The 287,599-nt window shown below is 45.1% G+C and overlaps 7 protein-coding genes across 13 annotated transcripts in view; 3 read left to right on the top strand and 4 right to left on the bottom strand.

The window, feature by feature from the left end:
- The first annotated feature begins 3,756 nt into the window (after nt 1-3,756).
- Bace2 (beta-secretase 2) lies at nt 3,757-84,296 on the top strand. The gene is made up of 9 exons (XM_021184823.3): nt 3,757-4,265; nt 47,983-48,071; nt 56,648-56,864; nt 59,937-60,065; nt 61,215-61,349; nt 62,611-62,712; nt 69,326-69,475; nt 71,907-72,075; nt 83,831-84,296. The coding sequence occupies exons 1-9, from the start codon at nt 3,966-3,968 to the stop codon at nt 84,082-84,084; spliced, it is 1,545 nt and encodes a 514-aa protein (XP_021040482.1). The 5' UTR covers nt 3,757-3,965; the 3' UTR covers nt 84,085-84,296.
- Nucleotides 84,297-94,278: 9,982 nt separating this feature from the next.
- On the bottom strand, nt 94,279-113,378 carry LOC110311566 (interferon-induced GTP-binding protein Mx1). Of its 4 annotated transcripts, none has more exons than XM_029470728.2 (15): nt 113,362-113,378; nt 113,180-113,251; nt 111,223-111,413; nt 108,204-108,396; nt 106,630-106,767; nt 106,186-106,340; nt 105,809-105,947; nt 104,754-104,952; nt 103,352-103,430; nt 102,225-102,347; nt 101,747-101,888; nt 100,281-100,439; nt 98,716-98,792; nt 97,589-97,846; nt 94,279-95,608 (listed from the first exon to the last, which is right to left on the bottom strand). In XM_029470728.2, exons 3-15 carry the CDS (start codon nt 111,223-111,225, stop codon nt 95,378-95,380), a joined length of 1,896 nt encoding a protein of 631 aa, XP_029326588.1. In that variant the 5' UTR covers nt 111,226-111,413; nt 113,180-113,251; nt 113,362-113,378; the 3' UTR covers nt 94,279-95,377. The 4 variants fall into 4 exon arrangements, with proteins under 4 accessions (XP_029326588.1, XP_085688200.1, XP_021040612.1 ...); XM_085832074.1 differs by having other exon boundaries at nt 113,180-113,271; nt 113,362-113,377; XM_021184953.3 differs by having other exon boundaries at nt 113,180-113,371.
- An 8,584-nt stretch (nt 113,379-121,962) lies between these two features.
- On the bottom strand, nt 121,963-153,603 carry Fam3b (FAM3 metabolism regulating signaling molecule B). Its single transcript, XM_021185462.2, has 8 exons — nt 153,418-153,603; nt 149,899-150,042; nt 133,534-133,657; nt 130,066-130,124; nt 127,456-127,506; nt 126,627-126,714; nt 126,144-126,276; nt 121,963-122,152 (listed from the first exon to the last, which is right to left on the bottom strand). Exons 1-8 carry the CDS (start codon nt 153,434-153,436, stop codon nt 122,063-122,065), a joined length of 708 nt encoding a protein of 235 aa, XP_021041121.1. The 5' UTR covers nt 153,437-153,603; the 3' UTR covers nt 121,963-122,062.
- Nucleotides 153,604-186,062: 32,459 nt separating this feature from the next.
- LOC110288594 (interferon-induced GTP-binding protein Mx2-like) lies at nt 186,063-218,850 on the top strand. Of its 2 annotated transcripts, none has more exons than XM_085832223.1 (14): nt 186,063-186,177; nt 189,006-189,117; nt 194,833-195,025; nt 195,976-196,113; nt 196,692-196,846; nt 203,438-203,576; nt 204,029-204,227; nt 208,943-209,021; nt 209,440-209,562; nt 209,971-210,112; nt 213,952-214,110; nt 214,591-214,667; nt 216,457-216,708; nt 218,276-218,850. In XM_085832223.1, the coding sequence occupies exons 2-14, from the start codon at nt 189,034-189,036 to the stop codon at nt 218,504-218,506; spliced, it is 1,971 nt and encodes a 656-aa protein (XP_085688349.1). In that variant the 5' UTR covers nt 186,063-186,177; nt 189,006-189,033; the 3' UTR covers nt 218,507-218,850. The 2 variants fall into 2 exon arrangements, with proteins under 2 accessions (XP_085688349.1, XP_085688350.1); XM_085832224.1 differs by lacking the exon at nt 186,063-186,177 and adding an exon at nt 186,262-186,375.
- A 3,444-nt stretch (nt 218,851-222,294) lies between these two features.
- LOC147000690 (transmembrane protease serine 2-like) lies at nt 222,295-239,684 on the bottom strand. Its single transcript, XM_085832123.1, has 10 exons — nt 239,475-239,684; nt 235,964-236,090; nt 233,829-233,939; nt 229,680-229,723; nt 227,991-228,159; nt 226,540-226,715; nt 226,054-226,149; nt 225,243-225,385; nt 224,663-224,815; nt 222,295-223,789 (listed from the first exon to the last, which is right to left on the bottom strand). The coding sequence occupies exons 1-10, from the start codon at nt 239,491-239,493 to the stop codon at nt 223,778-223,780; spliced, it is 1,050 nt and encodes a 349-aa protein (XP_085688249.1). The 5' UTR covers nt 239,494-239,684; the 3' UTR covers nt 222,295-223,777.
- An 11,472-nt stretch (nt 239,685-251,156) lies between these two features.
- On the top strand, nt 251,157-275,799 carry LOC110311359 (interferon-induced GTP-binding protein Mx2). 3 transcript variants are annotated; one of them, XM_085832041.1, is made up of 14 exons: nt 251,157-251,222; nt 253,759-253,870; nt 259,499-259,691; nt 260,638-260,775; nt 261,354-261,508; nt 261,776-261,914; nt 262,364-262,562; nt 265,928-266,006; nt 266,428-266,550; nt 266,960-267,101; nt 270,942-271,100; nt 271,581-271,657; nt 273,418-273,669; nt 275,225-275,799. In XM_085832041.1, exons 2-14 carry the CDS (start codon nt 253,787-253,789, stop codon nt 275,453-275,455), a joined length of 1,971 nt encoding a protein of 656 aa, XP_085688167.1. In that variant the 5' UTR covers nt 251,157-251,222; nt 253,759-253,786; the 3' UTR covers nt 275,456-275,799. The 3 variants fall into 3 exon arrangements, with proteins under 3 accessions (XP_085688167.1, XP_085688165.1, XP_085688166.1); XM_085832039.1 differs by having other exon boundaries at nt 251,159-251,288; XM_085832040.1 differs by lacking the exon at nt 251,157-251,222 and adding an exon at nt 251,369-251,486.
- Nucleotides 275,800-279,224: 3,425 nt separating this feature from the next.
- The window catches only part of LOC110311360 (transmembrane serine protease 2), a 39,655-nt gene continuing 31,280 nt past the window's right edge, over nt 279,225-287,599 (bottom strand). Inside the window, exons 8-14 of the mRNA XM_085832501.1 lie at nt 286,626-286,669; nt 284,923-285,091; nt 283,471-283,646; nt 282,985-283,080; nt 282,173-282,315; nt 281,593-281,745; nt 279,225-280,719 (exon numbers count right to left, since the gene is read on the bottom strand). Coding sequence (XP_085688627.1) covers nt 280,708-280,719; nt 281,593-281,745; nt 282,173-282,315; nt 282,985-283,080; nt 283,471-283,646; nt 284,923-285,091; nt 286,626-286,669 — 793 coding nt within the window. The 3' untranslated portion in view covers nt 279,225-280,707. The remainder of the gene's footprint in view (nt 280,720-281,592; nt 281,746-282,172; nt 282,316-282,984; nt 283,081-283,470; nt 283,647-284,922; nt 285,092-286,625; nt 286,670-287,599) is intronic.

The following is a 287,599-nucleotide window of genomic DNA, read 5'->3' on the forward strand; positions in this document are numbered from 1 at the left end:
ATCCTCAGGTCTTACTGACCTGCCCAACTAGCCTGATCAACAAGTTCTAAGTTCATTGAGAAAACTTGTTCTCAAAAAAATAGAAGGTGGAGAGAAATTGAAGAAGATGCCTGGCATTGACCTTTTTTGGTCTTCTCACACACAAACATGTCCACACACATTCACAAACACACACAAAGAACTGTGGCTGAAAAATTAGAAGACAGGGTAAGAGCAAGAATGTTCTAAGTGGGTGGAGGATTTAGCTTATGTATACATGGTGGGAAGAAGTCAGGTGGCAGGCACATACGACTCCGGAAGAAAGCAGAGATGCAAGTTTGCACTGGGCTGCAGCTACCTGGGCCCTTTGCATCCTTCTGGAGGCCCAGTGATAGAAAAGAATGGTTCCTCTTGGTCCAGGTAGCAGATTCAAAATGTCCAAGTCCTGTTTAGCCGTTTCCTCCAGCTGTGGGTGGAGTGTTTGATATACAGGGTTGGTTCGGCTTGGTTGTGTTGACAGTGACACGAGACCCAGTAGAGGATGATTGGTCTCAAAAGCTGCAGGCCCTTTAGTCAAAGCTGTTTCATACAAACACTAAAGTAAACTTTGCCCTTTTACAACTCCAGACTTGCAGGAACTTTGGGACATGTAAGAGGCAGACAGACTGAATGCAGACATAGTTGGGAGGATCTGGCTGGCTGTTATTAATCCTGATATTAAAAGAAAATTTACATGTGTCATGTCACTCATTGCAGTAACCTCCACCCCACCCCAATGATATAATCTTCATTAAAATGTTGAGTTGGGACCAGGGAGACAGTGCAGTGGTTAAAGTGCTTGCCATGCAAGGGTAAAAGAGTGGGTAAGCATGGCACCCCCCCCCCCAATTCTAAACTCAAGGTAGAGACAGGGCATTCCCAGGGCATGCTGACTAGCTAGAGTAATCATAGAGTTGAACTCTGAATTTGATTGAGAGAGCCTATGTCAATGAATAAGGCATAGTAATCAATAGAGGATAGTTTCCAACATCAACCTGGGACCTGCACATGAATGAGCACAGGGCCCATACATAGAAACACGCATACACAATACACACACACACACACACACACACACACACACACACACACGGGGGAGGAAGTTGGTCACCATGATATATTTGCTATTTTATTTATTTATTTTGTGTGTGAGCAAGTAAATTCATTGGGTATGTGTATGTACTTGTGGAGGCCAGAGGTTGAACTTGGGTAATGGTCTCCAGGAGTTATTTTAGATACTGTTTTATTGCTATAAAAGGACACTATGACCAAGGGAACTTGTAAGATAAAGCAATTAATTAGGGGCTTGCCTACAGTTTCAGAGGGTTAGCCCATGATTATCATCATACGTGTGGCAGCAAGCACTATATGTATGGCTTGAAATCCACAGCTTTAAATCCCAAGATTAGATGTAAAGGGGATTGGGCTAGAGTGAGCTTTCGAAACCTCAAAGCCATCGACAAACCTCATCCAACAAGACCACACCTCCCAATCCTACCCAACAATTTGGAAACAAGTATTCAAACATATGAGCCTATGGGGTCCAGACTCATTCAAACCACCAGAGGAGCTGTCCACCTTTCTTTTTATTATTTGAGATAGATCTCTCACTGGAACCTGGAACTTGCCAATTAGATGAGAATAGCTGGCTAGTGAGCCCCAGGGATTGCCTCTCTCTGCCTTCCCGGTTGCTGGGATTACAGGGAAGTGTTGTCATGCCTGGGTTTATAAATGGGTGCTTGGGATTAAACTCAGGTTTTCATGTTTGCACAGTCAACACTTCACTAATTGGGCCCACGTATGTTTTTATTTTAATTGTTAATGTTTCTCATTTTGGAGTCATAGTTTGTTAAATACAGATCAACATACTGAGGCCCTCAGTCACTTGTAAGAGTGTAGCTGGATCCTGGAATCAGAAGTTGGAGAAGTTGTGGTGTGAGAAGAGCTCTAGTGAGCAGAACCAGCTATCTCCAGGGGGTGCCAGAGAGGCAGCCCATGTCAGGAAGTGTTGTGAATGCAATGAGGCTGGAGAATGCTATGGCCACACAGAGTGAAGACAAGGTATCTGGTGCTACCACTTCAGGGCCTGACCAAGGCCTTGACAAGATGGCCCTACCACTCATTAAAACGACATGTGCTCTTGATCCTGTCTCTATGCAGTTGTTTATACACCCCCCCCCCCTTTTGCCAGGAAAAGCTTGGAATATTCATGCTACATGAAATAGAGATTTTCAAATAAAAACATTAACTAGATCCGAGTTTTACAGATTTCCCCTGTGTTTGTTTTTTAACCTTAGAGAGATCAAATGTCTTTAATATTGATCTTATACCTTATACATCCTGTAGCACCTGAGTTGATGTCCTCGATAAATTCCATGTGCTCCCAAAAGTATGCTGTCATTCTGAGAGCTGTCTGGGTGGTCCCCAACCCCTCAAGACTGAACACCAGGGTTTGTAAATAACCACCTCTTTTAAATTGCCCTTTCCTTACAATCTTGAATTTAAATGTGAATATATGAATGTAAGAGTTCGTGATAACTATGCAGATTTATGGGGAATAACAATTTAGGTTCTATCCTGGAATTCAATCGGGCCTGCCTTCATGTGGCTGGGGATTCCTTGAAGCTTGGATAGAGTTAAGAGGGGGGAAAAGTGCAACCTGTAACCAAAACCATTTAGAAAGTAGAACAGCTGAAGATCTGGGGCAGAAAGATCCCTAGTAGAGCAAGACAGGATTCTGACATTGGAAAGGAAGGAACAAGCACGGACACTTGTATCTGGAAGTTCCGGTCAAGGATTAGGGATGCTTGATTTCTACTTCCCATTGTTTGAAGATGGTCTTGTTTGTTTTTTAAAAAAAAAAGCCAACATAATTCAGCTGGAGGAGACACAAAGATTTCTCCTATTCCTTGATTCAGCAAAAATCGATGAGTTTAGCTGGTGTAATTGTCCCCCCCCCCCCCCCCCTGCGTTCAGTACCTGAAATAAAATAGCCCTCTGAATGCATTTCTGCGGCTTCGGTGTCTGGCTAAACAAATATTAATTAGATAATCTGCGGAGAGCTGGCGGGCGGATGAAAGAGGGGGCAGGCTGGATGGCAGCCTCATTTGGGACCCTGATAGTAATTCACTATCTTGGTGGACTGACTGAATCCCTGGGAGACTGAGCTCAGCTCCTAGTGGAATTGAATCTGCATTAAGGACATGAGGAGGCCAGGAAGACCAGGCCCAAAGCTACCTCCTCAAGCTGTGGTTTTGGGTTCAGGGGAGGGTAAGCAGGAAGGAGCAATAACCCAGATCCCTTCTCAGAAATTCAAAATCCGCTCACCTGCCTCCCCTAGCCCTGGGGCTCTCAGCGTCCCCAGCCTCCATTCATACTTAAATCCTTTCTCAGAGAACCAGCTAACTCCTAAGGAGCTGGAAGGGGAGAGCCACGCGTGGGAGAAGCCCGGAGAGGCAGCCAGACCCCGTTGGAGTGCGCTTGGCAAGCAGAGAGGCGCACTCTTTCACAGTTGCCTGCCCTGCGCTCTGAGCCTTAAGTCCTAAGGGCACTTCTGCCTCTGCAGGGACAGTGGAACCCCGCGGGTTCCTTGAGCGCAGGACCAGAAAGCCAGTTTGCGCTTTAGCTGCCCCTTTAAGGGTTCCTGAAACTTTCCAGCAGCTCTAAGCTGAGCCTCGTCATATCCGTTAGCCGTGGCCTCCCGGGCACGTTCCGGGGAAATTTTGCACTCCAGTTTCCCGGGGAAGAGGCGCGACCCGCGCCCATCCTTGACCTTGGCCACGGAGGAGGGACAGGGCCTGCGGGGAGGCGGCCACCAGAGGGGGCAGCGACTAAGAACTTGTTCAACTCTGCACCGCCTTCTCTAGCCTCCTCCCTGTCCGCCCCGCCCCGGCCGGCTAAGGACCGCAGAACCGCGCTCGCAGACTCGCCGAGCCCCCGCTGCGGGGATGGGCGCGCTGCTTCGAGCACTCTTGCTCCCGCTGCTGGCGCAGTGGCTCTTGAGTGCGGTCCCCGCGCTGGCCCCCGCGCCCTTCACGCTGCCCCTCCAAGTGGCCGGGGCCATGAACCACAGAGCCTCGGCTGGTCCCGGACTCGGGACCCCCGAGTTGCCCCGGGCCGATGGTCTGGCCCTCGCACTGGAGCCTGTCAGGGCTACTGCCAACTTCTTGGCTATGGTGGACAACCTTCAGGGGGACTCTGGCCGCGGCTACTACCTAGAGATGCTGATCGGGACCCCTCCGCAGAAGGTAGGGTTGGGGGCGGTGGTTTCTGGGAATTGACTCCACGCGATTTAATGTTGTCTCTAAGGCAGTAGCTTTCCCTGGGAAGAAGGAGGGTCAGGGAGATGCATGGGTTGGGTGAGGAGTGGAGGCGCGCGCTAGGGACGCACCAGGGAGCGCAGCCTCTGCCCCAGCACAGCTCAGGGGGTGTGAGCAAATGTTTCAGAACTTGGTGGCCCTCCCCCACTCCGTGGAGCTTGACAGCTGAAGGAACCTGTAACATGCTTCAGCCCCAGGAGCGACGCCTCCTTCCAGCAAGAGCGGTACCTGCTGAGTGGGTGGTGGGTGGGGTCTTGGAAAAAGGTGCTGTTAGGTGCAGGGAAATCACAGGAGTTGATACCATCTCTATGCTGTCTCATTGCTAAAAAGACTCTTGGACAGCATCCAAGGCGCAGTACCCTTTAAAAGAGATTTCTCCATGAGCTCAGCTAAAAGACACCCGGTTCCAAAGTGTCTCTGCAGGGTAGAGCCAGCCGCCTTCCTTCCTCGGAGTTTGTTTGCTGGCTTCCTCATAGCTGTCCGGCTGCCCAGCCTCTGGTAGCCGTGCACCCGCCAAGGCATGCATCCTGCGGGGGTTGGAGAATGTGAATGCCATTAGCTGCTGGGAAACACCGAGAGCGTAGCGAGTCGAAGATAAAACAAACGCAGTCCAAACAGCTTTCTTCTCCGCCTTGCGCCGATGTTCACTTAACACTTCGTGTGTCGAGGGAACACGGCCTCCCAAGCACGGAATCTGGCAAGGGAAACAAAAGCCTCCCAGAAGTGATCCGACCCTCTCCAATTCGAATTCAAGTTGTCTCATGAGTTGAACGCACCGTATGAAGACACTTTATTTTTAACATCGTCGTTGGGGGTTGTCATGCTGATGTGATTACCCATAAATAGAACATGCTCATGACTTTTGTATAATTCTAATTAAATTATTCAAGACTTTAAGAGGATGCGCCATGCTAATTTTTAAAAAGAGAAACTGCAGAGTAACTTCTGTAGTTGTTTAGACCTTCAAGAGCGTTTTACCCAAAACGTTAGTTGTGGTTGCTGTACAGGGTCCTTGTGTGCGCAGTCCAGAAGTGGCTGCAGGGCAGACTGAAGGGAGGTGGGTGGGCTGTGTCAGCTGAGGAGGCTTAGGGTCCCCTGAGCAGTCTGACCACCACGTGAGCATGATCTCAGGGCAGAGGGAATCCTGTGAACTGCCTTTGGCAGGACTGCACAGAACAGGAGGGACCTGCCTCTTTCTTTTATACACAGGCCTCAACTGAATCCTCATGTGTTAAGGAAAAGGGAACCAGGAAAAAAAAAAAAAACAAACAAACTTTAGAGGAGAAGACTTCTCTCACAAAGCTCTCCCTTGCTTTGCCTTTGTTGGTAATTCAATGACCTTTACTTTAAACTCAGTGATGAAGTTTAATTAATTTAATTACCCAGGATGTAACGAGCACCCAGGTTTGTATCCTTAGCACAGCCAAGGAAGTAATTCCTCTGAGGTTATTTCTCAGCTAGAATATAGCATGCTTCTAAGCAAGGCTGGTTTGTGACAGACAAGTATCATTTTTGCTTATCATTCCACAGGAGTGAACTATTCTGTATTGTTGCCCTGGTATGATGAAGGGACAAATTGCTTCATGGCAAAATCTGTGCCTCAGGTGCTTCCATTGTAAAAGCTGGGTGTTGGCAACCTGGTTTGGCTCTGTAGTGTCTCTGATGCCAGCAGGGGTTTGCAGATGCCTAGGGAGAGCAGTAGGGAGGTGACCTCTGAACCCCAAAGACAGTATCTGCTGTAGTAGTGGGCACAGGGTCATTCATGGAATTGAATTTTTGCTCTCTGAAACCCCAGGTAAACTTGCAGAAAGAGAGGGAAGCAATAAATTAACATGACTTCTTCAGATGTTAATAACCATAATGTCTTCAGCCTCCATGTGTGATGAACACCTTGGAAGTTGTGGTCTCTCTTACAACCACCCTCTCATATCATAACCAATGTGTGTGTGTGTTTCTGTAGAAGTATGTATGCATGTTTGTGTATGTACAGGTATGTGCATATGTGTGTACCTGCCTGTGGAAGTCACAAGCTTGGGCATTATTCCTCAGGAGGCTATTCACCTTGATTTTTAGATGGGTTCTTGGTGGGACTGTCCTCTTTCTGACTGGTGTTTGGTGCAAATATTCACCACAAGCCCAGCTTTTGTGCTAGCATTGCTATGTGCCTCGAGAGTGTCAGGGGTGAAGTTTGGAAACATTGAGTGACTTGCTAGTGCATGGGGTAATAAAGAGGGAGGGTGGGAAATGGAGCCCAGGTCAATAGGCTGAAGAAGCTAGGCTTTGAGCCACGGGCAGATGATGCTCATTCCTGCATGTTTCTGGTCTGCTTTTCCTTGGTTTGTGCTACACTGTACCCTTACTAGGCAGTGGCCCCTGACCAGTGCTGGGATGTTAGGGACTGCATGTCTGACAGTACCAAGAGTCTCTCCCATACCCCATCACCCTTTCTCCTCCTCCTTAAGGCCATGCTTCAGGGCTATCTTAAGGAGTAATTGGATGCAGGAAAGTCCTTGAGTGGAAGGATGCTAGACGGGAGTCTGGGTGTAAACCAAAGCTCACCAGAGTCCTGCTATCCTATGGGAAAGCCAGCCTTTGGAAGTATGCTTACCCCTGTGTGATTTCATTAAGAACTGGGATCCATTGTCCTGCCTATGGACTCTGTGAGGAGTCACAGGCTACCCAGCAGCCTGACAGAGCCTCAGAGCCCCGTACTGGCAGGCAGGCCCACGTTGGCATGGAGATGAGAGTCAGGGTTACACACTGATACCATTATGTGACTCCTATCTAACAGGAGACCGGCATGCCCTGGAACCATGCAATTTGCTCTTATTAATAATAATACGAGTGTTCAAAAGTGATTATAATTATAGCAATCTACATTATTAAAATATACTTTCATACTCACACCATAAACCCAACTGAAGATAGCAAAGGTCCACAGCTATATGCTTTATGGTGCCTCAGAAAAGGCTTTGGAGGCTTTCTGTTGGAAGATTTCTGTTGTCTGCACTGATATGGGTGAAACAACTGGCAAACTGTCTTCACATTTAAGCCTTCCAACATAAACATTTAACAGAGTACTTTGGCACATGTGCTGGGTTAGTGAGCAACCTCTTAGCACAGCAATTGAGAGTACAGAATAAGACTCCGTATAATTTAAGAGCTTTTTTTAAAAGAGTAAATCACTAGGGTCCCCCAAACACATTAAGCTCACATTAAGTAAGTGAGGTTGGAAAAAAGAAGGTATCCAGGCAAGGGGAAACCAGGAGGGGGGGCTCTGATAGGCTCACTGTTAAGGATGATAAAGCATGAGAACACCAGACTAGTTGTAGCCTAATTATTTGGTTCTGCCAGCTGCCCTCATTCCTTCAACTGAGATGTGGAGCCCCCTGGACCTTAGAAAAAGGATTCATCAAAGGATGTGAAAGGCTGATAGACAGAGCTCAAGGAAACAACATCAGTACCTACCGTGATGTCTTGTGTATCCAATGTAGAATGTCATACTAAACATTTTTGTTGTGGGATGTTGGATCAAACCCACACCAGAAAAGTATTTCATCATCAAGCTTTGTATCCTATTCCTCAGCCTCAGCAGTTTGCCAAGTTTGCCTCATTGGATTTTCATGCCTTCCTGTGGAGACTGTACAGTCATTTGATTTAATTTTAAGATGGAAACAGACTTGTCCTGAGTCATGTCTCCACAGCCATGCCATGAAGAGGCGGGTCCATCCGTCCTATCAGATCCATCGATACTTGGACCCCTGTCATATAAGTCCCGTCTCAGTAGAGTGACTTTAGAAAAGAGCCACCTTCCCTTTTCTGAGTATTTGGTGCTGCTGAGGACAGTGAGGGACACTTGTGTCTCAGATGACCAGAAGTAAGTGCTACCCTTCTGAGACCTCAGTCCCCCATGGTTGATGTTCTCAGCATTAGTGTCTTCAGATTCCCTACCAAACTCCACAGACCAGAGGCTTAAAGCAATGAAATCTATTCCCTTATGGCTCTGGAGGCTGGAAGCCCCAAATCTAGGGTGTCAGTGATGAAACCATGTTTCCTCTGGAGGTTCCAAAGGAGTATACTTCATTTCCTAGTCTTAGCATCTGATGGTCTCTAGTGTTCCTCTCTTGTAGGTGTATTGCTCCAGCCTCTGCCTCCATCTCAGCTAATTCTCCTCCCTCTGTGTCCATCATATGCCTACTGTCATTATAAAGACACCAGTCATTGGAGTGCCTTACTTCACTTATTTATATCTGCAAAGACTCATGTTGCAGACAAGGTTATGGGGCTTGGATTTCCCACTCTGGGCTGCACAGAAAATGGTGGTCCCATAAAACTGCATGATCTATGATGCTACAGCTGTCTGTCTTAGACACTTTTCCTATTGCTGTGATAGAAGACTGATAGAAGCAAATTAAGGGAGAAAAGTGTGATTCTGGCTCACAGTTCAAGGACAGTCCACTGTGCAGGTAGGTGGCAGTACTTAGAGCATTTTATTCCTTGGTTCCCATCCAGGGAATAGTGTCAGCCACAGAAGGCAGGTCTTTCCACCTCAGTTAATATAATGAAGGCAGTCCCCACAGGCATGCTTGGAGGCTCATCTCCCAGGTGAGTCTAGATCCTGTCACGATGACAGTTAACACTAATAAACACGCCATCTAAGTGTGTCTGATTATAACTCTGTGATGTTTGCACAATGACAAAATTGTCTAATGCTGCATCTCAGAACATGTCCCCATCCATAAATAGTGCCGTGTCTGCTTGGGGGAATACACTTTTATCCTCACATCCTTTCTAAACTTATAATTTTTAGATCCCACTTGTTATTTGTCAATAATTTCAGGTTGGAACTCAAGTGCAACATTCATTAAGATTGAAGAGCAGACAGAGGTTTGGTTGAACTCATCGGGGGCCTATGGTAAGGCAGTGAACTGGAGGAGGCTCAGAGGGAGGGAGTTCTGATGCTTTCTGCATTCTTATGTTGGTTTCCCCACTAGAGAATAGTTGTATACATGATTAGCATGTCTCTTGTCTTTGTTCTAGAGTAGCTGGAATTTGTGTTTTGGTTGAAGCTACCCAACTTCTGCAAGGTCAAATCATCAGGATTTGAATTGTGGTTAAGAAAAACTCTGGTTGAAATTTGTGCTCTAAAACCTTATCAAGCACCAGCCACCCCTCAAGAATCAGGATGTGTTTAATAAGGAAGCCTGTCAGGACTCTTTCCTGACACACCCCGAGTATCTGCTTTCCTGAGTCAGAGGTGGGTCAGCCTAACCTGATTTTCGAGGTTAGCTGCCCAGTCTTCCTGTTTCCTTCAGCATGCTTGCAGTCCGCACTACTAACTAAACACCGGAAGAGAAAGAGTAAGATTAGCTGTTGATATCTTTGTTTGCTTTCTGTTGCTAATAACAAGATGCCACAGACTGAACAGGTTATGGAGAAGTTTGTTTTGGCTGCTTCTGGTCCAAAGTTGAAGGCCTGTATCTGGGGCTGTCTCCTTGTTGGCCGAGTCCCAAGGAGACATCGCATGGAGAGGTCTAACCCGACAGGCATTTGGAGCTGATCCACCCCCATGGTACTTTTCACCTGTCATTCTTATCACCTGAATGCATTCACAAGCTCACAACAACAGAGCCCAAACCAACCCCTAAAGGGCCTACCTCTTCCTGCATTGTAATACAAAATTAATGTGAGAGTTGAGGTGAATCTACACGTTAAACCATAATCATTATTTTACATACTGGCTTAGCCCTGGGTGCTCTCTGTAGGGTCTGGTCACATGCTATGGGACTTATTTTCTATCTTAGCTTTTGGCTTCTGGGGTCAAGCCTTTGGCTTTGCGTGCAGGGTTCACCCAAGCTTGGAACTGCTAATACCTGTCTTCCCCCATGCAGAAGACAGCAGGAACAGGGTGGCCCTGTATATGTTTCTCCATCCCACCTATGCCTTGCTTTTACAACTTATCATTGCATTTATGTATCTATTGTTGGAGGAACGTGCACATGCCACAGGGCATTGCAGAGGACAGAGGACCATTGTCAGAGACAAGTCTCTCGTTCTATAGTGTAGGTCCCAGGGATCAAACTCACATCATCAGGCTTGAGGACAATCCTGTTAGTCCCCACTGAGCTATCTCTCCAGCCCATGTCTCCTTCATGACTAACAGTGGGCCTTCTGTTCCTTTGGAGGTCTTTCTGTCTTCCTGGTTCCCTTCTGGTCATCCTGCTCTGCTGCCCAGCCCTGGCCAGTCATTGGTTAAGTTGTGGAAACAGGCAGAGCAGAATGTTTCTATGAGGAAATGGCCTTTCTGGCCTTCTCTTAACTCCTCGCTGTGAAGATACAAGGTTGTAGGTAGAGTGTGGGGAAAGGGTGAATGTCACATAGTTTGGGTCACTTTCCTGCCCCTGTATGTCTGTGTGAGACGCAGGTGAACTAGACATCACTCAGCTCCTCTTCGTCTGTACTTGACACTATTGCTACCCAATAAAAATGGTCATATTTTAGAATTCCCAGAAGAAGTGGCGCCTTGTCATGCTGACATGCCAGACTGGGAATAAAAGCAGTGCTCTTGAGTTAAAGATTGGCCATCCAATGCAGGTCTCTGGGTGGATGTTGGGGTTTTATTACTCAGTACATTGTATACCAGTGCTGGGAAACATACAATGTCAGAACTGCCTGAGTTAGGATGATGAAGAGGATTGGGGGTGGGGAAGCAGGTGATGCCCTGGATTAGGTCCATCATTCCAGCTAGCCATGATTGCAGTGGGGGAAAGCATCTCTTTCTATCTCACACTAGCTTGAAAGAGTCAAGGAGCTAAGCACAGTCTCCTGGTCTCGCTGCAAATCACCACTGGCTCCACTTTAGCAATGGTTTTGGCAATGGGAAAGAAACAGGTTCTGGGTGTCAGTAATGCCTACCCCTGCCAGAAGCCAAGATCTTGCATGTGCATATGCTGGGGTATTTCTGTGACAACACTGAGGGGCCACTGGGGGATGATCCTGTTGACAGAGACTTGTTGCTAGATATGAAGCCACATCTTGCTGAAGGTGAAGGTAGATTCCAGAGGTCCTGAAGGACCAAACGAACTCTTTGTTGGTGCCAAAGAGTTTTTACCATTGGAAGTCCCTCTGGGGTAAGTACGTCTGTGTGGTATGGCATGCTCGACACCTAGTGCTTAGCCCACATCTGTTATTTCTGGATTTTAGGTGCTGAGAGGAAGTTAACTCACTTGGCTGAGCCTCTGTCTCCCAATCTGTAAACTGGGGAATTTCACCTAGTGATTTGAGGTTTCATGGAAGCCTGGATCCTTCTCAATTATGATCTGTTCTATTGGCCAGAATCTTTGATGAGTCATTCAGGGAGCTTCGGGAAGGAAAGATCTAGTGTGCCCGTCAGCAGGGACAAGAGCTTCTGGCTCACAGGTCACAGTGGGAATCACTGATGCTAGGAATCCACTGGCTCACAAGAGCTCGCTGCAGTGGTTCTGGAACAGGGTCCATGCTTCCTACCTGGCCTGAGATTCTGCCATGTCTCATGTCCACCAGCCATGCTGGATTCTATCCTTGGACTCTATATGAAGACCATTGCAGAGGCCAGCACCTCCTCTGACTTGTGCAGAGTGGTCATTTCTCGTCTTCCTAGACGACTATCTCTTGAGTATTTCCCTTTTTGTCTACTTTAGAAATTTCTCTGACTTAGGCAGATTGTATTCCAGAAAAGTCCTTAGATTGGGCAATTGGGAAGCCTGAAATGCAAGTCCTTTCGATGCACTGCTCAGAGTCGCTGTCCTGAAGGCAGCCTTTTAGAAATGCCCTGTCTGCCATGGAGCCTTTACTGTGGATTCAGAAAGACTGAAACTTCCAATATGCCACTAATAAAGCCAAATGAAAAAGAAAAAGCTAACCAGAACCTAGCAGATGCCCCGTGTCTCTCCATTGACCTAAAAGGGGTTCTGTTACCCTGGTCACCACCCTGCTGCTCTCATGTGATTGTGACTTACAGTTGTAGGAGCTCAAGGATCTGCACAGAGGCAATGCAGATGGAGTTGCTACCCGATGTGGGTTAACTGGGCTCCCCATTTTCTCAGTTAGACTGCTCATCATACTAAAGCAGAGAGGTGGCTGTGCTAACTGTTGGGCTCTGTTGTACTCTCCAAAGCTGTCCTGGCTGGGAAAATTGACACTCCCTCCAACCCTGTCACATATGCAAATCCCTTTATTTTTATTTTTCTTAAGAATCACTTTTAATTTTTCATATGTATGTATGTATGTATCTACATATATATATATATATATATATATATATATATATATATATATGATCATGGGAGAACTGGTAAGAGTCCAGAAGAAGACATCAGGTATCTTGGAGCCAGAGTTATAAGTATTAGGAGTCTCCTGATGTAAGTTCTGAGAAACTAGCTCTGGTCCCTGCAAGAGCAATATTGGATCTTAACCCCTGAGCCATCTCTTCAGACTTGCAGCTCCCTCTAAATAAGCTGGAGATATCTAGATGGATCACTGCCACCCTGTACTCTCAGTTCTGGTATCCACTTGTGTCAGACATTATGGAGAAGTGCAGAAATCTAGCCTGAAGAAGCAGCTGTCCCAAACATCTGTGTTCTAGACTATAGCGAGCCTTAACTGGAAATGGTTTGTTCTTAATTTTTACAAGTTTATTTCCCAGGGCTATGACCTATAGCAGATTAGAAAGAAACAGAATTAGGAAGTGGGCTCGGGCCTAGGGAGATAGACTAGCCAGTAATTTACTTGCCTACAAGAATGAGGGCAAGGGTTCAGTCTCCAGAACCCATGTGAAAAGACCCAGCACGGTGAAACATGGTTATAATTCCAGAGTTAGAGAGGCAGAGACAGGCAGATACCTAGGGCTCGCTGACAGGCCAGCCTAGTCAACCAACAAGCTTCAGTCCAGTGAGAGGTTTTGCTGGTTAGTTTTTGTCAAGCTGACACAAGTTATAGTCATTTGGAAATAGGGATCCTCAACTGAGAAAATGCCTCTAAAAGACTGGTCTATGCTCAAGTCTGTGAGGAATGTTCTTGATTAATGATTGATGTGGGAGGTGCCACCCTTGGACAGGTGGTCTGGGTGCTGTAAGAAAGCACAATGAGGAATCCACGAGGAGCAAACCAATGAGTAGCCTCCCTCTGTGATCTCTGCTTCAGCTCCTGCTTCCAGGTACCTGCCTTGCTCAAATTTCTATCCCAGCTTTCCTCAATGATGGACTGTGATGGGGCATGGAAGTCAAATAAACCCCTTCCTCTCCAGATTGCTTTTGGTCTTGGTACTTACCACAGCAATAGAAAGCAAACTAATGCAGAGATTATCTTTTTAAAAAAGTGACAACAACTAAGGACTAACAGCCAGGGTTTTATTCTTGCTTCCAGATGCATGTGAATACATGTGTACACATGCAAACATGTGTGAACACATGTATGCACACACACTCAAGGGAGCTAATACACTATTAATACATGTCAAGGAAGACAAGGACAGTTCGGATAAAGTATGTTTCATGTTTATTTGGAGAATCAGCTGTGGTCAGATGTGTTAAGATCTCAGTGCAGCATCAGTCATGGAGTAAGAGTTCCAGAAATCCGAGTCCCAATAAGCATAGGGAATACCAAGCCAAACGCTGTTCTAAGCCCTTGGATTGACAGTTAACTACACAGAGAAGGTCCTTGTTTTTACACACTCAGTGTTCATATGAGGAAGACAGATTGTAAAGAAAGCAAACAGTATTTTTGAGAATGCTGTGCCAAGGTGCAGCCTGGGAACGCATGTCCTGGAAAGAAGACTGCCAACCAGGCTTTGGGAAAGACACTGCTGAGCAGGTGCAGATGGAGCTGGTCTGACAAGATGAGAGGGACTAGCCTAGAGAAGATGAGTCAAGGGTGAGCCAGGAGGTGCAGGTGGCCTCCTCATGCTGTGTTTGTGTGGGGTGGGGGGCGGGCACGCATGTACACTGTGCTTGTGTATGTATATGCATGCATATGTGCATATACATGTGTATGTGTGTGTGCACACTCACACAGATGTGTGCATGTGTGTATGTGTGTGCATTGTACTTGTGCATGTGTACATGCATGTGCATGTATGTGTGCATATACACTTGTGCATGCATATGTGTGTGTGTGTGTGTGTGTGTGTGTACACATGCACATATGCAACATGCATATGATTTCCTAGACCCTACTTCAGCAGGAGAGCCTCTCTCATCTACTTTATAAACACCCTGTAGAGTTGGGTTTATGAGAAAAAAAAAATGCCTTACAGGGCATGCATACATTATACCATACTACTTATGTGCATGTGTAGGAGTGAGTTGTGAAGAGTATTATTAAATATGGATGGCTTGGAAATATCTGAATTTTAAAGGAAACTGAAACCCTGAGTGCCAGGGGAGGCAGCATGGTAGAGACCATTTATCACATTGTGTGTTGTTTGGTGGTCTCTTCATTTGGGGCCCTCAGAACAGGCGTGCAATCAGGAAATGGATGTGCCTGGTTTACTGAGGATATCCCAGGATATTCCAGGAAAGCTATGGGTACAGGACATGGTACCAAGAGTGGATAGCTGCAGCCTATCCCCTGATGAGGCCTATATTAGTTACTTTATGTTGCTGTGATAGAACACCATGACCAAGGCCACTTATAGGAGGAACGGTTTATTTGGGCTTATGATTTTATAGAAATACAAGTCTATCACCATCACTGTAGGGAGGCATGGTAGCAATCAGGAAATCAGGAGCAGCAGAAAGAGCAAACCGAGTGGTGAGAATCTTTACACTCTCAAAGCCCCACTCCTGTGACACACTTCCTCTAACAAGGCTGCATCTCCTAAAGCTCCTCTCCCACCCCAGAAATAAAAACAGCGCCACTGGCTGGGAATGGACTGTCCAGTTACATGAATGAATGGGAATATTCTCATTTAAACCACCACTGGGAGCCTTTGAGGGATAAGGACAAGCAAGTACAGCAGGATGGGCTGAGGACAAGGGTGCCAATGAGCGCCATCACCCACTCCTGCCTCTTCTGGGCTGCAATTGATAGTGTCCACCACCAAATGCACAAAGTATAATTCAGCCCACTTGTCCTATATTATCCAGAATCTAGTTCTGCGTGCCTCTATGAGCCAGTCTGGAGTAGACTCTAGGTTGAGTTTTGCTTTGAACTTTTTCTAAAAGATGACAGTCTGATGTTGGAGGTACAGAACAAGAAAGGTTGGCTGGGGGTGAAGGGAGATTATGTTTGAGGCTAAAAACAACCATAAACCTGCCTTTGAAAGACAAGCATCCTGCACATAAAGACATTCAAAGGCTCTTGAATATCAGGTGCCTCACACTGCTGAATAGTGGTACAGGAAAGTCTTAGGATGCTAAAGGTGCCAGATCTACTGACTTCCTGTGACCCATGGGCACATTTAGCAAAAGATATGAGTTTTTGCATCCAGAAAAATCCAGCATGTCATAGTTTTATTGTACTCTTATCAACACAAATTCTTAAGTATAGTCATGCCATATAGGACATTCTGCTCAAAAGACAGAGCACATATACAGAGGTGACAGCCTAGAGCATGACCCGGTGGAGCAACTCTAATTGCCTTCGCACTATAGGCATCGTGGGGTCCCTCCACAAGGCACTGCTCTCATATTGATGGTTAAGCTGGTGTAAACAAGCATGTGTGCCAGCCATTGTAAGTGCAGTTAGGAACAGCAATCATACTTTAGAAGTGTAATGAGAAACACTAATACTCGTTTATCGATGTACTATGTTCTTATGTTATTTTGGAGGTGTTTATTCTACATATAATAAAAAGGTAATAGTACCCAGCCTCAGACTGGCTCTTCAGTGGAAATTCTAGAAGACAGTATGCCATTTTGATGTGGTGACTCTGGGCAGGCTCTTCTAGAGGAGCTAATTTCTAAGAGGATCCAGATTGTGATATTATTGAACTTGACCCTATATGAACCTAGCCTAGTCTGTCTATTTATGTCTTAGTTTTTAACAGAAAGGCTTACCAAGGTTTTTATATTTCAGTCTAAAGCTAGAATGGGGGTATGGCTCAGTGGTTAAAGTGCTTGTTGTGCAAAATTCACATAAATTCTGGGTGTGCATGGCCTCCTGTCTGTAATTCCAGCCTTGAAAGGTGAGGCAGAGGATCCTTAGAACATGCTGTCTAGTGGACTATATGGATTGATGAGCTCTGGGTTTGACTGAGAGACCCTGCCTCAGTGCATACAGTGGAGGAGCAATTAACGGATGATATTCTACATTAACCTTGGGCCTCCATATGCACATGTACACACAAATACAAACAACACACACACACACTTCATACACGTACAAACATGATGTCACATGCACATAAAAATCTTAAAAGTGAAAACCATGTAAACTAAGGATTCGATGAAGGAAAAACGTTTTGGGTAGTAGCACACTGTTTTACTAGAAATAGGTAAAGACAAATAAATGTTTATTAAGTATAAGAGATAGACATTCTAGCAAGATAATTTGTAATTGAAGAAAGAAAAATGTGGCCTACAAATTCAGTGTAGATTATGTGTGTGGGGCATGAAAACAGTTAACCAAAGCAATACTCCAGCAGCGATTTACTGAAAATGTTCCCTGAAGTAGTCCACCAAGGTAGTTTCTCAAAGCAGTTCACTGAAGTTCACTGAGGTGGTTCACCAAGGTGTTTCTCTGAGTGACTCATTCAACTGTTACACTGAAGCAGTTCTCTGAGGTGGTGACTCTATACTGAAGAAGTACATAGTAGGCCTCATGCCTGCTTGCTTCTCACTCACTGGCTCATCCACACACACTTTGTTCCTCCAAACCCACTTCATGGAAAGGACCTTTGTTTATCTATAATGCTGTATTTTGGCACTGTTTTCCTTGAATTTAGATATGGGTAGATTTAGAAATCTCAGCACGGTGCTCATTACAGTGATAGGCTCATATAGATGTGTACCCTGAACCAATGGCTATACCTACGTATATAGTAAGTTGCGTTGTGTAGGTTTGTGTAGATACATATTGTGGTGTTGCCACAACATAGAACCACCTAACGCTCTTCATTGCTAGGTTGCAAGACTTTTTGCAAATGTCAAGCTGCCAGGAGCCTGCCCGGTGCACTGGGGGTTCTCTTTGGAAGGTAGCCAATTGGCCAGGGTGTTGGCAGGGTGTGCGTGTGTGCAAAACTTGGTTATGTGCGTGTAAAGGTTGCTTAGTACTAATAATATTTACTTTCTTTGATTCTTAGTTATACTGGGGCCAGAAGCAGATGGCTTCAGAGGAATTACCACCTTTTGCTTAACAGTGGGAGGACTAGGTAAATGATTTATTGCTAGTGCTCCCTTCTCCAGCCCAGCATCCAAAAGCCTCTCTCTGGCTGGGATGGCTGACTCTGGGAAACTGAGAGGAAGGAAGGAAAAAATAATTAAGATCCTTTATACAGGCAAATATGGACAGACACATATACATTCATATACCCACACTCTGGCTGGGCTCAACCATCTGTCTCAATCAACTCCATAAGTATTCATGCATGCTTACATACACACATATATACCTACATATGTACATATGAACAAATAGACATATACATTTGGATGGATAGATGGATGGATGGATGGATGGATGGATGGATGGATGGATGGGTAGATGGATAGATGGATGGATGGGGCAGAGCTCCCCAAACTACCACACCACCTTTATTTCTTTTCTCTGGCCTTTTTATAGACAAAGTTTCTTAGAAAATTACCTCACAGATAAAATCTTACACAAAATGGGTGTTACAAAATGATGTTGATATTAAGTTCAAAGCAGTGTTTCATTCTATAAGCTCATTCATTATAAGTTCAAAGCAACAGTTTCAAATGGCCTTGTCTTATCATAGTGCACACCTGTGGCTTTATCATTATACCCGAATGCATTGCCTTGAACACAAATTTTTCCCAAGCCTATTTCTCTTTTTAGTATGATTATTAAAATTCATTGTATTCCCTATTATGCAGACTTAACTTACTACAATGAGGAGTGGACACATTCTATTCTTGATTTTTTTATTACATCTTTCTAGCAAAATAGCTAAAACTATCTCTTAAAACTGTCTTCCTAAAATTATTTGAATCAAAACAGGAGTTCTATAGAATCATTAATCCATCTAAACAGCATTAATTTATGAAAGTTCATCTTTATGTTGATCTTCAGGAAATATCCTCAATGGGATGAGCTAATGCCCAAGTATTATTATATTAATTTAATAATGACAGGAAAAGCATATCAGCTACAAGAAGCAATCTGGAGATGAAGTCTCTTTGGGACCTTGCCTCATAGAGATCACCCATCTCAGACCATGCATAAAATGGTGGGCCACCCCCAGTAAGGCCACCTGCTAGCCTTAGCCTATCCTGGATGTCTCCTGACATCAAGCTATGCAGTATTTTAAAATCATTTTCTATTAATAAATATATATATATATATTCATTTTGGCTGAAGAGAGAATTTCTCCTGCCCTTCCTTTTGATTTCTCTAAATCCCAGTAGTAGAGCCCAAAATACTGCTTGTAGTAGTCAGGTTGTAGGCAATACTCTGGGCTATACTTATAGAGGGCAGCCTTAACTTGCACCCAGGAAATGAACTTCCTCCTTCTCTCCATGTCTGAGCTGATGCATCACTGGGGGCCTTCTTGTGTCTGTACAGACACATTCCTCACTGTCCTGAGCTTATGAATCATGAAGCTGGCTACCTGAACTGAAAGATCCCAATCTTTACATCAAATGTAGACAGTCAGGCCTGCAGACCCTTGACTTTAAGCCTACTTGTTTACCACCCCAGTCCACTGGGTCTCTTGGTGAGGTGGAGCTACTGGTCCTCTGCACATCCAGGGATCCAGGAGTTTGCTCTTTCCCAAGTCTCCTTGGTTCTGTAAGCACCCCAACTCTCCGCTCTGTATTGTGGGACAACAGGATTGTGGGGTCCCAGAATCTGCAACTTCTCTAGCTAAATAAATGGCATCTGGATCATGAAGCTCTTCTTCATGGTCTACACTGATAGTGTGGACAGCAAGCACAATGCACTCATGATTCCTGGGTCTTTGTACATGTACTGCCTCTTTCTTTACCTCTGGAAACTTCTGGGACAATCTCGGACCTAGTGTTCATGATGTTATGAGTGATGGTTAGTATCTTAACGTTGAAAGGATCCTGAATCACCTAGGAAACAGCCTCTGGGCCTGCTGTGAGGGAGTATGTAGGTTAGGTTAATTGAGATGTGACAATTCTATTAAAGTGTGAGCACCTTGATTCCATGAGCTGGGGTCCCAGGCTGAATAAAAAGAAGAAAGTGAGCTGGCTGAGAGAGTCTACATGTGGTAAATTGATGTGGAAAAACAACCTTACCTGTGAGTGGCACCATCTTATGGGCTGAGGTCATGGGCTGACTAAAAAGGAAAGCAAGCTGAGTGCAGGCATCTCCGTTTCTGCCTCCTGACTGGATGTGACCAAGCCTCTTGTGATCCAGGCACCATGGACTGTGACCAAAGACTGTGAGCCCAAGTCAATCCTTCCTCCCTTACATTGCTTCTTGTCTTTCCAGTGTAAAAACTCGCCAGAGGCAACAGGTCAGCTGCTCTTGACCCACCCCTGTTGTCTAGATATTGAACTCTAGATCGGTGACCGTGATTCCCCATCATTTCTATGGAGTCTGCGGAGTCTGCTTCAGCTTTCACTTGACACCGTGGTTTTCACTCCCAGCAGCACTCTCTGTTTCCTTGAATGCTTTCTGTGGGACCTTATTTGTGTTTCCTCAGGGGAAATTAATTACGATTTTGTTTGGCATGTTCTCCCTGCCTTTCATGTTTCTCCTCTGAGAGCTTTTTCTCAGTTGAGGGACTCTCTTAACCATCTTCCCATCATTTGCTTTCTGTTTCCATCTAAAGAAATGTGTGTGTGTGGGGGGGGCTAGGGGGTTGTTGGAACACAGCACTGTGCACACAGAGTCTAGAACACATATCTACTATTGACCCCCATGTATAATGTTAGAGACATGCAGTGACAGGGTCTCTGTGTGATGTGACTGTGTACATTATGAATAGACCAAACTCAAATTTCTTCCCATCTCTTCTTCAGACCCAAAGCATTTCATCATTGTTTCCTTCATGATGTAGGTCAGAGGTACAAACAATGACACAAATAGACCTCTCTTGAAGGATTTAGAGAAATCAAAGGTTGTTTTCTTGGTCAAAGTACAGGTGTGACTCCTTTATATAATTTTTTAATATTTTTATACTTTTTAATTAATTAATTTATTGTGTGTGTATGTGGGGGGTGTATGCCATAGTGAGTGAGTATAGGTCTGAGGACAAATTGTAGAAGTCAGTTTTCTCCTTCTCTCATGTGAGTCTTGGGGATTGAATTCAGGTCTTTAGACTTGGTGGCCAGTACCTTTCCCTGCTGAGCCATCTGGCCAGCTTACCCTCTCAACCCTCCCATCTTTAATGAAAGCACAAGAACTTTATTATAGACAGTCAAGGTCTAAGCAATAGACAGAGATCAGGAGACACCAAGAATGCTGAGGTAGACTTAAATCTGAGATAGTGATCAGATTCTAGCTGTCTCTGGAAGCTTTCCCATGTGAAGAAAAGTTAATCTCCACTTGCTAAAGTCACTCCAAATCTAGTTTTCTATTTACTCTCAACCAAAAATATTCCAAATGGTTCACCCTTATCTCTTTTTGGAAAAGAAGGATAATCCCCAATTTTTTTTATCTACTTCCTCCAAATGGCCAGTGTGTGTGTGTGTGTGTGTGTGTGTGTGTGTGTGAGTGTGTGTGTGTAGAAAGAGTCTCACTCTGTAGCTCAGGCTATCCTATAACATACTATGTAGCCATGGCTGGGTTCAGGCTAATGGTGATCTCCCTGCATTAGCCTCCTGAATTCTGAAATTATAGCCTATATATGGCTACCAAAGCCATTTTAGTATTGTCTTGGCAACATTAGTAGCAAGATACTTATTTCTGGTAACAATGATGTAGACCCTGTTGAGAATCTAGACTATGGATTCCATGAGAATATGTATACCTAAAGTACAGAATCATATCCATAGGCAAATCTGGCCCATGGCCTGATTTTATTAATAAAGGCTTATTAGAATACAGACATGTTCGTTTGCTTACACATTGTCTGAGGCAGCATCTTAGTTCATGAGCTATAACTGATTTCTAGAGGTTGGGTAATTTGTGAAGGATGAGGTGTTATGTAGTTCATGGTTCTGGAATCTGAGAAGTACCAAGGTCAAGTGAAGACCTCAATCTGTGTTATAACATGGCAGAGGGTATCGCATGCCATTACAAGTCAAGTATGCCAGTCAAAATCTCTTATTATGATAGAACCACACTGAGGCCTGATAACCTCACTTTATTCTAATTGATTCCCAACTCCAAACAACATTGATGTAGAAAAGTTTGAGATTAAGTTTTTTTACATCTGAATTTCCAGGGTCACATCCAACTCCAGCAGGCTACAGAGTGGAGAGGTTGCAGGAGGTATCCTATTACCAAGTCTAAAATGTTTTTGATCTGACATGATACAGGAAGCATTTGTAGTTTACACTCAGTTGCTGCTGATCAAGGGGAGAGTATTAAGGAGATACCTGTCCAAGAAAGCTTTGTCCCCAAAAGGAAGTTTCAGGTGGGAGGCAGCCAGCAGTGAGTGTTGGATAGGAGAAAACAGTAGCTCTGAAGAACCCAGAGTGCCTCACAGGAAGTAGGCCACACCCAGGATATGATCCTTGCAGATCATTGTCCTTACCCTATACCTCCATCCTTCCTGTTTCAGGGCTGGAGACATCAATGCAGAGTCCTAAGCAAAGTAGGGAAATATTACCATACCTAGCCATACCACCTCCCTGCTATAGGATGCAGGATGCAAAACAGGCGAAGCTGGTCCCTCTTTGACTTGCCCCCAGTGACTTCAAAGGTAAGTCTTGTTAGGAAGTGACTGGATTGGGACTGGCTTTATGAAGGAACTGATGCGTGTCCTACTAGGTAAGGTGGATCTCTCAGCAGTGGCTTAATTCTTGAGAGGGTGAGCAGGTCCCTTGGAAAGAACATCCCTATGGTAGAAGAGAAAGTTGGCTACACAGCTGGTTCCCTTTCTACCATGTTGTGAGAAAGCCAGATGTTGACATGTGTCTAGGATTTCCAGCCTCCACAACCACAACCATAATGAACTTCTTTTCTTTCCACAGTGTTCAGCCTTAGGGATTCTAGTATAGGAACATAAAATGGCTGAAGCAACACTAAGTGGAAGCTTTAGCTGTTGATAGGGCTGGACTCTTAATGCCTAAACTCAGTATATTTCTACAAAGCTGAGCCCCATGAAAGATTTTATAGCACATGTTTGAAGACAGATGCATGGTAAGAGAAGCTTCTGTTGTAGTGTCCCATAATGCAAACTCCGTGGAAAGTAGCTCTGAAGTGTCTAGAAAACTTGCATATGCATTTATCTTTGAATAGATTCTCAGACATCTATTTCTGGGGGTTTTATGCTAAGGTTATGCCAGGGGAAAACACAAAAAGCAATTCACAAGGCTCCACCATTGCACCAATGGCGATGACAAGTGGTAAGAGTCTCATGTTCATTGTGTGGGGACCCATTTATCAATCTGTGCATCACTGACACAGAACCCCATAGAGCTGAGCAGGAATGTATGTGGTTGCTGAGAGAAAAAAAAAAGGCAGGAAGCATCCCACTGCTCATCTGAGAGCAGCATCTAGCATGTTACAGGAACTTTGTTCAAGAAATGGCCCAGCATAGAGGTCTCAAAAGTTGAGCTGGACATAGTTCCAGGGAGCCTGTGATGACCCTGTTGCAGGCAGGAAGTAAATGAGAGGAGGTTTGCCTTGGTTTTTACTCAGGAGAATAAGGAATGCGGCTTTGCCAAGTTGTGATGAACTAAGTCTTGTTGGGTCACCTGCCAGTTGTGTATGTAGATCACTAGTGACTGTGGTTCACCACAGTCTGAAGCTCATGGCTGGCCTCAGTGTGCAGCCCTCCTTATGTAACTGACCTCTTTTTTTGTTTTTTGGGTTTTTTTTGGTTGGCTGGTTCTTTGCTTGTTTGTTTTTGTTTTTTTTTTTTGTCTTGTTTTGCATTTTCAAAAATAAGATCTCTGAAGAAGTATGAGTTCTGTGGTTTCCCTTTCAGAAAGTCAGGTTTGCGGATTTGTTGCCTGATCTTGTCAAAACTACTATTCTGTTTAGAAGATGCTCAAAGGAATTATAAACACAATTCAATCATGTCCCTTTAAGCTGATATTTTTACACCTCTAGAAACTACTTTTATAAGAACTTGGTGCTGTGGGCAGCCTTGAGCCATTATCTGTAAATGTTTCCATTATTACGAAATGATGTCAGTTTACTGCCTATCAAAATACTTTTAAAACCTGAACTGGAAACAGAATTTTCTACATACATAAAACTCTTCCAAGGATTTTGGTTGTTTTAAACAAAGAAGACACTAGAAGGCCAGTGAGATAGTTTAGTGGGCAAAGGCACTTGATATGAAACTGATGGTCTGAGTTTGATCCCTGGGACCCACGAGGTAGAACGAGAAACCAACTTCTGCAAGTTGTTCTCTGACCTTCACACATGCATTGTGGCACACACACACACACACACACACACACACACCACAAAGTAAAAGCAATGAAAAAAATAAATACTACTAGAAGAAAACATTACCTTCTGCTGTGTGTGCTAGAATGACAGATTGGCCTGAGGGAAGTGACAACTTCCTTGTCTCCATCTCCACTGTGCAGATAAGGAAGCTGAGGTGCCAACCAGCTGCCTTGCTGAGGTCCCAGAGTGTATGCTCTGGCTAATGTGCTGTTACATATTTGATAAATTTCACACCTGGGCCAGCATAATTCAGAGGAAGGACATACATGGGTCACAGGTGCACACAGAAGCATTGAATGTGCAAACTTGTTTTCATTGGGGTGCATTTCCAAAGTTACTCATCTGTGAAGGTTAGAGAGTATTAGTCGCCCACTGGAGTCAGAGTATCTTGGTTCACTTAGCTCATGGTGCTGAACTGTTGTGGATATTCAGTACATATCAATTCATGAGCTCTTTGACTGATGAGGTCCTCAAGCATGGCCCTTGAAGGACACACCTGCCCCTTCGAGAGCGACATCCTCTACCAATCAATCCCAGAGCAAACCAAGGATTCTTTGAAAGCCTTCCTCCACAGAAATACTGGCTTCCAGCAGTGATCCCCCTGAGGAGCACTGAAGCTGTATATTTCACGCCTTTCCAATTAGATGGGATGATCACACACCCTTGACTTTGAGCAGTGCCTACTGCCTCAGGAAGTCTCCAGGAAGGCAAAGTATTGCTGGTACTGTTTAGCTATTCCTACTAATGGGAGAGGCAGGCTTACTTCCCACACCACTAACTTATCTCCTTCCCAAGACAGATCTTCCTGCCTCCCTTAATCTCAGTCTAGAGGAAGCCAGGTGAGGGCGTGGCTAAAAGGAGCTAGGAATGCTTCCACTAGCCATCAGCAAGTCTAGCAAGCGCAGTGCAGGTTCCCACCCAACACCTGCACCAAGGCATCTTATTTTGATACCTGGATGGAAATAACACCTCCACTGGCCTCCACCTGTGTCTGTACGAGGAGTAATGATTCTCTTGGAACAGTTTCCTTCCTATCTGGACCAAGGAAGCCAAATCCTAGGAACTTCCTCCAGGTCTTGGGTACCACCAAGGTCCAGCCTCAGTGTGAGGAGGGTCCTGAGAAAGGCAGGAATGGGAGTGGAGCTGATTCAAGGATGAGTCAGAGTCAGCAGAGGTTGCAAGCTGTCAGGTCAGGAGCTCTCTCTCTTCCCCAAGGATCCTCATCATTCTCCCGTCTTCTCCTTTCTCCCTTCTCATTCTTTTACCTTCTCCCTTTCTGTTCTTTTTCCTTCTCCCAACCAGAGAGCCTGAACCCAGTCTCTTATTTTTACTAAAGCTACATCATCAAGGATTTGACTATTGTTAATAATTATTTTTTTAGAAATCCTTAAATTTACATAACATTTCTACAAATCCCAGGTCATTAGTTCTAATCCCTGCTTCCTCAAAACAGAAACTAAACACAGCAAAAGCATGTTTCCTTATGGTTTTTACACAGCCTGTTCTTCACAGGTAACTGGGCACAGCTCTTGTGGTTTCCTGGTACAGCAAGCAGCAGTCTTTAGTAACTGTTTTCATGTAAGAACAGAAAGGTGACAGACTACTAGGGTTTAAATAAGTTCTTACAAAGTTTTAAATTTTATGTAAAAAGCAGCTAGCTTTCTCTAATATCTCTCCAGGCACTGTCGTCTTCAATCCTTCAAGTAGCTAGGAGAACAAAATACTAATGTTTTATATGCTTGTACATAATTTTTTGATTCTCTAATCTTTGTTTCCTCATCCTAGCAATTCCATGCCCTCATACACTCTTCTTCTAATACTATTTATTTCTAAATTGTATACAAGCCTTTCTCCTATAAAATAAACCCATCTATCATTTGCTTGTTTTCTATATTCCTTCTTTTCTTACCTATACCTTTTCTTCTTGAGCAAACTTTAACTATCTTTAATGTCCCCAAGTTCACCCTGGCTAATTAATGCAGCAGTCATTGAACTGGAAGGTTACATGTATCTCCTCATGATTCCAAATTCGAGACCAAGTCTGGCAATGAACTATTTCTACAAAGGACCATGTAGTTTTGTATGACCTCTGCGGTTATGTTATCTAGATCCTTTCCCATAGCCTTAAAGGCCAAGCAGAAGACTTGTTCCTTGTCCTCCACAGCTTCATAACCACCTCTATTCTTCATTCCTGAGAACCATATCTGATTCATTTATTATGGAATGATTAGCTCTGAGTAGTAGGAGAAGTGTATTCCCCAAAAAGAGAGATTAAAAGTAAAATAGAAAAGACAACAGATCAGTTCCAGGACAAGAGCACTCATCAGCACACATGGGGGATCATGGGGATCAATGGCCTAGCAATACTCCAGGGGCAGGAACTGTGTCACACCTACCCTTATGCAGCCATGCTAGACCCAGTAGGATATCCTTTCTTTATGGCCTCTGATTGGGCTCAGCAGAGAGAGAAGCTGGTGTGTGATAGATTCCAATTGTCTTCTTTCCTGGCTTCATAGCCTACACTTCACTCCACGAGGACAGGTTTGCTCCACACTCTAGCTCTGAATTCTCAATTTGCTCAGCAAAGCTGTGTACACTCTACTTCTTGAGACTGGGACAGGATAGTCCCAATAGCAGCAGGTCCCTTGTGTTGTCTGTCACCCTACCTCATGCATACTTCCATATGCTACTACACTCCTTCTCTTAAGGTGACTTCTCAGGGAGTCTCCAGTGGAATGCTCTCTGTCCTGATAACTGAGAATAAGCTTGATTCAGCTTCTAAGTTTATCTAAGACTTTGGGCCACATAAATTCAAACCCCACTTGCTTCAGAGATTCAGGGAAGTAAAGAACTCAAGGATATCGTTGTATCCACTCTCCTCCTAGCTGCCCTCTCTTAGGACTGCCTGTGTACATGTATGTGAGAGGTCTTGGATTGATTGAAACCAAGCTGTTGACCAGATCTCAGGGCTATATTCTTGTACTACTGTATCATCCACACACACACACACCCAACCTGTGGGTGATTTGTGGCCCCTAAACTCAGAAGTCCTTAGAGTATCATTGTTGAGAGACAATCTTTAGAGAGGTGATTAAGTAAAAAGAAGGCAGTGGGATGGCCCTGGTTCTGTCTGCTTGATGTCTTTATAAGAAGAAGAAATCAGGACACCGCAGTGGGACATATAAACAGAAGATAGCCATGTACCAGCCAGGGGGAGCCACCTGCCCTTCCTCAACCTTAGACTTCAGCTCCCAGTGAACTTAGCACTGTTGTGGTATAAGCCTGAGGTCTGTGGCATCTCATTACAGCAACACCAGCAGACTCACACTCACTTCTGTCCCAGCTCTTGGTTCCATGGTTACCTTCCTTGAACCCTCAAACCCTCCATAGCAGGAGCCACCCAGTTCCCAGTGTTACCTACCACACCATCTCACCTTGACAGGAGTGAGGAGAGAGTGTTCTCTGCTACAGCCTCCCATTTAGCCTCTCTGTGCTACAAGGAAATCTTTGTTCTGCATGTTAAACAGCACAAAAACTTACCCATCATCCACTAGACACCATAAGCCATTTAGCTCCCATTACACCAGGCAAAGTTTTAAGAGAAGCTTAATAGAGTTAAAGTTATTTGGTGGGTTTTTTTTTTCTTCCTCAAATCAAGATACATCCACTTGGGGCAAAATTGTGACATTCTGGTGAATCTGAAATTTATGGCTTCTTTTATAGCCAATCATCCAGGAGTCATGGCTGTCTGGCTGCCTGAGCTCTGAGCACTTGAAACAAAAAGGATTGGAGTGTTTGGTACAAAACCTGACACTTAAAAGCATCAGGCTTTCAGATGTGATGCTCTGAATGTCGCCTGCATCTTAGCAACTCATTGATCTCCTAGCCCAGAAGCCTCCTCCAGGAAGAGGAGATTTACAAGGACAGAGCAGCTGGCTCAGATCTTCACTTTATCCAGGAGCTGAAAGGCATAAGGGGTGGGCTGGCTCGGAGCACTCTCATGCTCTCTTCACCTGCTGCCTGCAGTTCTTCTGTGTATAAATCAGAGTGCAGGAGATTGGGTGGCTAAATCTTATTCTCCAAGTCTGCACTTGAGGCCTTTTCTAAAAGAAATCTGTTTGGGGGCAGACGAGATAAAGTTTGAGTCAATTTTGACCACGTCAAACAGTAACAAATATTTTTCAAACTGGCAGTCACAGAGATTTTAGGGTAATCATCAATGCTTACAACTTGTTTTTAAGTCTCTGGGTGAATGCTGACTGCATCCCTGGATGGAATAGGGTAGGGGGTTGGAGTGCTAAGTAATTACTTTGTGTGTGGGTTGGGTGTGTTTGTATACAGGTGCACATGCACATGTGTATACACACATGTAGAGGCCAGAGGACAACCTTGGGTGCCACCATCCACCTTTTTGTTTCATTGTTGATATGGGGGTCTCCAAATGACCTGGAAGTCACCAAATAAGCCAAGCTAGCTGGCCAGCAAGCCCCAGGGGCCCACCTGTCTCTGCCTCTCCAGTGCTGGGACAATAATCTCAGAGCACTAACCCTAGCTGTTTTAAAATGAAGATTGTCTTTGTGATGATCAGCCATGACTTTGATGGATATATGTCATGATATGGACATGCTTATCTATCAGGTACAGAAATCATGTGTCATTTCATAACTGTTTTGAGAAACTTATTCCTTACTCCTTCGTGAATATACTCTTACTGGGGATGTCAGCCGAGGCACAGTGGGACCACAGATGCTAACAGTTGCTAGGCAATATCATCTTTGTAAGAACATGCAGGAGTGTACTCAAGCCTGCATGGTGTAGGTCAGTTCCCTGCAGTGAGCATTAGATGCATGGGACTGCTGTTGGCATGACGCAGCATGCATCTACAGTACTCTTGCTGTAAAGGAGTACCCTCTGAAATGAGGATTTTAAAATGGTGTGTGTAGAGCTAGAGAAATGGCTCAATAGTTGAGAGTCTTTGCTGCTCTTGCAAAGAACCCAAGTTCAGCACCTACATCACATGGCTCACCATCACCTGAAACTCCAGTTCCACAGGTTCCAACACATCCTGGCTTTCTTGAGCACCTGCACTCATTTGAGCATAACCATACAGAAACACACATATATACCTCATTCAAATAATTAAGTAGGGACTAAAGAAATGGCTCAGCAGTTAGAAAACTGGGTTCTTCCAGAGGATCTAGGTTCAATTGCCAGTACTCTAGTGGTGGCTTACAACCTCCTGTAACTCCAGTTCCATGGGAACCTGAAGGCTACAAGGGCACCAGGCATGACAAAACACCCATACAACTAAAATAAAAGTAAATCTTTACAAAATAAAAATAAATCCTTTTTTAAAAGTAGTGTATGTAACTGTATAAACCAGTAACATAATTGCTTATTAGCACAACCAATAATCAACTGTACATAATTGCATGAGTGCAGTAGATCTGAGTATACCAGCACTGCCACAGATACAGGAGGAATGGATTGCATATGGATTGTGAGAACAGCCATGTTAACAGGCAATAGGAATTTCCCAGCTCATATACCTCATTAAAATAATTATGTAGGGGATGAAGAAATGGTTCAGCAGATAAGAACGCTGACTGTTCTTCCAGATAATCTGGGTTCAATTCACAGTACTCTTAGGGACCCATTGTGCTATACATTACATGCTGCTGACTGAAACAAACTTGCACAACATGTGGCTATAGTTATATTGTTTGATTAGTGGGTGTAGAGGTAGTTGGAGGCTGGGAGCTTCAAGGTCCCAAAAGGGACCTTGAATTAATTACTTTTTTCTATTGTTGTGATAAAATGTCCTGACAAAGACAACCTAAAAAAGAAAGGATTTGTTTTGGCCTCAGTTCAATGGTATAGTCCAGGGTCAGGAATGTTGTAGCAATAGGAATGTGAAGCAGCAGGTAACATTGAATTTGTACTCAGAAAACAAGGAGAAATAAGTGCTTGTATTCAACTCAGGTTATTGTTTCTATACAACCCAGAATTCTAACCTAGGGAATGGTACCACCAACTATGGATGAAGTCCACTTCAACTCACCTAATCAAGATAATCCTCCATAGGTATTCCCAGAGGCCACCTACCAGATGGTTCTAGACCTTGTCAAGTTGACAGTTGAGATTAACCATCTCAAACTAAGCCTGAACCAAGGTGGTAAAAGGGCAAGAAACATTGTCACAGGTCCAATACCTGGTACATTCAAAGGGGTATGCAATTTGCCTCCCTCAACCCCAGATATAGAGGCCCTGGTTCTACAAGCTGCCAAGCAAAAGTGAATCACTGTGGGTCATGTGGTCATCAGGGCTATGAAATAGTTAACTAGATGTATCCTAGGGACAGACTCTAAGTCCTTCCATTTGTCCCAAGGAATTTAAGGCTCCTGGCATAGAGTGGGCTTGGTAAATATTTGCTGAGTTAAACTGATAAAGAGTAAATATTGTGAGACTGGTGTGAACATACACTGAGGCTGATGATGTCAAGAGAAGCATGGTTAGACCATCAGTGGTAACTGGCAGCAGTTCTACATTGGGAGAGTTGGTCCCATCAGGGTTATCCACTCCTGGCTGCCACACTACTCATCTGGGAGCCCATTAACAGCCCAGATACCACCTGTATTCTCTGTGTTAGATTCCATATGTCTTGTAAATTTCTGGGGCTATGATTGTGATCAGCCAGGACAAAATGATGACTTCTAAGATTCCTCTCAATTCTTTGACTTTTATACTTAATAAACTAATTAAATTGGGTCGAGTAATAACTGTGTTTCCCCATGTGAACAAATACATTCAACAAATATCCAGTATTTAGTGACTTTGGCCTGGCCTGTGCAGGGAGCATACAAAAGTGAGCAGATAGGCAGAAGTCATACCTTCCTGAAGCCCCATCAGTGAAGAGAAACAGACAAAACAGCCTGTTCTAGACCTACTGTGTGAATGTTATGGCAAGAGATAAACAAGATTGTCACAGTATCCTGGAAGCCAAGGGAAGAAAGGAGCCCTGGGATCCACCAATCCCATGATGAGCAGAGACAGAGAGAGTCCTGCAGCTAGTGTAAGACTCTGAGGGTCATTGTTGGTGGAAAAAGCTATTTTCATGGGGTTTTGGGCTCAAGTGAAGAAAAGACAGGGAGAAGATAAAGAACATAAGAGCCTAGTCAGCTCTCTTCAGAGAGTTGCTGTCACAGAGAACAAAGAAATGAGGCCAGAACTGGAGATCAGTGTCATGGGAGAAAACATGATAAGATAGGAAATATTTCACCCTGCTTGTAAACAGGTTTGTCCTAGCTGGGCAGGGGGCAGGGAGGGATCAGGGATGGGAATTGAAGATGAAGAAAAGGATAGAAGGTAGAAAGAGAGCGACAGCTTCCCAGAAGAGGCCTGGAACTGGGATGCAGCTTGGAGCTCCCAATAGATGGAGCTCAGACGTGTGTACCAATGCTGTAGAAGTTCTCTAGGGTGTGTGGTTGAGAGGCTGCCAATGTCTATATGTTGTAATGTTTCCCCCAAATTGTTTTTTTTCCTCCCACTTCTAGAATGTTCTAGAATATCCCCTGTCTAAGTTTTCTGTACCGTAATTAGGAAGACATCTGTATTTCACCTGCATGGATGCAAAAGAGAGGCACACCTGCCATTTCTCCTCTGGGGTTGTGTTCTTTCAAAGTAGCTATATGTCTTAAAGATAGGTAGATGTCTATGGGGCCCTCATGTCTATCCTGAAAAGAAATTACTTGGAAATTTTACTTTACAAACAAGCAAACAACAAAACAGCTCTTTGAGCAGAAAATGGCATCTTTGATCACCATATGCCCATTAAAATCGGTTTTCTTTTTCCTTTTCTTGTGAGCTTACCAAAAAAAGAAAAAAAGAAAAGAAAAGAAGGGAAGGAGGGAGGGAGAGAGACAGACAGAGAGAGAGAGAGAGAGAGAGAGAGAGAGAGAGAGAGAGAGAGAGAGAGAGAGAGAGAGAGAGAGAGAATAGTCCTTTCTGAACCACATAGAAATAGCCCATTTCTTAAGTGGCTGACTTGGAATTGGCAAAGGGAGGCAACTACAAAGAGCAAAGAGCAGTCTTTCTGGGTTACTTATTCCAAGTTTGGCTGAGCAAAGAGACATTAGGGAAGATGGATGTGAGAGGGGCACATACATTTTAAAGATTCCACTGCTTACTGGCTGGTTTTGTGTGTCAACCTCGCACAGGCTGGAGTTATCACAGAGAAAGGAGTTTCAGTTGGGGGAGTACCTCCATGAGATCCAGCTGTGGGGCATTTTCTCAATTAGTGATCAAGGGAAGAGGGCCCATTTTGGGTGGTGCCATCCCTGGGCTGGTAGTATTGGGTTCTATAAGAAAGCAAGCTGAGCAAGTCAGAGGAAGCAAGCCAGTAAGTAGCATCCCTCTATGGCCTCTGCTTTAGTTCCAGTCCTGATTTCCTTTGGTGATGAACAGCAGAGTGGAAGTGTAAGCTGAATAAACCCTTTCCTCCCCAACTTGCTTCTTGGTCATGATGTTTGTGTAGGAATAGAAATCCTGACTAAGACACGCTGCAAGCAAGGTCCCCAGTCCCCATGCAGAGGAGCCTGGGCTTTGGATTAGCAGCTGCCACTAGCATTCTGAAATAAATCAGCAGTGCCTATTCATTTGTGACACTTAGAACCTATAGCCATTCTGTGATACGATAGTACAAAGTTTGGGATGTATTTATATATATATAATCAACTTTTGAAAGGCTGTCCCTCCAGGCCAATCAGCAAGTTGATCTTAAATACAATAGGAAATAATGGAAGAAGCTGGCCGTGGTATATACCTCTAATCCTAGCTCTGGGAAACACACAGGAGGAACCTTAGGATTCACTGGCCAGTCAGTCTAGCCAACTTGGCAAAATCCAGGCCTATGAGAGAACTTGTTTTAAACAAACAAAAACACCAACGTGAACACTATCTAAGGAATGATAGCCAAGGTTGTCCTCTGGTTTACATACCACACAAAGAAGGAAGGAGGGAGGAAGGAGGAAGGGAGGAAGAGAGAGGGAAGGAGGGAGGGATGAAAGGAGGGAGAGAGGGAAGAGGGAGACCAGAGAGTCAACTGGCAGAGGAAAGGGATTGGAAATTGTACTTGGGGGTTAGCAGATAATATGTAGTAAAGTATATTTGAATTCTTCCCCTTCCTGTAGATAATTCTAAATGGATTGAAGAGAAGATTGGCACCTCTCCCTTTATCTTCACCTAAGGTCACAGCTCCTAGGAAGAGAGTTCCAGGTCCCCTTCAGTCATTATTATGGCTGAGGACCTGGTAGCTAGCTCATTCTGTATTGATACAATTAAGTCTCTACCAGAGTTGAAAGTAGAGTCTCTAAAAATTACTTACATATTAATGTCCACTACAGTGTCTTTCATGGTGGCAAAAGGGTGGAAGCCACTCAATTGACCTCTAACAGACAGATGAATGGATTGAAAAATGTCAGTAATGCCTTGGATCAGGTTGCTTTAACAAAATGCTATAGACTGGGTTTCTCATAACCAGTAAATTTAGGTCTCTCTGTTCTGGAGGCTCATATTTAAGACCAAGGTGCCAGTGTGGTCAGTTTCTGATGAGAGCTTTCTTTCAGGTTATTGTCTGCTGATTTCTCAAACCCTTGAGTGGGCAGGAAAAAGGCAAGCTAGCTCCCTTTGGGGTTCTTATAAGGATGATGATCCTATCACTGGTTATTACTGACCACAGGTGCCCCTTCTCACCCATTTATTGCGAGATTAACATTTTAACACAGCAACACAGGCATTCAGCCACAACTACATGTGAAGATCACCAGACTGAACAGAAAGAATTCTAGTACATGCTAGCTACATTGTGGGTGAATGCTAGCCCTGAGCCTCAAAAATATTGTCTTAGTGAAGTCAGCAAGTCTCCTCGTGTGATCCCTAGAACAGTCAGACTCATACAGATAAAATATAAAGGTGGCTGTTGGCACGATGGTTGTGGGTGGGGGCCAGAGCTTCAGTTTTAACAGAATTAAGGCTCCTGTTCTGAAGAGAGTTGGAAGTGATGCTCATACAGACCACAGTGTGGAAAGGTTCCACGGCACTAGGCTGTACACTTAAAAGTGGTGAAGATGACTAAAGAGAGAACTTCTTGAACAATGGAAACATCACCTACCAATAAAATGCTGATGGCCTACTATCTTAGGCTGGAAATAGGGAGGTGGAAGTTCTGGTACAGAAACAGGAGTTCTGGGACAGGGTCAGGCAGGGGTTGGGTAGGGTTGGGGGATTCATCCCAAACTGTGAAGAAGATGGTTGCATGGACCTGAGGAGGGGTAACTAACCATATGACATGACTTAAATGAAATGATTGAGTTATGAACTAGCAGAAGTGAGCCAAAGCTATTGGCCTAGGCACTCATTCATGTATAAGATTACAAGCTTGTACAACCACTCTGGAAATCAGTCTGGCGGTTCCTCAGAAAATTGGACATAGTACTACCAGAGGATCCTGCAACACCTCTCCTGGGCATATATCCAGAAGATATTCCAACCGGTAAGAAGGACACATGCTCCACTATGTTCATAGCAGCCTTATTTATAATGGCCAAAAGCTGGAAAGAACCCAGATGGCCCTCAACAGAGGAATGGATACAGAAAATGTGGTACATTTACACAATGGAGTACTACTCAGCTATTAAAAAGAATGAATTTATGAAATTCCCAGGCAAATGGATGGACCTGGAGGGCATCATCCTGAGTGAGGTAACCCAATCACAAAAGAACTCACACAATATGTACTCACTGATAAGTGGATATTAGCCCAGAAACTTAGGATACCCAAGATATAAGATACAATTTGCTAAATGCATGAAACTCAAGAACAACGAAGACCAAAGTGTGGACACTTTGCCCCTTCTTAGAATTGGGAACAAAACACCCATGGAAGGAGTTACAGAGACAAAATTTGGAGCTGTGACGAAAGGATGGACCATCTAGAGACTGCCATATCTGGGGATCCATCCCATAATCAGCTTCCAAACGCTGACACCATTGCATACACTAGCAAGATTTTTCTGAAAGGACCCAGATATAGCTGTCTCTTGTGAGACTATGCCGGGGCCTAGCAAACACAGAAGTGGATGCTCACAGTCAGCTATTGGATGGATCACAGGGCTCCCAATGGAGGAGCTAGAGAAAGTACCCAAGGAGCTAAAGGGATCTGCAACCCTATAGGTGGAACAACATTATGAACTAACCAGTACACCCCCCCCCCCGGAGCTCATGTCTCTAGCTGCATATGAATCAGAAGATGGCCTAGTCAGCCATCAGTGAAAAGAGAGTCCCATTGGTCGTGCAAACTTTATATGCCTCAGTACAGGGGAACTCCAGGGCCAAGAAGTGGGAGTAGGTGGGTGGGAGAGTAGGTGGGGGAGCGTGTGGGGGACTTTTGGGATAGCATTGGAAATCTAAATGAAATAAATACCCAATTAAAATAGAACATTAAAAAAAAACAAAAACAAAAATTAGAAAAAAGAAAAAAGAAGTCTCAGAGTCATTATTTCAGGGAACTTGGTTGTGGATGGGAAAGCCAGAGGTTACAGATGACAGATTTTATGTTCTGTATACTTTACTGCAATAAAAATGAATTCCTAAAATAATTTCAAGGGGTAATTTTTTAAAGGAGTAATATTTTTAAAGGAACTTGAAATTTTCAGCTGCAAAGGCTGGCATGTGTACTCTGTCTCCTTTTTGTGACATTTACTGAAAACTGACAATATTTGAATGCTGGAGCAAAGTTAACCATAGCCTTCTAGTGAAGGTTTGTCTCCCAACTGACTCTCTAATCTTACTCACCAGCTCCAAAGTGACGGAAACCTGAAAAACAAAACCTCAATAGTGTGAAGGGAGCTTAAGCCCTTAAAAAGTAGACAGTGGAGATGCTTTCTAGATGTAAATATCTCCGGAAACCCCTAAAATATCGAACAGGCTCTTGGAGATTGGGAAGTGCTGGCTTGTCATCTTGGAAAGAAGAGGCTCAAGAAGCCACCATGTCTGTTCCCAGTGCCACCAAACTGAGGACAGGGTGTCTTTTGTCTTCTTAATATGAAAGTAGCTTAGTGAGGACTTTCTTTTCTGTGGGAAATAGATCCTTGTTTTTGTTGGCAGAGGTGAACAGAGTCTAGCCTTGTGACAGACACATGACCGTCAATGTCTGTCTATCTGCCTTTTATCTGTAGGCTCAGACCCTGCAAAGGAGTGTAACCTCATAGGCTCAGAGATGTTTTGCAGCCCCAGGGGTCCTCTGGAGAGAGGGCTCTTTGTTGTCTTCTGCAGAGCCTCCTGGTCTCATGTCCTCCCTCCCTAGAGAAAGTTGTGCAGTAGCTTAAGGAATAGACCAATCAGAGGGCCACATTCAGCCCCATTCACCTCCTCATACAAGGGGTTACCTGGGAAGCTGGGTGGATATGAGGCTGCTCATAGCATCTCTCCTTCTAGTCTAGGCTTCCTTTCTCTGTCCATGAGGCAGAATGACATTGAATCCATTAATGAAAGGGGCTTTGGACCTAGCCTAGCTGGCATTTCCTGTCCCTGGTCAGGCAGCATGAACTGCTATGTCATGTTCCTGGGACTTCAGAGGCTTGTCTATTGCAAATGGAGCCTGTGTTCTGTGTCTCTGTTCTCAGCATCCTCGGTGTCTGAGGGGAACTTTGGGGCACATTTAAGGACAGTAGGCTCAGAGGACTATTATCTATCTCTTTGCATAGTGAAAGCTGTCACGGTCTCCACTAGGTGTTTTAGATAGCTCACACAGGAACCATCTTAGCGAATGAAAAGTATGGAAAGTTGAATTCTTTTCTAGTTTGCTCCTCTGGTGCTATGATAAAAGCCCCTTGTGAAGGAAAGGTTTTATTTAATCTTATAGGTCACAATCAATTAGAACAGAGGTTCTCAGCCTGTGGGTCACAACCCCCACAGGGGTACCATAAAGGATATCCTGCATTTCAGATATGTATATTACAGTTCATAACAATAGCAAAATTGCAGCTATGAAGCATCAACGAAATAATTTTATGGCTGAGGGTTAGCCACAATACAAAGAACTATATTAAACAGTTGCAGTGTTAGGAAGTTTAAGAACCATTGCAATGTAGAGAAGTCAGGGCAGGGCCTCAAGAAGAGCAGATGTAGGAACAGTAGAGGGAGGTGCTTATTGGTTTATTCCCTGGCTTGCTCAGCTTTCCTTAACAACTCAGGCATACCTGCCTGGAGATGGTACTACTCACAGTGACTGGGCTTGCCTACATCAATTATAAAATGCCCCATAGGTATCTACAGGTCATTACAACAGAAGCAGTTCTCCAGCTGAGGTTCCCTCTTCCTAGAGGTGTCAAGTTGACAGCCCAGATTAGTCATCATGGGCTCTCTAGAGCAGGGATGGAACTTATGCAATTCCCCACAAATGGGAAATTACTCCCTCTCATGGGAGAGGGGTTACATAGGTATCCAGTTACCCATGGGTCCTGAATGTCCATCAGTAAAGATGAGTGTAGAAATAATTATTAATAAATTCTGGTAACGGGTTCACTACCCATTCCAATGGTTTATGTTCCTGAATGAAACACACACACACACACACACACACACAGAGAGAGAGAGAGAGAGAGAGAGAGAGAGAGAGAGACAGAGACAGAGACAGAGACAGAGAGAGAGAGAGAGAGAGAGAGAGAGAGAGAGAGAGAGAGACTTTATATTTTAATATGCCTTCAACAGCACAATAGCTGGGCCACTGCCTAAACTGCATGCAGTTAATCCCAGGTCATTACTTACTAATTCTAACTACTCTGGACCCAGTTGGGCAGCCCTCTGGGCCGCACTCTCCCAGCTCCTTCACATATCAGCCATGTCTCTCCGTCCTGCACTCTCCTCAGACATAGCATGTCTCCTCTCCTCCTCTGCTCCTGGTCCCAAGACTGGGAAATCCTAAAATCCTGCCTCTGTCTGTCCTCCCTAGCTATTGGTTGCTGGCATCTTGTTTACCAATCAGAACCAAGTGAGGGCAGGTTCCCAGAAGCTATGGGCAGACACTTGTAAGCAGTTTTGGAGGGAATGTAATTAGCATTCATATACAAGCTGTTACAGATGAGTATTTATAATTTTGTGTTTTTAATTTGTTTTTATATTTTTAAAACCAATTTGAGATGAAATTTACATATTATCTAACGTATCCATTTAGATGTATGCTCCAGGGTGTTTAGTGTGTACACACAACTGTATGGCCACCAAGTCAGCTTTAGAACAGTTTATCACTCAGAAGAAATGCCACAGCCATTCATGATTCCTCATTTTTCCAAGAAGAATCAACCTGGTGTGTATGCTGAAGGCTGGGACCCGTAAGGAATATAGTGGTAGGTTGGGAAGGAGTCATGGCCATACCACCCTACCATACATAAGCCCTAGCCATCTACCATTAAAGCAGAAGGTTCCACCCCCATTCACTCATCCATCCATCCTCTCTTCCATTCATCTATCCTCTGATTTTTTTAATAAGTACTATGGAATACTTGCTATGTCCAGGGCTCAGGATAGTAAGATGCCACTTGATATTGGGTGGGGAGAAGGAAGGAGACAAGAGATACTCTCACAGAAATGCTGGAATTACAATAGAGGAGACACATGGGCTCAATAGAGGTGTTGGCTAAGAGAGAGAAGAGCTAGATTCGCAGGAAATTTGGGTGATGGGAGCTTTGGCCAGCGTGGAGAAGGAAGAGCAGGCATTGTGACCACAGTACTCCTAGTGGTTGGATGATGTTCTAGAAGGAACTCAGTTGTCGTCCAGCTATGGACAAATGCTCCCCCCAACACAGGTCACTCCTGGAGGTTCTAAGGCACCCATCCCACTACTGCTTGCCACAGGACCAGACTGAGTCTCATGGGGAAATGGCTGAGTCCACCAGTCACAGCCAGCTGAGGACTTCTTGCCTGCCTCAGCCTCACAGCAGGGAGGAGGAGGTGTGGTAGATACCCTGATACAGTCATTTTTGGTAGTGAGGTCAGTTCTGTAAGAATTCCTCACACAATCATTTAGTGTCTTCAAGATGTGAAAGTTCAGCAAGGCACTTCTGTAGACACTCACGTGATTCTTAAGGACCACGGCTTAGAGAGTGTGTGTAGACCATAAAGATTATACAGCTAGTATCAGGCTAAGATAGGATTCAAATCCAGGCCTAATAGCCCCCAAATGATTTCTTTTAGAGTACACTTGCAGGATACATTGTGAGTCCAGAGCTGGAAAATGAATGTGAGTCTGTTAGTCAGTGGATTCTGTAAAGCAGACTCATTCCTGGGCATCGACTATAGGGTTGGTGTAGACTCTCTCCTAGAAATCCATCTTTTGTACTCCACATAACCAGAATGAATTATTCCTAAAGTTTCCCCAATCTCATAGTTTCCTGACCAGTAGCAAGAGGATGTGTGGATTTCCTCACCTCTTTAAGGCAAGCAGTGGCTCCATGTCCAGGACTGGGGTTTGGAACTCAAGATTTGAGTGACTTCTTAGGTCCTGAGAGCAAATTCCTTCTGCATCCTGAGTGTTGTTCTCTGCTCCAGAGTTTTTAGCCAGCCATCACGTGCTGATGCCAGACATTCCTCAGGAAAGCAGGACCCAGATAAAAATGCTGCAGCTGAGCCCCAACTTACATCACAGTTAGTAGCAGCTGGGGACCTGCGTTTCCTTCAGCATGAGTCTTCCTAGTAGGGACCCGGTGCCCCAAGAAGGAATCACTTGCACACCCAATCATGTGTGACATAGCCAGAATAAATTGTGTAACCAACCTGCCTCAGCAGAGTTCAGCAACATCTGGTTTATGTTAGGTGACACTCTTAGAAAATTATCTTTTATCCCTTCTTGGTTAAAAATAATAATACTTTGGGGTTGTAGAAAAATGGCATTTGGCAGTTGATTTTTTTTAATTTATTAATATGTGTTTAAGTCTAGGAGATTCATTGCTAGAATGGGCGCCTTGGAAGAACCTGACTAAGGAAATCAGTTCCTGCAACCCCCCTGATAAATGAGTGTAGGCAAACAGCCCTGCAGTGGGGCAGGAAGGTCATGGTGGGTACTGTTGCCTGGGCTGGCTGGCAGACTCCAGCAGATGGGCTAGTAATACAATTAGGAACCGTTGAGTTAAATGAGCCATTATTTAAATTATCTGCTGCTTTTGGTATCTATTAACCTGCTGGGAAAGAGACAGTGGTATCTGAGAAATCTCAGGCTCATCACTAATTGGATGAATCACCCAGTTTTTTCCCTTTACTGCCACATTTTACCTTATTGCAGCAATTAGCAAATGGCTCTCTGCGGGATTATTGCCCAATGCATCACTGAAGATTAGGAGGGGTGCAGGCAGGAAGACACACGCTGGTTTGCAGCAGGAGGCAAGCCTGTGGCTCCTCACATGGTGCTCATAACCATTCTTAATCTTTCCAGTCTGGTCTCCTGATTAAGGGACATTAGTTCTCATCGGAGGCTACAATAACAAACACCCAGGCTGGGTGCTTCTTTGCAGCATACAGCCATTTCTTGGGTGTCTGGTTCCTGGTTGTAGAAGCATCACCTTGAGACAACAGAAGGAGAGATACTCTGAGTGCTTTATAACAACACTAACTCCCATTTGTGAGCTTCCTTCTTAGGAACACCACTCACAAGCCCAGCTACTTATCCACCCAGCTAACCACTCACTCACCTACTGAAGGCCCTGCTCCTAAATGCTAAGACACCAAGGCTAAGTCTCAATACATGAAATGGGGCCAGAGCCCCAAACCTTTATGCCCTAATGGAATGAAAGGTGAAGTTTGAATCAATCTCCTGCTTGCTTCCCTTGTCCCTCATGTGGGCCTGTGTTAGGGAAAGTACCCTATACTGGGGCTGTCACCTGGAAAAATTAGACTTCAGTGTATTAACAATAGGCCAGGCCTTTGGGAATGGAGTCCTTACCGTGAAAGGATAGGAGAAGGGATACCTGTGACAGACAGGCAGGGCTACAGTGGAATGTTTCTTAAGCATCATGGGGATTGGTGCTCTCTGGAGGCCAAATGAGCAGAGGGCTCCAAGTGCACATGAGTTTGGAGCTCTTAGGTATCGAGTTAACTTTTCTGGTGCGTGTGTCTGTCAGAGGCCATATTTGTGCCAGAAGGTCTGGTGCCTGAGGCACCTCGACCCATGATGGTGGGGCCATGTGGCAGCTAGTCACATGAGAGTGAAAAGCAAGAATCTCAGGCCAGAAGCTGGGCTGTGCTATAAACTCTCAAGGCCTCCACTGGCCTGGGTCACCCAGTGAGGGACTTAGCTTCCCAAGATAGTGCCACTAGCTGGGGACCAAATTTTAGACACATGAGCTGGGGCAGGGAGATCCTTTTGTATTCAAAATGTAATACTCCTTTATTCTGAGCAATCTCTCTTCTCCCACAGCATACTCTAGGAATAAGCATCTTAGTGTTTCCTGAGTGGGGAGGTGACTTGTGGGGCCTTTCCTCTGAAATGACTGCACTTGAGCTGAGAAAACATGGCCTCAGTAGGCCTGGGCAGCAGTAAGAAATGGTTGGGATCACACAACAGTTCCTGTTTGGGTTGGTTTCCTCCCTCCTTGTGTTCTCTGCTTCCACTGAGGGAGGAAAGAGAGCAGGAGGGCAGACATAAGGATGTGGGGATGAAAGAGCCGTGTTCATAGGAGCCTGCGGAGGCTAGGAGGAATTCCAGATCCCGGAAAAGGGTGGAATAGCAACTCAGAAAGCTACCATCACTAGGGCCATTGTGCCGAAGACAATAGCCTTGCCTGGGCCTAGACCTGCAGGAGAGGTCAGGATTAATGTGGAATGCCAGGCTTCCTGGCAGCACACAGAAAGAACAGGACTCTGGAGCAGGCTGGCATCTCACATGCTTCCTGACTGCTGTTGGGTCCACGGTTGCCAGTGAAACCCCAAAGACATTCGTGCAGTAGCCTAGCAATGGCCATAGGAGACAACCATTCTTGTTCAGGAATCTGTGGCTTTTATTGTCTATAACTTTTTAATGATCAACAAACAGTATTTCTCACTGCTCTGTCTCCAGTTATTGTTTTTAGGTGACTTGTTTCTTGCATAACAGCCTCTCTTCTTTCAGAGGTCTGACATTCCCTGGCTGCCTCAGTAGACACTCCCAAGGGCCCAGGGCTTTGCTACTTCTTCTCTACCCTTCTACCTAAGCAACTTCAAACATCATTTCACAACCAGAATCCAGGAGCACCCTGGTCTGTTGGTTATACATGTGAGCTGGGGGCAGAACTGATGGGTGTTTCTGCTGGTCAACCAGAGTGAGGGACTTAAGACATGTTCCTGATAGGCAGCCAGAGAGAGGGGGTAGGGAGTGGGAGTTATCTACAAATAGATAACAAAAGATAAAAAAAAGTGGCAAACTTCTGTCTTCTTCCTCATACTTTTGACTGGAAACAAAGGCCTAAATGTCTGGCGGGCTTTTTTTCATACCAGTAGAGCCTCTCAAGGCCAGACAGAGACATGCTTACCTCAAAATTGTGAGCCTATCAGCCTCCCTGTCTTTGTTCAAACTGACAAACTCTAAATAGGGGAGGGGAACCCCTTAAATACCCTTAGCACACACCCCCAACCTTCAAGGAACAAAACAGATTCTGCATTCCCAAGACTCTCTCTGCAGAGAGTCCATCTGTATGCCTGTATATGTGTGTGTGTGTGTGTGTGTGTGTGTGTGTGTGTGTGTGTGAGAGAGAGAGAGAGAGAGAGAGAGAGAGAGAGAGAGAGAGAGAGAGAGAGAGGGAGAGGGAGAGGGAGAGGGAGAGAGAGAGAGAGAGAGAGAGAGAGAGAGAGAGAGAGAGAGAGAGAGATCTCCCCTACTGCTATTTACTGTACTTGATAATTTTCCTGGCTTTAATTTTTTTTTAAAAAAAAATCATTTATTTATTTTATGTATGTGAGTACACTGTATCTCTTCAGAGACACCAGAAGAGGGCATCAGATCCCATTACAGATGGTTGTGAGTCACCATGTGGTTGCTAGGAATTGAACTCAGGACCTCTGGAGAGCAGCCAGTGCTCTTACCCTGAGCCATCTCTCCAGCCCATTTAACTTCTTAACTGATAGAGCAAAACCCAATCAAGATGCCTAGATAGTAACCAGTAGCCTTGGCACTGAACAGGCTGCATTTTAAAGCCACTTCCCAGAATGAGCTTTGCTGCTTCCACATGCTCTCTGTATATGACTTTTGTCCCTGTGTTCCCATTAAGCTAGCAAAGAATGGGTCACAGAAGCCAGTTCTTCAGGCAGTGAGTAGACTCAGAATCAGTCATCTTGAAGAAGAACGTGATGGAGTGACAGATGTCTAGAGCAAATTGTGGCAACTGTCACAGCAGAGCAAATGGGAAAATATCATTCTAACAGTGTGAGGATTAGGGATTAGGGCTATAGAAAAGCAGCCAAAGAGGCAGGAAAGATGCTTCCCACACTGGGAACTTCTTGAGGGGAGCTTTGCCTACATCTCACTTTGGTTGTCCAGCTCCCACTACTATAAGAATGAGCGTGTGCTATTTCATGCCACCCAGTTTCTGGGAATTTGTTATGGCTGCCAGTGGAACAATGAGCCCAATGTCTCAGGAGAGTTGAACCAGGCCTATCTGTATTAAGATGCTCAATAAACATCTGGGGCTTTGTGGCTAAGGAAAGAATTCTTCAGGTATCCAAGTGGAAAAGAAAAGCACTGTATAATGAGGAAAAGTAAGAGAGGCCTTGGATTTTTCATTAGGTGCTGGGTGTTGAAAGACCCTGGAAAATATCCATAATGTGAGGAGTCCACAAATGTCATCCAAGTCTACAAAACCCAAGCAAGACATCACTCCAGTGTGAAGACCTCAGTAGGCATCTAGGAATGTGGACATGCCAGGAGAAGATGGCACCCATCCTGGAGTACAGGCTGAGCTCCCCTGAGAGGACCTCAGGACACAGCACAGAAGTTGGCCATTTGTGGGCTCGGTGAGACAGGAGGTGCTAAACTTACTTCCTTGTAGGATGCCTCAGCTATTGTGGGAAATACAGTTCTCAAGAGCCAACCCCTGAGCCAGTGAGATGGTTCCATAGGGGCCATTGTTCTTGTTGCCAAGCAAATAACCTGAGATTCATCCCTGGTACCCACATGATGGGAGAGGAGAAGCAACATTCACAGAGAAGTGTGTCTTAGTCGGTGTTCTAGTGCTGTGAAGAGACACCATGACCATAGCAGCTCCTAGAAAGGAAAGCATTCAAGTAGGACTTGCTTCCAGTTCAGAGGTTTGGTCCATTGTCATCATGGTGGAAAGCAAGGTGGCATGCAGGCAGACATGGTACTGAAGAGAAGATGAGAATTCTGTGTCATGATTTGCAGAGAGAGAGAGAGAGAGAGAGAGAGAGAGAGAGAGAGAGAGAGAGAGAGAGAGAGACTAGATAGTCCTGGCTTGAGCATTTGAAACCCCAAAGCTTACCCCCAGTGACACATTTTCATCATCAAGGCCACATCTCCTAACCTATATCCAAGTAACACCACTCCCTAATGACTAAGCATTCAAATCTATGAGCCTATGGGGAACATTTCTATTTAATCCACCACACATACACACATATATGTGTATATATATATATATATATATATATATATATATATATATATATATGGCTCAGCAGTTAAGTAAGTGTGCTTGCTGATCATCCAGAGGAGCCAAACACAGCTCCCAGCACCCTTGTCAGTTAGCTTACAACAACCTGTATCTCCAGCTCCAGGAGATCCAATACACTCTCCTGGCTTCTGTGGGTACACCCACACACACACACACACACACACACACACCTATTTTTTTAATGTGGGACTAGGGAGATGGCTAGGTTGGTAAAGTCCTATGTAGGCATGAGGACCTAAGTTTGGATCCCTCACTCCCACATAAAAATCTGGGCACAGTAGTGCACATTTATAACTCCAGCACTTGGAAGGTGGGTAGTGGAGACAGGCAAATCCCTGGAACTGATAACCCAGCCAGCCTAGCTGAGTCAAAGTACCCCCAGTTCAGTGAGAGACCCTGTCTCGAAAACTAATGGAGAAAACAATTGGCAAAGATACCTCTGTTCGTGTGTGTGTGTGTGTGTGTGTGTGTGTGTACACCCATGCACACATGTACACACACAGATTTTGTTTGGGTTGACCACATTCAGACTTCTTGTCCTTAATCCATAAATAATATACCTGTTTTAATAGAATTTACATTGTGCTAGATACTAACTATGAAGAAGCAGTGTCATGTGTCACATAGGGACACAGGGTCCTGGGATCATGGATCAACCTGGTGGTCTATTGCTGTATTGCTATGAAGAAACACCATGACTACAGCAGCTCTTATAAAGGTCAACCTGGTGATCAGCAGAGCTGGTGTGGCATGAGGTGAAGTTTACTGGAGACAAGCTTAGCATTCGCACACACTCTGGCACACTGAAAGAATTGACAGGCTTTGACTTAACAGGACCTAGGTGGTCCCTAGCTGTGAGCAGACTGAGGGAGAAGGTAGAAAGACCACTTAGAAAGAAGTGACAATGACATGGGCCAAGGTGTTTCCCTTGTATCACTCATGTGGCATTGTAGGGAGGGAGAGGAGCTCACTGAAGATTTACCCTGAGCAAATGTTACAGAACTATGTTAACTTAGATGGCAAAATCCTGTGGATCTGGCAGATTCCTTTCTGACTATGTATATTTATTTCCTGGATGCTACCTCTCCTGTCACGTGGCATCCCCTGTCCTCCTGTCTTTATGAGAGTTTTCTCTCAAAGAGAATGCCAGTCAGACTGCATTAGAACCTAATGTCTCCATCTTAACATGATCACCTCTGACTGATTTCTAAACATGGTTCCACTCACAGAGACTGGAGTTAGACCTAATACCTGCAGTGGGGAGAAATACAGGTAGAGATGTTGGATAAGAAAAGCCCAAGCCTAGGGGTAGGTAAATCTGGGATCATTAGCACAGTAAAAGCAAGCAAAAACTCCACAGAGCCCCTGATGGCCTGAGAGAAGGCACAACAGAAACTTCTGCAGACTTGGAAGAACGCCAGACAGAGAGGGAGGTCACCAGAAAAAGGAAAACTGGGCAAGGGTGGTATCCTGGAGTTAGGAGAAGGAAGGGAAACTGAACCAAGTTAGAGATAGAAAGTTATGGGCCTGGCCAAAGCTGAGGGTGCTCTAATTGTTGAATAGAGGTCTTGGGTTAAAAACTTGCCTGCCTAATAGCATTTTCTGTAGCTTGTATAACTGGATGTTCAAACCTTAGAGACTTTAACTGCTTATTCTGTGCTTGATTCTAAAGTCTGTGTTTACTTACTAAACAGTCCATGTTTGGACTGAGGTTGGATGCTAGGCAGATAGCACACTCCACCCCTTGAGGAGCCATTGTTTACTGGAGATATGGGTCAAACAATTAACATACAGGGCAACAGCTTAGTGCCATTAGCCACCAGGAACTGCAAATTAGATAGCATTCTACACCCACTAGAATGGCTGAAAAAGAAAATAGGGCCACTAGCTTTCTGAGAGGGCATGGAGCAAGTGAACTCAGTGGACCATAACACATTGCCACAGGGGTACAACTTGTGCATCTGGGCTTGAGAACTCCATTTCTTTTTATTTAAAGGGCATCTACCCTTTGACCAAGCAGGTTTCATTCCCAAGAGAAATAGAAACACATCCACAAAAAGACAGAAATGTCCAGGCAGCCTTATCTATCATAAGGCACCACCGCTTCCCTCAAGAGAGACAGAGACAAGCAGCCTGGTGGTAGAAAGAAAAGAACAGATACTCCACAGTGTGTAAGAGTCTCAATGCGACTGGGCCAAAATAGAAGAAAACTACATGGTTCCAGAATGTTCAAGAACAGAGGAAATTCACCCCTTCTAATAGAAGACAGAAACTGGTATCTCCCAGGAAAGAGGGGCAAAGAGGACATTTAGGGATAATCAGGGTTTTAGGAATGCCTTGGCAATGGGCACAGAACCTATCCAAACTCATCATCAGACTTCTGGCAATTTGAGCTTTTGTTTATTAGAGATGGGGTCTTACTGTGTAGCCAGACTAGGCTATCCTCCAACTCAACACCCCGCTTTTCTGGTCTCTGTACTGTTGAGACTGCAGACATCTACCATCACCGTCTTTTCATTATACCAAAATTAGACTTTAATAAAGCTAGAAAAGAGGCACCTGTTTGCTGGACTCAAAGCTCAGTGGTTAAGAGCAGTGACTGCTCTTGCAGAGGACTCAGGTTCAGTTCACAGCATTCACATGGCAGCTCACAAACATCTGTAATTCCAGGGATTCTGACACCCTCTTCTGAACTCCACAGGCACCAGCACATATGTGGTGCATTTAAGACATGCAGGCAAAATACACATGAAGTAGAAACACATTCTTTCATAAGGACGTACTTATGATGGGTATCTTCAGAGACTCAGCAGGGAGATGGAGTAAAAACCAGTAACAAGAAGGCTCCTGGGGAAAGGATACCACAGTGGATTTGATACTCCAAGAAATATTTGGAAAAGCAAGGTATTTCTGGCCAGGGATGAACCTGTGCAAAATTCCAGAAGTGACTAAAGAACTGGCCATATTATTGAGTATTAGTGACTCAAAATGTCCCCTGTTTCACAAACCTGTCTGGAAGGCTCCTGAGGTATCTGAGGCAAATCCCACTTGTTTCTTGCAGCAGCATCTTCCAGGGCTGTGGAATGTTTTCCATATGACTTTATACATTTATATTTTCTAACATTTCTCCCTAAATCAGTATGGATATTAGTTTTTACTGATTAATAAGTTGTTGTGCTTCATACTTCTACAAATAATTTGAAGCTTTCCAATTTTTTTTTCTCCTTAAAAAACAAAAGGTACAGATTCTTGTGGACACTGGAAGCAGTAACTTCGCTGTGGCAGGTGCCCCACATTCCTACATAGACACCTACTTTGACTCAGAGAGGTGAGTGGCTTACACACAGCTGCAGGGGCTGGCCTAGTGGAGAGGGCTGGATTGGCATCTTTGAGAATGTACTGGAACAAAACAGCCAGAAGGCCATCTGTCTCATTTCTCAGGAGCTGTATTCATGTGTGCATGTTTGTATATCTGTCTGTGTATGCGTGCATGTGTGTGTGTGTGTGTGTGTACTAATGCACACAACGTATGCACATCTTCTGGAGAATTTGTATCTGGTTATGCTAATAGCCTTGGGGAGATTACCTTATGAAATTTCAAGTGTAACACATTCCTTGTTTACACAGAACCTGCACTTCACAGTGTGGAAAGTTGTTGGAGAGGAAGTCTACCCACATGTGGCCCACCCACGTGTGTCCCACCCTCTACTTATCAGGATCCACCTAGGTGGCAGGAATGACAGGGTCCCTTATTTGTACAGCTGAAGAGAGGACAGGGACTGCCTGTACCAGGTGGCACCTCATAACACCTCTGTGCATTAGTGCTGGCCTCTCCCTCAAGGAACACAGAGCTTCCGTGTGGCATGTGTGTGGGGTGGATGGAGTTGCTTTGTGTGTGCCCATGTGCCAGCAGGTTGGGTTTGGTGCTTTTGCTGTCCCCTCCTGGTCACACTGGTGGTTTACAATGGCCTCTGTATCTGTACATCCACCATGCCCCTCCCATCACCGCCTCTGGACTTCAGCACAGTATTGCTCCAGATCATTCCCGTTTAACACTGTAGCCTGGGAAGAGAAGGAGCAAGGAGTCTTCCTGAAGTCTAGTTTCCAGACTTTAGCATTGTACAAATGCCTTGCAATGAGATCAAAAGGCCATTTAAATACCCCATACATAATTCTTACGAGTTTGAGGTAGTGCAAGTGTTAGTTACACATCCAATCCAAAAAACGTGCAGTGCCCTCAAACCTGAAACACTTTGAGCAACCACATGATTCTGCAAATGTCAAGTTCCACTACAGACCTCAGGTCAGTCACATCACAAATGCACCAAAAATACTGTGTACAGTGACCTTAAGGTCACTTGTGTAAGGTATGCGTGACACAAGTGAGGTTTTCATCTAGGTGTAGGTGCCCTTTCCCAGGTATCTCAGTATGTATGTGCAAACACTCCAGAGAACCTGAATCTGAAGTACTTCTTGTCCCAAGTATTGGGGAAAATCTACACCAGCCTGGATGAGGGTCGGGAATGAGGTGGTATGAGTAAGGTATGAGTATACCAATGAGAGACATGTGGAGGATGCTGGATGCTGCACACCAGTGTGTGAATGTGGGCTCAATGGGACACTGACCCCGAAGAGGCCATTTGGGCAACTGGTTTAGACTGGTTACTGGGTTACTTTGGGTGGTTGATGGGATTTTCCAAAGTGAAGAACAATCCTCATGAGATTAGAAATAAAACATCATGTGCCTTCATTTACATATTAGTTAAGGCTCCAATGTATGCTAACTCTGCCTGGAGGCCCCCAGGCTCAGATAAATAAATAGCTTTCCACCCACACTCATGCCATGGAACTTCAGGAAGCCCTGTGGCAGGCAGATGGTTCTGGGTTTTAAGGGATGCCCTGCCTCTTCTAGGATTGCACCATTTCTGACACTGATCTATCAGTGACCCCAAACAGGGCAGCAGACCAAGAAGTCCCAGCTCATAGATCTGGAGCAGATGCACAGCCCACACCCATCCCTGTAGCAGTGTAGAGTTCCAGTCCTTATCACAGACCTGTTGGCCTAAGATCCAGAAGAAGGGAGCAGTAAAACTGGAACTGGTGTACATTAGGGTGGTGTGGACACAGGTGCTTATGGTACAGTGCAAAGTTAGGGTCCTACCACAAGGCAACCACCTGCAGCCTCTTGGCAGCTTCATTTTCAGCTCCATTGGGGCCAAAGTGCACCCAGGGATCCTTTGACAGGACAAAAGAAACATGCTAGGGTAAATAGAAGTCACCATTGCTGAAGCTGTGTACTCTATCACTGTGTTAGTTGGTCAGCTGTGGACAGCCATGGCAGCTTTCTCACCGACCCCCTGCTGTGTGTGTTGTGCCAATGAGCCTTGGTTCTCATTCAGGCTCCAGCAGGACATGTTGTTTTGCTTTCCTCCTTCAGGGGAACTCTGTGCCTCTAGCCAGGTGTGTGGGAGGTGGGCAGAAATTCCCCCTTTATCCTGTGCAGTAAACAGGGCTTCTCAAACTTGCCTTCATCTGAGTCAATATGAATTCCTGGGCTTTCCACTGCTGCTGTGACCAGTCATCCTTCCTCCCTGTTAAGCCCACAAAAGGGCATAGACACCCCCTCAGCTGTGCCACCTCAGATCTATTTCCCTGGCTTTTAAGTAAATAAAACGAGAAACAGCAGAACACACCCAGGTCTAGAAAAAGCAAGGCTTCCCTCTGTGCTCTGTCTCTGCCATTACTGTCTTCTCCTGGCTGGGCCTGGGAGGACTGGGAGAGGGAATCTGTGCTTAGAGTCAGCAGAGACATAATTATTATAAGGAATATGTGCTCTCCATATAAATTATCATTTGTAGTTTGCTGATGTTGGCCGTTGTGAGGTTTTTTTCAACCTCTGAGTCTGATGGAAGCCAGAGAACAGTGTCTTTCCTTCTGGATCTCTGACAAAGGTGCCTTTGTGGAGATGTTGGGCCCTGCCCTGTGATGTTTGAGTATCGAGTTGGCCCTCAGATTTCTTTGTTATAATAAGGCTCCTGGCTGGGCTTAGCAGCCTCTGATATAAACCCCCAGCCTTCCTATGTTCAGGTTTTATACTTCCTGAAGCATTGTGCAGTAATTGGAGATTGGGCTCAGGGTTCTCTGAAAAGACCTCTTTGATTTATAGAAGACGATGGGCCACTATGAGTCATTTGTGTGGCTTGTCACCGTCATGAGCCCTCTTTGCAGCTGTTGAATGCCACAGTGTATAACTATGCAGCAAAAGGGAAAGGGCTGCATGCTTTTCAAATGCATTTTCTTTTCAGACAATAAAATGGCCTCCAGCCAAATGGACAAGTGAAAGGTCCAATGTATACCTCACGTAATCCTCTGTTGTGTGTGTGTGTGGGGGGGGGGGGAGGTATGCATGCTTGTCTATTAATGTTGTCTTACTTCTGCACTCCATCTGTGTTTAAACCCACAGAGGTGTTGAAGCAATGAACTAATTCATTTTCTGCATGATGACCATGAGATTAGGGAACCCAAAAACCACCTGGTGATGTCTTTAAGGAGGCTAGCAGACACACAGATACCTTTCCATTACAGTAGGAACAGGTCTTTCTCTTGGTTACTCAGGTAACTTTGCAAGACTGTGGTTGACCTGTCCATCAGTGGCTGGCTTCTTTGGAGCCTGAGAGCTTGAACCATCAGGTCATGCCCAAGGCGCCATTCATTCAGCTCTGGTGACTTCTGAAATCATTGACAAGTCACAAGGACCAAATAGCCAAACCCACTGGTAAATGCTAAACGCTGAAATATGCACAGAAATCTTGTGAAGAGGCCTTTGGGGGCCTCAGTATTCCCTGGGCTTGAAAGTGGTTTGGGAGAACCAGAGCTGACCCAAGGACTCACCTTTGAAGTCAGCAACTCCGCCCCTTCCATGTTCTCTGGAAACAATGATAGCTTTCTCTTGAAATAGCATGGCCCCAAAGTTCTTTTCTTGGCTTCAGCTGATCTCTTTTTTTAATTCTACTTTCCCTGAACTCTCTGATCAGAGGCAGAATGTCTTCCAAATCTCGTTCAGAATGTTTTTATTACTGTGAGCAGATTCATTTCTGACCACCCACATCCTTGACTGTTTGCCGCATCTGAGCATCTGGAATGGAGGCCTTGGAAGTGAGAAGCCCATCCAGGGTTTTCTCATGGCAGGATTAATAGGAAAAGCAAGTGAGGGCTGAAACTCAGTGTCAGAAAAGTAAGGTTAGCAAATGAAGATGTGGCAATCACTTTAAAGTGCTAATAACCCGCAGGGCTGCTCATGGTACTGCCCAGGCTCCTCTTCACTGTTTCAGATTCAGTAAAGGAGCCCCAAAGAGGGCGAGCTTACAATTACAATTTTCCCACATTCTCCCAGGAAATGTTTTCTACAGGGGTGGCCACTGATCGTGTGGAGCTGTTGAAGTTAATTAATGCTAAATGACGTGAAATAAAAGTTCTGTCACCATCACATTCCAGTAGACGCATGTGGCTTCCATAATGGATGACATACACATAGATCAGCCTGTCCTCAGAGCAGGTTCTTCTGGACAGCGCTGGTCCAGGGCACAGCATTGGACCATTTAGAAGTCTGTTGCCCAGAGACATTAGACAATACCTTTCCATACCAAGAATGTTTGCTCCCCCTTTTTAGGAGGCAGTCAGATTTTAAGTTTAGGGTACTCAGTGGTATCATCCTGTTTTCTAGAACAAACCTGAGTTTTCTAGTGATAGCTTACAGATTGGAGAAAGCTAGGAAGCCCTTTGATAATTATACTAATTGTAGCTGTTTTGTTGCAAACTGATTGGGAGCCAGGATTTTATTCTAAATCTGTCACATATTAACTTTTCTAGTTTGCATAGGTAGTCTCCAGAGGTACCCGTCCTGGCTTATCCAGGAGTATTGGGCAACTGAAGCACAGAATGTGATAGTTTGGTCCTGAATGGTACAGGTAGTAAGTGAGTGTGTGAACACATATGTGAACCCTGGTACTATAACTCCTACTGCCTTTCTGTTCTCTACAAGTGGCATCAAATTATCCAGGAATATCCCTGTAAGGCAGGTGCAGTATCAGGAAACCAAAAAACATGTTGTGTGGCTATGAGGCCACTCAGGTTCTTATTCTAGGGAACATGCTGAAGCCTAGGTGGGATGAAAATAAAACACCTTTCAAAGTCCAGCTTAAGGAAGCTGATGGGGTGGGGGGAGATAGCTGATCTGCTAGTTAATTTATGGGGTCCACAGATGTTGACAGTGAGCCAATTCTGGCTGCTGGATATATACATACACACACACACATATATGTTTACATATATGTATATATGTATATATATACACATATATATACATATATATATATACATACATACATACATATACATATAGTTTTATGCTTCTATATGGTGTGTGGCTGTTCCCTTGATACAGCACCACAGCTCTATACCTACAACAGAGATTATAAGGTAAGCAAATGCTAGAACATTCCTTCATAGAAAAGGTGTGCTGACTCCCATGCCAAGTCCTTCTGCAAGCATTTCTGAACTTGACCTGTTTATCAAAGGAATCAAGATGTCAGTGTTTGTTTCCCCTTATTGGCTTTCCCCATAGATGTGTTTGTTCCTCCCCACTGGGTGCCTGGAACATCTGAGCTTGCACCAACACTCAACTTGCTCTTTGATCCATCCTCAAAATCTCAAGTCCCAACGGCCTTACAGTGAACACCACATGGACAATTACCAGGGCTTGACCCTGGGGCCCTGCCTGTCCGTCTACTCCCATTTTTCTCTTCCTGTTTGTCCACCCTCAAGAGGTTTCTATGAGTTTTCTCATTGCCATGACAAATGCTTGACAGTAGCAGGTCTGAGAAGTCTTCAAGGGCAGCTGGCTGCACTGGGTACACACGTTCTTGTAAGCTGCAGTTCTCCCCAGCAATGTATCTATTCCTTTGGTCAGTCTGTCATGGTAATGGGACCATGGTGCCATTGATTTACACCAAGCTAGATGGTTTCCTTCAGGCAGGAAGGTCACCAGCAACAGGATCCCAACAATGTTCAAGTTAACAATGGTGAGCAAAATGAAAATAATCTAGAACTTGGAGAGGCAGAGCGCCTTGTGAAGACACGAGAAGAGAAGATATGGGTGAAGATGGCAGTGCAACTCAAAGACCGGGTTAGTGGCTTCAGCTTGGTCTTTTCTCACCACCATTTTTACTTCACTAATACCTAAAGGGGCTTCCCCAGTTGCCAAGTAGACCTGGAAAACGGTGCCAGCTGCAAAGGAGGCTCTGACTTTACAAAAGTATTTTAAGTAGCAGTGCAGTTTCAAAAGAAAAATGGATAGCTTTCTTTTCATGATCATGTACAGATGTCTTTTCTTTATATTTCTCACACATATGAATATTTTAAGACCAAATGGACTACTAAGCCAAGTGTGTGACTTTTTTTTTAAGATCCTAACAGGACATAGAATAGCAACGCTGGTCTTCCAGTTTTAGTCATTTCAGTTATGAGCCAAGCAATACCATTTTGTTTTGTTTTGTTTTTTAAGAGCTACTATACCTTTAAATGTCCATAGCTACATGACCAGCCCTTCAGTCTATACTTGAATAAATATGTCTATTTTCTATGAATTATCTTGACTGTTTTAATAAACAGGGTTTTTAATAAAGTTTATTTACCTGAAATGTACTAATAGCATCCTGCCCACCCATAAAACAATAAACTTATCAAAAATCTTATTTTTGACATTTGACTACATGGTGGAAGCTTTCTATTTTAAGGACACATGCCCCATCCAGTTGGAATTTGTACCTTAAAAGAAAAAAAAGGGGGGTGGGGATAGCTCTTCCCTGGAATTAAATGATCTAAAATGTTTGATGTGGTAGTACTTTTATAAAATGTGCTGGAGATCACTCCTTGTAATTTTTTAAATAAAAAGTCAAATATTATTTTTTTTAAAAAAGGAAGGTTTATTTTGTCTTTCAGTGTGAGGCTACAGTCTGTTTTAGTGTCTTTTCCTTTGCTGTAACAAAATCTGCAGACAAAAGCAACTTAAGGGAGAACAGATTTGCTTTAGCTCATAGTCATTGTGAAGAAGTCTAGAGAGCAGGGGGTTGAGTAACTGATCACATCCTATGCTCAGTCAAGAAGAGAACAAAATATGTTTGCTTCCTGCTGTTCAGTTTACCTTCTTAATTCATGTGATCCAAGATATCCTACTATCACCCTGTTTAAAGAGGAGTTCCACATGCATAGTGTGCAGGTCTTCACACCTCAGTTAACTGAAGCAAGATATTGTACTTCAGGCAAAGTGAGAGGCCCATCTCCCACATGTGACAGCTCACACCATCACACACCAAGGCAGAGAAGCCATGGCACCTGGAACATGGAAATGGTCACACTGCAACTATGGGCAGAAAGCAGAGGGAAATGAATGCTGGTGTTCATGTCTTCTCCCTTACTCCTTTTTGTTCTCTGGGACCCCAGCCCATGTGATGGTGACACCCACATTTGGAATGAGTTTGTCAGCCTCAATTAAACCCCTTTATTAAAACCCTCCCAGATGGAAGTATGTCTCCTAGCTGATTCCAAACCTGGTCTGATCAACAGTGAAGATTTGCTGCCTTACTTATGCACACGGTGTTCATTTCATGTCTCTTTCATTACATTCTTTTCTTGTTTATAAAAGGAATTTTTGCTGAAAGCAGAGACATATTATCTTGAGTTCCTGTTGCAGAATTAATATTAAAACTCAGTGGACTAAGGCAGTGGGCAAACAGAGTCTTGGGAAATACTTGGTGATTTAACACTCCTTTAGGAATAGGGCTATTTTTCTTTAGGGAACCTGCTTTAAATGGTCACTGTCTTCCTTGGGTCGCTTCCCATATTACACAGAAATTTAGATTAGTACAGTGTAAGAATGACCTTGCATGGTTAGAGACTCCAAAGACTGGCACAGGAGGTCCTCTCCCAGACAGCTTTACAGTTATTATATTATATTATTTATTGTTATTATTATTATTATTATTACATTATTCTCTCTACTGAGGTCTCCAACATGTGGCCACCTATCAGAGATCTTCTCCACCATCAAGTTGCTTGTTCACCCTCACTCTGCCTTATTCCCCAGTTGCTCTGATTCATTTATTGTAGCCTGATATTTTATATCCTCACATGCATGCTGTCTCTCCTCCCAGAGTAATCCGGAGAAGGAAGACTCCCATCTACCTCTCCATTGCCTGCTTGTGCTTCTCTGACCCTGTCTCAGTACCTCTTACCCTCAGCACTTACACACGTGCAAGGTTCTAGGTCACACCACAGTACTCTTCCTCATCAGCTTTGTCAACTGTGCTTTGATAGCAAGATCACCTTTGAGATATTGGGGAAGGACTATGAGATTAGGGAATACAATTAGAAAGGCCTGGGCTTGGGCTTTGTTACTTCACTTGGGTTGTATGAATCTCAATCCCACACTGAGACAAGCTCATGGGATTTCCTGCTGTAATTGCACAGTCCCTTTGTGTGAAGAGCTCAAGCCCAGTAACCCTGTGGAGCCAGATGGTCCAGTGTGTGCCCAGATGTAGATGTAGAAAATGATGTAGCTAGGTGAAACACCTGACTCAGGATAACTCCTATGATAGTTTGACTTAAACATGGGGGGAGACTTCAACTACATGCCAACATCATAGCATCCCTTCCATGTGGCATGGCAACAGTTCCCAAATTGCCCATGCTTATGTCTGTGGAGAATGGTGCCTTGGTCAACATGAACCACTTTCTACCGAGTATCACCACCTATAGACTGTATAGGACTATAAACTATGGTGACCATCTGTGTGGTTTAAACAGCATGGACTTGTAGACTGAATATTACTGACTTTTCTTTTGCAGCTCCAGCACATACCACTCCAAGGGCTTTGATGTCACTGTGAAGTACACACAGGGGAGCTGGACTGGCTTTGTTGGTGAGGACCTTGTCACCATCCCAAAAGGCTTCAACAGCTCTTTCTTGGTCAATATTGCCACTATTTTTGAGTCTGAGAATTTCTTTTTGCCTGGGATTAAATGGAATGGAATCCTTGGACTTGCTTATGCTGCTTTGGCCAAGGTAAGGCAGGTCTTTCTATTCAAGTTCATCAGATGAAGTGATGAGGCTGTGAAAACCAGTCATTAAAGGGACCCACACAGGGGTCCTGGGTTGTCCTGTATGGTTACTGCTAAAAATCACATAGCTGATAGATACAAGTGTTCACACAATGACGTTTCCAGGCACATTTGCATTTGCAGCTTAGGGTAATTTCCTTTAAGATAAAATGTTAGCTCTGTGTGTGTGTGTGTGTGTGTGTGTGTGTGTGTGTGTGTGTGTGTGTGTGTGTGTTGGGGGCAGTGATGAGTATCACACCAACCAGAGGTTAGCATCAGGTGATTTCCTTAGTCACTCTTTATCTTATTTTTTGAGACTCTTAGTAAACTAGCAACTTGCCAGATCAGTTATACTGACTAGCCATCAAACCCCAGGGAACCTCCTATCCCCACCTCTCCAGTGCTGGGATTATGCCTATATATTGCTGTGTCTGGATTTTTTACATGAATTCTGGGGAATCAGCCTCAGGTTCTCACATTTATATAACAAGCCCTTTATCAACTGAGCCACAGATCCAGCGCAGTTTTTGGTGTTTTGCCTTTGTCTTTGTTTATTTAAGTTGTTTTTTAATGTTAGCAGAATTATGAGTCCTGTAGATTGTGGGGTTTGCTTACAAGCACTGATGAGGGTGGCATTAAAGTGAAACATACATGTAATCAAGCTCTTAGGATCATATGAGATGATGCCTATGGATGACACTAAGCCACCAACTGAGAGCACTATACTCCTGCCCTGTCACCCCAGGGGACCTCTGGCCAGATACCAGCAACTGGTATATGATCAGATACCTTGAGGATAGCCAGTCCTTGCAGAAATAGCTAGGGAGAAATGTTGGAATGTTGTGCTCACAAAATCAGAGCCTTCCTAAGATGAGGCAAGACAGGATTGAATCATCTCCAGTAATTGTACTTGGGTCAATACAAAGAAATAATGAGGTGCTAAAAGAGAGTGGGCAGGGGCTTTCTATCCAGAGCAGTTGCCAGAGGCAGATGGATCTGCAGAAGCCCAGGCTTTGGGAGGCAGACAGGGATGTGTGCACTTGAGAAAAGAAGAAGGAGTCACCTGCCCTGGCCCTGCCACCAGGCACCACTCCTTGGCTGAGTCCTACACTTTTGAGCTCTAGCTCAGTGAAGGGAAAAATGTAGTCACATGAGCAATGGACTTCTCTGGCCCAGGACCATCAAGAAAAATTGTTCACCCACCCTGTGGAATATGTGTTCAGCTCCAGTCTGTTAACAGTGGGGTGTGTGGACGGACCCTTGGCTTCTACTTGAGAAAGAACAAGGGTAATCAAGTGTCTGTCAGATCTCAGGCAGAGGACATCACAAGATAGCCAATTACTCAGTTCATGTTCATGTGAGGCAGACCCTGTGAGACTCTTGTGTCCAATTTACATATGTGGTTACTTCAATGAGAGGATTAGCAGCAGTTAAAACATGAGCCCCAGGCCACTCTTACCCTACTGCAGAGCCAGGACTTGTTCAAGAGCCCCTTTGTACTTGGCACTGTGGGCAGACTTCATAGATTTAAATAAAGACTGGCATGGATCCTGGGTTCCTAAGTCCCTTCTGCAAACAGTGTGAATTTGGGGAAATCATATCTTGGAGTGGTTGGAAATGAAGGATGAGATGCTTTCAATGCTAATTATTCTGAAGAATAATCCCGAATTAAGTTTACTTAATAATATGTAAAGGCTTCATGAGAATAGAACTTTGGGATTTCTTGGGAGGCATCTAGACTTTTTGATCATTTCATCCATCAAATCCAAACATTACTGACAGCTAGCTTCTGAACTGCATCTGTAAGGACCAGCTGAGTGGCTTAGGTCAGGTGTCTTACCTAAGAAATGGTGTGGGTGGCCAAGGACTGGATAATAGTCCTTTTGTGGGTACTCCTGGTGGGTCCCAGGTAGTTCTCCAAAGCCTATGCATCACAACCACCAGGGGCATCTTAACCTACAGATGCCAGGTCCCTCTGCCTACCTCCTTGGATCTGGGTCCTTTGGGGTTGGTTCTGAGCAACTCTAGATTTTTTAGTCCTTGATTGATTCTAAGGCCCAGGACTAAAGGGAAAACGGCTCATAGATTAACACCATGTCTGAACTATGCATGTGTTAGGCTCTTCAGACAAAAAGACTTTGAGCCCCTTAAGCCCCAGAACTGGCAGGCAACTGTGTTCATATTTGTCAGAGAAGGGAACAAAGAACTAGTTGGGACCAGTTCCAGGGTTGGTCAGATATGAAACAAGCATGCATCTTCTGCTGCCTACAGTAAAGGGACCAAATTGAGTCCCCACCAGACACCACCCACCCAACAGTGAACTTGGTCTTTCAGTCCACCAAGACTCACAGCCTCTCTGCAGAGAGATGGGGAGATGATACTAAATCCATGGTAGTAGCATTATAGGAGGCTGAGATGGAAGGAGCAGGTGGCCATAGAGAAATGGACCGATCAAATTAGGAGGGTCCTTTCTCATTCATAATGTAGCTTCAAAATCTGGTGGCTTGTAAGCAACCATTCCTTCAGAGTGGCCATGGACAAGGTTTCATCCCCCACAACTGAGCATTTCATTTGCCTTAAAAAAAAAACTGACAACCCAAGCAGGACATGGTAGTGCACACCTGTAACCCCAGATATTCTCAAAGTCAAAATAAGAGAATTGCCAGAGCAACTGAGGCAACATAGTGAAACTCTGTCCCAGATGAAAGAAAAATAATCTGACTACTCAGAAAATTAGTTAGCCTTGTGAAAGCCCAAGTATAAACTCAAGTCTGTACTTCATGGCAGCTGGAAGCATCCTAATAGCTCCCAGAGACATCATACTTTTGTGGCAGAACCTCAAATGTCAGACAGGAGGAAGCAAAATGAGAGACACCTGAGTGATCACAGCTGTTTTCAAGCATGTGTGTTGATTAACCATGAAGATTCTTTAAGTAGATAGACCGAGAATCTCAAAGTAGAGGGATACTGACTACACCAGGTCACCCTTGTCTTCACAGTGGTCACAGCAGTAAACCTCTTTCCCACCCTTCTGCAGCCATCAAGCTCTCTGGAAACGTTTTTTGATTCCCTGGTGGCCCAAGCAAAGATTCCGGACATTTTCTCCATGCAGATGTGCGGGGCTGGATTGCCAGTAGCTGGTTCTGGTACCAACGGAGGTAGTCTTGTGGGTATCTTTCAGTCTTCAAGGGATGAACAATCACAAATTGTTGGGGATTTTGTTTTATTAAAAGCAAATCAGAATGGTTAGACACACAATCTAATATAGGTCCTGTTAGATCCCACATAGGAAATGTTTAACTGTTACTAAACATCAGGCACCATAACAGAATTTAAGCATATTTAATGAACTTGTCTTACAACCTTTAAAAGATAGATAATGGTCCTGCCATCTAGAAATATGATTCTCACTGTTTCTCCAAACCTCACCCCAGTTGTCTTATTGCTTTTTGAGAGTATACAGAGAGCTGGCTTTCAATGGGACGCTTTGCCAGCAAGTAATGAACAATGGGTTAAGTACAGCTGTTATCTCTCCTGTAGGCAAGGCATATACATGAACGATTTCATATACTTGATCAGAGACCACTGTGTCTCTCCCTTCTTCCCTCCCCCTTCCCTCCCTTTTCTTTGTTCCACTATACAGGCATATACTATCCAATAAAAATGTTTAGAATGAAATGGAATCGGGACAACCTACCTCACAGGGGTAATGCAGTCCAAGCTTCCCTACAGGGGAAGTCAGGGTACAAAAGACATCTCTTTGAAAGATATGTCTAGTCTCTGTTCTCCCTGCAACAGGATCAGCACTAGTCATTGCCTTTGACTAATAGTCCACCTGGCATAAGCATGTTTATTGTCTTCTGAAGAGGCAGGGTGGCCTAGCATAGTGATGTAACATTATTTTTGCAAAACAATGTCTTGATTAGGGAATCTTGTGGTCTGTTTCCCTCATCTCTGACATTTGAGGCAGTAAATCAGTGCCAGTCAGCATGGGTTACTATTTTACTACATTTGTTTGAGGGAACTTTCAGCATCATAAAGCTGACACTGTATGCTTGGAATACCAGTGGAACATCTTTGTCAGACTATGACAAAGTATTGTGGGAGATGACCACACACACACACACACACACACACACACACCTTCCATAAATGGGGAATTTTAAAGCATCAATATTTGCTGTAGAACATCAGAATAAAGTGAAGGTACTTTTTGGGGGGTGATGTGTTACCCTGAGTAGACGCTTCTCTATGGAAGCTGTTGATGTAGTCACATAGGTTTTACCTCTAACATCTGTAACTGTTTTTCCTCCAGGTCCTGGGTGGGATTGAACCAAGTTTGTATAAAGGAGATATCTGGTATACCCCAATTAAAGAGGAATGGTACTATCAAATAGAAATCCTGAAGTTGGAAATTGGAGGCCAGAACCTCAACCTGGACTGCAGAGAGGTGAGTGTTTTCCATTCCTGTTGGATTCTGCCTGTGGGTGCTGGAGAAGCTTCAGTGTTTAACCAGTACCTGACATGAACTCAAAACGTATGTCACACTACAGGGTAACTTAGAAAATCCTTACAGTAAGGCATAGATTTTTTTTATCTATGATGAGTTCAAATCAGTAAATTACACACATGCACAAGAGCATGCCCCCCCCCACACACACTACAGCCTCTTCTCGACCTCCTGGAAAAATTACTATAAGATGGTAAGTATGGACAACTGTGTCCAACTTCATTTTCATCTTCCCATCATCTTGGCCAGATGGTCCCTCAATTCTAGTTAAAAAAGAACCTTTATCAGGACAGAATGGAAATTAATTATCATTAATTATGATCAGCTTTATCCTCTTTAACTCTAACTCACACACACACACACACACACACACACACACACACACTAGACTAATAAAGATGCATAAACTTGACCATGTCAGTAGGCAGGTCTACACACAGCTGTTACACTGCACATACACAATCTTACACTGTGTTTGACTCCTTTTGTATTCTGGCATTAGGATTATGACAACTTGAGAAAGTTGACCTGTGAGCCAGTTTTAGATGGCTTCTGAAGATCACCAACCTCTCTTGTTGACTCTCACATGTCTCCATGCTGCCCTGAATTCTAATGATCACAAACACCTCTAATCAATGTTGGTCTATGGTAGGTGCTATAGAGACCAAAGTCCACAAATCTACAATGTTATAGACCATTAGCTATCACTGAAGACTCCAGACTTGTATCAAATGAAATGGAGTACATATCGTGTATCATATGTGTGTCGTTATTAAATTTCCCTCCCAAAGGCAAATAGGGGGTGTTGATTAAGCGTTATCCTTCTCTTTCTATTGATAATATAATAGAAAAGTAGATTTTTGAACAGTTTGTTGAAGTTGCTTTTAAAAGGGTCATTTTAATTTCTAAAGTCCAGTGTCCATCCCTCTGCCCAGCATGAGGGGAGAGCAACTTGGGCAACTCCAGGAAGGTAAAAAGCTCTTCTTAGGAGCTAAGGGTTGTGGTCCTGTTTTTTCCTTGTGCCTCAGTTTCCTTATCTATGGAGTGAAACACTTTCATGGAGGCCCCTGATGACTGAGCTCTGGACTATAACAAGACTTAGTCACCACTGAGCTACTGTGGCTGCGTGATAGAAACGGAGTCACGGTATATGGATGGGGAGCCCAGCACTGCTCAGTGTCTTCTCCCTTCCTCGTTTCAGTATAACGCAGACAAGGCCATTGTGGACAGTGGTACCACGCTCCTGCGCCTGCCCCAGAAGGTGTTTGATGCAGTGGTGGAAGCTGTGGCACGCACATCTCTGGTGAGTCCCAAGGTGGGGATTTTCTAAAGCACAGCTGTGTGTTGTAAGTCTCTGAACTATTACTCAGTGTTCTGAAGATTTTTAAAGAGCAGGTTGTTTTTATAAACTGTTGCTTGTGAAGTTCACTTATCAAGTTACATTTTGGTGTGAATCTGTCTGCAATACCCTCATGTCAACTTCAGAGGGTTTGGTTCTGAGTGTGCAATACTCCCAGTGTTTTAACTAATAGTTGAGTTGGCACAAGAATTTTTTTTTTGATCTGAGGTAAAAAAAAAAAAAAGTCTTCAGTATGATTGTATCATATGCTACTTAATGACAGTAATATGGTCTGAGGACAGCATTGCCAAGTGATGCTCTTGTTATTCGGGCATCATGAGATGTACTTACACAAAACTGGGTGGTGTGGGCCAATCATCAGATGGAAAGGTGGACAAGATGGCTCACTGGGTAAAGCTGCTTGCCATTCAAGTCTGACATCCTGAGTTGGATACCCAGAACCCATGTAAAGAAGAAGAGGGAACCAACTCCACAGTTGTCCTCTGTTTGAATAGTATGCCACATGTGTGGTCCCTCTGTATGTGTTTACACATGTGTATTCCACAATAATAATAATTAACAAACTCCTAAAATAGATGAAACACAAAAACATAATATGTGTGCACAACTTATGGCTTTGTAGTAAACTTTATAAGTAGAAGTACATAAAACAGCCATGAAAGTGAGGTACATCAATGCATAAGCCAGTTGCATAGTGTCTGCTATCACTCTGCTTTTATGCAGCTGTCAGCACAGCAGGCATGCTCACACCAGCAGCATGACAGACCTGCAATTAAAGCACTGGGCCATGACGTTTCAAGACAGTAGGAATGACCCCTGCCCCGACACACACACCATTACAATCTTGGAACCCCACTGTTTCCTCCATGCTGTCAATGGTAGAAAAACTTATCTAGCACATAACTGTGTGCTCAAGTAACAGGAAAGCACAATTGCATTTGTATCCTTTAAAGCAGAACAAGCCCTAAATCTGTTTCCTCATTGCTCTTCATTTAACCTGGAATGGCATCTGAACACCTTATAGAAAACAAACCAGTTGGCCAAAGTAACATTAGTTTGCTGGCCGTGTCCTGAACTATAAATATATCTGACTGAAGGTAGTGTGTTAGTCAGGGTTCTCTAAAGAAGCAGAACAGATAGAATGGCTATAGATGATTTATTAGATGGACTCACAATAAACGAACTTTGGCTGACAGCTGACAGCCAAGACTAGTCATCAAAAACAGCATAGCCTTTGAGGCTTGCCTACTGTTTCTCACAGCATCATCCCAACATTCCAGGGAGTGTATACCAGTAGTATAAACCAAAGGCATCTGTCCAGCATGGAGGAGGTGGCTCAGTGGATAAAGCACCTACTATGCAAGCATGAGAACTGGACTTCAGAGCTCTAGGTTCCATGTCAAAGCACACATGAACATGGTGGTTTCCATTTCCAGCAATTCTGCACTGGGGAGGCAGAGACAGGTTCCTCTGAGCAGGTTGGCTAACTCAACAAACTGGAATTGATGTTTCAGGTTCAGCAAAAGGCCTTCCTCAATACACTGAAGAGCTATTGTGGGAATCATTCACATTGACTTCAGGCCTCCACACGTCTTAGGTAGGGTTTCCGTTGCTGTGATAGAACAGCATGGCCAAAAGAAACTTGGAGAAGAACAGGTTTATTTCAGCTTGCAACTTTATAGTCTATCACCAAGGGAAGTCAAGTCAGGAACTCACAGCAGGAACCTGAAGGTAGGAGCTGATGCAGAAGCCATGGAGAAGTGCTGCTTACTGGCTTGCTCCCTATGTCTTACTCAGCCTGCTTATAGTGCCCAGAAACACTTGTCCAGGGGTGGTCCTACCCACAGTGAGCTTGGTTCTCCCATTTTCTCAATTAAGAGTCCTTCTCATATATGTTTATATTTGTATAAAGTTGATGTAAAATGAACCATCACAATATACATATATACATTTGCAACTGTACCTGCACACACGAGCACACACGTGTATGCATATATACTTTCATTCATTCATACCATATACATACATGAAAAAATACCAGTCTGTGCAGCACAGTATGTCAAATGGTGTGTATTTATTAGTTATTTGTTCATGACTGGGGCAGGTACCTCACAGAAGGGTTTGTATTCTTGTTTTCTGTGGTGTCAGCCCTTCATAGTGGGGAAATTGGGGAAGAGCAGAAAAGCTCATGCCAGGCCAGTCAGGACACAGAGAAAGGGAATATAGGAGAGGGCCAGGGCACTATAGAGCTCTAGACTCTCCCTCAGTGCCCTCTCCAAGCTGGGCTGTACCTCCCACTTTAACCAACTTCCCACAGTGCCATGATATTCTAGATTCCTCAAGGAAGTAATGTCATTTAGGTCAGATCCCCAATATTGAATCATTTTCAGAATTCCAACAAACGGGGAATACTCCATGTTCAGTATATACCAAGTAAAATTAAGCCCCATCCAATTTCTTCTGTCTGGTAGCAGGGAACCTTCCAGGGCTGTCGAGACTATATTTCCATCTATCACCTGTAACTGTCACCTCTGCCGTCTATGTCTTCTTCCATTGAGACTTTTATTTCGTAGCTGCTAGGCTGGAAGATTCATGAGAGCTACTTGGAAGCCAGTGTGTAAGCAATCAGATTCTTACACAGCTTGGCCTGCCAACTGTTCAGTCTGTCCTGCTGCCTGCTGCCCTGATACCCGCTGCCCGCTGCACTCTGCTCACTCTGCAAAGCCCCCTGCCTGCCTCTGCTCCTCTTACTCTGCCACGTCACTGGTGCTGCCCTCTTCTGTCAGTTCTCTGAATGAACCTGAGCAGCCTGCTCCCACAGCTCAAAGGGGTGTTTGGACCAATCACAGCATTTGTTTGACCACTAACAGGCATTTGCTCTGAATCAATCGCAGCCATTTGCACCAATCATCTCCTTGCCTTGTAGCACCAGTCCACACAATACCTTTTCTAGACTACCAGGGGAACTGTTTCTTGGGCATGGTTTCAGGATCATCTAGAGTTCACCCAGGCTTATCACAACAAAAAGTCTGCTGGGCAGTCCAGCTGGCTGCTAGGCTGATAATTCTTTTGCTTAAGACAGGCAGAACAGCAAGGAGGAGTCAATCAACTGCTAACTAGGGAGTCAAATTGCTCTGTCCCAACATTTTTGCTTATTTACAGGAAAATGAACATCACAGGTGTACTTAAAATACAAACAACATTGGCAGATTTTGTAACTGATAATTTAACAGTATTAACACCTCCCTAGGCCCAGAGAGAGGTGGGTCCCCCTTGTCTTTCTCATGTCTACTCAAGGTCTTCACTAGATGACCAAACATGATCATTTTGTGCCCAGACCCTGCAGGTGATGCTGTCAAGGGGCAGGCGGGAGACCAAGTTAGCCAAATCCCAGTCACTGACAGAAAAGTGGATAACCATGGCTGTATGTCAGGTACCAGCAAAAATTTAGACCCAAGAGAGACTTCAGTTAGCTAGTCCCCAAATTGCAGAAGCTTAGATCTCTATGGGAAGCGCACCCAGCAAGGGGTTGGTTTCCAATGTCAGGCATTGGTCCAGAGCAGCTATGCTAAAAGCAGAACAAATCCCTATCTTCGCCAACAGCTGCTACACCCCCAAAAAAATGCCAAGTCAGTCTTTCCATGCTGTAAAGTTAGAATGCTTGCTAAAAATCAGACCCTGCTTAGAATAAGGAGCATATGCCCAGTGCTTAAATATAAGTATGTCCTCTGCAGGAGTAGAGTGGGAACCTTCGGGTTTTGCATTCTGAGCTTTAAGGGATTTACAATAATCACAGGAACCAGTGTAGAGTGTCAGGTGTGTAGTAGCCAGCGAGCCTCAGCCAGCCTTTGCATGCAGCTGGGCAGGTGTGTGGAGGGGTGAGGGGTTCATACCCTGAGTTCATCTCAGCATCTCATGACTTAAGCAAACCACGAGACAGAGGCCAGGGGCTTACAACATTTGTTTGCTGTGTCTAAAATTATCTCATGATTTCATTTAGCACCTGCATCAGGGAGGAAAGGCAGGAGATAGTCAGCCTTGGTGAGGTATGTTCCAGTAGTGTACATCCTTCGCCTTACAGAGCAGAGCCTCTGGGCATTGGTCCCCTTTACTACAGGACTCATGGGAAGCCCATTCTCTTGGCCTGGGTTTCTTCCTACTTGAGCTATATCCACACTGGAAGAAACTATAATGTCTTGACATTTGTCCCTCAGTGTATGTCATTCAGGCAGAATATAGAAGGAATAGTTTCTAGATCTGTGTATAAAAGGATTCCCAAGCTCCAGGAAACCTAGCTATGACATCCCAGCTGTGGCTCAACCTGGTGACACCTCCTTGTTCTGTAGAATTCACCATCAAAATGGCACCTACAGAAAGTGTCTTCCAACTCTAAAACTGACCTGAATTTGGAATACAGCAGCCCCTAGGGAGACTCGGCCATATTTTCAGGGACCTCTAGATCTGACCTGTACCATCTAGGCACTTGCCTAGCCTCTCTGGCATTCTCTGGGACTCACTCTTCCTTACACATAGGAACTGGTCATACATTTCACTGGAATACCAAGTGTTCCGTGGAGGCCCCGGCACTCTTATTTCTGTGAAATCCAGCAAGATGATGAATCCTCCATCCTGATTAGCTCATCAGAGAAAGGGTCTTATGGTCCTGTTGGTGATCCATCACTTCTGTAAAAGACAAATGTGCGTTAGCACCAGCAATAGAAACCTGACAAGTCTACTCTGGCTGTGTGGGAGGATTAACAGGTGGCTTTGTGCCTCAGAGGGTAGGTGATGGCACCTAGCGTGTGCCATTGTTACACACAACACCCACCTAGCATTCAGGATGTAGGTGTCACCTGTTTCTTAGGGTTGGCTCCTGGCCCTGGCTTCTCCCAATCTCAGGAATAACCTGTCATCCCCCAACACCATCTGCTCGTGACTCTAGAGTATATATCTATCCCAACCATCCCTAGAGCTCAGAGAACTCAGGACACAGATGAGCTGTCTACATTCCCACTTGATCACATCTGAGGTGCTGTTGAGTACATTCCTGGGAAAGTGGAGTGCATGCAGGCTTTGCTGCTTCCCAACAACCCCCTCTTCCCCCTTAGCTTCCTTCACCTCTCTTTCTGTCCCTGGCACCCAATGGGCAGGTTCCTGTCAACACCTTTGCTGTGGCTCTGTCTCTCTCACTCCCAGCCCTGAGTTCTTGCCAGGGAAATTCCACCAGTGACACTCCAACCCTCTATAGCTCTGTCAGACACATTCCTTCCACCAATATATAGCTCAGGCACAGCCCAGAACCTGAGGCTGAGGTGGCACAAGTCTAAAGAGCCTGTTAATTCCCCTGCAGGTGGAAGTGGGTGAGTGGCACCACCTTTCCAGGTCCTGATGGGTGGCACAGATGACCTCCTTTTGGTCCTAGGTATCACTCACTTTTCCCTCACATGTTCCTCAGTGTTGTGTTTATGTAGATATTGGGCCCACATAGTGAGACCTACACAAGCACAGGTGAGGGACGCTGCCCTGAGAAGTTCTAGGTTCAAAGACAGGGTCATTCATTACCAGGAAGCAAGATTTGTCACCATGAGCTGCCCCAGGGAAAGGCTAAGTGGGAGACAAGTGGAGCAGTGTGCTCTTGTTAAGATAGACATTAAGGAGATTCTGTAGATGAGGTGGGGTCTGGACTGAGGTCTTAAGGAGGAATGTTTAAAAACAGTACACCAGGAAGCAATGTGTAGAAATGAACCCCGGAGTCCACAGGCAGGCAATGTCCCCGAGTCTGTTGAAGGCCACAGTGATGTGTGGTTTTAACTGTCACATTGATATAAACCAGACATGGGAAGAAAATTGCAGTTGAAGAATCATCTAGTTCAGGTTGGCCTGTGGGCATGTCTATGGGGATCGCCTAGATTGTTCATTGAAATAGAATACCCGGCCCACTGTAGGTGGAACCATTCCCTAAAATTGTGTAAGAGATGAGAAAACTGGGTGAAGGCAGCCAGACAGCACAAGTCAGTTTCTCTCTGCTCTCAACTGTGAGTATAACTCTACCAGCTTCGTTGCTTTCTGCCATTGTCACATGTTGACTGTAACGAGCTGTAACCCGAATTGTAAGAGGAATGATCAATTCTCTTTGCCCTGAGTTGCTTTTGATCAGGGTATATTATATCTTTAGAATTTTTTTAAAGGCTTGTTACTCTGTGGCCTGGGGCGAGCTGTCACACCTCTCTATGCTTTGGTTCCCTCCCTGGTAATGTGAGAGGGTAATGTGTGTGGTAACACACACAGGTTGGTGTGTTCAAAGGCTAAAGTAGTCATTTGCAAAGCATTTATCACAGCTACTCCCAGGAAGTGATCCGGGTGTCTTTGCAGTTTTAATAATTATTATTGTGTCATCACCATCTCTCTTCCAAAAGACTGATGTCCCTGTCACTCTGTCCAAATGAGATGTTGTTTATCCCTGTGGGCGTCTAGTGCTGGGACCAGGAAAATGGAGAGCTGTTTCCTGTTATGTGCCAGGCTGGTGCCTGCTTCTCACAGGATCTGTTTTGTCTAGATTCCAGAGTTTTCTGATGGCTTCTGGACAGGGGCCCAGCTGGCATGCTGGACAAATTCTGAAACGCCATGGGCATATTTCCCTAAGATTTCTATCTACCTGAGAGATGAGAATGCCAGTCGCTCCTTCCGGATCACCATTCTCCCACAGGTACAAACCTGGTTTTTGTTCTTCACGTGTAACTCACAAAAATCAAATCTCATGCATGATTAAACACTTATGGCTACCACCTTGTTACTCCTTGATCCGGCATGTCTGCTGTTCTCTGTCAGTCTGCCTTATATAGTAGGGAGGGATTGAGCATGTCTTAACTTAAGCCTGGGATGTTATGGTCTCACTTCATATGTCAGCATAACAATTCCATGTGTCTTTCTATCATCAAATGCCATAGGTGATAGTGGAGTTCTGAGAATGCCGGTGTCTGTGTCCAGTGAGTTCAGTAACCTGGGAGGTGGTGTAGAGTCAGCAGAAAGCAAGATTCTGACCTCCTGTCGAGGTTCAAGCAAGTGGCCTCAAATAACTTGAGCTGTCATTATTTGTATAGAAATTTAGAGTATGCCTTCAAACATATGCAGTTTCATAACTTCCTTTAATTATCCAAGAATCTCAGCAAGTACTTATTAAAATTCATTTTAAGTTCCCTTGTTTCCTTGTGGTCAGTGATTAACCTTCACTCATATCTAAGCAGTATAGTATTACAATCCAAATGATTATGCCATAGCTAAGTAAATCTGAATATTGTGAGCCAAATGATTTAAGTATTGTATTGTAAGCCAAATGATTATATCTAGCCAGACATATTCAGTTTGAATTGTCCACAGACCACCAACAGGCATGAAGTTTAAGGTAAAAAACCATCTGATTCAATAAGCTCACGCTATGTTTTTAAGTTGTCTTCATGCCATTTTCTGTTAGTTTTATAGTTTGGTTCTGCTCTATACATCTTTTCCATAAAGAGCATAAATTAACGATTAATCTTTTTTTTCATCAACCCATACCATTTCTTTCTTTTAGGTAAGCCCTTACCTAAGGCAAAGATGAAGCTATCCAACTTATATTTCTTCTAAGAACATAACAAATTTTACTTACTAGCTTATCGTAAGAATGAGCTAACTTGCCCTGAGAATGAACGCTTTACTATTGACCCTTAGGCCCTATCTCTTTAGGCCCTATCTTCTCTTAGTCGGCTTTGAGGTTTCCCTCACTACAGAGTATAGGCAAGTTTAGGTCCTCAGAAGAAGTAGTTGACATTTCCAAACCTCTTCCTTTTTCCTCATATAGTCCTATCAGTTTTTGAGACCATTCAATAAGTATTCTTTTTAAAGGTCTTGATCAAACATATCTTTACTTAACCTTTTAAGTAAGCAGGAGTCCATCTCCCGAGGACTCACACAGTTGTTCCGGATATCACTCCCATTGGTCCTTGCCAAGTGGAAGAAAAGCTCAAAGGGCCTTGCCTTGAGGAGGTCATCCCCAGAACACACGCATGCATACACACTCACACTATTATTATTATTGTTGTTGTTGATGATGATGATGTTATTATTTAAATCAGCCTCTAGCCAAACAGAAAATTCTGGGCTTCTTCATACACCCCTGAAAATGTGTTTTCTCTCAGTCTAAATACTGCCAGCTGTCTGTTTATGCTACTTTTGTTTAAGGTAGACAAGAGCCTTTTTTATGAGATTTATTAAGATTAAGTGTTCTCATAGATTACAAACTATAAGATCTGGAATGATTTAATTGTTTATTTTAGATGGGGTCTCACCATACAGCTCTGGTTGCCCTGGCCTAGAACTCACTGTGCAGGCCTGACTAGCCTTAAACTGAAGTTTGCCTGCTTTTGTCTCCCAAGTCCATTATCTGGAGTTCTTCCTGGAAAAGGCACACAAAAGGACCAGATAAGAGATGCAAACACACTTCGAGTCACATCCGGCCACTTATTCATGTCTATCATTTACATTATATTTGATACATAATCTTTTGCTTTTGTGTAGTTTGTTCATTCAGAGGTGGTAAGAGGTATATTGTACATGTACTTGGGAAACCTCCAAAACCTCAGATCCTGTCATGGCTGTGGAAACTAACCATATCCTCCACCTTTTCTAATTTAAGTGGATCCTCTCTAGAAGTTGTGTGCCCCATTTAACATCAGCCAAGCTTCACCTCACACATTCATGTAATGCCCATTTGCCAAGCCCCTACTCCAGGCTAAGGTCCCCAGACTGTAGGGAAGAGGTGGGTAACTCCTCACCTTGAAGCAGTGCTTCCTGACTGATAGACTAATAATTACAAAATGGTTAGTGAAGAGTCAATGCCCTGAAATGAAGCACTGTACTTCTGTGCACAAACCCACATTCAGAAACATGCACATATACACTTAATTATAAATTTTAAAATCTTTGAAAAATAAAGTTTATTGAGACAGTTTTAATCTCCTGCCCCAGATACCTTGGATGATGTCATTGTCTCCCTTGATCTTTGCAAGGGGGCCTCTGGGAAGAGTGGGACCTCCAGTTTTATGCTCTTGTGTAATCCATGCTTTGTCCTGTGTCTTTGCCCTTGCATCTTCTACAAACAGCTCTACATTCAGCCCATGATGGGAGCTGGTTTCAATTATGAATGCTACCGTTTTGGTATCTCCTCTTCCACAAATGCGCTGGTGATTGGTGCGACCGTGATGGAAGGCTTCTACGTGGTCTTTGACAGAGCTCAGAGGAGGGTGGGCTTTGCAGTGAGTCCCTGTGCAGGTAAGTGTGGCTTGCATGGCATAGGAACACTCTAAAAAGAGGGCTTTGGTAAATGTGCCCACCTGGAACTAACATAGTGGCTTGCTGGGTACTATTGAACCCTTTGGCATGTGCTTGTTTACAATAACCAGATGAACAATAACTGCTGAAATGGCTCAGAGGGTCATTGAAAGATGAAATAAAGTCGTGTGTGTGTGTGTGTGTGTGTGTGTGTGTGTGTGTGTGTGTGTGTGTGTAAAATACTGGAAGTTGAACCCAGGGGTGTACACATATTAGGGTAGTATCTACCACTAAACTATGCCTTCAGCATTTTACTACTTAACTTTCTTAATTTCAAACCTGCATCATAAGTTGTTCAGACAGGCTTTGAACTTGGGATCCTTCTACCTCAGCTTCCCATTGAGCTGAGACTGCAGACATGTACCAACAGACTCAGTACACATAAAACTTGTCTTCTAGCTCAGGCACACAACAGGTTGTAGAAAAGTGCTAGTTATTATAGTTGCACTGAAAAATCACCTCTTCCCACACAAGAAATAAAAGTGCCCATGAGTCTTGCTGCTGAATTACAGTTTGATTTTATTCTGAAGGTTCTGGGAATGGAACCCAGAGGCTCAAGCAGACTAAGCACATGTCCATCACTAAACTGTGTTCCCAGGTCATGAATTACAATGTTTTGGTAGTTGATGCAAAGTTAATAAAGGGAAGAATCTATGAGAATCTGGGTCCTCATTAGGAAATAAGAAGTAGAGATTTGTGGGTGATGGTTTTAGAGTCCTAAAATAATAAGGCAAAGGAATAATTCTCTTACAGAACATGTTGGGTGGGAGTAGTGTAAGCAGCCACAGCAGAGTCTAGCTGAGGCCTGGGTGGAACTCCACAAGAAAGCCCCTCGCCTGCCAGCATTCTCCAGGTGCCCCAGGTGGGGCTCACATAATACCTGGTGCCACCAAAGACTAGGTACTTGTGAGGAGCAGTCCAAGTTGCCCAGGAGGAGGCAACTGAAGATCTAAGCATGTGATTATGCTGCTAGTCAGAGAGGGAGGAGAGCCTGTATCAGAGAAGGTGGTCAAGATAACTGCAGGGTTTCACAATAGCCTTTCAAGAAACTAAGAAAACTGTCTGGAAACTGAGTGTAGTGGGTCATGCTTATAATCCCAGTACCCAAGAGGCTGAGGCAGAAGTCTTTCCTTGAGTGAAACCTGTCTCAGAAAATCAAAAGTTTAGGGGTTGAATGTGATATGTGGGTAAAGAGCCTTCCTAGGATGCAGGAAGCCCAGGTTCAAGCCCTACCACAATGACGGCATAAAATTGGATGTAATGACATGTGTATAAATCTCAGTTCTCGAGATGAAGGTAGGAGGATCAGAAGGTTAAGATTATCTTAGCTTTCTTTCCTGCTGCTGTAATAAAATAGCCTGACAGAAGCAACTCAAGGAAAAAGGGTTTATTTGGCTCTCTACATCATGGAGGAGGAAATCAGGGCAGCAGGAGCTTGAAGCAGCTAGTCACATCCCATCCACTGTCCTGAGTGGAGAGCAATGAATTAATGCACACATGCTAATGCACAGCACACTTTCTCCACTCTCAAGTTCAGAGTCTCCTTTCTAAGGAATGTTGTAACCTACCATGGGCAGGGTTTCCCATCTCAATTGATGTAATCAAGACAGTCTCCCACAGACATGCCCACAGGCCAGTCTGATCTAGGCAACCCCTCATTGAGAATCTCTTCTGAAGTTGCTCTAGGTTGAGTCAGTTGACAATTAAAACTAACCAGCACAATGCAATCACATCAGAGAACCAGCATCTCTGAAGGTGTGGTAGCCATCTGGAGAATGTAAGGACCATGTTAAGAGGAAAAACTATGTCTAGTCTGTAAAGATAACTTACACAGTCACCCAGCTCAGACATACATGATTGATATGTACCGTGTGTGTGTGTGTGTGTGTGTGTGTGTGTGTGTGTGTGTGTGTGTGTTTGTTATGTGGTGTTCCTGTGTATACAGGTGCATGTGTGGGTGTGACAGTACATGTGTGCATGTGTGAACATGCATGTGGAGGACAGAGAACAACCTAGCTGTCACTCCTCAGGATGCCATCTACCTTGCTTTTTGTAACAGGGCCTCTTGTTGTTGACCAGGCAATCACCACTTTAGCTGGGCTGCCTGACCTGCAAATCCCTGCATCCACCTGTCTCTGCCTCTCAGTGCTAGGATTACAAGTTCTTGTCACCAAGCCCATCGTCTTCACACGGGCTCTGAGAGATCAAACTCAGGTCGCCATGCATGTATGATGTGTACTTTAGTAGCTTGAGCTGCTCCCAACCCCTCGTGTTTTTAATGTGTAATTTATCCTGTTATGTTGCCACTGAGGTCTTTCCCTGTCTCATGTGACAGTGTGGCCTGAGCTGTCACAGTATTCTCAACTCTGAATATTGCACTTCTTTTAAGGGAATCTTAAGAACCAAGCCACTTTCCCCACAACCCCAGTTTCCATCTGAAATGTTATGAAGCCAGGGCTACCTTTGCAGCAGCTGACATTGTATGCACATAAACACCTGCTGGGGTGTGGTAACAGTTTGCTATCTGAATAGCCCACTGCTGGATGTGTCTTGACATTGTTTCACAGAGAGGCAGTGCAGCTCTATTGATTTCATTCTGAATTCTTTGATGTTGTGATACAAGTGTTTTACTTTCTTAAATGGTGTTTAAAAAACATTTTTAAGGCCTTGGCACTTACACACTTGATTTCACAGCTGCGAGAAGATACCTTGGTATATGTCTCTTCTTCAGCACAAATTATTTAGCTTATCAGAGTGATTTCTTCTCTGGGGCTGCAGTTACAGCAGCCAAGCTCCCTAGCCCTGTGAGAAATGGACTAGATACCCTGCCTTTATCATTTTTATTCTTAATTATATGTTGTAAATTCTAGAAAGCTTTCATTCACTTCCCACTACCCTTGGAGGGTGGGTCCTAGGACAGCACTCAAGTATCAGTATCCATGGGTGCTTGATTCCTGTGTGCAAAATGGTGCTGTGTGCACAGGTAACTCAGGCTCACCACACACATACTTTAACCCATTTATATACCTCTGGTAACATGATACAGTCCAAACACAATGTAAATGATTCCTGTTCTGCTTGATCACAGAACAATGAGGACCCCCAACTGCACCCAGAACACCTTTTCAAGTATTTTCCATCTAAGGCTGCTTGAGTTCACAGACTCGTCAACACAGTGGGCTGGCTGGGCATAAGGCTTACAAAAAGTCTGATCTAATAGACTTTTAATCATATTTTCCTCAAAAGCTTGTGGTAGATGTACCTAGTGCCCCTCTTTCAGTTGACATGGATTCTTCTTATGATACTGCACGTGTATTATTTTGTAAGAGAGGTCTAAGTGTTGTATTAGATGTCTGTTGCTGCCTAACAGCTTTCCCCTTAACCTGGCTACTCTTTACTGTGGTTCCTAGTGCAGTTTCTAAGGATCTGGTTGTCACCTGCAGCCATCTGGCATCAGCTGATGCTGCTCCTAAGCTCACTCATGTTGTTGTTGGCAGGAGTCCCTCATTCCTTGCCATGAAGGCATTGCCACAACTTGCCTGAGTATCCCAAAGCAGCACCTATTTCCCTCCCCATCCTGCCCCTCGCTGAATGAGTGATCCAAGAGGGGGTACCATGAGGGGATGACATGAAACCCTTAAGACATAAGCCAATGTCTTTCTTTACGCCAGTGTCAGTGGTAGTGCTATTGTTTATGCCCTGCTCTGTTGGTTCTACGGTGTAAAGGAAGGGATTAAGTGGATTAAATATCAGGAAATGGATCGCAAGTGGAAAGCATCTTGAATTCTGTCTACCATCAAATTGGCGATGATTCACTTTCCTTGTCAGTTTGGTACAGCCTGCAGGCACCAGGCAAGAGAGCATCCACAAGAGAGTCTCTAGGTCAGGTTGTCCTGTGGCATGTCTGTAGGAGATTGTCTTGATGATATTAATTCAGGTGGGAAGGCCAGATCATTGCGGGTGGTATCATTCCCTTGGCTTCTGTCCTGGACTGTGTAAGTATAGAAAAGGGAATTGCAAACAAGTAGATAGAGAGCAGGCGCCCTTCATCAGAATCCCCAAGGCTTCAATAGCTTTTCCAAGACCAAGTTTGTAGACTTCCTGGCTTGTTTTCTGTGGAGTACAACAGTGTGGCCAGGGCTTGGGGTCACTTGGGGCAAAGTGCCTACAGTCTCCTTTTCTTTGTGTGTGTATGTAGACTGTAGGTTGTATGTAAGTGTGTATGTGTGTATACTAGTACATGTACATATGAGTTCTTGTGCTTATGGAGGTCAGAGGTTAACTCCAGGTTTCTTTTTGTCACTCTCCATCTTGTTCTTTGAGACAGCATCTTTCATTGGTCTGGAACTTGCCAAGTAGGCTACACTGGCTGTTGGGCAAGCCCCAGGGATCCACCTATCTCTGTCTCCCTAACACTAGAATTGCAACAACATGCTGCCATACTGGGCTTTTTTTGATTGGTTGGTTGGTTGGTTGGTTGGTTGGTTGGTTGGTTGGTTGGTTGGTTCTAGGAATCTAATCCAGGTCCTCATGCTTGCTTATCCAATACTTCATCATCTGAGCCTTTCCCCAGTCAGCTTTTTTCTGCTTTCCATGTCAATTCAAACCCCCAATCCTGCTGAGAATTCCTAGGTGGATCTGTGCAAAGATGGAACAGTGCCAATTAGTTGGATACTGTGATCAATGTACAACTGACCCTCCCAAGTCTGGCTTACTCCTAAACATTTACAATGGGCACTGGGACCCCTTCAGCTGACTCCATGTTGCCTTGTACAAGTATCTTCAGCTAAGCAGATAATAATGGTAGAGTTAAATTGACAGCTCTGGTATCTTAATGCCTCCAGGGTTTCTGAAATACCATCAGCCTCTTTTTATAGACGGAGACATTTAGCACCCAAGAGCTATATAGATTTCAGCTCATACAACTTGAAACACATTGTGGATTATGGCAGTCATTCCATGGAATTTTTCTTGCTGCAGGTTGAAAGTGGATCATCTGGTACAGCTCATGTTTAAAAATAGGGATGGTGGTGTGAAGATGAGCCTCGGAGATACACCCGTGCTTATCTACTTAGAATATTGTCAAAGACACCAAAGCTGAGAACCTCTGGCTCCTCGTTGTACAAATGAAACTCCTGCCCCCTATGGATAGTGTGTGCCTACTGCAGAGAATACAGGCTCGGGAGAAGACTCATCCAGTAAAGTGCTTGCCATACAAGCACAGGACCTGAGTTCAATCCTTAGCACCCATGTCAAAACCAGATATAGTGGTGTGCACCCATTCTGTGTGTAATGCCAGATTAGGGGTCTAAGGGTTCTATAGGAGGATTCCTGCAAGAGGGATGGAGGAAGGAGTGAGAAGAGAGAAGAGGGAGCTGACCATGTGTCCAGAACCCTTCTAATGCAGAGTAATGTTCCTGAAGCAGGCATTTGCAGGGAAGGTCTTGATCGCAGATCTTCAGTTTGGTTTCATTTTATGTCTCATGCGGGGAGGGGATCTGACAAGCATCTTTAGTAAAATGATAGTATATCTCTCAAGGCATTCATTATCAAGCAGGTCATGGCCTTCTGGAGACAACAGAGAAAATACACAATTTAAATTTTAACCTCAGACATTGATAAAAGAATTAAAGTAACAACATAGTAATAGCTGACCATCACAGAGCACTGACATGTTCCCTAGGGACCATGTACATATTTAACATCTGCTAACTCACATATTCTTCCAACACTGTCATTTATAGGCACAGTTACATCCCCATTTTACAGATAGGAAAGTGAGAGTCAAAGCAGATAGCTGAGAACACAGATCAGACAGGGCAGTTAAGCTCAGTGAGGTAGCCCCTGCCTGACAATGAGCAAGGATCTGAAGCCAGAGTTCACTTCCAGGTTCACTCCCCTCCCCACAGTGAACAATGACCTCTCATATACAAATCCAACATAGCAAGGTTAAGTCAGCTTTATAGCACAGTTAATGTATCTTAACAAACGCACAAATGCCTAGGTGAAGGGCTGTCCCAGAAAATAACATCTACATGTAGCTCTTATTGCTGTTTTTGAGAAGAGTCTCAGGCTAACTTCAACCTCCCCATGTGGTCTAGGTTGACCTACAACTTCTTATCTTCCTGCTTTCCCTAGATCTGGGGTTACCACAGCAGCTTGGGCAGTGCTGGGTGTGGAACCTTGGCTTCCTGCATGCTAGGCAGGCTCAATACCAAATGAGTCACATCCCCAGTTCTCAGCCTCGGTTTGAAATCCACTTTCCTCCAATGCTGCAGAGCACATAGCTGTCATGAGTGTGTGGTTGTTTCTATCTAATGCGTTATGTATGACAACCCGAGGTTGGTGCTTTTCCCGAAAGTCTTAAAGGAGCATGGTGAATGAAAAAGTTAAATGAGAGGAGGAGGACTTGATGAGTCCTAAAGTTGGAGAAGATTTTAGATATAAGGGAGAAAACAGGCAAAGATAAGAATTCAGGCTTAACGTGGCTGGCAGACTAAATGGGGAAGGGAAGCAATAGAGACACCACTGACCAAGAGAGGTGTCCCAGGCAAAGATGACAAGAAAACAGGGTAGCCAAAATGGCTGCATTATATATGGATCAGGCTAGGAGAGGAGAAACCACCAGGAGAGAGAGGTTTGGGATAGGGGTACAGTGAGGAGTGCTGGGAGAGCTGGCCAGCATCTGCTTTAATATGTTAATATTCACCTCAGCCATGTCCCAGGTTTCTGAGACCTAGCACATAAGGTCATCTTCTGACTTCAAAGTAACAGTATGTGCGGTGAAGAAAATTTGATTTTATTGAGTTTGGTTTTTTGGGTTTTGTTGTTGTTATGGGAGTGTTTGGGGCTTTTTTTTTTTTTTTTGACATAACAAATATATGAGAAACAGACAAATGCAGGCATTCAACTGTATGAAGATTTCTGGGGTTGGTTCCCCGACCTGGCATGGCTGATTCTTAAGCACACTGTGTGTAGTCCTTTCTAGAATTTTTATGAGCATGTATTAATGTAATGTTCATATTAGTGAGCCAGTACGATATTCTCACATGCCCATGTGTTATGCATGAGTCAAACCCTACTCTAATTCTCCCACTGTACCTGACCATGCTCTTCTTGGTCCTTCATTAGGGATGGGAGTGTCTATGTGCTTGTGTGTGTGTGTCTCTGTGTGTGTGTCTGTGTGTGTGTGTACATGCACACATCTCTGCAATCTATGAATTTATATATAGTTCACATTAAGTTCTGATAATCTTTAGTTACCGTTTTGTCTTCTTGGTCTCCTGTCCTCCTTCCTTTGGCCCTGTAACATGAAAAAGCAGTGTGAGATAATCCATAGACACTGAGGTTCTCTATTTGGCTCTCAGTGTTCTCTGTGTGTCAGTTCACATAGTTCTATTATGATATCTTTAATTTGATTAGTCTTTTTTAAAGATTTATTTTTATTTTTTATATAGGGGTGTCTTAGCTGTATGTATGTGTGAGCAGAGGTGTGCAAAAAGAGGATGTTGGTTCCCCCAGGAACTAGAGTTACAGATGGTTTTGAGAGGCTTTGTGGACACTGGAAATCGAACCAAGGTTATCTTCAAGAACAGTCAGTGGTCTTAACTGCTGAGTCATCTCTTTGACCCTGATGATGGAAGTCTATAGTGCATGTACCATTATTAACACTGATGTGATGCGTTTTTCATGTTTTCAAACCAGGAAGTTTGGTTTAGATCTTCTAACATCTTCTGTATCTCTATCATGTTAAATATTCCTCTCACTTCCTCATTAGAAAATGGTGATAATCACTGCCATAATATCCTATGTGCAACTGAACTCATCTGTGGCATTTCTGATTAAAATCTTTCCCTGCGCACTACCTTTCCCTTCTTCTCTATGTGAACTGTAAATTGTGTGTTCCATCTCCTTGCTGTACTTTGTCCTATAGACTGAGTGCTCGCCATTCTCTATCTTAGTTAGGGTTTCATTGCTGTGAAGTGACACCATGACCAAGGCAACTCTTTTTTTTATTATTATTTTTTATTTTATGCTTTTTTTTTAATTAGGTATTTTCCTCATTTACATTTCCAATGCTATCCCAAAAGTCCCCCATGCCTTCCCCCCCACTCCCCTACCCACCCACTCCCCCTTTTTGGCCCTGGCATTCCCCTGTACTGGGGCATATAAAGTTTGCAAGTCCAATGGGCCTCTCTTTGCAGTGATGGCCGACTAGGCCATCTTTTGATACATATGCTGCTAGAGTCAAGAGCTCCGGGGTACTGGTTAGTTCATAATGTTGCACCTACAGGGTTGCAGATCTCTTTAGCTCCTTTGATACTTTCTCTAGCTCCTCCATTGGGGGCCCTGTGATCCATCCAATAGCTGACTGTGAGCCTCCACTTATGTGTTTGCTTGGCCCCGGCGCCAAGGCAACTTTTATAAAGACAACATTTAATTGGAGCTGGCTCACAGGTCCAGAGATTTAGTCCATTATCATCAAGGAGGGAGCATGACATAATCCAGACAGGCATGGTACAGGAGGAGCTGAGAGTTCTACATCTCCATCTGAAGGCTGCTAGGAGAAATCTGGTTTCCAGGCAGCTAGGATGAAGGTCTTAAAGCTCACACCCACAGTGACACTCTTCATCCAAAAAGATCATACCTACTCCAACAAGTCCACACCTCCAAATAGTGTCACTCCCTGTGCCAAGCTTATTCAAACCACCACACTTCCAAGATTCCTCTGAGAGTCTAAAATCCAACACAAGACATCTCCCAGCCTCTGGAATAGAGTTTCTCTGTTACAAGCTAGCATCCTTCAAAACCCAAGGAATGAGATCCAGAATCTTGAGACACCAAGATCCAAGGATGCTCGGGGATACACAGGCCTCTTCTATAAGATAGCCCACTGTCTGCACTAACTCCAAGCACTGTCCAATCCTTACACCATCTTGAGGTGATGTCAAGACTAACAGTATCAGGTCCCTCTGTGAGATGGCCCAGGGTCTTCACAGAATCTGAGCATCATCTCTAAATGACATCACACTTTACTCAGTGTCAGGTTCATGTACCACCCGCACTCGATCATCTCTAGATGGCATCATACTTTTCAGTGTCACACTGTGCTGTTCGGGAAATATTGACAAGAGAAAACTCTGCATGTTTTCAGTAGAGACATCATTATTCTTCTGGAATGGTCTGTGGTTGGTTAGACATGGATACAGGACCCCTGGATATGAACAGCTGGCTGAGCTCCCTGCTGAAGGCTCCAGGAGTCCTTGACCCTCTGGTGGAGCTGTCTCCTCAGCATGAGCCTATACTACAAATGCTATAGCCATTCTTCCCCTGGAGTTCTGCCAGGGCTTGTGATGGAAGCAACCTGGTGTATACATCTCTCTCTAGCATATAGCCTAGAGGCAGAGAACTGTGCCAGGACACTCTTCCTTTGTTTTTCCTTTAGCATCATTTCATGCAGTGTTGCATTTGTTTAAAAGTGGGAGGTCAGGCTGGCCCCTGTGACTCCATCTTGGCTGGAACCAAAAGTGGTTTCAAGTGATTTTGGATTGCTTCCTGCCTTCCTGCATTGCCATCTGTGCACTGCGCAGGCTTACTTTCATCCATGTACTGGCTGACACATCTCATTTACAAAGTAAATTCGAAGAAAGACAAAGGACCTGCTCCACAAAGGCATTCACAACGTATGAAAGATTTTACTACCTGGAAGATTTGTTCAAATCCTTTAGAACAGAGAAATGAAAATACAAATAGCCAGTTTTTCCACTCTTTCTCTCTGTAATCCTGAGGGTTGAACTCAGGGCCTCCTGTAATACAGCAAGCATACTACCTGTTATCTCAAGTGCTTGGTAGTTCTCCCACTCAGAAGTAATGTAATTTGATGTGTCCATAATATGACTTTTTGTGTAGTCATCAAAATAGCTGGACTTAAGATTTAATGATAATGATTTTATTATAGAAAAATGTTACATGAAAGAATATTAGTATTGTTCTGACTGCTGTCTCTGTGACCATTCCCTTCCCTCTATTTGCAAGGTTTCTATTGTAAATATGCATTACCTTCTGATTTGGAGTGGAGTCATTTGTCTTTGGAATTTGTGTGGCAGAGCTTGGCACCTTTCCATAAAGTGGCAGACAGGAGATGCTTCAGCTCATGTGTACTAGAGGGGCCAGAGTCATCATTCCAGCACTGTAACCCAACCAAGAGAGCCCAGGATGGATAGTGATGTGGCTGTGTGTCAGGAGACATTGACTTTCACAAGGAAATGGCCGGTTGGCTTTGCCTCCTGGGTGTTGTGTGCTGACATCCCTTTCCTTCCCTTCCACTGGGGGCTTCTAAGGGTGAATCAACTGAGGCTGTGTCTCACCATGCTTGGGTGTTGGCAGGCCATGTTCACTGGCTGGTTTGGTTGGTTGGTTTGGTTTGATTTTTTGTTTTGTTTTGTTTTTTTCATGCTCAGGTGCTTTAAAAAAAAAAGTCGTTATCATAGAATCTACACAGGCCAGAAATGGTATGGCCTTTACAAAGGAAACAAGCCATTTCTTCCTCCTTTAAAGGCATTCTTTAAAGACTATTGTCCTACTGTCATTCTGACTTTGTTTTATTCCCCATGTGAGAAAGATCATATTTGGCAAGATCCTGAGACTTGAATCAAAAAAGGAAAAAAAAAAAAAAACAGGAAATGTTTTGTGGTGTAGTATTCTGGGACTAAGAGAGTGGTCGGGAGACTTTTCTAGTCCACTTTCCTCAGCACCCAAGTAAAGCCTTTGGCTGCTACAGCCCTGGAAGGAGAGGCAAGCCCAGGTGTATATAATCACAAGGGCAAGGTCACATGAGTGTAGGCTGTACACAGTCAGTCATACATCATTCTGAATGATAGTGGGTAAGACGATCTGAAGTAAAACTCACTCTGGTTTACACCTGGGAGGGGCTCAAAGTCTCATTCCAAGGACAACCCATGTTGTGGAGGAACAGAGACTATAAGACTCTTGTTTCCTTGGAGTTTTCTCACAAGCTCTCAGGAATCTCACCCAACTTCATTCACGGACCTTATTCCAACACTGAGGTCTTTAGCAGAGGCCAATACAGTACCCTATGTTTCTGTGTCACCATTTATACCACGAATCATATGTTTGTTAATTTATCACTTTTGCTTCATGGTCTTTAAGATTTGACATAGGACAAGGGAAGTGGACTCTCCCAAGCCAGTGTGGCTAGGATAATCTTGGAACCACTAAGAGTGAGTTGAGCTACATGTGGTAGCTCAAGTGTAATCCCAGCACTCAAGGGGCTGAAGCAGGAGGACTGCCGTAAGTTCAAAGGTAGCCTGGGCTACATAGCAAGTTCCAGGCTAGCCCAAGCTATAGAGTGAGACCCTGCAACCAAACAAAATATTTAAAAGACTAGGTTGGTCTCACTAAGTGTTACATGGAGTCAAATTAGCTTTGCCAAAAGACCCCTTCCTCATCCATCCCAGGGAGCTTCCACTGAGCTTTCTGAATAGCAAATTGCCCCCTCTTTCTATTCCTCCTTCATCTTCGCTCCTGAGAGCATGCTGCTCCTGAGATGTCGCTAAGTGCACACTCAGTATCTGAGCAATTGGGGCCTCAGTGTAACCAGCCATGAGCTCTGTGCCCACTGCCAGTAAGGGCTTCTTGACTCACAGCTGTAACCTTTTCCCTTCTTTTTCCTCAGAGATTGAAGGTACCACAGTGTCTGAAATTTCTGGGCCCTTTTCCACAGAAGACATAGCCAGCAACTGTGTTCCAGCACAGGCTCTGAATGAGCCCATCTTGTGGATTGTGTCCTATGCCCTAATGAGTGTGTGTGGAGCCATTCTCCTGGTTCTGATCCTCCTCCTACTGCTCCCGCTGCACTGCCGTCATGCCCCCCGAGACCCTGAGGTAGTTAACGATGAGTCCTCACTAGTCAGACATCGCTGGAAATGAAGAGCCTCGCCTGAACTCCAGCAGCCTTGAACTCAGCTCTTCCAAGAGGGACACCTCCAGTTGGCTTCTCTGCCCATTAGTCGGGAACCTCGACTGTGCAACTGAATGCCTTCCAGACTCACTGTATCTTGATTACTCTTGATTTCCAAGTTTTCAGATCTTTTCTACTTCAGAGAGAAATGATAATAAAAACACCTCATTGTGAACCAAAACAGTGCATTGGGCTTCAGACTTTATGGGACTGGTTATGCCAAACTGCCCAGTGTACCACCAAAACCAAAAACAACCCAAAGAAAAAAATAGGCAAGCCATGGTTAGTTACTATATTCTCTTCAACCTCAGGAAAAAATTAATGCATTCAGTTGCTTGCTCTCTTGCCTAGAGGAAACTTTTGGTATTGACCATATTAAAGGGTATTTTGTGCTAGACTACTGCCTAGTCTAGAACAAGTGAGAAGGCTTTCAATGTCCTAGAAGGAGAAGTAGACTTGAGCCAGATGAGAGAATCACTCAGCCTTCTTCTGCACCTGACTGTACTGCAGGACCTTGTGTAGGTCTCAGGCTCCCCAGCAATGAGAATTCACACACAGATCACACTAGCCCTTGCCAGGAAGTTCTTTGCCCATCTAGGAAGAGTGAGATGGCATTCTAATGAAGTGTGGTATCTTTGGCATGCAGGTTAAGATGCTACTGTGTGATTTGGCCAGTGTTCTGAGTTAGGGTAGGGTTCAGGCAGCTTGATTCCCACTATTGGCCTGGCCTCTGTGATGAGGCAGAACAGGTGTTGGGCTGCATGCTGCTCTTGACATTCTGTCACCAAGCTGGCCATGGTCACACTCACTTACTCAGATTTCAAGTTAATTAATCATGTTTTAATGAGGAAAACAAACTCTCTCATCTCTGCTGCCATAATTGTTTCTTTTCTCTAAATCTTCTTTGGAACTAAATTGGTAATTACTGATCTGGGAAATGGAGACATGGCCAGATGCCTGTGCTTCTGACCAGCTGTCAGGGAAGGAAAACTCGTGACTTGGAGTCATTTCCACTTTTCTGAGTCCTTTGAAGCTGTGCATTTCCCTTCATAAGATGCCTTGGGCCCAAGTGTACCAATCCAAAGCAACTTGAAGGCACCTGGCTGGCAGATAACCTCTGTGGTTCTTCCCTGGGGGCTGGGGGTGGGGTGGGGTATGATAAAGCCTTGGCAATGGGAGATCAGTAGTACCTTTATTTACTGCCATTTGAGACCTTTGCCAAAGAAAGGTGGAAGCATGTTACTCCATGGGGCCACTTGTTTATGATGGGATGTTAATTGACATTCAAATTCTCCTTGTGGAAACCCCGCCCCACCACTCCTGTGCCAAGTTCTGTGTTCACTTTGTGATGCTACCTGTTTACCAGGATAGGTTGGACAAAGCGCATTCCACCCAGAGTGCTAAGCAGCCCCTCTGACAGGAGGGTCTTTGGTGTTGACAACAGTCTTTGTGCGGATGTCTCAGCCATCTGTTCTGCTCACTCAGTCACCTCCGTATTGAGAAATACATGGCCATGCCAAGGACACTCAAGAGCCATCCAGGAATGTCACAGTGAACTGGAAGACTCCCCAGCAACCAGAGAAACCTTCTGTGAGATTCTCGTGTGAGAGAAGCTGAGCTGTTGAAGAAGATCCAACTGAAGCAGGGATAGCTTTGTGTTCTCAAATGCTCACAGATATGTCCACCATGCTCTGGTTGAGTGTGAATAATTTCAAAATTCACTACAGAGTTATAATCTCTGGAAGTGGGACCTGTGCACCTGTTGATTTTTCCATTGATTACTGTCTTCTGGGCAGGTTTGCATTGAAAAGAACCAAGTTCTCCCAGACTCTGCCTCCCTTCCCTGTTCTGTGAGGACTCTGAGTCCCTGAAATAGGAGGATTGCTCAATAGTCACACTCATCTGAGTCTTTGTATTGGGTCGGGCTTCTGAAGTGCAGGATGTCAAGGCAGGTGGAAGATAACCAGCACTTTCTGTATTTCATATCAAATGTGTCTACCTTTGTATCTCAGATGCCACTTGATGTGACATTTTGGTGGGAATACTTAAATTACAAAAGCATAGCTTAGCAACCAGAATGAAATTGGCGGTTGAATTTGGGACATTTTCTTGGCATATACTTAGTCAAAACTGTGGTGATGCCCACCTTCTCAAGTTCTGCAAATTGAGACTTCACTTGGCAGACTTTCAGGAGTGTTTGCCTTGAACAGGAATCAAAATAGCAGCCTTTTGAGGGCCTCAGTTATACCTTGAATAGAATGAGGAACAGACTGGAAAATCTTTCTTTCCACATTGAGAGTCATAGGTGATCTGTGTCCAGTCTCCTGCTATGGCCTATGGAATTTCTTCCTTTGTTTTCTGTTTGTTTGTTTGTTTGTCTTTTGGTGTTTTTGGGTTTTTTTTTTCTTGCCAGAAACAAGTGCCTGGAGTTAAAGAGGTAGGTGTGCTACACAAGACCATGGGATATACTTCTCCCAGCACATATCACTCCTGAGCATTTTGGAAAGAATTTATCTGACTGGTCCTGAAACCCAGAGGTTTGGGTTGGAGACACATTTGGGGAGAAAACTATGACCAGAAAGCAGCAATAAGGACTCCAAGAAGCTTTGAGGAAGAGATGTCTCCAAACCATATTCCATCCTCTTTTTTAAGAAGTGGGGAGGGACTACTTGGTGATTTAATTAAGAAGGGGAATTTGCTAAATTGGCCTTAACACTTTCTCACCTGATGGAGCAGCTACACCTGGCTGGGATTTGAGTTCTAGCTTCCTCCCTGGGAGTAGAATGCTGCTCAGAAGTCTGTCCCACAGACAAGGATAATTGAGTTTCACAGCATTTATCTTTATTAGTGGAAACCAAATAGCTGGACAGCATCCCAGTGTGTTTTCTTTTGCATGGACTTACTAGAATTGATTATTGGCACAGTCACAGGAGAAAATAACCTCCACTATCTTCTGAGGAAAAGCAATACAAAACAGGAAACACACACATATAAGATTATGTATATCTCCAGTATGCTTTAAGAATTACAGGGTGTGTAGCCATTTACCCATTAGACAGTAAAGCAGTTTTGCGGGGCGTGGGGTGGGGGTAAGAGACTCATATGGGGGGGGGTAAAGCAAGGCCCCAGAATAAGCAGAGTTAGCGATTTGAAAAATGCTTCTTCCATCTGGGCATTAGCTTTCTTTCATCCTCCAGTTAGCCTACTGTGTTGGAGGTGTCATTTTTATTTTACAGAGCTATAACTCCCCTCCACCCAATTTCAAGAATGTTGGGCATTGAAGTCAATGTTGGCAATAGAGGACATGTGGGAGACAGGTAGCTTGCATGTTGTCTGAACCAAACAGAGATTGGGCAATTCCATCAGCAAAGAGTTGAGGATCCCTGGGAGTTAATAAATGCTAAACTCTTCCAGGGGGACAAGGCCTGAAGGAGTCAGGAGAGAGGTATGTCCCCCACCTCAGCCTGTAGTTTCAGTGTTCTGGAGAGTCAAGATATCCCTGAACAGTGTAGGCAACCCAATTTACTCCAGTGGTTTTAGCATGGCCTACATTTTTGGAACTCCAAAGAGAATCCCTCACGTTGGTCACTGGCCACTGAGCAGACATTCAGCAGAAGACGATTTGTTTTGTTTAGAAGATGCATATTCCAGTAAGACCAGAATTCCTTGAGTTCAGGAGCAGGACCCGGGTCTGAGACTGCTGGTTCAAGGCTATGTGCTGGGGAGTTCACTGGGCAAGGGAAAGTTACTTGGGCCACACTGAGTTGGCCAAGTTTCTTTTGGGGACTGTGTACCCAGGAAGGACTATTGACAGCCAGAGCTGGACAGTCCCATAATAACCAGCCTTGTTGGACCACTTACCCACCCTGAAAGCTGTTGTCAGCCTCAAATCTCTGCCCTGTCTTCAGTGGCTCTGGTCTTCCTGTAGAAGTGGGTCTCATGGGTCTTAGGGTGCATAAGTACCCAGTCTCATTCAGAATCAGGCATCTGAATTATAGACTGGTTGACTGCACTGGGTCAGAGAGTAAACTGAAGCAATTGTCATGTTGCTAAAGAATTTGAAAACCAAACTGAGCCTCCTGGTGGCACCCATGTATCTACAAAGCCCACGAATGAGGAGTTCATTAGAAGTGGGCAAGTGAGTACTCATAATATCAAATTCAAAGGACAGTGATTTTTCCTCCCTCCCACCACACAAGCTTCCTATGGATTTAGTATCAGATGTCACACCCAGATGCCCTATGTTTCTAAATTTAACTGTGCCCTATTATTTTTACTCTTAAGGAGAAGATAGTAGATGAAGGCTAGACTATAAGTTCAAATCCCTATTAGGACTTGTGGTGTTTTGTTTGCTTGTTTGTTTTGTTTTGTTTTGTTTTTTGATCAAACCTTGGGTAACATTTGCATCCCGGTGACAACCAGAAGTGTATGATGTTAAATCATTTATTAAGGAATAGTCAGTGTCAGGAAAGTGCCAGACGCACACACCCCCATTTACAACTGGAGAAATGTTTGTGTGAGATAAGCTGTAGCACATGGCATGTCCCTCACTCATCAGAGTAGAGCACACAGCCAATATGAATTTTTACCCATATGCTTCATAATTACAGCTGATAGAGGCACAATCAGCCCTCTCTTAAGCTAAGCACAGCTGTGATCACATTGGTGTCTGTAAAAAGAGACCATTGACACCTGAGCTTTCTGTGCAGCCCTACCTGATTTAACACTGCTGTGTCTTCTCTGGTGGGGTAGAAATTAGATAGTTTGTATTTGTAACAGATGCACAGATCTGAGTGGGACCTGGCTTGCTGATTTCTGCTGCTCCTTGTTCTGTGTGGACACTACTAGAACCTTCTGAGATAAGTAAAGCTGTGGCATCCTACCAGGGGAAGAAAACTCTCACAGGGGCTCCACGTTGTCAGGATGGGTTCTGCTGAATGAAGAAAGAAGTGTTAAGAGAGCATTGGGTAATCTCCTTCTGAGATAAAAAAAAAAAAAAAAAAAAACAAAAAAAAAACGACATAGCTAGTTAAGGCTTTATTAATCAGTAGTAAAAATCACAAGAAGTACAATTTCTTGGGGTTAGCAGTGAAGTTCACTAGTATAGTTCTTGCCTAGCAGCATTCACAAAGCCCTAATACTGAAAAGGAAGGTGGGAGGACGTGAGGAAGGGAAATGTCTTCGTAGCTTTGCGAACTCTTGTCCTTTGGCCCCGGAGTATAAAATGATGCCTCATCAATTCCTCCTTTGCTGTAGGATCATACATTCTTACCAGTGAGGAGCTGAAGGCTGGTCTCTTTAGCAATGACTCAGTCCAAACCCACAGCGTAGGTGGGGTTCTCACGTGCAAGTAAAAGCTGAAGTTTGGAGTGTAAAACAGCTTGTTTCCTACTGCCTCTGTTCATCTGCACACTTGAGTACCCTTAAGGTTTAAGATGCTCTCCTCTAGGCACTGAAAGGGCTACTCATGTCTCCTGCTTCTCAGGCATGTAAGGTTTGGGTTCTGCTGGGAGAGCTCTAAGCCATGCACCAGGCATAGTGGTACATGCCTTTAATCCCAGCACTTGGAAGGCAGATGTAGATCTCTACAATGCCTTCTGTACACAGTTCCATACCACCCAGAATTACATGATAAGACCTTGAGGGTGAGTAAGTAAATACACAAATAAATAAATGATCCAAGCCATCTACTGAATTCTAAAAGAGGCAGAAAGTAGTGTTTTATACAGTGTATTTTGTATTTTTTTTTCATATTTTCCTACAGGGTTCTTGAGTGGCAATTGTATTTCTGAAGATGCTTCTAACTGGTTAATGTTTTCTTGGGGAATCTCCCTCCATTTCCAGGGCACTGAACTGATTTCAAATCAAATTGTGATTAGAATACTGTGCAGAACAGAGAGGCATTCGTGCCACAGAGTAGCGCCTCACAAATGGCCACATGGTTGCTAGGCCCTCCAACCTGGAGTTTTCTAGAATAATCTTTTTTTGTACTTGTCCACCCTGCTAAGATGTATACCACTGAAAAGAAGTGAGATGTCTGACTCAGTATGAATAAATAACACTTCCTACTTGGGTTCAGAACTGTTTCTTTAACTTCATGCCTCATGGGTCTCAACTCTGGAATTCCTGCAGGTCACCGAACATACAGGTTTCTAGAAAATATCAAAGCTAAGTGAGTGGATGGAGGGCCCATATTCAATGAAGGTCTAGAACCTGAGAACCAGCTACCAGGCACTACTCAATGATGCACAGCCCCAGTGTTTGCCCTGGTGTGGCACTTAGCTCAGCTCAGTTATCTCAGAAGCAATCCTGCAGTTACACCTCAGAACCTGATGCATTACCATGTGTGTGGTAAGGATGTGGCTTAGTGGTCCAGCTGAAATACTCAGTAAACCAAACAACACCCGTCTGAGAACTGTAATTTCATTTTTAAAAATGGGTTCTTCAGTGACAAGGGAGATGGCCCAGTGGACGAAGTACTCACTATGAAAACATGAGGACTGAGTTCAGATCTCTAGGGCCCATGTAAAACCAAACCACACCAGGGCTGGGGGAAGGTGGGAATACAGATAAGTGGATTCCCTGGGCTCCCTGATCGGCCTGTTTAGCTTGGAAAAGAGAACTCCAAGTTTGGTAAGAGACTCTGTCTCAAAAAGTAAGGTGGAGAGCAACAGAGAAAGATACCTAAAATTGAACTGTGGCCACAGAGAGACAGAAAGCACAGCTGCCCCCACACAGAGACATCAATACCTTATATGTGACAAGGAGACATGCAATGTAGGCTCTTCCATGACTGTACACCCCTATTAACAGCCCTGACGGGAGGAAATGAAAAAATTCTCAAAACATTCAGACACCATTTGAGCTGGTACAGTGGTATGTTCCCATACTCAGACCGGGGATGGTGAGAGTTGTGAGTGGGGGCAGTGACTGGGACAGGAGGAGTTGTGAGTTCCTGGCCGACTAGGCTACTCATGTGGCCCTGTCTCAAAATACTAGCAAGACCTTCATTAGGAGGAGGCAGCAGTGAGTGGGTAAACACCCAGGTTGCCACTCTCTGATCACCAGGGAGACACTTCCCATTGGTTTTGTTTTGGAAACCACAGTCCCAAGTGAATTGCATTTTGCCATCCCTATTTGTGGGTGTCTTTGCAGATGTGATTTCACATATCTGTCACTAGGCAGAGCTGTTGAGAAGCTTTGTGGACAGGCCTGAACTTGGAGACTGTAAATGTGGGTCACTTTCTCAGGCCCGTTTATCAAAGGCCTATCCTTCCACTCCACTGCTTACAGGTCTCGCCCAGACTGTTTCAGGTTTCCAGATTACGTTTTATCTTCAAATTCTCTATGTGCGTGTGTGCTTGACTGTCAGGCTGGAAAGAAAACTGAGGGCACCGCAGAAGGATGCCTTAATGTGTCTAGGTTCTCGCTCTCAGAAATATGGTCCATATTAAAAGCAAAATAAAACAGACAGACAAACAAAACCACCATTTTGTAGGACTGGAAAGATGGATCTATGATGCAAGCTCGGGGACCTGAGTTCAAATACACAGAACCCACACACAAAGCCAGGATCGTCAGCTTTCCCGAGACTGAGACAGAGGCGGAGACAAGACTGCTCCTGGCGCCTAAGGATTAGGTGGCAGGGCTACGTAGAAAAGTTTCAGGCCAGTGAGAGATCCTACTCAAAAGGTAGAAGGCACCTAAGGATTGACACCCTAGGTTGTTCTTCAACCTATACAACACAGACCTAAACAGACATACACAGAAACACACACACACACACACACACACATTTATTTTAAAGTTCGTCTCATTACTAGATCTATCATCCTAACCCCATGCAGTTGCTCTTATGTGACTGAAATGGAAAGTCAAAGAGGTTTTGGGGGCTGGGGGGGTGTTGTTTTGTTTTGTTTTTAATTTAATAACGCCAAACCACAACAAGTAAAATGTTCAGAATGTTCAACATTAAAGGAAAAGGACTGACAGACTGTGGGCTGAGATATTTCTCCTTCAAAGCAACTCTAAATTCACACCGTGAAAATACTTCTAATCCCTGAGGTGGGGGGTAGGAGCACAAAGAAGATGGACTCCTTCAGGAAAGGATGTGGGCAGAGTCATGAAGCTTGGTTTTGTGGGACGGATCACGCAGGCCAAGACCCCAGCATGTGACTGTGACATAGAACACAAAGATGAAAATTTCAAGTCTAACATATACAAACTGTATGTCAATGAACAAAATGTAGTCAGCCCATCTGAGTTTCAAACTAGGAGTCCTACTGATCTCAGAGAATCGCTGGAGACAAAAGTACAATTACATCGGTGCCCAGCTTGTAAAGCCAGTGAGTCCATCGGGCTTGCTTACAGAACACAAGTGAGTGAGTCCCAGGAATGTGGGTGACCCCCAGACAGCAGCAGCACCTCAAAATCCAACCACATCATGAATTGCAGTCTCAGAGAAGCTACATCGTGAAGACCCTTCCACTAAGTAGTGACTCTTCCAAGGCCACAAGGCTGGGGAAGGGAGACATAGTTAGAGTCCCCGGTGAGGGTCTCCTGATCCTCTCTGTGGAGTGTCAATACTTGCATTACATTGCTATCACTTGGCTACTGCCATGGTGTGCTGCTTTAGTGACCATGGCTATAGGGAAGAGGCCAACATGGAGTCTTGCTATAAGAGGTTACAAGAGCTATAAGCTGCCATACAACAAAGGTCTGGCTAATTCCATCTTCTTCAGACAAGTGTAACCTCAGACAGCCTGCCAACCTGATGAGGAGCAGAGAAACTAGGTGGGACTTCCAGGAGAACCACACATAGACTGTGCCCTGCCTTGACACACAGTTTGATCTGGTTGTGTTTTAGGGTTTTTCTTTGCAGCTCAGGTGCACACTGGCTAGGGGAAAAAAAGTCTGACCCTTCAGACTAGTGACAGCACAGCTACATAATCTTAAGTTGTGTCCTTTTCAATGGCCCTGACCCGGAACTAGATATGTGTCATTTGCTGAAAACAGAAAATACAGAGGCCTTCTAAAATGAATAAGCATTTATGGGTATTGGTTGATAAACAATGATGTTGTAGTACTATTTGTTGTCTGGGTCAGTTGGGATTGTTTGGAGCAGATTCGAGCCTGTAACTTGGTCCCTTGTAAAACTCTGTTAAAGATTTCTGTAAACCAGCATCTTATTCCTTCAACATATGATGTTTTTTGTGCTGTTCGATAAATACAAAGCCAAGTCCTTTATCAGTGGCAGATACACAGACATAAAGACAGAGTCACAAGGCAGCCTAAAGGCAGGACAGAATCAGACTCCCAAAACGGACAGACAGAAGACAGAAGACATGGGAATCATGAAGTGAAGAATTTCAATCAGGACTTGCTCTCTGTTAAATGACTCTAGGGGGAAGGACTTTTCTTTCCTTAATGTGACACAAATGCATTATGGGTGATTCTTAGTTAATCACTAATGTGTTTAATCCTAGCACAGGGCCACATTGGAGCTCCCTGTTAATTTGAGAATGTCAGGGTTGCTTACCAGGTTGGGCTGGTGTGAGGTGCTATAGAAGCTAAGAGTGACATGTCCCTGTCTTAACTGCTCCTCTGGGGACCCAACTTTCACATGACTCCTAGAAGGGCCTCACCTGGCCTTCCCCTCCCACAGAGTCCTTGAGGCCCACCACGTTGACCTCTCTATTGGGTTCTACATCTTTAGGCAGCCCAAGACTGAGCCCAGCATCTATGCTCATAAGCTTCTTCCCAAAGTTCATACTACTTCATGATGTCAGAGATGCTACCTTAAAAGTGGTACCCTGTTGTCCTGGGAACTTGGACAGGAAAGATGGACCTGGTTTTTCACATAGGAGAACCCAAAGTGGCTGTTCTTGGCTTCTGTCAGCATGTGTTTTCTGCTTAAATGGGACATTTAACATTTCTTTATGGTTTCTCAGCCTACACTGGTAGCTAAGAACAGATGATTATCACCACTATTTTGTCTGTTCACACTGACCACCCTGTGGTCCCTTGGAAACACTTGATCTATCTCCTTGTTCTATCTCCCCTATCAGGAAGGGTGGACTCAGTGCACCTTCCTCTGCCCCTACCTGCTCCCCTTCTTGTGGGGTTCAGCCCCTCCCCCAAATAAAAGACAAATCATGCAAGTGCCACTTAGCAAGAATTTTATTGGAAGCGCTAAAGTGGAAATTTCTAGTTTCCTTGGAAAGTTAGTTATATCAAATGATGTTTTGCTGGGGTACACAGGTGAAAGGATGTCTTGCTGAAGCAAACACATGAAAGAATGTTTCCCTGAAGCAGACACAGCTGAAAGGATGATTTCATATGATATTGCAAATACATGAAAGGACCCATGATGAAGGAGTATAAATATGACCTCACAAACAGTCTGAGATGAGCAACTGAGCCTTGGCTTGATTTGCTCTGCCTAGCTATTCTTCACTATCAACATGCATGGAATGGTTTGCCTTACATAGTTGAGCTCCACTTGTGGTAACACTGCCATTGAGAGAAACTCACCTAAGAACTACTTGTGAGGTTCCTGCAGCAGTTTGTTGCTTCTGCAGCCTCACCTCAGGCTAGATGGCAAGCTTTCATCAAGATCAGTTGCTGATTCATGCTTCGTTTCTGCCTGTGGAAAGGACTGGACTATAGCCGCTGGTTGTATGTGGTATCTGCCTGCCTAGAGGACTGGTCTGCAGCTGCTGAGTCATATTTGATGTTTGCTATGGATCTGAACTGCTGCCAAGGAAGACTGAGCTCGCCCCCAAAGAACTATTGCTGAACAGGTCCACTTCCTCCATAGCCTAATAACTTACTTTTCTCTTCCACTACCTCTGATGGGTGGTGGGCTAAAAGAGAGGTGGAATCCTTGTTAAAATTTTTGCAAAAAATATATGCCTACAAAGAGCTGTCCTACCAGGACCCTGTGGCACCTCTCACACTGCTTCCAGACAGGACAGTACAAAACCAGAAGCCGACCCTTCTGAGGTGCTCAGCCAGTACATCCTCCTGACAAAGAAAAGACAGTTAGGAGCAGGATCTTGAGAGGTGCCATCCTCCTAGGCTTTGATAGGGTCATGTCTTCCTGCTGAAGTAGAATGACTCTCCATAGCTCCTCTCTCCTCATCTCCTCAGAGTTTGCAAAGGGCTTGCTTGCTTCCACAGCCTAAAGGCAACATTCTGACATAAGGTAAGCAGCTAAAGGATCATTGCGCAGCGACCAAGAAAGCCATGTAGCTAGCCTGGTTAATCGGAGAATTTGGCAAGCTTCTGCCGAGCCTCATGCAGCCTTAAAAGCCGCCTCTTCAGGAACTTCTTCTTCTCTCTGGTGTCACTCTGCTCCTCCAGGAACCAGCTGCACTTACTGGTGTCCTGTAAAAGCTGAAGCATCGTTTTCTCTACTTCCTCCCCAAATGTTTTCAGGATGAAGTACTGGATAATCAGAGGGATCTGTCTCCCAATATTCCTTCTGCACTCCTGGAAGTAAGAGACAGGTCTCAAGGGGTTGAAAGTGGAAAGAAAGATCTCCTATGAGTCCCAGAAGGGTCCAGATTTCCAAGAATGGATATCCTAACAGATGCATGATTCTAGCCCAGGCTCAGCTCCATGAGCATACAGACAGAGCATGACCTGGACAGGTATCACATTGTTGGAATCTGCCTACTAGCTTCCCTGAACATCAAGTAGATGGGCCTTCAATAGAAAAGGCTAAAATGAGCTGGAAGGTAGTCTACAGATAGCCCAACTCTATTTGCAAATGGCAGGTCTCTCTGCTGACTGCATTGCATCTGTCTTCATAAAGCCTCAGACTTCTCAGCAGCAGGAAGCAGGGTTATACAAAGCCCCAGGCAGAGCCCTTAATTAGCTACCTGAAGGAAGTCAGTCTCCAACTGGGGGGTTGGGGGGGAGGGGAAGGATTCTCTCCCAGCCCCACAGTATACCCAACTCTCCCTGTTCTGCGACAGGGTAGTGTCTTAAATACTCAGTACTCATATGATGGTTCTGCAAGGAAGGTAATTCTCTGAGACTCAGTTTCTTCCCTGGGATGCAGATACCATAACCTCTGGAGATGGTTAAGTCAACTCACCTTATCAAAAGATGGAGTAAAAGGAAGTTAGGCAGATTATAAGTGCCTAGTTGACAGTTTAAGGACACATTGCAAGATTACGTGCAGCATAAGTATATTTTAGGACCAAAGACCGCAGGAATGTGGCTCATCTCCATATGAAAGTGGGAAAGAGAGATTAGTGATGCAAGGAATGAGCATCTCAGACACCCAGATATGGACACCTCTAGGGGAGGCAGGGCCACAGCTGGGAAAAAGGGCTGATACCTGCAGACACAAGCCCCTGACTTCTGCTACAACGTGCAGAGACCTTTTCATTATGTTTGAAGAAATGAGCCAGTCAGGAAGGACAGGTGCTCTGTGATGTGATTATACTGGTAAGAGATTCCTGGAGTGGTCAGACTCCCAGATACTAAAAAAGTGGCAGCTGGGGGTGGAGAAAACTGGAGTCAATATTTAATGCATTCAATGTTGTTTATGGCAAATGAAGTGTTCTGGAAGGCCATAGTGCTAATGTAAAGGTTCTTACTGTCTCTAAGTTGTGACGCCAAACAGTGGTTGAGTTGGAAAGGCTTCTGTTGTACATGCTTTACCAGAATTAAAGCAAAGAAGGTAAGAAAGCTATAGGGTCCTAGAAAGCCAACCTGCGTGGCACACTAGACACACAAAAGCTACCCTGAGAGGACCACACTGGCCCTGAAATACTGAAAAGCTACCAACCAAGCAACACAGCACCTAGTGTACAGGGCAGAGGTACACATAGCCACAGAGCCTTTCACAGTGTGCAACAGAATACCCTCCAAGGACACATGCCAATACCTGAGCCTGCTTGATGCTGAAAACTAAGACATCCAGGTAGGTTAGAGGTGTAGTGAAATTCTGGGAGTCTGAAGCAGGAGGACCCCCCAGGAATCTGGGGCCACCCTAAACTATGCAAGTGAGTCCCAAGCCTGCCTGAGCCATAGAAAGAGACCTTGCCTTAAAAAAAATAAATTAATTTTTAAATTACCACTCTGAAGCAGCTTAAGAGGGACAAGAAGACCCTAGGCACTATGCTAAAAAATCCCAGAAAGGCAAAGTCTGCTTAAAATAAAACAAACACAGTTTGGGGAAATAGCCCTCCCACTACTGAGCTAGGTCTCTCTGGGGCTCATACTGTAGAAGTGAGCTATGGAGACTGCCAGCTGGCCCTGGGAGATAACACCCCTCACCCGTTTGTGGCCAAGGCCTCTGATAGTCAGTTGTGAAGCTTGACGTTCCCAGTGAGGAAGGAATCCCCCTGGCCTCAGGAATCTGCTGTGACTAACTTACACACACACCCCTATATGGAAAGGCACCCCGAAGGAAAGGGAATGGGCTGGGAGCCCAGCTGGGAGCATTCCTGCATTTACCTGGTAGTAGGCTTTCAGGTGCTGGGTCATCTCCTTGGTAGTGAACTCCTTTTGAGGAAACTGAGAGTTATTTTGAGAGGTATCCAAGTTTATAACTATCACCCCAGTCTTCTCTTCCTCAGCTTCCTTCTCGATCGTCTTCAAGGTTTCCTTGTAAACCTGGTCCTGGCAGTAGACAATCTGTTCCATCTGGAAGTGAATTCGGATCAGTTTTTCAGCTTCTTTTTCTTGGTTTAATCTTATGTCTTCAATTTTGGACTGCAGGGAGAGAAATACAGTCAACAACCTTCAAGAAAGGCATAACAGAGAGTAAGAACACAGGCTGCTTGATGCATCCATGAGAATCAGACCGCCCAGCAAGACCAAACACAGGTATCACCTGGGAACAGCCCCAGGACCCCCTTGATCAGCTTCTCTATACTATTCTACTGGCTAAGGGTAGGAACCAGGGGAAGCCCGAGCCAGAAGTGAGTCTCCCCTCAGCTGTGAGACTCAGTCTCTAATGTCAACCTGATTGAATTTAGAATCACTCAGGAAACTAGTCTCTTAGTATGACAATGTTTCCAGGGAGGTTTAAATGAGCTGGGAAGACCCGCCCTATTGGGGCAACATTATCCCATGGATTGGAGTTCTAGAGTAAGTAAAAAGGACAAAGAGCTGAGTGTAGGCATCACAGCCTTCTCTGGCATCACAGACTGTGTCTCTTCAAACTGTAAGCCAGAGCAAACCCTCTGTCAGGCTCTTCTTGCTATGCACTCGGCCATAAGTAAACATTTCTCAAGGAACGTCAAGAACGGCAAACAGGTTCCTCCCACTTTTATTATATTTCATGTTCCTGTGGAGTGTTCAGAGTTAGGGCCACTTTCTCTGCATGGAAATATGCTTCTGCCTGACAAGGCTTTCTGGACCTGCGGTCTCTGAATTCATCCCCCTCCCCTCTTTCTGTTCTCAAACCCGTTTTAACCAGAAGGCCTGTTGTTACATTGTCTTGAAGACACGAACACATATTTGAGTCTTCACTTCTCTTAACAGACACAAGAAAGTTGGAAAGGTCTCAAACCAAGAAATCTGGTTCCATGTCATGCTTATTTATTATTCTCTTAAAAATAAAATGTATTTGGATTTACCTTAGCAGTACGGTAGAGGTTTAAAAAATCACCAAAATCATTTGATAAAACCTTTACGAAGGCAGTTTGGACCATCTCTGATGAAAGAGAAAAAAAAGTTCAATATTGACAAGACCATCTATACTCTGTATAGACTGGGAAGGAAAGTAATGTTAATGTGGCTAAAAAACAGCTTTCTTCTTATTCTCTCTCTGTCTTTTCCTTTTCCCCCTGTGAAGACAGGGGAGGGTATGCTCTGTGGCTCAGCAGCTACACAAGTATCTGAAATCTCTCTACCTCTTGTCATGGCTTATGCCCTGTATCCTAACCAGCTTCCAAGGATATTTCTAGCAAATTAAAAATACAGCACTTCCTGGTAAAAACCTGCTGCCTCCATCTCATTCCTGCCTGTGAGCCCTAAGTGCCTGGTCATCTGCATGAAATGAACCCAAGAGTTACTAACAGAAATTAGAAAATGAACTTTAGTTCCTTTCCTCCGGATAATTTACTTCTGTCTGTGAAAGTTGTCACAGAAGTGACTAAAGCCTCTATGTCATGCAGGATAGTTGTAGACACAGTCACCTGGCAGAACCACAGGATGCTCTGGGAGAACCACAATCTAACACAGATACCTCAGCCACAGTACACAGAGCACACCCTGCAACACCTGCTAAGGGCTGCCAGCTGACCTACTCTGAGGGTCACCACTCTTTGTTATCCATGGGAGGGTCCTTTGTAATTTCCTCCTGATATACAGCGTCAGTGAAGCTTGCTCCCAAGTTCTTTGATCACCAACTCTACGAAGAGGGTTGCAAGAATTCAGAGGGCCAGCCAAGAGAACTGTTGGCTTTGATGGTGCTGCTGTAATGAGGGACACTCTCTTGGGACTTAAGTGCTCTGCATCAACTCCAGTAGTCAGTAGTGCAGGAAGTAGGTGAAGTTCAAGGAGGCTTCGGCTGGACAGTCAAGTGAACTGGCGCTGAGCCCAAGAGATAGGGCTACTGCTTACACAGGGAGAGGGAGGCTGAGGCAGAAGCCCTGCAATGGGTAAGGACCAGCTTCACCTCCTATGAAAAACTCTGGCTGTGCTTTTTCCAGGATCAAAGTAAGGATCTAGGAAGTTAGGTGACTCTGTCTTCTGACAGCAAATCCCTGTGTCCATAAGATCAGAACATACTGAATTCCTGAACACCACAGTGGCATCTGGAGCACAGAAAACCTGCCACCTACCTAGAACCAGCCCAAGAGGGCCACTCTGAGGTGTAGCACTGTCCTGAGGTGCTAATGTCTCCTACCCCAGAAATAAAATGATAAGTATGGTAGCAGTGTATCTCAGTGACCCTGTGCAATGTTCACCAGCAACCTTGTACAGTACTGCCTAATGACCCTGTCCACCACTCACCAACAACCCTGTGCAGTACTGCCTAGTGACCCTGTGCAACACTCAGAAGCAACCCTACACATTACTGCCTAGTGACCCTGTGTAACACTCAGAAGCAACCCTACACACTACTGCCTAGTGACCCTGTGCAGGGTTCCTCAGTAACCTTGTGTAGGATTCCCCAGTGACTCAGAACACTACTCACTAGTGACCCTGCGCAGCATGTTCACAGCAGACTCTTCCAGGGCTTTGACTTGCTTTTTGATGATGCTCTCAAATGCCTTGTAGTCCACAAACCCTGGCAGCTCCCGGCCACGATACTGATTTTCAAATTCTTTCATCTTGCTTTGTACCTCAGGAGAATCTAGGGTTGGAAAAATTGTTTTTGCAAAAACCATAAAAATAAAAACCCTCCACTCTAGTCTTTCTGAAAAGATGAATACCAGTGAAAAAAATTAAATGAAATAAATGTTGACCTGTTCCTCTGAAACTATAATAAGGAAACAGGGTCAAAGGTCACTTCCCTCAGTTGAAGCAAAGGTGAAAGCAGGATCCAGCAAGAGGAAACCAGAGGAAGACATGACCACAAAACAACCTTGTGTGTGAGGGTTTATGAGCCCATCTGGATTTGACCAGAGAGGGGTCAAAGCACATGGTGGGAATAGGCAGTGCTCTGAATAAGGGTCTACAGGGTGGGCAGGCAAGCACCTGGATGGCCCAAGTATACATAAAATGAAATGCTTAGCTCCTCTTCCTATTTCCATAACAATATTTGTGAGAGACAGCCCATCGGGCACAGACCTTCCCAAGGCTTCCTTTGTGAAGACCTGGCTGTGTTCTATCCCTCTCAGATGGGAAGGCAGTCCCATAGGAAATGTTGGCATTTCACAGGCAATAGGACTCATTTACAATGGACATGCCAGTGACTTCTAGCATATCAGAGGTCTATGCTACGACCCAAACTGAAGGTTTCTGACACCTTTCTGTTACCTTATGGAACTGCCAACCTCATCATTAATCAATTCTTCCCTCTCTTCCCTCTCTTCCCTCTCTCCAGCCCTGTGGTCATGGCTGTGCTTTCCGTATACCTATATACACACCATGTACATCTGCTCTGTACTCAAGGAGCATAGATCCTTCTAGAAGCCATGGTTAACTATAATGATTAACCTGCATTTTTCACTAGAACTTCTTAAGAATCAAGGAAAGTTAGCCTGGAGCCTGGGACTCAAAGCAGAGCAAATATGGCTCCTATGCCCACACTCCAGCCCTTCTCGTTCTCAGCATAACACTCCCAAATGTCCTCCAAACCCCAGGTCTGTGGTGTTTCCTGGAGTCACTGCTGTGGGAGTAACATGACTTCCAGTTCATAACTTCATCCTTATTGTGCTGGCATTAAAGATGGGCCTTTAAGACATGATCAGGACATCCTGGCCTCACCCTCACGGAAATGTGTGTCCTCCGAACAAAGGCCAAAGGAAGCTAGTTCCCATCTTCCTCACACAAGGACCAGGCTAGATGGTACAGACTTGAGAGCAGAGATGGCGCCCTTACCTGACACCTCACCTTCTGGTGCCTTGACCTTGAACTGTAGACAAGACCTTCTTTACCTTTAGCAATCGAATTCAAGTTACTGAAGTATGAAGCATACCTACCCAAATAGACACTCACCTTTTTTAAAATGTTCCTCAATATGATCATCCCAAGCAAGAAACTCATTTCGCAATTTGGTAAACAACCGGCTGTCTCCCTTTGATACGGGTTCCTGTGCTTGTATCAAATTCATGATATTCCTATTGAAGGCACTGATTTTCTGTGTAGGAGGTAATTCATATATAAGGCCAGTTGGATAAAGAACATGCATACCTTGAGGGTTGCATCATGGGAAGAAAAGTTTTTGGGTGTTGGGAAATCCCAGCCTCTCCATCCCCACCCCCACCCCCCGTTTTGTATCCTGAAAGAGGACTCTTCTGCACATTGCACAGTCCCTGAAAGCTTCACCCTGGTTCCACCCATCAGTGCTTGTCCTCTTGTGGTAATACTGCTGGACAGAATATGTTTCTGTTAGTCTTAGTAGGGGGAGGACCCAAGAGATCCCTGTGAGATAGTGATGCAGGAGTCCTCCATGGAAGTCACAACTGATGCTCACATTCACCAGAAAGGACATCCTCATACTGTCATCTTCTGGTATGTCTGCACCGTACTTCTGCAGCTCCTTGATTGTACTCTGAAAACTGCTCTTTATTTGACCTTCCAATAGTGGCAGTGATTTCTGAAATGGAAAGAGATGAGTGAGACATGCAAATACAGAGTGGGAATGTGAAGGAGGCCCCAAGGCTACTCAGAAGCATGGCTGTGACACAAGCAGCTCATCCCCTCATTCTGTGTCTCCTCAGCTATGAGCCTCGGCAGATATGATTTCATGCCACCACAGAGAATGTGCATAATATTCTGACAGCCTCTGAAGATTTCTCTGTTGCACACCAGTGTTTTAGACACACCATTTCCACCCAGGTCCACCCACACACCAGTTCTGGAAATACAACTCCATAACATTGCTTACTATACATGGATTTTACTTAAAAGAATCAGCCCGGGGCAGTTCTTTACATGTCAAACATGAACTCTCTGCAGAGAGACCCCTCACAAGCACTTTCTAGTAGCTTCTCAAACAAGAACAACTGGACTACCATAAGTTCCCTCAACTCTTGGGTTTTCTTCCATGATCTCTACAGCTCTGCTGTCCCCAGGCAGCTTGAGGCATAAAGCTCAATGAGAATCCATCTCTGTCTACATCAAAGAGGCCCAGAGAAGGTCACTAAAGATCATGGTCCTGAGGTGGGGGGGGATGCAGATCTCCACCTGCATCCTGGGGGCTATAGGAAGACTTTGAACACAGGAAGAGTCCAGGGGAAGAAGAGCAATGCTGAGTATCTGCCCACTGCCAGTCCTCAAGCAGGTTTGACAACTCAATCACTCCCCAGGTGGAGAACTAAGGCATTTTGAGATGCAAATTCCACCAAACCAGAGAAGAATGAACATGGCTTCTATCTGAAGAACCCATCTTGAACTCAAGCTCCCATGATCAACCCCAGAGTGAAGTGATCACAGTCATGCCACCAAGAACTCAGAGTGACAGCAGTAGGAACCATGCTGGAGTCACCAATTCCCAACACAACATGTCTACAAAAGGAATATCTACTAGCTTGTGTGCCCAGGACTGTCCCTGTCCCAGTCCCAGTTTAGCCTGAGGAACACACAGCCACCCCTGCTTACACAGATGTGGGAGGTGAGCTCCTCGGTCAGTCTCTTTGCCAGGCAGGGCACTGTGGCCTTCCCATCTTTCAGAAGAATTCTAAGGGAACAGAAGAGAGGGTTCTATCAAACCTGGCCAGAAAACAAGTCTGCAACCTGCTGCGGGGAAGATCAGGACAGTTTGGGTACTATCAGTGAATGGGATACCTTAAGATTGGTGCTCATGGAGTACTTAGAAGTGGATTTGTGCTGGACAGTGGTGGCACATACCTTTAATCCCAGCACATGGGAGGCAGAGGCAGGCAGATTTCTGAGTTCGAGGCTAGCCTGGTCTACAGAGTTAGTTCCAGGATAGCCAGAGCTATACAGAGAAATCCTGTCTCACAAAACAAAACAAAATAAAATAAAACAAAACAAAACAAAACAAAACAAAACAAAACAAAACAAAACAAAACAAAACAAAAAGTGGTTTGCAGGATGATGCAGGGGAATCAGTTTGGATAGTTCCACAATGGGCTACAATGATCCCCCTCAGCTCATGTAATAATCAGAGTAAAATCTGTTCTCCACAAAACACATGTACACTACAGTTATGTTATAGCACACACATCCCCATCCATGTGTGATACACATAAACACACACACACACAAGTATACAACACATCCTTCCATGTGTTATATGTGAGTAAACATAGTATACATTAACACATGTATACCTTTTCATATAGGCTACACATAGGTACATACACACATGTAATACACAGTATACAAAATATACATAATGCATATAGATCCTAGTCTTCACACACTGACATACATGCCTGCAAATGCATGTGATAGGAAATGATAGGGAAATGGACGGAGACACAACCTAGCCAAGAAAGGGCATAAGTCATCAGCTACAGATGGAAGGAAGCCACACTGTTTCCATGGATCCAAAATCTGTGTTCATGAGGAGTGTTACCACTCCTAAACTTATAAGGTGCAGGGAGAGGGTGCTCCTCCATGAGTAACAGCACATTCCTACTGGATTGAATTAATGTGCTGGTCAATTGGTAAGGGATGGCAAGATGGCTCACTAGGTAGAGGTGCCTCCCTCCAACCCTTACTGTCTGAGTTCAATCCTGGCTCCACCTTAGTTCACCAAGAAAACCAATTCCACTAGTTGTCCTTTGATTTCCACATGTTTTCCTTGGCATTCAATTTCTTCCCCCCCCCCCCTCCGCACCTTCTCCTCATACTGACTGCAGAGATTGTTCACAGACTTCTAGATGAGGAGAAAGCAAGAGTGAGGTCATGCTCCTCTCCCTACACACACACACACACACACACACACACACACACACACACACACAATGTCAGGTCTGTTCTTGACCAGCAATTCCAGTAATTTTAACTGCATGGGACAGCATAACAGAGTCACCTGAAGTATGGATGCTCCTGGAAGAAGACTTGCTCATTCTGAAGAGCCTCAGTCAGGCTCAGCTGCTCCTGGATGTCCTGCTGACCCCTGCACTTGACTATCATGTAGCCCTTCTTCAGATGGTATACCAGGTTCCGCACCACATCAACAACCTTGCCTTCAGCACCTCTGTCCACCAGATCGGGCTTGGTCAATATCCCTATAGATCAGCCATTGATAGATCAGAGGACACACACAGTCCTAGGGCAGTGAGAAACATCACTCTCACTGGCCACCAGCAGCCCAAGGCTTCTTCCCATCTGTGCTAGGTAGTTTTATACCAACTTGACAAAGGCTACTGTCATCTGAGAGGAGAGAAGCTCAATTAAGAAAATGTTTCCATAAGTCTGTAGGGCATTTTTCTTAACTAGTGATTAATGGAAATGAGCCCAGCTCACTGTGGGTAGTGCCATCCCTGAACTGATGGTCCTGGATTCTACAAGAAAGCAGAAAGCCAGAAGGCAGCACCCTTCCATGGCCTCTGCATCAGCTCAGCTCGAGGTTCCTGCCCTATTTGAGTTCCTGCCCTGACTTCCCTCTGATGGACTGTTACCTGGAAGTGTAAGCTGAAATAAATCCTTTCCTCCCCAACTTGCTTTTGGTCATGATATTTCATCACAGCAATAGCAATCCTAACTAAGACATCATCTTTGGCTGAGGCAGACAGTGTCGCTAGAGATCCCATGCAAGGTGGAAACCCACCCACAGAGACTTGTGTATGTTGCTTTGTGAAGACAGTGATGCCCCCTCTATCAGCTGCAGACTCCTGAGCACCTCTCCATGGCCACCACCCAGACAACAGTTGTTCATTCTTCACTCTGCCATGGACTTTACCATGGCTCCTGGCCCAATGAGTCTCAGCAGATATGATTTCCTCCAGGCCTCTTCTACCAGGGAGATGAGATGAGGGGACTCCCCGTCTCTGGCCTCATGTAGATCCTGAGCTTGGTCTATCTGGATCCAGGAGATGTATCTCACTTGCATCACACACCATTGTCATCTCCCACTTTCCTTACCTATGGTCCTATCCCCATCAGGGTCAACCTCCCGAGCCATGCTCAGAGCCTCTGTGGTGGCAATGTCCACATTGCTGGGGACCACCACCAGGTTGATGGTCTCCTGTTTTTGGATGTATGTCCTGATGAGTTTCTTGATCTGTAAGAAATGAGATGGTGACTCTTAATTATGGTGACAGGATCCAGAGTGAGATGGTCCTGACTATCCACTTCCTTCAAGGCCTGAAGGAAGTGTCTGTCTCCCTGTCTCCATCAAACCTGGAGGTCACGGTTAATCCTGGTCATCCATTCTTACTTCCACTTCCACAATGTCTCTCTTAGACATAGCCCTGGACATACCCCAGGACCCCTGCAGCCTAGTGTGTCTAGAGTCTCACCTTGTGTTTGATGTCTTTAGGCTGGTCACCTACAGCCAGCCTTGTGATACCAGGCAGGTCAATCAGGGTCAAGTCTGGGACATGTGGAGAGCTGATCTCCAAGCTAATGAGCTCAGAGCTAATCTGGAACCTTTCCCCAGCAATCAAATTCTGAGCTGGTGATGAAAAAGAAATCCCATGGCAGTTTACGAGTCATTCCAGAGACTTTGGGGGGGGGGGAAGAATGTATGCTGGAAATACACGTGGTCATGTGTAACAGGGTTTAGTCATTCCAATGGCCATGTGCCCTAAATGAGGTCATGAAGTTAAATGATGATGTTCAAGAGCACATGGGCCCAAGTGTGGGAAGGCTCCCAATGTAGAAAGGCCCACTAAGTAGAGTGTGAACATCATGAGAACACCCACCCTGTCCAGAATAAGGAGCAAATGTGTGCATGTACATACCTTTATTAATTTCCCTTTCTACCTTTGAGGGGCTTGATATATTAATCTCGGTGTCCTTATAGATGATCTTGCCTCTCCATTTTTCTCCCTGCTTGAGTTGTTTCAGTTTCAGCACCAGAGGGCACCTGGTAACTATACCTAAGAGGTGACAGCCAAGTCAGTCTTGGGCTCTGCCATAAAAGGCCTTAAATAGATGGCCCTCAACATCTCACACATTCATCTGAAAACACTGAAACCTTAACCCTCTCAGGCCTTACCCTAACCCTAACCCTAACCCTAACCCTAACCCTAACCCTAACCCTAACCCTAACCCTAACCCTAACCCTAACCCTAACCCATGATGCCTTAAGTTCAGCTTAACCCTAAGCCTACTGGGAACTGGATAATGTTTGTGTATTTGGGTTTGAAAGCTGCCAATGGCTGGAGACTCGTTGCTTCATCATGATGTGCTGCTCCACGTGTTTATTAGGGTTGTTTGACGCTAGAGTCATCTGGGAAGAGGAAACTTCAATTGATAAATACCTCCATCAACCTGGGCAATTGGCAAGCCTATGAGACCTATTATTGACTAATGATTGATGTGGGAGGGGTGGGCAGCTTGCTGTCAGTGGTGCCATCCCTGGGCAGGTGATCCTGGGTGCTATAAGAAAGCAAGCTGAGCAAACCATGAGGAGCAAGCCAGTCAGCAGCATCCCTCCATGACTTCTACTTTAGTTCCTGCTTCCTGGTTCCTGCCTTGCTTGAGTTCTTCTCCTCTTGGCTTCCCTCAATGATAGACTGGGATCAGGACAAGTAAGACAAATGAACCCTTTTCTTCCCAAGTTGCTTTTGGTCATGATCTTTGTCACAGCAACAGAAAGCAAACTAGGACACACCAGACTTTATTCATATGCAAGCAGTTTCCACTAACCCCTTACAAATGCACTCACTGTGTCTTTCAGGCTGCTTTACAGTCCCCTATTACAAACTTCAGCCAATTCTTACCTGCCTGGCACATCTTACCTGCATTGTTAGAGCAGCTCAGCTCTGGCCTCACTGAGGGGTCACTGACCTCCTGGGACTTGCAGCTCAAACAACAGCATCCCTAACTTGAACACCAACATTTATGTGTCTTAGGGATGGATGGGTCATCATGCATGGAGGGGCTCAGAAAAGAAATCATAACACACATGGTTCCAGACACTTAGTCACATCGACACACTGAAATTCCACACAATCCACAAATGTGCAATGAATTGGTGTGAGGGACTGAAAGCTGTTCCCACTCCTAGCCCACATGTTCCGCCACAACATCAATAGTGACTCTGTTGGATGCAGAGCCTGAAAGGAGGTAACTTAGGCTGATGACCGGCTCAAGACGCTGCATGGGTGGAGCCCTAGCAACTGAGACTGGCCCTCTTGTAAAAATAGGAAGACACTATAAGACTGCACAGAGGAAAGTCTGTCCACAAGCCAAAGAGGAAGACTCCATGAGAAGCTACACCTTGATCTTCATCTTACTGTGTACCCAGAAGTGGGAGGGAACCTGTTTCTATCCTTGAAGTCCCAGGGCCTACAGTACACTGAGCTCTCACCACTGCCTCTGGGGAGGGCCACTCCAGACAGTGCTTCCAGCACAGAGCTCTTCCCTGAACTCTGGTCCCCAATGACAGCGATGGCAGGCAGGGCCAGGTCCTGCTCCACACCCAGAGCCCGCAGGGAGTTGATGAGGTCAATGCAGGGCTGAACCTTCTCCTCATACTGACTGCAGAGATTGTTCACAGACTCCTAGATGAGGAGAAAGCAAGAGTGAGGTTATGCTCCACTGGAAGTGCTCCAGCAATAACCGCTGAGTTCATTCCCCTGATAGGGCACTTAAAGAGAGGCCACTATCCCTACAAAACACAACACAGATGAGAGAACAGAGAGTTGGTGTACTGGCTGGTTTTGTGTGTCAACTTCCCACAGTCTGGAGTTATCACAGAGAAAGGAGCTTCAGTTGAGGAGGTGCCTCCATGAGATCCAGTTGTAAGACATTTTTTTAATTATTGATCTTGGAGGGGGGGAGGGCATTGTGGGTGGTGCCATCCCTGGGCTGGTAGTCCTGAGTTCTATAAGAAAGCAAGCTCAGCAAGCCAGGGGAAGCAAGCCAGTAAGTAGCATCCCTCCATGGCCTCTGCATCAGCTCCTGCTTCCTGGCCTGCTTCAGTTCCAGTCCTGACTTCCTTTGGTGATGAACAGCAATGTGGAAGTGTAAGCTGAATAAACCCTTTCCTCCCCAACTTGTTTCTTGGTCATGATGTTTGTGCAGGAATAGAAACCCTAAGACAGTTGGAGAGTTGAGTAACAAAACCAAAATGTGACAGCCAGTTTGGGATCCAAACAAGACAAACTATTGCCTACTCTTAATTTTTCCTCTCCTGTGCTGCTTTCATGAAATCATACATATAATGACTAAATATACACAGGTTTTTTTTTTTCAGATATCCAAACCCAAACAAATTCAGCCCCAGCACACCAGCACTGCAGGAACTGTGAAAGGCATTCTGTGTGCAAAGGGAAAATGACAGGAGAAAAATCCTGAATCCATACAGTGCACCAAATACCACACATGGTGACTGCTTTAGATTTTTTATTTTTATTTTTATTTTTTTATGAATTCACCATCCTTAAGTGATACCTAAACACAAACCACAGCAATGCATTTTTGGGTGTTGACCATGACAGAAGCTGACAACACATGGAATCATATTGCTATTAATTATACCTCCTACACATTAAGTGGTATTGTGTCATTCAGAGGTGCTATAGCCCTATCAAGTTAAAAATGTATAGTACAAACACTAAAAAAGCAAACAGTCAACAGAGAGCATGAACTGCATTCACAAAATATAGTGTTTAAGCTGGGTGGTGGTGTCAGAGGTGGCACATCCCTTTAATCCCAGCCACAGCACTCGAGAGGCAGAGCAGGTAGATCTCTCTGGGTTTAAAGCCACCCTGGTCTACAGAGCAAATTTCAGGACAGCCAGGGCTACACAGTATCAAAAACAAGCAAGCAAACAAACAAACAAACAAGCAAACAAACTAACAATAGATAGATAGATAGATACATAGATACATACATACATACATAGATACATAGATAGATATAGATAGATATAGATACATACATAGATACATACATACATACATACATACATCTTGTTTAATCAAAAAGGTAAAGAGTATCAGGAAAGGGGGAAATAGAAACTTAACACAGAAAGCAGGCAGCACTGTGTTCTCAACCAACAACAGCACATCATATTAAATATAAATGGCTTAAATTCTGCTCCAACAGGTAAAATGTTTCTGAAAGAACCACAAAGAGGGAGGATGGCAGCCTCTAGTTCTAAGATGTTGAAAAACTGCAGCAAGAGAGTATGGTATTTCACAAAAAAGAACAGGCCATTAATGGAGCAGACTACACCATCCTAAAAGCCCCTACATGAAACGGGTGTAGACAAGGTGCAAAGGCAATATGAAGGAAGTAAAGACTTTCTGTTGGGCAAAACTGTTGTATACTTAAGAGAAAAAGAATCACACCTCTAAGTCATAAAAATGAATTCATGACCAATCACAGACTTTAGTGGAAAAGTCATAAAACTGTCTTATTTATTACTGCAATGACAAAACACCAACCAAAAGCAACTTGGAGATGAAGGGGGTTACTGAAGCTTACAACTCTCAGATCACATTTCATCACTAAGTCAGGGCGGGAACTCAGGGCAGGAACCTTGAGGTAGAAACTGAAACAGAGGCCGTGTTGAAGTTCGGCTTACTTGTTCACCTGCTTTCTTACAGAACCCTAGACCACTAGCCCAAAGGGTTGCACTGCCCACAGAGAGCTGGGCTCTCCCACATCAGTCATCAGTCAAAAAAGTTCACCACAAGCTTGCCACAGGCCTCTGATGGGGTATTTTCTCAATTGAATTCAGTCTTCTCAGATGATTCTAGTTTGTGTCAAGTTGACTTCAAATTAGCTAGCACAGCCCTGCTTTCATAGATTCAAGGAAAATTAATAAAAGAACTTATCAATAAATACAACTTCATGATAATTAAACACTTGCTGGAAAAAATTCAAAGACAAGCCACAGTCAAAGAGTAAATATTTATAAAGCATCTATCTGAGCAAAGATTTGTACCTGAATATATAAAAAGCGTTCAACATTCAACAATAAAGAAAATTTATCACATGGCTTCTCCAGGGAGGGGATATCACAATAAGAACTCACAGGGAAGGCTGGAGAGTGAACCATGCAAGGAAGGAACAATATATCACACCCAGGACTCTGCCAGTCCCTAATAACCCCCTAGTTTCCAAGACCATGATAGCAACTAACAACATTCAGTGAAGAAGAAAGATGGGTTGTTGTTCTCACCTCGGCCCAAGCAAAGTAAGCAGCTGACCAAGATCTCCATCTTGCCTCAGAAACTCAAGAAAGCCACTCCATCAGAGAAGGAACAGTCTTTATTCCTCTCTATCATTCCACATGCACACATAACTGTAGGCCCCACCCTCTTCTCAGGCAGACACAGCTCATATCCTGTAGAGAGTGACTTTCAATAGCAGCTCACCATCGTCTGGCTCTCCTCAGAGGTATCAGGATGTTTACTTGGTATCCAGTGACTGGATGAAGAAATCAGCTCTTTCCTTCTGACGTTCTTAAGAACTCATCTTTGTATGTTTTCCAGGAGGATTCCAGTTGGATATAACAGGTTTGATTCAGAAGAATCTGGAAGCCTTGCCACTGGGGTCAGGCACTTGACTAAGAAACATATGGGAGACACCAATATCTAAAACTGCCTCACCTTCTCTGTCCATCCCAGGGATCTGTGCTTCCTGCAGTACCCATCATTCTCTCTTCTAGAAGAGGAGGATGCATTCTGTGTATGCATTGGGAGGGTGATCACAAAAGAGGAGTGATTCTAAAGCCACTCACAGAGTCTGTCACTCTAGAAATTTCCTTCAGACACAACTCTTACCTCCCCTGCCTTTGAAATGCCTCCTATTTCCAGAAGATCTCAGGCTCTAGAATGAAGACTCCCTTGACCCTCATCTGTTGTCCCATGGCTGCTTTAGTTGGTCTTATGACACCATTAGGTCCCCAGGGCTTGTGACCCATGACAAAGGGTTACATGTGGCCAGTCTACAACATGATTTGGGGGCATCTTGTTTGTTTTTGATTCTCTGCTGGGTTCTGTCTGCAAACTACAAGTGTGTGCAACTCTGATGAGTCACCTCTGAGACATGATGGATCCCATAGGCAAAGCAACCTCAAGGGTCATACCTACTTCTGCCTACTCAGTGCCCAGGAAGCCAGCTACACTTTCAGTCTAAAGTGAGCTTCTCTAGCCATCTAGATCTTGTTCCAATCAAGGGGAAGAAACCCTGGCTTCAGCACGACACCATTTGTGGTGAACACACAGGGCCTGCATTTCTGCAGCTTCTCCTAATTCTTTCCCTCTGCAGATCTCATTGCACAGAGACCATCAGGGCACCCCACAGCATTTCATGCAGGTCTCTGCCTCATTTAAAGGTCAGGGTCAAGCACATCACAAGCATGCTGGGTTCTAGACATCCTGCTCAGGCAGGCTTGTGCCAATTCCTGCTGTACTTGGAGGTGGTTTGCTATGCTTCCACTCTACAGTAGAGAGTGGGCATTTGGCAATGGTACTCTTGTGCCATATACCATCTATTCTGGACAAAGCTCCCCCTGGCAGGACTCCTCTGTTGGGAATATATCCTTAGCACAGTGAGAAACAGAAACAGCATGAGAGTAGAATCCAGTTCCTTTCACTGTCAGGACCCCTAAACACCCACTACAATGCCTGTCCAGAATCTGAGATGCTAAGAGTAAGAGCCTTCCCAGGTCCATCAGGGTGTTAAAGTGGCCACAGAGAGGCTCAAAAGCCACTTTCCTCTCCAGGGTTCCTGCCCTCCATGGCCCCTGCAGTTGAGCCTTTGAGAATGGAAGGTCTGAGGGACACCTGCACTCTGAGCAGAGGTAGGTCTTCAGACAACCCAGAGCATGTCCTGTCTAGGGACCAGGAAGTCCCTGGACAGATGCATTTCTCTACACAGATCCTCTGCCAGCCTTTCCAGCAGGGTCCCCAAAGCAGGCTCCTGTCTGCACTTCAAAGCCTGACCCTGGGTCACCTGGCTTCCCCTTAACAAGAGACCTCCATCTGATTTCTCATGGACTCCTGGACCAGGTAGCAGGGAATCTGGAACTTCTTATCTACTAGGCCTTAGCCCCAGATCCAAGAGGCCCTGGAACCCCATCCTCTCCTGCTGCCTCCTAGCAGAGATCATTGCAGTTTGGGGAGCAATTTCAGACTGCCCCCACAATCAGCAGCTGGGTGGAGCACTGTGTCTAGCCTAGAAGCTCCACCTGTGCTGACACTGACCCCTTTATTTTAATAGCACTGAGAAATGTTCCACAGTGCCCCCCCCCTTCCAGGATCCACAAGGAATCCAGAGGCATCCTTGTCCTGAGCTATAGGGTGTCCTCTAGGCCTGGGTGATACTCACCAGTCTCCTGCTTAGTGACAGAGTGCTTGGCTTTCTGGGCTCCAGTGTCTTTAAACAGTGCTGGCTTCACTCCTTCCCAGGGAGAATCAAAGCTTAAAGAGATTGCCTGAGTTCATCCATGTCTACAAAGAACCCTTAGAAGGTATCCTCTATCCCTGCACAGAATCCTGTGCAATACTCACCACTCCAGGCTTGAAGAGAGAGTGCGCAGCTGCCAGGGCTCAGACCTCTTTAAATAGTGCTGGCTCCGCCCCTTCCAGAGGAGAATTGAAACTTAGTGAAAAGGCCTGAACTTGCTGTGCCCACACCCCCACCACATATGAAAGGAGCTCAGAAATGAAACTGACCCTGAGGGGCCTTGGCTTGGTCCTGAGGTTGGGAAATTGATATTGAAGGCTCAGCCCACCAAGACACATGCAGTATGGACACCAGTTCAGATGGCTGCCTGCTTTCCCAGGACCCTTCCAGCTCTGTGCTGAGCCTTCAGCCTGACCTCCTCTCAGTTGAACACAACCTAGACTAACTTCCTCTTTTCACTGGATTGTTCCAGCTGCACTAGGAATGGTCAGAGACAAATCATACCAGGAATCACTGAGGAGCCCTGCCAGCCCTTCTGGGTCCCTTGTGACAACAGGTTTAGAGGTCTGAGCACACTGCTGCTTCAGGGTTGGTGAGGGTGACAGTTGCTGGCCTTCTGGGGCCTGCTGCACCTTGCCCTTCTCTCCAGAGGAGAGCCCTGCTCGGCAGAGAACATCCCCCAGCTCAGGGAAGTCAGTGTCTGTCCTCCTCAGAGCCCTTAGACTTGCTTTCTGCAGCCCTGTCCCTGGGCTGCCTGCCCTGGGAACTGGCGGGACAGACACCAGGCTGCTCTTGTGACCCTGTCATGGGGTCTTGACCTCTGCCCTAAGGTTGTCTGTGCCCAGCGCTGTTGTGCCTAGGCTGCTGGTTCTGGTGTAGAACCAAGCATGGTTTCTGTGGCTCCAGAAGGCTTGGAGAATGGGGACAGCAGACTCAGTGACCTCCACATCTCCAAGTACTGAGCTAAGACCTCTCTTCTCCTCCATCTTCTTCTTCCACTTCCTTTTGCATTTCCCAGTCACCTCAGACTCTGGTTTCAGTTTCATTTCTCTTTGGCTCTTAGAAATTCAATTCAGTGTTATGCTGAGAAATAGAATATCATGCAGGACTCAGGCCAAAAAAGAGTCAAGGAAATAGATCTAGGATCAGAGGGTAGTAGTTTAGAAAGGTAATAGTAATACCTGGAGTAAGGGGCAAATGAGTGACCAGAGAGCAGTGCTGTGAGGAGACTCTGGAAGGGATGCGTCGAGGAAAAGGAACCCTGGATATAGGGGAAAGAACTGGGCTGGACTGGGATCAGTGGGTGATAGATAGCCTTGGGGTTGACAGAGTGAGGACCTTACATGCTCACTGACATCCTAGAGAAGCCTGCAAGCTGTTTTACTGAAACCTAGCTTGAAAGAACTGCAGAGCAGCCCCAGCCTCCACCTCGGAAGCTCAGTCTTAGTCTGTGCTGAGGTGACATGCTGCAAGGAGATCTGACTTAAACCCCAGGGTAAGAGACCAGGATACACAGGCCACAGAGAAAAGATGGGGCCCAAGCCCTGGCTACTGGTATCAACAGGAGGTAGGCTGGGGTTTTGGTTCTGAGAGCCAGTAGAAATGGGTCTTACATATGGTGCCCACTCTGGCCAGTCTGCTGGCTCTTCAGAGCTCCTAACCTGTTTTTCCTTCCTTTCTTTCTGCTTCTCCTATGTGGACCATTCTGTTGTCCATGTCTTGGATGCTGCATCTGAAAACAGGTGCCACTTCAGTCCCCGGCATAGCCAGCACCACCACCTGTCCTGCCTTCCTTCCAATGTGAGGCCTCAGGTGCTTAAAAGGGATTCTGGGCGTCAGTGATATGACTCAGCAAGTAAAGACACTTGCTACACCAGCCCTGCCAACCTAAGTATGGCCCCCGAGACCACATGGTGGAAGGACAAAGCAGTATCCCAAAGTCTTCTCTCACACATGCCTCTTGTCTATCTCTAGACAGACACAGGACAAAAAGGGTCCTTTAGCTAGTGACTGCCAAGCACAAGAGACTGGAAAACAGCACCAGGTAGGAGCAGTGAGGGTGAACTAAGATGCCTATCCCTCAATTCCTCCTCCTCCTCCTTGGGTCAGGGTCTCACAGTATAGCTCAGGCTGTCCTGAAATTCCCATTGTAGAACAGGCCAGCCTTAAACTCACTGCAATCTTCCTGTCTCAGCTTCCTAGTTAGCTCACTCTCTGCCTCATGATCATAGATGAAGGCATGAGCTTTCAACTGTTCTTTTACTCTACCATCATGGCCTGAAACTATTAAGTGTCAAGTTAAACACTTTCTTTTATACATTGCCTTGGTCAAGGTGTGTTGTCACAGCAATAAAAAAGAAGCCAAGATACAAGCTAAGACTATGTCCCAGACTGGGAACTGAATCTCCAGCTCTCTCTGTGTGCACTGGGCCATGCTGACTACAAAGGTACATGGTTCCCTGCAACCAGGAACTGCCAAGATGAAGATAACCCAAACCTTCAGAAAGGGGAATGGATGTGATTGTCTCCATGGCAGCAGCCACCTTTAAGGCCACCTGTCCTTGGGCAGATCTACAACTGGCTGGCAAACAATCCCAGCAATATACATCTATGGGGTCTTGGACACATCTCACCTCTACGTCATCTTCATTTGCTTGAATTCCAGTGTCATATGCACAGTGCCTCTTGACATCTGCACAACAGCAGATGGTAAACACTGAAGTGGAAACTTAAGGGTTCTTTGGAAAGTCAATTGTGTTTGGATGGTGTTTTGCTGGGGCAAACACATGAAGGAGTGTTTTCCTGAAGGAGTCATAAGTGAAAGACTGAGGCAGACTCATGAAGAAATGTTTCGCTGAAGCAGACACAGGAAAGAGGATGTTCTGCTAAAGCAAGCACTCGAAAGGACACATGATGAAGGATTCTTTGCTAACAACATGCAAGTATTGGTCCACCTTACATTACATAGTTGAGCTCCATTTGGCGGGACTCTGTGGATTTGGGCTGATTAGATGCATAAGACGTGTGCTGAAGCAAGGACATGTGATGTTTGGAGGATATAAATAGGACCTGGTGACATGATTGGAAACAGAGCTAGGCTTGCTTATAGAGCTAGCTGTGCAACGCTTGTGGGTCTTGCTTCTTCACCGATATTTGCTTCCCTGAGAGGGGCACAGTGAAGAACTTCTCCTGGAGTCCATTCCTGGTCCCTCCTGCTGACTCAAGTCAAGGCTGAGGCCTGGCTATCTCTGCTAGGTCGTGCCACCACTGCTGATTCATGTTTGCTATCCTGACTCTATCAAACTGGACAGCTGATATACCCATGAACTGTTTTTGGGTGGATGGAGCTGCCACTGCTTGCTAACCTGTGAACTGAACTGCTGATTTTCAGACAACACAGATGGGAATTGCTCCAGGGAACCTTTCTAGGTCAACTTCCCAGTATCCTTTTTTGTTTTTAAAACAAAGTTTTATTAGATATTTTCTTCATTTACATTTCAAACCAGTATCCTTTCTTTCTCATTACCTCTAGTGGGTGGTGGGCTAAAAGGGCTGACAGCAACAAAGCTGTCATGAATCAGCCTGTCCTGGGTTGACTCCCATAGAGAGCTCAGCAGCCTCTGGGGCTCTGTCCCAATGTGCTGAGTGACCAGAGGTGCAGGGCTGCTGCCCAGCTGCCTGACTCTTCCCAGCTCTAGTTGTTTATCATTTATTATCCATAGCAGCATTTTGTATTTGTGTAAACACTTTATTTTGAGACAGTCTTCTTGTGTACCTTGAACTCACAGCAATCCTCCTGCCTCTATTTCCCAAGTACTGGAATTACAGGTGTGCATTTCAGTGCACAGCTATGAACACTATTTTAAAGCAATTTCACACAGAGATAAAATGTAGCAGAAAGTACAGAACTGTATATGCCATTTCTTCATCCAAGTGCCCACTCCTGTCCTCAGCAGAGAACCTTTAGCTCAGTGGTAAACCTATAACAGCACACTGTCACCTAGTGGTCACAATTGACGTTTCTACATCACAGTCTGCTCTCAGCTTTGAACAAATACATGGTGACAAGGACCATCATTATAGTGGACACCATCACTGCCCTAAGCTCCAGGACAAGATCCACCATGATAGTATTACTCAGAGCGCCATCACATACCCAAACCCCAGGGTTCTGGCACTGTCTCCCTTCTCCCACCCTTGGTGATCCCCAATAGCTCTTCTGTTCCCCAAACTGTGCCTTTTTTTTTCAGAAATGTTACATAATTCACTCAGCAACTTTGTGATAACCATACCAGTATGAGCTTTCTAGTAGTTTCTGCCTGACCTTGCTTCCTAGAGTTGATTCAGAGCTCAGGACAATCAGAGGCTAATGGCTGGGGTCCACAGCTGAGAATAGCCCTTTGATTAGAATTCTCTAGGTAAGGCAAATTTTGCCTTTGAGGAAAGATATATTACATAAGAAGTTGCTTTTAAAGCAAAAACCATTAGCCAATCAGCTTATAGAACAAAGGTTCCTGCTGGCTCCTTGAGATGCTGGCCCATCACTGTTGAGGTTCTGTCTTTTGTAATGCTAAGGGAAGCCTGGGTTGAGGTTTTCCAGGGCTTGGAAAGAGAGGACCTCAAGGCCAAGGAGTGACTGGGCTGGAGTCCTACAGTCCTCTTCAAGACCACACTCCCAATATCCTAACTACCTCTTGCTAGGCCCACCTCTTAGGAGTTCTATAAGCTCCCATTACTGTCACTCTGGGAACAAGTATCCACTACATGAGCCTTAAGGGAATGATTAATAAGCAAACCATAGAAGCTGCTAAAATATGCTGCAGACAGACACAAGTCATGGCCAGTGAGTCCAGGCCTGAAATGGAAAGTCAGGAATAAGCACAGTAGGTGTGAGCACAGTAGGTGTGCCATCTTTAGCTCACAATTTTAGTCAGTAGAATAAAAGTAAACACAAGTACCAGGTATAAACGTAAAGAAAGGAATCTAGCCAAGGTTACACTCAAAGGTGTGGCCCAGTTCTTTATCCTCTGGAGGGGTTCCAAGCACAGCAGAGACAGTGTTGTAAGAGCAGGTGCCCCCAGAGGCACAACCCCCCCCCCCCCCGTTCAGTGCTGGGGCTGGACACTAGTGACATTCATCACAACACAAATGCAGCTGAGAGCCGGGTACCAGCTTATGCAACACAAGTGAATCTGCAGTCAATGCTTCAGAGTCTCCTTCCTGACAGCGTGGTCTGTGGGGGTTGACAAAGGGTCAGGTAGAAAGAGTTGCCATGGGAATAGGATAAAAGGCTGGGCATCTTTAAGCCAAAGACCTGAACCCTGCCTGGCTAAGAATGCCCTGAGCCTGTCACCTGACAATAGGAGAGGTCAGCATGCCTTAACAGGAGATACGATAGAAATGCATTTCCTCCTTTCTTACCCGGAAGGTCTGTGGGTACTTAGTGGTTAACAATGCCTACCAACTTGGTTAGTCCTGCAATCAGCTAAGAGACAAGCCTCTGGGCATGTCTATGAGGAAGTGTTTAGGTTAAGTAAATTGAAGAAGACAGGCACACCCTGAATAAGAGCAATACCTTTCCCTGGGCCAATATTCCAGACTGAGTTAAAAAAAAAAGAAAAGAAAAGAAAGAAGAGAAGAGAAGAGAAGAGAAGAGAAGAGAAGAGAAGAGAAAAGAAAAGAAAAGAAAAGAAAAGAAAAGAAAAGAAAAGAAAAGAAAAGAAAAGAAAAGAAAAGAAAAGAAAAGAAAGTGAGCACTAGTGGCCATCCCTCTGCTTCCTGACTTTGGATGTAACATGGCCAGCTGCAACCTCCCACTGCCTTGACTTCCTTGTCATGATGGACTGTATTCCTAAAACTGAAAGCCAAACTCTTATGTTGCTTGAGTTAGTTCTTTAGTCACAATGAGACAAGTCACTAATATAAGTACCAAAGCCCAAAGGAGTCTGTACAATTGTGCTTCGGGCTTATTTGCACCCAACAGATTTGGGGTCCACAGTAAGATGTACCCAAGACTGAGCACAGCTGAGCTGGGCTTTCACTGACATCCTGAGGCTAGAACCAGGTCCAGGGCTCCCACAGTGGCTCCCATAGGTATCCCCTTGTACTGGCTGGCTTTGTGTCAACTTGACACAAGCTGGAGTTATCACAGAGAAAGGAGCTTCAGTTGAGGAAATGCCTCCATGAGATCCAGCTGTAAGGCATTTTCTCAATTAGTGATGGGGTGGGGGTGGTGAGATCCCCTTGTGGATGGTACCATATCTGGGCTCGTAGTCTTGGGTTCTATAAAAAAGCAAGCTGAGCAAGCCAGTGGAAGCAAGCCAGTAAGCAGTACCCCAACATGGCCTCTGCATCAGCTCCTGCTTCCTGACCTGCTTGAGTTCCTGTCCTGACTTCCTGTGGTGATGAACAGCAATGTGGAAGTGTAAGCTGAATCAACCCTTTCCTTCCCAATTTGCTTCTTGGTCATGATGTTTGTGCAGGAATAGAAACCCTGACTAAGACACCCCTGCTTACAGAAGTATTAGTAGTTCTCTGCCTGTCTTCATGTGGTACTAACATGCAGGTCTGTGCCCAAACTGTCCCCTGCTTATGTGGTCAGTAGCCATGCAGGAAGGACTGGCCCTACTGCAGCAGAGTCACGTACTAACTAAGTCTACTGTAGTACCACATTCTGAGGCACTGAGCATCAGGACTTCAGCATAGGAATTTGGGGGAAAGCAGTGGAGCCTATAGTCAAGCCTGGGTCAGGATCCTACCTGTGATCTGCAAGAAACAAGGTAGAGACTAAGGAGCCTGTGCTCTGAAACTCCTGTGTTTTCCTGGGCCAGAGGACTGCTTGATGTACAGTGGTCACTGGGTCGTTGTAGTTCCTAAATACTCATTAGCCACTGTGCTAACAGACTCTCATCTCCCTGCCATGACCATGCATCTTACTGTGCCCTTGCAGAAAGCTGGTGTATCCTATGTGGAACTCTCCAAGTAAGTCTTGGGGGGGAGGGGAGGATAGGGAGTGAGTACGGTGGGTGGCAACACATGTCCAGGCAGGAGCAGGGCAGAAAACTTCTGAATTTCTGCTCTCTCCAATGTCTTCATTGGATAGGAAGGGTCCAGGCAGCTGGATACTGGTATCCCATGCATCACAGGGAGTAATCAATGCACCTGTTTGCCAAGAGCTTGGAATAGATTGATGTATCAAGTATGCAGGGGTTCAGTGCACCAGATATTCTCAATTCTATGTATTGCCTCTCATTTTCTCTCTCTCTCTCTCTCTCTCTCTCTCTCTCTCTCTCTCTCTCTCTCTCTGCGTGTGTGTGTGTGTGTGTGTGTGTGCATGTGTGTGTACACATGTGTGTGCCTGTGCATGGTGAGTGTGCGTGTATACATGTATATACTGTAGCATGGCCAAGGTTGAAGTCAGATATCTTTCCAACACTCTTGGCCCAATTTACTCATTTGAGTATGTGGTTATGCTTGTGTATAGATATGTGTATATAGGTATATGCATCTATATGTGCATGTGTGGAGGTCAGAAGTTAGTGCCTTCCTCTATAACTCTCCATTTTAATTTTTGAGAAAGGATCTCACACTGGCCCAAAGCTCCCTGTTTCAGTTAGACCGGCTGGCCATCATGCCTTTGGTCTCTGCCTGCTCACCAGCACTGGGATTACATGTGCCACCATAACTGGCTTGTACATGGCCCTGGGAATCTGAACTTGTGCTTATACAGAAAGCAATTTTCTGACTCAGCCATCTGCCCAGCCCTATATACTTCATTTTTTGAGATAGGGTTTCTTAGACTAAAGCTTGTTTCTAGAACTCACTGGCCTGTGATCTCCTAGGATACTCCTGCCCCTCCCTCCTGTGTGGGGTTTGCAGGTGTGTGTCACCAGGCCCAGGTTTTTACATGACTGTTTAGGACCCAACTCAGGTTCTCATGTTTGTGCAGCAAGCATTGTATCCACTAGACCATTTCCTGGCTCAGGCTGCCCTGGCTTTGAAGTCATTCTTCTGGCATTTGAAACCACTCCCTTACTTGGGGCTGAGATCCCATGAGCCAGAGAAGCAATCACACTAACATAGGCTAGTGGCTCCTCTGGTGGCACAAGAAGGAGCTCTGAGCCAATTCTAGTTGACATCTGGCCTAGTGATTTCATCCCTAACCTGGCCACATGTGCCATCTGACTGGCTATATCCTTGGAAAGGAGTCTCTCAGAGTATGAGCTATAGGGCTGCCTTCCTGGGAGCAGATCATGGCTAAGCCACAGTGCCAGCCTCCCTCCTTCCGAACCAGGGCCTTGCACAGAGCTGATAGCAAATAAACCTACACCCTACAGGGAAGTTTAAGAGCCAAACGTGAGGTGACCAAGGATGATGGCTAAGGCCTCATTCATTCCCCAGAAGATAAATGGCAGGAACAAGTGTATTCCAAGTGACAGTGGGATAAGAGCACACTCTGAAGAGCTGTAGGGACCACACTGTGGCCTGACATAGACATGGGACTTGTCATTCTCAGCAGCCAGCAAGCGGTTTTGCTCCTTTCCAGCCTCCATCCATCCCCACCCCTTTAAAATGTCTCCCTTCTGTGAGTTGTCCTGACTTGAAAATTCCTTCACCGTATAGCTGGCAGTGCGATACCATCAGCTGCTTAGGATCAGTGTGATTAACAGTGTCTTAGTGATTTACAACAAACTGCCAAATCCCTGTCAACACTTTCCTTCACAGCTGGACTTCAAAGGATCAGACTCCTGGGACATTCAGCTGAGTATATCTGTACAAAACGTGTTTATTGAGGTCCAAGCATCGTTATCTCAGCTCTTTGGGTATGCATCCTTCAATCTGGATCTCTGCTGGCCAGCCTGCGTATCTGTTCTTGGATTGATCTGAGTGGTTGATCTAGGTGAGGGAGAGAAAAGCGTGTCATTTATTCACTAAGCTCATCGCTGGATCTGTGTCTGCTGTGAGCAAAGTCATATGAACAGAAGTCTCAGAGTGGCAGTTTCTCCAGCCCAGGTTAAAATTCTTCTCAAAAAAAAAAAAAAAAAAAAATTCTTCTCAACACTTCTCTTCCTTCTTCTACATGTTCTTTCTGTCATCCCTTATTTCTGCTTCCTTCCTCTCATCCCTTTCCTTTCCTTTCCCCTTCCCTTCCCCTTCTCCTCCCTTCCCTTCTCCCTCCTTCTCCCTTCTCCTTTCTCCCTTTTCTCCCTTCTCTCCCTTTTCCCTTTTTCCCCTTATTTTCCCCCTTTCCCCCTTTTCTCCCCTTTTTCCCCCTTTCCCCCCTTTCCCCCTTTTCCCCTTCCTCCCCTTTCCCCCTTTTCCCCTTTCCTTTCCTTTCCTTTCCTTTCCTTTCCTTTCCTTTCCTTTCCTTTCCTTTCCTTTCCTTTCCTTTCCTTTCCTTCCTATCTCTTCTTCAGCTTCTTTGGTTGAAGATGGCCCTATTTTGTAGTCTAGGCTACCCTGGGACTCACAGTGAGTCCTCCGGTATCAGCCTTACAAGTACTGAGATTATAGACCTGAACTACTATACCCAGCCTCAATGTATCTCTCAGTAGTATTTATTTTAATTTTTTTGGAAGATTTATTTTTTAATGTATATAAGTACACTATAGCAGTCTTCAGACACACCAGATCCCATTACAGATGGTTGTGGGCCACCATGTGGTTGCTGGGAATTGAACTCAGGACCTTTGGGAGAGCAATCTGTGCTCTTAACTGCTGGGCCATCTCTCCAGCCCTCAATAGAATTTAATAGCAGCTCTGGAACTTCCCCAAAGGATTGGGGCTCTTCTGCAGTCCACAGTGTGGCTTAGTAGAGAAGCAAAGAACCTTTGAGAAGCAGTTAATGTGATATGCGCTCACCTACAAAGTCTATTTAATTTGACCCACTCGAATATGCATACGGAGAGCACTGCCGTGGGAACGGCATATGATCTAGCTCTTGCCTGTGGGAACTGCACTCCACACATGGGAGTTTTCAGAGCATCTTCAAATTAGTACTTGACACTCATCAAACATGTCTGCACTGGAGTGGGCATCACTTCTATCTAATTTCAATTCTTTCACAGGCAATGGAGCATCCCAACATAGTGCCTTTTCTGACACTACAGCTTCACTGAGAGGTAATTCACACACCATGAAACTCTACAGACAACCCATTTTTAGCACATTCCCCAGTACATAAATAAGACGTTGTCCTCACTGAATGAGGAGTCACACACTCTACAGCAGTCTTTCCCCACCCCAAGCGGCCACTAACCTACTTCCCAACCCTTTGGATTTGTTCCTTCTAGAAAATTTGAATAACAATGGAATCAACCTTATGTAACTTCTGCTTTTGCTTTTTATCATTCTGCAATACATTTTCCATAATTTCCCTATGCAATCACTAATGTCATGGTTTCATTTCTGTACATGGCTGAAGAGTTCCCTTCCACAGTTACCCTATGTTAACAATTGCCCTCTTGCTGGAAGAGTGCTGCTGTGTAAATCTGTGCCCCAGTTCTTGAGTGAAGGCTTGCCTACAAGGAAGTTTGCTGGGCTAAGAGTAACTGTCTCCTTCATTTTGAAGAAACTGCCAGAATGTTCCTCAAGGAATCTACCTCATTCTACACTTCTCTCAGCCATGTGAGAATTCTACTTTTTCTAGACCTGTTACAAGTTATGATTACAACAACCACAGTGAAGCTCCATCTCACTGTGATCTGAGCTGGTTCTGTTCTGATGACTCAGGCTACTAAGTTTATTATAATAGTAAGCCACAAGTTTATCAGTTAATATACACATCTTCTTTGAAGAAGTATCTGTTCAGAGGTTTTTTGCCATTTTTCAACTGGATTATCTTTTTATCGAGTTGTAAGAGTTATTTATATATTTTGGACATGAGTCTGATATTTGCAAATATTTTCTCCTACAGTTACTCCGTGGTTTTCTTCTCACTTTGTTGTTGTTGTTTGAGGATCTCAAGTAGCCCAAACTGGCCTTGAACTCAAAGGTAGCCAAGGATGGTCTTGAATTCCTGATTGTCCTACCTCCACATCCTGAGCACTGAAATGGCAGGTATGTGCCACCATGCTTGGCTTCTTTCTTTGTTCCTGTGTCCTTGGGAACAGAATACTGTGGGATTTTGAAGCTGAACATTTTATTTTTCTTTTGCTATTACTCTGCACACTTCCAGGAGCTCCTGCCTAGCCCAGGATGGCAGAGATTTCTGCCTGTTTTGCCATCCTGTGGAGAGAGCTTGACAGTTTATCTCTGCCACATTTAGGTGTTTGGTCCATGCTGCACTGTTGTATATGGTGTGTGGCAGGGATCAAAATCCATTTTTTCCCTATGTGCTATGTGGTTTTCCCTGTACACTTTATTAAAGAAACTACTCACCCCTGAAGAGATGTCTTCGTTCATTCAATCAGGGAAAGAATCTCGTCAGGTATGAGGTATGAGACCCTCAAAGTCTCTGGAACCCTAGCTCCACTCACCCATCTATGCCTATTCTCACAGAGTGCTGTGCTGTGCTGATGACCGAATCTTTGGAGTAGGCTTTGAAATTAGGAGGCTTAAGGCTTCTCCCTTAAACCTGCTTTGTTGTGATTTTATCACTTTCCCACTGAAAGGTGAAATAGCTTGCCTAAGGCCACACAGCCTAAGGAGATGTCTATCTGTGGTATGGATCATTTAGGGTGAAGGGAACCCTGAGTTCACCTCCAGAGTGTGCCCCAGAAACCAAAGTGGGGTGCCTCCCCACTACACAGCTGCTAGAACCAAAGGACAGACTAACAAGAAAGCTGAAGCTTGTTCAAAACTACATGTGTCCCCACCAAGTAAGCCCTGAGGCCCTGTCCCCTTGACTCATGCCTATCTCCCCTCAACACCCATGGGTCAAGGGCACCAACAAGCACAGCCTCCTTCCTTTGAAGGTGACCATGTGGCCTCCACTGCCCACAGCACACAGCAGGATGAGAAGTGCCTTCTCTGCAGGGCTGGCTTCCTATGTGCAAGCTAAGTGGACACCGTGGTGATAACATGTTTTGACTGGAGCATGCCAACATGACCATAACCTCCAGATTCCTCCGTTTCAGATCTGAGGGTATCCCAAAAGATCCAGAACCTCTGGATCTAGTAACAGTGACCTGGGTGTTGTGCCTCCTCCCATACCAATAAGAGGAGGGCCGGTTGCTCCTGGTTGCCACTGTCTTCTTTAAACTATGGTTCTAGACAGTGGGAGCAGAGTCTCAAGTGGAATCATATGTGACTTGGTGTAACCCTGGACAAAGGTCAAGCTCTGCCCTCTTGGAATTCTAGCTAAGTAGAAAGATGGCCTCATCAGAATTATGGCCTTGGCTTTGCAGCCAATCTCCTTCTTTTTAGACCTTTGTATGTTGGTCAAAAGGGTTGGGTAATAGTCTCCAAAGGCATGGACCTCACATAGTCATGTAACACCACCCATCAGCTGGGATGCTCACAGGAGACATGGTGATAAGTCAAACTTCACTCACTTCCCTTTGATCTTTGATAAGCGGAGGCATCAAGTCACTGGTGACTCCTCCAAGAATGGCAATTAGTCAAAGCAGCTCTGTCCAGTTCATATTTGGTACTTACCATATTGGAAGTGGTTCATATAGAACCACTTCAGGCAGTCTCCTCTCTGTGTGATTGCTACCCCCAGACGAGGAACTAAAGAAGGCTAGCCTCCTGCCCAAACAGAATAGTCACCACCAGTGACTGGAACCACTCCGAGGATCCCATTTGCAGTCTGTAGTGAGACTAAAGAAGTCTGGGATGGAACATGGACCTAATGGAAGAAGCTGACCAGTGCTCTGTGTGGGTGACTACCGACAGAACATTTACACACCATGGCCCCATCTGAGGACTAAGAAAAGTCACTCACTTTTTCTCTCTCGATTTCTGAAGGGAGCTCAAAGCCCTTTGCTGCAACAAACACCCAGCTTGATCTGAACTTCATGTTCTTGATTTCTTTGCTTCCAAGGGCTTCTATGGCATCCTTTGCTTGAGCCTTCAGTCTGGGCAAAGGAGAAAGCATGAGAAGGCCTCCTGTGGAAATGTGGGGTGTGTGCGTGAGTGTGTGCATGAATGTGTGTGTGTGTGTGTGCATGTGCGCACGGTCACTTTGTGTATAAGCACATAAATGTGTGTGTATAGCATGTGTATGCATGTGTGTGTGCATGAATAAAAATATACCCTGGTGCAGAGATGGGAGTGATTCCTGGCATTTGCCATCACCATTTTTCCCTTCCCTTGTAGAAGCATCACACTCCCTGGACTCTCTAGGAGTTGCTAAATCCAGGGGTCTTTGTCATCTCCCTGGCTGCCTGCACTTGTCACATGGGGAAAACTACACACACACACTTACTTGGAGCTTCCATCATCATGAGTCACCATGAACATCAGGGATTTTGAAGGAGTGCTCTGAATGAACTTGGCCATTGGCCCGGAGTTATCTGTAGGGTCAAGGCCAGACAGTAGTTCAGAGTCCTCTTGGTGAGTGAGGCTGCTACCCTGGTTGTAGGCTTCCTTCCCACTTTGCTGTCACCTACTCTCTGAATGTCTTGCTTTGCAGCCAATCTCCTTCTTTTTAGACATTTGTATGTTGGTCAAAAGAGTTGGGTAATAGTCTCCAAAGGCATGGACCTCACATAGTCATATAACACCACCCATCAGCTGGGATGCTCACAGGGGACATGATGATAAGTCAAACTTCACTCACTTCCCTTTGATCTAGACTGGTCCCAGGGGCTCAAGGGGTGCCCTGGCTACTTCCTCAGGAGTGATGTCAGGGGGTTACATGGGAAGCTATCTTAGAAAAGCCTTGGGAACATGGACGACTTGAAGCAGGTACTCAGAGTACAACAAACCTAAGTCCAAAGATGGAAACAAGGTAAGCCATGCAAAGTGGAAAGCCCTAAGTAAATTAAAATAAATTAAATCTTGAATCTGGACTTAGCCACACCTGGCACCAAACCCAGCTTCTGCAAGCACCCAATGACCACCTCTGCCATCAGGGACAATAGGTCAGCCCCAAGGGTGATGTTCCAGAGCACGCTCAGAATTGTGACAGACCCTGTACTCAATAAACACAAGTCAAAGGAACTCTCTGCTTCTTCATCAAGCCATGCTTCTGTTTCCTCCCATGGAGTCTACACAGTTTAGTCTTCATTTTAATCAGAAGAAATTTTTCTTACCACCTTCATACATATCAAAGTACTTTGTCGCTATCACTTTTCCTGTCTCATCTGAAAAGAAAAGAAAAGGCCTTTTAAGAGAGCTCCAGAGACCCATTGTACACTGGTAGTCCTAGTACCCTTTTTGGTCACATTACCTCTAAGTGACTCTGGAGGAAATAGGACTGGAGAGGTCCCTAGCCTGAAGAGGGGCTGTGTGGTGGGATTATTCTTCTAAATCCTGGACAGAGTGACTCCATCTTGTGGTCATCTATGTGCCAATCTGCAGCAAAACAGGCTGTCCTTCCCCCATGGGCTCCAAGCCATCTCTCCCATGGTTAGACAGTGTTTGCTGAAACCAGAACCCCTGATAAGAGCAAGGTTGGAACACACAGAAACAGGGAACTTGAGCTTGGTTTTTTGCACCCCACATAGTGTGAGCCTGCAGTCACCTCTGCCTCTTCAACACTAGATAGTGGGCTGAACTAGGTTTGCTTAACTGTTGGAGTCTAGGAGCCTACAAAATAGGACCTTGGTGGGCAGAGAGTGGGAGGTGGCTGTGGCAAGACTCTGTAAGCTATCCAGGCTCTATGTAACAACCTGAATGAGTTCATTTATGTCAGCTAGCTAGACTTACTGGACTCCTTTTCTGTCCCATCTGCTCCTTCCTAATATGAGTTGATTAGAAGTTCCTTCTAATCAACGCATGAAACTCAAGAAGAATGAAGACCAAAGTGTGGACACTGTGCCCCTTCTTAGAATTGGGAACAAAACACCCAGGGAAGGAGTTACAGAGACAAAGTTCGTAGCTGTGATGAAAGGATGGACCATTTAGAGACTGCCGTATCCAGGGATCCATCCCATAAGCAGCTTCTAAACGCTGACACCATTGCATACACTAGCAAGATTTTGCTGAAAGGACCCAAATATAGCTGTCTCTTGTGAGACGATGCCGGGGCCTAGCAAACACAGGAGTGGATGTTCACAGTCAGCTATTGGATGTATCACAGGGCTCCCAATGGAGAAGCTAGAGAAAGTACCCAAGGAGCTAAAGGGATCTGCAACCCTATTGTTGGAACAACATGATGTACTAACCAGTACCCCGGAGCTCTTGTCTCTACCTGCATATGTATCGAAAGATGGCCTAGTTGGCCATCACTGGAAAGAGAGGCCCATTGGACTTGCAAACTTTATATGCCCCAATATAGGGGAATGCCAGGGCCAAAAGAATGGGAATGGGTGGGTAGGGAAGTGGGGGGCGCTATGGGGGACTTTTGGGATAGCATTGGAAATGTAATTGAGGAAAATATGTAATAAAAATATTAAAAATTAAAAAAAAAAAAGAAGTTCCTTCTACTTCTCCCAGGGAGGTCATGCAGCAATAGGCTGGTCTCCAAGGAGCACCTCCATCAGGGAGGAGGTACCTGGCCACTTTTCTAGGACTCTCTGAACTTGGTTAATTACTGGATGTTAATAGTCCTCTCCTCTCCTCAGAGTCCCCCCCCCCCCGACCTTCACACTAGGTGTCCAGAGAGGTTGTGTGACTGAGGGTGTTTTGTTCTGTCCCATAGCTCTGCAGTCACTGGCTCTGTAACCAGATGATTCCTGCACGACTCCCTGTTCTCTAGCTTTGGTTCTTACTGCAAGAGACCCTTATAAACACTAGGACCCTAGAGGAAGCCAGGGCACTTGCACAGGTTTCCATGGCCCACAGCAGCTGAACAGAACTGGTCAGCATTGTTACCCTCTACTGGGTCCCCAGAATCCAAGAGCAAAAGAATCCAGGGTCAGGGTCTATGTGGATCTGAGCTTCACTGTGTCCCCTCAGCCTACTCTTCCTCAATTGCAAAGTCTCTTTTAGATTCAGTTTTTGGTTATTTTGTTGTTGGACCATAAATGGTTTGTAAAGTAAGACTTTTAGGCAAAAATTATGTGATTTTAGAATTCATTACAGTGTAAACCTAGATATGAGGAAACATGTTGAAAAACCACAGTCTTGGCCTGGGGAGGTCTCTCAGTGGATAAAATGCTTGCCTTGCAAGCATGAGGAACTGAGTTCAAATTCCATGTAAACTGGAACTCATGTAAAGCTGACACCAAAGTGTGTATCTGAAATCCCAGGGCTCCTGTGTGGATATGAGAGGTGGAGAATCATGGGCCTGCTTAGTCTCCTGTGCACAAGGGCAAAAAGAAAAAGAAAAAAGAAAAAAACCAACAACAAAATTAAACAAAGAACTCAAAAAGATCCAAGGAGAGATCTCAAAGAAAGGGTTAGGCGAACACCTACATCTGAGGTTGTTCTTTGAACTCCACATACACTGTGACACACATGTGTCCACACCATATGAATATGCATAAACACACAGAGAGAGCAAGGCAGGGAGAGATTTTTTTTGTTTTGTGTTTTTGTTTGTTTGGTTTTTTTTTTTGTTTTTTCGAGACAGGGTGTCTCTGTGTAGCCTTGGCTGTCCTGGAACTCACTCTCTAGACCAGGCTGGCCTCGAACTCAGAAATCAGCCTGCCCGGCTGAGAGATTTTTTTTTTAAAAGAAGATTAGAAACATCAAGGTTTCTGTAGAAATCCTATTCCAGACTCTGAGGGAATTTCTAAGAAACACATTGTGTCACTTACAGTTGACGACAGCAATGTTTATCCCTCTTGCCACATTCCCCGTCTTCTCTCCTATTAGCCTGAAAAGTGAGTGAAAGTCAGTCAAGAAGCTCCTCCACAGACAGGATGACAGTCCTCCCTCACTAGCAACCCTCTCACCAGGCCTTCTGTGCTCAGGGTCTTGACATCCCCTCTTCTTCCTGCTGCTCCTCCCACTGGTATGCAGTAGCTGGGACTGCTCCCCCAAACAACCCCACCCTTGTCCTACAACACACCTGCAGGACTCAGATTCCGTTCCTGGGTGCATGGAAACTGTATTTCATCTTACATTCTGGATCAAAGGTCAGACAGGAAGGTTCTTCACCAAGACCCTGAGAAACCATGCCTGGACTCACAGACTTGAGGGAGGATAGCAGCTCCCTTCCAAACTGGGCTTTCTTGGGTCTCTGCCTCCTTTCCCCTCAGTCTCCACTTCCTTCCCCATTCAGGACCTGCAGGCTCTACCCGCCTCATCCTTTCACCTCCCCATCAAACCCAACTCAGATTATCTCCTTAATAAGCACTTCCTGTTGCATCACTTAACTTTTGCTTTCGTTTCTAAGATATTTTTATTTTTAATGGTTATCTAGTTTGTGCACATATGTGCAGTGCTTGAGGAGCCCACAAGATGGTATAGGATACCCTGGAGCTGAAGTTAAAGGCAGTTGTGAGCTGCCTATCATGAGTGCTAGGAAATGAATTCAGATCCTCTAGAAAAGCCATAAATGCTTCTAACCATTGAGACAGCTTACTAGCCCATTTTTGCTTGTCAGCTAGGGAAAATAAGATGGCAATATCATATATAATTTTAATTCTAGTTTTGTACCCTAAATCCAGGAAGACTATAGTATTTCCTAGAGATGATAATTGTCATCAGAGGTCATAGAAATAATGTGTGAGTGTGTGTTTAGGATATGTAAATTATATGTTCATGTATGTGGTATGTCTGTACACTACATGCACATGTGCATAAGTATGTCGTATATGTGGTATGTATACAAGATTTATGTGTGCATAGTTTTGCATGTATGCACACATGTATTGTGTTTGTATTTGCGCATGTGTAGGTGTGTACATGTATATAAACATGTTTGAACATGTGTTGCATGTTTACAATTATGTGCATATTATTGACCTTTGCTGAGATTGGCATCAAGGAGTCCGTAGTATCATAAAGAGAATCTGAAGTTTGTCCTTCATGTCAAAGCTATAAGGTGGGCAATAGGTGCTTTAATATTCTGCCTCTGACATGTTTAACTGAAAGCCTCCAGGAACCTCAGGGCCTAGTGCTTTCTGAATGTTAAAGAATAGTCGGTGTGTGCCCAAAAGAGGCAAGGAAGAACTTCCATTCTCAGTAGTGAAAAACTGGGTAACCCTAACCACACAGGAAGTAGTATATGAGAAGAAACACATTTTTAAGGAACTGTTAAGAGAGAGCCCTGAAATGTAGCTAAGAACTTCCCAGGCCAACAACTGAAGACAGACATTTCAGAGGTGAACATTTCAGAGGTCTAACATTGAAGGAGACCTTTGCTCTTTTAGGATGGGAACACAGAGAAGAAAACAGTGCTTCTGAAAGCCATGGAGGCCTCAGAGACGCAAGTCTGAAGGGAAATCAAAGCCCCATCAAATCTCTTGGATTTTATTGTGCTAAGTCACAAAGAATTAAAGAAGACAAAAACCAGAATGTGTGGCCTTTAGCCCAGATTTTATTAAACTAGGCAACCCAGAAAACAGTGACATTTAATATGTGTTAATGTCACCCTGGTCTGCCAATAGCTTCGGGTCCCTGGGAACAGTACATGAGAAAAAAAAAAAAAAAAAAAGACAGAGACTCACATCTTTCTGTGCTTCATCTGTGACTGGGGAATGGCCCCTGCTGGGTCCTGTGTTGGGAGCTGGGCCCCAGCTGGGTGATGGTGTACTATAAGAGGCTGTGGAACTCCATGGAGAAGGGCAAATGCTTTTAGAGTATGTTCATTCCTCAAAGAGCAATTGCAAATGGGCAAACCTGGCTGCTGAGTGCCTCTGGCTTTCTTCTGACCATGCAATCTCTGTGTCTACTCCAGTTATTGTGAAGTCACTTGCTAGGAGGCAGGGCAAGCCATGCTCTTAGTCCTCCTGAGATATGAGACAGAGTTCTACCACAAACCATCCAGCTTCTCGTATTCATTACAGTGGTGAAAAACTGATTAGTGTGTGTCTCTTGCTGCTATTTTTAAAGAAATTCTCAGATGTACTGCCTGGCACACAGTCAGAAGAAGCTTGACACACTAGGAAAGAAGTCAACAGAAGTGAGAGCAAAAGGAGCCAGCAGACAACACTGACAGACTCACGGGCTCCAACCAGCCAACTGAACTCTAAGATAACAGCACTTAATGCATTCAAAATGAAAGTTTCAATTGGAAGTCAAAACAAAACAAAACAAACAACAAAGAAAAGGCAGGCTCACTTGGAAAATAGAAATGAGTTTAAAAACTAAAATGACAAGATAATCTAAAAACGCTGGTTGATGGCTGGTTTTAAGGACAGATTAGGCGCAGTAGAAGAGACCAGTGATGACATTAAAAAACAGTCCTGTCCACAGTAAAGGACAGAGAGAGAAACAGGACAAATGGGAAGTGACCTGTGGGTTGTGAGGAATAGAGTTCTAAGGGTCAATGACAAGCAGGAAGTGAGCTGAGTACCAACATTCATTGCTCTCTAAGTGACAGAATGTGACCACCTCTGCAGAATCCTGCCACTATGACTTCCTACCATGATGCCCTGTACCCTCAAACAATGAGCCAAAAAAAAAAAAAATCCTTTCTCATTTAAGTTGCTTTTGTTCAATTATGTCACCATAGCAATGGAAAAGAAACAGGAAAATTTTCAAACACAATTAAATACATTTGTTTAAGAAGTTTCAAAATGCCAAAATAAGATAAAACAGGGCATACCAGGGTACAAATGCTGAGATAAGAGATAAGTACAAACGCCATAAAGGTAATCTGAAAGGCACTGAGCACATCAAGACCCAAATCTGAGTTTCCACCATGTACCCGACTAAATGTGCTCTCTCTCTCTAGAGAGGCACAGGCTTCACCTGTGAAGTTAAGCATCACCGGAAACTGAGCAGAGCTGTGCTCAAATCCGGTAGGGGGCAACTTGGAGAATCCTGTGCTTCTTCTACTACAAAACTGTATTTGTAGTTAAAATCTTCTCAAAAAGAAAGGGCAAAACCTGGGTGGCTTCACTGATGAATTACATGGAGCAACTGTCAAAAGAGGCTAGGAAAATCCAACCAAGGACACATAAAACCCTCGGAGACACCCATCACCCTTCCCATCTGAGTGGGACCCCATCTGAGTCTTAGCCTTGCCAGAGGTTAGGAACATACAGGTACAGCCTAAGAGGGAGGAGAAGGGACACAGCCAAGCAGACACCCATCTTCTTATGCACAGTACTTACACTTCATCCTCAAAGCAGATCTTGGCATACTTGTCGCGGCCACCACCACTGAGCAGCCGGTAGGCATAGGTGTCAGGAGGACATGGGGACCAATGGTCACATTTTTGTCTTTTGGGGGCTGGGGCTGTAAAGACAAAAACAGGACAATCACAGTCCCTTCCCACAGGTGACTGACTGCTGTGTGGCCACTGGTAGTAACAGCTCTTTTCCAAGGCTAATTCCTAGTATGGTGGAGAAACCCTTATAGCAAAGTTGGCAGCTGCTTTTGGATCCTGGGAACTCTTCTCAAGACACACGCCTGATGTAACCTGATTTTGTCCTCTGGTAACAGCCTGGGATACTGAGCATGGGCAGCAATTCCAGAGGTGTTGGCATAGCAGCCCACAGCTGCTGGCTCACAACATACTGAACACAGGTGGACTCAAGCTTTCAGGTCACGGCAAACGTGAACTCCACTTCAGGTCGTGTGACCCTAGAAGATATACATTGTACATCTGCCCCACAAATGAAGACTGCATGCTTCTCTCAAGCACACAGAGAACATCTGCCATACTTGACCTTTGCTAAAGCACTGAGAAGCAACTAGAACATTCACCAACAAACATCTCATGTAAGGGAATAAAATAAAATATAACAAACTTAAGATTGAAGAATGTCGAAGTGATTACTTGGGCTTTAAAACCGACTCAGCAGTTAAGGACGCTGGCTCCTCTTGCACAGAGCCAGGGTTCAATTTCCAGCACCCACATGGTGGCTCACAACCATCTGTAACTCCAGTTCCAGGGGATCCAGTGCCCTCTTCTGGCTCCACAGGCACTGTGCCCATAAGGTGCACAGACATTTATACATGCAAAATACCCGCATACATAAAATTTGGTTTCATTTATTTATTAGTATTATTTTTATTATTTTGTTTTATCTTTGTTTGTTTTGTTTTGTTTCTCTGAGTAGCCCTGCTGTCCTGGAACTCACTCTGTACATCAGGCTGGTCTTAAACTCAGAGATCAGCCTACTTCTGCCTCCCAAGTGCTGGGATTAAAGTCATGAGTCAACAGTGCCTGGCTTGTTTTGTCTGTCTGTCTGTCTGTCTATAAGGGGTCTCACTATACAGTTTTGACTGTCCTGGAACTTACTATGTAGACCCAGCTGGCTTCACACTCATAGAGATCTACCTGCCTCTGCCTCCTGAATTAAAAGCATTTGCCACCACACTGGCCAACAAATATTTTTTTAGTTTTTTAAAATATTTTAAATGCTTTCTGACAGCATAATGGTGAAACAAGAAATGAGGAATTCCAGAAGCTAAACAACAGGGTCCTGAGCAGTCAGTGTATAAAAGGAGAAAATCTAAACTATCTTAATAGGACATTGTGCACCCTGTAGCTCAGTACTTGAGAGGCTGGAGCAAGAGAATTGTTGTAAGTTCAAAGCCAGTCTGTGCTATTTGCCACAATCCATCAATCACTACCCTGAAACAATGAAAATAAAACACAACAAAAAGATACTAAGATGTATGCAATTCAGCAAAAATAACTATAAAAGTTATGTTTACAGCAATAAGCACCCACATCAGGGAAGAAGACAGCTCTCAGGTAGACACCCTGATGTTCTTTCTCCTCAAGTAACCATAACAAGGAGGAAAAACTAAGCCTATGAGAGGAGAGGGAGAGAAATAAGGTGGATATGAGCAGAAATGGGTTTAATAGAGAAGACAGAAAACAGAAAACAAATCAACGGACCAAAGAAAATTTTATGAAAAAACAGGAAAAATTAGCATACTAGATTTTTAAAAGAGAGTGAGCGAGAAAATTCAAATAAAATCATGTATGGAAGAAGAGAAATTTTGATGCCACAGGAGAGAGGCTGCTACTCAGATGAGCAATCCTCACACCACAACAGCATGACACTAGGAGAACTCTGTACATTCTTCCAACCTACCAAGACCAAATCATGAAGAAATAGAAAACCAAACAGACCAGTTACAAACAGAGGCTGAACAAGTAATAAAATGTCCATCATTAAACAAAAGCCCAGAACCAGGTAGCTGCACCGCTGACTTCTACCAGACATTTAAAGTTTCTTCTCAAACTCCTCAAAAAACTTTAAGAGGGGGGGGGCTTCCAAACCATTACAGGAGGCCAGCATTACCCTGATACCAAAGCCAGACTCGGACACTGCCAGGAAATAAAATTACAAGCCAACTTCTCTGATGACCATAGACATAAACATTCTCCACCAGATACCAATAGAGCAAATTCAGGAGTACGCTGAAGGGTCACTCATTACCACAGAGTGGGATCTTTCCCAGTTTGCAAGGCTGGTTCACCACATACAGATCAATAAATATGAGACTATGCAGACAGAATGAAAGGAAAAGGCCTCACTAGGGTACTGATAGATAAGGAGATGAGAAAACATGATAAAAATTAACATCTTTATGATAGAACTCTCCATAGATTAAATATAGAAGGACTCAACACAGTGAGCCCACGGGGTTGGGTTTTTCCCCCCTAAAACTAAGAAGAAGTTAAGGGCACTCCATCTCACCACATCTATTAAATATACTACTAGAAGCCTCTGCCACAGCAGTTATGCAAGAAATAAAAGTGAAACAACCCTGAGATTCCACCTCACACCAGTCAGAATGGCTAAGATCAAAAACTCAGGTGACAGCAGATGCTGGTGAGGATGTGGAGAAAGAGGAACACTCCTCCATTGTTGGTGGGACTGCAAGCTGGTACAAACACTCTGGAAATCAGTTTGTCAGTTCCACAGAAAATTGGACATAGTTCTACCTGAAGATCCAGCAATACCATTCATGGGCATGTACCCAACATATAATCAGGACACATGTACCACTATTTTCATAGCAGCCTTATTTATAATAGCCAGAACCTGGAAAGAACCCAGATGTCCCTCAACAGAAGAATGGATACAGAAAATGTGGTACATTTACACAATGGAGAACTACTCAGCTATTAAAAATAATGAATTTATAAAATTCTTGGGCAAATGGATGGATCTGGAGGGTATCATCTTGAGGGAGGTAACCCAATCACAAAAGAACCCACATGATATGCACTCACTGATAAGTGGATATTAGCCCAGAAGCTCAGAATCCTTCTTAGAAGGGGGAACAAAATACCCATGGAAGGAGTTACAGAGACAAAGTTTGGAGCAGAGACTGAAGGAACAACCATCCAGAGACTGCCCCACTTGGGGATCCATCCCATAAACAACCACCAAACCCAGACACTATTGCAGATGCTAACAAAAGCCTGCTGACAGGAGCCTGATATAGCTGTCTCCTGAGGGGCTCTGCTAGTGTTTGGCAAATACAGAAGTGGATGCTCACAATCATCCATTGGACAGAGCACAAGGTCCCCAATGAAGGAACTACAGACAGTACCCAAGGAGCTGAAGGGGTTTGAAGCCCTATAGGAAGAACATCCATATGAACTAACCAGTACCCCCAGAGCTCCTTGGAATTAAACCACCAATCAAAGAAAACACATGGTGGAACTTGTGGCTCTAGCTGTATATGTAGCAGAGGATGGCCTAGTCAGTAATCAATGGGAGGAGAGGCCCTAGGTCCTGTGAAGGTTCTATGCCCGAGTATAGGGGAATGCCAGGACCGGGAGTGGAAGTGGGTGGGTTGGGGAGCAGGGGGAAGGGGAAGGGATAGGGGATTTTTGGAGGGGAAACTAGGAATGGGGATAACATTTGAAATATAAATAAAGAAAATATCTAATAAAATATTTTTAAAAAGAAAGACAGAGAAGTGAAACATCAAAATAAGTCAGAAACTTATGTAGTCTGTTTGCTATGGGCATGATCCAATAGAGAGCGCCGACTCCACAAAAAACTTAAAACTGACAAATTCAGTAAAGCTTCAGGACACAAAATACGTACACACACACACACACACATACACACACACATATACATACACACACTCACATACACACACATACACACACACATACACACACATATACACACAGACACACACACACACATACACACACATATACACACACATACACACACACATACACACACATACACACACACATACACACACATATACACACACATACACACACACACATACACACATATATATACACACACATACACACACACAGAGCCAGTAAAATGAAAGAAAAACAAAAATTGCATGTGGGAGCCACAAAAAAAAATCCTTAAGAGCCAAAGAAATTTAGAAGTGGTATGTAAATGTATTACAAAGCTTTAGCAATCAAAACAAGTTAATGACATTAAAACAAACATATCAACCAACAGAACAGGAGAGAGAGCCCAGAAATAAACCGCCACATTCAGTCTTCCAAATTTTGGAAGAGAAGCATTGACACAAAGAGGGAAGAAAGAGAGTGTTTAATAAATGGTGTTACAAACTAGAGATTCTCATACAGATGGATAAAGCCAAGTTATCTCACATCTTACACAACAGCAGGAATTCGAAATGGATCAAAGACCTGAGTATAAAAGCAGAAACTGTAAAACACGGGGAAACCCACAGTGGTGTTGGCCAGGCAATGACTTTTCTGAAATGACCTCAAAGGCACAGAAACACAGACAACAGAGGGGAAGATAGTGTAAAGATGACCAACAAAGCAGGAAATAGCTCTGGGCCAGTTTTCAGATACAGGGCTAAGGTCCAAAGTACATAAGGAACCCCAGCAGTTAAATGACAAGTGACATTTTAAACCTGATTTAAAAACAGGCAGAGGGGTGGCCAGGGTGGCATCTAGATCCCATTCCTGCATTTTTCCTGCATCTTCCTGGGTATTTCTGAAGGTGATGAAGTCAGTGTGCCAATGAGAAACTGCACTCCTGTGCTCATACACGTATGCAGTAGAATACTACTCAGCCTTAAAAAACTGAGACAAATCCTGTCCCTTTGGGGGAAACAGGAGGACATCCTGCTAAATGAAATAAGCCAAGAATAGAAAGGTAAATACCACAAAACCTCCCTCACAAGTGTAGTCTAAAGAAGTGAAGAAACACAAACAGCAGAAAGTGGTCACCAAAACCTGGGAAGGTTAGAGCATGCAGGAGGGAGATGGGAACAGCTTTGTCAGGGAATACATGTGTGTTAAATCAGCCTGTTAGATCAAGAGATTTGCCATGGGAAGTAGTTAATATAATGTGTTGCATTATAGACTTGAAAATTGCTGCAGGGGCCGCCTGCATGTATCTTTAACGCGTAAAACAACTTCCAGCCAAAAGATTTGCTGATGAGCCCCATTTAGCCATCCCACAGTGTTTGCCCAGATCAAAATGTCACGCTGTAATCACATGTACATACAGATTTTACGCTTGAATTTTAAAAGTCATGAGTCTATTGAAAAGAGCCGTTCAGGCCAGTGAGAGAGATCCACAGAGGACAACTTGCAACTTGGTGCCAAGCTTGAGGACTTGATCTTGACTTCTACCTACATCAACTCTCAAAAGTTGTCCTATGACTACAATACCTCTGCCACAGCAAATGCCCATGTGTTCATGACGGTAATACTTCCTTTTTAAAGATAGGAACTGTGATGGGGTGAACGGTACTGTCCCTGGAAGAACCTTTTGGAACAAGTCAAGGTTCAGAGTGCTGTCATGATGCTGGCTATGTTACTGTGTCCCTGATGGACATGGCCCTAGACATGGTTTCTTGGTGACCACTGTCCTCTGTACCCAAAAGGAGAAAATGGCAAAGATGGCTTCCTCTTCTTCAGGCTGGTCTAGGCTCCTCTTTGCCCGTACTCTGCCTCTTCAGCCTGGTCCCCTAACACCAGCATCTCCCATGATCTTTTTATTGTATTTTGTTAACTCTAGCTTACAGTTTCCTTTGCTTTTTAAAATTTCTCCAGGAAATCAGAGATTTGATGTTAATATCCAGTCATTCTGCAGCACCTCCAGAGTCTGCTGTCCTGGGACAGCATCAAGGTAGAGTTGGGGTGTAGGTCAGCAGCACAGCACACAGAGAACAAGCTGGGGTGCACATCTACTGTAAAGAGAAAGAGGAGAACCACAGGAGACTCTAAGACCAAGGACAGTGCTCTGATCAGCTTCTACTAATTCTCTTTCTATAGATTCTGATTCTTTTTTAGACAAAAAAAATATTCTATAAACCTTTACTATTCTACCTTTACAACCATGTCCTTCTGTATCGTTGGCCTTTCTCGGGATCCTGCTTGAGGTTTACTTAAGACACGGAGACATCTATAACCCTAACCCTAACCCTAACCCTAACCCTGCCATATCCAGGGATCCATCCCATAATCAGCTTCCAAACGCTGACACCATTGCATACACTAGCAAGATTTTGCTGAAAGGACCCAGATATAGCTGTCTCTTGTGAGACAATGCTGGGGTCTAGCAAACACAGAAGTGGATGCTCACAGTCAGCTATTGGATGGATCACAGGGTCCCCAATGGAGGAGCTAGAGAAAGTACCCAAGGAGCTAAAGGGAACTGCAACCCCATAGGTGGATCATTATTATGAACTAACCAGTACCCCAGAGCTCTTGTCTCTAGCTGCATTTGTATCAAAAGATGGCCTAGTCGGCCATCACTGGAAAGAGAGGCCCATTGGACTTGCCAACTTTATATGCCCCAGTACAGGGGAATGCCAGGGCCAAGGGGTGGGGGTGGGTGGGTGGGGGACTGGTGGTGGGGGGGAGTGTATTGGGAACTTTTTGGATAGCATTGGAAATGTAATTGAGGAAATTACCTAATTAAAAAAAATCACATTAGGGAACCCTGCAAAAAAAAAAAAATAAAGTTTAATAAGGCTGTTGACCTTTTGCTGGGGCAGTCTTTCCACTCGCCTTTAACTTAACCCTACTTCTCCACTGCATCTCTCCACACACTTCTCACTGCCTGCTTTCTAGCCCCAACCTGCCTCCCTCTTGCCTTCATCTATGCCTATGCATCTGTCTACAGCTGCCTGCACCTCTGCATCTGCCTGCATCTCTGCTGGTATTTCCTGCCCCAGGACCAGCTGCCAGCTCTTTAATTCCTTACTCAAGCAGCTGGCTTTGGGGGCTGCCTGGGAAAGGTTGCCTTCCCCCATAGCAGCTCATCTTTCTTTCAAAGACAGGTGAGAAGGTGCCCTTTACGTATCTTGCTAGCCTGGTACTGCCAGCTCCAAATAACAATTGAAAACAGAAGCACACAATTTTTTATAGCCAGAAAATATTTGTGGATCATCCCAACACTTCTGGACTTTTCCATACACACAAAGGCATCTGCAATGTCAGAATATGGATTAAACACATTTAAACAGCATAGTGTGTTAATTTTAAATTCCAAGTACTTAATGTGGTTTTCTTGTCAAGCTCCAGACAACAAAACTTTTAAATCAACTATTCAACTCTTAACATGAAACAGTGTTGTATATGCATTATCTTTCCAGTATTTAGACATTTCTAACACTCTAGTGTATTTAACAATTTTAAAAAGATGGTGTATGTGTATTGAATACCTGTGGGCATTCTGGTTAACACACCCACAGGTGCACACACAGATGCCAGAAGATGGTACCAGGTGTCTACTCTTCTCTGCCTTATTCCTTTAGGACAGAGTCGCATACAGGACCAGAAGCTTGCTGCTTTGGCACAACTAGGTGGCCAATGAACTTCCAGGATCCGCCTGTCTCTACAATTCTGGGGCTACAGACAAGCCCAGCTGTGCTCAGCTTTTTATGTGGGTACTAGAGATTTGAACTCAGGTCCTCATGCTTGCATTCTTACCACTTAGTCATGTTCCCAGCCCCTGGAAACAATCTTCAAGGTTTAATAATGATTCTCCTTGGATATTCGCCTGAAAATGCTCAGAGCAGAATATCTCTAAATGCAATAAACACACTGTTTAAAAGTGGGTGCTTCCTGATTTCCAACTTTGTCAACATTTACATCTATAAATTCAGTTTAGAGAGATGGGTCCTCAGATGGGAACACATTCTCCCTTTAGTACAGTAATGGCTCTCAGAAGGTGTGGCAGCTTCCCTGTGGGCAGTGATGTGCCTCACACACCTGGCCTGTGGATCACCATTGGAGACAAACACCTCCCCATTCCTGACAGCCTTGTAGCCAGAATGCTGGATGCAAAGCCTCCTCAGCTGGCTGTGAAGTGGGTGTGAGCCCATGTATAAACACTGTGTGTGCCCACAAATGTGCTGTGGTTATAGGAGTAGGGATCCTTGACCCTAATGGTTGTTTAAAGAGAAGCCCTAGGGGCATCATACACTTGTTAGGTCCCAAAGGACAAACACTTAGGACAGGACCACAACAGTGTTGCCAATTGATACAAGAAACAGGGAAAGAAACCACAAAGGTAGTTTAGGTTGGTTATAAATCCAGCTGCAAAATACAAGCAAGAAAATTGAATCTGATGGCTGTGTAAAGACCTCCCAGAAGTGAGGAAGGCAGCAGCAGACTGCTCCAAGAGCTTAGCTCTGTAAAACCTCATAACACTCAGAAAGCAGTGAGACATTAAATTGGTCATTAGACCTCAGAGTAACAGGGAAAGAACAAGGAAGCAAGAGAACATTTCTTTCCCCAAACACAGAAAAAGCTTATAACATAATCGGTGTGTGTTACAATTTATACCTGCAGGGTGTAATTACAGCTGCAGGACTGAGTCAGCAAACACACTAAATAACAGTTTTAACATATGTAGATATGTAAGAGTTAAGGTTTCTCTGTGTAGCCTTGGTTGGTCTGGAACTTGCTATGTAGACCAGGCTGATCTTGAATTCAGGGAGATCTACCTGCCTTTGCCTTTGCCACTGCTGGGATTAAAGGTGTAGGTCACCACATCAGCTTTTAAAAATATATTTTGCATTGTAAACATAACAGCAAACCACTTCCAAGTCAATTTACTTCAAATTTATTAAAAATTTAAACACACTTTGTGAGGCTTAAAGGCCAGTTGGGGTGAGTTTTCCTCCCTGCTCCTATTTCATAAGCCCCTTAGTCCTCTGGGGGCTCTGGTTCCACAGAACCTAGCACCAAGAGTGCAAGTGACAGTCCCAAGAAACATGTGGGCTCTATCTTGATCATGTGACAGTTTTCCAGGCAGGGGTGACAGGCTCTGAGCTGGTAGGAGACAGCTCCTTTTCCTCTGGGATGGGGAAGATCCTCACTGCCAAAGGCACACATACCTTCAGAACAGCCACGGACTGGGTTAGGCTATTCCTTGTTCTTTGTTCTTCATCTACCTGTCAGTCAAAGTGGTTGGGGCTCCAGGACTAGTTGGGTTGACCAGTCTAACAAGCAAACAAGAGCCTGCCTGTTCTGTTAGCATTTTGTCTAGACTCTGCCCCACAGTTACCTGGCAATAGCCAAGTGTGCCTGACTCACTAAAGAGGGGGCTGCTTGCCCCCTCTTCTCTCTCTTACTCTATTGCTCCTGCTCTGTCCCCTTGCTCTTGCTCCCCCTTCTTTGTAGTTGGTCCCTCGGGGGAAAGGGATGCCTCAGCATGGGCCCACAGAGGTATCCCTTCTCCCACACCTAACTACACCTCCACCAAACATATTTCTTCTCTTCTTTTTTATAAAACACATGTTCAATATACCAGGCCACAGACTCACTAGATCTCCCCAGTGTGGATATCAAAGGGTCTCCCTGGCCTCCTCCTGTGAGATGAGACTAGCAACAGAGAATGACAAAGAGCTGAGAAAATAACAGACAGAAAGTGGCCTGCAGATAGACAACAGCTCTGGAGCTGCTTCACTGGAGGCCAACACCCACTGCAGAACTTGGACGTATGTACTAAGACTATGTATGCCTTCTACACAGAGACCTGAAATGACAACCTGGGGTGAAGATTCTATGCTTTCTTGCTTTCAACTTCATTAATCACTAAAAGTATATTTTTACTGTTTTATAAACAATGTTCAGGCATCTATGGCAGAGCATTTTCTGAGTTAAGCTTATGCTTTAAATTTTTCATACCTGTTATAATGCATTCTGATTGTTCCCTCCCTACATTTTGAGTACAATTTAACATTAAAACTTCCCCTGGTGGTAGATGGGTCACCATCTACTGGAGACAGGTCCCATGCTTGGGGTGAAACACTGGAGCAAGACCTCATGTGTGGTCTCTCTTTCCCCACCCTGGAACCTGCTTGCTCAAGGGTGGAGTTTCCTGCTCATTCGTTCTGCCACGCCCACTGCTGGACCCTGTCGCTTTGCTGCTTGGAGGCACACACGTGTTCATCCTGCCACTGGACCCCGAGTTACTTGGCGGGAAATCGGGTTCCCTCCCCCTTCCTTTATAACTGAATGTTGGAATTAGTAAAGGGGGGCCTTGAACATGAAATCGTCTTGGCCTCGTTCTTTCTCCCGCCCCATCTAGCTTCCTCTCTTTTCAGCTCAAACTGCCATCCTCAGTTGAACCGTTCGCGTTGCAGACTGCTGGTCGGGCCGCAACACTCATGCATGGCTGGGGGATTTTCTAGCCCGGCTTTGGCCCCCCTGGCATTGCCAATGCCATCTCAAGTTGGTGCTGTTTCATATGGATATGTGCAGGTGAACTTTCTGTAAGACAGGCCTTTGATTTTCTCCAGAGCCCCTACAAGCATGGGGCGGTAGTGGCCAGAGTGACATAGGAGTGCGTGTTTGTTTTCTCAAAGGTCCTGAGAATGAGTGGGAGAGCAGTATGTTTTGGTTTTGGTTTTGGTGTTTCATTAGTAGTGTATTCACCAAACCTTTCACTCATTTTCTAGGAGCACAGAATGACTCTGTGTGGGTGGAGAGAGATGCCTGCCCCTCAGTCCAGGACCCACAGCTCCCTCCCACCTGGCCATGTCCCACAAGGTCACTGAGGACCTCACCTAGCCTCAGTGCTTCCCAAGACAGCTGATAGCTGAAATCCAAAGGGACAAGCAGAGACTAAGTTCCCTGGTCCACATGAATCCTGCTCATACCAAGACCAAGCAGCTCTTACCAGATCCAGAGTCAAGAAGCTCCAGCCTGCCTTTCAAAGGGAAATACTATCTCCAGGACTCCAAACAAGCCCATGAAAAATTTCTTTTCAACCATGCACCATTCAAAGGCTAAGTACAGGTTCTTGGACTCAGCCCTAGACCTATAGGCTTTCTAAGTTCCTGGTATTGGGTCCAAGAATCTGTCTTTCAAGAAAATGCCCTCATTGGGTACCTTGGTTTCCCACCCCCTGGCAATGAGGATAACCCTGAGGATTTAGGGGGCATCCTAGGAAGTCACTGGAAAACTGGGTGATGAGATTCTTTCTATGTGTGGCAGAGACACCAACAGCAGGTTTCCTGCTTATGTGGCAACAGCTTTCCCACACATCCATCATGCAGTCAGAACTGGCCGCTCAAAGTGTTCTGTTACATGCCAGCTGATGAGTGAGTGCCTCTGTATCTTTGCATGCAGTGGAGGTCAGGGAACAATGTTCTATGGGGCCCAGACCTCTGTACACTCAGGGGTTCGGAGGTACAAGGAGGATGGGGTTTGGTGGCCATCCATAGATAGTATCACTGTGGCCTTTGTTAAACATTTGTCTAAAGTTTGTCAGGGGAAAATAAGGACTGAGAGATGGAGTGAGAGCTTTAGCAGCAGCAGCAGCAGCAGCAGCAGCAGCAGCAGCAGCAGCCAAGAGTCCTAGAGAGGACAGCACAGGCAGGCCACTCTGATGAGGCAACAAAGGAAAGTGGCCTGGGAAGTTGGACTCTCTAGTGTCTCTGAGGTCCTCCAGGATTCAGCATCAGTGGTGGTGCCCAGACAAAGGAGACAGAATATGCAGAAAGACCACTCACCTCTTGCAGGCCAACATCTGCTGCCCTGCTTGTAAGGCCTAGATACTTCCACCAAGACTCTGAATACCTACTACATGCAACAGAAATGGCAACAGAGTGAGAAGTTTGTGGTTTCTTGTTTTCAAATTCAGGAAGCACTAAAAGTTGTTAGCATTCCTCCTAGGCTCCGCCCAACAGTTACCTGGCAACAGCAAGGTAGGCCTGACTTGCTATAAAAGGGGCTGTTTGGCCCCCACTCTTTTCTCTTCTCTCTTCTCTCTTCTCTCTTCTCTCTTCTCTCTTCTCTCTTCTCTCTTCTCCTCTCTTCTCTCTTCTCTCTTCTCTCTTCTCTCTTCTCTCTTCTCTCTCTCTCTCCTCTCTCTCTCTCTCTCTCTCTCTCTCTCTCTCTCTCTCTCTCTCTCTCCTCTCTCTCCTCTCTCCTCTCTTCTCTCTTCTCTTTTCTCTTCTCTTTTTTCTTTTTCTCTTTTCCCTTTTTCCTCCTCCTCTCCTTCCCTCTCTCTCTCCTCTCCTCTCCTTCCTCTCCTTCTTCCTCTCCTCTCCTTCTCCTCCTCCTCCTTCTTCTTCTTCCTCTTCTTCTTCTCCTCCTCCTCAAACTCCTCAAACTCCTCAAACTCCTCAAACTCCTTCACTTTGGGTCACCTGTTCACCTCTGCATATGGTCCCTTAAGGAGTGCTTAGCCTTTACATTAGTCCCTTAAGAAGTGTTCCCCATCCCAGGCTAAAGGCACAGAGAATAGCCACTGCCACTAAAGAAAGAACCTGAAGAAAATAGTAAAAGATTGAAAAATACCCCACACTCCTGGACTAGAATAATTAATTGGGTGGAAATGGCCATTTTGCCAAAAGCAATCTACAGATTCAGGGTACTCTCACTCCATAGCTACTCTGCCTCTTCATGCAAATAGGAAAAAAATGTAAATTTAAATGGTAACACACACAATACACTCATATACCACACACATATTCTACCTACTCATACACACACCACATACTACACATACTTATATACCACACAGATATACATACACCACACACTCATACACATGCCACACACTACACACACTTATATACCACACACACACTCACATATAACACACACTCACATACCACACATACACCAAACAGATTCATACACCACATACACTCATACCACACAAACACACTCACATACCACATGCACATTCACACACCACATACACTTATAGATCACACACCATACATAACTCACTCAGATAACACACTTACACACCACACATATATAAACACATACACCACACTCATACACACACTATACATACCATACTTACACACCATATATATACATACACACACACACACACACACATATATATCACATACACACATAAAATAGGATAGCGAAAGCAATGTAAACAAAAAGAATATGGCAAGAGGTATTAGCACACCTGATTTCAAGTTATACCACAGAACCATGGTCTTAAAACACATGGTACCAGCACAGGTCAACGGAATAGAACTAAAAACCAGGTTGTAATCCACACTTACACAGCCACCTGATTTTTTTTTTACAAACATGTCAAAAAAATACACATTAGAGAAAAGATAGCATCTTCAACAAATGGGGTTCTGGGAAGCTTGTATTTGACATGAAGAAAAATGTTAATGTCACCTTCACCTTTCACCCTGCACAAAACTCCAAACAATCCAGGACTTTAACATAAGACCTGATGTCATGAAACTGTCATGCTGAATAAACCATCTTGTGTCTCGTAGTGTCTCCTGGGGTGTGCAAGAGCTAGGCTTGGCTTTTAGTTATAATAGCCTCCAGTCAGAAGAACATCCCACACAATTCACCCTCAAGCTTCCAGCCTGCCAAAGCCCTGCAGCCATCTGTCTGGCATCATCCAGGCAAAGTCCATTTGCTTCCCTACAACTGCCCTGCAGTAATCTCATCCTCACTCACGGTGAGCTTTGCATTGTAACTAGCTGCCCCACCCCCACCTTTTATGCTACAAGTAGTTACATGGTATCTCACAGAGGTCTGGTGAGATACCCTACAGACAGTGGGATGCTGGCCACAAGTGCAAAAGTTTAAAGGGTAACTCAAATTCTCAGTAACCATATTAGCAACCATTTAAAACAATTAGATTGTTTATTCTTTCAAATTAGATTAAATGCAAAACAAATTGTAGGGAATAAATATTTTTAAATTTTGAAAAAAAAATGACTAATGACTACAGGCAGAGCTCCTACAATGAGCGGGAGCCCCACTCTGTCCCCAGTTTTCAGACTACTTCCTGATGGTAACTGTAAGCTAAGGCTGGGTGAGGCTCAAAGACTTCTCAGCAAGGCAGGCCCCACCAGGCATGTTGGAAACACTGGCACTGAACACCTAGCTGCGAGGTCTGGCAGCATAGGTCTTGCTTTCCTCTTCATCCAGCTTTGTCTATGCTAATACCAGAATGATTTATCGCCCATGTGATCAGTGTGATCTGATCTTCCTAAGGGAGGCTCCACACTTGGAACAAGCCAACACACAGCCATCTTGGCTATAGTCATACCATTTGAGTTGCTAGTGTTTCTAGTATACCCTACAGGGTGCAGAAGCTGAAACCATTCTGCTAAGGAGCCCTTGCTCAAAGCTGGCTTACCAGGCCACATCTGCAGGATGAGCTTGAAAGCACGTGTAAAAGCAGAGGGGAATAAAGGTGGCGACAAACTTCTGATGTTCCTCCTTGGCCTCTGCTGACAGGAAATACCAGTCTCCTCCACACCATGTGCATGGTAAGTGAGACACAGGCAAAGGCCATACACAACTTATACTGAAAACCCCATCAGAGTCAAGTCCAATGAAGGTCCTTTGACTTTTTATTATTGAAAAAACAAAAGTAATTTATCTTCCTTCCAAGTACAAACCAAGGCCTGACTCTACTTAGCTTCTGTGATCAGACAAGACCAGGTATACTCAGAGTGGTACAGCCCTACATAAAAATGAATTAATCGAAAAGGAAAGGTACCTACAATTATTTGTAATCATTACTTAGCTTTGTGCAAATTAATCTTTAGACTTTTTCTACGTTAAAAATACACTGGCTTGGGCTGGAGAGATGGCTCAGTGGTTAAGAGCATTGACTGCTCTTCCAGAGGCCCTGAGTTCAATTCCCAGCAACCACATGGTGGCTTATAACCATCTGTAATGGAATTTGATGCCCTCTTCTGGTGTGTCTTAAGATAGCTACTATATGTATGTATGTATGTATGTATGTATGTATGTATGTATGTATATTCTTTAAACACACTGGCTTCTGGATTTATCAGCACACTCCTGTCATTCTATCCCTCTAGACAGCAGCAGGAAGATCTCCAACTCAAGACCTTCTCGAGCTAGGGTACCTTAGAGAGGGCCTATCTCAAAACAACAACCAAACAGCATCTATGTCCAGCAAAATTTTTAAAGGGGGGCACTTTACTGCCCCCTGTCCCACTGGGTATTCGGTACCATTTTGGATAGAGTTCATGCCCCTTAAAGCTTCTTAGTTCCTGAATGCTGTGGTTTACCTCTGCTTTCTTTCCCAGCTGACTCTCACGGTCAGATGTGAAGGAAGAGCCTTCGTGTGCTCAGTGGGGACAGCTGCGATAAGCACCTGCTGAACTCATAACTAGACTTTGACAGCACCCATTTTCTTCCAAGACAACACCTCCCTTCTGGCATGATCATTATGAAATAAAACAGATATTGAGAAATAGATAGTACCATGACTCAGAGAGATATCATCAGGAAACTAGGAAGCAAGCTTCCAGCAGGTACCATATCTACACCTCCCTGGATCTTTCTTAGCCTTGTCTCCATAGGTGGGCCGTGCAAGTCTCTCCTTATGCTCAGATGCTACTTTGCTGTCCCCTGACCATTTTTCCCAATGGCAATTTGCTCTTTGACTCTTTCTTGGGCTCTCCCTGGATGACCTTCTTCCAGCCCCTTCACCCCAAGCTGTGTCTGTGCACACCCTGTCTTCCAATAGAAAGTGGGTGTATACGCACATGTGGTATGGAAAGCTGAGGTTAATGCCTGGAATCATCTGCCTTGACCACCCTTCTGTTTTATTTGTGGCAGACACACTCAAACTCCGAAGCTGGAAATGCGACCAGTTTCTATAGACAGCTTACTCTTGAGATCCCCTGACTTTGCCTCCCAATGCTTGAATGACAGGCACGTGCCACACCCAACCAGCATTTACTTCACTACTTTGGATCCAAATGAGCCATCTCTCTACACCTCCTGACCCACCCCAATTTCTTTAATGCCTATTTGGTCACTTCTGCCTCCCAGGGCAAAAAACAAAAAAAGACTCTATAATTAAGACCCAGTGGAAGAAAGCTGAGACAAGTCTGAAAAGGATAGTTCAGTGAGGCTGTAGGTAGTCATGGATGTGCAGCCTGAATCCAGACTGGTCATGGTGACCAGTGGCACGTGCCTCAGGATGCTGTGGAATGCATACATGGACATCTGCAGAGACCCTCTTCCTCTCCCCTTCCTGTCCTCTGCATCCAGCTTGGTCCAGCTCCTGGAGCCCAGCTGCAGTACTCACCTTTGAGAACAGGTCTCTCTCCAATGCTTCGGATGTTGTAGAGAGTGCTGGACAGGGGCACGTCAGGAATGAGCTCCGCGAGCAGGTACCCAGAATACCAGGCGCACAGGGAGGAGAAAATAAACACTAGTGCCTTGAAGATGCCTGGAAAAAGATGACAGGAATTCCTAGAGATGACAAACTTCACTATGGGCACTCAGCGATCCCCTCTACAGCCTATCACACTACCCGTTTCTGGGACTCAGACTCCTGGGAAGGCAGGTTTTGGTAGATTCTGTCTGGAACAGCATGTTCTAGAAAATTCTTTGGGGCGGATTATGTCTTAGGACAGCTGCAGAATATGAACAAAGCCAGGGACATGCTGGTCTGGACAATTTCATCCTAGGGCTTGTATAAAAAAGAAAATTGGCAAATGAAATGAAATTCAGAGGGTCACCCAGACTCCTACATGTGAGAGACCCTGAGCAGGAGCTGCTGCACAACTTTTGGAATGGGTGAAGAACAGATTATCAGAACCAGGGTGAGGATCTGACCAAGAAGAAAATAGAGAATGTACAAAAAGCCAGACACCCTCCCAGGGAAGACTCCACTTCATGACAGGACTGCCTGTGGGCAAGCAATGATCTCCATCTTGGACCCTTATCAGGACTCTGTTCTTGTGTAAGAAGTACAGCCTCTGGCCTCCAGCATGAGGCAATCTGGCTTTTTGCAGTGACATGAGGCTGGCTAGAAGAGGGCAGAATTAACGCCAGGAGCATTTGTAGTGTAGGCAGGTAGAGCCAGGAGCATCCAGGGACCAGTCTACCACCAAAGGAGTAGGGACGGGGACAGATACAAAAACCCACATTGGTGGCTTGTACTCATATCTTGGGCTGCCATAACAAAGAACTGTGGACTAAGAGTGTCAATTGAAACATTTTTTTCATGATAGTAGATACTGGGGGCCAAGATCAAGGTGTCTCAGGGCCAGTCCCCCAACACATATTGGCTTGTAGATAGTATCTTCCTCCTGTGTCCTTGGTGGCCATCCCTCTGAATGTATCCTGATCACTTTTTCTTGAAAAGACAAAGTCCTGGCTCTAACCTATGAGCTAATTTGAACTCATCTGAACACTTTAAATGCAGTCCCATTCTGAGATCCTGATGGGACAGAACTTCAGCACAGGTATTTGGGCACAATTCAGTCCCTATCATATCTCCAGGAGGCTACAACACAGCCTCTCTACATCCCTGGGCAGACAGGACACAGACAGTCTGTCAAAACTGCCTACCAGCACTAATAGCAGCAAAGACTTGGCACCAGAACTGAACACAAGGAAGGTGCTTCTGGAAGGTGGGAGCCTGGAGACTCGGAAAATGGCTCCCAGCACCTCAGGTTGGTGACTGCCCTGACGGGAAGAGATCCAGCAGCTTCAGAGATGAGGGAGGAAGAACAGTCTAGGACCTTGTCTGTGGTTCTGTAACCAGAGCCCAGACTTTGCTCATATAGTGATAAAGCCATCAACTTGGGTAAGCACCTTTGATCGACTTATGACACAAAGCCAGCACTTGGCATGGGAGGCTACTAGTTGATATCAAAGTACTTGGTCCTTAGATTTATGTATTCTGTGAAAGTACATGCACCTGCATGTATGTACATGTGTGTGTGTGTATGTGTTCTAGACTTTTCCTCACTGTCAAATGCCTAGGGCCTCTGAAGCCTGGCCATATAACTGAAGAGTCAACAAGAAATCAACCTTAAGACTATCCGACGCTATGCAAAGAATTTTATGACTCACAGAATCTTTAAAGGGGAAGATAAGTTAAAATGAGGTAACTAGAAGGACCCTGATCCAATTGATTGTGTCTTTTTAGGAAGAGGTGATATGACACAGACACACTTGGAAGAAGACAATTTGTCTTGGTAATAGGTTTCTTCCAATCTGAGAGAGGACAAGGAAACTGTCCCTAATGCTTGCCAACATTCATCCAAGTTGCTGGTAACATCTATGCCTTTTAGACCTGGAAAGCCAGGAAGACTGAGGCTAAAGAGCCATCTCTCAGGGCTTAGCTGACTTTGGTGTCCACTGCCTCCTTGCCCATTGAGGATTTTTGGGAAGGAAGTGCCACCATTAACCACCTTGTCAACACCCCAGCTGAGGGAGAAGATATCCATGGGGATGGTATTGTGGCAGCTTCCTAGGCCCAGTGAGAACAAATCTAAAGCTAGACAGCTGAGTCAATGACAAAGTCTACTCCAAGAGCACAGCCAAACCCTTAGCTCACCAAGGTAACATAGCCCCTACTCTTACAACCACACCTGATGAAGAAGTACAACTATGAAATTACCTGAAATCTTTGCACAAATGAGCCACACAGCTCTTGTGTATGTCACAAGGGCTGTGTAGAAAATGGCTGTCAGTGAGAGAACACAACTAGTAACTTCAGCTCCTTCTATATGTAGTCAGGAAAATGATTTTCTAACTGTACTATATGGAAATAATGAAACCATTCTTCCAAAAGCACGGGAATGAAAGCCAGTGTCCCACATGAGGGACATGCTTCATTTATGTTCATTTGTCAGGGCCAGGGATGTGCCCTAAGAAATGTCACTATGCAAAAACCACAGAGCTCAGTCACACAAAGAGGACTGTTCTGCAACAGTACATCATGCATGCTGCCCTTGTTCATACAGACGCACATGTACACACACATCTCCACCCACCTACCCTACAGGACACCCAAATCAGTGCAGAGGTAGGAAAGAGGCCTGAGAGGGAAGTCAAGGGCACTTCCCCTTTCTAGGTCTGCCATGTTTGCACAGCGCCTGCTGTGTTTGCCACGCTGCTGCCACTGCCGTGGTGCTTGCCCTCAGAGAAGTTGGCTTCTTCACGGTGTAAATGAGACAGGGAATGACAGAACTCTATCCACAGAAGGCAGGCTCTGGGAGACTCAAGAGCTGAGGGAAACAGTGAGCTTTCTCCCCCTTTACTGTCTTCCCAAGTCTCATGCCAATGTCAAGGACCCTGAGAAAAATAAAAACCCAGGAAAGGGTGCTTGTTTGCTGTCAAGACCACCAGTAATCGGGGTTCCCACTTCTCACTTCCCCCAAGTAAACCCCAAATGGGGCTGTCTTGCTGTCCTTTCCACTTTTCATAAATTCCTAAGCTGGTCAGCTAACCCCAGCTAGCAGCCAACCCCTACCCAGCTGTCCTGGTTCTAGGGCCTCTCACTTTGATAGGATGGTCCCCAGGACTAAGCCATCTTGGTCACCCCTGCCCACCCTCACCTGATGTCTACTGTGTAGGTAGGACAGTACATACAACCCCACCCCCATTGAGTAATAAGAAGAGATGGAGGGAAATCTCAGCTCTCACCCCTTAACCTCCCAGATTTTGGTTCCCACCAGGACCCTAGGTCTCATAAGAGGTGGCTTGGCCAGAGCCTTCATCCTTCTGTCTCAGCTTGGCAGTTAAGGAGGCAGAGGGATGCTGCCACCTCCACCCACGCAGAAGCAAGTCTAGCTGTACTGGTACTCACCTGTAGCAACTGGACGCATCTTCCAGAAACTGCTCTCTTTCTACTCAACTCTTGGCTGCAATTCCCAGGGACCTGTGAAAGCTGACCTACCTGCCTGAGCTGCACATAGATTATGACCGCCCTTGGGGCAGGCAGAAAAGGGTGGACCAATTCCCAGCAAATGGGAGGATCCATAGAGCAGGAAGGTTCAGAGTAGCAAGCAGACTGGCAGGCTAACAGGTATGGGTGGGGCTGTTGGTAGCACCCTGGAGCTCCAGGGTCACCTGAGAAGCAGGAGGCACTTTCTGTCCTGTTCACCTGGGGCTACAGATGGCCAGAGGCTAGAGCTAATGTAATCAGAGAAATACCACCAAGAGTTTAAGCTAATGTGCCCCTTAACAATAGCATTCCCGACCTTAGTTTCACTAAAGTATCGACTGGCTCAAGCCTCGAGAACACAGAATCCTAGAGTAAAGCTCCAAGGCTCTACACTGTGTTCAAAGTCGTCACACTGCCCGCTTGCTGACATGTGGCCCAGTGTGGTGCCAACCCCTTATCTTCTTTACTGATGGGATGATTATTTTAGGGAAATGAGGTGAGAAAGAGCTCCAGGTCCCTTGGGATATGTATATACAAGGACATAGGACTCAGAAATGGTGTCAAGTGGAAGTATGAAGGCTTCCTAGGTTTCCCCACCCTTCCACCTGAGTAGGCACAGTGCCCTCTCAATCTCCAGCATTCGGGTTTTCACAGAACTTTTTAGCTCATTATAGTCACAGTGGTCTTAAGTAACTAAGGCAAGCTGAGGCTCCAGTCCAGCTGCTGTAGGAATTCTATTCCATCCTTATTCCTCCTCTTCCAAGGAGCCCAAAGAGTTGAGTCATACAACACAAGGTACTCTAGCATATGAGAACATGCCTCTACAATGTTCTAGAAAAGGAAGAAGTATTGGCTATGACATGACAGTTAGTATTGAACGTCAGCTTGACAAGATCTAGATTCACCTAGAAGACAAATCTCTGGGCATGTGTTTGAGGAGTTTTCTAGATCAGTTAATCAAAATAGGAGGAACCACCCTGGATATGGGTGGCATCATTCCATGATCTAGGGTCCTGAACTGAATGAAACAGAGAAAATGTGCTGAGCAACAGCATCCATCTCTTGCTGACTCCTGACTGAAAACACAACTGACCTCATTTTTCTGCTGCTAGGATTGACTAGGCACTCTAGCATATGAGAACACTATGAAGCCAATACTTCTCCTTCCTTTTCTAGAACATTGTAGAGGCATGTTCTCATATGCTAGCGTACCTAGAAAATCCTGGCAGCACCACGATGGGCTATGAGCTAGAATAAACCCTTCCCTAAGCTGCTCTCGTACAGTGGTGTTTATGAGACTTTCTGTGTTGTTTCATCCAAGGAAACAAAGAAAGCACACTGTTCTCACCTGCTCCAGTCCTCCCAAATCAGAGGGACCAGATGACAGAGACATCTAGTCAGGCTTCTTCCTGAGGACTTAAGTATTGTCCCAATGCTGAGAACACCACATATACACTACAGAACACACACTCATTGCTCTGGCGCACCAAAGCCAGCTTCCACCTTAATTCAACAATGGCTTGAAATGACAAATGTACAACTCTATCATTACCTCTATTTCATCTTCCAAGAGTCTTACCTTCATCCTCCTCTCATTTGAATTCAGAGGTGGAGCTTTTATCTATGGGTTTGTTTTATGTATTATAATTATGATTTAAATATATAAGATTTATATGTGGTTTTAGATACCTGCTTAGCCTTTTATGTGTATATGTGTGTGCCTGTATGAGTTTATGTGTACCATATATGTGTGGGAGCCCTCAGAGATCAAAAAAGAGCAATGTAATCTCTGTAACTGATGGATGTGGGTGCCAGGAATTGAACCAAGTCATCTGTGAAAGCAACCGGTGTCCTTATCCACTGAGCTGTCTCTCCAGCACCATCCTTTACAACAGCTAAGTTTGTATTACAGATCTCCAGAAATTGTCATCGTTCAGAGTTAAAACTATGCCTATGAAAAATCATCTGTCGCACACTTGCATTTCATAAGAGTTCCTTCTCTCTTCTTTTCCCCTCCCCTGCATTCCCCTTCCTTCCTCCCTTCTTGTTTCTCTACCACCTAAGGATATGTGATCTAAAGTTGACTCTTTCCTCTATTAAGGTAATTCTGTCAGGTGTTTTGTCACTGTGAAGAACAGCTGACAAGCACAGCACTTAGGCCTATCAATACCTGTGTAAGATCCCTTTGTCCTTTCAGGCTTTGAGGCAGCCAGACACTTGGCTAAGTTGGAGGCAGTTTCAATTATTCTCAGCTGACCAGCTATAAGGTAAACAAAAGGTTCTCCATGCCCTTGGATTTGTATTCCAGAATGATGCAGCATGGTGGAAGAGCTGACTCTATGGAACTCTTCCAAACCTGGAGGTGGGTACATCCATTTGTGGGGTCAGAGGGGCAGACATAGCCCAGAGAATCCCAGTAAGAGACAGACATATTTGTCTAGTGCTAATCTGTGGGTCAAAAGCCTCTTAACACCAGACACTGTTTCAACCCCAGAGACATAGTGTGTGGTTTTTTAAGAGAAATGTGTCCCCTTAGTCTCTGGCATTTGAATAATTGGCTCCTTGTTGATGGTGCTGTTTGGAGAAGCTTAGGAGGTGTCACCTGACTAAAGGAAGTGTGTCCTTGGTGATGGGCTCTAAGAGAGCCATTTCCAGTTTGCTCTCTCTATTTTGTGCCTGCATTTCAAGATGTGAACTCTAAGCTATTCTAGCCACCACACCCACTGCCTGCTGCCTCTGTTTTGCCATCATGATCTCTAGCCCTCCTGAACCAACCCAAATTACCCCTTCCTTCCCTAAGTTACCTTAGTCATGGTGTTTAAACACAGAGACAAAAAGCTAACTAATGAAAAAAGGTGAAGTCCAAATGTTTGGGCTGTTTCAGTTCCTGCACTGTAACTAGAGACATGAACAGCTCACAGTTCCAAACAGTTATGTGTCATCATATCCACAGCTAGTATGATGGGGCAAGAGGAAGGTGAATTCAAGTTGAACTGCATCAGGATTCAAACTGAGAGGATAAAGTACCCATGTGGTGATTTGTCTGTGGGAAGAAAGCCCCACCTACAGTCATGAACTTGAAAACACAGAAGCAAAAGCTACACTCTAGAAGAAACCTGAGCAATGCATCAACTTAGAGACTGCAGGAGTCTTTGATCACATGAGCACCATAAAACAGTATTATAGAATATAGGACCTCCTTCATAGATACTCAAATTCCTAAAGTACTAGAGACCTCTACTCACTTCTTCCTTTGCCATTTAGGCAGCTGAAGTGCACTGAATCTCTTAGTAGCACAAGGCCATTTAGTAGGAAGCTGGGTCTCTAAACTCTTGGTCCCTTATAGGAGTGTCCCAGGGTCCTGTAACACATTCCAAGAGTTATCTCTGAAGATGAATCCAAGTCAAGTTTCATCATAAGGTCCTCAATAGACAAAGTTCCATAATTTTCTATTGACCGTTCTTTGAGATGCTGAGTAGCTGACATCATTTTTCTCCCTCTACTCTTCCTTAATCTCCTCCTGTAAACTGGGAGCCTTCACTGTTGAATATAGGCCTGGGATGTGATGACAGAGAACAAACAGTGTCAGCACCTGGCTCATTTCCTCTGTCACTGGCTTTTATTTTAATTTTGTTTTTTGAGACAGAGTTTCCTTGTGCAGCCATGGCTTTCCTAGACTCACTCACTCTGTAGACCAGGCTGGCCTTGAACTCAGAGTTCTAATTGCCTCTGCCTCCCAATTTAAAGGCTTGGGCCACCACCACCAGGCTCTTAAATTTAGTTTTTTTAAATTGTCTCTCTCTGTATGTGTGTAGACATATGTGTGCCATGGTGCGTGTACAGGGGTCAGAGGATAATCTTTGTATTTTGGTTCTTGCTTTCTGCCTTGAGACATAGTTTATTTGTAGTAATGTAGCCCAGGCTACCAAGCCTCAAACTGCTATAGATTCTCCTGTCTCTGTCTAAGACGCAATCTCAGGTCATCAGCTTGTGAGGTAAGGACTGCTACCCACTAAGCCTAAGCCCTCTCCCCAGCTAGAGGAAACTCTATAAACTCTTGAAGGGTCTGGAATCAAGAAGGATAATCTGGATGAATTGGACTTAGATCTTCAGTGTGCAGCTGGTTGACCTTAAGTGAGCTATTGAATGCCTAGTCCTGGATTCTGGTTTCTGAGGACCACTTCAGAGGGGCTGTGTTAACTAAGAGAGGAAACATGAGACAATGCTGAAAGCAGACAAGACTCCACAAACAATCACTGACTTCAGCTGCTCAGTTTATCTCTCAGTGTCAGAAAACTGAACTTCAGTATAGACTTATAAAAACAAATATCATGTTAGGAATTAGGTCAGAGATGTTATCACCATGACAGGTACTTGAGGGGAACAGGATGTGAAAGACTTGTCCTGGGTCGCAGTGTCAGGGATTTCCACACATGTTGCTGACTTTTGTTTGGGGGTCTGTGTTGAGAAAGAGACCATAACTACCAGGAATGGCTTGGAGGAGCAAAGCTAGTCACCTCCTAGCAGCTATTATGATCCAGAGAAAGAAACCAAAAGAAGCCACTGACAGATTTACACGCTCCCCAAAGACCCACTTGCTCTAACTGGGCCCCACCTTCCCCAGTCCCACCACCTCCTAAAAGTCCATTCATATTCTAAATCCATCACTGGTTAGCACTGATTAGTTCAGAGCCCTCATGTGCAGAAGAATCTCTATCATTCCGAGTGACCTACAGAGTTAGTTCCAGAACAGCCAGGGCACAGAGAAACTCTGTCTTGAAAAACAAAACCAAAAAATTAAAAAATAAAAATAAAAAAAAATAAGAGAGAGAGAAAGAGAGAGAAAGAAAAAAGGAAGGGAAGGGAAGGGAAGGGAAGGGAAGGGAAGGGAAGGGAAGGGAAGGGAAGGGAAGGGAAGGGAAGGGAAGGGAAGGGAAGGAAAGGGAAACGGAAGAGAAGAGAAGAGAAGAGAAGAGAAGAGAAGAGAAGAGAAGAGAAGAGAAGAGAAGAGAAGAGAAGAGAAGAGAAGAGAAGAGAAGAGAAAAGAGAAGAGAGCCCAAAACTGGGCATCCACCATCACAGGGGCCTTAGGTGCTAAACTGCATGACATTGTAGTGGTTATAATGAGAGATGCACCCACAGCCACACACCCAAACACATATACCAGGCTCATGTGTTTGAACATTTGGTTACTAGTTGAGGGTAATGTATTAATAAGGGTTTTTAGGACACTGTGACCAAAGTATCTTTTTTTTTCTTTTCCTTTTTTTTTTTTTTTTTCCGAGACAGGGTTTCTCTGTATAGCCCTGGCTGTTCTGGAACTCACTTTGTAGACCTGGTTGGCCTTGAACTCAGAAATCGGCCTGCCTCTGCCTCCCCAGTGCTGGGATTAAAGGCTTGAGCCCAGCAAGTATAAGTATCTTTAGGAAGAAAGGGTTTATTTCAATTTACAGCTTATAGTCCATCTCTGAGGAAAGACAGGTCAGGGACTCAAGTCGAGAACATGGATGTAGGACCTGAGGCAGAGGCCATGGAGGAATACTGCTTACTGGCTTGTTCCCTGTAGCTTGTTCAGCTTGCTTTCTTATAGAACCTAGGACTACTTGCCCAGGGGTGGCACCACCCATGGTGGTCAGGGTTCTCCCACATCAATCACTAATTAAGTGCCCTACAGGTCTGCCTAAAGTGGGATTTTTATGGAGGCATTTTCTCAACTGAGGGTCACTCCTCTCAGATGTCTGTAGCTTGTGTCGGGCAGACATGAAACCAACCAGCATAGGTGCTGTTTGGGGAAGCTGTGGAAGCTTTAGGAAGTGAAGCCTTGCTTGGCGAACTCACAGAAGCAGAGGCGCTTTAAGGGTTTATAGCCACACTCCACTTCCCGTTCTTGCTATCTGCTTCATGTGTGTAATTAAAAACATCATCAGCCAGTTTCCTGCTCCTACGGGCATGCCCTTTCCTGCCATTCTGCACTCCAGCCCTCTGGAACCATAAACCAAAGTAAACGCTTCTTCAAGCTGATTTACGTCACAGCATTTATCACAGCCACAGGAAGGTAGCCAACACTTGGCCTGGAGTATTCCAACAGAAAACATATTTCTCAAAGGTAGTCCTTACAGACATAAAAGGAAAATATCTCAGAGGACAGAAAATGCTGCTTCTCATTGGTATAGGGTTGCAGGAGCCACTACATATAGGAAATGCAAAGGAAAGAGACAGACAGAACTCAATAGGCCAAGACTGCATTATTGGATCAGCAAGGGCTCCCAGCCTTTTCATAAGATAAAGGCTGAACACATTTAGAGGGGTTGGATAGCATGTATATATACATAGGTAGATACCAGGAAGTTATAGGTGTGTGTGTGTTTTAACTGGAAGCAGGGTGGGCTATTTTTTGATACATGAACATATTGTTTCTGCAAGTGGGACTCAATCATCAGGCTGGAGCCAAGCAATTCTTTCATGGCCTGACCTAGTTACTCATGACCTGAGGCTGTTAGCCAACAATACACACTCCAGAACCTAGTCATCAGGTCAGGTGCATAGGCCTGGTTCCAAGCAAGCCTATTTCCTATTCTTTATCCCTGGAGAGAGAGACCTGGTGCTCACCCAACAAGGGTTGCTCTGTCAGAAGTCAGATCTCACAAGACCTTATGTCAGTTGCCACAGAGGCTATGACTGAACATATCTCCCTCCCTTCTGAGCTATGAGAGAACTGAAACCATTGTGACAAAAGAAAGGAAGGTCTTACCCTCCATTGCCTAAGCAATGTCACCTGCAGCCAGTCCCCCAGTCAGAGATATACAGCCTACCTGTCCCCAGCTGGTGTGACCACACTCCATTCTTAGATTATAGAGTTGCCCTTTCTCTGGTGTCATTCCTTCCAAACAGCCACCACCACGGCCTTGAATGAGAACTTCACATGCCCTCCAGGCACTAGGACAGACAGTGCCTGGAAGTGCTCGCTTTTGCTCTGTAGAATGTTCTGGAATCCTCTCCGGTGAGGCGGCCTTCGCTGGTGGCCCAGGCAAGGTCCTAGTTTCCCGTTGGGTTTCCAACATGAGCACAGACATGAACCAAGGCCTCAGCACCCACCTTATCTGGGTTTAGCAAGCCCAGGAGTGAAAAGCGACTCGGGACTCACACTGTGAGAACTAGTCGGACTAGAGTCCGACTCCCCTCATAAGCGTCTCCTGCGTGAGGAAAGCCCTGGCTGGGACCAGCGGTGTCCGGGATCCCTTGGCCCAGCCTTCCCCCGACTCCTACCCACCTCCTCCACTGGGACCCTTGGTCCTCACCACTTTGGTGGCTCCAGCCCCTATGGGCCCAGAGCAGCCGCGCCCTTGCCATGTGCCTAGACCAGCTGACTCCGCAGTGCTCCGCCCTCTGTTCCTGTTGCCCCACAGCGCCCCCTGTCCTTGCCTACGCTCTGTGCAGCCTCTTCCGCCTTAAGGCTCCCAGAGAGGAAGGCCTGCGCTGTGGGGCCGGACCCCTTCATGAGGCCTGTGCAACCTGCAGGGATATGACCTGAGTGGCAGCCAGGCTCTCAGGAGGGTTACTCTGGCCTGTGAGACTTCACCCATTTGGGAAGCCCACAGGAATGCAGCCCTAGAATGGAAAAAGCCCCCTCCCCTGACTTTAGGGGTGTGTGTTGGTCTTCTGGGGCCTGGAAGGCTCATTCGGTACTCTGGAAATCACTGCCCATTCCTAAATGCTTTGCTAAAGCCAGGTTCTATGCCTCTTCTGATGTCCTGGGAGCCCTTATATTTAGGAGTACAGATTGAAGTACTTTTAAAGTAATTTCCTTATGCTAATGTTTCATGGAAATGCATCCAACATCTTGTCTTCTCATCCAAGCAGGACAGCACTTTCATGTCCTTGTTACAAAGTGGGATTAAGGACAGTTTCCTGGCCAGGAATCTGCAGATTTGTGGCCTCCTGGAAAGTTGGATTTCTCCGCATCCCACCCAGGACTTCAGTCCATGTAGAATAAATTCCTTATCCCAGCAGGAGCTAGAAGCCAGAGGATTAGGAGTTCTGCCACTTAGTGAGTTCAAGGCCAGCCTAGGCAAATTGTAATGGTGTCTTAAATATTTTCCTGAAGTCCCGGATGCCATCTGTGATGCAGATATGGTGTGAAAGATAAAGGTATCAGGAATCTCAACAGAACTAGGATGCATGTTTCTACCTGAGCAGAACATTAGTGTTATCAAAACTCTGGTCCTCTGACACTGCCCCTCAGACTCAGACTGTGGTGTGTGTGTGTGTGTGTGTGTGTGTGTGTGTGTGTGTGCGTGCGTGCACACACACACACACACACACACATACACGTAGACCAGAGGCTGAGGTTTTTGGGGTCTTTTGTTGTTGTTGTTGTTGTTTTTGTGACCCAGAGTTCACCTTTGCTGGCCAGCCAACCTCTAGGATCACAGCTCAATTAGCATGGACGGTGTTGCCGCCCTGCACGTTGATGGGTCATTCTCTGCTGAGGGGCCTCTCTGTGTGCATGAGATCGCCATGCAGCCATCCGATCTATGTCCTCTTGATGGCCAGGGCCACTGGCTATTGTCTCTAGGAACAAATATTCCAAGTTGACTAATCCTGTGGTTCCCAATAGGAGTGGAGAAGGGAGAGCCTCCCTGACTCTAGGACAGACAAGGAAGAGGCCTGAGATCAGCAAGACCTGGCTCTCTTAGAACAGTAGCCCATCTGCCAACACCCTACCTAAGTGATGCTTGATCTAGAACTGTGGGGACTAATACATGCACATGAACACTGTTGTTGTTCCCTTTACTAAGTGTCTGTTCTTCGTCTGCATCTGAATGGTATGTGTCAGATGTCAGAGGGAAAGGGCCCTAGAAAGGACTCTTCAAGGGTTGCCTATGTCCGGCATAGCTAGACAGGATGAGGCAGGGCAGGGAAGCCTGATTGAGGGGGCACCTTAGTGATTATCCTTATAGGAAACTAGAGCAATAAGCTGGCTGCTGTCACATAGGTCCTGCTCTCTGAACCTTATAACCGACTTTCATGCCAAATTAGGATAAGTGTAATAAGGAAATAATATACTGTCCACAGCTCTCAGAATCCAGGTGAGGTGTCTCCTGACACAGGGCAGGTGGGGACAGAGGCCAGGCTAAGTGACTGCCTGCCACCATGACAGGGAAGGCAGCAGGAACAGTGTGGAAATGGGCTATGGCAATGAATGGTCAGTGGGGTCAGTGGGCCTGGAGTATTTGTCTCAGCTCACACCTTGCCTCTCAGAACTCTCCCAGTTTCTGCCTTTCACTCCTTCACAGCACCACACACCATGTCAAACACTCATCATCCCCTTCTTGTTGGTCTCAAGTTCCCTGAGATTTGGGTCTTTGGCCCAGAATTCCCAGGACCTAGTTCAGGCTTGAGTCACAACCCACTCCACAAATATTTGTGGTCTGACTGAATGAAGTCTGCAAACAGGCTAAGAATCTTGTTTAACGATAACCAAAGAGCCAACTGTTTTTTCTTCCTCTTCATCTGACAGTTGACTTAGTGCCAACTAACCTGCTTATCAAGGAGTGACTCTGGATTTTCCCAGTAAGGATAGAAGGGGTGCCCCAGGGATCCCGTTGCTAGGGCTCCATTCTATTAGCAGAATTCACTCTGTTCCAAGGACTGCCTTGTTCTGTTCAGTGACCTCATAACACCACCCTCTATTCATGAAGAAAATGATGCTTGGAACAACAACAACAACAAAAAAAAAACTGCACAAAAAAAAAAAACCTTTGTAAATAAAATAAACAGATGCCTTGTAAACCACCAGGGGTTTGACTGATAATTTTAATATAACAAATGACCACTGTGGGTACCCTGCTTAGAAAAGCATCCCAAAAAGCCACTGAGATGATACAGACTCTAAGTCAGGGATGCTGCATGCTGAACTAGCCAAAGCCTTAGGGAAATGGCAGTCAAAGTAAGGGTAAAGCTAGTTTATCCCTTAAGTGGATTCCCAGGACTACACAAATAATCTAAACATAAATTGGACATTGCAATGGTGCTGGGTGATGTCTGAGAGTTTTGTTCTCCTTCACCTGTAACTGATGCAAATCATTTCCTGGCATGACTTAGAACTGGTTCTGTCTAGATGGGAGTGGTAGCTTAATGACTTTCCTATACACCTACACAAAAACACCATCAGAACAAACACCGCTTATAATGTGGGTGGGGCAATCTTGCAGCTCACAGGAGCTGGACCAGGCCCAGTCTCATTTATTCCAGTTGTGCAGCCCCTGGCTTGCTGGTGATGACATGTGCTGGTGATGAGATGTGCACCCCTAGCCCTGTGCACAGCACTGGACTCCAGGGCACCTGAAGACAGGAGAATGACAGATGTGTATCGAGAGAAGTGTATCCGGAGAAGTGGAGCCAGGTCAGGCTTCAGTGCTTGATTTTGGGTCTTCTCCTGTGGAACGAGGCTACTAAGGCAAGTGCTTATGTCAAAGTGGCACAGCCAGGGGTGGTATCAAGGTGAGGGCAAGGGGAAAGCCAATCCAAGAGTTCAAAAGACAGATCATCCGAACAAGTTGGGTGAGAGCAGAACGGTTTGAGCTGTTGAGAAAACAAAAGAAATGAATAACCAATGCAGAGCAGGACAGGGAGAGGTCAGAAGGGCTCTGTTTCCAGACTGCTTTGTGAAAGTTTTCTACCATCCAACAAGGCAGACCCCAGGGGAGTTAGGGGTTGATGATAGATAGGCTGTCCTGAAGGAAAGAATACATATCCATCCAAGCACCCAGGCCGTAGACCATGTCAACCAGCCTGCACCAGGAAGAAATCCTCAGTTCCAAATGCTCATGCAGCCATGATCTAAATCAGAAGGAGAAGGAATTTTTGCTTGACAGAATATGCAGTATAAATTCCTTGATGTCAAAGAAACTAAATAGGAAATTTAGAAAACAGTGTTTAGAGAGTAGTGAGACATGACATGTCAGAATATATGAAGTTCAATTAAATCCGTGTTCACAGCAACACAAGATAGGTGAAAACTCCCTTCCCATTAACAATAGGAATAAAAACTAGGGGCTGGAAAGAAAATGCTTGCTGCTTTTTTAGAGGATGTTGGATTGTTCCCAGCAACCACATCAGACAGCTCCCAAATGTCTGTAACTCCAGTTACAGGGAATCTCACACCCCTCTTCTGGTTTCCTTGGCCACAGGGCATGGACTCCTCACAACTGGCACACTTGTTAGTTGCCTTTTCTGGTAAAAGTCACCAGCTGCTGGGGCTGGGGAGATGGCTCAGTGGTTAAGAGTACTGACTGTTCTTACAGAGCTTCTGAGGTCAATTCTCAGCAACCACATGGTGGCTCACAACCATCTGTAATGGGGATCTGATGCCCTCTTCTGGTGTATCTGAAGACAGCAACCATGTACTCACATATATTAAATAAATAAATAAATAAACAAATCTTTGTTTGTTTGTTTTTTTAAAGTCACCAGCTGGCATATACTCAGCTAGCTTGGTTGCAGAGATGTGTCCAGTTCTCTGACAGTGTCAGTCATGCCACGTCCAGTTGCTACCCTCACCATTGTAAGTTCTCATTGTGTGGCAGGTCCAGCAAGCTCAGTGTTTGAGAAGAGGACAATGGTCCTAACTTTGAATTATTTGGGGAACTTGGTTCCCTGTGATGGTTTTAGTTCATTGATCTTCAGCAGTTGTCTGGAGTAGCAGACAACCACGTGAGGAGGTCAAATGAAAAGGAGTGTTGTGGGCTCATAGCAAGGCCTATGTTTCCAGGAACTTGTAGAAATGGCCAGAATTTAAATAGTAGAAGGAATTGGACACACAAAGAAGATACTTAAATCCCCATGTCTGTCCCCAGAGGGCAAAATGAGCTGCATTAGTGGAGAACTAGTCACATCTGGGCATTGAAACATGGGGGCCTTCTGAGTCCATATTTTTTATGATGTGTAGGGCAGTGTCCCATCAGCAGGGATTATATTTGTCCTAGGTTACTGTATGTTCGTGTCACTACATAAAGTAACTTGGGAGAAAGATTTATTTAACTTACAGGTCTGAAGGGGAGGCAGAACAGAAGAAAAACAGGAAGAACCTGGAAGGAAGAGCTGAAGCAGAGGTGATGGAGAAATGCAGCTTACTGGCTTTCTCTCCATGGCTTGGTGATAGAGACTTGCCCAAAGGTCCTGATCAGGAATTTTGTGGTCCTACCCATCACTGACCTATCACTGTCTCAACTCCAACTTTCCATGCCAGCTAGTCTGAATAGTTATAAGAGCACTATAAAATTTATTCTCCCTCTGGCTGACACCAGGTCTTGGTATTTTCCTTCTTCTAGCATGGAATTTCTGGAGAAATTAATCAAGACTTCAGAATGGTACCTGGCACCTAGCATCATATGAGTCTTTGTTGTAAGAGATAAGGCACAGCCCTGTGCCACTTAACAATAGGTTTAAGGAATGTGCTCTTCTTCTGGCTAAGGTTCTTCTGAAATTCTAGACAGAAATAACAGATAGACAGGAGCAGTTTCCATGAGCACGGACACCCTGGCATTTCAGAGGTTCACTAACTGAGCATCTAAATCCAAAGGCCTGTGACTCTTAGCCTTGAGACTAGTGGCCTATGGCTTTCAGACATGGAGACTTATTGCCTCAGGTACTAATGGCAGGGGTTCACTATCCTGGGATTTCTTGGTAGGCATTTACTGCTGTGTATGCAAACCATGGCTTATTCTCTGGGCCTATAGGCACTGCAGCTCCTGAGCCCTGGTGTGGGAATTAATCATTAATCATTGGTGGCTCCTGAGATCTTCTTGTGCAGGCCCTTGCAGCCTTTTAGTCTGGGCTTGTCTTGTGCTTTAGGCTGGTTTGAAGTCTCTAGTTCTCCACAGTCACAGCTGTTATAGTCACAGCAGCTAACCTGCAGTCTTCTCTCCAGAACTTTAAAGTTTTCAACTAACCTTTAGATTTGCAACTCAGAGCTCCAGGTTTGGGGCCCTCAGCTCAAGATGGCTCAAGAATACTTAACTACTTCTTCATTTTGGATATTAGGGTAACAGGCCCTCCAGTTCTGGTGACTCCAGAACTCTTTGGCCATTTCCTTGTAAGAGCTTCTGCTGGGCTGAAGCCCCAGTGTCTTACTAGTTATTCGGGCAACCAGCCCAGGCTTCTTAATGAGGATAATACATGGGCAAAGAGAACACCCTGAAGAAGTCCTTTCATGAGCCTAATGTTGCAGGTGTACATTACATGCAAAAGGGCTTCTTGGCTAACCTAAAAAAGAGTACCAGGCACACTGTTTACCTAGCTAGAAAGGAGGGGAGGGATACCCTTTTCAACTTGAAATTCCTGTTCATCACTGCACTGTTCCCAGTTCCACCACATGAAGCCAAACATGGACCACCCCACTCCACCCTCAGAAAGGGCCAATCAGATCTTGCGTTGCAACAATGACAAACTTTCTGTTGAGTCATTGGAGAAATGTTTCTCCCGATTTGAATTAGAATCACTTCAAAGGAAGCAGTGTCATCTAGGTTGTCTTTCCTGAAGTGGCCATGACTGGAGGAAGGTCTCCTGGAGCAGGAGCTAGGGCCCCAGCAACAGAAGCTATAATGCTCTTTATAGTTGGACTACAGTTTCCTTATGAAGTGTTCAAATCAACCATGCTGCTCTGATGACACTCTGGACTGTCACCAAAAGGGAAGGTCTCCTCTAGGAAGCAGCAAAATAAATAAGTAATAGATAAATAAATAAATAAATAAATAAATCTGTCTGCTGTCTATCAGAGTTATCTTTCTGACAGTTTATCCCACTTAAAGGAAAAGTAAACACTAGTGGGTGCTCACAATGAGGTCTTGTATTCAGCACTGACGTTCTCATCATTATTAACTCCTAACAAAATCCCCCATAGAGGGATGAGTTCATGAACTTGTCTCAGAGAGTCAATCATGTGTTTTACAAAGGTACTCACAAACACTAAGATAGCTTTGGTGTCTCCATGGATGATGGGACCATGTGAGCAATGTCCTATGTATGGTCCATCCTTAACCAAAACATCACATGTGGCTAAGACTTAATCTTTGAGCCAAGAACTGCTCTGTCTTTCTGTGGATGGCTTGCCTCCATCCATGAGTTGATGAGATGATAAGACTCAGGGTAGGGAGTTCTATACCCTCCCAGCCTGGTCCATGGCTGCCTCTGTCAGCCATAACCATCTTTTTCCTCTAACTCTGGCTCCCTGGAGACATGGAGACATGTGCTGATCAGAGAGCTGGGATCACATGTCACATGCAAAGCTTGTGCCACATACAAAGCTCAGTTCTGAAGAGATACTTACCCAGCCTGAGGTTGCCTACTCTGTGAGTGTCAGATCAGTCTGGGAGATGAGAAAGCCCTGCTATCCCAGAAAGACTGAAAGTCAACATCATCCTCGCCCTGGGTCTAACTCAGGGTGATGACAGGACCACACACACATGTCACTCTTGCTCTGCAGTTGGCTGAGAGTCCTCACTCTTTGCTTCATAGGCCTGAACTCTCCTCAGAAGCCTTATCTTGCTGTCTTCCTGTGGTATTTATATCTAGAAGAAGAAGAAAAGAAAGAAAGAAGAAGGAGGAGGAGGAGGAGAAGGAGAAGGAGAAGGAGAGAGAGAGAGAGAGAGAGAGAGAGAGAGAGAGAGAGAAAGAAAACAAAATGAAACTCTTACCCAAAAAGACAGTCTGCCTCAGTGTCTCTTTTGAACTCTAAATCTGAAGTTTACTTGTAAATTTGAAAATAAAAATAGAAAAATTAATACAACCTTTCCTGTCATATTGTGGTGATTTGAATGGGACTATCTCCCCACAGTCTCTGGCATTTGAATAGTTGGTCCCCAGTTGGTGGTACTGTTTGTATTGTTGGTTATACATAAGGTATGACCTTATTACCATTATTGGAGGAAGTATGTCCCTTAGAACAGGCTTTGAGAGTTTAATGACTTGGAACCATTTCAGATTCACTTTCTCAGCCTCCTGTTGTGGTTTAAGATGTGAGCCTTCAGCTCTCATCCTACAGCTTGAGTTGACTTGCCTTCCAGCTGTCATGCTTTCCCCACCATGATGCTGATGAGCACAATAATAGAAAAATAACTAATATGCCAGTCCATGAATGGAGGAGTTTGTGAATCTGAGACAGTGCTCTGATGTGAACATCTTGCCTCATAGAATCTGTCCGCTGTGCTAATCCACAAATTATATTGTACCTCACAAACTGTTCTTGCCCTGCTTTCTGGAACTGAGCCACTGCCCCAAAGGCAAATAGTTTCTTATGTGTCTAGTGTCACCACTTCCCAGTTCAGAATCTCACAAACTCAGCCATCCCCCAACTTTATTCTGAACAATGGGATTAAATGGAACATGGGTTGTTCTCAACCCCTAAGAGGCACCCTATATGGTTTCCCACACAAAGTATCACCCAAAGAACATTCTACCAGGAGATACCCCATATTTAAGCTCATTTGTCCTTTGCATACAGAGCATCAAATCACACCAAACATCATCTTACTAACCCAAAGTAGCCAACAGTTTACACTTAATATTCCAACAGCACAACAGCAAAAAATATGGCCCACCCAACACTCTGTAGAGCCTTGAGGCATGCTGGGCAAGTTCTGACCTGAGGAGATCAGCTCAATTACAGAAGCCATGATCCCTGCAGGCTGCACACAGGAGCCTCCTCATCTCTGAAGATCTGATCTGTTGAAAGTTTTCCTAGACTTCATGGAGATCATGAAGAAATCCTGCGAGAAATCTTTCCACATTAGAAAGATGATGCAGGGCCACTAGAGGGAGACATGGTGTTCCCCTGGTGTGGAGGGAGATCCCTGACAGGAAGCTGCCACCTATATCTCCCTCCTGAAGAGATTTCCCTAGATCTCTACCCAATTCTGTAACAGAACCTTCTCCTTCATTAAGACCCTTCAGATGGCTCTGCCCTTCCTTGGTGGCCCTGTATGTCCTGGAGGTGGCTCACTGGTGCTAGGACTGAGTTCTGTCTATAGCTATCCTATCTCTCTCACCATGGAGTAGGGATTTGGTAGAGTCGCCTTGAAGCCCCAACCCAGCACCAGACCCTACTGTCTAGGCCTTGACTCTTCTCCATAACTATAGCATAGGCTGACAACGAGAACTAATTTCTAGAAAACTAAAGTCTTTACTAAGGACTTTGTGAGTAGCTGAAGAGAAATAAGCCCTTTCTTAGTATTTCTATTACCGCTACCTAACACCATGACCAAAAAGCAAGTTGGGAAGCAAAGTGCTTATCTGGTTTACATTTTAAGATCATAGTCCATCATTGGAAAAATTCAGGATAGAAGCTCAAGCAGGGCTGGAACATGGAGTTAGGAGCTGATGCAGAGGCTGTGAAGAGGCTTCCCATGCCTTGCTCAACCTGCTTTCTTATAGAACCCAAGGATCCTGGGTATATACCAGCCCAGGGATGTCACCACCTACAAAAGCCCAGACCTTCCCCCCATTGGTCACTAATTGAGAAAAGACTCACAGCTGGATCTCATGGAGGCATTTATTCAAATGAGGTTCCTTTCTCTTTGATGACTCTAACTTGTGTCAAGTTGACACACAAAACCAGCCAGTACAAGCCCCATTGGCGCGACATTCACAGAGTGTAACAACCAGCTACATGTCCTTATACAACACCCAATATGCTCAGCCTAAACAGTGTGTTTTTCACAAGCAGCACCCTATTCAGAGCTTTGTGTAGTACACAGCAACTGTTGGCAGAGCTGTGCATTCCCATCCAAAGGACTGTGGGCCCAAAGTCACAGGTAACTATTGTGCCCTGAGTCCACAGGAAACCCAGACGAGCCCAAGAATTTCGACGTCTGCTGCAACTTGTAAAAGAGTCTTTTATTGTTTCAAGTTCAAACTCGGATCGCCTGCCTCGCACTCACCGCGTGAATGCTGGCAACTAACCCTGAGTCCAGAAAACAGTTGGTTTATATACAGTATAGTTAGGAATCCCCTGAATGTTGGTTAGTGGTGTCTGTCCAAGGACTAATTTTATGGTCAGTCGTAACTGTGACCTCTGATTACCTTTTCTCCATGATTTAAACGTGAGGCCCTAATCTCCCTTGAGCTTGTTATTTCTCTAAGGTCTCAAGGACAGGCACCTAGAGAGTTCTACTGCTTATCAGGAGGAGTGCTGGGTTTTGGCAGAGAGGATGTCTCTCAATGTTTCCTCAGGATGTCCTTATTAAAGGGGAGTTTTATGGGTAGTGCCATTCTAACGCTAGGGGAGCGGCCAGGGAGAGGGAGGGGCTTGCTGCAGGAGGATGCAGCACAAAAACCTGCTGTCTGCACATCTGTGCTTGCCTCAGGCTAGAGTGATGATGGGAGCTTCTGGCGGGTAAGGGGGTGTGTGGGGGGGTGGGGAACGTAGAAGCAAACTAACTATCCACAAGACTGAAGTCTCTCTAGTATCAGTAATTCAGGGGTTACAACAGTTACCATTGCCTGACTCTGGATTCTTCCTCATACAGATGAAGGTTCAACTACTACTTTCACAGGCTTTGTGTTGATGAGGCTGAATATCACTGGATGTCCTATTTGAAATATGCAGAGTTAGCTGGGCATGGTGGTACATGCTTTTAATCCTGGCACTCAGGAGGCAGAGGCAAATAGATCTGTGAGTTCAAGGCCAGCCTGGCCTACAAATCAAGTTCCAGGGCAGCCAGGGCTGTTGCATAGAGAAATCCTGTCTCCAAAACCCAAAAGAAAGAGAGAGGGTGAGGGAAGAAGAGGAGGAGGGGGGGGGGGGAGGGGGGAGGGCAGGGCAGGGCAGGGCAGAGTGATAATGGAGAAGATAGCTCCTGATATCACATAGAGGCTTAACCAAAATTGTTCCTGATAGCATGGGTAACACAGAAATAGAGCCTCCATTAGTCCCACTGAAATTCAGTGTTTGTTGGTGCAATTCATTCTGGCACCACCAGAGGGCAACCACAGCAAACCAGATTGACGTTTGTAACCAGTTTATTGTAGCCTCCCATAAGCCTGAAGCAGGCTGAGCCTGACCTTGACCTTGCTGCCACTAAAGAGATTATCTAGGGTGGAGCCTTCCTCCCTAGATCACTCTATTGTTCTGCCACTGCTGCTGTTCCTTTATAAGATACTGCTACCTGCTGAGAGGCCCTGGATCTCTTCTGGAGACTATGCCCTATCCTGCACTCATCACCTGCAGCTGGTTCCAGGCTCCAAGGATGAGTTGGAGGGAATGGACTTCCCCTACCCCCTCTTTTATAAAGCATGTCCGCCATTAGAAATTTGAACCTTGAGCAGACTAGTTGTCTTGGTTCCATTATTTCTCAACCTGCCTAGGCTCCCTCTTTTCTTTCAGTTCCAAGATGCCTTCCAGGCTCGAACCCAGACATGTGAGCCGCTGGCCAGCCCCAACAGCTTATCTTCGATTATAGAATCAGAACAGTTCTCACTCCATCAAACAGAACCTTAAAGCAGAACAGGAGAGGCCTCTGACACAGAGAATAACTGGCTCTAAAACAAATGGAAGCTGAAAGGGCAGAGAGACAATGTCATGTCTTTCCAAGCAAACACAGTAGCTGAGTGGCTAACCCCAGGCTAACTTCAGTGACTGTCACTGTGAAAGCCAAAGGGTGAGTAGGATTCCTCATCACATGAGAACTGAAGTTCCAGGGAAAAGCTCCGTCTGTGCTGAGGATCTTGCAGATGACTGACTGACTGACTGACTGACTGACAAAACTTCACTATCATGGGCAGTGGAAATTGTGCAGTTTGAAAGGCAAAATAGTCTTGGACTAAACTTTAGTCCCCTGAAAAGCCTTTTATTGCCTGCCTCTATGCATGACTGTGGGGTGAAACCTTTTGGGCTGTATTAAACTAGTACCACTAGCACCTACCCATGCCAAAACTAATCAAGTTCTCAGACCTGCAGCAGAGGTTTCCCCTGCCCCTTGCCATAGCCTGCTCATTCATGTCCCTACCAATACCATTGGTAAATGCATCCAGTTCATGACTTTCTCTGCTCAATGACTTTATATAAACGTTCCTGTTAGCGCTTTCACAGTAGAATCTTGTTGGACCATAATAGCCCCGGATTACAGAGGAAGGGCCAAGGGGAGCTTCAACACCGATAGCTCGGATGATACAAGGGTTGGCTCCCTCCTCACCCCCAACCTGACACCATGAAGCCAGCTGCCCACCATCAACCCTAGTAAGAACTTATTACCCTGACAGGTATCAGGCTTCACTCCTTGTCTGACATTATAAAGCAACACACACACAGACCCTACACCCCTTGAGTATGCAGATGAAGCATCTTCCTGTCCTGGCCAGTGGTGTAAAGACACACAAACCCCAGAGACCTTAGCCACCTCCCTGGGGGAATAAATACCCCCCCTCCAATAAACTGAACCAATTCTCCAAAACTGTTCCCAGGTGTGGGTTCTTTGCCCAGGCACTCATGACTAACATGCCTGTACCCACTCACACCTCACTGGCCACTAAGCTTCTCTCCCTCCAGTCCAGCCTGGTGCACAACAGATCTGGCTACCCTGAGGGAGAAGTGGACCTGAGGTGGCAGAACATATCAGTTAAGACACTCCAAGTCCATTTCCTGACCATGCTCACTCACATTTGGCTCAAGATAAATTCTCTTCCTTTCTTTTTAAAAATATATTTAAAGATTTGTTTATTTTATTTATATGACTACACTGTTGCTGTCTTCAGACACACCAGAAGAGGGCATCAGATCAGATTACAGATGGTTGTGAGCCGCCATGTGGTTGCTGGGAATTGAACTCAGGACCTCTGAAAGAGCAATCAGTGCTCTTAACCACTGAACCATCTCTCCAGCCCCTCAAGATAAATTCTCTCCTGTTCCCTTTGGAGTAAGAGCTGGGTTTTGCATCAACCTTTGCAATGAACCCAGAAGGTTGGCTATGTATATATGCTCTTACAGAGTAGGAGGTCAGGATATATTCCACAGAAGGACTGGAAATGAGGATGCAATTTAGAAATCAAGTATGTGTCCTGAATACGGGACCTCACCAATATCTCAAAGCCTTCAAGATCTGGTTCCTGTTGCCCAGGCAAGAGGGTCAGTTTGACAAAGCTAGTGCTCATGGAAGAGCTGAACTTTACATTCTGCTTCTTCCCCATCAGGCACAGTTTGCGATGCCTCTTGCTGGGTCACAGGCCTCCTACACTCTGCAGCATTAAAGCAGCCCTGAGAGGTCTTGTCTGGACTCTGAGAATGGAGTCTCTTCCTCTTACTGGGCCCCAAGGCTCCCCATAGCTCCTAGTCACAAGGAAGCCAGACAGAGCTGAAAGTTCCAAGGGTCCTTGCTACAATACTGTGCACCCCCACCCCCCTGGAAAATTTAACATTGTTAGCACTGGTTTTTTGTTTTTGTTTTTGTTTTTGTTTTGTTTTATTAAGAAAGCTGCCTAGCTGCTGGTATCTGCCCTTTGGCAGTTGGCCAGGTGACCGTGCTGCTCAGAATGAGCCTCCTAGATGTCCCTCTCTGTGGACCCTGCTTGAAGGGTCTGTATATGACAGGGAAACCCCTGATTACAAGTCCAGAGTCTTCTATCTTTGCAGGGTGACGTGGAAATCTCTGGTTTCTTTGGAGACTCGGCTGTGTCATGTGATGTTATTCTGGAAGCTGTCTTATGAGAGGATGTTTTACTGAGGCAGACACTTGAGAAGCCATGTGATGTTTGGAAAGAGTATGCATTGAACCCAACAGACAGTGAATGACGCTTTTGCCTTGGTTTGCCTAACGACACTTCATTGGCCTTTGCTGATCTTCTCTTGTTGTGACTTCATGGAGAGAAATGCACCAAAGAACTTTTCATGATATTCTGACTGCTTTTTGCTGTTTCTGTGGACTTGTGCCAATTTAGCAGAGAGCTTCAATTTCTACTGGATCGTGTGTGGTGTTTGCAGATTGGACTGGACTGTTGCTGCTGATTCGTGTTTGATGTTTTGACTGGACTGCTGATATCCTGACAATGAATATGAGAATCACCCCCCAGAGAATTACTTCTGAAGAGGTTCACATCCCCCTTGTCCTATTAACCATCTTTCTCCCTACCTTTGGTTGGTGGGCTATGGGGGGGAGGGATTGATGCACCTAAGAACCCTTATATTAAAATAGGTTTTGAAAATTCTAAGCCTACCCAGGGTGAGGTGAAGATGGCATCTTCTCTCAGCTCCATTCTCTGTGTTCCCTTGGTTCTGGATCTTTCCTGAATGAAAGGCTTATAATTAAAAATCTATTCATAGGTAATCTTGGCACAACACACTATACATGTGACTCAGCTCTTCTTTAGAATATACTGTGTATGTGTATAACTCAGATTCAACTCTTGTCCAAGAAAATGGATTTTTTAAAAATAGCAACCATGTGGCTCTCCTTCATCTTGGCTGATGACCTCACCAAGATGGAAGCAACCATGTGGTTGACAGCCATTTTATTAAAGTTAAAGGGCACATGCCATGTAACTTTACCATCGTAAGATGACCACATGGTATAAAGCAACATTTATAAACATTTATAAAACATTTAGATCTCCTCTTAAACTAAGGAAACAACAACTAGTCTCTAAAATAGTTTGGATTGGTATGAAATTTTTGCCTGATGATATATTTTTAAGGTTATAAAGGTCTATTCAGATGCACAAAAACTGACTCAGATATTTACACCTACATATGTCTTTGCTTACTGTTCAACACCAGGCTTCTAGAAAATTAAAGTAAGTGACAACTATGTTTAATAAATAAGATATAGTTGATAAATAAGGTTTATAAATTCCTAAGGTCTACTCAGGTTTACAGTAATATTTATCTAGCTTTTTTGACTTTGTCCAAGTTGTTAAGCTTTAGTTATTTAGATAAACTGAGCCATACAAAAAGACAGTAATATACTATGATGGTGCACTATAAAATGATCATAAAAAGAAGAAAGAAAAAAGAAAGGAAGAGATTTCCAGTCTCCCTGTGTATTTATGGTTTATTTATGGTTTATTCATAGTTTAATGTTTCATTTTGACGGTAAAGAATATTCAGTTAAGTCGATTCAGATTTTAGGGCTCAAATTTAACAGGGATAAAGCTGTAAAATCCTAACTTACAAAAGCTTTTAACTTATAAACTGTTTGTAATACATTTAGTGACAAGCTTCATTTAGCCTCCTGTATGTGTTTTCAAGATTAAGCCTAAAATAGTGTGTATTTAATAGATAATGGTCCTCAAATTCTTCAGAAATCTGCTGACTATAGGACTTACATTGTTTAATGAGAAAGCTTTCCATTAGAGAGGGAAATGCTCCTAGTAGGAACACTATGGTCTCCAAAGAATATAGATGGGGCCCAACGACAACCCCATCTGAACTGTTGTAAAACTAACTGCTGGGGAAAACTGCCCAGTGCCTCACCTGCTGCCAGTGTTGAGGCCCTGCTCCCCTAGCAGAACTGTAGCCATTTTGTTCATGCCTGCAGCCAGCCGTCTTATGCTTTACTAGGAAACTTTCTCATGCTCACGTTGATTGCATGTTCTGTTATGTTCTATGCTTTGGCATCCTTGAAAACCAGTCAAAGCACAGATAAGTTAGAACTGCGTAGTATAGTTAGTCACAATAAGCTTGGATCTGAACCAACCACCTGGCAACACTTCCTGCACCCACGTATAGCTCTTATGGTTTTTGCCCTTATAAGCTGCCCCTGGGATGGACCCCAACATAAAAGAGACACCTGCAGCAATATAAGAAGTCATTTGTAATAAAACTTCTATTTTGAATAGGGGTCAAATAAAGTTTTAAATTTCTGATCTCTCCCTGGGAATTGACTCCAGACAGAAAGAAACATGTATGTGGGTACCTGACATCCTGGTTAGCATGTTAAGACATGAATGCTAGGCAAGTCAAGTTGCCCCACCACAGGTGAATAACCCAGCAGTGGGAACAGGATAAATGTACAATAAAAAACATGTTTCTATGGAAGTCTCCTGTCTTAGTCAGGGTTTCTATTCCTGCACAAACATCATGACCAAGAAGCAAGTTGGGGAGGAAAGGGTTTATTCAGCTTACATTTCCATACTGCTATTCATCACCAAAGGATGCAGGACTGGAACTCAAGCAGGTCAGGAAGCAGGAGCTGATGCAGAGGCCATGGAGGGATGTTCCTTACTAGCTTGCCTCCCCTGGCTTGCTCAGGCTGCTCTCTTATAGAACCAAGACTACCAGCCCAGAGATGGTCCCACCCACAAGGGGCCTTTCCCCCTTGATCACTAATTGAGAAAATGTCTGACAGTTGTATCTCATGGAGGCATTTCCTCAACTGAAGCTCCTTTCTCTGTGATAACTCCAGCTGTGTCAAGTTGACACAAAACTAGCCAATACAATTGACCCCTTGTCAACTTGACACACAAACACATCACTAGTAAGCCTCAACCCTTACATTCTTATTCATCCCCAAGGTCTAAATAACTTTAAATGTCCCACAGTCTTTACATATTCTTAAAATTTCAATCTCTTTAAAATATCCATCTCTTTTAAAAGTCCAAAGTCTTTTTACAATTAAAAGTCTCTTAACTGTGGGCTCCACTAAAATAGTTTCTTTCTTCAAGAGGGAAAATATCAGGGCACAGTCACAATCAAAAGCAAAAATCAATGTCCAACCTTCCAATGTCTGGGATCCAACTCACAATCTTCTGGGCTCCTCCAAGGGCTTGGGTCACTTCTCCAGTCATGCCCTTTGTAGCACATGCATCGTCCTCTAGGCTCCAGATGCCTGTACTCCACTGCTGCTGCTGCTCTTGGTGGTCATCTCATGGTACTGGCATCTCCAAAACACTGCATGACCCCTTCAGTCCTGGGCCTTCAATTGCAACTGCGGCTGCACCTTCACCAATGGCCTTCCATGGCCTCTAACAGTATCAAGCCTCAGCTGCTCTTCGTGACCCCTTCATGCCTTCAAAACCAGTACCACCTTGGTGACCCTTACATATTACCAAGTCCCACTGCAGCAGGAGTACAACCTTGGCTATCTCTGAAACACAGCCTCTTTGTGCTTTCAGAAAACACTTTCCAGAAGATGTCACCTCAATGATGCTGGTCTCTTCTTAATCACCGCTAATTTCTTAGCTCCAGCTAACCAGCATCAATAGTCCCAGTAATGCCAAGTTTTTGCTTTAGTAGTTCTGGTATCTTGTTAATCACAGCTGATTCTTCAGCCCCAGCTAACCAGAACCACAGAATCTTCACAATCAAAAATAGCAATGGCCCTGAAAAGAGTCTTTAATCTTCCCTCTGAAATTTCACAAACCAGACCTCCATCTTCTGCACTGTTCTCAACATTATCTTCCAAGCTCCTACACAATATTCGACAGAGCTCTTAATACCGAATGGATCTTCTGGCCCAAAGTTCCACAGTCCTCCCTAAAACATGGTCAGGTTGTCACAGGAATACTCCACTCTGCTGGTACCAATTTGTCTTAGTCAGGGTTTCTATTCCTGCACAAACATCATGACCAAGAAGCAAGTTGGGGAAGAAAGGGTTTATTCAGCTTACATTTCCATACTGCTGTTCATCACCAAAGGATGCAGGACTGGAACTCAAGCAGGTCAGGAAGCAGGAGCTGATGCAGAGGCCATGGAGGGATGTTCCTTACTAGCTTGCCTCCCCTGGCTTGCTCAGCCTGTTCTCTTATAGAACCAAGACTACCAGCCCAGAGATGGTTCCACCCACAAGGGGCCTTTCTTGATCACTAATTGAGAAAATGCCTGACAGTTGTATCTCATGGAGGCATTTCCTCAACTGAAGCTCCTTTCTCTGTGATAACTCCAGCTGTGTCAAGTTGACACAAAACTAGCCAATACATCTCCTATCCTAAATCCTTATTGGTAGAATAACTTGGCACAGATGTTTGTGGATTTCTGGCTTAAATGCTTTGTAGGATTCTGGTTCAGAAAAAAAAAAAAAGAAAGAAAGAAAGAAAGAAAGAAAGAAAGAAAGAAAGAAAAGTCCTGTGTGGCAGAGGAAGACTTACCGTAAAGTCCAACCAACGCCATTTTGTGTGAGACCAGGGGCCAAACTCCAATTCCAGAAGGAAAATCAGAGTCCTCCTGAGCAAACATCCTATGGCAACCTACCCCACCCCACTTAGCAACAGCCAGTCAGGCTAGAATAGCAGGGTCAAGGTACATATAGATAACTTAAGGCACCCTGCAGAGAATAGATAGCTTAGCCACCTTGCTCATCCAGGTGGTTTTGTTCCTATATTCAATTCCTGCAGAGTATGCCCTTTTTTTTTTTTTTTTGTTGTTTTTTTTAAAAAAAGACTACCAGAGGTTTTACATTTTAATGACATAAAAAAAAGAATCCACAAATCCAAAGGTTTTATAAAAAAAAAAAAAGAAAGAAAGAAAGAAGAAAGAAAGAAAGAAAGAAAGAAAAAATGAAAAGAAAAGAAAAGAAGAGAAGAGAAAAAGGGGAATTCCGGACTTATTAACAAGAAGAAATCTGTCTAAAATTTTCTCAGGCTGAAAGGACTTTTAACACCAATGTGATCAACTACCTTTGATCGAATGTACCAAATGATAAATAGTTTTCATATGTATTAATCCATATACTATAATTATTGTCAGTTGAGTTACATATACAGACATTGTAAAGAATATGAGCTCAGAGTAATTGTTTTATTTTACATCTGATCAAAGTTTATCTGGGATTTTTTTTCTTTTTTCTTTTCCTTTTTTCACAGTTTTTAATAAATTGGATATTGTATTTATTTACATTTCAAATGTTTCCCCTCTGCAAACCCCCTATCCCATTTTCCTTTTCCCTGCCTCTATGAGAATGCTCTCCCACCCACCCACCCAGTCCCACGTCACTGCCCTAAAACTCCTCTACACTGGGCATCAAGCCTTCAGAGGACCAAGGACCTCCCCTCCTATTGATGCTAGCTAGGTAAAGCCGCTCAAACTCCTTCAGTCCTTCTCCTAACTCTCCATTGGGGTCCCTGTTCTCAGTCTGATGGTTGGCTGCATGCATCCACATCTGTATTGGTCAGGATCTGGCAGAGCCTCTCAGGAAACAGCTGTATCAGCCTCCTGTCAGCAAGCACTTCTTGGCATCAGCAATAGTGTCTGGGTTTGGTTTCTGCATGTGGCACGGATCTCCAGGTGGGGCAGACTCTGGATGGCCTTTCCTTTAGTATCTGTTCCACACTTTGTCCCTGTATTTCCTTTAGACAGGAGCAATTCTGGGTTAAAATTTTGGAGATAGGTGGTGGTCCCATCCCTTAACCGGGGGGGCCATGACTAACCTCTGGATATGGTCTTGACAGGTTCTCCATCCTCTTTGTAGGGTATTTCAGCTCATGTCATCCCCGTGGAGTTCTGGGAGGCTCTTGCTTTCCTGGCATCTGGGACTTTCTGGTTGCTACCCTCAGTTCCCCATCCCCTATTGCTACACACCTCTGTTCAATTTCCTGACTCTCTGTACATCTCCTCCATACCATATTCCCTCCCTCTTTTTCCCCTTCCCCTCCTCACTTCCTCCAAAGTCCCTCCCACCCTCTACTTCCCTTGATTATATTGTTCCCCCTTCTAAGTAGGACTGAAGTAGGGACTGGTTGGTTGATATTGCTGTTCTTCCTGTGGTGTTGCAATCCCCTTCAAAGCCTTCAGTCCTTTCTCTAACTCCTCTATTAGGTGCCCTGCACTCAGTCCAATGGCTGCTGGATGCAGCAGGCCACTAAGGACCAAGGTTGGGGGTACAGAGCAAAAAGTGACTGCTATAGACTTGAGCACCCAGATGGTTGGGCCAGGTCAGGGTCCAGACAAAACTTTGGGAAAGAATACTCTTCTCTGGAGTGTTACAGTTCGACGAGATAGGCACTCTCAGATGATCTTTGGTGAAGTAACTCATGCACCTTATTGCTTGTGAATAGGATCTTATAAACATTTTGGAGTGTGTTGGGATCTAGAGACAGATGCTTTCCATTGGTCTGGTCTGAGATGTTAGGTGCTTCATCTGCACATGGAAGGACTTCAGGTCCTATGTGACTGATTGTCACAGTCCTCTCAATGGGGCACCTTGGTCATGTGTTCCAAGACAGGAACCTGGTTGGGAGTAGATTTAAGTGTGTACTATTCTCAATTATGAGAATTTCTGGGGTTCATGAATCTGCTCAACCTAACCAGTTTTTCTGTCTGGTAGTACAGTCCAGTGCCCCACAGTTCTCTCATAATCTGCATCCTAGATGGCTTCAAAGCAGCTAGCTCTATGGTCCAGCCTCACAAACTGCTCCAATGTGCCTGTACTTCCCTAACCCGAGAAGGTCCCAGAAAGCCTGGTCAGCAAGTGAAACAGCTTACTCTTCCTAGCCTTGGCCAGCAATCCAGCTTTCTTGGGTTCCTAACAAAGGCACATGAAAGTCAGCAGCAAGTAGTCATAGAAAAGATTACACCTTCTCTTATCATTTTTTTATTATTAATAGGAGGCTGGGATGTTAGAGGTGCCCACTAACATTGTCTTAGTTTGGGTTTCCATTGCTATGAAGAGACACCATGACTAAGGCAATTCCTATAAGGAATGACATTTAATTGGGATTGGCTTACAGTTTCAGAGGTTCAGTCTATTATCCTGGCAGGAAGCATGTCAGCATCCAGACAGACATGGTGCAGGAGAATGAGCTGAGAGTTCTACATCTTGGTCCAAAGGCAACCAGGAGGGGAATCTCTTCCAGGCAGCTAGAAGGAGAGCCTCAAAGCCTATCCCCACAGTAACATACTTCCTCCAACAAGGCCACACCTCCTCCAACAAGGCCACACCTCCTCCAACAAGGCCACACCTCCTCCAACAAGGCCACACCTACTCCAACAAGGCCACACCTACTCCAACAAGGCCACACCTACTCCAACAAGGCCACACTTACTCCAACAAGGCCACACCTACTCCAACAAGGCCACACCTCCTCCAACAAGGCCACACCTACTCCAACAAGGCCACACCTACTCCAACAAGGCCACACCTACTCCAACAAGGCCACACCTACTCCAAAAAGGCCACACCTACTCCAACAAGGCCACACCTCCTCCAACAAGGCCACACCTCCTCCTAACAGTGCCACTCCCAGGGCCAAGCATATTCAAACTACCACACACATCAAAACAGATGCTGGCTGCCAGGTTCTCCCAGCACCCCTCAGTTTCACCTGTTACAGGGTCCTCTTGGCTGGCATATCCCAACCCCTATCCTGAACTCTCCAGTCCAGGGCTGGCCTTTCCTCCCCTTCAGGCTCCTTTGCCGCTATCTAACTCAGCCATTTTGACTATTCCAGTTTCTTGGCCCAGGCTACCTTTCTCGGTTGTTGACTCTTCTCCCCTTGTTCCTGCCCTTTTCTCACATGGCCAGGCTCAGGGTCACATTCACTCTGGACTCTCCCAGATGTCTATGCCTCTGACTGTGCTCTCCCTTTTCTGTACAATAAGCTTTCTCTTCTCTCATACCCAGAAGCAGTCATGTCTTTCCTTTTCTTTTTCTTTTTTCTTTCTTTTTTTTTTCCATTAAAGGGGAAGATGGCATTTGTGTTTTAGGGGAAAGAGAAGGAGGGCACTGCCACAATGATACGTCTCAGCTCACACTGGAAATACTGTCCTGGTGAGTCCAAAGTGCCCAGCTCTGTGGACCATGCTTCCACTTTATGGAGTAGGTTTACTGTTACTTTATTTTTTCAAAGCCTTCTCTGAAAGGTTGCTTCTTAAATGCTCCAATCTACCTTCTAGCCCACCACCCATCAGAGATGGTGGAAAAGAAAGGATACAGGGAGGTGGACATGTTTAGAAATGGTTCTTTGGAGAAAATCCTATCTGCACTGTCAGAAAGTCATTAGTTCAGTTCACAGGAATCAGCAGCAGCAGCTCTATCCACTTGTAAACACTTCACAAAAATATCAGCAGTCTAGTTCAGTAGTGTTGGGATAGCAGCAGCAGTGGTCTGACCTAGCAGAGACAGCCAAGCCTCAGCCAAATCGGCATGAGTCAGCAGCAGGGACTCCCTCCAAACATCATGTGTCCTCCACAGGTGTTGCCTCAGCATGTGAGTCTGACTTAGCAAAACTCCATGTGAGTCTTAGCTGACATCACTCTGCCAATCAGCTTGAGTTTGCAGAAGTGGCAAGAAGCCATAGCATACCACCATGGCCAAGGCAACTTGTTTTTTGGTGCATTTCTCTCTGTGGAGTTCCAACAAATGGAGCTCAACAATGCAATGTAAGGGGGAGCAATGTCACTAGTGAAGAATCCTTTATTACATGTCCTTTCACATGCTTGCTTTAGCAAGACATTCTTTCACCTGTGTCTCCTTAATGTACCTTCACTTGTTTGCCCCAGCAAAATACCATCCAACACAACTGACTTTTCAAAGAACCCTTAAGTCTCCACTTCAGTTGACATTTGGGCAAAGTATCTGAAAATAACACACACCCCTTTGCTGGTGTCTTAGTTACTTTTCTATAGTTGTAATAAAACACCATGGCCAAGGCAACTTGTAGAAGGAAGAGTTTATTTGGGCTTACAGTTTTAGAAGGATAAGAGTCCAGTCTGAGAGGGTAGAGGCCTATCTCCAATCATGTCACCAGGTCCTATTTATACCCTCCAAACATCATGTGTCCTTACCTCAGCACACGTCTTATGCATCTAATCAGCCCAAATCCACAGAGTCCCACCAAATGGAGCTCAACTATGTAATGTAAGGTGGACCAATATTGCATGTTGTTAGCAAAGAATCCTTCATCATGTGTCCTTTCGAGTGCTTGCTTTAGCAGAACATCCTCTTTCCTGTGTCTGCTTCAGGGAAACATTTCTTCATGAGCCTGCCTCAGTCTTTCACTTATGACTCCTTCAGGAAAACACTCCTTCATGTGTTTGCCCCAGCAAAACACCATCCAACACAATTGACTTTCCAAAGAACCCTTAAGTTTCCACTTCAGTGTTTACCATCTGCTGTTGTGCAGATGTCAAGCGGCACTGTGCATATGACACCAGAATTCAAGCAAATGAAGATGACATAGAGGTGAGATGTGTCCAAGACCCCATAGATGCATATTGCTGGGATTGTTTGCCAGCCAGTTGTAGATCTGCCCAAGGACAGGTGGCCTTAAAGGTGGCTGCTGCCATGGAGACAATCACATCCATTCCCCTTTCTGAAGGTTTGGGTTATCTTCATCTTGGCAGTTCCTGGTTGCAGGGAACCATGTACCTTTGTAGTCAGCATGGCCCAGTGCACACAGAGAGAGCTGGAGATTCAGTTCCCAGTCTGGGACATAGTCTTAGCTTGTATCTTGGCTTCTTTTTTATTGCTGTGACAACACACCTTGACCAAGGCAATGTATAAAAGAAAGTGTTTAACTTGACATAGTTTCAGGCCATGATGGTAGAGTAAAAGAACAGTTGAAAGCTCATGCCTTCATCTATGATCATGAGGCAGAGAGTGAGCTAACTAGGAAGCTGAGACAGGAAGATTGCAGTGAGTTTAAGGCTGGCCTGTTCTACAATGGGAATTTCAGGACAGCCTGAGCTATACTGTGAGACCCTGACCCAAGGAGGAGGATGAGGAATTGAGGGATAGGCGTCTTAATTCACCCTCACTGCTCCTACCTGGTGCTGTTTTCCAGTCTCTTGTGCTTGGCAGTCACTAGAGACTGCCACATGTGTCTGTCTAGAGATAGACAAGAGGCATGTGTGAGAGAAGACTTTGGGATACTGCTTTGTCCTTCCACCATGTGGTCTCAGGGGCCATACTTAGGTTGGCAGGGCTGGTGTAGCAAGTGTCTTTACTTGCTGAGTCATATCACTGATGCCCAGAATCCCTTTTAAGTACCTGAGGCCTCACATTGGAAGGAAGGCAGGACAGGTGGTGGTGCTGGCTATGCCGGGGACTGAAGTGGCACCTGTTTTCAGATGCAGCATCCAAGACATGGACAACAGAATGGTCCACATAGGAGAAGCAGAAAGAAAGGAAGGAAAAACAGGTTAGGAGCTCTGAAGAGCCAGCAGACAGGCCAGAGTGGGCACCATATGTAAGACCCATTTCTACTGGCTCTCAGAACCAAAACCCCAGCCTACCTCCTGGTGATACCAGTAGCAAGGGCTTGGGCCCCATCTTTTCTCTGTGGCCTATGTATCCTGGTCTCTTACCCTGGGGTTTAAGTCAGATCTCCTTGCAGCATGTCACCTCAGCACAGACTAAGACTGAGCTTCCGAGGTGGAGGCTGGGGCTGCTCTGCAGTTCTTTCAAGCTAGGTTTCAGTAAAACAGCTTGCAGGCTTCTCTAGGATGTCAGTGAGCGTGTAAGGTCCTCACTCTGTCAACCCCAAGGCTATCTATCACCCACTGATCCCAGTCCAGCCCAGTTCTTTCCCCTATATCCAGGGTTCCTTTTCCTCGTCGCATCCCTTCCAGAGTCTCCTCCCAGCACTGCTCTCTGGTCACTCATTTGCCCCTCTCTCCAGATATTACTATTACCTTTCTAAACTACTACCCTCTGATCCTAGATCTATTTCCCTGACTTTTTTTGGCCTGAGTCCTGCATGATATTCTATTTCTCAGCATAACACTGAATTGAATTTCTAAGAGCCAAAGAGAAATGAAACTGAAACCAGAGTCTGAGGTGACTGGGAAATGCAAAAGGAAGTGGAAGAAGAGGATCGAGGAGAAGAGAAGGGCTTAGCTCAGTAATTGGAGATGTGGAGGTCACTGAGTCTGCTGTCCCCATTCTCCAAGCCTTCTGGAGCCACAGAAACCATGCTTGGTTCTACACCAGAACCAGCAGCCCAGGCACAACAGTGCTGGGCACAGACAACCTTAGGGCAGAGGTCAAGACCCCATGACAGGGTCACAAGAGCAGCCTGGTGTCTGTCCCGCCAGTTCCCAGGGCAGGCAGCCCAGGGAAAGGGCTGCAGAAAGCAAGTCTAAGGTCTCTGAGGAGGACAGACACTGACTTCCCTGAGCTGGGGGATGTTCTCTGCAGAGCAGGGCTCTCCTCTGGAGAGAAGGGCAAGGTGCAGGAGGTCCCAGAAGACCAGCACCTGTCACCCTCACCAACCCTGCAGCAGCAGTGTGCTCAGACCTCTAAACCTGTTGTCACAAGGGACCCAGAAGGGCTGGCAGGGCTCCTCAGTGATTTCTGGTATGGTTTGTCTCTGACCATTCCTAGTGCATCTGGAAGAATCCAGTGAAAAGAGAAAGTTAGTCTAGGTTGTATTTAACTGAGAGGAGGTCAGGCTGAAGGCTCAGCACAGAGCTGGAAGGGTCCTGGGAAAGCAGGCAGCCATCTGAACTGGTGTCCATACTGCATGTGTCTTGGTGGGCTGAGCCTACAGTATCAATTTCCCAACCTCAGGACCAAGCCAAGGCCCCTCAGGGTCAGTTTCATTTCTGAGCTCCTTTCATATTTGGTGGGATTGTGGGCACAGCAAGCTCAGGCCTTTTCACTAAGTTTCAATTCTCCTCTGGAAGGGGCGGAGCCAGCACTATTTAAAGAGGTCTGAGCCCTGGCAGCTACACACTCTGTCTCCAAGCCTGGAGTGGTGGGTGTTGCACTGGATTCTGTGCAGGGATAGAGGATACCTTCTAAGGCTTCTTTGTAGACACTGGTGAGTACGGCAGGGCATTTGTTGGTGCTGTGACAATAATGGGGACAGTAACAGTTTGTGGGTGGTGTGGTGGAGGTGCGAGGACAGCAAGCTCAGGCAATCTAAGTTTCCATTCTCCCTGGGAATGGGTGGAGCCAGCACTGTTTAAAGACACTGGAGTGCAGAAAGCCAAGCACTCTGTCACTAAGCAGGAGACTGGTGAGTTTCACCCAGGCCTAGAGGATACCCCATAGCTCAGGGCAAGGATGCCTCTGGATTCCTTGTGGATCCTGGGGGGGGGGGTACTGTGGGACGTTTCTTGGTGCTATTAAAATAAGGGGGTCAGTGTCAGCACAGGTTGTTGTGATTATAAAAAGATATTAAGGCCGGGCATGGTGGCGCATACCTTTAATCCCAGCACTTGGGAGGCAGAGGCAGGTGGATTTCTGAGTTCGAGGCCAGCCTGGTCTACAAAGTGAGTTCCAGGACAGCCAGGGCTATACAGAAAAACCCTGTCTCGAAAAACCAAAAAAAAAAAAAAAGAAAGAAAAGATATTAAGATTTGTTCTATGAGGGTGTGATGAGGTGTGGGGGAAGGGCATATCCTGGTAGGCCCTTGCCAAGGCATCCCATCCCCCTGAAGGACCAGCCACAGGACAGTAGAGTACAGAATAGAGTTTATTCAGGACATGGGGAGGGGAGTTAAGAGGGTAGAGGAGAGCCGGGCTTGGTGGCACACGCCTTTAGTCCCAGCACTCGGGAGGCAGAGGCAGGCGGATTTCTGAGTTCGAGGCCAGCCTGGTCTACAAAGTGAGTGCCAGGACAGCCAGGGCTACACAGAGAAAACCTGTCTCGAAAAAAACAAAAACAAACAAACAAAAAAAAGAGGGTAGAGGAGGCAGAGAAAGGCAGAGAGAGGGAGAGAGTAGAGAAGTAGAAGCCTGCCATGACCACAGGGAGAGAGGGGGAAAGGGAATGGGGACAGACTGGGAGTAAGAGGGCAAGAGGCAAAGGAGAGAAGCTGGAGTAAGAGAGAGAGAGAGAGAGAGAGAGAGAGAGAGAGAGAGAGAGAGAGGAGGGGGCAAGCAGCCCCTTTTATTGTGGGCCAGGCCTACCTGGTTGTTGCCAGGTAACTGTGGGGAGGAGCACACCTGGCTGTTGACTGGTAACTGTGGGGGTGGAGTTTAGACAGAATACTGGTGGAGCTTCTGGGCTAGACACAGTGCCCCACCCAGCTGCTGATTCTGGGAGCAGTCTGAAATAGCTCCCCAAACTGCAATGATCTCTGCTAGGAGGCAGCAGGAGAGGATGGGGTCCCAGGGCCTCCTGGATCTTGGGCTAAGGCCTAGTAGATAAGAAGTTCCAGATTCCCTGCTGCATAGAAAGTCCATGAGAGTCCATGAGAAATCAGATGGAGGTCTCTTGTTAAGGGGAAGCCAGGTGACCCAGGAGCAGGCTTTGAAGTGCAGACAGGAGCCTGCTTTGGGGTCCCTGCTGGAAAGGCTGGCAGAGGATCTGTGTAGAGAAATGCATCTGTCCAGGGACTTTCTGGTACCTAGACAGGACATGCTCTGGGCGGTCTGAAGACCTACCTCTGCTCAGAGTGCAGGTGTCCCTCAGACCTTCCATTCTCAAAGGCTCAACTGCAGGGAACATGGAGGACAGGAACCCTGGAGAAGAAAGGGCTTTTGAGCCTCTCTGTGGCCACATTAACACCCTGATGGACCTGGGAAGGCTCCCACTCTTGGCATCCTAGAGTTGTTCTGGACAGGCATGGTTAGGGATTCTGACAGTGAAAGGAGCTGGATTCTGCTCCCATGCTCTTCTTGTTTCCAACTGGACTGAGGATATATTCCCAACAGGGAGCCCTGCCACAGGGATCTTTTTTAGTATAACTGATAGATGGCATATAATGTCCACACAAATGTCCACTACGTGCTGTAGAGTAGAAGCAAGCCAGCCAGCCCATGGACAGAAGGAAAAGGCACAGGTCTGCCTTCGTAGGAATGCTTAGACCCTGCACACCTGTTTAGTTGGGTGTGCCTGACCCTGAACTTCAGGTGAGGCATGAGCCTGCAAGAAATGTGGTGGTCTCTGTGCAATGCATTCTGCAGTGGGAAAGAGTCAAGAAGTGGGGAGACAGGAGGCAAGGGTGACCTGCAGGTCCCCTGAAAATTAGGGTTGATCCAGTGCTGGGAGCAGCTTCTACTTGACTGGGCCAAGATCTGGATGGGCCAATGAAGTCACCTCAGGTTGACAGGACAACTGGCTATCCAGGACACTGAATGTGCAGAAAAGGCTGTGACCTTTCTGGTTTCTCTGCTCCAAAGATCCACCAAGTCTCAAAGGCGACTCAGGAGAATTGTACATACTTGTGATTTGCAAACAGAACACAGGGTTTAGATACCAGAGAAGGAAACAGAAATGGAACAGACTCCTAAGTCTTGGTCACTAGGAATCTTTGGTCATGGAACACAAGGCTGGGAGCAGTGATGTCCCTTGATTGTGCAGCAAGACTAATCAACACAGCCATGGACCAATAGATAAGGCTCAACTGAAGTAAAGGGGTGTTCACTCTAGAGCCTGGGTTCCCTTTAATATGTGGTCTTTCCAAAGCTGTGTCTGAGGATTTTTTTAGACTAACAGACTCCATAAGTGCCTTTAGAATTACTCCCCTTTCGTGATCCCCTCCCACACGAGAAACACCCGCCTTTCCAGAAGGACCCTCAGATGTGATGGGAAGGAGAGAATGGAGGTTGTAATGTTGGTATCTTTGTTGTAAATCCTAGCCAAGGTCCAGAAAAATTGTATTCCAGATCTTTCTAATTTATAATATTCATTTCCCACAGAGTGCCCAATTGAGAGAAGAAATAAAAGATGGTTCTTAGCACAGAAGACAATAGAAGCATTGATTCAGTCAACTTACCCAGTGGAGAGACTGGCCTAGGAGAGAAAGACCAGGTATGACCCATGTGCATTTGAGGGCTACTCCTTTATATCATACCCACTGGAGATGGAGAATGCATCCTGGGGCAGGATGCAGATGTGCCTACTATTATCTTTGCTTGGGCCAAGGCAAGAACAGTGGCCCTCTCGTGCCTTTCACTGAATGTGTCCAGGATTTTATCTTGCTCTGGGAAAGGTAGTATTATTAGGGACTGGCAAGGCCCTGGACTGTGCAATGCTGTCCCCTGCCCATGCCATGGGTGTGTCTCCAGCTACAACCCCTGTTAGGACTTACTGAGACATTACCTCCTGGGAGAAGCCACTTGGTGTCTGTTTTCCTAGAGCTGGAATGCAGTATTGCTTTGCTTTGAATCAAACCTGGTCTCTGGAAGGAGACCCACCCAGCATAGTCCCAGTCTGGCCCAGTCAGCTATCTGACCTGGGGAGTGTCTACCTCCCTTTAGCACTGGGTTTTCTGTTTCCACAAGTGGGATCGGCAACATGGCTGTTGAGAGGAGTCAGTGCAGCTGATGTTGGTACTCAGAACTGTGTTGTCATTTCCTGTTAGAGACACTGGGATGCCTGGATGCCTGTCTATGTAGAGCTCAACACTTTTAAAATCAGAATTAACAACAGGATCAAAGGTCACAGGCAATGAGAAGGATCAGTGTCTCTCCCTAAATTTGTTTGCATTTCCCTCCTGCCAGGCTACAACCCTCAGAGTGAGGGGCACAAGAAACTCGCACTCAATACATCGGTTAGCTTTTTGTTGGTGTGACCAAATTCCTGACAAAAATCAACTTATAAAGAGGAAAGGTTATTTGGTTCACAGTTTTGGAGATTACACCCCATGCCCATTAGATGCCATTGTTCTACAAAGCTGATATCTAATGGCTGGGAAAGAAAAGAGAGGTAGGAGAGAAAGGAGTCCAGGTTCATTGCAAAGCCATGCTGCCTATAGATAGGACCCTCCCAGCTGCTCCAGGCTATTCCAATCCCATCACCTACCAAGAACAACCAGCTGGGGACCAAACCTTCACCAGGAGGTCTTTGGGGGATGTTTCATATCTAAACTCACATACACTCACACTCACATGCTTTGGGAGTGGCTATCTATGGTTACTTAGCACATTCTCTAGACAGATAGGTAGTGAGTTTTTGATTTGGGTGTTTTCAGGCCCACAGTAGCAGCACAGTCTCCTCTGTGTAAGAGTCCTAGGGTGGGAGCCACTTGATTTCACAGGCACAGGTATGCTCTGTTAGAGGAGCAAGTGAGACTCTTATACCTCTTGGGGGCAGAGCTGTTGTTAGCAACAAAGCCCTAAAGGACCTGGTGCTGCAGTATTGGGAGCAAGGCCTGGCGTGTAGGGTACTGTTGCTAAAAATCCTTTCCCTAGGGGAGACAACAACATATGCCCCTCCTTCTAAGGTCCTAAGGACAAGCCAAGGTGCAGTTCAACCAGCATTCATAAGGGAACCAGTGCATTATTAGACTTCCCTGCAGTGCAATGGGTAAGGGTTTACAACATGAATGTGAGTGGCAACCATAGTGGAAGGTCTGCACCCAGTGGGAATGATGGCTCCCCAAGGCTATGTAGAGGAAGTCCCCTCCCCTCATTATTCCTCACATATATCCTCTAGTCCTATCTCAGTCCCATGATACTCTCCCACTTCCTCATGTGAGGGAAGGTCCAACAGTTTTCAAAGTTGAAAAGGAAATGGCTATGTGACTGTGCAGAGAATTTCAGCACAGGTTACATAAAGCATGGGGAGCAACTTAGGAATGATACTGAAAAGTAAGACTATGGTTGCCAAGAGCCTGAGGCAGAGGGGCCTGCTGGAGGGGAAAGTATGAGAGAGGTGAGGTGTGGATGGAGTGTCCTGACCCTGGCAATAGCTCTTTCCCTCACCTGTGGGTGGGGCACCTGCGCCTTCGATTATTGCTCTATTTTATCAACTGTTGTGAAGGGATGATACAAGGCCATGATAAAAATGTTGCCAGGACTCAGACTCACCGCTGGGCACCAAGGGCATAGTGAAGTCTCAGACCCAGCCACCTAGCAGCTACCCTGAGTACATTCAGTGGGGTCAGACCACAGCTGGCTAGGGAGTCAGTGTTGTCTGTGTTAGGTTGAAACCCTGGATTAATCCTTTGTCAAGAATATACTTTGCAAACATTTGCCCCCTAGCTGATGCTCCCCCCCTTCCCCCGCCTTTGGAGACCAGGTTGCTCTGATGACTTTACGAGTTCTTGTCTGGCTTATGCCTTTTGGGCTATTTCTAAGAAACCAGGACCTAACCCACATTTGTAGATTTTGTTGTTCTTTTCAAAAATGTCCACATTTTATGTCTTTCCCATCTATGTCTATGATGGATCATGAGTCAATTTTTAAGTTAGTTTTCCCTCCCTCCTTTCCTCCCAATTCTTTCCCCTCTCCCATCTACCCCTCCTCTGTTTCTCTTCAGAAAAGTGCAGACCTCTCATGGATATTAACTAGCCATGGCCTATCAGGTTACAGTAAAACTAGGTACCTTCTCTTCTACTAAGGCTGGATGAGGCAACCCAATAGGTGGGAAAAGTCCCAAAATCAGGTAGCAGAGTCAGAGATAGACCCTGTTCTCTAAGAGTTTCAAAGAAGACCCCTCTGCCTCAGGCTCTCGGCAACCACAGCCTTACTTTTCAGTATCATTTGCTCGCCTCTTCTTAAGTTGCTCCCCATGCTGTATGTAACCTGTGCTGAAGCTCTCTGCACAGCCACATAGCCATTTCCTTTCCAACTTTGTAACATATGTGCAATGAACCTGGGTCAGACCCATGCAGGCACCCTGGTTGGTGGTTTACTATACTTTATGGTGTAACATAGCAAAGTAGGTTTTTTTTAAGTGTAGACAGTGAAGTGATCCAATATTGCTTAGTGAAAAACGGGCCCTTTCCCAGATACTCCCTTTGTATCTTACCAATGTCAATTTCACATAGTGACTTTCAGGGTTGTATGTTGTGTTCCACTAACACCATGTTCCACTCCGTGAAATATTACCTTCTCAGTTACAACTTTATCACCACCTTGGGACCAGAGGCTTCCATCCTTCCACTTTGTAGCTCTCTTTTAGAGTAATTTTGTTTGTTGGGGCAGAATTTATATTTATGTATTTATATTTAATGTATTGCTGTTAGAGGAGAACAGTCATTGCTATGTGTGTGTGTGTGTGTGTGTTTTTATATGAAGCATTTGTTTTTCTCCCTTTCCTTATATTTTCCACCTTTGGGACTAAACATCTATATTTTAGGGGTGCATACCATGTCCTCTGCTGACCGGTTCACTAGTTAGTATGAAACTATATAGTGTTCACCTTTATTAAACACAATAAGTCTACCTATGAAGGACACAATAACAACTTCCCATGTGGCTTAAGAACCCTTTCTCTACTACTGGCCTCCGTCCTATCTGTCATGGTCTTCCTTTTCCATTCATCGGAAACCCCACAATGCATTGCTGCTGTTTATGTTCAGCTACCATCTAAGGATAGTGAAGTCATGAGAAACTGGTGCCAGTCACCCACTGCTTGTGGTGTCTGATCCATTATATGAAGTTTGGATTTCTCTTCTTCTCTTCTTTCTACATGTTCCTTCTGTATGCAGGACACCGTTTAGAGTTCCTGCCGTGTGGATGTGCTGGGGATGAATTTGTTCAGGTTTCATAAATGGAAAGTCTGTATTTTGCCATTGTTTTCTGGGTTGATATTTATAATAATCATCTCCTGATTTTCATAAGAAAAGCCCAGGGGAATTTCAGGATAGAACACAGGTTATCTGACTCCTAAATGGTCACATTTCAATCAAAGTGCTTATCTCTCAAGTTTTTTTTTTCACCTAAATTATGGGGTCTATTGATAACAGAGCACTTAGATTAAATTTAATATAGTTTAGTTTAATTGCTTTACCATAGGGATGGAAGAGATATGTACAAAGTGCTCAGTGACAACAACTCTAAGCTAAACTCTCATCTTCCTTTTTAACATAGTTTCAATTTAATTAACACCTCTAAAAATTACATAATTAAATAGATAATTTTTAAAAACCTTCCTGGCTTCTTGCATTTTATAAGGCAAAGACCACATTACTGGCCAAAGACATACTAATTCCAAGCTATCAAGCATTTATTTCCAGTCCTCCATGTAGCTTCATTCTTGCCCTCAAAAAGATATTTTGCAGCCTAGGTTCATAGTGGTTTTGTCAGCAATATAAATATTTTTCAAAATGGAGTTATAGCCCAGTAGTTAAGATATTTTGGCAAATGCCACTCCACTGTTTTCACACTTCCATTATTTCTGATAAGAAATTGGCTATCAAGCTTGTCTTTGTTCCTCTGTATGTAAGGGGTCATTTTCTGACTACTTTTAATATCTCCTATGTATAACTAGTTTTAAATAATTTGATTCAAATGGACCTTGATGTCAGTGTGTGTGTGTGTGTGTGTGTGTGTGTGTGTGTGTGTGTGTGTGTATGCTCCTGAGGTTTGTTGACTTTCTTCATCCTTTTGGTTATGGTTATCATTAAGGAAGTAGGCCCTGGCTCTCAGTAGGTAGTAAGGGGAAAGTAGTTCAGGGTAACAACAGTAAGCTGCTCAAACATGCCACCATGAGAACACAGGCTCTGATTAAAAGGGGGATTAAGGGTTAAATGGGTGGAATCTGGAGCACTGGGGAAGATGCGTGTAAGAGCTATGAGGAACATGCCAAACAGGTAGAATAAGAAGCCGGGCTCTCTGATCAGCAGGCACACAGGAAGCTCTTGAGGATATATGTAGGGCATGATCAACCTTCTTATGTTTTGGCTTTTAATGAGGCTAACTGTAACAGAGTAGATTGTATATAAGGATGGCTTCGAATAAGAATCTTGCATTAGGGAGGCCATCTCAGATCACCCCACAGACAAGAAGTCAAATATGAGGTAACCAAAACAGACTGTAGTAACAACTTGATGAGTGTGATAGTTTTCTCCTGTAGTGGAGCTACAAGCAGATTAACATGAGAATAAAGAGAGTTTAGTATAGTAAACACCACTGGAGATCTATGATGTGTGTGCATCTCAAAGGTGGGTGGTAACACTTCAGAGCAACCAATAGCTGGGGGATTGTCAGTATCAAAGCTGGAATCAGAGATGGATAGAATGGGGCTTTAATTACTCCTAACTGAGCAGGCATAACATAAACAGTATATGATCATCTCCCTGTTTGGGCCAGAGGGCATGCATAGAGTATGTGCCCTGCCATATAAAAACTGTGGACAAGTGAAACTGAATGGCTATACTTCTGCCTTGGAAACCCATGTTTCTCTTTTCTCTCCTCTCTTTCTCTCTCTCTCTCTCTCTCTCTCTCTCTCTCTCTCTCTCTCTCTCTCTCTCTCTCTCTCTCTCTCTCTCTCTCTCTCTCTGTCTCTCTCTGTCTCTCTCTCTCCCCTCTGGAGATAGTGAATCTGGGGTTACCTTTGCAGGTTCATTACTGATAACCAGGAGCATTTTAGGTGCTCGGGCCATGCACAATATGGATCCTGTCTTTTTTATCATCAAGACAGAAGAATCAACATTTTTTGTATTTCTTTAAATATATTTTTACCTATTTCTCACTGTTTAGAGAATTCTAGCAACACATATATCGCTCTTGAACTCTATTGGTTTTGCTGGAAATCTCCTGTAGAGCATGGCCTCACTCTTGCTTTCCCCTCATCTAGGAGTCTATGAACAATCTCTGCAGTCAGTATGAGGAGAAGGTGCGGCCCTGCATTGACCTCATCGACTCCCTGCGGGCTCTGGGTGTGGAGCAGGACTTGGCCCTGCCTGCCATCGCTGTCATTGGGGACCAGAATTCAGGGAAGAGCTCTGTGCTCGAAGCATTGTCTGGAGTGGCCCTCCCTAAAGGCAGTGGTGAGAGATCAGTGTCTATTGCTTTGCTAGGCTACGGGTCCAGGAACTTCAAGGGTAGAAACAGGTCTCCTCCCACTTTGGAGACATAGCAAAATAAAGGTGCTCTTACTTTTTGGCTTGTGGTTAAGTCTTATAGCTTCTTCCTCCTCTCACAAGGGCACAAGGTTCAGGGTCCGTCACTTGGGTTCCACCCTTACAACTTCTGAAGCCCTCCATCAGCCTACATTACCTCTTTTTGGGCTCTGTATCCAACAGAGTCACTCCAAGTGTTGGGGCAGAACACATGTGCTGAGGGTGGGGCAGCTTTCAGTCCATCACACTCTCCCATTGCACGTTTTGAGAGTCACATGAAACCTGAGTTTGCAGGAGCTCTGACTGAGTGGGTCAGTTCCCAAACCCCTTCCTTTGAGGAGACTGCTCCCTTCAGAGAATAGACTGGTGTCCAGGTTAGTGTTGCTGTATAAATTCTATGGCTGAGGCAGTCATTGGGCACCCAGGGTACCAACTGGTTCAGGAACCCAGGTGAAATGCCATAGGCATGACAAGAGTTGAAAGGAGATCATAATACGAGGCATGATGAAGTGACCTGAGGGACACAATCACCAGGATGTATAAGCTAGTAGGACATGCCAGGTATGTTAAAGGTTCTACCAAGGTCCCAATGGAGCTGAGACTGCCACACTAGGAAGAACCCTCCTAAGGGTTCCTTAGCTATGAGCCTAAATGAATTGGTAGCTTTTACCCCAAATATATATCCATGACCTGGGTTCTTGTTCCCAAAATATAGACCTGAGGTCACCCTGGACAGGCAGCATCAGAATGAAGCCAGATATTTCCGTTCCCAGCATCTCTGCAGATGAGAGTGTGAAGGTGTGGGCACCTCTAGTCTAAGGCCCCATATTGCTGTGTGTGTAGCAGAACACTGGATTAACATGGACCTCGTCTTATAGGTATTGTCACCAGATGCCCTCTGGTGCTGAAATTGAGGAAGCTGAATGAGGGAGAGGAGTGGAGAGGCAAAGTCTCCTATGATGGCATTGAAGTGGAGCTCTCTGATCCTTCAGAGGTGGAAGAGGCCATCAACAAGGGTCAGTATCCTATTTCTCCCTCCTCCTCTGACTGTCTGTCAACACTGTGTCTTGAGTCAGTGGAGAAATGCTGAGTCTTTCTGTCAGGACCTTACTCCCTTCATAGCTGTTGTCACCTAGGACCCCTGCACAGAAGAGGCTTCAAATTCCTTCTCTGTGGCTGTCGCACAATTCCTCACAGAATGCCCTACAGGAGGATTTAATTCTATCCTGGATTCAGAGGGTTGTGTCCATGGTCACTTTTTCCTATGATCCTGGGAGGAGCACCATTGTGACAAGAACAAGTGAAGCAGACAGGAAACAGAATGCCACAGAAAGGGCCAGAAATAAGACATATGGACTTGTCCCCAATAACCTACTTTCTCTAGTGTAGTCCCACCTCCTAAAGTGTCTAGAAGCTCAAAATATGACCAGCTGAGGACCAACCCAACTTTTCAGTGACGGAGCCTGTGTGGTCACTGCATCGCCAAGACATGCTTTTCCAGAATTCTCTGGAATAAGATCCCCTCCATCTGCCCTCTTGTCTCCTTATCCTACCCCACCAAGCTTGACTAGGCTATCTTTTTCCTCCTTTCCAGGTCAGTACTTCATTGCTGGGATAGGCCTGGGGATCAGTGATAAGCTCATTAGCCTGGATGTCAGCTCCCCAAATGTCCCAGACCTGACTCTCATTGACCTGCCTGGAATTACCAGGGTGGCTGTAGGCAACCAGCCTGCAGACATAGGACGCCAGGTGAGACTTTAGACCCTACTCTGACACACTGGGCTACAGGGGTGCTGGAGTATGTCCAGGGCTATGTCTAAGAGAGACCTTGTAGAATTGGGAGTAAGACTGGATAGCTAGGCTTTACCACAACCTCCAGATTTGCTGGAGACCGGGAGACAGATGGGTGCAGTTGATGGAGGTCAGGGCCTGAACCTTGAAGCAAGTGGATAGTCAGGACCATCTCTCTCTGGATCCTGTCTCCATAATTTTTTTTTAATTTTTAATATTTTTTATTACATATTTTCCTCAATTACATTTCCAATGCTATCCCAAAAGTCCCCCATAGCGCCCACCACTTCCCTACCCACCCATTCCCATTCTTTTGGCCCTGGCATTCCCCTATATTGGGGCATATAAAGTTTGCAAGTCCAATGGGCCTCCTCTTTCCAGTGATGGCCGACTAGGCCATCTTTCGATACATATGCAGCTAGAGACAAGAGCTCCAGGGTACTGGTTAGTACATCATGTTGTTACAACTATAGGGTTTCAGATCCCTTTAGCTCCTTGGGTACTTTCTCTAGCTTCTCCATTGGGAGCCCTGTGATACATCCAATAGCTGACTGTGAGTATCCACTCCTGTGTTTGCTAGGCTCCGGCATCGTTTCACAAGAGACAGCTATATTTGGGTCCTTTCAGCAAAATCTTGCTAGTGTATGCAATGGTGTCAGCGTTTAGAAGCTGATTATGGGATGGATCCCTGGATACGGCAGTCTCTAAATGGTCCATCCTTTCATCACAGCTCCAAACTTTGTCTCTGTAACTCCCTCCATGGGTGTTTTGTTCCCAATTCTAAGAAGGGGCACAGTGTCCACACTTTGGTCTTCATTCTTCTTGAGTTTCATGCGTTAGCAAATTGTATCTTATATCTTGGTTATCCTAAGTTTTGGGCTAATATCCACTTATCAGTGAATACATATTGTGTGAGTTCCTTTGTGATTGTGTTACCTCACTCAAGATGATGCCCTCCAGGTCCATCCATTTGGCTAGGAATTTCATAAATTCATTCTTTTTAATAGCTGAGTAGTACTCCATTGTGTAAATGTATCATAATTTCTGTATCCATTCCGCTGTTGAGGGACATCTGGGTTCTTTCCAGCTTCTGGCTATTATAAATAGGGCTGCTATGAATATAGTGGAGCATGTGTCCTTCTTACCAGTTGGGACATCTTCTGGATATATGCCCAGGAGAGGTATTGCTGGATCCTCTGGTAGTACTATGTCCAATTTTCTGAGGAACCACCAGACTGATTTCCAGAGTGGTTGTACAAGCTTGCAATCCCACCAACAATGGAGGAGTGTTCCTCTTTCTCCACATCCTCGCCAGCATCTGCTGTCACCTGAATTTTTGATCTTAGCCATTCTGACTGGTGTGAGGTGGAATCTCAGGGTTGTTTTGATTTGCATTTCCCTGATGATTAAGGATGTTGAACATTTTTTCAGGTGCTTCTCTGCCATTCGGTATTCCTCAGGTGAGAATTCTTTGTTCAGTTCTGAGCCCCATTTTTTAATGGGGTTATTTGACTTTCTGGAGTCCACCTTCTTGAGTTCTTTATATATATTGGATATTAGTCCCTAATCTGATTTAGGATAGGTAAAGATCCTTTCCCAATCTGTTGGTGGTTTTTTGTCTTATTGATGGTGTCTTTTGCCTTGGAGAAGCTTTGCAGTTTCATGAGGTCCCACTTGTCAATTCTCGTTCTTACAGCACAAGCCATTGCTGTTCTATTCAAGAATTTTTCCCCTGTGCCCATATCTTCAAGGCTTTTCCCCACTTTCTCCTCTATAAGTTTCAGTGTCTCTGGTTTTATGTGAAGTTCCTTGATCCACTTAGACTTGACCTTAGTACAAGGAGATAGGAATGGATCGATTCGCATTCTTCTACATGTTAACAACCAGTTGTGCCAGCACCATTTGTTGAAAATGCTGTCTTTCTTCCACTGGATGTTTTTAGCTCCCTTGTCGAAGATCAAGTGACCGTAGGTGTGTGGGTTCATTTCTGGGTCTTCAATTCTATTCCATTGGTCTATTTGTCTGTCACTATTCCAGTACCACTCGGTTTTTTATCACAATTGCTCTGTAGTAAAGCTTTAGGTCCGGCATGGTGATTCCACCAGAGGTTCTTTTATCCTTGAGAAGAGTTTTTGCTATCCTAGGTTTTTTGTTATTCCAGATGAATTTGCAGATTGCACTTTCTAATTCGTTGAAGAATTGAATTGGAATTTTGATGGGGATTGCATTGAATCTGTAGATTGCTTTTGGCAAGATAGCCATTTTTACAATGTTGAACCTACCAATCCATGAGCATGGGAGATCTTTCCATCTTCTGAGATCTTCTATAATTTCTTTCTTCAGAGACTTGAAGTTTTTATTATACAGATCTTTCACTTCCTTAGTTAGAGTCACGCCAAGATATTTTATATTATTTGTGACTATTGAGAAGGGTGTTGTTTCCCTAATTTCTTTCTCAGCCTGTTTATTCTTTGTGTAGAGAAAGGTCATTGATTTGTTTGAGTTAATTTTATATCCAGCTACTTCACCGAAGCTGTTTATCAGGTTTAGGAGTTCTCTGGTGGAATTTTTAGGGTCACTTATATATACTATCATATCATCTGCAAAAAGTGATATTTTGACTTCATCTTTTCCAATTTGTATCCCTTTGATCTCCTTTTGTTGTCCAATTGCTCTGGCTAGGACTTCAAGTACAATGTTGAATAGGTATGGAGAAAGTGGACAGACTTGTCTAGTCCCTGATTTTAGAGGGATTGCTTCAAGCTTCTCACCATTTACTTTGATGTTGGCTACTGGTTTGCTGTAGATTGCTTTTATCATGTTTAGGTATGGGCCTTGAATTCCTGATGTTTCCAAGACTTTTATCATGAATGGGTGTTGGATCTTGTCAAATGCTTTTTCCGCATCTAACGAGATGACCATGTGGTTTTTGTCTTTGAGTTTGTTTATATACTGGATTACGTTGATGGATTTCCGTATATTGAACCATCCCTGCATCCCTGGGATGAAACCTACTTGGTCAGGATGGATGATTGTTTTGATGTGTTCTTGGATTCAGTTAGCAAGAACTTTATTGAGGATTTTTGCATCAATATTCATAAGGGATATTGGTCTGAAGTTTTCTATCTTTGTTGGGTCTTTTTGTGGTTTAGGTATCAGAGTAATTGTGGCTTCATAGAATGAGTTGGGTAGAGTACCTTCTGTTTCTATTTTGTGGAATAGTTTGTGAAGAACTGGGATTAGATCTTCTTTGAAGGTCTGATAGAACTCTGCACTAAACCCATCTGGTCCTGGGCTTTTTTTGGTTGGGAGACTATTAATGACTGCTTCTATTTCTTTAGGGGATATAGGGCTGTTTAGATCATTAACCTGATCTTGATTCAACTTTGGTACCTGGTATCTGTCTAGAAACTTCTCCATTTCATCCAGGTTCTCCAGTTTTGTTGAGTATAGCCTTTGGTAGAAGGATCTGATGGTGTTTTGGATGTCTTCAGGATCTGTTGTTATGTCTCCTTTTTCATTTCTGATTTTGTTAATTAGGATGCTTTCCCTGTGCCCTCTAGTGAGTCTGGCTAAGGGTTTATCTATCTTGTTGATTTTCTCAAAGAACCAGCTCCTTGATTGGTTGATTCTTTGAATAGTTTTTCTTGTTTCCACTTGGTTGATTTCGCCCCTGAGTTTGATTATTTCCTGCCGTCTACTCCTCTTGGGTGAATTTGCTTCCTTTTGTTCTAGTGCTTTTAGGTGTGTTGTCAAGCTGCTCATGTGTGCTCTCTCTAGTTTCTTTTTGGAGGCACTCAGAGCTATGAGTTTACCTCTTAGAAATGCTTTCATTGCGTCCCATAAGTTTGGGTATGTTGTGGCTTCATTTTCATTGAACTCTAAAAAGTCCTTAATTTCTTTCTTTATTCCTTCCTTGACCAAGGTATCATTGAGAAGAGTGTTGTTCAGTTTCCACGTGAAGGTTGGCTTTCTATTATTTATTTTGTTATTGAAGATCAGCCTTAGTCCATGGTGATCTGATAGGATGCATGGGACAATTTTAATATTGTTGTATCTGTTGAGGCCTGTTTTGTGACCAATTATGTGGTCAATTTTGGAGAAGGTACCATGAGTTTCTGAGAAGAAGGTATATCCTTTTGTTTTAGGATAGAATGTTCTGTAGATATCTGCCAGATCCATTTGATTCATAATTTCTCTTAGTTTCTCTGTGTCCCTGTTTAGTTTCTGTTTCCATGATCTGTCCATTGGTGAAAGTGGTGTGTTGAAGTCTCCCACTATTATTGTATGAGGTGCAATGTGTGCTTTGAGATTTACTAAAGTTTCTTTAATGAATGTGGCTGCCTTTGTATTTGGAGCATAGATATTCAGGATTGATAGTTCCTCTTGGAGGATTTTACCTTTGATGAGTATGAAGTGTCCCTCCCTGTCTTTTTTAATGACTTTGGGTTGGAAGTCAATCTTATCAGATATTAGAATGGCTACTCCAGCTTGTTTCTTCATACCATTTGCTTGGAAAATTGTTTTCCAGCCTTTCATTCTGAGGTAGTGTCTATCTTTTTCTCTGAGATGAGTTTCCTGTAAGCAGCAAAATGTTGGGTCTTGTTTGTGTAGCCAGTTTGTTAGTCTATGTCTTTTTATCGGGGAGTTGAGTCCATTGATATTAAGAGATATTAAGGAAAAGTAATTGTTGTTTCCTGTTATTTTTGTTGTTAAAGTTGGCATTCTGTTCTTGTGGCTGTCTTCTTTTAGGTTTGTTGAGGGATTACCTTCTTGTTGTTTCTAGTGCGTGGTTCCTGTCCTTGTATTGGTTTTTTTCTGTTATTATCCTTTGAAGTGCTGGATTCGTGGAGAGATAATGTGTGAATTTGGTTTTGTCGTGGAATACTTTGGTTTCTCCATCTATGTTAATTGAGAGTTTGGCTGGGTATAGTAGCCTGGGCTGGAATTTGTGTTCTTTTAGTGTCTGTATAACATCCGTCCAGGATCTTCTGGCTTTCATAGTCTCTGGTGAAAAATCTGGTGTAATTCTGATAGGCTTGCCTTTATATGTTACTTGGCCTTTTTCTCTTACTGCTTTTAGTATTCTATCTTTATTTAGAGCATTTGTTGTTCTGATTATTATGTGTCGGGAGGTATTTCTTTTCTGGTCCAGTCTATTTGGAGTTCTGTAGGCTTCTTGTATGTTCATGGGCATCTCTTTCTTTAGATTTGGGAAGTTTTCTTCTATAATTTTGTTGAAGATGTTTGCTGGTCCTTTGAGTTGAAAATCTTCATTCTCATCCACTCCTATTATCCATAGGTTTGGTCTTCTCATTGTGTCCTGTATTTCTTGGATGTTTTGAGTTAGGATCTTTTTGCATTTTACATTTTCCTTGATTGTTGTGCCGATGTTCTCTATGGAATCTTCTGCACCTGAGATTCTCTCTTCCATCTCTTGTATTCTGTTGCTGATGCTCGTATCTATGGTTCCAGATTTCTTTCCTAGGGTTTCTATCTCCAGTGTTGCCTCATTTTGGGTTTTCTTTATTGTGTCTACTTCCCTTTTTAGGTCTAGTATGGTTTTGTTCATTTCCATCATCTGTTTGGATGTGTTTTCCTGTTTTTCTGTAAGGACTTCTACCTGTTTGATTATGTTATCCTGTTTTTCTTTAAGGATTTGTAACTCTTTAGCAGTGTTCTCCTGCAATTCTTTAAGGGATTTTTGTGCTTCCTCTTTATTGTCTTCTACCTGTTTACCAGTGTTCCTTTGTATTTCTTTAAGTGTGTTATTAAAGTCCTTCTTGAAGTCCTCTACCATCATCAGGAGATATGCTTTTAGATCCGTGTCTAGCTTTTCCGGTGTGTTGGGGTGCCCTGGACTGGGCGAAGTGGGAGTGCTGGGTTCTGATGATGTTGAGTGGTCTTGGTTTCTGTTAGTAAGATTATTACGTTTACCTTTCGCCATCTGGTAATCTCTGGGGTTAGTTGTTATCGTTGTCACTGTTTAAAGATTGGAGCAGACTCTGTGTTCCACTCACCCGAAGTCTCAAAATCCTGTGGCGGGTGTCATGGGTATCTGGCAGGTGTCAGCCGACCCTGTGCTCTAGCTATCCCGGTGCTGGTCAGGCCGGAAGAGGCCTGTGGCCCTACTCAGGCCGGATTTCTGCCTCCCCAACGAAAGCAGTCTCAGTTCCCGCGTGATTGGACTGGAGCAGAAGCTGTGTTCCACTCACCAGAAGTCTCAAGATCCTGTGGCAGGTGTCGTGTGTAGCTGGCGGGTGTCAGCCGACCCTGTGCTCTAGCTACTCCGGTGTAGGTCGGGCTGGAAGAGGCCTGTGGCCCTACTCAGGCCGGATTTCTGCCTCCCCAACGAAAGCAGTCTCAGTTCCCGCGTGATTGGATTGGAACAAAAGCTGTGTTCCACTCACCAGAAGTCTTAAGATCCTGTGGCGGGTGTTATGGGTAGTTGGCAAGTGTCAGCCGACCATGCACCCTAGCTACCCCTGTGCTGTTCTGACCGGAAGAGCCTGTCTCCATAATTAAGAGTCACCATCTAATTTATTACAGATCAAGAGACTCGTCAAGACATACATCCAAAAACAGGAGACCATCAACCTGGTGGTGGTCCCCAGCAATGTGGACATTGCCACCACAGAGGCTCTGAGCATGGCTCAGGAGGTGGACCCTGATGGGGATAGGACCATAGGTAAGGAGAGTAGGAGATGACAGTGGTGTGTGATGCAAGTGAGATACATCTCCTGGATCCAGATAGACCATGCTCAGGGTCTAAATGAGGTCAGAGACAGGGAGCCTCCTCATCTCATCTCCCTGGTAAAAAAGGCCTGGAGGAAATCATATCTACTGAGACTCATTGGGCTAGGAGCCATGGTAAAGTCCATGGCAGAGTGAAGAATGAACAACTGTTGTCTGGGTGGTGGCCATGGAGAGGTGCTGAGGCATATGCAGATGACAGAGGGGCTTGACTGTCTTCACAAGGCCACGTACACAAGTCTCTGTGTGTGGGTTTTCATCTTGCATGGGTTTTGTATAGATCATGTCTGCCTCAGACAAGGATGAGATCCTGGTGGCCAGGGAGAGCTGAGCTTCCTGCTATTTCGGAGCAGTGTGTGTCCTCTGATCTCAGTGCCTGTCCTTCAGGGATCTTGACCAAGCCCGATCTGGTGGACAGAGGTACTGAAGACAAGGTCGTGGATGTGGTGCGGAACCTGGTGTACCATCTGAAGAAGGGCTACATGATAGTCAAGTGCAGAGGTCAGCAGGACATCCAAGAGCAGCTGAGCCTGACTGAGGCGCTTCAGAATGAGCAAATCTTCTTCAAGGAACACCCTCATTTCAGGTGCCTCTGCCATACTGTCCTGTGCAGTGAAAATTGCTGGTCAAGAGAAGACCTGACATGAGGGGTGTGTGTGTGTGTGTGTGTGTGTGTGTGTGTGTGTGTGTGTGTGTGCAACAGCCTGAGGATGATAGCACCTTGAGAACCACTGTAGAATTTTCCTTAAGGAAAGAAAAATGTACAAAGTAGTTCTTAAAGAGTATTAAGTAGTGAAAAGGGGAAGGGGACTTGCCAAAATACCACAGTCAAATGCTACAGGAACCAGAGTCACAACTATAACAGAGCAGAGGAAAAGTAGGAGACCCAGATCCTGGCTGTGCCTTTGACATGTCATAAAGGTAGACTCAGTTAGGAGAGATATCAGTTCAGCCATCTATGTCAGAATGACAATTCAGTATCTCCAGAAAATAATGTCAGGCTATTGCCTGCAATGTTGATACATTGCAGCAAGGCAAAGGCTGGCCAGCAATAGACACAGGTGATAAGAGCTGAGCTTCCATATGTACCTGTCGCTGATGGCTTAAATCGCAAGACCTTTGGAACTTCCTACTGCAGGAACATTCTCTTTGAAAAGAAAAGGCTGTCCTAATCTTAATGGGAACTGTTTGATTTTTTTTTCCATTAAGTGTGATATTGGCTATAGGTTTTTCCTATATAGCCTTTATTAGATTGAGGCAAGCTCTTTCCACCCCAAGCTTCTCCATGACTTCTGTCCTGAAAAGGATATTAGACTTTTGTCAAAGCCTTTTTCTGTGTCTACTGAGATGATCATGTGATTTGTCTTTGAGTTCATTGTGTGATGGATAATCATGAATTGATTTACATATGTTAAACCATCCTTATATCACTGGAATGAAACCAACTTGGTTGTGATGAATGATATTTTTGTATGAGTTTCAATTTGGTTGTCAATATTTTATTGAGAACTTTTGCATATTTCTTCATCCAGGAGAGTGGACTGTAATTTTCTTGTTTATGTTTTGTGTTTATCTGGATTTGGTATCAAGGTAATACTGGAAGCTATTCTTCATTTTCTATTTCATGGAACATTTGAACAGTACTGGTATGAATTTCTTGAAGGGCTGGTAGAATTCTGCAGTGAATCCATCTGGTCCTGGGCCTTTCTTAGTTGGGAGAGTTCTTATTACTGTTTCAATCTCATTCCTGGTTATGGGTCTGTCTAAACTGTTTATTTTCAATTTGGCTTAATTTCACTCAGTATGTTGAATACGTCTAAAATTTTACCCATGTCTTTTGGGCTTTTCAGTTTCATAGAATATATAGATATTTAAAAGAATGTCCTTATGAGTTCCTGCACTGAATCTATTGTTCTCTCTCTCTCTCTCTCTCTCTCTCTCTCTCTCTCTCTCTCTCTCTCTCTCTCTCTCTCTCTTCCTGTCTCCCTCCCTCTCTCCCTCCCTCCCCACTTTGGTTAATTTAGCCAAAGGTTTGTCAATCTTGTTTATCTTTCCATTTCATTTCTGGCTGTTCTGGAATTCACTATGTAGACCAGGCTCACAGAGAGCACTACCATGCGTGGGTTTGGTGTTGATTTTGTGGTGTTCTTTGACCTCTTTTGATAGACTATTATGGTGTTGCCTCTTTATTCCCCGTAAGTTCTTGGGTATGTTTATCCTTCTCTTCAGATCCCAGTATGATTAACAGTCATAAATTCCCTAAGTCTGTTTTTATCTTGGAAGTTTTTATTTCTCCATCAATTTTAATAGATAGCTTTGCTGAGTGTAATAGTCTAGGTTGACATTTGTGCTTTTTCAGAATTTGGAATACATCTTTCCAAGTTTTCCTGGCTTTAAAAGTTTCCATTGTGTGCATGTCTTTAATCCCAGCACTTGAGAGGCAGAAATAGGTGGACTTCTAGGAGCTAGAGATCAGCCTAGTCTACATAGTGAGTTTTAGGACAACCAGGGACTACATAGAGAGACCCTGGTTCAAAAAAATCAAAACAAAAGCTTCCATTCAATTCCATTTCTATTCTAGTATGTTTGGTTTTTTTTTTTTTTATGTATCAAAGCCCCGTATTTTGAGAAAGACCCAAGGCTTAAATGCACAAGCAAAAGGGGAAGTACAGATACTTATCAGTGGGAGGGGTAGGGCAATACAAGCAAAGGGGGAAGTACTTATGGGAGGGGGGCAATAGAAATTCTTTCTTTTGGCAGCTACACGGGGAAGCAGGAACTTGGTGGTATCAGGGTGTGGTCAGGACATCAGCGATGGCTTAGGGCTGGAACATTCTCAGAATCGGTAGGGCTGGAACATTCTCGGAATTGGTGTGTCGGTGGCCCGCTTTTGACCCCCTTTTCTTCTCGGGGGGAGAGGCCCAATTCAGAGATCAAGAGTTGTCTTAATAGCTCCCAACATCTCCCCCGTTTTAATATTTTTTATAAAGGCATAATGTATAATAAATTTGTAGCCACGTTTTATTGATCGCTTAAACGTCTGTTTGCTCACCGGGTGATTCTCTTAAAACCACGAAGGACACAAGGACAAGTCATCTATGAGGCTTGAATTAATGGTCCCAGTCTGTTGGATATAACCTGGGCCAGCCAAGGGATTTAGGAACGAAGCAAGCTCCGTGGGTAGAGGTAGAGGTCTGATCCCCAGTGTGCAATGTTAGGGGCCATGTACAGGATTGACTCTTAGGCCCACAGACTTCTACCTAGAGTAACCCTGACCTGCTCCCGTGCCGTTTTTCCTGGGGGAAGGACCCTAGGGCACTCAACCTTCATGCAATCAGACATGCCTCTCAGAGACTGTCTAACAGCTTCCAGACTAATCTCTGTGCAGTACTTAGTCTTACAACTCTCACGGGCGACAGCTTCAAGTTCCAATTTTTCGATGTGTCTAGCCTGGGATGACTGTTTAGTTTCCAATGTGGCGAGAACATATATTACCATGTCGGAAGCACAGACTAAGGCAATCTATAAATGATTCGTGGCATGAGACTGATGGCCGAATTTGGGGGACGGAAATGATCTTACTTAAGCATTTTATGGAAATTGAGTCTCTCTCCCCGAGAAGAGGGTGATGAAGCAGTATCCATGTCTGCCTCTTCTCCAGTAACCTGCTTGTTATCACCAACGTCCAGCTGATGGTAATGAACTGAATCAAATGTGCTTGAAAGAGATGAATCAATTTGAGATTTAACAAATCGGGTCAATTTCTGAAATGCCCAAGGACCGAAGGCAATCAATATTAGGAGTCCCAATAGGGGCCCCACAAGGGAGGACAACAAGGTCGAAAGCCAGGGGGAGGTTGAAAACCAGTTTTGATAGTCCACCTTTTCCCTAGGCCATTGTAAATACATATGCATGGGTGTAACTCAGCTATCTATTCTAGTATGTTTGTTATGTTTTTTTATCTGTTTAAATAAATTGACCAGTGTAGAAATTGGGTCCCTAATAAGAGTAAGCTGTCACAGCAGGAAGAGTTCTAACTTCCTTATGCCTTGTATCCCAAGCATAACAGTGCCCTGCGTGAACACAGATTCTGGTAGCTTGAGACTAGTATAGCTTCATGTCTTTAAGAGCTCATGGCATAAATCCTGTCTTGGGTCAGGGTGAGTCTCCCCACTTTACTTGTTGATCACGCATATGCAAATACATGCCAGTGAATTTGTATAAAGACCTGGATCTATATGTATTGTATATATTTCTGTGTATTATGCATGTGAGTGTGCATGTTTGTACTCATATGTGTAGCCTATATTGGAAGGGTATGTATATTAATATGTATTATACATGTATATTGCAGGTGTTTTGGGGGGGTCCTCCTTAGGGTTTAACACAGTATAGTACAAATCACTGTACAGTACAAGGCTGCTAGCCTGGTTTTTGGGGCAGTCCCTCAGCTAGCCATCTAGACTCACCTGTCTTCCCTGCCTCTGTGTCTCTATCACATGGCTCTCTCCATGGTCTCTATCTCCCAGTACTGCTCCTGTTCTTCCTCTGCTTCAGCTCTAGCCTTCATCTCTTTATTCAGCAAGAGCCACACTCCTTTCTCATACAAAAAAGTTATTAGCATAGTGAGAGAGCTTCCACAGCTTACTCACTCTAAGACTGTCAGTAGCAGGCAGGACTGTGCTCTCTGTCTATAGCTGGCCAGATTGAGAGCTACATGACCTCCCTCATGGGAGCTTGCTTTTTTAACATGATAATCTCAGAGAATCATCCTTTTGAGCAGATGACAAAGTGACAAACATTTCCATTTAGAAAGTAGGTATGGTGAGCTATAGAAATGACAGTACCATATATACTGCCAGCACAGCAATTAACTATCGAGAATACAGGGACGTACCTTCATAGCCAGTTGATAAAATGTCAATGGGGATAGGTTACCCCAACACATGTAATGTGTCTGTTTACTCACTTACCACACATGGAAGGTTGTATGTTTGTGTGCATGTGTTTATGTGTATCACACATGGACAGGGATGTGTGTGCTATGATAACATATATGTAGTTGTGTACATGTGTTTTGTGGAAAGCAGATTTTACTCTGATTATTACATGAGCCAAGGTGGATCATTGCAGCCCACTGTAGAACTATCCAAGCTGATTCCCCTGCATCATTCCACAAACCCACCTCTGAGTAGGTATCCCATTCACTAATAATACCCAAACTGCCCTGATCTACCCACAGCAGGCTACAGACTTGTTTTCTGGCCAGGTCTGATGGAACCCTCTCTTCTATTCCCTCAGAGTTCTTCTGGAGGATGGGAAGGCCACAGTGCCCTGCCTGGCAGAGAGACTGACCGCAGAGCTCATCTCACACATCTGTGTAAGCTATAGAGATCCTGCTTGGAAACAAGAGTTCTTGGCACCTGTTGACCTGTTGAAAACAACACATAAGTTTAGGAGTCTTGTGTTGTTCCAACATCTTCTGTTTTAGAAGCTACGAGGTGCTTTGTGGCATTTTCCTATAGAGAGTTCATGTATCTGACAGAAGGAGTTGTTGCTGGGTAGCTTTTTTCAGGAACCAACCATATACAGTGGACAGGTTTATGTACCAGATGGAGGTGTGGGCAAACCTGGGTGGAAAGAGATGTTTCTCAAGTACTGCTTTGCACCAGGAAAATTGTCTCAGCACCTTAGAATGTTGTTGCCCATGTGTCATGATGACTGTGTAGAGTAGGTTTGGGGCCTCCTTTGCATTCCAGTCTTAATTTCTATATTCCATTTACCTCTTTCCCTTTCAGAAATCTCTTCCTCTGTTAGAAAATCAAATAAAGGAAAGTCACCAGAGTGCAAGTGAGGAGCTGCAGAAGTACGGTATGGACATACCAGAAGATGACAGTGAAAAAACTTTCTTCCTGATTGAAGTGAGCATTGTCTATGTTTCCAGACATGGGGACTACATCACTCTCTACACAGGAATCTGTCTGATGCTCTTTAGATCTCATGTCTCTAAAGCTGATAGAGACGCACCCTGCCCACTTAGTGTTAAAAAGGGAGTCAGAACAGAGACCATGGTTGAGTCCAGGGTGAAGCTGGGTGGCATTTTTCTTTTAACCACACTGAAAGAAGAGTTCTCCCTGAGTATCTTAAAGGAAGAGGGGGTAAGGGAGATACTTCCTGCTGCAAAAATCCCTTCTCCATACTGTTCTGCTGGGGCCCACCCACGAGGATGAGGTGACGCTCCTGCCTTCAGGGTACACATGTCCTTTCGCAAACTTATTCATTACTTGAAAAAATATCTCTGCTTATATTGATGTTTTTCTTCTTGACAGAAAGTCAATGCTTTTAACCAGGACATCACTGCCCTAGTACAAGGGGAAGAGAATGTGGCAGAGGGAGAATGTCACCTAGTCACCAGGCTCCGAAAAGAGTTCTTGTCCTGGAGTAAGGAGATTGAAAAGAATTTCAAAAAAGGTGGTATCTTGTTCAATCTGTGTTGCTATCCTTAACAATCTTACACTCCATTGTTATAAACACTAGAAGTTCATCATTCACAGTTCTGGGTGCTAGGAAGTCCCAGGTCAAGACATCAGAAGATGGGGTGTCTAGTGAGGTCTTCATTTCTGCTTCCAAGATGATCTACCTGGTCTTTGTGTGAGGAAGATGAGAATCAGCTGCCTCTGTTCTCTGATCTGAGGACACACATATCCTCTGTGAGGATGGGGGATTCATGCCCTAGTCACTTCTTAAAGACTCACTTTTCAATGCCAGTGTACTAGAAATGAATTTCTACTTATGAACTTGGATACTGCATCAAGATAAGGACCTGACAACAGACCAAAGTACAGATACTACCTGTCTCAGTCAGGGTTTCTATTCCTGCACAAACATCATGACCAAGAAGCAAGTTGGGGAGGAAAGGGTTTATTCGGCTTACACTTCCATACTGCTGTTCATCACCAAGGATGTCAGGACTAGAACTCAAGCAGGTCAGAAAGCAGGAGCTGATACAGAGTCCATGGAGGGATATTCTTTACTGGCTTGCCCATCCTGCTCTCTTATAGAACCAAGACTACCAGCCCAGAGATGGCACCACCCACAAGGGGACCTCCCACATTGATCACTAATTGAGAAAATGCCTTACAGCTGGATCTCATGGAGGCACTTCCCCAACTAAAGCTCCTTTCTCTGGGATAACTCCAGCCTGTGTCAAGTTGACACACAATACTAGCCAGTACACTACCAAAGTCTAACTTGGTGAAACAAAGAGGGTTTGGGGGTAGGTTTCTTACAGGGATATGGGTGATTACAGGCACAGAAATGACTCAGAGACATCTGTGTCCTCAAAGCCCACCCCAGAATATGTGATTGCCCATGGTGATTGCACAGCCTGCAGGCAGCTTAATAGGTTGGAGAGTGTCCTTTCTGGGTAGTTCAATTGATCTGAGACTCTGCCAGGCAGCTTGACTTATCTATGCTTCTGCCAGGCAGCCCAGTTTATCCAAGAGTGACTCTCAACAGTTCCTGTTGTTTATATACACTTAAGGAGAGGGCCTATTGAATCTTATCAGTTTCAGGGATTTCCTAAAACCATTCAGTTGTTTACTTCCTGAGTTTAAGGAGCTTCCCAGGAGGTTGTAGTATTTTACTTCCCTTAGGAACATCCTATTTTTTTTTCACATCCTTTTTAACATCTCATGCCTTAGAAGCATCCCTCCAAAATGAAAAGTTTTAATCTTGGAGGAAACTGCTGCCTGTGCAAGGCCTTCAGTCTGGGGTTTCTCAATGTGTTTCATTATGACAATGAGAAGGCAATATAAGTGCTTGTAGCCCTCTACCTCTGCAGTACCCCACTTCTCCATCTTCATATCTTTGGAATCTAAAGCAGGGGAAATGTGTTATAAATCTATTCTTTCATCATATATCAGCGCTGACATGGCTAAGAGGAAATCCAAAGGACTTTGCCTTCCTTGAAGTTGTTTGATGAAGACATAGAATTGACTTGAACCAGTCAGATTCAGACAAACAGCTTCCCTTGGCATGAGTGTCAGATATATAAAGTGGAATGCTCGATTTCCTGCAGGCCACATGTAGAATCCATTAGTAACCTAGTGGAGAATGTGATGGGTGGTCAGTTTGGGTAGTGATGTGCCTCTGTAGGGAGCTTTATGAGACAATTATTTAAAGGCTATAACTTTCCATGTCCTCACTGTGCCCACCGTTTCTGGTGTCACTACTAAACCCAGACAGCTGAAGCTGAACACTATAAGCTCTGTAGTGTGTCTTCACTCCAGGGAAGAGCCACTGTCTCGTTTCAAATCTTGAGAGGTGTCTGCCACTATGTCTGATAAATGAGGGGAGGGGCAGTTAAAGAACAGAATATGAAGCAGCTTTACAGCTCCAAGATACAAGAACAAGATCCAATTAGAAAATGGGCAAAGGACTGTAAAAGGCATCCTGAAAAGAAGATATACAAGTGACACTCAAACACTCAAAAGATGTACGACCAAAGACCATCGAAAATGCAAATGAAAACACAGGAATAATTCATGTCCCAGGCCCTAGGGAAAGTAGAATCAGAAAGGCAAACATTACCAGATGCTGGAGAAAAGGCAGGGAAAAAGGAAACCCTGGTGTACTGATGGGGAAAGTGAAATGATACAGTTGCTGTGGATTACAGCAGTGATCCCTCAGAGAAGCAAACACATGCTTCCCACTTCCACTCCCAGGGGGATTTGAAAAAAAGTCTATAGGAAATAGACAGCATACAAGTCCTTTTACTCTAAACCTGACATTTCTCCCCAGGTCTTTACAAGTATTCTACTCTAAGTATTTATGCATTCTTGTCAATCCCTGTAAGAGCACAAGTCAGAGTGGATTAGAGACCACCCTAACAGGCTCCTTTATAGTTAGTCAGTACCTTTAAACACCTCATCTGCAAATAGGGCCACCTTGAGGTGCTAGGTGGTTAGAACCACAACACAAGAGTTTTGAGGAAGGCAATTCAGCTCTTAGTATCTCAGTGGAGTGTTTTAACCCACAGAAAGGCATAGAAGGAGTGGAGTCACAAGGTACTTGGCTGATGAGCCTTGCAGGCAGGATACTGAGTGAAAACCACCAGTCACAGGGTGTGTGACAAGCCTGTGTCTTGTAATTCCATTTTAAAGACACCCAGAATATACATATGGTGTAGACAGAGGGAGAGCACAGGCTGCAGAGTTGGAGATGGAATAAGGTGAGATACCAACTGCTAGTAAGAATAGTGGTTCCAGGGGTGACAGAAACTTCCCAGAACCAAAGGTAAGACTGTAGAGCTTGACTTACAACTCTCTGGATAGATTCAATGTCTTGTTTAATGACGTAAGCTTTCTTTTAATTAACAAATATTCTTTGGAGGCTGGAGCAATGGCTCGGTGACTGTTCTTCCAGAGGATTTAGGTAACTCCAATCCCAGGAGATCTGACACTCTATCCTGGCCTGTGGAAGCACTGTATGCACTCTGTGCACAGACATACGTGCAGGCGAAACACCCAAATGTATAAAATGATAAAAACAAAACAACAATAAACATAAAGAAACAAAAAATGAATTATCAGTTTATCACAGAGAAAGCTGGTGCCATCTGAGTCTGCTTCCTACTTCCAGCAGAGGGGAGAGGGACTAAGTGTTTTGTGTCATGAACAAGGGAACAAGTCACACTGGGGACATCAGATGCCTATTTCCCCTGTCATCCGTTGATGAAGGTGCCTCTCCTCCCACCCAGCTCATGATGCTGTCTAAGGGCCACAGGGCCTAGTGAGCCATGCGCTCTGACCCTTCTTCTTTGGTCAAAATCCAGTTGGATCCATAAACTCACAGGCTCAGGTCTTTTTGAGGCTGCATTTTCCTCTGGTCTCCAGATAGATTCTGTTTTTGCCTTAACTAAGAAGTAGCCTTGAGACTGCATTCTTCGCTATAACCCTGAATATTTTTCTTTCTTTCCTCTGTCTTTTAAAGATTTATTTATTTATTTTATGTATATGAGTACACTCTCACTCTCTTCAGACAAACAAGGAGAGAGCATAAAATTCTACTACAGATGGCCGTGGGCCACCATGCAGCTGCTGGGAATTGAACTCAGGAACTCTAGAAGAACAGTCAGTGTTCTTAACTGCTAAGCTATCTCTCCAGCCCTGCACCCCCTGCATTTTTAAATATGCAGGCATTTATTCGTTTCACTTTATATTGGTAAATTCAGAAAGATCAGAATGAGTTTGTTTAGAAAAATCTGCAAGATGGTTTTATAAACAAGTTGCTGTTGCCTTCTATTATAGGTTATGCTGTTTTATATAATGAAATCTGGACGTTTGAAAAGCAGTATTGTGGCCAAGAACTGCCAGGGTTTGTGAATTACAAAACATTTGAGAACATTATAAGAAGACAAATCAAAACCCTGGAAGAACCAGCTATAGAAATGCTGCACAAGGTCACTGGTGAGTGCTGCCCAGGGCTTCACTGGAGAATGCCATTGTTGCTCTTAGCCATTTTATTTCTGGGCTGGGGACACTGGCAGTGCTGCACCTCAGAGCTGTCTGTCAGCATTGGTTCTAGGCCAGTGTCAGGTTTTCTGTGATCTCGGATACTACTGTGGTGTTCAGGAATCCAATCTATTCTGACACTGTGGGAAGATTTGCTGTCAAAAGACAGTCATGAAACCTCCTAGGCCCTTCGCTCAATCCTATAAGAGAACAGCCAGAGTCCTTCATTCAAGGTGATGGCCACCCTTCTCCTGCAAATACAATATCTCTGGGAACCTAGGTGTGCTTCTCTCTTCATTGGGCAAAGAGAAGAGCAAGGAGGGAAAGATCAGGAGAGCACCCACATCCCTTACCTCTGCCCCGGTTTTGCATCGACATAGCGTGAACATGTTACCCCTTACCACATTAAACTGGTTTTTTTCTCTCTTCGATCAGAAATTGTACGAGCTGCCTTTACAAGTGTTTCTGAGAAAAATTTTTCTGAGTTTTTTAACCTCCACAGAACTACCAAGGTAAAAACCAAATGTGTTATTTTTAAAGCATAATGAATATAACAGTAGAGAATCAGTGTTTTGGATTGAGATTATTTCTGCTTTTCTGTGCTTAATTAACCTCCTGCTTGAATTTTAATGATGCTGCCACTGGTGCTGTCTGACTAAAATGAGGACATGGAGGGAAAAACAGAAGGAGAGAGGATTCAGAGATGAATGCTGACATCCACAAATGAAAACCCTGTCAGGGAGACTCACAGACTTATGTTTTAAAGACACTCCTCACATTGAGTGAAAGGTGTCAGATATGGGACTCAAGGGGGACATTAAGATGGATTATGGGAAGTAAGACATTTATTAGAAAAGTTGTTAGTGTTATAGACAGACAGTATACCAGTTGCTTTGAGGGCCCCAGACACTCTGACAGGGATCTGATGAGGAATGAAGCTCACAGAACAGACTCGGGTCCCTTATAAGACTCTGAGGAAGGAGGAACATTTTATAACCCTGTAGCCATGCTCTCTGATACCCCAGCAGGCAGAAGGGAAAGGGGTGGGGGAAATGTGACCACTGGTAAGCGTCAGATAACCAGAGTAGGCTTTCAGTGTCCTTTGACATGTGCAATGTGTCTTAGAAGACTTACTTCCCAAAGTGAGAAATCCAGACATCTGAAAGCCCATTGGCTTAATAGGATAGCTGATATTCTGTGAAGCAGAGGGAAAGGAAGGGCTGCTGGATTCTTGGGGCCAGAGTCGCAGTCTGGACTGGATTCCATCAGTGAGAATGCTGAGTGAAGGCTATCCTCTATGGCTGTCCTTAAAGCCCAGGACATGATGGCCATAGATGACTGACCTCAAGTGAGTCCTTCTTATATCTGCACTTTCTCTGGTAGAAGCTACTTTCTGTAGATGTCAAAGCTTCTTAAAAAACAAGGAGAGTAGCTGGGTCAGAGCTGAGAGTCTACACAGGTCCCAGCCTTTGCCTGCCTGTATTCCTTGGTTGTGACCAAATACCTGATAAGAACAACTTTATAAGGGTTTATTTGGGCTCATGGTTTGAGGGGGTACAGTCTGTTGTGGCCAGAAAGACAAAGCAGTAGGAATGTGAGGCAGCTAGCCACACTTCTCTATTCAGAAAACAGATGAATTCTGATATTCAGAAGCACAAACTATAGGATAGTACTGCTCACATTAGGCTGGATTTTCTATCTCATTTAAACATCTCTGGAAAAACCTTCTCAGACATGCTCAGATATAAAATCCTGTGTGATTCTAAATCTAGTCAAGGAGCTGGGGAGATGATTCAATAGTTAAGAATGCTTACTGCTCTTAGAGAGGACTTGGGTTCAGTTCCCAGTACCCACAACCAGTAGCTTCAGTTCCAGGGCATCCAGACCTTTGAAGGTACTTACATGAATATGGTACACAAACACATACATCACACATACACACACACACACACACACACACACACACACACACACGACACAACACAACATACATAAAATAAATAAACAAAAAAATCTTTAAATCCACTCAAGTTGACACTGAAGATTGACCCTTGTAGTAGGGGACTACTCATACCTGACTCAGTTTCCCCTGGTTTCCACCTTCAGCTCAGGTGACCTCCGCATAGCTGAGCTGAGCTAGAGGAGCGGGGGTGTGTGGGGTGGGGGGAGAGTGACAAGGGAGGAACAAGGACTGCTTCCAGGTAATGACTGCTTTTATTTCTGCCTGGTGGCTTGATACTTGTGGATCTGTTGGATGCCCTGTGTTCTTACTCCATGGTAAGCATTTCACTTTTTTTGCAGTCCAAACTTGAAGACATCAGATTAGAACAAGAAAAGGAAGCAGAGACGTCGATCCGACTCCACTTCAAGATGGAACAAATTATCTACTGCCAGGACCAGATTTACAGAGGAGCCTTGCAGAAGGTCAGAGAGGAGGAAGCTGAGGAGGAGAAGAAGAAGACAAAGCATGGCACTTCCAGTTCCTCTCAGTCCCAAGATTTACAGACCTCATTCATGGCTGATATCTTCAAGCATCTGAATGCCTACTGCCAGGTAAGTGTGTGAACACATTGGAACTGGGTTTTAGGCCACTTGTTCCCTTTGTTTCTGTGTCTCTCTCTGTGTAGGGTATAAGTCTGCAGCAGGTTTCAAGACAACTCTGTCCCACGGCACCTAGGTGAGCCTCTGGGAAGTGGTTCTAATTCCTTCAAATGAAAAGGTAGCTTAGAGAAATAGACATCTGCCTTTTATGGTCCATGTGGCCCCTGGCTGTGACTCTGAGAACATCAGCTTTCTTCTCTGTAAGATGTGGTTTCCCCATCCTGAGCACCAGTGATGGAGTGTAGGGCCCTTAACAGTGTTGGGATTCCATGCACTCATCGAGTAGACGCTAGATCCTGACACCTGTTTAGTGGGGCATACATCATGTAACCCAGGTAACAGCAGGTCCTACTCAGCTAGAGCCACAGGGACTTGAAGCAGCCACACAGAGGATGTCATGGTTACCTTCTCGTGTACAGACCTTTGTTCTAATCACTGGCTGCTAGAAAGCCAGTCTTGCCTTGTGGCCAAGCCCATGATTCCTGGGTCCTATGGCCTTGCACCTGTAGATAATCAGGTTTGCTATCTGTCTCTGGGACTCTGACAACTCTAGGGACTTCAATAAATGGTGGAGTGGAGGTTTTATCCTGCCCGACGGGCTTTTTTTCTCAGAGTATAATGTCCTCAGTGTCTCTACATGTCATACAGTGGATCAGAGCTTGTCTGCAGACATCATCCCTTCCTTTTGGCCAAGGCTCTATTCCCACCCAAAGCACCCATGACTGGATATCGGGTCTCTGTGCCTTCTCTATGCCCCTCAGCTCTGCACCTCACTCTTTCCCATTGCCTCAGCCCTCTACCAGGACACTGAGGGGCCTGAGGGAGGCCTGTATCTGCCCAGATCTCACTTCTCAGAGATGACATGGGCCACACCCTAGCCATCTGTCCTATGTCCTGCCATGACTTGAAGTTTCTACCCCAACTGTGACCCGGTACTTATCCCTTGTCTGGCATCTTCTTACTCCGGTGTCTTGTGACATACATTTAACCATCCCCAGAAGGCCATGGTCATGGTATACTTCTATTCTAAAGAAGAAAAATGAGTACCTGGGAGACACCAGATAAGAAACCAGCAGCAAATGACATGTAACTTGGAGAGCAACTTGTCTCAAGAGTGGGAGAATTGAGCAGTTAGCTAGGACAGTGGATGGGGCAGGTGGGGGCTAACTTCCTTCAGGTGGCTCATTTAGACTCTGCCTAGCCATACTTCCCTTCTATTGAGAAGTTTGGGTCTTAAGGACTGGTGAGCAGTGCTCTCAGCAGAGCAGTCAGCTAGTTTGAAATGGAGTTGGGGTGTCTTTGTGGACTGTGTTCCACTACATACACTCTTTTCCATTGAGAATCCATTTGATGGTCAGGGAAACTGATGGAATCCAAAGTCTAGCTACCACTTTGGACCTGTTCTGCCAGGGCAACTGAGGGGCCTGAGGGAGGCCAGTATCTCACTACTCAAAGATAGCATAGTAAGCTCAGGCTCCCTGCACCTCTCCCTCAAGCCTTGTGTGTCTCCCTCTACTAGGAGGCTCACAACCGCATCGCCAGCCACGTTCCCTTGATCATCCAGTATTTCATCCTGAAAATGTTTGCTGAGCAGCTGCAGAAGGGCATGCTCCAGCTCCTGCAGGGCAAGGATTCCTGCAGCTGGCTCCTGAAGGAGCAGAGTGACACCAGCGAGAAGAGGAAGTTCCTGAAGGAGAGGCTGGCAAGGCTGGCCCAGGCGCGGTGCTGGCTAGCCAAATTCCCTGGTTAAGCTGGCTCTGTCCTTCCCTGTGTCTCCTGGATTGTGATTCAGGGACAGAAGGGCTCCTGCCTTTCCTGGTAGCTATACCACCAAACTTTATGTTCTGTTAAGTGCTAGCACAAAGATTTGAAGGAGCTTTCTGCTCACTCTGAGATGAGGAAGAGAAAGAGGCTCTCAAAGCTCAGCAAGTAGATGGGTAGAAGAAGCCACTTTGCTAACAAGACAATGGCTTCACACTGAGTACTCTTCTTGCCCACCATGACCTCTACCTTTTAGCACACTGCCAGAAATAAATATTTGATGTACAAATGGGAGCTGCCTGTTGCATTCCTTAATAAACCACTTTTCTTTGACTCACTTTGAATTGGGGGAAGGGTTTGCACAGGTTGTAGAGGGTGGAGGGCAATTGGGAAAAAAAAAGGGATGACTAAAGCCCCTTGGAATTTGGAGCCAAGGAGGGTTTACTTCCTAAGGACCACAGCAAGTGAAAACAAGCTTGGAAAGACAAACTATCAAACGTGTGCACATGCTTTGTGCACATGGGCAATGGTCTGTGGGGAGTACGAAGCACTCTCAGTGTGAGCAGAAGCTGTTGGAGGTTCTGCATTCACAGCTGCAGTAGAAAAAACATTCAGGGTAGGACCAGGTCAGTTAGGGAACCATACTCTCCCTGCGGAGCTGCAGAGTCCCTCCATGACTAGGAGATGAGTAGATAAGCCTAACCCTCAGATTGGCTCTCCCAGAACCCAGCCCGAATTCTACATAGCACTTCCTGACTTCATGTTTAAGAAGCCTTAGGTCACAGAACTAGCTGAAGTCAGATGCCCAGGTTCACTGAAGCACTGGGAATGCCGGACCCAGGAAGGAGAAGATGCTCCCAGTAGGGAGGGAGAGGAACAAGGAGCTGAGGGACATTCTACAAGAAACACAATGACGAACACAAGGCACAGTGAGAATCCCAGGAAAACTGCCTGCCTCAAAAGCGCCTTGCTCTCTGAGGAGACCAGCTGAGTAGCCCACTCTTAGATGGCAGCTGGGCAGTTGACTAACCACCCTGTGCCCTCCTAACAGATCCCACCCTACATGTCTTCTGACCTTTGAAACTTTACCATCACTGACTTTGGGAGGTTCTAGCATAGGCTTACAAGGATGCTAGGAAGACAGTGGCTACTTACTATCCATGTGCAGTTCCACAGCCTGGGCCACCAATAAGGGATATAAAGGGGATAGTTTATGTAACTTGCTGGGTGTGGATCTCCCAAAGAGCCAGGAGGATGATCCTTTGGGGCTATAAAGAACAAATGTCCAGACTCTATCTCTGTGGTGACCACAACCCAGAGTGAGGGCTCTGGGATCCCTCTATGAGATTCTAGCCCTAGGAGAAACTAGGTTCAGGCCAAAGCTCATCAATGACTCCAGGATGACAATCACATCCAAGTTATTGTCACCTGTTGTGTACCACCTGCCTGACATGGTGTTAGAATTTGTAGCTTATTTTTTAGACCCTCAACCCAGGAAGGAGAGTATTATAGAATAAGCCCTGGTGAATATTAGAGTGGGGACATTTGGTGTAGTAAGGGGAGTAAGAGAAGGCCTAGAAGGCCTAGACCAATATTAACAGACTGCAGTAAACTGAATGCTGGGGCTGGCATGCTTCAGGAGCTCAACCCATGTGCGATGGGGATTCTTATGAGCTTTGTTTCAAAGGTCTTGTGAACATGATGTTTTCAACGAGGAGAGTCTTCTGCTTTCTATACATCCTCTTCAAGTGGAGCATATACTTGCCACCAGCCAGCCAACAGAGCCCCACAGCAAACCTGGTATCAAGGGAAGGAAGTTGATGTGAGTGTAACCCAATGCCAGGTGACAAAAGATCTGATGAGCCAGCACCCCAGCAGTGTTCCTCTCAGACTCATTATATCCAGGCCAGGCCAGGCAGTGATGTGTCCCCTCTCTTCCCATAGTGGATGCTTCAGTGTTCCAGCTTGTTGGGCCTCAAATACCACCACTGCAGGCTGATGTATTTAGGATAAGCCAGAAGGCCCTGAGGGAAGTTCTCAAGTCTTCTTTCCAAGTACAGAGCCATTGTCAAACACTGCACCCACCCAAGTAAGCCCAAGTTACATCATGCCACATTGTCACCACTCTATACTGTGATTGGACAAAGTTGCACTGCAGGTGTGGCTCTGGAACCACAACCTTGGCCTGAGTGGAAAATAGCTTTGAAATCAGGGACCTAGATCACAGGAGAATCTCAGAGACATGAGCTCAGGCAAAACTGTCATCCCCAAATTCAGCTAACCAGTGATCATTTCAAGGCTGGGTTCAGCTCCTTACCCAGCTATGAGGAGCTGCCAAAGCTGATTCTTACTCTAATGAGAGGCTGTGTTAATTTACACTCAAGAAATTAATATTGTTGTTTAACTACACCAACATCAGTGTTTTCCTTGTCTTGTTACTTTAGGCTTAATCTTTCAAGTGAAGTCAGCACTGTATACAAATGAAATTTCTCAACATGGAAGGAGGAGACATCCCAGCTTGTTTGCCCATGGAAGCATTTTAAACCAGCATCAGTCTTCACTGTCCCCAATGTGATTGTAGTAACCCCAAGGCAGGAATCTGCAGCTGTGAATGGGCATGACCCAGTGACAGCCAGTAGCTAACACTTTGTTTGTCTTTCCAGCACACATGCTGAGGCAAGTCCTTCCCCCAGCAATTTACTGCTGTAAGTTAGCTTTTTTGCATGTTTGCATTTTCATTATAATTTTGCTGCTGCAAGCCCCAAACACAGTGCTGCATATCTGTAATGTATTCTCAGCCCCATATGGCAGAAGCAGCTAATGGGAACATGTTAGGGAAGGTTTGTTCAGGCTGAGATAGGAGTCTGACGAATGTGGGTTAATTGGTGAGGAATCTACAGGGTAAGTTAGATATGCTGCTTGGAGATAGAGATGTATCCCAGTCAGTACAGTGCTTACCTAACACCCAGGAAGCTCTGGGTTCAATCCCCAGTACCACATAAGATCGAGTGTGGAAATACATGACTTTGATTCTAGCGCTCTGGATGTAGAAGGAGAAAGTCAAAGTTACCCTCCCTGTATCTATGTACCTCTTTTCTTTCAATCTATGTAGCATTTGAGGCTATCTTGGTGGTCTTATACATAAGGTCCTGTTGGAAAGTAAGACAAGAAGGGGGAATGGTATCACAGCAGAAATACATGTGCGCTAAGAACTACAAGCAGGGTGGCTTTAGCTCTTATGTAGAAGACCACATCCATCCTTTACCTATTCATAGTCCCAACTACAGGGAAGAGAAGTGTACGCTGTATGAGGCAGCATCTCTGTCACCATGAACCATCTGGGATTTTTGGAAAGAAGTCACAGGGTACAGATGCTGGACTTAGTCTATATCAGGTTGCCTGATGATGTGGGAGCCTGGAAATGTGTCTCCAGAGCTAAGGGCCTCCACATGGCAGCTGACATAAAGAGGCTTTACTAGGTGCCCAATCTCCTCTTTTTCAGGGCCAAGGGGCTATGAGGGAGACCTAAGGAGGAGCTGAGATGGTGTGGTTCTTGGAGTTGGACTTTGGGAGGCTGTGTTGGGGAGCTGGTAGTAAGGCTCTTGCAGGAGTCACTGGAAGACTATGTCCAAGCACAGGGGTCAACCAGGGCCTGCCAGTTCTGGGGTAGTGCTCTGACAGCATCTGTTCCCAACCTAGCAGCAGCACTGACATCCTTTTGGAACTAGGAACTGTAGCCTGGCCTTGCCCCTGGGGCACAACTACAGAGCCGACAAGTAATGAAAAGAATTATATACTTTATTCATATATTTCACAGTGGAATCTCACAGCTCAGAACAGACACAAAGCAGGAAATAACCAACCAACAGCAAAGACAAGGAGAGCTAAGGAGGGGACAGGTTCTCACACTTCAAGGCGCTTGCACATTTAGTCTGTATGTAGGTACCTTACAGCATCTAAGAAGGTCCCTAGAGTGTTATTCCCAGAGGACGCATGAGGGACTTTTCTTTACATGGAGTGGTAACCATTTCCTAGATGGGAGACTTTCCCCAGCAAAGATGGAATCCCAGTTATGACCCATTCACTGCCTTCTGAAGAACCAGGCAGAGAGAAGGAGGCAGAGCCCTCACTATGGGTAAGACATTCATACTTCATATTTGGTAATTCTGGCATGGCTTTCCTGGTATAAACCCAGGGCCAGAAGGGGACAGAAGACAATGATCTCCTGTCTTTCATCTTCATCCCAAGCTAGGAACTTCTAATCTCATTGCCAGTCTACAGAACAACCAAACCATCTGGAAGAGGTCTAATGTCTGAGGCACAATCACACAGTCCAAATGCAGGTGAACTCCAGACATTCATCCACTCTAGTGTCCAGGTGCAGTGAGGTAGTAAGAGAAGAAACACGACCCAGAAGCAAGGTGACTGGAATCACAAGTCCCTGATTCTGATGGACCTGAGCCGCCATTTGATTAGCTGAGCTATACAGGCTCCATCAGGTACTAGGCCATGCCTGTAGCCAAAGCTAAGAGGTAAGTTTCAGGCTCGAGAGGCTGAGAGAAACAGTAGTGGGGAGCCAAGAGCCAGACTGAATGACACCATGTAGAGCTCACCCAAGGGACATGCCAGCATTAGCTTCTTGCTCTGAGAGATCTGCCTAGGCCCTTAGCTTGGGAAAGCCTCCATCACCCTTGGAAATGGCCGTCGTGTCAACATGCACGAGAGCAAGCCCTTTACTCCCAGCCGTGTTCACCCAGGCTGTTAATGAAGTCATTACAGTATGACCAGCCCATCCTGCACAGCAGATTTAGGCCACAGGCAATGGGTAGCTCTCACTCTCAAGGGACCTTTTCCTGGGCCCAAGGTCCTGCCTGGCCTCCCTACTCTTTCTCAGGTCATCAGGTTACTCAGAGGTCATAGTCCTTAGTTATCCAAAAAAGGCCTGAGCATGAGCCCAAAAGAAGTTCCAACATGAGAGTGCCACCCTCCTCTGCCTTTGGCCCTATGTGCCCAAACCCAACAAGATCTGGTCATCCATTCTGGTGGGAGCTACAGAAGTGGCCCAGGGGTGGGGCACTGAAGCCCTCACAGGACCAGGGAGCACAGTCAAACAAGTCACTGTTTAATAAAAGTGAAAGGCCCTTTGAATCATCTCAAAAGGCACATTGTGCACAGGAAGTTAAAATTCAGGCTCTTGGTTTTCTTGCAGAAGGTTGTTGAAGACAAAGGAAGTCTGGGACAAACTTCCCAGCCACGTGGATTAGCTGTTCGCCTGTGCAAACAGGAAGAAGAGATGAGGTTACTCTCCTAAGACAGACAAAGCTCAGTTCCCTCCATTCTGCCCCCTCCCTGTAAGTCTCCTCTTTGTGCCCATCAGCATAGTCTGACTTGTCCGTTCCCAACTCTTCCAGGAAGACTTTCCCTCAAGAGATGTGACACCGTGGACCCTGGTGTCACTTGCATTGACACAATCAGGCTTCACAGCAATACCTTAGTCCCATTCTTTCTTCATCAGACAGATACTAGGAGAGATGCTCTTTCCCTAGGAAACCCTCCATCTTTTTGATCCCTGGAATGGAAGGAGCTGGAGATCCAACAGATTGTAATGATGAGCTAGGAGGGTAGGCTCACAGGAACTCCTGGGCTTCTTCCTTGCTGTGCAACCTCTCCTGGACCCAAGTTGGGGAACTGAGATCTCTAGTCACCCCTCTCCCTCTGAACATGAACATAATGCCCCTCAAGAGACCCCTCTGAGGAAGAGGACCATTCTGACTATTCCATCACCCAAGTATGTGAGTGGGTGAAGGCTGGGTAGGTGCCTGGCTTTGCTGACCCTGCACTAAAATGGGGGGCCAAGGCGATTCTATGAGTCCAGCTCTGCCATCAGCGGTAGCAGCAAGGCCAGTAAGGTTGACAGTGCCTCCCTCTAGATAGACAGGCACCATAGGCCTACAGTGGGTATATAGAGGGATTGAGAAATCATAGGGATAGGGAACAGAGGGGTGAAAGGATCTGGAACAGAGGGGTGAAAGGATCCAGGAGAAGCTTGGGCCATGAAAGTCTCTGCTTTCTGCCAAGGTGCAATCCTCCCAGATCCACGACTTGAGCTCAAGAACATGGACAGCCCAGGAATAGAGAAAATTACCCTCATTTGCTGGTAGATCCAATCTGTAAATACCGTCACGTTCCCATATACTCCAGGTCTGAGTGCCTTGGCACAGCCCGAGCCCCAGCTCGTGTCTCCAATCAGCCACCAGATCCCATTCTTCAAAGTAACCAGCGGCCCTCCACTGTCTCCCTGGGGAACACAGCAAGTTACTGAGAAGAAAAAGGCACACTAAATGGTATCTGCAGAGAGGACACAGAGTCTCTGGATATGAGAGAGGGTGTGGATATGTCTCCCCTGAAGGTGGCAATGGTCACAGAGACATAATCCAAAAGGTGATATTGGTGCATGGCAGTTACAGTTAGCAAATGCATGGCAGAACACACTTCAACCACACCAACACTTATGCCAAGCTAAAGCTTCTCTGGAGACCATAGCGTGCACAGCCCTGGTTTCTGTCAGAGGTATACATGTTGCCAGTGGTCACATCCCTCCCCACAGCTGCTCCCAGCTGGTTCCATGTCCCTGGGAGGTATCTCTGATCCCAGAAGAGCCCCATGTCTCCCAGGGGCTCAGTGGGAACTGCATATTCAAAGGTTAAATAAAAACTCACAATTACCTGGCAAGAGTCGACAGAACCCTGGAGGAAGCCGGCACAGATCATGGCTGGTGTGATTAGGTTGTTGTATATGTATTTACTATTACATTTGGAGGGCTCAATCAAGGGTACCATGGCAGCATTCAGCACGTCCGAGGTCTTCCCTAACAACAGAGGCATCAGCCAGCAGCTCTTGTGGACATCTTCCTCAAGAGGCCCATATTCCATGCAGATGATCGAATACCTCACTCCCCTCCTCCCTCCCTGTAATGGTTAACATTGATTGACAGGCTCTAGAATCAACTAGGAGACAAACCTCTGAGCATATCTATGAGGGGATTTCTAGAGTGGGTGGATCAGGAGGGAAAATGCTCTAAATTTAGCTGGGTCCAAGACTGAATAAAAAGGAGAAAGTGAGATGAGTATCAGCATTCATCTCTCTCTTCCTGAGTCCTGAATATATGGATGTGACCTGCCATCATGTGCTCCTGATACCATGCCTTCCCCACAATAATGGCCGGCACCTTCAAACTGTGGACAATAAATCCTCTTCCCTTCAGCTAAGGAACTCCCTTGAGTTACTTTTGCCAAGAATTTTGTCACGGGAATGAGGAAGTAACTTGTATACTCCCTCAGTCCATCAAAATGTCAAGCTCTCTTCCTATGTGCTAGGTAGGGTTAATTTGGTGTTGTAATCAAATGGGGAAAGCAAGATACATAGCTCATGTAAATTGTCCAAAGCCAGAAACCACTGAATAACTGAACTGGGATTCAAATGAAGGGGTCCCACTGTGGAAATCAGTGTCCCATCCTGTGTGACCCAAAGCCTCACCTTTCTCATAGGTGGCCCCCCACCCCGAAATCCAGCATTCCTGGTCTAGGTCTAGCATCATGCCTGGGTTTGGCAGACACACTGGCTTCACTAGATCTGTTTAAAGAAGAGCAAAAGGTGAGTTAACAGTTGTCTTGGGAGTGATGGCTCAGTAGTTAAGAACACCAGGACCCATGTTTGATTCCCAACACTCACATGGTGGCCCACAACTGTCTCAGGAAATTTGACACCTTTTTCTGGCCTCTGTGGGAACCAGGCAAGCAAGTGGTGCACAGACCATAATTGTAGGCAAAACACCCATGCACATAAAATAAGTTTAAAAAATTTTAACCATTTTTAAAACCAGTAATCTTTACAAATTATCAACCAGATGGCCTCAGCGGGAGAGGATGTTGTCCCCCAGGAACACTAGTGATGTTTGAAGCCAGTTCTGATCCACACAACCAGGGAGTGCTACTGCCCTCTACTGGGCTGAGTCTCACATACCATTAAAAGCCAAAGGTGTCTGCAGCTTCATGAGAGCAATGTCGTTATTCTTGGTCTTAGAGTCGTAATTTGGATGGGAAATTACTTTTTCTACCTGGTGTCTACTTCCATAGAACATGAGAGACTGTCTCAGAATTCCCGCAAATGCCGTCCAGTACCTCGGGCTGCTGAGGGGTCTGAGAGACAGAAGGACAGACATGGAAACTCAGGACTACAGATAAGAGGTGTTCACAGTCCTGGAGTAAGATGACAGAGTCACAGAGTGAGGCTGGGGCAAGGAACTTCTCACTTCCCTCCCACCTCCCCATAGCTGAATGACTCCCCAAGGAATCTGTTCCTTCTCCCATCTTCTGCACCAGCCTACAAATAGAGCCACACCTTTCTGTGATACTTGAGATCATGTCCTGACAAGCCTGGGTCTCACTAATCTTTATATGCCGGAGCATTTACTGACACAGGGGGTGCTTAATAAATGTGTACTGATGGACATACTTGGAGTCTTATCACTATCACATTTTTCTTTCATCTGGGGATTTTCTTTGGAACTTCTAGCTTCAACGACTGGAGGAAACTCAGAATCTGGGATGCATGAAGAATGAAGGTACACTCCCAGGAGAGATAGCTTCCCTAACTTCCCAGCAGTGCCGGGGAGGAAGAAGAGAAGGGCACTCTTGTGTGGTAGTAACAGGCTAAGAGACATTGAGTCATCTGTCCAAGGGTACATAGCCAGAGAATGGATGGGCCAGGAGTTGAGTCAGACTGAGACTCACTTAAGGCAGCAAGTGCCCAAAATCTAATAAAGATTTGATTTTTTTCTAAATGGGTTGCACCTGTACACTCGGGAGCCTGGGGCATAATTATTCTTTTGAGGCCAGCCTAAGCTACATAATAAAACCCTTGGAAATGAAGAGAGGAGAGGGAAGAGGTGGAAAGAAAAGATGGAGGGAGAATGGAAGATGGAACAATGTCTTTGGCAAGAGCTGGCACTATGCAATATGGTGCTGTCACCTTTTCTGCCCACCTGTGAGGGCAATGCCAAGACAGAGGGTATCTACAAAGGCTCCAGATAACCTACTAGGATAGTATGAGGTTTTCAAAGTGGGCTTGCTCTGAGATTAGCATCCAGGAAAAATGAGACTGATAGAGCAGGAGCTCTCAGAACTCATAGATGAAGCATATCTAGTCACAGTGATGCTGATCATCCCTACCCCAGGCTGGGATGCAGCAGCAGGCAGGAGATAACACGGGAACATTTGTGTAATGAGTGGATGAGGCTGTGCACCTGTAGCGCACATGTCCCCCACACAGCAGCACTGTCACCCCAGCAGGACATGGGAGCTGCCACACAGCTTGGTGTGGATCACATGGTGGCAGAGCCACACTCCAAACCCAAAAGTCTGGGCCACATGAGTCCACTCTACTACCCTAGACTTCACAGAATGTAGACATACTCTTCCACACAGTGGGCGGCTGTCACAATCCACTCGGGGGTGATGATGGAGCCTCCGCAGACGTGGACGCCTTGGACGTGCAGGCTGACCTGCCAGGGCCAGTCTCCTGGTGAGGCATTCAATCCACCCACAATCCTGCTCTGGCGTTTCACTGAGCGAACCCCGCATTCTGAGGGTGAGAAGCATAAGTCAGGTGTCAGTCAACAGAACAGAAGACACCAGGGCCAGCACAAAGCCAATCATGTGTGCTCCAGCTAGCTGCTTTTCTCTGGCCTCACCAGGCAGTGGGGCCATTGCTGCCTCTGTTTTCTTATTATTAGGAGTTTGAATAAGCAAGTGGCAAGTAGATGGTCACCTAGGTCCCCAAGGGGCCACTCCTTCCCTGGCTGGAACAGAAGCTAATTCTTATTGCTACCTGAGTCCATCAGATCTCTGACAGGATTAAAAAAGCCCTGAGTAACAGGCTCCTCATGGAGACTGACACACTCAGCACCCCAACCCCCAGACTTCTGAGCAAAGAAGAGAGTAGTAGATCAGGCTGAGAGTGAGGGAGGAGGCAAGTGCGGGTTTTAGCAGGTGTTATAAAGGGGAGTCAAGAGGTGAGTGTGTGTGAGGTGACTCAGTAGGTAAGTGAGGGGCAATCGGGGTAGATGAAAGCTGACCCTCCCCCACCCTCCCACCCCCCAGGAAATAAGACACAGAGGTTCTTTGCTGAGCAGGGATGAGATCTACTTCAGGGTGAACAGTTCCTGCCGGCCTGAAGATGGAGCTCTTGAAACTTCACACCTGTGGGTCAAGTTTTCAGTTGAGAAAAGCCAAGGTAATATAAGAAGTAGATGGAGATGTCCTGAGGTGCTGGAAGGCCCCCAGGCTGGTGGCTGGTGTTGGGGTACTAGATGAGCAGGCCTGATGCATCTCAGCACAGTATGGGGCAGGACTTCTGTATTGCATCCTCTAAGTGCCAGCTACACCTCTGTGAGTGACTGTGAGAATCCATGAAGCACATGTAGACAAAGGGGCTAACAACAGTGCTCTCCTAGCTGTGCAATAAGGGGGCCTTAAGGAGATTCAGAGCTCCTTTGCTAAAGCGTCGGGTTCAAGTCCCGGGCCTAGGCTGGACATCTATATTTATCTAGTGTGGGGTCCATGAGTAATTCACGCATACACACAAGCACACACACAAACACACACACACACAAACAGAGAGAGAGAGAGAGAGAGAGAGAGAGAGAGAGACCCCAGTTTTCTCCTAAGCAAGCTCCCGAAGGAGGTAGAGTGCATGCAGGCATGCTTGATGTCAGACTCTCCTCTGAAAACTATGTCCAGCGGAAGACTGAATGATACTGCTCTGGCTTTGACCTAGGCCAGGTCACTGATTCTGAGGCTTCAGGCTCACCCACAACTTGCTAAGTATCCTTCTGCTTCATGGAGAAGTATCCACTAAGGCCCCCTCTTCATTATGGCACCTAAAAGCAAGGCCTGTCAGTATCCAGCCATCACCTACACTACAGTGCAGCAAAATGTCAAATCAGAGATCCTCGTGTAAGCAAGAGGCCTCAAGGCACATCCTTGCTGGTTCCTGGAGGCCTTCTCTCACCGTATCCCAAGCCCCAGGGACATTTTCCCAAAACCACAGACTGGATCCTACTCAGAATCATAGAAAAGCAGCATTGGGAAGTATGTACTCACCCATACAGCGCAAAGAAACCACCATGCGAGATGAACATGAGTCACTGGAAAGAAGAAGGGACTCTGGTTACCAAGGCAGGGAGAGACACCGATGTCTTCTCCTAGTGTTGCCTCCTGCCCACTTTAATGACCCTAATGATATGACTAGACCTGCATGAAGACAGTGGCAAAGACTGGATTCAGTCAGCGTACCAGACTCAGAGTCTAGCTATGCAACCTTGGGTGTGAAGCTTACCCTCTCTCAGCCTCATCTCAACAGGTTGAATAAGATAACAACCCAAGTTGATTCCTGATCCTCACCATGTCAAAATCTTAAAACTTTGGAGCCCCTGCACAAATGACCTAACCACATGTGAAGTGTCACAGTCAGGTTAGAATGTAATGACCTTCAGTTTATGCATATGAGGTATACACAAAAGCCAGAGAGCTGGCTCAGTGAGTAAGGGTACTCGCTTCCAAATCTGAAAGTCTGAGTTTAATCCCTGAAATCCATATAAAAAGGACCTCTGACCTCTGCCTGTGTGCCATGACAGCACCCCCACCACATACACAGACTAAATAAATTTTAATAAATAGGGGAATACATGAAATGAATGAGTTCTGTCCTTAGATTTGATTCCTAGCCTAAGGATATCTCATACATGAGTATTTTAAAAATCTAAACTCTGCAGGGCACAGGTGAGCTGGCCCCAAGGGTGCGAGTGTAGGAAAGCTGACCCCACAACATGGCAGTCGTCCTGTGGGTAGGTGAAGGAAAGACACCCTTCCTCTCCACCTTGCCCCTTGCCATCTGCAGGCAGGAGAGCTGGCCCTGGGGTCATAAGAGTGGGAGAGCTGGCCCTGCCCCTCACTAGCATTCTAGAGAGAGGGCTCTGCGTTCTGCCTGGGCAGAACAATAGAACTGGCCCTGCTGGTGTGGGCATGGGTGAGCTGGCCCCAAGGGCATGAGAGCAAGAAAGCTGGCTCTGCCCTTACCTTGCTGCAGACCTGGGTGAGCTGGGGCAGTGCTGGGGAACCCACCCTGGTGGTGTAGGTGCAGGAGAAATGGCTGACTGACCAACTCAGCTACTATACAAATCCAGATCTAGGGCTTTAAGTTGGCCCACCCAAACATCTACCCCATCAATGAGCTGCTCGACTCCATGAAGGAACCAGTCCTATAGAACCAAAGCTGCAGGATCTCCTAGACAACAACAGTATAGCTGAAAAGAGTCCAGGTGAGGATCCAGAACTGATAGTGTAGCAGAAGCCAGATGACTTGAAAATGAACATTTGCAAGTAAAGATGTGTGGCCATACATACTATGGGACACATGGTGACACACTACAGCTTCCTCAATGAGATCTTTTTTTCTTTGGTAGGGGGAGGTTTCAAGGGAGAAGGGTGGGTATAAAGGAATGGAGAGATGAGTGGAATTTGGGTGCATGGTGTGAAATTCACAAAGAATTAATAAAAAGTTAAATTGAAAAATTTGAACTCTGAAATTCTTTCTGCCCCCAACATTTCAGACAAGAGAATTCAAACCTTGGTACCCACTAGGAAATCAAGGATTTTGGCTTGGTGGCGAGGGCAACTCAGGTTTTACTTCTGTCCATGTATAACTTAAAATTATTCTCTAGTTTGGGTCTCATGACAAATTTCAGTGTTGGAGTGTCTGAGGCAGGAGTATCACCAGTTCAGAGCCAACCTGGATTATACAGCAAGACCCTGTTACAAACAAATAAGCAGCCATCTATTAGTGCCATCAGGAAGTTCTCTGGAAACTTCTGATTTCCCTGGAGGGCTTTACATGTAAACCACAGATCACAACATAACCAACACTTTGGCAGGGATAGAAAAAAAAAGTCACTCAGTTGGGTGTCAAACTTCCCACGTTGTGCATGAGAAGAAAGAATCATTGAGTTCTGTCCTATAGACACTGTCCCTGGTGCACTTAAGAGGCCAGAGCATGCTCTGATGGCATCAGCTGCCAGCTGTGATTCTGTGGGTAGCGGTTGATTTCCCACACATCAGTGTCCCACCAGGCCACTTGGACAGATAGAGGCTCACATTCATGAGCCCACTTCACTGTCACCCATACACACACTGAATGGGGACCTTTCCAAATCCCCAAATAAGGAGCTGTCCTGGCTACCTTGTGCTTTCACCCAGGTACCAGGTAGGAAGCCTCAAAAAGGGAACAATGGAAAGGGTATTTCTGCATCATATGACTTCACGAAAGCCTTGGCTTTGAACACATACCATGGACACTGTACTGAGCACACAGTCAGGCCATATGCACCAATGAATCCCTCTGCAAATGCCTCACTGGAGGGTCTAGATTTCTGTGTGTAACGAGCTATAGAATGTTACTGTAATGCCTCATTTTTGTGTATAAACTATTCAGGTTCAATTGTAGAATACAAGGACTCCTGTGTATGTAAGTAAATTCACATCTTTTTAAGTTATATTGTACTACACAAACAAATGCATCGTTCTCATTTATTTTTGTATGCAAATTTGAGATCATCTTTAAACTATATGTTCATATACACACACATATATACATATACATACATACATACATACAAATAAAAATTGTATGGAGATAAATTTCTTTATGATTTATTACCAGTAAACATTTTATTTGTATACCTATCTTATAATCCCACATACCTGAGAGGTCACATAAAATTTTCTTGGGTGAAAAAGGGTCACAACTTTAAGAAGCCCAATACTGAACAATAGCTTTCCTGTCAGCCACCACTGGAGTTGTGAAGGCCCTCACCTAGGCTGGCAACCTGAGCCTCCTCCTTTTTGTTGTGCTCCCTTCTGCACCAGAAGCCTGCACCTTCTATTTCTTCCCTTCTACACCTGCTGACTCTTCTAAGCCTGAGTCCTTGTGGAAGACAAAGAGGCATTCAACTCACAAAAAGCACCCTGACTCCTGTGCTAAGCCCTGCTGTCTGGGTGAACACCTGGCAGGGTACTGCTCTCCAGCAAGGCCTGCCCTGCCATGTTCTCAGGGACAGCCAGCCTACATCAGGACATGCTGGCTGGTGGCCACCAAGAAGATAAGCTGCTCAGTAGAGATGTGGAGTGAGTGATTAGTTCTCTAGACCTGATATGTAGTATCTGACTGCTGGCCCTAGAGGCAGCTGAGCCACCTGGAGGTAAGCAATTCCCTGGGGGCAGAAATCTCTGCACAAAGAAGACATCATGGGTTCCAAATATCAAAATATTGGAAAAGAGCTAAGGCCCTGTAAACTCACCCACAAATGATGGTTGTCTCTATTCCCCCCTCCAAACTCACAACAGTTCAACCATCAGTCCTATTATCTGTGGTTTGGGTACAGCAAATGTTTATTGAACTAGCCACCCTATGTCATCCTCTTGCTGACAGTCATGGGTTGGAGCCAAGGCCAGAAAGTCTCTTGAATTCCTGGTGCCCAATGCTAGAGTGTCATACAGTTTGTCCCTCTGAGCTTATGGTGGAAAATAAGCCCCAGGGTCATGGTACTGAGTGCAGAGACTTGGTGTAACTGTAATCCTCAAAGGTGGAGCTTTGTGAAATTGAGTCACTGAATTCAGGAGTCTCTAGGACAGACCCCTGGTGACTTCATAAAGACAAGAAGAGGCCACACAGGGCTTACCATTCCTGACATGCTGAGATGTGGCCCAGGGACCCTGCTAGAGCCATGCCATGACATATGGATCTTCTATTTCTAAGAGCATGAGCCAATACAATAAAAACCAAAACAAAACCCTTTTCTTTATAATGCAGTCTGCTTTAGGCATTTTGTTATAGTAACTAAAAGCCAACCAACATTTACCCTAGCACAGTAAATATACGTTCCAGTGTCTGCAGAATAAAAACCAATCAACCAAACAACAACGAAAGTCTAATCTCATTTCACAATGTTAGCTATTACTAACAGTAGGCCACACAGTAGAGATTGAAACCAAAATGACAAAGTACCATGTAAGTCACAGAAGCTGGTAAGAATAAAGTCAAGGTCACTGCAAATCCTGTTTCTAATTTCCAGCAGTGTGAAGCTCACCTCTTACCTCCACCCAAAACATAGTCTAGAAAAATCAGCTCAGGAAGGCAGTACCTGTGAGATTTCCTCATCCCTCTCAAATTCTGCAAATCAAAGGAGCCCTCCATACCTGTGGTAGAGTTTTTTATAGAGGTCAACATTGCCTGCGCTCACATTCAGCTTCATAAAGCTCGTTGCCCCACTCTGGTCTGGTATCCCTTGGCTAGAATAAAAATTGTTCCTGGAAAAAAGGCAGAAAATCTTACTGAAAATAATGCTTCAGGCATATCAATTCACAGAGCATACTCTGTATCACAGAGCCACCCTTTGATGATGGTTGCAATAAAAGGGACACATGAACATTCTAGAAAACAAAACCCAAGGCCAAATTCAACCATGCTGTCTGAAAACCATTGTCCAATCCAGAAACCTTGCAAGGTTAGAGTCTCCCATCAGCTGTGTTTCATACCCAGGATGAGCTAGGACAACACTATGCTAAAGATGCCCAATTACACACTGTCTAATAAAATGTACAGATGTTAGCCTACCTGGTTATAAAATTTCCACTGGTTCTAGATATGGGGGTATCACTGTGTACATAAAAACTCTGAGTCACACATGATATTTGTGTGTGTAGAGACCACAGGTCAACACTGAGCCTCTACCTCAGTTGCTCTTCACCTTATATTTTTATATTTTACAAAGTATTTTGTTATTTTATATGTCTGTATATATATATATATATATATATATATATATATATATATATATATACACATATATATATGTGTGTGTGTGTGTATGTATGTATATATATGTATATACACACATATATATCCTACATATGCCTAGTGCTCTCAGAGGCCAGACAATGGAACTGGATCCCCTGGTACTAGAGTTACAGATGGTTGTGATACCCTATGTGGGTGCTGGGTATCAATCTGAGGTTCACATGTTTTTGTGGCAAGCACTTTACCTACTAAGCCATCTCCCCAACCCTATAGGGTGGTATTTTGAAGCGTCTCATTAGCTAAGATGCCAACTTTCACACCATAGACCAACTCGCCTTTGAGAACTGATGAATAGAATGCCCTACTGTGCATAGGAACTCACAGTGACCCCATGGAAGAAAAATCCTCATTAACACCAGAGCTCTCTTCCCAGGCTTAAGGCCTGCCATACTTCATGAGAGCCATAGTCTGGATGTGGTTCACCTGCTGAGAGGACTCTGCAGTGGTGAGATGTGGCAGGAACTTTAAGTAACATTTGCGTAGCAGCAACTCCACTCCTACAAAGGGATCAAGTCTGTTCTAAGGGGTCCACTTTACATCTCTCAAGAACAGATCATTCACAGCAGATCCAGACCCCTCAATCCTCTCTACCACATGTGCTCATCAGCTCTCCCACTTTTTTACCATGAGGTGAAAGAGTACAAGACCTTCACAGAAGCCAGCACGTGATCTTTGATTTCCTCCAGAAGGGTGGGCTAAAATGAACCCCTATTCTCTATAAAGTACTCAGCCTCAAGTGTTTTGTTATAGCAGAGGGCATTTTGCAATGCTGGAATCCCTGGCCAGGAAGTGATGGCAGGAGATATTCCAATATTCCATCTCAACCTTGTCCAAAGTCTCTGGTTGCTGCACATAGGAAGAAATTCTTTTTTTTCTCTTTCCTTTCTTTTTCTTTCTTCCTATCTATCTATCATCTATCTATCTATCTATCATCTATCTATCTATCTATCTATCTATCTATCTATCTATCTATCTATCTATCTCTGTGTAGCCTAGGATTTTCTGGAACTCACCTTCTGTAAACCAGGCTGGCCTCAAAATCAAAGATTTACCTGCCTCTGCCTCCTAGGTGCACGGATTAAAGGTGTGCACCACCATCACCCAGCAGAAAGGAATTCTTAAGCGTGACTCTGCTCAGGTCTCTTCCATGCCCAAAGTCTTCAGTGGCTCCCACTTACAGTGAACAGAACAAAGGCTCAGCTCATCTGATGGACTGTGACCTATTTTTCTTGTTTTGTACCCTTCCTCCTGGCACCACAGCACTCAGTGGGCATTCCCAAGTAGCCAGGAAAGATGTAGGATGGGTGCAGTGAGGTGAGGTTGACAGTGCCAGGGGATGAGTTTGCCCTCTGCTTATAGGGCCAGCGTTAGGAAGGCTACAAGTGTCTGCAGCATCCAGTCCCTGAGAGCTGGCGAGAGAGTCTTTAAGTGTCATTATGATGGCATTGTGTCCCTCCTGGACTGCCATACTCACTGGTATCCCATGTCTTTACATGCTGCTCTCCCGTAGCTCTCGATCCAATCATCCTGGCACACGGGATACCAGTCTTTCCTCTGAGATGAGTAAACCTGGAGGATAAAGCTTTGTCCATAGAGGCGAACTGTTGAAGGAGAAAGAAATGCTCCATGAGTTCTTAACTCTAAACCCATATCTTCTAATTGTTGCCCTACCCCAACACTGCCCATGCACACCATTACAGCTTCTTCCTAAGGCTATGGCTGCACACAAAGAGGGACCATGAATCTCTCTGTTCCTCTGATTGAAAGCATTCTAAATGAATTTCAGACAGATATTCAGACATAAATTCTTCACAATGGCCCACAGCCTGTCAGTGACCACAAGAGTGGAAACATGCCAGAGCCATAGCAGAAAGTTATTCAGCTGTCAATGGGAGCCAGGCTCTGACAGGATCAAGCTCTGACAGGAGCTATTATATGAATGAGCCTTGAAGGCATGACACAAAATGAAGGAAAAATCACAGCTTAAGGCAACCTCAAACACATGAAATGTCTGGGCTAGAAAACCTAAGAAAGGCCTGGAGAGATGACTCGGGTCATTAAGAACACACAGAACACACTGTAGAGCACCCAAGTTCAGGTCCCAGCACCCATGTTGGGTAGTGTTGGGAGCAACCTAGAGATGTTGGGAGCAACCTTGTTTGAACATTAACTGCCTTGTCAGCCATAAGTGCTTACTAGCACAAAGTCTTGGCCTCTGTGGGAAAGTACTGCCCCCCAGTTGAGAACAAATAGCTTTAGATCTTGTAGACAGGTACCTAGCAACCCATTCTGTTCTGTTCCTCCTACTGAGCTTTTTACCTCTCCAATATCCTGCTTTGGGGAACAGGTGCGTTCTCCCAGAAACAAAGAGTGATTCTGCATCATCCCCCTCCCCATACCCTGCTTCTATGAGTATATAACCTGTGTGGGAATAATAAAAATTTGCCAGCTTGACCATGCCTCCTGACTTGCTGTCCATTCTTCACATTTCTTGTCCCCCATTCTCTCTACAGGTGATCTTCAGACCCTGTTCGACGATCCCGAGGGTTGGGGCAGGGTAGCTCAAAACAACCTGTTACTGTAACTTCAGGGAATCTAATACATACTTGTTCTGGCCTCCTGGGACAGTGCACTCATGTGGCATACACACACTGAGAAATACACATACACATACTTTTCTAAATTTATTTTAAAATAAAATATTTAAAAAGGGGGAGATTAGTAATTCCTTGGGACCTGAGCAAGCCTGGTTTAAAGAAAAAAAAAAAAGAATAAAACACAGAGCAATACAAAGTCCCTACCAAGCTCCCATTTTGAACAAGTTGATCTCACATCCAAATCCCATGTCCTGGCAGAACACTCAGGTCCCTAACAAAGGTCTCAGCATTAGTACATGAGTGCTGAACTGATCATTTACATTTTGCTCCCAAAGGCACCAGCTCTTTCATTTAAAGACTAACATACTTAAATGCAACTAGGATCTTCCTTACTCAGCTCTGGTCTCTAGAGAGATCTGCATATCCCAGCATTCAAAGGATTTGTCATCTGATAGACTTGAGAGAGTGGCCAACTCAGAGCAGACTCCTAGGTACCTGGTGGGTCACCCAGGAGGTAAGGAGTTTACAAGAAGAATCTTCTAAACAGTACCACACCAAAGAGAGTTGGCTGTCAAAAGACAGGGCCACAGGACCAAGGGAAACAATAAGATATGGTCAAGCCTTGGCTCACTTCCACCCTGGCAATGACTCATTGGACAAATAGCCTGACACCTTAGGGTCCCCTCTCAAAGGGTGATCATTTTGGGGCCCAACTGCCTCTTTTATCTTGTTTTGTTTTGCTTTGCTTTGTTTTTTCAAGACAGGGTTTCTCTATATAGCCCTGGCTGTCCTGGAACTCACTTTGTAGACCAGGCTGGCCTCAAACTCAGAAATCTGCCTGCCTTGCCTCCTGAGCGCTGGGATTAAAGGCGTGAGCCACCATGCCTGGCTCCCCAACTGTCTTCTATGACTTCAGGGATGAGTGAAGCCACAGAGCATGTGTGTTTCGTGGATATATAAAACTCTGCTACAAGCTGGGCAATAGGATGTCAGTCAGTACTTAAGAGAAACCACAAAGCTATGAAAAACCATACAAAAATCCCAATCACAGACTGCAAAAAGAACCAACTTAATCCCAAAGGTCTACACCTCACAGAACATCCAGCACAGAACATTCTGGAACAGCTAAGATAAGTCAAAGATCTGAGACTGCCAGGGGACACTGAGGGAAAAGAATATGCAGGGAACAAGAGGCTCAGGGCAGGGAAATCAGGATGTATGTACAGCTCCCAAGGAGATATTTTAAGAGTTAGGACTTTCCCCCTAATTCTTATAGCTATAAGTGATAACTCGAAATGTATGTTTGTGGGATCCAAGGTGGTTAGTGTCCATTACGATACATCTCCACTACCAATTGAGCATGCTTGCCTTCTTTCTTTGAGCTGGGTTCCTTCTGTGTATCCTTCTCCTGTCTATGGTAAGGACACTTAGGATGGGCTCTGTCAATGTCTTAGCAGAGGGCTGTTGATCACAGTCACATCTCACAGCTCTTCAAGTTTTTTGACAGTTTTGAGAAAGACTCAATAAAATGAATAAGGAACTGGTAGGTTCTGATGTTCACTCATTCCCTACCCTTGGGAAGAAAGCGCCATGCACATCAGCTCTCTCTCTCTCTCTCTCTCTCTCTCTCTCTCTCTCTCTCTCTCTCTCTCTCACACACACACACACACACCTTTTTTTTTTTTTTTGGCTTTTTAAGACTGGGTTTCTCTGTGTAACAGCCTTGGCTGTGCTGGAACTTACTTTATAGACCAGGCTACCAGGCTAGCCTTGAACTCACAGAGATCAGTTCATCTCTGCCTCATGAATGCTGGGACTAATGGCATGCACAACCAAGCCCAGTTTCCATGCACATTCTTTTTTTTTTTTTAAATAAGTCACAAGTTTTTATTATATAATTCGTAACAGCTACTCAATCCTGTAAAAAATTACAAATACCACCTTAATTAATATTTACAGATGGCTCCATAAACAAAGTTTGCAAAAACATAACAACTCCCCCCCCCACAACTAATTATATATGTATTTATAAAAACTTCAGGAATAGAGCTGTCACTTCTGAAAAGCACATTAAATACTAAAATCCAACGAATGCAGAAGTTAAAGGGGAAGAAAAAAACGTTGACAACAGGCTACTTGAATTTTCTTCCTCCCAAATATCTAAAACATCACATATTCCACTGTTTTCAGTGTAGCTGGTAAAACCCAAAAATTCTGATTTCTCCTCACTTGTCTGAAAAAGGTCCAAAAGAGACTGTACTGGTAACCCACAAGTTCTGTCTTCATGTGCAGGAAGATACTCAGTTCCCTTTCTATCCAATTCACCACCCAGTTCAGCCTTTGCTGTCTTTTGCCCTAATAGCATTCTCACTTTCCGCAGGATCTTACCGCAAGGCAAATTCTCCATGTTCCCAGCGTCACACTCATGAGGCTCCTAGGGACTACAGAGTGGAGTTCTCGCCTTCATTGTTAGCTGCTCTTTTGATGTTTTTAATGCCACCAGGTCAGAAGCATGACCTATCACAACATGAAAGCCCTTTTCTTGCAGATCTTTTGCTGAAAGCTGTGTAATGTCTACAGTTAACTGTGGTTGGGATAGATTACTTTCTGTACTGAGATGAGAAGTCCAAGTCCAAAGTTCACTTGCTACACATAGCAACCAAGCCAGCTTAACCTGAGCACCTTTAAACTTGCTCAGAACTCTTGCATTACCCAAGGCTGGGGAAACCACCCAGTTAGATGCCTATTCACAATAAGGTGCTGGATTCTGCATGCTCCTCATGGAACACCACACTGAGCCTGAGAAGCCGAATGATTTTATGAGCACGCATTCACATTGTCATGCAGCCAGAAGTCCTAGTTTAGCGACTGACCGACTGTGCGTGGGTCCATTTAGTTGGCACATTAGTGAAGAAAAGGCACCGATTTAATTCATTTGCTTTCGTGCTGCTAAGGATCAAACCTAGTGTCTCACTCATGCTAGGCAAGTGTTCTACCATTGCGCGGGACCTGAGACTGCATTAGTTAGGGAAGCAGAAAACCGGCCTGAGTAGGGCCACAGGCCTCTTCCAGTCTGACCAGCACCGGGGTAGCTAGAGCGCAGGGTCTGCTGACACCCGCCAGCTACCCACGACCCCCGCCACAGGATTTTGAGACTTCTGGTGAGTGGAACACAGCTTCTGCTCCAGTCCAATAACGGGGGACCTGAGAATGCTTTGGTTGGGGAGGCAGAAATCCGGCCTGAGTAGGGCCACAAGCCTCTTCTGGTCAGAACAGCACCGGGGTAGCTAGGGTGCAGGGTCGGCTGACACTCGCCAACTACCCATAACACCCGCCACAGGATCTTAAGACTTCTGGTGAGTGGAACACAGCTTTTGTTCCAATCCAATTGCGCGCGGGACCTGAGACTGCATTAGTTAGGGAAGCAGAAAACCGGCCTGAGTAGGACCACAGGCCTCTTCCGGCCGGACCAGCACCGGGGTAGCTAGAGCGCAGGGTCGGCTGACACCCGCCAGATACCCACGACACCCACCACAGGATTTTGAGACTGCTGGTGAGTGGAACACAGCTTCTGCTCCAATCTTTAAACAGTGACAACGACAACAACTAACCCCAGAGATTACCAGATGGCGAAAGGTAAACGTAATAATCTTACTAACAGAAACCAAGACCACTCACCATCATCAGAACCCAGCACTCCCACTTTGCCCAGTCCAGGGCACCCCAACACACCGGAAAAGCTAGACACGGATCTAAAAGCATATCTCCTGATGATGGTAGAGGACTTCAAGAAGGACTTTAATAACACACTTAAAGAAATACAAAGGAACACTGGTAAACAGGTAGAAGACAGTAAAGAGGAAGCACAAAAATCCCTTAAAGAATTGCAGGAGAACACTGCTAAAGAGTTACAAATCCTTAAAGAAAAACAGGATAACATAATCAAACAGGTAGAAGTCCTTACAGAAAAACAGGAAAACACATCCAAACAGATGATGGAAATGAACAAAACCATACTAGACCTAAAAAGGGAAGTAGACACAATAAAGAAAACCCAAAATGAGGCAACACTGGAGATAGAAACCCTAGGAAAGAAATCTGGAAACATAGATACGAGCATCAGCAACAGAATACAAGAGATGGAAGAGAGAATCTCAGGTGCAGAAGATTCCATAGAGAACATCGGCACAACAATCAAGGAAAATGTAAAATGCAAAAAGATCCTAACTCAAAACATCCAAGAAATACAGGACACAATGAGAAGACCAAACCTACAGATAATAGGAGTGGATGAGAATGAAGATTTTCAACTCAAAGGACCAGCATCATCTTCAACAAAATTATAGAAGAAAACTTCCCAAATCTAAAGAAAGAGATGCCCATGAACATACAAGAAGCCTACAGAACTCCAAATAGACTGGACCAGAAAAGAAATACCTCCCGACACATAATAATCAGAACAACAAAAGCTCTAAATAAAGATAGAATACTAAAAGCAGTAAGAGAAAAAGGCCAAGTAACATATAAAGGCAAGCCTATCAGAATTATACCAGATTTCTCACCAGAGACTATGAAAGCCAGAAGATCCTGGACGGACGTTATACAGACACTAAAAGAACACAAACTCCAGCCCAGGCTACTATACCCAGCCAAACTCTCAATTAACATAGATGGAGAAACCAAAGTATTCCATGACAAAACCAAATTCACACATTATCTCTCCAAGAATCCAGCCCTTCAAAAGATAATAACAGAAAAAAAAACCAATACAAGGACAGGAACCACGCCCTAGAAACAACAAGAAGGTAATCCCTCAACAAACCTAAAAGAAGACAGCCACAAGAACAGAATGCCAACTTTAACAACAAAAATAACAGGAAACAACAATTACTTTTCCTTAATATCTCTTAATATCAATGGACTCAACTCCCAGATAAAAAGACATAGACTAACAAACTGGCTACACAAACAAGACCCAACATTTTGCTGCTTACAGGAAACTCATCTCAGAGAAAAAGATAGACACTACCTCAGAATGAAAGGCTGGAAAACAATTTTCCAAGCAAATGGTATGAAGAAACAAGCTGGAGTAGCCATTCTAATATCTGATAAGATTGACTTCCAACCCAAAGTCATTAAAAAAGACAGAGAGGGACACTTCATACTCATCAAAGGTAAAATCTTCCAAGAGGAACTATCAATCCTGAATATCTATGCTCCAAATACAAAGGCAGCCACATTCATTAAAGAAACTTTAGTAAATCTCAAAGCACACATTGCACCTCATACAATAATAGTGGGAGACTTCAACACACCACTTTCACCAATGGACAGATCATGGAAACAGAAACTAAACAGGGACACAGTGAAACTAACAGAAATTATGAATCAAATGGATCTAGCAGATATCTACAGAACATTCTATCCTAAAACAAAAGGATATACCTTCTTTTCAGCACCTCATGGTACCTTCTCCAAAATTGACCACATAATTGGTCACAAAACAGGCCTCAACAGATAGAAAAATATTGAAATTGTCCCATGCATCCTATCAGATCACCATGGACTAAGGCTGATCTTCAATAACAAAATAAATAATAGAAAGCCAACCTTCACTTGGAAACTGAACAACACTCTTCTCAATGATACCTTGGTCAAGGAAGGAATAAGGAAAGAAATTAAGGACTTTTTAGAGTTCAATGAAAATGAAGCCACAACATACCCAAACTTATGGGACGCAATGAAAGCATTTCTAAGAGGAAAACTCATAGCTCTGAGTGCCTCCAAAAGGAAACTAGAGAGAGCACACATTAGCAGCTTGACAACATACCTAAAAGCACTAGAACAAAAGGAAGCAAATTCACCCAAGAGGAGTAGACGGCAGGAAATAATCAAACTCAGGGGCGAAATCAACCAAGTGGAAACAAGAAGAACTATTCAAAGAATCAACCAATCAAGGAGCTGGTTCTTTGAGAAAATCAACAAGATAGATAAACCTTTAGCCAGACTCACTAGAGGGCAAAGGGAAAGTATCCTAATTAACAAAATCAGAAATGAAAAAGGAGACATAACAACAGATCCTGAAGACATCCAAAACACCATCAGATCCTTCTACCAAAGGCTATACTCAACAAAACTGGAGAACCTGGATGAAATGGAGAAGTTCCTAGACAGATACCAGGTACCAAAGCTGAATCAAGATCAGGTTAATGATCTAAACAGCCCTATATCCCCCAAAGAAATAGAAGCAGTCATTAATAGTCTCCCAACTAAAAAAAGCCCAGGACCAGATGGGTTTAGTGCAGAGTTCTATCAGACCTTCAAAGAAGATCTAATCCCAGTTCTTCACAAACTATTCCACAAAATAGAAACAGAAGGTACTCTACCCAACTCATTCTATGTAGCCACAATTACTCTGATACCTAAACTGCAAAAAGACCCAACAAAGATAGAAAACTTCAGACCAATATCCCTTATGAATATTGATGCAAAAATCCTCAATAAAGTTCTTGCTAACCGAATCCAAGAACACATCAAAACAATCATCCATCCTGACCAAGTAGGTTTCATCCCAGGGATGCAGGGATGGTTCAATATACGGAAATCCATCAACGTAATCCAGTATATAAACAAACTCAAAGACAAAAACCACATGGTCATCTCGTTAGATGCGGAAAAAGCATTTGACAAGATCCAACACCCATTCATGATAAAAAGTCTTGGAAAGATCAGGAATTCAAGGCCCATACCTAAACATGATAAAAGCAATCTACAGCAAACCAGTAGCCAACATCAAAGTAAATGGTAAGAAGCTTGAAGCAATCCCTCTAAAATCAGGGACTAGACAAGGCTGTCCACTTTCTCCATACCTATTCAACATTGTACTTGAAGTCCTAGCCAGAGCAATTCGACAACAAAAAGAGATCAAAGGGATACAAATTGGAAAAGATGAAGTCAAAATATCACTTTTTGCAGATGATATGATAGTATATATAAGTGACCCTAAAAATTCCACCAGAGAACTCCTAAACCTGATAAACAGCTTCGGTGAAGTAGCTGGATATAAAATTAACTCAAACAAATCAATGGCCTGTGTGGACACTGTGCCCCTCCTTAGAATTGGGAACAAAACACCCAGGGAAGGAGTCACAGAGACAAAGTTCGTAGCTGTGATGAAAGGATGGACCATTTAGAGACTGCCGTATCCAGGGATCCATCCCATAAGCAGCTTCTAAACGCTGACACCATTGCATACACTAGCAAGATTTTGCTGAAAGGACCCAAATATAGCTGTCTCTTGTGAAACGATGCCGGGGCCTAGCAAACACAGGAGTGGATGTTCACAGTTAGCTATTGGATGTATCACAGGGCTCCCAATGGAGAAGCTAGAGAAAGTACCCAAGGAGCTAAAGGGATCTGCAACCCTATTGTTGGAACAACAGGATGTACTAACCAGAACCCCGGAGCTCTTGTCTCTAGCTGCATATGTATCGAAAGATGGCCTAGTCGGCCATCACTGGAAAGAGAGGCCCATTGGACTTGCAAACTTTATATGCCCCAATATAGGGGAATGCCCGGGCCAAAAGAATGGGAATGGGTGGGTAGGGAAGTGGGGGGCGCTATGGGGCACTTTTGTGATAGCATTGGAAATGTAACTGAGGAAAATATGTAATAAAAGTATTAAAAATTTAAAAAAAAAAAGCTGCCCACGTGGCTCAGTGGTAAACATTTGCCTAGCATGTTCAGGAACCTAGCTCAGCAGGAAAAAAACAAACACTGAATCAGTAACTTGGCTGGTGAGTAAGGCAGATTAAATCAGGTGTCCTTCACCTCTTGTTGGGGCATGTGCAGAATCACAGTCTGGCTGGTTCGCTCAGGACCATGTGTGCAGCAAGAAACCCCCATTTCACCTCTGAACAGGCATTTGTCACCAGCTACAGTCTGCACAGCATAGACTTGCAAGGTTCAGTCTTGTGCCATTGTTCATTTATATCCATCCTTCCCAACAGAGCCTGTTGACTCAGCCCTATGGCATCTCTGCATCACAGGTCTGTTGACTTTGATCTTCAAAGGCTCTTGCAGGTGCATTCACTGCCACTCAAATGGATAAGTTCCATGACAGTTGTTAAAGCAAACAGATGGACCCAAAGCTGAATGTCCTTATACTCCCAACATCTAAAGTTGTGCTACCAACATAATATAGGACACAGGTTCAGAGCTTAATGTTATTCTGACAAAAATGTAGAGTTTTTGATGCCTTAATAGCAATAACATGTTCTCTTTTTTTTCTTTTTCATCTCTCTTTCTCTCTCTCTCTCTCTCTCTCTCTCTCTCTCTCTCTCTCTCTCTCTCTCTCTGTGTGTGTGTGTGTGTGTGTGTGTGTGTGTGTGTATATATATACACCTCAGAGACCAGAAGATAACATTGGATTCCCTCCAGTTGGAGTTGTAGAGGAAATCAGATGCTCTGTGAGAACAGCTAATGCTCTTTACTACAGAGTTACCCCAGTACTGTGATTTTAAAAACATTGTCAAAGTGAGTGCAAAAAAATAATAAAATATAATTACTAAAATACTTTCCGGTTCATTGGACAAGGGCGTCATTCTGTACTTCTGGTAGGCTAATAGTAGGAAGCCCAAGACTGTAGTCTGAATGGATAACTATCAGATAGTGATTTTATCAAAACACAGCCAGAGATTTTATAATGCAGGTTTATAATGGAAAATCGCACCTCAGTGTTTATCCTCCCTATTTATTGGCAATTGACAGAAAACTAACATGTCCCACCCCTCATCTGTCATTTCCTGATTACTCCCTGGGAATGCAAAAGTATTCAGTAAAGTACACGGGGATGCTTCTGCCTTCTGGGCTGACCACTGAAGGCAGGACAGTCTTTTTGGAGGTGCAGCCTTACATGGGGCTCTTTGGCTTCTGATAACTAACAGTTCCTTGCCCTGACTTTCTTCCAGCCAGCATGGCAAGAAAAGGCCAGGTCTTCTGCACCTCAGCTGGGCTAAGATGAAACGGTTCATGCAGACAGGAAAGAAAGCAAGTGACTAGAGGTGAAGCAGAGCAAAAGACAGTAGAGCCACTCAGAAGTAGAGAGGGACAGCAGGAAAGCCAGGAATGTCCAAGTGGGACAAACAGATTCCTGAGGCCTAAGGCCTATCACATGACTGCTGATGAAGTATGGGTGGCCCACAGGATTCACTGTTGTATCAACCTTGAATTAATTACACATGAAACACACAGACAGGTGCTCATCTCATAAAGCAGAAACTCTCTGCTAGAAAGCTGGTATGGAGCTGGAGAGATAGCCATCAGTTGGGAACATCTACTGCTCTTCCAGAGGTTCCAAATTCGGTTCCCAGCATTCGTGTTGAGTGTTTACAACCACCGAAAATACCTTGGACTCCAGCTCTAGACGATCCAACACCTTCTGGCCTCCATAGGCACTGGCACATATGTAATATACACAAGCTCAGTTTAAAAAATATATATATATATATAAAGTAGCTTATCAATAGAGTCCCTGGTGTCCTTGACACCAGAGAGGCAACACTGAGAACAGCCAGAATTAAAAGGTAGAGGGACATAGAGGTAAGGAATCTGGATGGTGAGAGTAATCATCAAATGAAAGGGCCACAAGAGAGGGTAAAGAGATTCGGCTTTCATATTCAACCTTCAGCACTGTTCTGGGGCTATAGGGGGGTTAAGGGGCTATGGGGAAGACATGATACATCCAGGGCTGGGAGAGTAATCTTGCCATGGAGAGGCAGCCTGGATCTCCTAGAAAGTATATGGGCAGGCCCTGGAATGGGAGAAATGCCCCTTTGTGGGGAAAACCCTTCTTCTTCTAGGGCAAGAACTGGCAGAGGTGAGAGCTTCAACAGGTCTCTGGCTAGTCACAGGAGGTATCTTCACCCTGATCCCTCTGTGTTCTGAGCACATCAATAACATCTAAGACAGTTCACTCCCAACCTTGAGTGCTTACTGTTGATTCAAGACAACCTGAACTCTCCAGTCCAGGACTGGTCTTTCCTCCCCTTCAGGCTCCTTGGCCACTATATAACTCAGACATTTTGACTATTTCAGTTTCTTGGCCCAGGCTACCCTTCTCGGTTGGTGGCTCTTCTCCCCTTGTTCTTGCCCCTCTTCTCACATGGCCAGGCTCAGGGTCACATTCACTCTGGACTCTCCCAGATATCTATGCTCTGACTATGTTCTCCCTTTTCTGTACAATAAGCTTTCTCTTCTCTCATACCCAGAAGCAGTCATGTCCTTCCTTTTCTTTTTCTTTTTTCTTTCTTTTTTTTTCCATTAAAGGGGAAGATGGCATTTGTGTTTTAGGGGAAGGAGATTGAGGGCACTGCCACAATGATATGTCTCAGCTCACATTGGAAATACTGTCCTGGTGAATCCAAAGTACCCAGCTCTGTGGACCATGCTTCCACTTTATGGAGTAGTGTGATGGTTTGTATATTCTTGGACTAGGGAGTGGCACCATTTGGAGGTGTGGCCTTGTTGGAATAGGTGTGACCTGGTTGGAGTAGGTGTGTCACTGTGGGTGTGGGCTTAAGACTCTCACCCCAGTTGCCTGGAAGTCAGTCTTCCACTAGCAGCCTTTGGATGAAGACGTAGAACTCTCAGCTCTGCCTGTGCCATGACAGCCTGGATGCTGCTATGCTCCCACCTTGATGATAATGGACTGAACTTCTGAACCTGTAAGCCAGCCCCAATTAAATGTTGTTTTTTATAAGACTTGCCTTGGTCATGGTGTCTGTTCACAGCAGTAAAACCCTAAGACAAGTAGGTTTACTGGTACTTTATTTTTTCAAAGCCTTCTCTGAAAGATTGCTTCTTAAATGCTCTAATCTACCTTCTAGCCCACCACTCATCAGAGATGGTGGAAAAGAAAGGATATAGGGAAGTGGACATGGTTAGAAATGGTTCTTTGGAGAAAATCCTATCTGCACTGTCAGGAAGTCAGTAGTTCAGTTCACAGGAATCAGCAGCAGCAGCTTGACCCACTTGTTAACACTTCACAAAAATATCAGCAGTCTAGTTCAGTAGTGCTGGGATAGCAGCAGCAGTGGTCTGACCTAGCAGAGACAGCCAGGCCTCAGCCAAATCGGCATGAGTCAGCAGCAGGGACTAGGAGGGACACCTGGAGAAGTTCTTGGCTGTGCCTCTCTCAGTGAAGCAAAGATCAGCGAAGACTTGAGACCAACAAGCATTGCACAGCTAGTTCTACCAGCAAACCAAGCCCAGCGTCTATCACAGCTCATTGGGTCCTATTTATACCCCCTCCAAACATCACGTGTCCCCCACAGGTGTTGCCTCAGCACAGATCTTGCCTCAGCATGTGAGTCTCACTTAGAAAAACTCCATGTAAGTCTTAGCTGACATCACTCTGCCAATCAGCTTGAGTCTGCAGAAGTGGCAAGAAGCCATAGCATGCCACCATGGCCAAGACAACTTGTTTTTTGGTGCATTTCTCTCTGTGGAGTTCCAACAAATGGAGCTCAACAATACAATGTAAGGGGGGCCAATGTCGTCAGTGAAGAATCCTTTATTACATGTCCTTTCACATGCTTACTTTAGCAAGACATTCTTTTACCTGTGTCTCCTTAATGTTCCTTCACTTGTTTGCCCCAGCAAAACACCATCCAACACATCTGACTTTTCAAAGAACCCTTAATTCTCCACTTCAGTTGACATTTGGGCAAAGTATATGAAAATTACACACACCCCTTTGCTGGTGCCTTAGTTACTTTTCTATTGTTGTAATAAAACACCATGGCCAAGGCAACTTGTAGAAGGAAGAGTTTATTTGGGCTTATGGTTCTAGAAGAATAAGAGTCCAGCTTGAGAGGGTAGAGGCCAAAAGCTGGACCAGCAAGTAGGCTGAAAGCTTACATCATGAGCTACAAGCACAAAGCAGAATGAACTAGAAATAACATGAGTCATCAAACTCTCAAAGCCTGCCCCGGTGACACATTTCCTTCAGCAAGATCACACCTCCTAAATTATCCAAACAGTGCATGTTCAGTTGGAGCTCAGTTTACCCCCTCCCAACCCCCCATGATCCAGTAAACTCTGTTCCTCCTTATCTCTCCAGCCCTACCTGTCCACTCAGAAAGCCTCCAATCAAAGAAAAGTCACCAAAAGCCCAGTTCTGCATTCCTGATAGCTAATGTGACCCCCCCCAAGTTGCTAGCCACCCAGATCTCCACCTTATGTGGCCATACCTGGACATAAGCCCAGCCTGTAGCAGACATGTCTTATTCCTCTTGCTGAGAGCCATTCCCAAATAAACCTGCCCTTTTAAATTTTTAATTTGGCTCGAATTGGCTTATTTCATTCGTGGTGGAGGAAACCTATTAGTGCTGTCAACCGGGCGGGGGGCGGGGAGGGGGGAGCAAGTGTTCATATGTCCAAGACTATAGGGGACATCTCATCTAAACCACCACAGTGATGACTTGCCTACCTGCTGTGTATTTGGTAAGCATCTCCAGCTGTGTATTTGGTTAAGTAGAAAAGATGATTGGGAGAAGCAGGACCTGTTGGTTACCAAGCCTTCCCTTTCTGTCAGAAACTGGATGTGAGCTCTGGCTATGGTCTGTCTCCTCCTACCCCACCCCTCCCCCGACCCCTGGCACAATGCTCTTGTTCCACTACCCTTCCGTCCATCCTCTAATACAAACGCAGAGCACACTCTGCATGCATCTGTGCCCTGTCTGCTCTGTCCTCCAGCTTTTCTTCAGTCCAAACACTGCAGAGGCAAGGATAGAACCTACACAGTGCAGGTCGGGGTTTGCTCTGCAATTCTTTCAGTCCTGGACACCAGCAAAACTGTGCAAGCTGCTGCAGCATGGCAGCCAGAGTGTAGAATGACTGGCAGCCTGAGGCAGGTGCATGTCCTAACATCTTCAAGGCCACCGATCCCAGTGCAGCCCAGTTCTTTCCCCTGTCTCACAAGCTCTTCTAGGCCTCTTCCTCTCAGCACTGCTCACTGATAACACCTCTTGCCCCTTCTCCAGGCGTTGTCACTTCCCTGAGGTCACCAGCCCCACTGATTCCAGCTTCCCTCCAGCTTCCTTCTGGGCTTCTGCCCTGAATCAGGCAGGCACAGGCTGAATTAATTTCCCCAAGAACCAGAGAAATGAAAGTGAAACTAAGTCGGAGCTGAGTTGAGAAACACAACAGGGAGGGAGGGAGTAGGAGGGAAAGGAGCTAAACAAATCAGAGCACTGGGTGTCATCATCTGAGATCACTGAACCTGCCTTTCCCATCACTATGCTTTCTAGGGCCAAAGGACATTGTATGCCAGGAACCATGCTTGATCCCACTTGTGAGAGCCACCGGCATGGACCAGGTGCTAGCCACCAAATCTGCCCTCACTCTTGGGGCTGGGGTCAAAACCCTGTGACATGGTCTACTCTAAGAGGACCCTGGTGTCTGTCCCTCTAGTTCACAGGGCAGGCAGCCCAGGGAAAGGGCTGCAGCAAGCAAGTCTAAGGGCTCTGAGGACAGACACTGACTTCCCTGAGCTGGGAGATGTTCTCTGCAGAGCAGGGCTCTCCTCTGGAGAGAAGGGCAAGGTGCAGCAGGCCCCAGAAGGCCAGCACTTCTCACCCTCACCAGCCCTGCAGTAGCAGTGTGCTCAGACCTCTAAACCTATTGTCACAAGGGACCCAGAAGGGCTGGCAGGGCTCCTCAGTGATTTCTGGTATGGTTTGTCTCTGACCCTTCCTAGTGCAGCTGGAAGAATCCAGTGAAAAGAGAAAGTTAGTCTAGGTTGTGTTCAACTGAGAGGAAGTCAGGCTGAAGGCTCAGCACAGAGCTGGGGAGGGGGGATGGTCCTGTGAAAGCAGGCAGCCTTCTAAACTGGTATCCATAGTGCACATGTCTTGGTGGGCTGAGCATACACTATCAATTTCCCAACCTCAGGACCCAGCCAAGGCCCCCTTAGGGTGAGTTTCATTTCTGAGCTCTATTCATGTGTGGTGGGGGTGGGCAGAAAGCTCAGGTTTTTCACTAAGTTTCGATTCTCCTCTGGAAGGGGCGGAGCCAGCACTATTTAAAGAGGTCTGAGCCCTGGCAGCTACACACTCTGTCTCCAAGCCTGGAGTGGTGAGTATTGCACAGGATTCTGTGCAGGGATAGAGGATACCTTCTAAGGCTTCTTTGTAGACACTGGTGAGTACGGCAGGGCATTTGTTGGTGCTGTGACAATAATGGGGACAGTAACAGTTTGTGGGTGGTGTGGTGGAGGTGCGAGGACAGCAAGCTCAGGCAATCTAAGTTTCCATTCTCCCTGGGAAGGGGTGGAGCCAGCACTGTTTAAAGACACTGGAGCCCAGAAAGCCAAGCACTCTGTCACTAAGCAGGAGACTGGTGAGTATCATCCAGGGCTAGAAGACACCCCATAGCTCAGGGCAAGGATGCCTCTGGATTCCTTGTGGATCCTGGGGGTGGGGGGTACTGTGGGACATTTCTTGGTGCTATTAAAATAAGGAGGTCAGTGTCAGCACAGGTTGTTGTGATTATAAAAAGATAAAAAGATATTAAGATTTGTTCTATGAGGGTGTGATGAGGTGTGGGGGAAGGGCATATCCCGGTAGGCCCGTGCCAAGTCATCCCTTCCCCCTGAAGGACCAGCCACAGGAGTATAGAATAGAGTTTATTCAGGACTTGGGGAGGGGAGTTAAGAGGGTAGAGGAGGCAGAGAAAGGCAGAGAGAGGGAGAGAGAAGAGAAGTAGAAGCCTGCCATGACCACATGGAAAGAGGGGGAAAGGGAATGGGGACTGACTGGGAGTACGAGGGCAAGAGGCAAAGGACAGAAGCTGGAGTGAGAGAGAGAGAGAGAGAGAGAGAGAGAGAGAGAGAGAGAGAGAGAGAGAGAGAGGAGGGGGCAAGCAGCCCCTTTTATAGTGGGCCAGGCCTACCTGTCTGTTGCCAGGTAACTGTGGGGAGGAACACACCTGGCTGTTGACTGGTAACTGTGGGGGTGGAGTTTAGACAGAATACTGGTGTTCTGGGCTAGACACAGTGCCCCACCCAGCTGCTGATTCTAGAAGCAGTCTGAAATAGCTCCCCAAACTGCAATGATCTCTGCTAGGAGGCAACAGGAGAGGATGGGGTCCCAGGGCCTCCTGGATCTGGGGCCTAGTAGATAAGAAGTTCCAGATTCCCTGCTGCCTGGGCCAGGAGTCCATGAGAAATCAGATGGAGGTCTCTTGTTAAGGGGAAGCCAGGTGACCCAGGAGCAGGCTTTGAAGTGTAGACAGGAGCCTGCTTTGGGGTCCCTGCTGGAAAAGCTGGCAGAGGATCTGTGTAGAGAAATGCATCTGTCCAGGGACTTTCTGGTACCTAGACAGGACATGCTCTGGGCGGTCTGAAGACCTACCTCTGCTCAGAGTGCAGGTGTCCCTCAGACCTTCCATCCTTAAAGGCTCAACTGCAGGGCCCATGGAGGGCAGGAACCCTGGAGAAGAAAGGGCTTTTGAGCCTCTCTGTGGCCACTTTAACACCCTGATGGACCTGGGAAGGCTCCCACTCTTGGCATCCTAGAGTTGTTCTGGACAGGCATGGTTAGGGATTCTGAAAGTGAAAGGAGCTGGATTCTGCTCCCATGCTCTTCTTGTTTCCACCTGGGCTGAGGATATATCCCCAACAGGGAGCCCTGCCACAGGGATCTTTTTTAGTATAACTGATAGATGGCATATAATGTCCACACAAATGTCCACTATGTGCTGTAGAGTAGAAGCAAGCCAGCCAGCCCATGGACAGAAGGAATAGGCACAGGTCTGCCTTCGTAGGAATGCTTAGACCCCGCACACCTGTTTACTTGGGTGTGCCTGACCCTGACCTTCAGGTGAGGCATGAGCCTGCAAAAAATGTGGTGGTCTCTGTGCAATGCATTCTGCAGTGGGAAAGAGTCAAGAAGTGGGGAGACAGGAGGCAAGGATGTCCTGCAGGTCCCCTGAAAATTAGGGTTGATCCAGTGTTGGGAGCAGCTTCTACTTGACTGGGCCAAGATCTGGATGGGCCAATGAAGTCACCTCAGGTTGACAGGACAACTGGCTATCCAGGACACTGAATGTGCAGAAAAGGCTGTGACCTTTCTGGTTTCTCTGCTCCAAAGATCCACCAAGTCTCAAAGGCGACTCAGGAGAATTGTACATACTTGTGATTTGCAAACAGAACACAGGGTTTAGATCCCAGAGAAGGAAACAGAAATGGAACAGACTCCTAAGTCTTGGTCACTAGGAATCTTTGGTCATGGAACACAAGGCTGGGAGCAGTGATGTCCCTTGATTGTGCAGCAAGACTAATCAACACAGCCATGGACCAATAGATAAGGCTCAACTGAAGTAAAGGGGTGTTCACTCTGGAGCCTTGGTTCCCTTTAATATGTGGTCTTTCCAAAGCTGTGTCTGAAGGATTTTTTTTAGACTAACAGACTCCATAAGTGCCTTTAGAATTACTCCCCTTTCGTGATCCCCTCCCACACGAGAAACACCCGCCTTTCCAGAAGGACCCTGGGATGTGATGGGAACGAGAGAATGGAGGTTGTAATGTTGGTATCTTTGTTGTAAATCCTAGCCAAGGTCCAGAAAAATTGTATTCCAGATCTTTCTAATTTATAATATTCATTTCCCACAGAGTGCCCAATTGAGAGAAGAAATAAAAGATGGTTCTTAGCACAGAAGACAACAGAAGCATTGATTCAGTCAACTTACCCAGTGGAGAGACTGGCCTAGGAGAGAAAGACCAGGTATGACCCATGTGCATTTGAGGGCTACTCCTTTATGTCATACCCACTGGAGATGGAGAATGCATCCTGGGGCAGGATGCAGATGTGCCTACTATTATCTTTGCTTGGGCCAAGGCAAGACCAGTGGCCCTCTCATGCCTTTCACTGAATGTGTCCAGGATTTTATCTTGCTCTGGGAAAGGTAGTATTTTTAGGGACTGGCAAGGCCCTGGACAGTGCAATGCTGTCCCCTGCCCATGCCATGGGTGTGTCTCCAGCTACAACCCCTGTTAGGACTTACTGAGACATTACCTCCTGGGAGAAGCCACTTGGTGTCTGTTTTCCTAGAGTTGGAATGCAGTTTTGCTTTGCTTTGAATCAAACCTGGTCTCTGGAATGAGACCCACCCAGCATAGTCCCAGTCTGGCTTAGTCAGCTATCTGACCTGGGGAGTGTCTACCTCCCTTTAGCACTGGGTTTTCTGTTTCCACAAGTGGGATCGGCAACATGGCTGTTGAGAGGAGTCAGTGCAGCTGATGTTGGTACTCAGAACTGTGTTGTCATTTCCTGTTAGAGACACTGGGATGCCTGGATGCCTATGTAGAGCTCAACACTTTTAAAATCAGTATTAACAACAGGATCAAAGGTCACAGGCAATGAGAAGGATCAGTGTCTCTCCCTAAATTTGTTTGCATTTCCTTCCTGCCAGACTACAACCCTCAGAGTGAGGGGCACAAGAAACTCGCACTCAATACATCGGTTAGCTTTTTGTTGGTGTGACCAAGTTCCTGACAAAAATCAACTTATAAAGAGGAAAGGTTATTTGGTTCACAGTTTTGGAGATTACACCCCATGCCCATTGGATGCCATTGTTCTACAAAGCTGATATCTAATGGCTGGGAAAGAAAAGAGAGGTAGAAGAGAAAGGAGTCCAGGTTCATTGCAAAGCCATGCTGCCTATAGATAGGACCCTACCAGCTGCCTCAAGCTATTCCAATCCCATCACCTACCAAGAAAAACGAGCTGGGGACCAAACCTTCACCAGGAGGTCTTTGGGGGATGTTTCATATCTAAACTCACATACACTCACACTCACATGCTTTGGGAGTGGCTATCTATGGTTACTTAGCACAATCTCTAGACAGATAGGTAGTGAGTTTTTGATTTGGGTGTTTTCAGGCCCACAGTAGCAGCACAGTCTCCTCTGTGTAAGAGTCCTAGGGTGGGAGCCACTTGATTTCACAGGCACAGGTATGCTCTGTTAGAGGAGCAAGTGAGACTCTTATACCTCTTGGGGGCAGAGCTGTTGTTAGCAACAAAGCCCTAAAGGACCTGGTGCTGCAGTATTGGGAGCAAGGCCTGGCGTGTAGGGTACTGTTGCTAAAAATCCTTTCCCTAGGGGAGACAACAACATATGCCCCTCCTTCTAAGGTCCTAAGGACAAGCCAAGGTGCAGTTCAACCAGCATTCATAAGGGAACCAGTGCATTATTAGACTTCCCTGCAGTGCAATGGGTAAGGGTTTACAACATGAATGTGAGTGGCAACCATAGTGGAAGGTCTGCACCCAGTGGGAATGATGGCTCCCCAAGGCTATGTAGAGGAAGTCCCCTCCCCTCATTATTCCTCACATATATCCTCTAGTCCTATCTCAGTCCCATGATACTCTCCCACTTCCTCATGTGAGGGAAGGTCCAACAGTTTTCAAAGTTGAAAAGGAAATGGCTATGTGACTGTGCAGAGAATTTCAGCACAGGTTACATAAAGCATGGGGAGCAACTTAGGAATGATACTGAAAAGTAAGACTATGGTTGCCAAGAGCCTGAGGCAGAGGGGCCTGCTGGAGGGGAAAGTATGAGAGAGGTGAGGTGTGGATGGAGTGTCCTGACCCTGGCAATAGCTCTTTCCCTCACCTGTGGGTGGGGCACCTGCGCCTTCGATTATTGCTCTATTTTATCAACTGTTGTGAAGGGATGATACAAGGCCATGATAAAAATGTTGCCAGGACTCAGACTCACCGCTGGGCACCAAGGGCATAGTGAAGTCTCAGACCCAGCCACCTAGCAGCTACCCTGAGTACATTCAGTGGGGTCAGACCACAGCTGGCTAGGGAGTCAGTGTTGTCTGTGTTAGGTTGAAACCCTGGATTAATCCTTTGTCAAGGATATACTTTGCAAACATTTGCCCCCTAGCTGATGCTCCCCCCCTTCCCCCGCCTTTGGAGACCAGGTTGCTCTGATGACTTTACAAGTTCTTGTCTGGCTTATGCCTTTTGGGCTATTTCTAAGAAACCAGGACCTAACCCACATTTGTAGATTTTGTTGTTCTTTTCAAGAATGTCTACATTTTATGTCTTTCCCATCTATGTCTATGATGGATCATGAGTCAATTTTTAAGTTAGTGTTCCCTCCCTCCTTTCCTCCCAATTCTTTCCCCTCTCCCATCTACCCCTCCTCCGTTTCTCTTCAGAAAAGTGCAGACCTCTCATGGATATTAACTAGCCATGGCCTATCAGGTTACAGTAAAACTAGGTACCTTCTCTTCTACTAAGGCTGGATGAGGCAACCCAATAGGTGGGAAAAGTCCCAAAATCAGGTACCAGAGTCAGAGACAGACCCTGTTCTCTAAGAGTTTCAAAGAAGACCCCTCTGCCTCAGGCTCTCGGCAACCATAGCCTTACTTGTCAGTATCATTTGCCCACCTCTTCCTAAGTTGCTCCCCATGCTGTATGTAACCTGTGCTGAAGCTCTCTGCACAGCCACATAGCCATTTCCTTTCCAACTTTGTAACATATGTGCAATGAACCTGGGTCAGACCCATGCAGGCACCCTGGTTGGTGGTTTACTATACTTTATGGTGTAACATAGCAATGTAGGTTTTTTTAAGTGTAGACAGTGAAGTAATCCAATATTGCTTAGTGAAAAACGGGCCCTTTCCTAGATATTCCCTTTGTATCTTACCAATGTCAATTTCACATAGTGACTTTCAGGGTTGTATGTTGTGTTCCACTAATACCGTGTTTCACTCCGTGAAATATTACCTTCTCAGTTACAACTTTATCACCACCTTGGGACCAGAGGCTTCCATCCTTCCACTTTGTAGCTCTCTTTTAGAGTAATTTTGTTTGTTGGGGCAGAATTTAAGCCATTTATATTTAATGTACTGCTGTTAGAGGAGAACAGTCATTGCTATGTGGTTTTTTTTTTATGTGAAGCATTTGTTTTTCTCCCTTTCCTTATATTTTTCCACTTTTGGGACTAAACATCTACATTTTAGGGGTGCATACCATGTCCTCTGCTGACCGGTTCACTAGTTAGTATGAAACTATATAGTGTTCACCTTTATTAAACACAATAAATCTACCTATGAAGGACACAATAACAACTTCCCATGTGGCTTAAGAACCCTTTCTCTACTACTGGCCTCCATCCTATCTGTCATGGTCTTCCTTTTCCATTCATCGGAAACCCCACAATGCATTGCTGCTGTTTATGTTCAGCTACCATCTAAGGATAGTGAAGTCATAAGAAACTGGTGCCAGTCACTCACTGCTTGTGGTGTCCAATCCATGATATGAAGTTTGCTCTTCTTCTCTTCTTTTTACATGTTCCTTCTGTATGCAGGACACCGTTTAGAGTTCCTGCCGTGTGGATGTGCTGGGGATGAATTTGTTCAGGTTTCATAAATGGAAAGTCTGTATTTTGCCATTGTTTTCTGGGTTGATATTTATAATAATCATCTCCTGATTTTCATGAGAAAAGCCCAGGGGAATTTCAGAATAGAACACAGGTTATCTGACTCCTAAATGGTCACATTTCAATCAAAGTGCTTACCTCTCAAGTTTTATTTTTTTCACCTAAATTATGGGGTCTATTGATAACAGAGCACTTAAATTAAATTTAATATAGTTTAGTTTAATTGCTTTACCGTAGGGATGGAAGAGATATGTACAAAGTGCTCAGTGACAACAACTCTAAGCTAAACTCTCATCTTCCTTTTTAACATAGTTGCAATTTAATTAACACCTCTAAAAATTGCATAATTAAATAGATAATTTTTAAAAACCTTCCTGGCTTCTTGCATTTTATAAGGCAAAGACCATATTACTGGTCAAAGACATACTAATTCCAAGCTATCAAGCATTTATTTCCAGTCCTCCATGTAGCTTCATTCTTGCCCTCAAAAAGATATTTTGCAGCCTAGGTTCATAGTGGTTTTGTCAGCAATATAAATATTTTTCAAAATGGAGTTATAGCCCAGTAGTTAAGATATTTTGGCAAATGCCACTCCACTGTTTTCACACTTCCATTATTTCTGATAAGAAATTGGCTATCAAGCTTGTCTTTGTTCCTCTGTATGTAAGGGGTCATTTTCTGACTACTTTTAATATCTCCTATGTATAACTAGTTTTAAGTAATTTGATTCAGATGGACCTTGATGTCAGTGTGTGTGTGTGTGTGTGTGTGTGTGTGTGTATGCTCCTGAGGTTTGTTGACTTTCTTCATCCTTTTGGTTATGGTTATCATTAAGGAAGTAGGCCCTGGCTCTCAGTAGGTAGTAAGGGGAAAGTAGTTCAGGGTAACAACAGTAAGCTGCTCAAACATGCCACCATGAGAACACAGGCTCTGATTAAAAGGGGGATTAAGGGTTAAATGGGTGGAATCTGGAGCACTGGGGAAGATGCGTGTAAGAGCTATGAGGAACATGCCAAACAGGTAGAATAAGAAGCCGGGCTCTCTGATCAGCAGGCACACAGGAAGCTCTTGAGGATATATGTAGGGCATGATCAACCTTCTTATGTTTTGGCTTTTAATGAGGCTAACTGTAACAGAGTAGATTGTATATAAGGATGGCTTCGAATAAGAATCTTGCATTAGGGAGGCCATCTCAGATCACCCCACAGACAAGAAGTCAAATATGAGGTAACCAAAACAGACTGTAGTAACAACTTAATGAGTGTGATAGTTTTCTCCTGTAGTGGAGCTACAAGCAGATTAACATGAGAATAAAGAGAGTTTAGTATAGTAAACACCACTGGAGATCTATGATGTGTGTGCATCTCAAAGGTGGGTGGTAACACTTCAGAGCAACCAATAGCTGAGGGATTGTCAGTATCAAAGCTGGAGTCAGAGATGGATAGAATGGGGCTTTAATTACTCCTAACTGAGCAGGCATAACATAAACAGTATATGATCATCTCCCTGGTAGGGCCAGAGGGCATGCATAGAGTATGTGCCCTGCCATATAAAAACTGTGGACAAGGGAAACTGAATGGCTTTACTCCTGCCTTGGAAACCCATGTTTCTCTCTCTCTCTCTCTCTCTCTCTCTCTCTCTCTCTCTCTCTCTCTCTCTCTCTCTCTCTCTCTCTCTCCCCACTCTGGAGATAGTGAATCTGGGGTTACCTTTGCAGGTTCATTACTGATAACCAGGAGCATTTTAGGTGCTTGGGCCATGCACAATCTGGATCCTGTCTCTTTTATCATCAAGACAGAAGAATCAACATTTTTTGTATTTCCTTAAATATATTTTTACCTATTTCTCACTGTTTAGAGAATTCTAACAACACATATATTGCTCTTGAAATCTGTTGGCTTTGCTGGAACATCTCCTGTAGAGCATGGCCTCACTCTTGCTTTCCCCTCATCTAGGAGTCTGTGAACAATCTCTGCAGTCAGTACGAGGAGAAAGTGCGGCCCTGCATTGACCTCATCGACTCCCTGCGGGCTCTGGGTGTGGAGCAGGACTTGGCCCTGCCTGCCATCGCTGTCATTGGGGACCAGAGTTCAGGGAAGAGCTCTGTGCTCGAAGCATTGTCTGGAGTGGCCCTCCCTAGAGGCAGTGGTGAGAGATCAGTGTCTATTGCTTTGCTAGGCTACGGGCCCAGGAACTTCAAGTGTAGAAACAGGTCCCCTCCCAGTTTGGAGACATAGCAAAATAAAGGTCAAGGTGCTCTTACTTTTGGGCTTGTGGTTCAGCTTCTTCCTCCTCTCACAAGGGCACCAGGTTCAGGGTCCGTCACTTGGGTTTCATCCTTACAACTTCTGAAGCCCTCCATCAGCTTATATTACCTCTTTTTGGGCTCTGTATCCAACAGAGTCACTCCAAGTGTTGGGGCCAAACACATGTGCTGAGGGTGGGGCAGCTTTCAGTCCATTACACTCTCCCATTGCACATTTTGAGAGTCACATGAAACCTGAGTTTGCAGGAGCTCTGACTGAGTGGGTCAGTTCCCAAACCCCTTCCTTTGAGGTGACTGCTCCCTTCAGAGAATAGACTGGTGTCCAGGTTAATGTTGCTGTATAAATTCTATGGCTGAGGCAGTCATTGGGCACCCAGGGTACCAACTGGTTCAGGAACCCAGGTGAAATGCCATAGACATGACAAGAGTTGAAAGGAGATCGTAATACGAGGCATGATGAAGTGACCTGAGGGACACAATCACCAGGATGTGTAAGCTAGTAGGACATGTCAGGTATGTTAAAGGTTCTACCAAGGTCCCTATGGAGCTGAGAGTGCCACACTAGGAAGAACCCTCCTAAGGGTTCCTTAGTTATCAGCCTAAATGAGTTGGTAGATTTTACCCCAAATATATATCCATGACCTGGGTTCTTGTTCCCAAAATATAGACCTGAGGTCACCCTGGACAGGCAGCATCAGAATGAAGCCAGATATTTCCTTTCTCAGCATCTCTTCAGATGAGAGTGTGAAGGTGTGGGCACCTCTAGTCTAAGGCCCCATATTGGTGTGTGTAGCAGAACACTGGATTAACATGGACCTCGTCTTATAGGTATTGTCACCAGATGCCCTCTGGTGCTGAAATTGAGGAAGCTGAATGAGGGAGAGGAGTGGAGAGGCAAAGTCTCCTATGATGACATCGAAGTGGAGCTCTCTGATCCTTCAGAGGTGGAAGAGGCCATCAACAAGGGTCAGTATCCTGTTTCTCCCTCCTCCTCTGACTGTCTGTCAACACTGTGTCTTGAGTCAGTGGAGAAATGCTGAGTCTTTCTGTCAGGACCTTACTCCCTTCAAAGCTGTTGTCACCTAGGACCCCTGCACAGAAGAGGCTTCGAATTCCTTCTCTGTGGCTGTGGCACAATTCCTCACAGAATGCCCTACAGGAGGATTTAATTCTATCCTGGATTCAGAGGGTTGTGTCCATGGTCACCTTTTCCTATGATCCTGGGAGGAGCACCATTGTGACAAGAACAAGTGAAGCAGACAGGAAACAGAATGCCACAGAAAGGGCCAGAAATAAGACATATGGACTTGTCCCCAATAACCTACTTTCTCTAGTGTAGTCCCACCTCCTAAAGTGTCTAGAAGCTCAAAATATGACCAGCTGAGGACCAACCCAACTTTTCAGCGCAGGAGCCTGTGGGGTCACTGCATCACCAAGACATGCTTTTCCAGAATTCTCTGGAATAAGATCCTTTCCATCTGCCCTCTTGTCTCCTTATCCTACCCCACCAAGCTTGACTAGGCTATCTTTTTCCTCCTTTCCAGGTCAGAATTTCATTGCTGGGGTAGGCCTGGGGATCAGTGATAAGCTCATTAGCCTGGATGTCAGCTCCCCAAATGTCCCAGACCTGACTCTCATTGACCTGCCTGGAATTACCAGGGTGGCTGTAGGCAACCAGCCTGCAGACATAGGACACCAGGTGAGACTTTAGACCCTACTCTGACACACTGGGCTGCAGGGGTGCTGGAGTATGTCCAGGGCTATGTCTAAGAGAGACCTTGTAGAATTGGGAGTAAGACTGGATAGGTAGGCTTTACCACAACCTCCACATTTGATGGAGACCGGGAGACAGATGGATGCAGTCCATGGAGGTCAGGGCCTGAACCTTGAAGCAAGTGGATAGTCAGGACCATCTCTCTCTGGATCCTGTCTCCATAATTAAGAGTCACCATCTAATTTATTACAGATCAAGAGACTCATCAAGACATACATCCAAAAACAGGAGACCATCAACCTGGTGGTGGTCCCCAGCAATGTGGACATTGCCACCACAGAGGCTCTGAGCATGGCTCAGGAGGTGGACCCTGAAGGGGATAGGACCATAGGTAAGGAGAGTGGGAGATGACAGTGGTGTGTGATGCAAGTGAGATACATCTTCTGGATCCAGATAGACCATGTTCAGGGTCTAAATGAGGCCAGAGACAGGGAGCCTCCTCATCTCATCTCCCTGGTAGAAATGGCCTGGAGGAAATTATATCTACTGAGACTCATTGGGCCAGGAGCCATGGTAAAGTCCATGGCAGAGTGAAGAATGAGCAACTGTTGTCTGGGTGGTGGCCATGGAGAGGTGCTGAGGCATATGCAGATGACAGAGGGGCTTGACTGTCTTCACAAGGCCACGTACACAAGTCTCTGTTTGTGGGTTTCCATCTTGCATGGGTTTTGTATAGATCATGTCTGCCTCAGCCAAGGAGACCCTGGTGGCCAATGAGAGCTGAGCTTCCTGCTATCTCAGAACAGTGTGTGTCCTCTGATCTCAATGCCTGTCCTTCAGGGATCTTGACCAAGCCCGATCTGGTGGACAGAGGTACTGAAGACAAGGTCGTGGATGTGGTGCGGAACCTGGTGTACCATCTGAAGAAGGGCTACATGATAGTCAAGTGCAGAGGTCAGCAGGACATCCAAGAGCAGCTGAGCCTGACTGAGGCGCTTCAGAATGAGCAAATCTTCTTCAAGGAACACCCTCATTTCAGGTGCCTCTGCCATACTGTCCTGTGTAGTGAAAATTGCTGGTCAAGAGAAGACCTGACATGAGGGGTGTGTGTGTGTGTGTGTGTGTGTGTGTGTGTGTGTGTGTGTGTGCAACAGCCTGAGGATGATAGCACCTTGAGAATGACTGTAGAATTTTCCTTAAGGAAAGAAAAATGTACAAAGTAGTTCTTAAAGAGTATTAAGTAGTGAAAAGGGGAAGGGGACTTGCCAAAGTACCACAGTCAAATGCTACAGGAACCAGAGTCACAACTAGAACAGAGCAGAGGAAAAGTAGGAGACCCAGATCCTGGCTGTGCCTTTGACATGTCATAAAGGTAGACTCAGTTAGGAGAGATATCAGTTCAGCCATCTATGTCAGAATGACAATTCAGTATCTCCAGAAAATAATGTCAGGCTATTGCCTGCAATGTTGATACATTGCAGCAAGGCAAAGGCTGGCCAGCAATAGACACAGGTGATAAGAGCTGAGCTTCCAAATGCACCTGTCACTGATGGCTTAAATCCCGCAAGACCTTTGGAACTTCCTACTGCAGGAACATTCTCTTTGAAAAGAAAAGGCTGTCCTAATCTTAATGGGAACTGTTTGATTTTTTTTTCCATTAAGTGTGATATTGGCTATAGGTTTTTCCTATATAGCCTTTATTAGATTGAGGCAAGCTCTTTCCACCCCAAGCTTCTCCATGACTTCTGTCCTGAAAAGGATATTAGACTTTTGTCAAAGCCTTTTTCTGTGTCTACTGAGATGATCATGTGATTTGTCTTTGAGTTCATTGTGTGATGGATAATCATGAATTGATTTACATATGTTAAACCATCCTTATATCACTGGAATGAAACCAACTTGGCTGTGATGAATGATATTTTTGTATGAGTTTCAATTTGGTTGTCAATATTTTATTGAGAACTTTTGCATATTTCTTCATCCAGGAGAGTGGACTGTAATTTTCTTGTTTATGTTTTGTGTTTATCTGGATTTGGTATCAAGGTAATACTGGAAGCTATTCTTCATTTTCTATTTCATGGAACATTTGAACAGTACTGGTATGAATTTCTTGAAGGGCTGGTAGAATTCTGCAGTGAATCCATCTGGTCCTGGGCCTTTCTTAGTTGGGAGAGTTCTTATTACTGTTTCAATCTCATTCCTGGTTATGGGTCTGTCTAAACTGTTTATTTTCAATTTGGCTTAATTTCAGTCAGTATGTTGAATACGTCTAAAATTTTACCCATGTCTTTTGGGCTTTTCAGTTTCATAGAATATATAGATTTTTAAAAGAATGTCCTTATGAGTTCCTGCACTGAATATATTGTAATATCTCTCTCTCTCTCTCTCTCTCTCTCTCTCTCTCTCTCTCTCTCTCTCTCTCTCTCTCTCTCTCTCTCTTCCTGTCTCCCTCCCTCTCTCCCTCCCTCCCCACTTTGGTTAATTTAGCCAAAGGTTTGTCAATCTTGTTTATCTTTCCATTTCATTTCTGGCTGTCCTGGAATTCATTATGTAGACCAGGCTCACAGAGCGCACTACCATGCATGGGTTTGGTGTTGATTTTGTGGTTTTCTTTGACCTCTTTTGATAGACTATTATGGTGTTGCCTCTTTATTCCCCGTAAGTTCTTGGGTATGTTTATCCTTCTCTTCAGATCCCAGTAAGATTAACAGTCATAAATTCCCTAAGTCTGTTTTTATCTTGGACGTTTTTATTTCTCCGTCAATTTTAATAGATAGCTTTGCTGAGTGTAATAGTCTAGGTTGACATTTGTTCTTTTTCAGAATTTGGAATACATCTTTCCAAGTTTTCCTGGCTTTAAAAGTTTCCATTGTGTGCATGTCTTTAATCCCAGCACTTGAGAGGCAGAGATAGGTGGACTTCTAGGAGCTAGAGATCAGCCTAGTCTACATAGTGAGTTTTAGGACAACCAGGGACTACATAGAGAGACCCTGGTTCAAAAAAATCAAAACAAAAGCTTCCATTCAATTCCATTTCTATTCTAGTATGTTTGTTATGTTTTTTTATCTGTTTAAATAAATTGACCAGTGTAGAAATTGGGTCCCTAATAAGAGTAAGCTGCCACAGCAGGAAGAGTTCTAACTTCCTTATGCCTTGTATCCCAAGCATAACAGTGCCCTGTGTGAACACAGATTCTGGTAGCATGAGACTAGTATAGCTTCATGCCTTTAAGAGCTCATGGCATAAATCCTGTTTTAGGTCAGGGTGAGTCTCCCCACTTTACTTGTTGATCACGCATATGCAAATACATGTCAGTGAATTTGTATAAAGACCTGGATCTATATGTATTGTATATATTTCTGTGTATTATGCATGTGAGTGTGCATGTTTGTACTAATATGTGTAGCTTATATTGGAAGGGTATGTATATTAATACGTATTATACATGTATATTGCAGGTGTTTTGGGAGGTCCTGCTTACGGTTTAACACAGTATAGTACAAATCACTGTACAGTACAAGGCTGCTAGCCTGTTTTCTGGGGCAGTCCCTCAGCTAGCCATCTAGACTCACCTGTCTTCCCTGCCTCTGTGTCTCTATCACATGGCTCTCTCCATGGTCTTTATCTCCCAGTACTGCTCCTGTTCTTCCTCTGCTTCAGCTCTAGCCTTCATCTCTTTATTCAGCAAGAGCCACACTCCTTTCTCATACAAAAAAGTTATTAGCATAGTGAGAGAGCTTCCAAAGCTTACTCACTCTAAGACTGTCAGTAGCAGGCAGGACTGTGCTCTCTGTCTATAGCTAGCCAGATTGAGAGCTACATGACCTCCCTCATGGGAGCTTGCTTTTTTAACATGATAATCTCAGAGAATCATCCTTTTGGGCAGATGACAAAGTGACAAACATTTGCATTTAGAAAGTAGGTATTGTGAGCTATAGAAATGACGGTACCATATATACTGCCAGCACAGCAATTAACTATCGAGAATACAGGGACGTACCTTCATAGCCAGTTGATAAAATGTCTATGGGGATAGGTTACTCCAACACATGTAATGTGTCTGTTTACTCACTTACCACACATGGAAGGTTGTATGTTTGTGTGCGTGTGTTTATGTGTATCACACATGGACAGGGATGTGTGTGCTATGATAACATATATGTAGTTGTGTACATGTGTTTTGTGGAAAGCAGATTTTACTCTGATTATTATATGAGCCAATGTGGATCATTGCAGCCCACTGTAGAACTATCCAAGCTGATTCCCCTGCATCATTCCACAAACCCACCTCTGAGTAGGTATCCCATTCACTAATAATACCCAAACTGCCCTGATCTACCCACAGCAGGCTACAGACTTGTTTTCTGGCCAGGTCTGATGGAACCCTCTCTTCTGTTCCCTCAGAGTTCTTCTGGAGGATGGGAAGGCCACAGTGCCCTGCCTGGCAGAGAGACTGACCGCAGAGCTCATCTCACACATCTGTGTAAGCTATAGAGATCCTGCTTGGAAACAAGAGTTCTTGGTACCTGTTGACCTATTGAAAACAACACATAAGTTTAGGAGTCTTGTGTTGTTCCAACATCTTCTGTTTTAGAAGCTACTAGAAGGTGCTTTGTGGCATTTTCCTACAGAGAGTTCATGTATCTGACAGAAGGATTTGTCGCTGGGTAGCTTTTTTCAGGAACCAACCATATACAGTGGACAGGTTTATGTACCAGATGGAGGTGTGGGCAAACCTGGGTGGAAAGAGATGCTTCTCAAGTACTGCTTTGCACCAGGAAAATTGTCTCAGCACCTTAGAATGTTGTTGCCCATGTGTCATGATGACTGTGTAGAGTAGGTTTGGGGCCTCCTTTACATTCCAGTCTTAATTTCTATATTCCATTTACCTCTTTCCCTTTCAGAAATCTCTTCCTCTGTTAGAAAATCAAATAAAGGAAAGTCACCAGAGTGCAAGTGAGGAGCTGCAGAAGTACGGTATGGACATACCAGAAGATGACAGTGAAAAAACTTTCTTCCTGATTGAAGTGAGCATTGTCTATGTTTCCAGACATGGGGACTACATCACTCTCTACACAGGAATCTGTCTGATGCTCTTTAGATCTCATGTCTCCAAAGCTGATAGAGACGCACCCTGCCCACTTAGTGTTAAAAAGGGAGTCAGAACAGAGACCATGGTTGAGTCCAGGGTGAAGCTGGGTGGCATTTTTCTTTTAACCACACTGAAAGAAGAGTTCTACCTGAGTATCTTAAAGGAAGAGGGGGTAAGGGAGATACTTCCTGCTGCAAAAATCCCTTATCCATACTGTTCTGCTAGGGCCCACCCACGAGGATGAGGTGACGCTCCTGCCTTCAGGGTACACATGTCCTTTCGCTAACTTATCCATTACTTGAAAAAAATATCTCTGCTTATATTGATGTTTTTCTTCTTGACAGAAAATCAATGCTTTTAACCAGGACATCACTGCCCTAGTACAAGGGGAAGAGAATGTGGCAGAGGGAGAATGTCGCCTATTCACCAGGCTCCGAAAAGAGTTCTTGTCCTGGAGTATGGAGATCGAAAAGAATTTCAAAAAAGGTGGGTTTCTTGTTCAATCTGTGTTGCTATCCTTAACAATCTTACACTCCATTGTTATAAACACTAGAAGTTCATCATTCACAGTTCTGTGTGCTAGGAAGTCCCAGGTCAAGACATCAGAAGATGGGGTGTCTAGTGAGGTCTTCATTTCTGCTTCCAAGATGATCTACCTGGTCTTTGTGTGAGGAAGATGAGAATCAGCTGCCTCTGTCCTCTGATCTGAGGACACACATCTCCTCTGTGAGGATGGGGGAATCATGCCCTAGTCACTTCTTAAAGACTAACTTTTCAATGCCAGTGTACTAGAAATGAATTTCTACTTATGAACTTGGATAATGCATCAAGATAAGGACCTGACAACAGACCAAAGTACAGATACTACCTGTCTTAGTCAGAGTTTCTATTCCTGCACAAACATCATGACCAAGAAGCAAGTTGGGGAGGAAAGGGTTTATTCGGCTTACACTTCCATACTGCTGTTCATCACCAAGGATGTCAGGACTAGAACTCAAGCAGGTCAGAAAGCAGGAGCTGATGCAGAGGCCATGGAGGGATGTTCTTTACTGGCTTGCCCATCCTGCTCTCTTATAGAATCAAGACTACCAGCCCAGAGATGGCATCACCCACAAGGGGACCTCCCACATTGATCACTAATTGAGAAAATGCCTTACAGCTGGATCTCATGGAGGCACTTCCCCAACTAAAGCTCCTTTCTCTGGGATGACTCCAGCCTGTGTCAAGTTGACACACAATACTAGCCACTACACTACCAAAGTCTAACTTGGTGAAACAAAGAGGGTTTGGGGGGAGGTTTCTTACAGGGATATGGGTGATTACAGGCACAGAAATGACTCAGAGACATCTGTGTCCTCAAAGCCCACCCCAGAATATGTGATTGCCCATGGTGATTGCACAGCCTGCAGGCAGCTTAATAGGTTGGAGAGTGTCCTTTCTGGGTAGTTCAATTGGTCTGAGACTCTGCCAGGCAGCTTGACTTATCTATGCTTCTGCCAGGCAGCCCAGTTTATCCAAGAGTGACTCTCAACAGTTCCTGTTGTTTATATACACTTGAGGAGGGGGCCTATCGAATCTTATCAGTTTCAGGGATTTCCTAAAACCATTCAGTTGTTTACTTCCTGAGTTTAAGGAGCTTCCCAGGAGGTTGTAGTATTTTACGTCCCTTAGGAACATCCTATTTTTTTTCACATCCTTTTTAACATCTCATGCCTTAGAAGCATCCCTCCAAAAGGAAAAGTTTTAATCTTGGAGGAAACTGCTGCCTGTGCAAGGCCTTCAGTCTGGGGTGTCTCAATGTGTTTCATTATGACAATGAGAAGACAATATAAGTGCTTGTAGCCCTCTACCTCTGCAGTACCCCACTTCTCCATGTTCATATCTTTGGAATTTAAAGCAAGGGAAATGTGTTATGAATCTATTCTTTCATCATATATCAGCCCTGACATGGCTAAGAGGAAATCCAAAGGACATTGCCTTCGTTGAAGTTGTTTGATGAAGACATAGAATTGACTTGAACCAGTCAGATTCAGACAAACAGCTTCCCTTGGCATGAGTGTCAGATATATAAAGTGGAATGCTCGATTTCCTGCAGGCCACATGTAGAATCCATTAGTAACCTAGTGGAGAATGTGATGGGTGATCAGTTTGGGTAGTGATGTGCCTCTGTAGAGAGCTTTATGAGACACTTATTTAAAGGCTGTAACTTTCCATGTCCTCACTGTGCCCACCGTTTCTGGTGTCACTACTAAACCCAGACAGCTGAAGCTGAACACTATAGGCTCTGTAGTGTGTTTTCACTCAAGGGAAGAGCCACTGTCTCGTTTCAAATCTTGAGAGGTGTCTGCCACTATATCTGATAAATGAGGGGAGGGGCAGTTAAAGAACAGAATATGAAGCAGCTTTACAGCTCCAAGATACAAGAACAAGATCCAATTAGAAAATGGGCAAAGGACTGTAAGAGGCATCCTGAAAAGAAGATATACAAGTGAATAATAAAACACTCAAAAGATGTATGACCAGAGACCATCGGAAATGCAAATGAAAACACAGGAATAATTCATGTCCCAGGCCCTAGGGAAAGTAGAATCAGAAAGGCAAACATTACCAGATGCTGGAGAAAAGGCAGGGAAAAAGGAAACCCTGGTGTACTGATGGGGAATGTGAAATGATACAGTTGCTGTGGATTACAGCAGTGACCCCTCAGAGAAGCAAACACATGCTTCCTACTTCCACCCCCAGGGGGATTTGAAAAAAAGTCTATAGGAAATAGACAGCATACAAATCCTTTTGCTCTAAACCTGACATTTCTCCCCAGGTCTTTACAAGTCTTCTACTTTAAGTATTTATGCATTCTTGTCAATCACTGTAAGAGCACAAGTCAGAGTGGATTAGAGACCACCCTAATAGGCTCCTTTATAGTTAGTCAGTACCTTTAAAAACCTCATCTGCAAATAGGGCCACCTTGAGGTGCTAGGTGGTTAGAACCACAGCACAAGAGTTTTGAGGAAGGCAATTCAGCTCTTAGTATCTCAGTGGAGTGTTTTAACCCATAGAAAGTCATAGAAGCAGTGGAGTCACAAGGTACTTGGCTGATGAGCCTTGCAGGCAGGATACTGAGTGAAAACCACCAGTCACAGGGTGTGTGACAAGCCTGTGTCTTGTAATTCCATTTTAAAGACACCCAGAATATACATATGGTGTAGACAGAGGGAGAGCACAGGCTGCAGAGTTGGAGATGGAATAAGGTGAGATACCAACTGCTAGTAAGAATAATGGTTCCAGGGGTGACAGAAACTTCCCAGAACCAAGGGTAAGACTGTAGAGCTTGACTTACAACTCTCTGGATAGATTCAATGTCTTGTTTGATGACGTAAGCTTTCTTTTAATTAACAAATATTCTTTGGAGGCTGGAGCAACGGCTCGGTGACTGTTCTTCCAGAGGATTTAGGTAACTCCAATCCCAGGAGATCTGACACTCTATTCTGGCCCGTGGATGCACTGTATGCACTCTGTGCACAGACATACGTGCAGGCGAAACACCCAAATGTATAAAATGATAAAAACAAAACAACAACAAGCATAAAGAAACAAAAAATGAATTATCAGTTTATCACAGAGAAAGCTGGTGCCATCTGAGTCTGCTTCCTACTTCCAGCAGAGGGGAGAGGAACTAAGTGTTTTGTGTCATGAACAGGGGAACAAGTCACACTGGGGACATCAGATGCCTATTTCCCCTGTCATCCCTTGATGAAGGTGCCTCTCCTCCCACTCAGCTCATGATGCTGTCTAAGGGCCACAGAGCCTAGTGAGCCATGTGCTCTGACCCTTCTTCTTTGGTCAAAATCCAGTTGGATTCATAAACTCACACGCTCAGGTCTTTTTGAGGCTGCATTTTCCTCTGGTTTCCAGATAGATTCTGCCTTTTGCCTTAACTAAGAAGTAACCTTGAGACTGCATTCTTCTCTATAACCCTGAATATTTTTCTTCTTTCCTCTTTCTTTTAAAGATTTATTTATTTATTTTATGTATATGAGTACACTCTCACTCTCTTCAGACAAACAAGGAGAGAGCATAAAATCCTACTACAGATGGCTGTGGGCCACCATGCAGCTGCTGGTAGTTGAACTCAGGAACTCTAGAAGAACAGTCAGTGTTCTTAACTGCTAAGCTATCTCTCCAGCCCTGCACCCCCTGCATTTTTCAATATGCAGGCACTTATTCGTTTCACTTTATCTTGGTAAATTCAGAAAGATCAGAATGAGTTTGTTTAGAAAAATCTGCAAGATGGTTTTATAAACAAGTTACTGTTGCCTCCTATTATAGGTTATGCTGTTTTATATAATGAAGTCTGGACGTTTGAAAAGCAGTATCGTGGCCGAGAACTGCCAGGGTTTGTGAATTACAAAACATTTGAGAACATTATAAGAAGACAAATCAAAACCCTGGAAGAACCAGCTATAGAAATGCTGCACAAGGTCACTGGTGAGTGCTGCCCAGGGCTTCACTGGAGAATGCCTTTGTTGCTCTTAGCCATTTTATTTCTGGGGTGGGGACACTTGCAGTGCTGCACCTCAGAGCTGTCTGTCAGCATTGGTTCTAGGCCAGTGTCAGGTTTTCTGTGATCTCGGATACTACTGTGGTGTTCAGGAATCCAATCTATTCTGACACTGTGGGAAGATTTGCTGTCAAAAGACAGTCATGAAACCTCCTAGGCCCTTCGCTCAATCCTATAAGAGAACAGCCAGAGTCCTTCATTCAAGGTGATGGCCACCCTTCTCCTGCAAATACAATATCTCTGGGAACCTAGGTGTGCTTCTCTCTTCATTGGGCAAAGAGAAGAGCAAGGAGGGAAAGATCAGGAGAGCACCCACATCCCTTACCTCTGCCCCGGTTTTGCATCGACATAGCGTGAACATGTTACCCCTTACCACATTAAACTGGTTTTTTTCTCTCTTCGATCAGAAATTGTACGAGCTGCCTTTACAAGTGTTTCTGAGAAAAATTTTTCTGAGTTTTTTAACCTCCACAGAACTACCAAGGTAAAAACCAAATGTGTTATTTTTAAAGCATGATGAATATAACAGTAGAGAATCAGTGTTTTGGATTGAGATTATTTCTGCTTTTCTGTGCTTAATTAACCTCCTGCTTGAATTTTAATGATGCTGCTGCTGGTGCTGTCTGACTAAAATGAGGACATGGAGGGAAAAACAGAAGGAGAGAGGATTCAGAGATGAATGCTGACATCCACAAATGAAAACCCTGTCAGGGAGACTCACAGACTTATGTTTATAGACACTCCTCACATTGAGTGAAAGGTGTCAGATATGGGACTCAAGGGGGACATTAAGATGGATTATGGGAAGTAAGACATTTATTAGAAAAGTTGTTAGTGTTATAGACAGACAGTATACCAGTTGCGCTGAGGGCCCCAGACACTCTGACAGGGATCTGATGAGGAATGAAGCTCACAGAACAGACTCGGGTCCCTTATAAGTCTCTGAGGAAGGAGGAACATTTTATAACCCTGTAGCCATGCTCTCTGATACCCCAGCAGGCAGAAGGGAAAGGGGTGGGGGAAATGTGACCACTGGTAAGCGTCAGATAACCAGAGTAGGCTTTCAGTGTCCTTTCACATGTGCAATGTGTCTTAGAAGACTTACTTCCCAAAGTGAGAAATCCAGGCATCTGAAAGCCCATTGGCTTAATAGGATAGCTGATATTCTGTGAAGCAGGGGGAAAGGGGAAGGGCTGCTGGATTCTTGGGGCCAGAGTCGCAGTCTGGACTGGATTCCATCAGTGAGAATGCTGAGTGAAGGCTATCCTCTATGGCTGTTCTTAAAGCCCAGGACATGATGGCCATAGATGACTGATCTCAAGTGAGTCCTTCTTATATCTGCACATTCTCTGGTAGAAGCTACTTTCTGTAGATGTCAAAGCTTCTAAAAAAGCAAGGAGAGTAGCTGGGTCAGAGCTGAGGGTCCACACAGGTCCCAGCCTTTGCCTGCCTGTATTCCTTGGTTGTGACCAAATACCTGATAAGAACAACTTTATAAGGGTTTATTTGGGCTCATGGTTTCAGGGGGTACAGTCTGTTGTGGCTAGAAAGACAAAGAAGTAGGAATGTGAGGCAGCTAGCCACACTTCTCTATTCAGAAAACAGATGAATTCTGATATTCAGAAGCACAAACTATAGGATAGTACTGCTCACATTAGGCTGGATTTTCTGTCTCATTTAAACATCTCTGGAAAAACCTTCTCAGACATGCTCAGATGTAAAATCCTGTGTGATTCTAAATCTACTCAAGGAGCTGGGGAGATGATTCAATAGTTAAGAATGCTTACTGCTCTTAGAGAGGAATTGGGTTCAGTTCCCAGTACCCACAACCAGTAGCTTCAGTTCCAGGGGATCCAGACCTTTGAAGGTACTTACATGAATATGGTACACAAACACATACATCACACACACACACACACCACAACACAACATACATAAAATAAATAAACAAAAAAATCTTTAAATCCACTCAAGTTGACACTGAAGATTGACCCTTGTAATAGGGGACTACTCATATCTGGCTCAGTTTCCCCTGGTTTCCACCTTCAGCTCAGGTGACCTCCGCATAGCTGAGCTGAGCTGGGGGAGCAGGGGTGTGTGGGGTGGGGGGAGAGTGACAGGGGAGGAACAAGGACTGCTTCCAGGTAATGACTGCTTTTATTTCTGCCTGGTGGCTTGATACTTGTGGATCTGTTGGATGCCCCATGTTCTTACTCCATGGTAAGCATTTCTCTTTTTTTGCAGTCCAAACTTGAAGACATCAGATTAGAACAAGAAAAGGAAGCAGAGACGTCAATCCGACTCCACTTCAAGATGGAACAAATTATCTACTGCCAGGATCAGATTTACAGAGGAGCCTTGCAGAAGGTCAGAGAGGAGGAAGCTGAGGAGGAGAAGAAGAAGACAAAGCATGGCACTTTCAGTTCCTCTCAGTCCCAAGATTTACAGACCTCATCCATGGCTGAGATCTTCCAGCATCTGAATGCCTACCGCCAGGTAAGTGTGTGAACACATTGGAACTGGGTTTTAGGCCACTTGTTCCCTTTGTTTCTGTGTGTCTCTCCGTGTAGGGTATAAGTCTGCAACGGGTTTCAAGACAACTCTGTCCCACGGCACCTAGGTGAGCCTCTGGGAAGTGGTTCTAATTCCTTCAAATGAAAAGGTAGCTTAGAGAAATAGACATCTGCCTTTTATGGTCCATGTGGCCCCTGGCTGTGGCTCTGAGAACATCAGCTTTCTTCTCTGTAAGATGTGGTTTCCCCATCCTGAGCACCAGTGATGGAGTGTAGGGCCCTTAACAGTGTTGGGATTCCATGCACTCATCGAGTAGACGCTAGATCCTGACACCTGTTTAGTGTAACCCAGGTAACAGCAGGTCCTACTCAGCTAGAGCCACAGGGACTTGAAGCAGCCACACAGAGGATGTCATGGTTACCTTCTCGTGTACAGACCTTTGTTCTAATCACTGGTTGCTAGAAAGCCAGTCTTGCCATGTGGCCAAGCCCATGATTCCTGGGTCCTATGGCCTTGCACCTGTAGATAATCAGGTTTGCTATCTGTCTCTGGGACTCTGACAACTCTAGGGACTTCAATAAATGGTGGAGTGGAGGTTTTATCCTGCCCGACGGGCTTTTTTTCTCAGAGTATAATGTCCTCAGTGTCTCTACATGTCATACAGTGGATCAGAGCTTGTCTGCAGACATCATCCCTTCCTTTTGGCCAAGGCTCTATTCCCACCCAAAGCACCCATGACTGGATATCTCAGGTCTCTGTGCCTTCTCTATGCCCCTCAGCTCTGCACCTCACTCTTTCCCATTGCCTCAGCCCTCTACCAGGACACTGAGGGGCCTGAGGGAGGCCTGTATCTGCCCAGATCTCACTTCTCAGAGATGACATGGGCCACACCCTAGCCATCTGTCCTATGTCCTGCCATGACTTGAAGTTTCTACCCCAACTGTGACCCGGTACTTATCCCTTGTCTGGCATCTTCTTACTCCGGTGTCTTGTGACATACATTTAACCATCCTCAGAAGGCCATGGTCATGGTATACTTCTATTCTAAAGAAGAAAAATGAGTACCTGGGAGACACCAGATAAGAAACCAGCAGCAAATGACATGTAACTTGGAGAGCAACTTGACTCAAGAGTGGGAGAATTGAGCTGTTAGCTAGGACAGTGGATGGGGCAGGTGGGGGCTGACTTCCTTCAGGTGGCTCATTTAGACTCTGCCTAGCCATACTTCCCTTCTATTGAGAAGTTTGGGTCTTAAGGACTGGTGAGCAGTGCTCTCAGCAGAGCAGTCAGCTAGTTTGAAATGGAGTTGGGGTGTCTTTGTGGACTGTGTTCCACTACATACACTCTTTTCCATTGAGAATCCATTTGATGGTCAGGGAAACTGATGGAATCCAAAGTCTAGCTACCACTTTGGACCTGCTCTGCCAGGGCAACTGAGGGGCCTGAGGGAGGCCAGTATCTCACTACTCAAAGATAGCATAGTAAGCTCAGGCTCCCTGCACCTCTCCCTCAAGCCTTGTGTGTCTCCCTCTACTAGGAGGCTCACAACCGCATCTCCAGCCACGTTCCCTTGATCATCCAGTATTTCATCCTGAAAATGTTTGCTGAGCAGCTGCAGAAGTGCATGCTCCAGCTCCTGCAGGACAAGGATTCCTGCAGCTGGCTCCTGAAGGAGCAGAGTGACACCAGCGAGAAGAGGAAGTTCCTGAAGGAGAGGCTGGCAAGGCTGGCCCAGGCTCGGCGCCGGCTAGCCAAATTCTCTGGTTAAGCTGGCTCTGTCCTTCCCTGTGTCTCCTGGATTGTGATTCAGGGACAGAAGGGCTCCTGCCTTTCCTGGTAGCTATACCACCAACCTTTATGCTCTGTTAAGTGCTAGCACAAAGATTTGAAGGAGCTTTCTGCTCACTCTGAGATGAGGAAGAGAAAGAGGCTCTCAAAGCTCAGCAAGTAGATGGGTAGAAGAAGCCACTTTGCTAACAAGACAGTGGCTTCACACTAAGTACTCTTCTTGCCCACCATGACCTCTACCTTTTAGCACACTTCCAGAAATAAATATTTGATGTACAAATGGGAGCTGCCTGTTGCATTCCTTAATAAACCACTTTTCTTTGACTCACTTTGAATTGGGGGAAGGGTTTGCACAGGTTGTAGAGGGTGGAGGGCAATTGGGAAAAAAAAAGGGATGACTAAAGCCCCTTGGAATTGGGAGCCAAGGAGGGTTTACTTCCTAAGGACCACAGCAAGTGAAAACAAGCTTGGAAAGACAAACTATCAAACGTGTGTGCACATGCTTTGTGCACATGGGCAATGGTCTTCGGGGAGTACAAAGCACTCTCAGTGTGAGCAGAAGCTGTTGGAGGTTCTGCATTCACAGCTGCAGTAGAAAAAACATCCAGGGTAGGACCAGGTCAGTTAGGGAACCATACTCTCCCTGCAGAGCTGCAGAGTCCCTCCATGACTAGGAGATGAGTAGATAAGCCTAACCCTCAGATTGGCTCTCCCAGAACCCAGCTCCAAATCTACATAGCACTTCCTGACTTCATGTTTAAGAAGCCTTAGGTCACAGAACTAGCTGAAGTCAGATGCCCAGGTTCACTGAAGCACTGGGAATGCCGGACCCAGGAAGGAGAAGATGCTCCCAGTAGGGAGGGAGAGGAACAAGGAGCTGAGGGACATTCTACAAGAAACACGATGACGAACACAAGGCACAGTGAGAATCCCAGGAAAACCGCCTGCCTCAAAAGCGCCTTGCTCTCTGAGGAGACCAGCTGAGTAGCCCACTCTTAGATGGCAGCTGGGCAGTTGACTAACCACCCTGTGCCCTCCTAACAGATCCCACCCTACATGTCTTCTGACCTTTGAAACTTTACCATCACTGACTTTGGGAGGTTCTAGCATAGGCTTACAAGGATGCTAGGAAGACAGTGGCTACTTACTATCCATGTGCAGTTCCACAGCCTGGGCCACCAATAAGGGATATAAAGGGGATAGTTTATGTATCTTGCTGGGTGTGGATCTCCCAAAGAGCCAGGAGAATGATCCTTTGGGGCTATAAAGAACAAGTGTCCAGACTCTAACTCTGTGGTGACCAGAACCCAGAGTGAGGGCTCTGGGATCCCTCTATGAGATTCTAGCCCTAGGAGAAACTAGGTTCAGGCCAAAGCTCATCAATGACTCCAGGATGACAATCACATCCAAGTTATTGTCACCTGTTGTGTACCACCTGCCTGACATGGTGTTAGAATTTGTAGCTTATTTTTTAGACCCTCAACCCAGGAAGGAGAGTATTATAGAATAAGCCCTGGTGAATATTAGAGTGAGGACATTTGGTGTAGTAAGGGGAGTAAGAGAAGGCCTAGAAGGCCTAGACCAATATTGACAGACTGCAGTAAACTGAATGCTGGGGCTTGCATGCTTCAGGAGCTCAACCCATGTGCGATGGGGATTCTTATGAGCTTTGTTTCAAAGGTCTTGTGAACATGATGTTTTCAACGAGGAGAATCTTCTGCTTTCTATATATCCTCTTCAAGTGGAGCATATACTTGCCACCAGCCAGCCAACAGAGCCCCACAGCAAACCTGGTATCAAGGGAAGGAAGTTGATGTGAGTGTAACCCAATGCCAGGTGATAAAAGATCTGATGAGCCAGCACCCCAGCAGTGTTCCTCTCAGACTCATTATATCCAGGCCAGGCCAGGCAGTGATGTGTCCCCTCTCTTCCCATAGTGGATGCTTCAGTGTTCCAGCTTGTTGGGCCTCAAATACCACCACTGCAGGCTGATGTATTTAGGATAAGCCAGAAGGCCCTGAGGGAAGTTCTCAAGTCTTCTTTCCAAGTACAGAGCCATTGTCAAACACTGCACCCACCCAAGTAAGCCCAAGTTACATCATGCCACATTGTCACCACTCTATACTGTGATTGGACAAAGTTGCACTGCAGGTGTGGCTCTGGAACCACAACCTTGGCCTGAGTGGAAAATAGCTTTGAAATCAGGGACCTAGATCACAGGAGAATCTCAGAGACATGAGCTCAGGCAAAACTGTCATCCCCAAATTCAGCTAACCAGTGATCATTTCAAGGCTGGGTTCAGCTCCTTACCCAGCTATGAGGAGCTGCCAAAGCTGATTCTTACTCTAATGAGAGGCTGTGTTAATTTACACTCAAGAAATTAATATTGTTGTTTAACTACACCAACATCAGTGTTTTCCTTGTCTTGTTACTTTAGGCTTAATCTTTCAAGTGAAGTCAGCACTGTATACAAATGAAATTTCTCAACATGGAAGGAGGAGACATCCCAGCTTGTTTGCCCATGGAAGCATTTTAAACCAGCATCAGTCTTCACTGTCCCCAATGTGATTGTAGTAACCCCAAGGCAGGAATCTGCAGCTGTGAATGGGCATGACCCAGTGACAGCCAGTAGCTAACACTTTGTTTGTCTTTCCAGCACACATGCTGAGGCAAGTCCTTCCCCCAGCAATTTACTGCTGTAAGTTAGCTTTTTTGCATGTTTGCATTTTCATTATAATTTTGCTGCTGCAAGCCCCAAACACAGTGCTGCATATCTGTAATGTATTCTCAGCCCCATATGGCAGAAGCAGCTAATGGGAACATGTTAGGGAAGGTTTGTTCAGGCTGAGATAGGAGTCTGACGAATGTGGGTTAATTGGTGAGGAATCTACAGGGTAAGTTAGATATGCTGCTTGGAGATAGAGATGTATCCCAGTCAGTACAGTGCTTACCTAACACCCAGGAAGCTCTGGGTTCAATCCCCAGTACCACATAAGATCGAGTGTGGAAATACATGACTTTGATTCTAGCGCTCTGGATGTAGAAGGAGAAAGTCAAAGTTACCCTCCCTGTATCTATGTACCTCTTTTCTTTCAATCTATGTAGCATTTGAGGCTATCTTGGTGGTCTTATACATAAGGTCCTGTTGGAAATTAAGACAAGAAGGGGGAATGGTATCACAGCAGAAATACATGTGCGCTAAGAACTACAAGCAGGGTGGCTTTAGCTCTTATGCAGAAGACCACATCCATCCTTTACCTATTCATAGTCCCAACTACAGGGAAGAGAAGTGTACGCTTGTATGAGGCAGCATCTCTGTCACCATGAACCATCTGGGATTTTGGGAAGAAGTCACAGGGTACAGATGCTGGACTTAGTCTATGTCAGGTTGCCTGATGATGTGGGAGCCTGGAAATGTGTCTCCAGAGCTAAGGGCCTCCACATGGCAGCTGACATAAAGAGGCTTTACTAGGTGCCCAATCTCCTCTTTTTCAGGGCCAAGGGGCTATGAGGGAGACCTAAGGAGGAGCTGAGATGGTGTGGTTCTTGGAGTTGGACTTTGGGAGGCTGTGTTGGGGAGCTGGTAGTAAGGCTCTTGCAGGAGTCACTGGAAGACTCTGTCCAAGCACAGGGGTCAACCAGGGCCTGCCAGTTCTGGGGTAGTGCTCTGACAGCAGCACTGACATCCTTTTGGAACTAGGAACTGTAGCCTGGCCTTGCCCCTGGGGCACAACTACAGAGCCAACAAGTAATGAAAAGAATTATATACTTTATTCATATATTTCACAGTGGAATCTCACAGCTCAGAACAGACACAAAGCAGGAAATAACCAACCAACAGCAAAGACAAGGAGAGCTAAGGAGGGGACAGGTTCTCACACTTCAAGGCGCTTGCACATTTAGTCTGTATGTAGGTACCTTACAGCATCTAAGAAGGTCCCTAGAGTGTTATTCCCAGAGGACGCATGAGGGAGTTTTCTTTACATGGAGTGGTAACCATTTCCTAGATGGGAGACTTTCCCCAGCAAAGATGGAATCCCAGTTATGACCCATTCACTGCCTTCTGAAGAACCAGGCAGAGAGAAGGAGGCAGAGCCCTCACCATGGGTAAGACATTCATACTTCATATTTGGTAATTCTGGCATGGCTTTCCTGGTATAAACCCAGGGCCAGAAGGGGACAGAAGACAATGATCTCCTGTCTTTCATCTTCATCCCAAGCTAGGAACTTCTAATCTCATTGCCAGTCTACAGAACAACCAAACCATCTGGAAGAGGTCTAATGTCTGAGGCACAATCACACAGTCCAAATGCAGGTGAACTCCAGACATTCATCCACTCTAGTGTCCAGGTGCAGTGAGGTAGTAAGAGAAGAAACACGACCCAGAAGCAAGGTGACTGGAATCACAAGTCCCTGATTCTGATGGACCTGAGCCTCCATTTGATTAGCTGAGCTATACAGGCTCCATCAGGTACTAGGCCATGCCTGTAGCCAAAGCTAAGAGGTAAGTTTCAGGCTCGAGAGGCTGAGAGAAACAGTAGTGGGGAGCCAAGAGCCAGACTGAATGACACCATGTAGAGCTCACCCAAGGGACATGCCAGCATTAGCTTCTTGCTCTGAGAGATCTGCCTAGGCCCTTAGCTTGGGAAAGCCTCCATCACCCTTGGAAATGGCCATCGTGTCAACATGCACGAGAGCAAGCCCTTAACTCCCAGCCGTGTTCACCCAGGCTGTTAATGAAGTCATTACAGTATGACCAGCCCAACCTGCACAGCAGATTTAGGCCACAGGCAATGGGTAGCTCTCACTCTCAAGGTACCTTTTCCTGGGCCCAAGGTCCTGCCTGGCCTCCCTACTCTTTCTCAGGTCATCAGGTTACTCAGAGGTCATAGTCCTTAGTTATCCAAAAAAGGCCTGAGCATGAGCCCAAAAGAAGTTCCAACATGAGAGTGCCACCCTCCTCTGCCTTTGGCCCTATGTGCCCAAACCCAACAAGATCTGGTCATCCATTCTGGTGGGAGCTACAGAAGTGGCCCAGGGGTGGGGCACTGAAGCCCTCACAGGACCAGGGAGCACAGTCAAACAAGTCACTGTTTAATAAAAGTGAAAGGCCCTTTGAATCATCTCAAAAGGTACATTGTGCACAGGAAGTTAAAATTCAGGCTCTTGGTTTTCTTGCAGAAGGTTGTTGAAGACAAAGGAAGTCTGGGACAAACTTCCCAGCCACGTGGATTAGCTGTTCGCCTGTGCAAACAGGAAGAAGAGATGAGGTTACTCTCCTAAGACAGACAAAGCTCAGTTCCCTCCATTCTGCCCCCTCCCTGTAAGTCTCCTCTTTGTGCCCATCAGCATAGTCTGACTTGTCCGTTCCCAACTCTTCCAGGAAGACTTTCCCTCAAGAGATGTGACACCGTGGACCCTGGTGTCACTTGCATTGACACAATCAGGCTTCACAGCAATACCTTAGTCCCATTCTTTCTTCATCAGACAGATACTAGGAGAGATGCTCTTTCCCTAGGAAACCCTCCATCTTTTTGATCCCTGGAATGGAAGGAGCTGGAGATCCAACAGATTGTAATGATGAGCTAGGAGGGTAGGCTCACAGGAACTCCTGGGCTTCTTCCTTGCTGTGCAACCTCTCCTGGACCCAAGTTGGGGAACTGAGATCTCTAGTCACCCCTCTCCCTCTGAACATGAACATAATGCCCCTCAAGAGACCCCTCTGAGGAAGAGGACCATTCTGACTATTCCATCACCCAAGTATGTGAGTGGGTGAAGGCTGGGTAGGTGCCTGGCTTTGCTGACCCTGCACTAAAATGGGGGGCCAAGGCGATTCTATGAGTCCAGCTCTGCCATCAGCGCTAGCAGCAAGGCCAGTAAGGTTGACAGTGCCTCCCTCTAGATAGACAGGCACCATAGGCCTACAGTGGGTATATAGAGGGATTGAGAAATCATAGGGATAGGGAACAGAGGGGTGAAAGGATCTGGAACAGAGGGGTGAAAGGATCCAGGAGAAGCTTGGGCCATGAAAGTATCTGCTTTCTGCCAAGGTGCAATCCTCCCAGATCCATGACTTGAGCTCAAGAACATGGACAGCCCAGGAATAGAGAAAATTACCCTCATTTGCTGGTAGATCCAATCTGTAAATACCGTCACGTTCCCATATACTCCAGGTCTGAGTGCCTTGGCACAGCCCGAGCCCCAGCTCGTGTCTCCAATCAGCCACCAGATCCCATTCTTCAAAGTAACCAGCGGCCCTCCACTATCTCCCTGGGGAACACAGCAAGTTACTGAGAAGAAAAAGGCACACTAAATGGTATCTGCAGAGAGGACACAGAGTCTCTGGATATGAGAGAGGGTGTGGATATGTCTCCCCTGAAGGTGGCAATGGTCACAGAGACATAATCCAAAAGGTGATATTGGTGCATGGCAGTTACAGTTAGCAAATGCATGGCAGAACACACTTCAACCACACCAACACTTATGCCAAGCTAAAGCTTCTCTGGAGACCATAGCGTGCACAGCCCTGGTTTCTGTCAGAGGTATACATGTTGCCAGTGGTCACATCCCTCCCCACAGCTGCTCCCAGCTGGTTCCATGTCCCTGGGAGGTATCTCTGATCCCAGAAGAGCCCCATGTCTCCCAGGGGCTCAGTGGGAACTGCATATTCAACGGTTAAATAAAAACTCACAATTACCTGGCAAGAGTCGACAGAGCCCTGGAGGAAGCCGGCACAGATCATGGCTGGTGTGATTAGGTTGTTGTATATGTATTTACTATTACATTTGGAGGGCTCAATCAAGGGTACCATGGCAGCATTCAGCACGTCCGAGGTCTTCCCTAACAACAGAGGCATCAGCCAGCAGCTCTTGTGGACATCTTCCTCAAGAGGCCCATATTCCATGCAGATGATCGAATACCTCACTCCCCTCCTCCCTCCCTGTAATGGTTAACATTGATTGACAGGCTCTAGAATCAGCTAGGAGACAAACCTCTGAGCATATCTATGAGGGGATTTCTAGAGTGGGTGGATCAAGGAGGGAAAATGCTCTAAATTTAGCTGGGTCCAAGACTGAATAAAAAGGAGAAAGTGAGATGAGTATCAGCATTCATCTCTCTCTTCCTGAGTCCTGAATATATGGATGTGACCTGCCATCATGTGCTCCTGATACCATGCCTTCCCCACAATAATGGCCGGCACCTTCAAACTGTGGACAATAAATCCTCTTCCCTTCAGCTAAGGAACTCCCTTGAGTTACTTTTGCCAAGAATTTTGTCACGGGAATGAGGAAGTAACTTGTATACTCCCTCAGTCCATCAAAATGTCAAGCTCTCTTCCTATGTGCTAGGTAGGGTTAATTTGGTGTTGTAATCAAATGGGGAAAGCAAGATACATAGCTCATGTAAATTGTCCAAAGCCAGAAACCACTGAATAACTGAACTGGGATTCAAATGAAGGGGTCCCACTGTGGAAATCAGTGTCCCATCCTGTGTGACCCAAAGCCTCACCTTTCTCATAGGTGGCCCCCCACCCCGAAATCCAGCATTCCTGGTCTAGGTCTAGCATCATGCCTGGGTTTGGCAGACACACTGGCTTCACTAGATCTGTTTAAAGAAGAGCAAAAGGTGAGTTAACAGTTGTCTTGGGAGTGATGGCTCAGTAGTTAAGAACACCAGGACCCATGTTTGATTCCCAACACTCACATGGTGGCCCACAACTGTCTCAGGAAATTTGACACCTTTTTCTGGCCTCTGTGGGAACCAGGCAAGCAAGTGGTGCACAGACCATAATTGTAGGCAAAACACCCATGCACATAAAATAAGTTTAAAAAATTTTAACCATTTTTAAAACCAGTAATCTTAACAAATTATCAACCAGATGGCCTCAGCGGGAGAGGATGTTGTCCCCCAGGAACACTAGTGATGTTTGAAGCCAGTTCTGATCCACAAAACCAGGGAGTGCTACTGCCCTCTACTGGGCTGAGTCTCACATACCATTAAAAGCCAAAGGTGTCTGCAGCTTCATGAGAGCAATGTCGTTATTCTTGGTCTTAGAGTCGTAATTTGGATGGGAAATTACTTTTTCTACCTGGTGTCTACTTCCATAGAACATGAGAGACTGTCTCAGAATTCCCGCAAATGCCGTCCAGTACCTCGGGCTGCTGAGGGGTCTGAGAGACAGAAGGACAGACATGGAAACTCAGGACTACAGATAAGAGGTGTTCACAGTCCTGGAGTAAGATGACAGAGTCACAGAGTGAGGCTGGGGCAAGGAACTTCTCACTTCCCTCCCACCTCCCCATAGCTGAATGACTCCCCAAGGATTCTGTTCCTTCTCCCATCTTCTGCACCAGCCTACAAATAGAGCCACACCTTTCTGTGATACTTGAGATCATGTCCTGACAAGCCTGGGTCTCACTAATCTTTATATGCCGGAGCATTTACTGACACAGGGGGTGCTTAATAAATGTGTACTGATGGACATACTTGGAGTCTTATCACTATCACATTTTTCTTTCATCTGGGGATTTTCTTTGGAACTTCTAGCTTCAACCACTGGAGGAAACTCAGAATCTGGGATGCACGAAGAATGAAGGTACACTCCCAGGAGAGATAGCTTCCCTAACTTCCCAGCAGTGCCGGGGAGGAAGAAGAGAAGGGCACTCATGTGTGGTAGTAACAGGCTAAGAGACATTGAGTCATCTGTCCAAGGGTACATAGCCAGAGAATGGATGGGCCAGGAGTTGAGTCAGACTGAGACTCACTTAAGGCAGCAAGTGCCCAAAATCTAATAAAGATTTGATTTTTTTCTAAATGGGTTGCACCTGTACACTCGGGAGCCTGGGGCATAATTATTCTTTTGAGGCCAGCCTAAGCTACATAATAAAACCCTTGGAAATGAAGAGAGGAGAGGGAAGAGGTGGAAAGAAAAGATGGAGGGAGAATGGAAGATGGAACAATGTCTTTGGCAAGAGCTGGCACTATGCAATATGGTGCTGTCACCTTTTCTGCCCACCTGTGAGGGCAATGCCAAGACAGAGGGTATCTACAAAGGCTCCAGATAACCTACTAGGATAGTATGAGGTTTTCAAAGTGGGCTTTGCTCTGAGATTAGCATCCAGGAAAAATGAGACTGATAGAGCAGGAGCTCTCAGAACTCATAGATGAAGCATATCTAGTCACAGTGATGCTGATCATCCCTACCCCAGGCTGGGATGCAGCAGCAGGCAGAAGATAACACGGGAACATTTGTGTAATGAGTGGATGAGGCTGTGCACCTGTAGCGCACATGTCCCCCACACAGCAGCACTGTCACCCCAGCAGGACATGGGAGCTGCCACACAGCTTGGTGTGGATCACATGGTGGCAGAGCCACACTCCAAACCCAAAAGTCTGGGCCACATGAGTCCACTCTACTACCCTAGACTTCACAGAATGTAGACATACTCTTCCACACAGTGGGCGGCTGTCACAATCCACTCGGGGGTGATGATGGAGCCTCCGCAGACGTGGACGCCTTGGACGTGCAGGCTGACCTGCCAGGGCCAGTCTCCTGGTGAGGCATTCAATCCACCCACAATCCTGCTCTGGCGTTTCACTGAGCGAACCCCGCATTCTGAGGGTGAGAAGCATAAGTCAGGTGTCAGTCAACAGAACAGAAGACACCAGGGCCAGCACAAAGCCAATCATGTGTGCTCCAGCTAGCTGCTTTTCTCTGGCCTCACCAGGCAGTGGGGCCATTGCTGCCTCTGTTTTCTTATTATTAGGAGTTTGAATAAGCAAGTGGCAAGTAGATGGTCACCTAGGTCCCCAAGGGGCCACTCCTTCCCTGGCTGGAACAGAAGCTAATTCTTATTGCTACCTGAGTCCATCAGATCTCTGACAGGATTAAAAAAGCCCTGAGTAACAGGCTCCTCATGGAGACTGACACACTCAGCACCCCAACCCCCAGACTTCTGAGCAAAGAAGAGAGTAGTAGATCAGGCTGAGAGTGAGGGAGGAGGCAAGTGAGGGTTTTAGCAGGTGTTATAAAAGGGAGTCAAGAGGTGAGTGTGTGTGAGGTGACTCAGTAGGTAAGTGAGGGGCAATCGGGGTAGATGAAAGCTGACCCTCCCCCACCCTCCCACCCCCCAGGAAATAAGACACAGAGGTTCTTTGCTGAGCAGGGATGAGATCTACTTCAGGGTGAACAGTTCCTGCCGGCCTGAAGATGGAGCTCTTGAAACTTCACACCTGTGGGTCAAGTTTTCAGTTGAGAAAAGCCAAGGTAATATAAGAAGTAGATGGAGATGTCCTGAGGTGCTGGAAGGCCCCCAGGCTGGTGGCTGGTGTTGGGGTACTAGATGAGCAGGCCTGATGCATCTCAGCACAGTATGGGGCAGGACTTCTGTATTGCATCCTCTAAGTGCCAGCTACACCTCTGTGAGTGACTGTGAGAATCCATGAAGCACATGTAGACAAAGGGGCTAACAACAGTGCTCTCCTAGCTGTGCAATAAGGGGGCCTTAAGGAGATTCAGAGCTCCTTTGCTAAAGCGTCGGGTTCAAGTCCCGGGCCTAGGCTGGACATCTATATTTATCTAGTGTGGGGTCCATGAGTAATTCACGCATACACACAAGCACACACACAAACACACACACACACAAACAGAGAGAGAGAGAGAGAGAGAGAGAGAGAGAGAGAGAGAGAGAGAGAGACCCCAGTTTTCTCCTAAGCAAGCTCCCGAAGGAGGTAGAGTGCATGCAGGCATGCTTGATGTCAGACTCTCCTCTGAAAACTATGTCCAGCGGAAGACTGAATGATACTGCTCTGGCTTTGACCTAGGCCAGGTCACTGATTCTGAGGCTTCAGGCTCACCCACAACTTGCTAAGTATCCTTCTGCTTCATGGAGAAGTATCCACTAAGGCCCCCTCTTCATTATGGCACCTAAAAGCAAGGCCTGTCAGTATCCAGCCATCACCTACACTACAGTGCAGCAAAATGTCAAATCAGAGATCCTCGTGTAAGCAAGAGGCCTCAAGGCACATCCTTGCTGGTTCCTGGAGGCCTTCTCTCGCCATATCCCAAGCCCCAGGGACATTTTCCCAAAACCACAGACTGGATCCTACTCAGAATCATAGAAAAGCAGCATTGGGAAGTATGTACTCACCCATACAGCGCAAAGAAACCACCATGCGAGATGAACATGAGTCACTGGAAAGAAGAAGGGACTCTGGTTACCAAGGCAGGGAGAGACACCGATGTCTTCTCCTAGTGTTGCCTCCTGCCCACTTTAATGACCCTAATGATATGACTAGACCTGCATGAAGACAGTGGCAAAGACTGGATTCAGTCAGCGTACCAGACTCAGAGTCTAGCTATGCAACCTTGGGTGTGAAGCTTACCCTCTCTCAGCCTCATCTCAACAGGTTGAATAAGATAACAACCCAAGTTGATTCCTGATCCTCACCATGTCAAAATCTTAAAACTTTGGAGCCCCTGCACAAATGACCTAACCACATGTGAAGTGTCACAGTCAGGTTAGAATGTAATGACCTTCAGTTTATGCATATGAGGTATACACAAAAGCCAGAGAGCTGGCTCAGTGAGTAAGGGTACTCGCTTCCAAATCTGAAAGTCTGAGTTTAATCCCTGAAATCCACATAAAAAGGACCTCTGACCTCTGCCTGTGTGCCATGACAGCACCCCCACCACATACACAGACTAAATAAATTTTAATAAATAGGGGAATACATGAAATGAATGAGTTCTGTCCTTAGATTTGATTCCTAGCCCAAGGATATCTCATACATGAGTATTTTAAAAATCTAAACTCTGCAGGGCACAGGTGAGCTGGCCCCAAGGGTGCGAGTGTAGGAAAGCTGACCCCACAACATGGCAGTCGTCCTGTGGGTAGGTGAAGGAAAGACACCCTTCCTCTCCACCTTGCCCCTTGCCATCTGCAGGCAGGAGAGCTGGCCCTGGGGTCATAAGAGTGGGAGAGCTGGCCCTGCCCCTCACTAGCATTCTAGAGAGAGGGCTCTGCGTTCTGCCTGGGCAGAACAATAGAACTGGCCCTGCTGGTGTGGGCATGGGTGAGCTGGCCCCAAGGGCATGAGAGCAAGAAAGCTGGCTCTGCCCTTA

Source organism: Mus caroli, unplaced genomic scaffold (genome assembly GCF_978045245.1).
Source record: "Mus caroli unplaced genomic scaffold, Mus_caroli_1 scaffold_17, whole genome shotgun sequence".
Taxonomy (NCBI): domain Eukaryota; kingdom Metazoa; phylum Chordata; class Mammalia; order Rodentia; family Muridae; genus Mus; species Mus caroli.

What these genes read in the sequence shown, in the direction of transcription:
- Bace2 (XM_021184823.3), top strand. Translation starts at nt 3,966, where the DNA reads ATGGGCGCGCTGCTTCGAGCACTCTTGCTCCCGCTGCTGGCGCAGTGG. An exon ending in TCGGGACCCCTCCGCAGAAG is followed by an intron (nt 4,266 to 47,982) that starts GTAGGGTTGGGG and finishes AAAAAACAAAAG; the next exon opens with GTACAGATTCTTGTGGACAC. An exon ending in CTTATGCTGCTTTGGCCAAG is followed by an intron (nt 56,865 to 59,936) that starts GTAAGGCAGGTC and finishes ACCCTTCTGCAG; the next exon opens with CCATCAAGCTCTCTGGAAAC.
- LOC110311566 (XM_029470728.2), bottom strand. An exon ending in GGCCCTCCCCAGAGGCAGTG is followed by an intron (nt 106,768 to 108,203) that starts GTGAGAGCTCAG and finishes GTCACCTCTTAG; the next exon opens with GTATAGTTACCAGGTGCCCT. An exon ending in AGAAAGGGAAATTAATAAAG is followed by an intron (nt 106,341 to 106,629) that starts GTATGTACATGC and finishes TTTCATCACCAG; the next exon opens with CTCAGAATTTGATTGCTGGG.
- Fam3b (XM_021185462.2), bottom strand. An exon ending in CATGATGATGGAAGCTCCAA is followed by an intron (nt 126,277 to 126,626) that starts GTAAGTGTGTGT and finishes TCCTTTGCCCAG; the next exon opens with ACTGAAGGCTCAAGCAAAGG. An exon ending in CAGAAATCGAGAGAGAAAAA is followed by an intron (nt 122,153 to 126,143) that starts GTGAGTGACTTT and finishes TCCCTCACCTAG; the next exon opens with ATCAACCACTCAGATCAATC.
- LOC110288594 (XM_085832223.1), top strand. Translation starts at nt 189,034, where the DNA reads ATGGTTCTTAGCACAGAAGACAATAGAAGCATTGATTCAGTCAACTTA. An exon ending in CTGCAGACATAGGACGCCAG is followed by an intron (nt 196,847 to 203,437) that starts GTGAGACTTTAG and finishes AATTTATTACAG; the next exon opens with ATCAAGAGACTCGTCAAGAC. An exon ending in TGAAAAGAATTTCAAAAAAG is followed by an intron (nt 210,113 to 213,951) that starts GTGGTATCTTGT and finishes CTTCTATTATAG; the next exon opens with GTTATGCTGTTTTATATAAT.
- LOC147000690 (XM_085832123.1), bottom strand. An exon ending in GGTTTCTTTGCGCTGTATGG is followed by an intron (nt 228,160 to 229,679) that starts GTGAGTACATAC and finishes TCTCACCCTCAG; the next exon opens with AATGCGGGGTTCGCTCAGTG. An exon ending in GCCGCCCACTGTGTGGAAGA is followed by an intron (nt 226,716 to 227,990) that starts GTATGTCTACAT and finishes TCTGTCTCTCAG; the next exon opens with ACCCCTCAGCAGCCCGAGGT.
- LOC110311359 (XM_085832041.1), top strand. Translation starts at nt 253,787, where the DNA reads ATGGTTCTTAGCACAGAAGACAACAGAAGCATTGATTCAGTCAACTTA. An exon ending in GGAAGAGGCCATCAACAAGG is followed by an intron (nt 260,776 to 261,353) that starts GTCAGTATCCTG and finishes CCTCCTTTCCAG; the next exon opens with GTCAGAATTTCATTGCTGGG. An exon ending in CTGCAGACATAGGACACCAG is followed by an intron (nt 261,509 to 261,775) that starts GTGAGACTTTAG and finishes AATTTATTACAG; the next exon opens with ATCAAGAGACTCATCAAGAC.